This window comes from Diospyros lotus, chromosome 5 (genome assembly GCF_014633365.1).
Source record: "Diospyros lotus cultivar Yz01 chromosome 5, ASM1463336v1, whole genome shotgun sequence".
Classification (NCBI taxonomy): Eukaryota; Viridiplantae; Streptophyta; class Magnoliopsida; order Ericales; family Ebenaceae; genus Diospyros; species Diospyros lotus.
The window spans coordinates 14172123-14442098 of record NC_068342.1 but is presented as its reverse complement, the minus strand read 5'-3'; the positions used below and the strand labels follow the sequence as shown (position 1 = coordinate 14442098).

Below are 269976 nucleotides of genomic sequence, written 5' to 3'. Positions count from 1 at the left end.
GTTTTCAATTCACAAAAACAAATTGTCAGCTAACTTCTTGTTGATTCACAATCATGAATTAAAGTTTTTGTATTCGCTTGCTCGATGTTGTTTTCGTGCAACACAAATTGATTCACAACACCGATTGCTCGATGTCGCCATCGATTCAGCTTAAAAGGGTATACAATTTCATTTATTTCTTCTTTTGTAATTTCATTGTTTGTTTTTCTTTTTGCAATTTCTTAGTCTGATTCGGTAATTTCTATTCTCCACATCTTCATTTGTTTCTTCTTTAGCTGCCTTCATTAATTTGATTATTGTTGGTTTTCTTAATTTGAAAGTAAAATTTGAAAGTGAATTATTATTAGTTTCCTTAGAAATATGAATGTTTGTTAGAGTTTTTATTATAATTATTGCTTGTAATGTAGAAATTTACTAATGTGTGTTGTTTTCATTTATATTAGGTTAAGACTCATATGACTTATGAGAATTTACATTATATGAACTAATATTTAAAAATTTTATTATAGATGGATAAATGATGATAAATGGACTTAATATTTAGAAATTTTATATTATTTTAGTATTTTTGAAATTGATAGATAAAGTTATTTTGAAATAGATAATATGTATTTTATTCATAACAAGGAATAAGGTTGAAATAGTCATATTATTAAATAATATTAATTTATTTTTTTAATAAATTATGTCATTATAAACTTATATTCGCATCATCTGCCAAAAAGGCTTATGCTAGACAAGCCTACCATGTAAGAAGTTAATGAAAAACCCATTACCTTTATCCTAGAAGACAAAGAAAATATCATTATCAGGACGGCACTACTTTGAAGCCATTTATGCCATGACATTAGGCCCCCCAAATTAGAAGGCCCCATATTTTAGAAATTTTTTAATATATATATATATATATTTTATTTTTTAGTAATTAATATTTTATTAAAAATTAAATATAAAACATTTGAATTTTTTTTAACTTCCTTTACCATTTTTCATTTTTTAACCGTTATTGTGGTGTTTCCTATAAAACTCATGATTTATTAAATAAACTTGATTATGGAGATTTAATGAACAATTTTGCATTTCAAAAGACAAGAAAAATTGATTTTATATAAAGATGAACATAGTCCAACACATATATGTAAAATGAAAAGTTATTGTTGGTGAATTTTATCCTTTAATACTATCAGTTTAATGTTATATTTTGTTTCTCTCTCTATAAGAAAATCATGAATATATAATTTTTTGCTCGCACTAATCTTTGTAGATTTAAAAAAAAAAGGTTTTATTTTGTTTTGTTTATTATTGTAGTTATTTGGCTTTTTTTCTGAGATATTATATTTTAGTTGAAAATTTTTATTGTTAAGAGATTATATACTTTGTAGTTGATTGAATTAAATTTTTTTTATTTAATAAAATGATGAAATAATTATGTAAAAAAAAATATTATTTAATTTTTTATATAAAAAAATAATACTGAAAGGCCTCAACAAATCTTTTTGCCTAAGCCCCCAACTCTATTGGGCCGGCTCTGATCATTATGCCACATGATGACCTTTATAATGATCTCATCTATCATAGCTAAACATCCCAATCGGGAGGATACTAATAGATAGTGGCAGTTCAATGAACTTAATTTATTGGAATTGCTTTGAAAAGATGCACTCTCATTTAGATAAACTAAAGCCTGTGTCCTCACCTTTATACAGTTTTAAAATAATATCAATTGTTGGATTAATACAATTAGCAATTGTTACCCAGAAAAATACCCAAGAGGGGGGTGAATTGGTTTTTTTAAAAATTAATAATTTTTAACTCTTTTGAAACTCTTAAATTTGTGATCTTAATATATGATGATTGCAGTAGGATTGAAATTAGTAAAATCACACAACCACACAGAACAAGAAAAATATATAGAGGTTCGACTCTAAAGAGTCTAATTCTTTCTCACAAGACTTAGTTTAAGACTTTCAAGACTTATCTTGAGGTTTCATTAGGGAGAATTAACACTAACTTTTAATTGGAGCTAAAACCAACATACAATCACTTGCTTAAACAAGAACTGCTAGCAAATACAATCCCCTCACAAAACAAGTGAGTAAAAATAACAAACTTACAACTAGAGACATTTACAAACAATTCACCAACGGTTGAGAATTTTATCAGTCAGCACATTTTCAGCACTTCGAACATTCTCACTCTTATTTAAATGCTCTATCAAGTTTGTTCTACTCCTTGAGCCTCTATACTTACCCTATATATATACATCTTCCAAACACACTAACCATTAAAGAAAAGGTTAATATGAAATTTGAAATTTAAAAAATGTTTAGACTTTTTCAAACAATAAGAAAACATGTCTCACCTTTAATTTAAAATAAATTTACTTTTTGCATGAGAAATCAAGATTTGAAAGTTCAAATATAAGCTTTTGAGACATAAATTATTAAAATAAGAAAACATGTTTAAAAGAAATTCTCCTTTAATTTAAAATAAATTTACTCTTTATATCCACTTTTAATTCAAAATAAATTTATAATTTGTATGAATAAAAATTACATTTATATCATAAAAATATTTTTGTAATCATCAAAATCATATTTACTTACCCTTGAGCTTAACAACAATAACACTGGGCACAACCCTAAAGTATTACTCAATAGGTAAATTTTATAGTGGCTAAAACGCCTTCATTGACACATGATGTTATACTCGGACAACCACTCCTGAATGATATAAGGGTTGTGATTTCGTCATGATACCTTCTTATGAAATTCTTGTACCACATGGAGTAGAGTAAGTTCATAACAACTAATAAAGGGCTAGAAATTGTTATATCTCCTCGATAAAAGGGAAAACACAAGGAGAAACTCTAGGTGTAGCAGAGCAATTCATAAATAAGTCTCAACCCAGAGAGAAATTGGAGACTATACAGCTAAAGGATGATGACACAAAAAAATTGGCACATGTAGAAGTTAGCTACTAATGGAAACTAAAAAAGAAACTATGGAATGACTAAAATCCCATGTGTTGAGAAATTTGTATTTTAATTTATAGAGAAAATAATTTTAAAAAATATGTTTCAGTAAAATTGTTTTATTAATGATTTCCAAAAATATTTTATAACCTCCTATATATTGTATATTGAAAAACCCCATACTCATATATTTATATATCTTTTAAATCAGCTAAATATTGGTTTTGATTGCTCAAGGAGTATGAAGCTTACAAAAATATCTTTATTTAAATTGGAGAACTTCACATCTCCATATATATATTTCAAAGCTTTCCTCTATAAAAGATTTTTGCAAATTGAGTAAGTATAAAATCCCTTTTGTTACACTAAATATATGTATTTTTAAAGATTTTGAAGGGAAAGTATTCAAATATTTTTTTAATGCTTCTCCACTGTTTTCAATCAAAAATAGCTTTGTTTATCAAATACTACTAAATACACTTTTCAATATATTCAAGTATTCAATCATGTATCTTTAGAGAAACCAAAATCTAAGCATATTTTCAGTCAAGTATAGTTTTATATGTTTTTCAGATTAATCGATTATATGATTTACTAAAACTTTCTTTCAATCGACTATTAAGATTTCCTATTTGAGTAAGTTTTACAAATTCTCTATAATTCCAAAATTAGTTGAGTAAGGAATATTTTCGATCGATTTTATTTTTAGTATCAAATCTCCAAGTATCTCCCTAGGTGAGTATCTTCTTCTCTCAATCAACCAATGTATTTTCATAATCAAATATATATATATATATATATTTATTAATCGAGTAGAAGATTGGATGAAGTGAGGCTAAGTCTCTATGCTTATTTTAATTGAGTATCAGTTATTTATACTTGAGTATGTGCTTTCATTAGTCGAGTGAGCCTAGCCAAGTAGTTGAGTACTTAATGCCAAGCCTCTGTATCTTTTGAGTCAATTGAGTAATGACTTTGTCATACTCGAGTAAGACCTTGCAAGGATTCTATATAATCGATTACATGATTTGTCTAATCTAGTATGCTCGAATGATAGTCGAGTGAGTCAAGAATTTAGTCGAGTAACTAGTATCTATTTTTAAATTTTATAGCTGTTACTCAAAAAGCAAAAAGGAACTAGTCTTGATCGTTAGAGCTTTATTTGCTTATTCTAATGTGTCTAGCTGTGTTATCTTATAAAAGAATGTTATAACATGCTTATGCAAGTGTGCTTAATGCTTATTTATATAAAATGCATATGATTTTAACTAATTTGATCGTTAATGGTCAAATCAAAGAAACTGCGAGTTGTGCAAGTCTCATTGCTAAATCTTATCATCAAGCTTCTATAAAAGGCCAAGATGTGCGATCGATCAAGCTACTGTTGAGCCACCAAAGAAAGCTTATGATGTTGACATAGTCATGGTTGTTGATGTTCGAACAACATAAAGCAAATCCAATCATAGTAAGCTTAATTCTTTTCAAGCCATTCTTTTATGTTTGAAGTGAGTGTTTATTTAGTTCATCTTCTATCACTCTTAAGCATTTCATCTAATGAGATTAATTGTATATCTTTCTAAGCCAAATAGGATTAAGAGAGTTGAGTGGTTTATTCATTCATATATCTTAAACTCTCTTTTGTCCAAGAGAAAAGTGATATCATTGTACATTTTTTTTTCTCTTGAGAAATTCTTTCACATATTCTGTGAATATTGTAAAGGTTATGCTTGCTACTTTGAAAAACAAATGTTCTGGTTGTGGCCGAGTTTATTATGAAAAAGCCTCATGTAACAGTTCTTACTTAACCCATGAAAAGTAGAGGTTACTGCTTACTCTATGAAAAATAGAGGTTCCTACTTAGCCTGTGAAAAGTGGAGGTCGTTATTGAGCCTTTGAAAATCGAAGGTTATAGTTGAATCTACAAAAACTATCATCCTTAATGGATATTTTGAAAATCCTTAGTGAGAAGGTAAAGTAATGGACTAAGCCAATTGGGCTAAACCACTCAAAAATTGTTGTGTCCATGTTACTTTTGTTTTTCATTTATGCTTTTACTGCATTAGTCATTATCTGTTGTACATATGTTATTTTCTTTTGATTTCAAGAGATTGCATTTTCTTTCACACTTTTATTAAAACGTTTTCGTGGTTGAAATCATCTTAAAACTCCTCATTATATATATTCTTCTTCATCATTATATGAAAACTATTTGTATAAAACCTATTGATCATTATGTTTTCATAAATTATCTAATTTAATCTATATTTTATGAAATTGCCATCAACATTTATTGTTGTTCCAATTTTTATTATCTAAACAACTTTTTAAAGAATGTTTCATTGATACAAAAGTTTTTATTTCCTACTCATGTAAACTTTCATTCACTTTATGTATTTCAAACAAATTTCCATCATTCTAAATTATCTACATTCTTATATGAGTATTTTCATATATAAAGTTATCTCGTATCAAAAGCTTTTTCAAATTACATTTCATGAAAAACACTTTATTCTATGCATGCATTCATGTTTATTTTATCAGTTGTTGCACTTGTTTGAAGTTTAAGAAAAATGATTTCATCAAATAACTTTACTGCATCATACTCTTCAAAATATTTTCATTATTTGTAAAAATATCCAAAACACCCATTTCACCCTCCTCTTGAATAATCTTTCATAATGTTAACATATTTGCTTGGACACTTGATGACATGTTGAAAATTAATTCAAAAGTAATTTTTCATCACTTAAATGTCAACCATAATGTGAAGTCGATTAAACAAAAGAAGAGAAATATTATGCTAGATAGACAACAAGCACTAGAAGAAGAGGTTGAGAAATTACTGAATGTCAATTTCATACAAGAAGTTTGTTATCTAGAATAGTCGGTTAACGTCGTAATAATCTCTCAATTTCCTTGAGACGGTCTGAAAGGCCTTGGGTAATGCTTAGCAACGACCCAAAACAATATAAGAGGCAATGAATTCTAACTTCAAGTGAGCTTATTGTAGTTGATGATAAATGTGTAATACAATTCTTTCATCACCTAATGTCTCAATTGAGCGAGAGTAATGATATGATAAACTCACAAACTCAGTAATTACACAAACTCAGTAATTATATGTTTGATCTCATTACCATAACTAGATGATTCATCAAGAAACTCTTTCCTATACTACCACGACCAAGGACTTTCTCGTCACACTAATAATAGACCACATAGAACGTTCGCCCCAACTTAATAAGTGTGACGGATTCTATCTATGGGCACCTGCTTCCATGCACCAACAATATAAGACTGCATAAATAAATGTTCCCACCTCACAATTGGATGGTTTGGCGCATAAAAAAATCTCGAACACCAATACACAAGACAATTGTGTCGATTCAAGTCAAATGATCAGTTACAAAATTGCAACTTGATGACAATATCATTATCTACCATGCCATGCGATCAGTCATCAGTGTCATGTTCAGTGTGTTGTTCTCTAACAATCACCCACGAGTTTACTATAAGCATCACATGTTATGCCGTAAGTAACTCATAATCTTTAGCCATTAGTATCTCATACTAATCAAATTAGTAAACTGCATGATAGTCCATAATCGATTAATCAAAGTCCCTATCTAAATAATCTAAGGACCAGAAACATGTAAGAAATCCCCTTACTAGAGAATCTTGTAACATATTTTTTAACACTTTAAGAATAAGAATCTTAAACAAAAAATCCAAAGATTCACTCATACAACAAACTAGACAATAATGAATGATGGAAAACTTGCCTTTATTAAGACATACAAAGATACATCAAATATATTTACACATCCATTAGACGTCATCTAAATTTAGCATTACGGCACATCACAAACAATTCATGCGAGTAGTGCATACGTTCCAATCACCAAAGAAACCTATCTCATAATGTGCTAGAAAATGATAAGGCAACTAAGCAAGGTCATCATGAGTAAGACAAGATGGACTACCCAAGCTAACTCTCAAAGGGTAAGCAACCACCTCTCGACTAGGATATTTGATTCTAGCCATAACGATAAGAAACTCACCCAAAGTATGTAAGAGGAGTCCAAGAGAGTCTTCTGAAAAACACGAGAGCCTCTCAAGAAGTAGAAGATCTGGGAGAGTCTTCCAATAAAGCACATGAGTCACTCAGGTTGTAGAAAAGTTAGGAGAGTCTTTTGGAGGCAAGGAAGAAAATCGCACAAAGTAAAGAAGTGAGAAAATAAAATGAAGAAGTAATTAGGCCCCCTTTTATAAGGAACCATGGGAGTTGAAAAGTTCACTCATCCAAATCATCTAATGAGAATCTAGTAAGAGATCAAAAGCCAAAAGAAAGAGTCCTCTAATGCTGAAGACTCCATGATAAGGACTAGTACACTAGGAGAACAAAATAGAGAAATCTCCGTGTGTAGAAAAGCCCATGATAAGACATGAATGCATCAAGAAGTCAGGTCGCCCATGAGACTCTCCCCAAAGAGTCATTTAGCATGAAAAAACTACTCTTCTCTTCAGGAGACCCAACAGAAAGAATGAGAAGCAATTGACGTGCATAATAACTAAAAAATATAATAAAATGAAAGAAAATAAAAGAAGAAAATGTGAATAAACAAAAAGAGACAAAAAAACAAGGCCAAGAGACCCAATAGAGTCTCCCAAGTAAAGAAAAGTCTTAAAGAGACCTCATTGTATAGATCTTTCAAGCTGCCTCCTAGGAGAGTTTTTCAGGGGAGCCAAAAACCTTCTTTGACTAAGTCTATTGGGAGAGTCTTTCGGGTGACTTGTCGCGGGGTATCCCGTGAAGAAATGTGTAATCTTATTTTCAATGTTCTTTTTGAAAATATCTTTGCAAATAAGGTTTATTTGATAATAGTCATTGTCCCACAACAACAAGTCCTATCTTTTTCAAGAAACTATTCCTATAAATAAATGAGGATTACTACCCCCAAGTCATTCTTAATGATATTAAGCGTTTGGTGAATACTTAAGTATCAGAGTGTCTTTAGCAATCATTTACTGACTTAAGTATTAAAGTATTTGCACGAGAGTTATCTTGTCCCTCTTTTACAATATTCTTCTTTACAAGAATCTATAGGCCGAAGATAGATTCCTTAAGACTTAAAATATTATTATTGTATTTAAACAACAAAAGTAACATTCTCTTATATGTTACATATATATATATTATGTTATATAAGAGTCAAGACCCATAATTAATTAAAATTTATTTAAAAAATAAATAATAAATTATACCTAGACCTCTTCTTATGATTTGAGTCAATTAAACAAAGACCCTGTGCAATTATAGGCTTTAAAGATTCTTATAGTTTAGCTTTTTCTTTTTGCGAATACCCTATTCATTACTAACATGTTATTTAGGCCCTAATTAAATTAATTAAATGTTAATTGAGTTTAATTAAAATTAAAGCTAAATTTAATTAAAATAAACAATACAAAATAAAACAAATTGTTGTGAAGGGTTTCATTTAATCATTGGTTAGTAACCTGACGATGATGAGTTCTAAATGGGATTCATCACCTAGAATAGAGAAATAAGAATGCAATTAAAGACAGGCGATGGAAATGCAATTGATTTGTCTTCTTCCTTATTTTGTTTTTACTTATTGCTTATACTTTTTTTTTGTTGTTGAATTTTTTTTTTTAGTTAATGCACCATCACGAGAGTTTTCCGTTGTTTGGTCTCATGATATTAACGTGAGATGTAAATCAGAGGACTCAACGGCTAGTTCGATCCTTAGTCCCACCGCAAACGTGAGGGCGATAAGCGATTTTTAATTTTTAAAATTGCTCTGACTATTGAGTTTTTCTCTTGGCCAGAATTTAAACACCGAATTTGAGAATCCAAAAAATAACACTTAAAATATACTTTTTTTTGCTAGCCAAACTATGCCCTAGGGGTCTTCTTCGTGGTCATCGACATTATGAAAATGCAGTGAGGGGGCATTATTACGACATTATGAAAATGCAGTGAGGGGCATTATTATGGCCAGCAGCTAACTAAAGCCAATCATTGGCTATGAGAGTAAACTTTTTAAAATTTTTTAAAGTCTAAAATAAGATTTTTCATTTTATCTTCTTAATTACTTTATTGAAATTCTATTTGAACCCTTAAAACACTTTTTATGATATTTGAATTTTGAAATATTATATTTTATATCAATTAATATAAATATATAATATATTAATGTATAAATTTTACTAGGAGTGTGACAAACATTTGTCTAAATAACTTTTTTTGATTGTCTCGTAGTCTGGGCCTGGGCTTAGGGCGCTATCGGGCTTGATCCGATATAAAGCCGCATCCGCGAGCACGACCAGAGAGAGAGAGAGATGGCAGGAGTGGAAGCGCCAAGAAGACAAGGGAGGCTACTTCCTCCGGCGAGAGGGGGTCCGCCTGGGCCGCCAGCACTCCAGGCCAAGGTGGCCCCTCGCTTCGAACCTGTTGATCGCGAGAAGGTTCCTTTTCTCTTTCTCTCGCTCTTTGTACAGTTATGCGTATGTGAATATTTGTATACACTATACATGTGTCTGTGGATACTGACGTGCTTCGTAGGTTTTCTAGGGATTAGTAATCATATCTTTCTTACAGGGCTCTAGGGTTTAAAGTGAATGGCAGTCTCGGCTCTGTTCTATATGGTTAGGGTTTATGTTCAGTGTCTCAAGTTAAATTTAGATTCAGTTTTTGATTTTGGGACTCTGTGCGTGTGTGTGTGTGTCTGTCGTTATGTTGTAAAGTGGTTTGAGATCCTCGATAATTGCTGTATCTCGGTGAAAACCCCTATTTGGAAGGGAAAGTCTAGGGGATTTTCTTGGTTTAAGGTGAGAAAATAAACATAATGCTTGAGATATAAAGGAAAAAAAAACGATTTCAACTAAATTGGGGCAATTATTGTACAAAACATAAGACTCAAGTGCGAACTGCAACTAGTTATGAGACTTTGGATGGAAATGCAGAAATGATTGAAAGAACATGTTCCCATAATGAGAGCGAAGCAAGACAAAAGACATGATGCAGGGCCAGCCCTGAGAAGTTAGGGGCCATAAGCAGAATTTTATATGGGCCCTAACATCTCAGGCCCTTAATATTATTTAATATTATATATATATATAATATGAGATGAGCCCATGCCTACAAGGCCACCTGGGCCCATGCCAACAAGGCCAGGACCGGCCTTGGTGGGGGGGCCCAAGGCAACTGCCTTGGTTGCCTACCCTTAGGGCCGGCCCTGCGTGGATGTACAGCATTAATGAATGGATAAATACAGGTCATGTTTTGATGTTTGATTTAGGTTATTGCTTGAATCAAATACTGTAAACTATCAAGAAAGGTGAAGTGTTTTCTGCAATCATTTTTTTTAATGTTCTCTATGCAGGAAGGGTATATATATGTATTAGGAAAGTAGAATTTTGTTTCATGTTTTACCTTACTGATGTTAGCAACTTTCAAAATTTGATTTTCTTTTTTGTGATAGTTGATTATGATTTTGTGGTTTAATCACTTGTCCATTCATATTGACATAATTTTGTGTTGATTTCCATTGATTTGCAGACTTGTCCTTTATTGCTTCGAGTTTTCACAAAGGTATGTGCACTAGTTTACGTGTAGAATGTTCATATAGGAAAAATTCCTTGAAGGCTTTCTTTGTTTTGCATTTCTTTTTTGTTTAACTTATGTTGCTTATTGTCACAACCCTAGGGTATCCAGGAAAAAATCCTTGAAGGCTTTCTTTGTTTTGCATTTCTTTTTTGTTTAACTTATGTTGCTTATTGTCACGACCCTAGGGTATCCTAGTCTTTGTACTACTAATGCATAAGTTGTGTTGTACTTTGTTGGTGCTGTAGATGATTGTACCTTTTTAGTTAGACATTACAATTGAAAGATAAAAGCCTATAAATAGGCTAAGTGTAGAGGATTGAATTATGTTTGAAGTAATGCAAATTCTTTCCCTCGCTTTTCTCTTTGAATTCTCCCGCCTTTTTAATTCTCTCTCACTTCTGATCTCTCCATAATTCCTTGAAACAACTTAGGCTCAGCCCCAATACTTGACATTTGGTATCAGAGTCGATCGTTCTTCTACTGTGAGTTGGGCGGACCTAGGCGATCTCAATAGTGATCAGTTCAGGTGAGGCGAGCATCGGTGATTGCAAAAGGTACTGGGATGAAGCAACTGGAGGCGAGTGGAGGTGATGCAATTAGGATTGCTGCAGACTTAGGAGGTGGTGAGCAGTGTTTTTAAAAAGCGCTAGGCGCTAGTCGGGCGGTAAGCTGTCGCCTAGCGCCTAGAAAATTTAATATTTTTATTTTTTTTTCTTAATATATTCTTTCTTTCCCCCACCCCCTCAAATTTAAGCGTGCTCTCACTCCCCCCCCCCCCCCCCCCCCCCAAATTTCACAGCACGCTCTCTCTTTCAAACCTGCCTCCTCCGAGTACATCGCTGCCCCCCGCCATTGCCAATTGGACCGTCTGCCTCCTTTGATCACATCGTTGCCCCCCCCCCCCCCCCCCACCCCAATGCCAATCAGACTGTCGTTGTGTTACCACAGGTAAGTCCGAAGGCTGTTCTAGTCCTTGTCTGGCGGCGGTGACGGCGACAACGGAGTCGGGCGATCCAGGTTGATGAGGCGGCGACGACGATCATCACTGATGGAGTCGGGTGAGTGGTCTCGAGCCCAAACCATGTCTGGGCAGCTAAGGTGACCCCTCATCGCCTTAGCCGCATCGGCAACCTAGGAGCCGCCCAAGCCCGATTAATTGGGACGGTGCCAAAGGGGGGCCTCTCCGCTGCCTAGGCAGCTTAGGAGGCCACCTTTTAGAACACTGGTGGTGAGTCGTGGTAAGGATGAGAGCTCTACGACACGAGAGAGTGTGTAGAGAGAATTGGAGAAAAGTAGAGAAGAATTAGCGAAAAACAAAGAAATGTTGGATAATTTTGGCTAGAGGATAAACAACATGTTCAACATGTTGTCGTCTTTGCATTGTCTCAATTCCGTTTATCATCAGAATTTCCATTGAGATCCGTTTCCGATCCAATCTTGCCTAGTGGACTTCTTCCTCGAGTCTTAGGATTGCAAGAGGCTGAGGAATTTCCAATCCTAGAACCAGCATCCAAGTAACAGAAGGGCAGAAGATCAACCTTGCAGTAGCCTATCTTAATGACATGGCCGACTCTTGGTACCAAGGTTGGATCAAGATGAGGAGTTTTGAGGGTAATTGGGGCTGACTTTGCTGAGGATCTATGTGATCGTTTTAGAGAGAAGTCAATGATTGATGTGATTGAAGAATTTAACAAAGGCAAGGCAGATCAGTGATGGAGTATTAGGTCTAGTTTGAGGAATTATGATCATTGATGTTGAATTCACAACATGGCCTAGCAAAGCAGTATTTTGTCTCTTGTTTCATCAGTGGCCTCAAGGATGAATTGAGGCCGACTATCAAGATGATGTAGCCTGTAATAGTGAAGCAGGCTGCTGAGAAGGCAAGGTTATAAGAGCTTGCCTTAGAAGCAATATTCAAAACACATAAAGTCCTACCGAGAAATAACCCTTCCACTAGTCTGCAATTGGGAAGAAATCCTTGGGCTCCAGTAGTAGGAATGAACCAAGGAAATCATAAGGTTTACACTAACCTTAATGTAGTAAAAAATCCTACTATGGCTGAGGAGGCAGTTGGGATTATGCTATAAATGTGAAGATAAATTCAGTCTTGGCCACCAATGTAGAAGGCAGTTACTGAATATGGAGAGGAAAAAGAAAAGAGGAAGAGGTTGTAGAGGAGACTAAAATCTTGCAGGAGGAAATGCAATGAGATGGAGCAAGAGAAATCTCCTCTCATGCATTAAAGGAGGTCCTATAGGGAAAATAAAGGTGAAAGGAATGGCTAGTAAAAGGAGATTCCCGGTGTTAATTGATAGTGGTAACACCCATAGCTTCTTGAATGAAGCAACTGCGAAGGCCTTGAAGTGTAGACTGATAGCCACTATTCCCCTCGATAACTGTGGCTAATGGAAATAAAATGTACAACAACTACAAATGTACTAATTTCAAACGAGTGATGCAAGGACAAGAGTTTATAGTGGATTTGAGAATTCTGGAACTGGGAGGATGTGACATTATGCTGGGAGTAGATTGAATGAGGACAGTCAATCCCCTAGTTTTTGACTTCAACAAATTGGAAGTCACTGTTGAGATTGATGGCATGAAATTGACATTGTCGGGGAGCCTTGAAACTGGTGAGTGCAAGGTGATCACTGGTAGGAAGTTGCAGAAATTATTACAGAAGAAAAGGGGATAGGTGTCATAGCTGTACTCTATACAAGTTGTGGAGTTAGAAGAAGAAGCTGACACAGAGGAAGGACATTCAATGGTTGCAAACTCTATTGCCCTTTAACTCCTTACTGAGGTATAGTTTTCTGACTCTTTACAATTACTTTTGATGGAATTTAAGGATTTATTTGTTGAGCCAACATCCCTACCTCCCACTAAACCATTGGATCATTCCATCCATCTTACACCAAACTCAAAACCTGTAAATGTTAGATCCTACCGATATCCCCCTATACAAAAGACCGAGTTAGAAAAGCTAGTCAAATACATGCTAGGTAATTCTATAATACAACCTAGCTAGAGCCCATTTGCCTCACCCGTTCTTCTTGTCAAGAAAAAAGATGGTACCTAGTAGTTTTATGTTGATTATCGCCAACTCAATGCCATTACCATTAAAAACAAATTTCCTATACCAATCATTGAAAACCTACTAGATTAGCTAATCGGGACTACCATCTTTTCTAAATTGGACCTTAGGGCAGGGTATCATTAGCTTAGAATGAGACTTGTCGATGGCCTTTAGAACTCATCAAGGCCTCTATGAATTCACTATCATGCCTTTTGGATTCACTAATGCCCTTGCCATTTTCCAAACCTTAATGGACCACATCTTCAGCCCTTATTTGAGGAAATTCATACTTGTTTTCTTTGATGATATCCTTATCTCTAGCCCCAATTTTGATCAACATCTATCCCACCTAAGGACAACATTTGAGATCCTTAAGTTAAATTAACTGTATGTAAAGCTGTCGAAGTGTAATATTTGGGTCATGTAAATTCGAGAGGAGGAGTTAACATTGACCTTAAAAAGATATCAACCATGGTTGAGTGGCCTAGACCAACAACAATCAAAGAATTGAGGGGTTTTTTGAGACTAATGGTGAATTACAGGCGATTTATACAGTACTATGGAACAATTAGCAAGCCATTGACAGAATTACTTAAAAAAGATAACTTCCATGTCATGACCCAAGGAGCATTAAAGGGGTAATATAGTAATAGGCTTTTTAGGAGATATTTTAGCAATTAGTTAGAAGCATGATGGTGGTTATGCAATCTGATATGCCTATATAAAGGGCTATTGTAATCAGATGGAGATATGTTTGAATTGATATTGAATTTCTCATTTTTCTCTCTAAGATTTCCCTCCAATCTCCCTCTCGTTTCTTCTCTATTTCCTCTCCCTCTTTCTGCTGATTTCCCCCCTTCCTTCAATTTTGATTCTCCCCTAGTTCCTCGGCTGTTTTCATTGTTGATTAAGGTTCGTCCAATGTCGATGGTTACTATCCGACGTAGTGGATTCACGAAATTTGAAGGTGATTTTAGAAATAGGCAGCAGCAAGGTAGGCCGTAATCTTAGGAGATAACCCAAGCGATTTCAATGATGTGATCAAACTACACTTCGGTGAGCCCAACGACTGCAACAAAATCGATTACTAGTGATGGCGATCATATCTTGTGGTAGTTGATCCATAGTGATCGGTTGCGGTGAATTCTGCGATTGACAAAAATTGTAGACTACGGATCCACATCAAGTGGTGCGATCGTGAGTCTCCATTATCGTGGTTTCAATTTTGACATGAATGGTGTTGATAGGCGAGCTAACTTGAGACGACACGAAGGGACTAGCATTTGTGAGTAGGCGGAAGTCCGTCAAAGGGTGATGCGGACTGCCAGGAGTTTTGCGACCGGAGTGGACAACGGGTGCGGAAATTCTAACGTGATAGTGAATTCCGTTGGTGTTAATGCGGACGGCCTGGAGACTCGCTACCAGAGTAGAAGGCCGCTACGAGAAGTCTGTTGTAGTTGGCGACTCGAACAAGGAAGGTGTCACAGCCATTACCAAATGCGACCAGTGAGTAGGTAGTTCTTGGCTTGGAATCCGAAGTGATCGCTATTTTGTAGTGGGTGTCGTGATTTGAACTAGCAATGAGTTTGGTGATTTTGGAATCGGAAGTGATCACAAATTGGAGTGGGCGTGGTGTTGCGATCGTACCCATTGCGGGCAGAGATTAACGATAGAAACAGAGGAAGGATTTGGTGTTGTGGTCATATCAATTGTTGTCATTAGCTGAGGCAACCTTTCGATGAATTGCACAATTTGGGCAGACGAGGTGGATGTCTCATTGATTGAAATTACAGACCGATTGAGTTAGGAAGAACTCAATCACGAATGAGGGTTAATTAAGAGTGGAGACATGGGTTAACCAATTCCAAGCCGTTGGAGGATCACCACCACGATCGGAACTATCCACTGATCAATTTCCTAAGGTTACGGAGATTGAGTTTGGGCTGATAGTTGAGACTGAATGTTGGCAAGGTAGATTTGAGCCCAGTCAATTTCAGTGGTGAAGCCGGTAGTTAGTGTTTGAGCCTCTGCAGGTGCAACAGGAGGCGACCATCGGTTGGGATTCCGACACTCCTTAGACGATGATTGGGTGAGCTATTTTCTTGGGTTGATGTCAGGCGATTGTCGCCTGGGAATTTTGGGCACTCATGTTCGAGTCTTGAAGAGGAAGATGACCATTGATTCTCGGGGTTAGATTTCGATACATGAAGGTGATTGACGGTGGATAGGCAGTTGCTTCCAATCTGATTTTGTGGGTTATCGCTGGTCGACTTTCTGCAGATTTAATTGAGCTGTTGCTCTTCGAAGTGGAAGGGTGAATCGGATTCGACAAATTCCGTGTGAGAAGTGGATTCTTCCAACTTATCTAGCTCGTTGATTGTTGGCGCTTGAGGCTGTGAGTAAAGGGAACGAAGGTTAATTTCGGTTAACTTGTTTGAAGAAGAGCAATATGTATAGAACCCCTACCCCTTAGTCTTCCAAGTGTCATGTTTGTGAGATGTTGGCCAAGGGGAGCAGGGCACACATGAAACAAATGGGGTCTCAATTGTAGTCAAAGGATGCTGCATTTTTAGTGGGATCTCCGACTCGTGAAGCCTTGTGAAGTAGTGCACGTAGGAGACCATTGGAGCCTCAATTGCAGCAGAAGAATGCTTCATTTTCAATTGGAATGGAGCCTCAATGGCAGCCAAAGAATGCTACATTTTCAGTTAGCAGCAATAGGGATGAGGAGCAGTGTAACTAGAAGAATCAAACATGGGGAAAGAAGTTTGAGAATGAGTCTAGCTGAAAGGACAAAGGAACAAGCAGTGGGATTCATGAAGAGTGCGAGGAATTTAGCCGTATGTTCCGCGAGAAGCTGTAGGAGTTTGTGTTGATACTGATTAAGAAGTATCATTACAACTTCTTCGCTGAATACTTCGATGATTATCGCGGGAGTTTTAACAAAGATGAATTCCTTAAAATGGAGCAGCCGAAGGAGAAATTGAGGAGGCGAGAAGCAGATTCATTGCCTACCTCCAATACGGAGTGGAAGAAGTATACCGGCCTAGGTGGAATGGTCAAGAAAGGGTGACGATAATGATAGTGCTAGCAACATTTGCGGGAGTTCAGTACAAAGTGTGTGGGCAAAAGGAGAATTAAAGGAATGCATTAGTTCCTTTGAAAAAGAAGTTCTTGATGAGGATGTCCCAAATGATACTCATGGAAGGCCAAAACTAGAGCTGAATGATGCAACTAGTTGGATGATAGAGATAACAGGAGGCAGCCAGGAGATTTTGGAGTTGGGAAAAAATTATCTAACTGAGATTGACAAGATAGAAGAAGAATTAATACATCAAAGGGCAATTACCAAAAGGTTGCAAGAGGAAAGCTGGGAAGTAATTGATGAATTGATAGAGGAAGTCAAGACTGACACATTACCCTTGATGGTTAGTACATGGGCCGGAGGAGGGGGGGTATCCTAGATCGGAATTTGGCTATAAATCATGTGGGGGGTAAGGATCTTGATGGATGCCCTGTTTCAGCCATTGGAGAATCTGTGGAACGTTCTTATCCCTCCTAATGCAATCAATATGTCCGGTCAGGAGGGGCAATTGCAGGGATGGACACGGTTACAACATTGGAGGAGAAAATTGTGGAAGATAAATATGGGGTGTACGGCTATGATCGGGAAACAACTCTGGGGAAGGAGTTACCTGCTGTTGTAATTGTTCAAATTCCAGTTGGTGAGTTGCAATATTAGGGCTTGTTTTGGTTGGCAAGGAAGATTGAGTCCCTTACTATCACTGGAAATGGCATGATTGAGCATGTATCCCGACGGAAACAACTTCTAATGTTGTGAAGGTGTGTGGATTGAGTAAGGAATTTCAAGGATAGCTGATAACTGGTAGGAAGCTGAGAGAGAGAGTTGAAGAAGTCAAAAGTTTGGTAGTCAGGAACAAAACTACTGCTGCTCTAGTGGTTCTTGCTCCAACGGGAAAATTCAAGTTTCTGTCTACTATATTGACAGAGGAACCGACTACTGGAATTGGGGGCATGGCAGCACCTAGTTCTGAAGCTTATAGACAACCCTTGTCGAAGTATCCAAGGCAAGTCGGCAATTCGCCATTGCTGCAATTCCAGGATGTTGCTGGTAATTTTGTAATAGAACATGGTAGTGGGCTAGGTAGAAATGCAATAATTGCAGCTAGGGATACTTGCTTAACTTACTTGTATGGGACGGGGATGAACTAGCAAAGGAAGTCACGGATACAGTTAATTCTTCCTTTAGACTCCAAGTTCCAACTACTAACCATATCAGGTCGGGTGTGGCTGATCATGTTTTTTAATGGAAGACTGAAATTGATTGGACAGCTATAGGAGGAGGTGGTTGTATTGGGCTTGCATTGGATAAAGTTTCTCCTATGGAAGTGGGGCAACTTAGGCCTGGAGTTGATCTTGGACACTTAAGAATGAGGAAGAAGAAGAGGCCTAGATGGAGAAAAAAAGAAAGAAAGATAAATTAGATAGAAAAGGCGGGAATTGGATGAAACAATGGCTACTTGCTATAAGTTTTTGGAGATGAGAACTCTCTCAAGAGAGGGGAATTGTCATTACCCAAGGAGCATTAAAGCGGTAATATAGTAATAGGCTTATTAGGAGATATTTTAGCATTTAGTTAGAAGCATGAGGGTGGTTATGCAATCTGATATGCCGATATGAAGGGCTATTGTAATCAGATGGAGATATGTTTGAATTGATATTGAATTTCTCATTTTTCTCTCTAAGATTTCTCTCCAATCTCCCTCTCGTTTCTTCTCTAATTCCTCTCCCCCTTTTTGCTGATTTCCCCCTTCTTTCAATTCTGATTCTCCCCTAATTCCTATCACAATCCCAGCTAACCTTAGGAATGTGACATTCCACTAGAATCCTAAGGTTGAGGCAGCTTTTCTAACATTAAAAAGGGCTATGAGTCAGGTGCTTGTTTTATCATTACCTGATTTTACTAAGCCTTTTGTGGTAGAAACTGATGCTTGTGACAATGGAGTGGGGGTTGTGTTGATGCAAGAAGCCAAGCCATTGGCCTACATTAGCCAAGTTCTTGCTCCAAAACACTTGGGATTAAGTGTTAATGATAAGGAGCTGATTGCTGTATTGATAGCAGTTGATACTTGATAAGTGGAGACACTATTTAGAAGGGAATCAATTCATTATCAAGACTGATCATGAAAGCCTTAGGTTTTTGTTGCAGCAGAGGTACATACACAATTTTAGAAAAAAGGGGGTGTCAAAACTTTTGGGCCTGGCCTGGACTATATCGTGCAATACCGAAAGGGGAAGGAAAATGTGGTGGCTAATGCTCTTTCAAGAAGGGAAGAAAAGGGTAATTGCCAGGACGTTACTGCAGTTGTGCCAGATTGGGTGCAGGATATTTCTGGAAATTATGAGAAGACTGATTGGGTGAGAGATCTTTTAACTCGGCTAACTATCCAGCCAGCTGGGAAACCTGGTTATACAATCTCAAATGGGTTAATCAGGTTCAAAGGAAGATTGGTAGTGGGAGAAGATAAACAGTTGAAAGGTAGGTTTTTTGTAGACATTGCATAGTTCCCCTTTGGGTGGTCATTCGGGGTTACAGGCTACTTACTATAAGGTAAGGCAGCTATTCTATTGGCTTAGCCTTAAAAAAGATGTGGCTGAATTTCTGTTAACTTGTGTAGTTTGTCAACGTTGCAAACACCAGCAGGTTGCTTACCCGGGTTTATTGCAGCCATTAGATATTCCCAAACAAGCTTGGGAGGGAATTTTGATGGGTTTTGTGGAGGGACTGCCAAAATTTGAGGGAAGGAATGTGATTTTGGTAGTGGTTGACAGACTTAATTTGCTCATTTTTTTAGCTTGACTCACCCTTTTATAGCACAAGAGGTGGCCTGGTTGTTCTTAGATTCAATGGTGAAAACACATGGGATTCCAAAATCTATTCTATCGGATAGAGACTAGGTGTTTACCTGCACCTTCTGGCAGGAGCTGTTTAAAAGTTTGGGAGTTGGGCTGCATATGTCCACAGCTTATCACCCTGAGATTGATGGGCAAACTGAAAGGGTGAACCAATGTCTAGAGACCTATTTGAGATGTATATGCTTGGCAAAACCTAAAAGCTGGAATAGGTGACTGTCATTGGCACAATGGTGGTACAACTCCAGCTATCATAGTGCCATAAAGAGGGCCCCTTTTGAGGCATTATTTGGATTTAAACCTCCACTCATACTGGCTGTGATAAACTATCCCAATTCTGTGGCTGTGGTGGTGGAGCAGTATTTGCAGTATAGACAGGAGATCTTAACATTGCTTAAGGAGTTAGCTACAGGCCAAAACCTAATGAAGCAATTTTACAGGAGTGACAACATTTAATGTGGGTGATATGGTTGATTTGAGGTGAAAAGATTTCAATTGCATTCTTTTTCTACTAATCCTGCTTCTGAACTGAGGCCTAAGTACTTTGGGCTGTTTCCAATAGTGGCCAAGGTGGGAGAAGTGGCTTACAGACTGCAGTTACCAGCTGGAGTGAATACGCACCCTGTATTTCTTGCGTCTCTACTAAAGAAATCTGTGGAACCCAATGCGACCACCAGTCCGAATCTTCCACCAGAAGATGAAGATCTTGCAGTGGAAGTTGAGCCTTGGGCTGTTTTGGATAAAAGGGTGATATATCAAGACACATAGCCCCTTACTCAAGTCTAAGTGCAGTGGACACACTTACATTTGGACCACACCACATGGGTGTGTTTGCCGGACTTGCTGAAGCAGTTCCCAAGGGCTGCCTAGTTGCTATAATTTCTTGGGGACAAGAAAATTTTCTAGGGAAGGGGATTGTCATGACCCCAGGGGTATTCTAGTCATTGTACTACTAATGCTTAAGCGTGTTGTACTTTGTTGGTGCTGTAGACGAATGTGCATTTTTAGTTAGACATTAAAACTGAAAGGTAAAAGCCTATAAAGTGTAGAGGATGGGAATTATGTTTGAAGTAATACAAATTCTTTTCCTCTCTTCTCTTTGAATTCTCCCTCCTCCTTTTGAATTCTCCTGCCCTTTCTAGTCTTTCTCTTTCTCTCTCTTTCCCCATAATTCCTTGAAACACCTTAGGCTCAGCCCGATACCTGACACCTATGATGATGATGAAGTAGATGTAGGCCGACATTTAGAGATGAATGAATACTGGAGGATTCAAAGTTCCGAATGAAACCAAAGGAGAGATAGTATTGCTACGACAGCTATTAAAAACCAAACCTAGAAAAAGAAAAGAGTGATTTTAAGCAAAAGGAGGTAAACAAGGGCCAAATCAAGGAGAGATATAATTAGCACAACACATTTAAAAGGGAGATAAGTAACTTTCTGTCAAGATAGATGGGAAAGAGAAGGGGAAAATATCATTAATCACATACAGCAGACCTTCTACACCACTACACTAGCTGCCTTCTCCATTTCATTGCTATACATGGGCAACTGACACACAATGTGGAGCCAAAAAATGCACAAGTGTCAGGTATTGGGGGCCAAGCCTAAGGTGTTTCAAGGAATTATAGAGAGATCGGGAGAGGGAGAATATAAAGGGAGGGAGAATTCAGTAGAAAAGAGAGGGAAAGAGAAATTGAGAGGGAAAGAATTTGTATTACTTCAAACATAATTCCCAGACTCTACACTTAGCCTATTTATAGGATTTTACCTTTTAGTTTTAATGTCTAACTGAAAAGGTACAATCGTCCACAGCACCAACAAATTTCAACACAGCTTATGCTTTAGTAGTACAATGACTAGGATACCCCTAGGGTCGTGACAATAGGATCTCAAGGTCTCATAATCATGTAGTCACTAACTCCAATTCCTTTCCCCTTTTGGTTCACAACCACTGCCTGAGAAATTAAGGATCATTCCTCAAGGTTACTTTCCAAACATCATGAAAAGTTACCACCAATTGTTTATCATTTCTTGTTTCCCAATAACAAGACTAGCAATTGGGACCATCTTGAGAAATGGATCTTCATCTGCTTTCATTTTCCCCTTTCAAGCATTTTGAATCAGTCATCTGAGATGGCTTTTTGCAACTTTTCCTGACAACAATGGCAGTTGTTGGTGGTGTGGCTCCATGAGTGATGAGTGAATACTTCGAAATGACTTTTCAAATTTACAAGTTTTTATCTCTTATTCTCTTGAATATTCAACTGACCAATTAATTCTTTATCACAAACTCTTTTTTTTTTTTTTTGACAAATACGCTGGCAGACAGTTTGAGGATCTAGTGTACTCAAGAAAATCATTCTCTCATGGAAATCAGTCTCTAGACTCTTTCCCTGGTTGGCTTCAGGTGTAAACGCATTCATCTGTCTCATGAAGGGGCCTTTTAGTTGGATTCATGATAATTTCTATTGAAAGTGGGTTAAACAGTCCGTTTTATTTAACCTTCTTTTCAGCATATACTTGTTTTGTTGTCCTCGTCATCATAATCATCATTTCCGCATGTTTTATTGTTTCTTCCTGCATTGAACTCTCTTTCCCTCTCAAGTGACAAATAAAGATATTAAGAAAGCATCAAGGAGGCCATCCTATATCTGTTTCATGGTATTTGGAGTACCATCATAAAGTAAAGAATGCAAAAACTAATAATTGAAAGGAATTTGATAATTGCTTCTATTAAACTAATATTTGAATTGTACAAATGCAAATACTAATAATCTTTGTCATTGTGTGCCTTCCAGATTGGAGGTCATCATACTGATACAGACTTTGCAGTAAGGGGCAAGGAGCCTAAAGATGAGGTCCAAATTTATACATGGAAAGATGCTACTCTCCGTGAATTAACTGATCTGGTATGTTGAAACCATTCACTGTACTCCTCTTTGATTGTTCCTTTTTTATGCTAAATTAAAATACATCTGCATAGCATGGGTGTGTGTTAACAGAAAAGATTTTGGGGTTCTATGGCACCAGACACCATTAACTTAATGGATTTTCATGGGAATATTTCTTTGACTGAAATTGATTGAACTCAGTATATCTTCTTTTGCTCAATTGACATATGTGTATAGGTAAGTAAGTCGAAAGAGCATAGTCACACACACACACACACACATATGCATGTGTATTTTTTTTTTTTGTGTGTGTGTGTGTGTGATTTTGTTAGTGCATGGAGGTGAGTTTGGCAGTCATGTTTCTCTTCACCATACAAAGATACAGTTGAACTTCTGAAGAAATGTTTGGATAATGAAGAAAACTTGGTAATATGGTTATTACCATCTCTTATCTGTACCTGCTGCTATTGGATTATTTGATTATCAGCTAAGAATCTTTTGCATTTCTGGGACTATTGGGGTGGCACCAATATGATTATCTAGTGTATTTGGAGCCCGGAACCAACACACTTTTTAAGATTCCTTTTTAAATGGTGCAGTGGTTGGAGTTCTGTTTGGTACATGGTTTCCATTTCTTATGAAGGAAATTCTCTTCAATTTTACCTTTTCTCTCAATACAACTAATGAGCTCAATCTCTGGGTCAAAATTTTTTATACAGCTTCTTTATTGGTTCTACCTTTTTTAGAGCTTGGCTTTCTTGCAAATTCTTACTTATACATATATACTGGATCCTATTTGGGAAATCCAGCAAAAAAATTACCTGAAGAGGTTTGATTGTGTACCTTGCCCAGAATTTGGCAAGTCATTCATTTGGTGCCATTTAGCAGTACTTTTAGTTTTGGTTTTCTTTCCTTCTCTTTTCTTTTTTCTTTTTTGAAAACCTCCTCTTTGTAAAAAGGCAAGGGGTACACTGCATGCAAATAAAACCTGCCCCCAAAGCCTCATGCATTGGGACAGCCTTTTTATATAATGTCTAGTTTCTGTTTCAATTAAAAGATTGACCTTGACATGTTTAATAATTATCTGGTTTTCAGTTTAGCTTTTTGGTTTTTACTTTTTTCTTCTTCCTTCTTGCTCATCCTGCTCTCCAGCACCATTGGGAGTTGGGAGTTGCCAGGCTCCTAGATCTGGACCCTAGGAATCGAGGAGACTTGCAGATGTCAGCAGGAAATTTGGTTAAAAAAAAAAGATAAGAAATAGGAAAAGATGAGCTGAGAGAAACAATGAGGAGAGAAGAAGTGAAGAGTTCATCGGAGAGTCATGGGAAGGAGAGGAAGGGATTGAGAAGGAAGAAGAGATGAAAAAAGGGTTTTAGTGGTGCACAAGGCTCTCTGCTTTTGAGGGTTGGGGGAGGATTTCTTTTTGTAGGTAGACTTCCTCTTGCTTTGCAAAAAGATTGTTCCACATCTCAAGCCCACGGCCTTCCTAGTCATAAAGGAGCAACTTTATCATTGTTACTAAGGTTTGCCCTCTAAGAAGAAACGAAATGAAGAAATAAATGATTGAAGAACGGGTTTAGGAAAATTAAAATGGAATGGAAATGGAAACATTTAAAAAGTTTTCAAAATTTTTGAATGTTTAAAACAAAAACAGGCAACCAAATTCCATTCTGTTTTTGTTTTCAAAATTGAGGAGAATGTTGAAAACTAAAAATAAAAGTGCAACCAATTGGGCCCTTACATTTTGATTCTGATTTGCAGAGGAGAAATAAATCAAATAAAATGGCTTCCCATGCCAAGTTAGGTGTTTGTTTTTGTATGACCAACATCACAAGATGAGGTGTTAAATCACTTTTCAGTCCTGCTTGGCTTTGCTCATCTAAACTCTAAAGTAAGAACAAGTAAAATACAAAACCAGCTGACCATAGACGTATTGTAATGGTCCTCACTGTGATTTGTTCTAGTACTTCTTTTGGTCTTTTTTTTTTTTTTTTTCAATGTATTATGGATATAGATATACATATATACCATTATTCTATATCTCTCTAGGCACTGGAAGTATTTGTAGCCCCATATCTTCTGTCTCCCAGTACTCTTTTTGATTGCCCGTCTTTTCCACTTTCCAGGTTAAAGAGGTAGCACCAGAAGCAAGAAGAAGGGATGCTGTGCTGTCCTTTGCTTTTGTATATCCTGATAAACATGGCCGTTTTGTGGTTAAAGAGGTCTCTCTCTCTCTCTCTCTCTGCTTATTTCCTTCTAAAAGGGGAAGAAGCAAAAGAGTTTGCTCTGTTTGCAGAAGGGTTGACCTGTTGAACATCATTTTTCAAACAATAAGCAATATTATTCTCTGGCACAGTTAACCCCCATCACTGTGCTGAAAATAGATAAGATTGAAAGGAAAGGAAAAGAAAAGAATGATCTTAGGGTGAAAAGTGTGCTTTTTACTTTCTCTTTCTGTTCTTTTTTGAATTATGTCTAAACTGGTTCCAAGCAATGGCACCCTGTTTCCTTTGGAATACTTCCATTCAATAGCCAATTTCAAATTTGGATCCAATAATTCCGAAGCCACTAACTTCATCTTCATCCTCTGTTGGTAACCTTAAATTTGGCAAACCTGATTAGATCTATGATGAAAAGGCTCCACCAGCCCAGTTGATATCAGGAGTTGTATGGTAAACGGGCAGCTGCATATGCAGATAAATAGGAGCATAGACATGTCTTGGTTGATTTGCATAACCTGTAACGTCCTCAGCTGAATCTCCTGGATTAAGCCTATTTATTAATGATGAAATTCAGGGTTAAAAATTTTCTTTCAAAAAACCATTTTCCTCTACTTCAAACCCCGTGTACACCTTGACCACATTATTGTATAACAGAAGTTATCCAAGAGAATCCCATGGTGCCCTTTCCTGTCTTGTCATGTGCAGTGTTCCGATCCAAGCTTAGTCTCTTGATGCTGGTAAAAAATTATTTGCCTCGGTATAAAAGTATCCTGTTTAGGCATAGATCACAAAATCATTCTGTTTAAATGAAATTCCATGTTCTGGCATTAGGCGCTTGTTCATCGTTAATCAGGTGGCTGGCCTTCATTATTTCATCTTGCCTCCAGTTGCAAATATTTAAAATTAGTGCTGCTAAAAGTTGGTGGTATCTCATCTAGAATCTCCAAAATGACCAACTTAGTTCCTTGTGGTTTGTTATCCATGTGAAGATTCACGTTTTGATTGTTATAGATTAGCACTTTTTCTTCCGATTATCCTTGTGCTTCCTGTAAATGAAAATAGCACACATCATAATGAAACTTATGGTGGTTGACCATTATGTTTCGTGATGAAGGTGGGAAGAACCTATTCTTACCCAAATGGTAGACGACCTGACAGTGGTGGCAAGGCGTTGGCTGAACTCAGCTTCCAGGTATACAAAATACACGCGATGTAGCCTGCTCTAACATCTCTAAAAATGTCTTGAATCACATGATCATCAAAATAATGACCTACCTGCATATGGTATGTATATGCAGATTGGAGATTACTTGGATGTTGCAATCCTGTAGAGGGAGGAGCTAGCTAGCGGTCTTCTGTATTCCTCGGTACTGTATTTAGATCTGCAATTTTCTCGAGGCTTATGTTGTCGAATTACTGCTGATGCACCCTCGTCTTTGGTTATCTCGTTCACCTGGAGCTTCTACAATCTTTCATCGTCTTTGTCTCTTCTGGAAATCGAAAATTAACAGTTGAGATCATCCATCTATGGTTGATTGTGTACTGAATCTGAATGCTTGTTAACTGGCTTTGGAGCTTTTGAGTTTAAGCCAGGAAAGGATGCCATCAATACACGATGTCAATGTGGTTTCTATTGCTTAATATTTTTCATAGGCTGTTAAGCAACCCCGAGCATGAATCTCAAAGGGCCGCCGGATTTATATCTAATGTATTGACAGGCTAATTAAATCCAGAACATTATTATTTTGTAGATCAGTTACCAACTATTGACACTGTTTAAGATTTCTGTTAGCCGTTAGCCGTTAGCCAAGAATAACTCGCTCGTCTTCGCTTAACCTTTAGGTTAAGAACTCTTCAAACCGGCCACAATACACGAGCAGCACAACTCTTACCAATCCTCCCCTCTCTCATGGTTTTAAAGCAAAGTGGAGAAAAGCCACCCCCTCTCCCTCGTCTTGGTGTTGCATTAACATTATGACAATAGAAAGTAAGATCGATTAGCATGTGTTGCTTCGAAATTTGTATTTCGGGATTGACTTTTTGGGAATTGCACTTGTAAGAAAGTGAGGTAAAGTTAGATTTCTTGATTTGGCCTCTAATTCTCAAGGATTTAATCAAAATCAGAGAGGAGGGGGAGGAATTTGAGGGTTATATATATATATATATATATAGATTGAAGGAGGCAAGATATTTAGAATTGGTATTGAGGTGGTTAGGGTTTGAAATATCTTCTAGAATTCAGGAGTTAATACATTTTTGGGTCACTTTTACAATTTCAAAAATTTTTCGTAACTGTTTTGTAATATTAAAAAAATATCGATTCACGAATAGAGATAAAAAAAAAAAAATCTCTTACTCAAAATTTTTATTTTTTTCTAAAATTTGTTTGAATGCACTTGGAATTTATGTTTATTTTTAAATTAAATGACAACTTTTTATAATTTTTTATATTAAAAATTAAATTTATAAAAAATTTCTTATATTTTCTTAGTTTACACATTTTCCTTATATTTCTATTTCTTATTTTTTTTAAAAATAACATTTACCCGTTTTCATTTTTATTTTGTATAATATCCCTACATTCTAAAATTTTATGATATATAAGTAAATTACCTATAGAGCATCTCCAAGGAGGAGTGTTATTTTGGAGTGTTAAATTACTTATTTATAACTTTGAATAGTGTTATAGCACTTCTAAAAAATAAATCTGCTCCAATAGCAAGTGCCAAAATAGTGGTATCATTAATATTTTAAATTCAAATAATTAATATTCTATAATAAAAATTAAAATAGACCAATTAGAAATGGCGGTTGGAGTTTACATCTCTTCCATTTTTTATCTTCAAAAATTACAAAAATGACATCTCAAGAGAGTTGTTGCCATTTTACAATCCCATATCCCACCCCCATTAGAGTGGTTAATTTTTAATCTAAGGTGCCATTTTGGTGGTTATGGAAATGGCACCCCATATGCCACTCTCTATTGAAGATGCTCTTAAATTGTATTCTCTAGAAGGACATTTTAGAAATTTTGTTACATCATATCACAATATTTGATATAAAAACTTTTAATCTTATTTTCTTATATTTGAGGAAATATATAAAAAGAAAATAAAAGCCACTTTTAAATCCTACTCCTACAAAACATTATTTATGCAGTTGGTCAAAAAATATTTTAAATAATTTTAATTTTTGATAGCGTTTTGCATGTAAAGGTATGATTTATTGCCGAAGGCTCAAAACTTTTAGTTTTGGACATAAAAAAGAAATTCAAGCAAAGCACCAAGAAGAAAATAAATATTACATATTTAGTTTTAAAACAAACATACCCTTAAAATGATTAAATACAATGAAAATTCATTCATTAAATAATATGGATATGTATAGTATAGGTGGGTTTTATGGTTGTGGATTAAAGACGAGAGATGTTTCGGCGCCGCAACGCAACGGAATCTTGACCCTTGTTATTATTCATTGCCTAAAGATTAAAAATGTATCTTTTTCTATTCCTGTTTCTTCTGTGCTGTAATCCAAAAGCAGAGAGAGAGAGAGAGAGAGAGAGAGAGATTGTCGGCGGAAAGGACGAAAGAAGGGGGGAGAGAGAGAAAGAGAGACAGAAAGCCGAAGTTTTCTGTGCCTCTCGCTCGTTGCATCACATTTGACTCTGCTTCCTCCCTTTTAACCGATTATCACTTCACTCTTCACTTCGCTTTTTTTTTTTCTCACACTCGCGCATGGATTTCAACTAGAAATCATACCACATTTCAAGAATTCTCCCTCTCTCTCTCTGTGTCTAGACATTCTTGAATTTACTTCTTGCGCTTATTCTAGTTCCTCTGGTCACTGAATTGCGGGTTTTTGAGAGGCAAATGCCAATCAGGAAGGGGCTTTCGGGAATGGCAAGGAACAGAGGCGGCGGCAGATCTCGGTCGTTCGTTGCAATTCTCGTATTCTTCTCGCTGCTCGCGCTGCTGGCTTTCTTGGTCGGACGAGGGCTTAATACTTCGACTTCAATTGGTCAGTGCGTACACATTTTTTGTCTTTTTTTTTTTTTTTGTTTTTTGGAGGGAAATGAAGATTTTATTATCATTTTAAAGACCCCTCTCAGTACTGACAATGGCTTGTCTAATTTGTTTAATTCTATATATCTTGGACGTTGAACTTACCTAATTTTGTTTTATAGTATTGCCTAATTGGCTTACTACAATTGCATGAATATTATGTTATTCCAATGATGTATGGGTTGGTATTTGCCTTGGTATATTGGGTTTCAAGGAGTTTATGGTTGGAATTCAAAAAATTAATTGCCTTCTTTGACAAATGTTTAGTATTTTCCCGAATGCGTGGATGCAAATGATTAGTCTTTGACTACTATGTCATTGGGTTGCGTATAAATCTAGAAATTTCTCACCAAGGGTTTGTGGAAGAAACTGCATAATTGTGGCGTTGTGGCTTTCGGTTTGCCATGAAAGGAAAAGTTGCCCTTCTGTTTGGATGATATTGGGGTGCACGGTTTCTGAAAGATTTCCTATGTGCTGACCATCAGTTCTATTCCACTTACTGACAAAAACCTAGGATTAAGTTGTCAATTTCAAATGCTGAGGTGTAGAGCATCTGAATGTTGAGTAGCATAAAATATAAGTGAATTCCTTTCTTCAGTTAGTAAATTACAACTTGAATTCAAGACATACAAATGACATGAGATACTGATTTACTTTGAAACTATAATCACCTGCAAACTGATTTTCCACTATCATTCTTTCACAATACAAGACTACACAGAAGAGAATATGTTTGGGGGAAGAAATGAGAGGAGAATGGAGGGAGATAAGAAGAACAGGTGAGAGAGAGAGAGACAGAGACAGAGACAGAGACAGAGAGATCGGAATTGGACTGGTAATTCTTGGATAGTTCTCATTAGGCTGGATTAGCTGTTTATACACTAATCCCAGTAGCAGTTTGAAGTTGGCGCCAAGCCAATTACAAGGTACATGTCAAGCAGCAGCTTGTAAAGTACAACTGCTTGCATAACTGCCATACAAAATGAAAGAAATCCTTTTATAGAACATTAGGGTTCCTGACGCATCTTTATTGTATGGCTTAGAATGTTGGGCAATTAAGTACTAACATGTGTAAAATTTAAACATAACTGAGATGAGAATGTTACAGTGCATGTGCAGTCATACAAAAGTAGACAAAATAAGAAACAAGATTATTCATAGACATACTAAGGTTGAGGGGCGCCTATTGAAGATAAGATGCGGGAGAAGCAACTAAGATGGTTAGGACATATGATAAGATCAATAAACGCACATGTGAAGTGAATAGATGAAATGTTAGAAGTTCATATCTAAAGAGGGAGAGGCAGACTGAAAAAAAACTTAGTGGGAAACCCTTAAACATGATATGGGATATAATGGTTGCACAAAGGATATGGCTTTAAATAGAGATGGTTGGATGCCTAGAATTCATGTAGCTAAAGCCACCTATTGGGATTAAGGCTTGTGATTGTTGTTGCTTGGTATGCATACATAAGATGGTTGAACAAATTGCTTGGTGCATATGTATAAGATGGGTTAATAAATTGCTTATTCATCAAATTTGTTATTGTTTACTTGCTTTCCAATGAATAATGAGATTTTAAATGTTTTAAGATGTTAGCTGATGCATGACTTATGCTATGATGTTCTCCAATGCCAATATGACTTATCTCTTGAAATTATAGATTGGAGATCTGCTCAAAAAACAATTTCATTTTGATAGCTGCTCTGTCTATTATTTCTTTCACTTTTTCTAAATATTGTTGTTTTAACTAAGTTTCTTCTTCTGCAGGTCAAAATGATATTTTCCCTGGTTCCCATGAAGTGGTATGCATTTGCTGCTTATATATATTTTGACTGTGATTTCAAGCTGCTTCTCTTATTCACTGAGTAAAAATATCAAGCGTGCAGGACTTAGGTTGGAGACAAAGGCTTGCTTTACAACATGTGAAATCCCTCTTTTCCAAGGAGGCAAGTTTTGATATAATGAAATTCTTTTATACCATTATTTTTCCTCCAGATTCTAACTTTTTACAAGTATTCATTTTCTTACTTTTTAACATTTTTTCCCCTCAAGTGGTGCACTAACTAAACATGGTTGTTAGGTGATTGATGTCATCACAGACAGCACAAATGATTTGGGACCTCTGAGTCTGGATGTTTTCAGAATGAGAAACTTGTCTGCTTCCTGGAAAGTTATTGGGGTGGAACCTGTGCTTAAGAACAATGCTAGTGCTGTTCAGGTCAGGATGAGCCTTTAGTTCAAAACTATGCTTCTTCTTTTGACTGATATTTTTTTATCCAATGTCAACATACTGTTTTTGACTTCTGGTGTATATATTTTCCAATTTCTCTTAAAGGGTAGCCCAATACCTGCAAACAACAAACAAGAAACTTCCAGACGCAAACAGGATGATTCTTCAGGTGGCATTGTCTCCCCTGGCTCTTAATATTTTAACTGCCTAGCTTAATCCTTTATGTGAAGCTGAACTTTTTGTCCTTACAGGGGCTTTTTCTCAATTTGATGATATTCCTGCAAAACTAGTAAGAAGGGTAAATATTCTTGGTGCATACTTCACATACTTTGTGTCAATGCAAGTAACAACAGTAAGGTTGCTCTATTTGTGATTGAACGGTCATGGGTTCAAGTCATGGAAACAGCCCCTTTGCAAAGCATGGGTGAGGCTGTGAACAAAAACAACCCCCTCAACCCTCACAAAGTAGGGATCCTCATGCAGTGGAGATATGCCCTTTTTGTGTCACGTGGATATCTTCAACACGTCTCTATCTTTCTTAACTGAGACACTTTTTTATTCAGTATTGATCTGTTTAATCTATTCTGCAGGAACTGAGAGAGAAAAGACGTGAAAAGCGTGCAGCAGACTTGCTAAAACAAGATGATGAAGTAAATTTAAAGCTTGAAACTGTGGCTATTGAACGTTCCAAATCAGTTGAGTCAGCAGTTCTGGGGAAGTACAACATATGGAGGAAAGAAAATGAAAATGAGAATGCTGATTCAAGAGTCCGCCTAATGCGAGATCAAATGATTATGGCCAGGGTATATATAAGCCTAGCAAATATGACGAAAAAGCATGAATTGAGCCAAGAACTACAAAGCCGGCTCAAAGAAAGTCACCGTGCTTTAGGGGAGGCAACTGTTGATTCTGATCTACCTCGCAGGTAGCATGAATATAATGTTCTCATACATGCATTACTCTCCTCATCTTATCCTATATATTTATGGTTCTCATTCTACTGTGACCAAAATATTTGCCACACAGTGTACCTGAGAAAATTAGAACCATGGGGCAAGTGCTCTCAAAAGCCAGAGAACAACTCTATGATTGCAAGCTTGTCACTGGGAAGCTGCGAGCAATGCTTCAGTCAGCGGATGAGCAAGTTAGGAGCCTGAAGAAGCAGAGCACGTTCCTGAGCCAGTTAGGGGCCAAGACTATTCCAAAAGGGATACACTGCTTATCTATGCACTTAACCATAGATTACCATCTTCTTCCGATAGAAAAAAGAAAGTTTCCCAAAAGTGAGAATCTGGAAAATCCAACTCTCTACCATTATGCACTCTTCTCTGACAATGTTTTGGCCGCGTCAGTTGTTGTCAATTCAACCATCATGAATGCTAAGGTAGAGGACTTTGAACACTTACTGTGATATAAACATCTTTTATGAAAAAAAGAAAAGTTTTTTGAAAATAACTTGGTTTTATGTAGACATATTCAGGGTTTGCAGTAGTTTGATTATTTGAACTGTTAACTTCTTAGGCTAAAAAATGATGGGGAAGGTTTGCATTGATATCCTTTAGTGGATGCTCTTATTGATCTTTCACCAATATATGCAGTCCATATATATTGGTTTAGAGATTGAGGGTTTATGATTCTGGCTTCAAGCTCTGATGTAAAATTTTGCTTCTTATTTTCCTTGTGTAACCTAACTATGACACTGGCTATGTTGCAGGAGCCTGAAAAACATGTATTTCATCTCGTTACTGATAAACTGAACTTTGGAGCCATGAATATGTGGTTTTTGTTGAACCCTCCTGGAAAAGCCACCATCCATGTTGAGAATGTTGATGAATTTAAGTGGCTCAACTCATCTTACTGCCCAGTTCTAAGGCAGCTAGAATCTGCTGCCATGAAGGACTATTATTTCAAGGCAGACCACCCCACTACTCTGTCAGCTGGGGCTTCTAATCTCAAGTACAGGAATCCAAAATATCTCTCAATGCTCAACCATCTCAGATTTTATCTCCCACAGGTATATCCCAAGTTGGATAAGATCCTGTTTCTAGATGATGACATTGTTGTCCAGAAGGACTTGACTGGATTGTGGTCAGTTGACCTCCATGGAAAAGTGAATGGTGCAGTGGAAACCTGTGGCCAGAGCTTTCATCGTTTTGACAAGTACCTCAATTTTTCAAATCCTCATATTGCCAGAAACTTTGATCCGAATGCATGTGGATGGGCGTACGGGATGAATATTTTTGATCTTAAGGAGTGGAAAAAGAAAGATATCACTGGCATATATCATAAGTGGCAGAATATGGTCAGTTGTTCTAAACCTCACATTTTTTTCACTCCTTATGGTTTAATAATCTATATAGAACCTCTTTTACATGGAACTGCATCTTGAACACTATTGGGATGACATTGGCAGAGTCGGCTCAACCAACTTGGGGGCCTTAGACGAAAATGTTTGTTGGGGCCTTCTCAAGAGTATTAATTTTTTTTGTAAAAAAATAAATAATACACGTTTACGGAACAATTCCATCATTTCATTAAATTAAAAAAGAAAAAAAGTTAAAATTCAATCAACTGTAAAATACAATAATCTCTTGACGATAGTGAATTTTCAATTAAAATATAATGTTTAGGAGATCAACAGAAGCCAAACAACCTATTACAATAAACAAAAAAAGGGTAAAAATTGGAAAGAGAAAATTGGGGACAATAAGATTTTTTTAGGGTTGCAATTGAAATATTTATAATCAAAAATAAATTTACAATCTTAAAGTCTATAGAATATTCAAGAAGAAATGGTAAAAATTGGGAAAAGAAAATTGGGAACAATAGAAAAAGAAAACGTAAAAATTGAGAAGAGAAAATGGAAAAGACAAAACGTTGATTGTTGGATTGAATGTCTTTGGAAATTTGGACCGAAAGTTAAATTTTATTTTGTTTTCAATATTTTTTTAATAAAATATTTATTATTAAAAAATAAAAAATATATAAATTACAAAATTTTAGGGGCCTTCGTAAATGCGGGGTCTTAGGCGATTGCCTAGATGGCTTTATGATCGACTTGGATCTGGACATTGCAAGTTTTTATTATTGGACACTAACAACCTCGTGACCAAGCAGATTGTTGGCTTCGTGTAGTGTACTAGCATTGAGAAGTTTATCGTGTTGTCAATGGTATTCCTAAAGCAAATTTGGTGCGACTCCTTTTAACTAAAAATTATTGTACTTGCACAGGGCCTGCGCATTTTCCAATATTATTATTGTATTTATGATTCTCTCTGTTCCTTGGTTTCAGAATGAGTACCGAGTGCTGTGGAAGCTTGGAACTTTGCCTCCGGGGCTGATAACATTCTATGGCCTAACACAACCACTTGAGAAGTCGTGGCATGTGCTTGGTCTTGGTTATAATCCAAGTGTTGATCGATCAGAAATTGAGAAAGCAGCCGTCATACACTATAATGGGAACATGAAACCATGGCTAGAATTGGCAATGAGAAAGTACAGGGCGTACTGGACCAAGTATATCAAGTTTGATCACCCTTATCTTCGCCGCTGCAAGTTCAGTGAGTGAGTGAGTTGATATTCGAGTGCCGAGGGACAGCAAAAGCTCTCCCTCCTCCTGGCCGACTTTGTTGGTTGTTACTCAGCTCTCAGGACAGACATTTGGCTGGTCTTGAGGTGTTTCTCACTTCCCTGAATCCCTTATTCTTTATCCTGCTGCAGAATTCAAATTTATTCATTTACATGGTTGCCTTCCTCGGGAACCAGGCAACCAGTATACCTGTAGCAACTGTATCGTGAATTTGGTTGTCAAGCTGTACCTCTTCCCTATGGTGGAAGTAAACCTCGTCTCTTGAAGAGTAGTATAGTATGGAATGTGTATCATTCAAGTGGCTGCTTCCTTGCATTTTGTAAAGTTTAGTCTATTTAGTGGAACTTGGATCTGACCTGACCTAGTAAGACGTTGGATTAGCTTTATAATAATGTTGATTGTTGTTTCATTACCAAACTGATGTAGCCTTCACATCTTGGCCTTCATATTCATTTCCTGTTGTTTTAGAAAGGAAATGTAGACATCTAAATTTGATTCCTCTGCCTGGTGTTATTCTTCTCATTTTCTCTTTATATCTTCCTTTCATTGTAAATATGAATATTGAAGTTGTTTGAAGTTACACTCTAGGGGTGTAACCATCTTGAAAGTTAAATAAAACGAGTTTTCTAGTAGCTATTACAGGATGCTTTGGATGGAATGAAAATGGAGAGTGAAATCGGATGGAAAAGAGGTTCTCCTCGTTTAGGGAATACAGTAGCATAAAATGAAATAGAAATAGAGAAACACTTTGCATACTTTCTTCCCAAGTCCTATTTTTTCTCTTTCAAATTGGAAGAAAATGAATGAAATGGAAAACTTTATTTTGTGCGGTAGCAATATTACCCAGAATTTTGTTTGATATTTTTACATTTCATCCATTTCTATTGTTCTCCCAGATAGTCACTTCCTAGTTTGAAAGCCTTACACTTACCCATTTTTTTATTGTTTAGAAAGAAACATTTTACTTTACTTTCCATCTTTTACTCTTATCAAAAGAGAAAAAAATATATATATTTTACATTCCGTTCCATTTCTAAGTCTCCCCTAAACAAAGCCTTTGGTAAGAGTGGCCTTTCCTTTCAACTTTCCCCTCTTTCGGGGTTGCAAACCATGATATGATACACAAGAATTCAATGTCAGTCGGTAAGGTGTTTGCCTCAAATGGGAACATTGTATTTGTGACAGCAGTTGAGACAATGCAGGGAGGATCAACATCTGGAGAATATCTCTTCAATTGGTTAAGCCCTTCTAAGAAATATAGCAGATTAATATCTATATATACATAATTACACATATAGCCGGTACTTGAGATGCTCAACATAAGGCAATCATAATTCCTGATGTTATTGCAGAGGACGAAAATCTACAAGAATAATATTATTTGTACAGATAGAGTTATTGGGATTTGAATGATCATTCTGCCTCTTCCTCTTCCTCTTCCTCTTCCTCTTCTCTCCTCTCTCTCTCCCCTTCCCCCTCCAGCACTGCCTTCCTCTTGCCACCGCCTCTGCTCACCGCTGCATCTTCGCCACTGCCGCCTCGCTGTCTCACCGCTACATCCTCCATCAACCGGCTCACCTCTCACTGCCGCCTCGCCATTGCATCAAGTTTCCTGTGGATGAAACCTGATGAATTTCACTTGTAAGCCCACCTGAAGCAAGAACCCCCCACCCAAAAATCGGAGCTTCATCTCCCACTGTCGCTGGTGACGAATGGGAAGGATGAAGCGACCAAGGAGAGGATGTAGTAGTGAGAGGCGAGGCAGCAAAGAGGCGAAGAGCAATAGTGAGAGGGTCAGTGGCAGAGGGTCGACTAGAGCAAGGGAAGGGGAGGGAGAGGGAAAGGGGTGAACAACAAATCGCGATATATCGTGATTGATCATCCTATACACGCACCTATCAAACTTGCCCCCGTACAAGTAACATGACTCAATCTGCAAATAGAACCATTAACAAGCCAGAATAGAGTGCCCAACATAGTAAAGTGGATTTGAATCTGCAACAATGATATTCAACACCCATCGCCATCCCTTAGTAGTGAAAAATGGCTAGTAAACACAAGAGGACTAAAGAGTAACAATATATGCATAAACCAATTTCCTTGCAATCAACAGTTTTGACAGTCATACAACATCTTGTACAGTTCATCCAAGGTAAGGTCTGTATCTAGTAACCACATTAACATATAAATGGATTCTTAACGACTTGTAGTTTCCACATATCCTCAGCTTGATTCACACCCATTTCAACATCCTTGACACCTCTTCACATATGGTCATGCTATTGCTTTTACTTCTCTGCCTTTCATCAATTGTCATGGCAGCGACCTTAGTCCAGCATCTACAGATGTTCCTGACAGCAACTCAAAAAGTATAATGTGATATACTGGTCTACTTTTGTTGTATTTTACTTTTCACATGAATGAATGCTTCATAAAGAAACGTTGCATGAGAAGTTAAACAACTCAAATGAAGTCAACTCCTCTAAAGTATGAGGAACTAGCCAGAAATTTAATTAAGATAATCCATGACTGGAGACAGTAGAGGTTTGTTTGAGAAGATAGCTTCCAAGTTCCCTGACATAAGCTCATACAGAGCCAGGAAAGATTCCTCAGTACAGAAAGCACAGTGCGGTGACATGACAACATTATCCAATGTAAAGAGTTCTTCAGGAACCTCAGGCTCGTTCTCAAACACATCCAACCCGGCGCCAGCAATGTCCCCTCGCAACAAACACTGCACCAAGTCTTTTTCATCGATAACAGGCCCACGAGCAATATTTACAACGACTCCTTCCTTTCCCAGTGCCAACAAGACTTCTTTGTTAATCAAGTAGCAAGTCTGGTCAGTCAATGCGCAGCAAATAACTAGGATGTCACTGTTAGCAGCGAGTTCACAAATGTCATAATAGAAGGGATAAGAAACAGATGGCTTCTTCTTCCTTGAATTGTATGAGATGGAGCAACCAAAGGCCTCGAGCCTCTTTGCAACTTCTAAGCCAATGCTTCCCAATCCAACAATTCCAACTCGCTTGCCTCCCAACTGCAAACTCAATCACAAATGCTCAAAATATTATGGAATATATTCATTCTAGCTTACTGATCACTGCCATATGTTGTGCATAGCATATGGTATACATTGCCTAGGAGATAGTATTTTCAGTTATTAGCGGAGTTAAGTTGCATCTTCAGTCGCTACACAGACACATTACATCGCACCTCTCTCAGAACAGTCCCCTTGTGTTGTGAAATAAAGAGTATTTCAGAAGGTTTTTGTCCAACCATGTTTGATATTTTTATTTATTCTAGAGACAAAATATTTTTCATTTTTATTTATTTCAAAATTCCATGATACTCAGTTGAACTAGAATAACCCAATTGTTGGTATTTTATGAAGAAAGAAGAAAAGGGAATGAAAAAAATACCAAAGCAAAAGTCATATATTTTATTCAATCGTAAACTCCAATTTATACAGTTAAAATATAAATTGAAATGAGCATAAAGTGGAGAATAATATGGCATAATATTCAATAAAAACAATTAATAAACAATATTAGATATTTGCTAATTTATTGGTTATGGATAATCTTATTTTATTTTGACTTCTTCAAACCACATCAGCAGTTACTAAGTCAAAATTCAACACTCTTCCTTGACTTTGAGGCTGCAAATGCAAAGCATTTTAATTTTGGCATGACTTGGATATAGCATATGGGGATTTTATGATTTTATAGTTATGAGGCATAAGTATGGTTATGGGTTTTGGGGCATAGGCATTTTTTTTGGGCATAGGCATGGATATGGTTTTTTTTTAGTAGAGTTAAAATAACTCCTCCTCCTCATGTTGGTCAGCAGCAGCTCTAGCTTTGCCTTCTTCTTGTTGTGATCTGCACATAATTGTGATGTGACCTAATTGACCACATTTGTTGCACTTTACATCGGGCCTCCACCAACACTTGTGTTGTGGATGATTGGTTTTTTTGCAGCAAGGGCAAGGTGGATAATTTCCACTATTGTTGTTTCCAGCATTTGCAAGCTTCTTGTTGTGATTCCAAACCTTTTTTTCACCGGTGGGCCTTGTTTGTGCCTGGAAAGCTCCTTCAACGGCTCCTCCTATTCTCACAAGCCTTCTTTGTTCTTAAGCCTGTAAAGCATTAAGTAACTTTGCCAAGGAAATGCTTGACAGATCTTTTGCATTTTCTAAAGAAGAGATAGTGACTTCATACCTCTCTGGAAGTGTAACAAGTATTTTTTCGATGATTCTTTGATCAGGAAAATTCTTACCTAACAACCTCACTTTGTTAGCAAGACTAAGCAACATGTCAGTGTACTCCTTCATAGTTTCTGACTCCTTCATTCTTTGCATTTCAAACTCTCTGATCAAGTTTAACACTTGCATATTCTTCACTCGTTCATTGCCTTGGTATTCTTCTTTGAGATGATCCCAAATGGCTTTTGCTGAAGACAGGTTCATGATTTTTGTGAAAATATTGGGAGAAACTGCAGCATACAAGTAGGCCATGGCTTTAGCCTTCCTTGTCTTCCTCTCCTTGTGAATCTTTATTTGGTTCATAGTTGGATTGGCCGACAAATCAGCGACTACGTAATCTTCCTCAACTGCTTCCCAAAGATCTAGTGCCTTGAGATGGACTTTCATTTTAATAACCCATACTTGATAGTTGTCGCCACCAATTATCGGTGTTGCCGGCATTCCGTGACTTGATTCTACTTCCATCTTTGCAGATTGTTGGCTTGAGTTTGAGTGTTTGTGAATATGATTTTTTTTGTTTCTCTCAACTCACAAGTCCCTCAAGAAAAAGGGCTCTGATACCATTTGTTGGTATTTTATGAAGAAAGAAGAAAAGGGAATGAAAAAAATACCAAAGCAAAAGTCATATATTTTATTCAATCGTAAACTCCAATTTATACAGTTAAAATATAAACTGAAATGAGCATAAAGTGGAGAATAATATGGCATAATATCCAATAAAAACAATTAATAAACAATATCAGATATTTGCTAATTTATTGGTTATGAATAATCCTATTTTATTTTGATTTCTTCAAACCACATCAGCAGCTACTAAGTCAAAATTCAACACCAATTACCGTTTGGCCAATCATCATTCTTGTCCAATTGCTATACACTGCTAAACAAATTATTTTTTTGTTCAAAGTTGTTGGCTTATCCTCCTAGCAGAAAACCATTTAATTTGAAAGAAAGTCATCCATTTTATCAGGCTCAAAGAACTTATCCAGAGGAAAACCTGTTGAATGCTTCAAATAAATAATTTGTTATCGGGTGAACCACCACTATCCACTAGATGTTGAGTCTTCCAGCGCCAAATTCTCCCCACGACTCTCATTATCCTCTGCCCTGCCGGGTTTAACTATTCTTCTGTTGTCCTGAAATCCCAGGTGCACGCTTGCGGGAAGCATCGCCAGAACCTATTGTGCTGAGACACTATCTCTGAGAGGCAAAGTCTACCTTCAAAGATAAGGTGTCCTGGACACTTTTCGTATGAAATGCTTGTCTACCTCTCCAATGTTTCCCAACACCTTGAGCCCCTTTTCCTATGGCTTAATGCTGTATTGATAACAGTAGCTGTTTTCTAGTTTGCAAACCCAAACTGTGAAGTTCTCGATGGAGCAGACTGAGAAGTGGGAAGTATTAAGGCATCAAGTAAGGAATTGACCAATGAGATGTAAAAAATTGGCTTTGTTATCTATTGCTGTTGATATACAGGTAATTGGAGAAAGCCAACTCCCGATTAGCGCTTCCACCTTTTATGAGAAATTGGTCATCATGGGATCAATATTTTAACTCCGGTTCTGTACCAAATTAAGGAACAAAATATAGCATCTTTATTCCTGTTGGAAGAAACCAAGATATAAGTCACGAACTAAACTCTTAGATGAAGAAGGACTCCTAGATGAAGGAGGAGTTTAGATAAGGTAGCAGTCCTAGATGGGAAAGGAATTTAAAGAGATCAACAACAACTAATATCAGCAGTTTTATAGATATATCTAATGTGTATTTGTAAAATTAAATAAAGGTTATCTACAGCTGTAAAGTAGGAGTATTTTTAGGAAATTTTTTAGGTTTCTCTTTGTATAAATATCCTCCTAAAACTAATGAATAATTTACGGGCGAATGATTGATTTCCCCTAGATATTCTTTCAATTCCAGTTAAATTACCAGACCGTACCAGCCAGTACCAACCAGTATTGATTTGGCACAGGGGTACCGCTGGTAGCAGTTGTGGTGCTTACCACACAGCAGCCAATTTTAATGTTTTAAAATAAAGCACAGTGTCACCCATCAATATTTTTAGTGCTGGTTCATGTATTTGACATGGTTGAAGATATGGGGAGAAGTCAAGCTAAATTAGGAGACAGCTCATGTGCCAAGCCAACCAGGGAGGTGGCCCATATGTCAGGCCAAGCTAAGGAGAAGACGACTATGTGAAGGGACGAGGCCCGTGTGTTGGACATGCCTATGTACGTGAAGACCAAGCAGGTGTGGGAGGCAAGCCTGGAGTGAACAAGGGTGATCATGACTGAGCCGAGCATACTTGGGCACTGGGGATAGTGGTTGGGCCACTTCACAATTGATGGGTGCCACCTTGGGGCAAGTTGGCATGGTGCGGTGTGCTGTGGCACACTTGGGATGCAAAGAAACCCATGTAGACAAATCTGGCAACACGGTTGGGGTGCAGTGGACCACAATGCCACATAAAGATTGGGATGATGACTCAGTTGGCCTGTTATTGGGGACTGTGGCCGTGCAGGGCCCTGTTGGCAACCAAAGGCAAGAAGCATGCAACAATGCGCAAGTCACTGGGCCATGTGGCTGCACTAAGACAAGCTGACGTGCAAACTTGGGCAAAATGACAGAAGAGCAAGCCCAGTGGCATGGAAGATGCGAGTCAGGCCAAGCAGGCCCCCAAAGTCCAAGTAGGGAGTCACACATGCACGACATGGTGTGCTTAATAAATGAGAGAGACCAAGGATGATGCAGGTGACATGCAAATGTCAAACAAGTGTCTGGCAAGCATGGAGCTATGACTAGACTAGTTGCATGGCTGATTGCACGGCAAGAAGACCTAGAGTCATCTACACTGTTCTGGAAGATTTTGAAAGGCTCAAAGGTATTCTAAAATTTGTTAGGGTTTTTGAGTATTCTAGATTATTCTCTTATATATTCTAGTCTCTATTTAGGTGTCTAGAATATTCCTGGATATTTTTAGGATCTTTCATTTCCATTTATTCACCTCATAGAGTCTATATAAAGTGTTGTAAACCTTCATTTATATTCATCCTCCAATTATTTAATAGACTTTGAAAGCTTTCTCTCTCTAGAAAAGAGTTTCCCTCTCTAGCTTTGTGGTGCTTCTCCAATCTTCCAAGTCCACTTGAGCTGGTGTGCAAGAGTGGGAAACGTTGGCCTAGCCTTGGTCAAGGTTCGCACTTCCTTGCTTAAGAGAATTATAAGGGCGTGATGACAGGCTTGCAATCCTTGGCTCCCTATTTATAGACACTACTCTAGCCACTAGGCACTAGCCAGGTCTCACTTTGCCTCAGACCATTAGCCAGGCCCCGCTTAACCTTAACCCGCTAGCCAAGCCTCCCTCAACCTCAGCTTAATAGCTAAGCCTTGTTTGGTCTTGGTACTTCGCAGGGGCCTTGTATGTTCCAAACAGAGGGGCTTTCATAGACTTGCAAGCGAGCCAACCCTACTCAAGGATTGGAATTCCTACTTGAACTAGGATTCTCACCAAGAATCTAGCTATCCAGCCAAATCCCAACAACTTGGGATAACCCTCTTCTCCTAAATCTTAGGAAGGCAACCTACAGGGGTAATCCTAAGCCCTCTAAGTTCTTATAGGATAACAACTCCTAAATGTTGTCCAACAAAGATACTTAATCCTAAGTGAAGGATTTGTTAGATGAATTAGAACTTGGGAAACTAGCATCAGATTCACGGGGAGACAAATGTTTATAAAACTTCAATCCATATCTTTGTGTTCCCCCCTTATTGAGTTGTTACAATTTGAATTTATAGTCTTACACAACAACTCTTGACATACCTATCATTAACTCATCAAATACATGAACTTAGATAATGAATGAACATGAAACTAGGTGAATGAATCAAGTAATTAATGTGAGACTCTTCCATTCTTTAAGTCCATTGTATCTACTGCACATTATCAGTAACATTCTCCCCCTTAATGTGCTGTTTCTGAACTCCCAAAGCTTCCCTTAGCTGCTGGAACTTGGCTCTTGGTAATGCTTTTGCGAAAATATCTGTCACTTGTTCTTTTATCCTGCAATACTTCAGCTCCACAACTCCATCTTCAATAGCTTCATGAATAAAATGATATTTAACTACAATATGCTTGGTGCGGCTGTGGTAAACAGGATTCTTTGCAATAGCAATTGCTGATTTGTTGTCACAATAGAGTTCAATAGCTCCCTTTTGTTTTTCACCGACATCTTCTAAAATGTGTTGTAGCCAAATAGCTTGTTTAGTTGTCAAGCTTGCTGCAATATTCTCTGCTTCAGCAGAAGATTGAGCAACTGATTCTTGCTTCTTTGACAACCAAGAAAACACCCCTGAACCAAAACTAAAAACGTATCCTGAAGTACTTTTCATATCATCTGTACAACCTGCCCAATCACTGTCACAATACCCCACTAGCATTACTTTATTTTGCCTCTCAAATCTGATGCCATAATCTGCAGTGCCTTGAATGTACCTCATCACTCTTTTGGTTGCACCAAGATGAAAATGACTTGGACTATTCATAAATCTGGAAAGTAGACTTGCAGCAAACATGAGATCAGGCCTTGTAGCAGTGAGATAAAGTAGATTTCCCACCAAACTTCTATAATGGGTAGCATCCACCTTCTTACCTCCATCTTCTTTCATCAATTTTTCATTTACAATAAGTGGAGTAGCAACAGAATTGCAATCAGCCATTCCAAATTTTGTTAGAATTTTCTTGGCATAATTCTTTTGACAAATAAAAACTCCCCCATCATCTTGATAAATTTCTATGCCAAGAAAGTGATGCAATAAGAGTTCTAATTGTATCCAACCGTGCCACTGGAGCAAATGTCTCATCATAATCAATACCGGGTTGTTGAGAATAGCCTTTTGCAACCAATCTAGCTTTGCTCCTTTGCACCGAGCCATCTGAGTTATGTTTCACCTTGTAAATCCACTTCACACCAATGATATCTCTATCTTCTGGTCTATCAACCAGCTGCCATGTCTCATTCTTCTCAATTGCATCAATTTCTTCTTGCATTGCCCTTCTCCAAGACTCTTCTTTCACTGCTTCTTCATAGTTTTCTTTACATCTTGCATAAATTTGAGACAAAGATCTCACCTTTCTCGGAGTTGAAGAGTTAGATGGTGATGCAGGTTCCTTTTCATTTGCATTGTCATTATCTGAGTTTTGTTGCACAAAATCTTTAGGATTAGAGTCTCCTTCAATCTGATTTTGCTCCCAATTCCAGACGACATTTTTAGCAAATATGACATCTTTGCTGATAATCATCTTGTTAGACTTCAAGCTATACAGCCTATAGCCTTTAGACATTGAACTGTAACCCACAAATATACACTTTTCGCTGGTCTCATCAAGTTTTTGTCTCTTCTCTTTTGGAATTTGAGCATAAGCAACACAGCCAAACACCCGTAGATGATTCATGGATGGCTTCCTCTTACTCCAAGCTTCAAATGGGGTTTGGTTCCAGACTGCCTTGATAGGAGATCTATCGATCAAATACACAGCTATATTTACAGCTTCTGCCCAAAATTCTTTTGGTAGCTTTTTCTCAAATAACATGGATTTAGCCATCTCCATTACGGTTTGATTTTTTCTCTCAGAAACTCTATTTTGTTGTAGAGTATAGCCAACTGTAAGTTGTCTTGCCACCCCTTCATCTGCACAAAACTCATCAATATCTTAATATTGCAACCACTTTGTTTTTCAACAAAGTTTTTGAATTTCTTAAAGATTGTGAAAACTTCAGATTTCTGTCTCATGAAATAAACCCATGTCATGCGAGTATAATCATCAATGAACAAGATAAAGTACCTATTTCCAGAATAAGATGTTGTAGTCATTGGACCACAAACATCAGTATGCACCAATTCCAGATTCTCCTTAGCTCTCCATCCTCCTCCTTTTGAAAAGGGTTGACGATGATATTTTCCAAGTACACATCCTTCACAAACTTCTTGTTTTTCATGAATAATTGGAAGCCCTTGAACCATTCTCTTCTGATGCAGCAATTTAATTGCTCCAAAATTCAAGTGACCAAGGCATTTGTACCAAAGCCAAGACAAATCAGCTTTCTTTATTATCAAAACAACATTCTCTGCACACTTTATATCAAGTGGAAAGCATCTACTCACCATCTTCAGTTTTGCCAGAATTTGAGTCGTCTTCTTTTTGTCATAAATGGTGCAATAATTATCTTCAAAATGCAAAACATATCCATGCTCCATAAGTTGTCCAACGCTGAGCAGGTTCTGATCCACCTCTGGCCAATAGAGTATTTCATGAATAAGCTTGATTCCTTGCTTTGTTTGTACTCCAACACTTCCTTTTCCATTCACTTCAATGAGATTTCCATTTCCTATCTTTACTTTGGATTGAAAACTCAGATCCAAATCCTGAAAAATGCCTTTATCCGCTGTAATATGATTGCTACATGCACTGTCAATGAGCCACTGATTTTGTGCAGGCTCTAGAGCACTTTGACATGCATAAAACAAGCTTTCTTCACCTGCTTTCTGCTCCACTACATTTGCTTGCTACTCATTCTTCATCCTGCAATCCTTCCTCAAATGGCCAAATTTATTGCAATTATAACAACGTGGCTTGTCCTTAAACCAGAATTCTTTTGCAAAATGGCCAAGTTTGTCACAAACATGACACTTTGGTGCTGAACTTTCTGCAGTTGATTTACTGTCAAAAAATCCTCTACCTCTTCCTCTTGAGTTTCTGCCTCTACCTCTTGCCCTTCCTCTTCCTCTTCCTCTTCCTTTTCCTCTTGTTGAATCTTCAGGCTGTTTTTGGTCTTGAAAAGTGAATTGAGATTGAAACACACTTTCAATTGGTTTTTTAGAGTGATGTGCCAATCTTTGCTCATAAGTTTTCAACGACCCCATCAAGGTTTGAATACTCAAGGTGGAGAGGTCTTTAGTTTCTTCTATCACAACAATTATGGGATCAAATTTTTCTGGCAAGCTGGTCAACACTTTTTCTACCATTTTCTTATCTTCCATCACTTCATCATAACTCTTCATTTGATTCACAATTTCAATAAATCTTGTAAAATACTCCTCTACTTTCTCATTTTCTTTCATTTTCATATTCTCGAATTCTCTTCTTAAGGTTTGAAGTTTAATAACCCTTACCTTTTCATCTCCTTGAAATTCTTGCTACAGAATTTCCCAGGCTTCTTTTGCACTTGTTGCTCTCATGATTCTGGGAAAAATCACATCAGTAACTCCCCTTTGAATCATGGCAAGCACTGCTGCTTCAATACTCTTTTTCTCTTTCAATTCCTTCATCTGGGCTAATGGTATGCTTTCATCATCTGATGGAATTTCAACTCCAGACTCCACGATTTCCCAGGCTCCAAGTGAGTTGATCAAGGTCTTCATCTTTACGCACCAAAAATCATAGTTTTCTCTGCCAAATACTGGAACTTGGGTTGAGTTATAATTGGAAATATTCTTGGTCAACATTATTTTACTGGCGCAACAGCTCTCTTCTTCTTCCAGCTCTGATACCAATTATGTTAGATGAACTAGAACTTGGGAAACTAGCAGCAGATTCACGGGGAGAGAAATGTTTATGAAACTTCAATCCATATTTTTGTATTCCCCCCTTATTGAGTTGTTACAATCTGAATTTATAGTGTTACACAACAACTCTTGACATACCTATCATTAACTCATCAAATACATGAACTTAGATAATGAATGAACACGAAACTAGGTGAATGAATCAAGTAATTAAAGTAAGACTCTTCCATTCTTTAAGTCCATTGTAACTACTGCACATTATCAGTAACAGGACTGTCTCTGTGTAGTTATTAAGAAGGATCTTTCCTTTATAGTAGACATTCATTCTCAGTATCAATTCTAAACTACCCCTAGCTCCTTGGCCTCCTCTCTATTACTCCATGCCTGACTTAAGAATTGGAGTGGCTTTCTCGGCCAACCCAAGGATAGTCTCACCGCTTTCTTTTTGCAATTTACCAGCACCTGTGAACCTAGATTGAAGTTTCTTGCCATCTAGTATGTTTCTTTCTTGTAAATATGTTGCTGATTAAATTTGCGCATCATTAATAGGTGTTGTCTAGGGGAAACAAAGGCTTTCACGTAATCGACCTAATGGTTGAAACCTAAAATCCCAAAAAGAGTTCACGCCATTCGACACCAAGTTCAACTTCTGTTGAGACTAGTTGACACTAGTGATGGGAACGAATACATAAAGAGGAGCAAGAAACTAGTCAAAGCAATACGAGCAAGCATCGCAAAGCGAATTATGGTTCAATGCAAAAAGAAGAATGCAAGCGACAGGAGAAATCAGACTCCAATAGCAAGTTTGATGTTTTTCCTTTGATATAGTTTTGATGATAAAATTAATTTTTTTAATGATTCTTAACTTGATGCTCCTAATTACTTTTATATATTCTATTAAGCTCCAAAATGAAAATCAATTTCATCATGCAATCTAATGCCAAAAATCTTGTAATAAATTTTTTATGGCATTTGGAATATTATGTTTTATTTGGTTAAAATGTGAAAAAAAATTATCTAAAAGTATTTTTACCATTACTACAATAATCCGACGGTTGCTATAATAAATCCGACTGTTTGCTACAGTAACAACTAGTTTTTTGAAAGCTCTTGTGAAACTCCATAAATAGAGGGATGGAGGTTCATTCAAGCATTCCAAGAGAATTTATTACAAGCTTTCAAGTGCTCAATCTTTTATGTTCTCATTTATTCTGTTGGAAAATTTGGAATATTCATATATTCACGTCCAAATTGATAAATGAGTGAATGAAAAATTGTTTGAGGCATGTGTAATATAACATATAATTTATATTATTGTACAAGTAAAAGAAAGGAAAAAATACAAGAGGTACACTATAGGCTAAATTATGAGGGTGCACTATGTGAGGTGGCTAATTGAAATTAATAATGCAAAGTACTATGCAAGTTACTATTTCAATTATTAATATATATGAAAGAGGCCTACTTCATTATATATTATAAAGATATTATATATATATATAATTGAGGGAGGCAACAAAGCCTCCCACGTCTTCTCTCTTTCTTCTTCCTCTTAGCTTCTTCCTCTTCTATAAATAGAGAGCTTATTCCATTGAAAAAAAATGAGATAATTCACAGCAAAATTATTTTCTAAAAATTCTCATACTCTTCCAATTTTAATAGTGTTCAACTAATGTTCCGGTTCGTTATTAGGTTCTGAAGTTTGTCCTAACTTCTCAATCTGTAAACCGTTATACCATGGGAAACAAAAATCAATTAGCCTCTAGCACTTTCGATGAGGCGGCGAATCTATTTTAAAGAAATTGTGTTACACAGGCCTCAGTTTTATCATCCTTTTATATATTATTGTACTTTTATTTTCCCTTGCAAGTTATTGTATTATTTCAATATTTCTGTACTGCTAGTTTAAATACAATATTATAATAATTATATTTCTAAGTAATAATTACAGTATTACAAACATAATTATTGTTTGGCTAAAAATACAATTATTTTATTGTGGTTGGCTAACAATATTAAAACAAAGAATGAATGGAAAATAGTACAAATATGTTGAAGAAAAATTTTATTATATTTTTTTAACAATCTTAAAATAGATTTACTCACTGAGGTTTTGATCTGCGATGGCTACTCCTATGAATTATGTTGGAACCTCTAATAACGTGGCACAAGGATCATTCCTTGTGGTCCAAATGCCTGTTACTATGCTTGTGGGCCATGGCAAAAAGTCTGAGAAATTCAACTGATTGAATTTTAAGAGGTGACATCAAAAGATGTTGTTTACCTCACTACTTTGAATTTTACGAGATTCTTGACCGATGATGCTCCTAAATTAAAGGAGGATGAAACAGATATGCTAGTCGTCAACGCAGTTGATACGTGGAAGCATTCTGATTTCTCAAGCAAACTTCCAAAGAGGAAGACTAGGGCCCATGAGGCACATGTGATGGATACTATGATTGAAGACGTGTTCAATATAAGCATGTCAGCCATGGTATCTAAGATGAACTTGGTTGAGTCTAACCCGAAGGAATGGTGGATTGACACTGGTGCCACAAGACACGTATGCTCAAATAGGGAGCTGTTCACCACCTTCGAGCCACTTGGTGGGGTAAAGTGATTTTATCGAACAATTATCTTTTAAATAAGATAGCTTGAAAGAAAGAGAAAAAGACTTCCTATGAACTCTAGGAAAATAGCAGACCATCCTACAAATATTTAAGAGAGTGGGGGTGTCTAGTAAAATTTGCCATTGTGTGGAACCATCCGATGTAAAAGGTAGGGATGCTCTTTGTGTGGTCTCTGTGTAGTGGTGTATGGAGACAGATGTTACTTGCTGGGATCCACTGTCCTCCATTGAATGGGGGTGAACATCCTATATATTCTAAGTTGGTTGGTGATTGTGAGAGTCCTTGGCCAAGGCATGTATGATCAGAAAGGAGTTTCCGATGTCGGAAAGAGTTCTGATATGCCATCTTGATCACCCTAGACTAGATCCGACATAGTCACCGAGTCCTATGAGTTTAATCAGTCACATTACATGTACAAAATTTTGAAAAAACTCAACAAGAATGATTATGGTGTGGCTAGAACACCATTAGACATTAGTCTTTAACTATCCAAGAATAGAGATGAGAGTATTTCTCAAGTAGAATACTCCAGAGTAATTGGAAGTCTAGGCCCCGTTTGATAGCCATTTTTTTCCAAGGAAAAGACATTTTTTCTACCCAATTTTCCACTTGACATGAAATACTAGGAAAATTACCAAATTCTATAGAAAATATTACCAATCAAACACCAAAAGATGGAAAATAACATCATTTTCCAGGTATAAAATTATACCAATCAAACAACTTAAATTTTCAATTTCTAGAAATTCATTTTCTCTATAATTCAATTCCATGGAATTCACTTTCTTTCCACCCAAATTCCACCTTTGCAATCAAACGCGCCCTTAATGTATTTAATGAGTTGTACTAGACCAGATAATGCTTATGTAGTTAGTAAACTGAATCGATATACAAGTAATCCTAATGCTGACCATTGGAAAACAATAGTAAGAGTACTTAGGTACTTGCAATATACTCGTAACTATGAGCTACACTACAATAGATACCCAGCTGTCCTGGAAGGATATAGTGATGAGAACTGGATATCTGATGTAAAAGACTCAAAATTTACAAGCGGATATGTATTCACACTTGCAGGTGCAGCCGTAGCCTGGAAATCCTTTAAATAGACTGTTATAACCAGATCTACTATGGAATATGAACTTATTGCCTTAGACAAATGTGGCAAAGAGGCAGAATGGCTATGCAATTTCTTAGAAAATATTCCAATATGGAAGAAACATGTGCCTCCAAAATGTATAAATTGTGATAGTCAATTTGCAATTGGAAGAGCACAGAGTAACATGTATAATGATAAGTCTAGACATATACGTTATAGACATAATACCATTACACAACTACTCTCAACTGGAATTATCTCTATGACTATGTGAAGTCAAAAGATAATATTGCGGATCTGCTAACCAAAGGGGTTGAATAGAGAGTTAGTTGAAAGATCGTTACGGGGAATGGCACTAAAGCCCATGAAAGAATAAGTTGTTACAATGGAAACCCAGCCTAATTGACTAGAGATCCCAAGATTTAGATTCAAAGGGACAACCTAATTGTAAAAGTTTTATTAGGTCACTATTGGGGGGGTTTATCCTCTTGTCCATTTCTATAATGAAACAGTAATACTCGTGGGAAAAGAATAGCAATGTTTTCTTTAATAATTCTTAAACTCAAAAATTCTGAGTACAGTAAATAGGTTACTCTGAATTAAGAAATCACTTAAGTGAGAGAGAAATAGGCCCGCTTCAAAGGAGAATTGTATAAGGCTTAATTCTTTAAAAAACTCTCGCAGAACCAGGCTGATGTTCGTAGACAAAATGAACATAATCATGAAAACTAAACAATGGTAGGAACATTCATGTGTGAAATATGTTATCATTTACATTAATAACAAGACAATTCAAGGACATCATATCTACTGGACAATTAATAAAGTAAATATATTTTCACAAGAAAAGGTTCAAGGGGTAACACCTACCTATCCTATGCAAGTTTCGACCGATGAACACTATCATTGAGTCAAAATATTTTCTTCATCAATTTTCATTCATGTGGGGGAATGTTGGAAAATTTGGAATATTCGTATATTCACATGTCCAAATTGATAAGTGGGTGAATGAAAAATTGTTTGAGGCATGTGTAATATAATATATAATTTATATTATTGTAAAAGTAAAAGAAAGGAAAAAATACAAGAGATGTACTATGTGAGGCGGCTGATTGAAATTAATAATACAAAGTACTACATATTATAAAAATATTATATATATATATATATAATTGAGGGAGGCAACAAAGCCTCCCACGTCTTCTCCCTCTTCTCTCCTTCTTCCTTCTCTTTATAGAGGGCTTACTCCATTGAAAAAAGAAAAAAAAATGAGAGAATTCACAGCATAATTATTTTCTAAAAATTCTCATATTTTTCCAGTTTTAATAGTGTTCAACTAGTGTTCTAGTTCGTTGTTAGGTTCTGAAATTTGTACTAACTTCTCAGTCTGTAAACTATTGTACCTTGGGAAACAGACATCAATTATTCTTTAGCACTTTCGATGAGGCGACAAATTTATTTTAAGGGAACTGTGCGTTGCACAAGTCTTAGTTTTATCATCCCTTTATATACCATTGTGTTTTTTTCCCTTGTGTAGTATTGTATTATTTCAATATTTCTGTAGTATTGGTTTAAATGCAGTATTATAATAATTATATTTTCGAGCAATAATTACAGTATTACAAACATAATTATTGTTTGGCTAAAAATATAATTATTTTATAATGGTTGGCTAACAATCTTAAAACAGAGAATGAATGGTAGAGATTACGAGTACGTTGAAGAAAAATTTTATTATATTTTTCTAACATGTTCTTCATTTTTCTCTCAAAATGCTTTGATTATCATTTGTATCATTTTGTTCAAGCTTTATGTTTATTTTGAGAGATCTTGTAACTAAGAGTGTCTACTCTTAGATCTTCTCTCTTTTGTATCATTCTCTATTTTCCTATCTTGTATAGCTAGAGGGTCTACCAAGTGTGGTAGGAGGTTAAGTGAATTGTTTCAAATCCTTAGTGAGAAGGTAAGGGAGTAGATATAGACCATTTAGCTAAACCACTATAAATCGTTGTGTCTCTCTTGCATTTATTTTGATTGCATTTCATTGTTTTTATATTTTGTTTTCAAAACCTCCCCAAAAGTTTAAATATTCTCAAATACACAGTTCACCCCCTTTTTGGGTTGTGGTGCCATTGCTATACGATTTCTAACAAAATTAACTAATGGCCAACTAAAGGCCATCCTCTAGGCAGTTAACAAAAAGCTTCGCAAAATATCGCTTAGCCCAATCTCGCAATTGCCATTACCCCCTTTTATTGTCAACATAATCAACAAGCCCATGCCAACCAAGCTTAGCTACCCTCCCTTTCACATATTAGAGAGCACAGAGGATCCTGGGGAACACCTTTGATGGTACTATGATGCCATACAGTCTAGGTAATGCAACTGACACTATGATTTGTCGGAACTTTTCACAAATATTGCACGGAGCAGCTAAGGATTAATTTGATACGATTCTCGAAGCGAGACATCTCCAAATTTAAACAACTTGTATAGAAATTTAGGAATAGGTTTCAAGGGCAACTAAGCCTTAAAAAAGACTAGCTCCTGCCTACTGCATATAAAGCCCAAGCCCAAGACCAAGGAGTCCCTCAAGCAATTCATCACCAGGTTTCAAGCTGAAGCTGCCAACACCGACAAAATGGAAGACAAAGTAACAATATTCACTCTCACTAATACTCTTACGGAGACTAGGTTTGGTTTTTCCCTAAATAAGAATGAACCAAAAACCTTGACAAAATTATACACGAGCCCAAAGGTACATGTATGTTGAAGAACATGTCAGAACAACTTATGAGGCGCCTATTAAAGGAAACAACGTGATTTTGAAACATCTCATCGGAAGAAAAGGTCAAGTTGTTGGAGACCTAAACCCCGAAGGTCTTAAGACCAAGGTCCAACAATGTTTATTCCTCCCAATAAGCCACCACCCAAAGTCCTTGCTGAAATCAGCGTGGATAGGCATATTATGACTAGTGCCGAAGCCAATACACATACGCCAATTTTGAGTACTCTCTAATTTAAAAATTAGGAGTAGCGCTTATCACTATGGCAAGGAAACTTCATCATTACTTTCAAGCACACACTATGATAGTCCTTATGGACCAGCCTCTCAGAAAAGTTATCCAAAAGCCCGACCTTGTTGGCTAAATGTTGTCTTGGATTGTAAAATTAAGTGAATTCAATATCCAATTTCAGCCAGGACTTGCCCTAAAAGCTCAAGTCTTAGCAGATTTTATATCCAAATTTACCATAATTGGCAAGGAATGAGGCGAACCCCCAAACATAGGGAACACAACCTGCGTCTCGCACATTGATGAATTTGTGCAGAACTATTATGAATTTGTGGGTGTCGCCTCAATTTATGATGGTTGTTTATCAAATTTATTTATGGGTATAGCATTTCCCAATCAATTTTAATGCATTATCTATCAATGGACAAGGTTCCTCCTAAGTCCCTTAAACTGGAACCAGATTCGCCAATTCCATTAAAAATAAGAAGAAAAACAGAGGTAGACGTCGCTGAAGCTAATTTACCTAAATTACTCACTACAAGTCTTCAAAATGCTTATAGATGGATGTTCATGCTTATAGATGTATGTAAAATAAGATGTAGAGAGGGATGGAGACCTTAGAACCGAGGGGATATTCTCCTCGAATTGGCCATAGACCAGTCCGAACATACCGATCGGAAGCGGTGATTTTTCTGAGAACATCAATCAACATCCCGACGGCAGTGTCGGCAACGTCCTCGGAGAAGACGGTGCCGGCGTTGGCAATGGAGATTCCGCGTCGGCGGCACTCGGGAAGGTCAAGGTGGTTGAGGCCGGCGCTGGTGGTGACAATAATCCGGAGAGAGGGGAGGCGGAGGAGAAGGTCGGCGGTAATTTGAGTTTCGCCGGAACACAGCAAGGCCTCCACGGAACCTCCGTGGTCGGCGAGAAATTGGTCGGTGGACATGGGAAATTGCCATGCTTTGAGGCATTGGAATTTCTCGGAGAATCGGTTTTCGTAAATGGTGAAAACAGCCGGCTGTCCGAGGACCAACACCTTCGGTAGCTCCTTCACCATTGGGTTTTCGCTTATGAGATTCCTCCATCTCTACCGACACTTGCCATGCAAAGTTTGTACTTTTTGAAAATATCCGTAATTTACCACTATCTAAGTGGTCAACATAATTACACCATCCCTTCAAATGTGAATCCATATTTTTCTTCTGAAAAGTTTTACTCTTTTAACTTTAAATTTAATTTATTAAATATTTAATTTTTATGATTTACATTTATTAACTACTTAAGCTGATTTAAAACAATATATGATTTACATACAAAGTAAGCCAAAAAAAAAATAAAAAAAATAAAATAAAAAAATAACCAACCAAATTAATCTTTCTTTCACTTTCCCCTTTACCTTCAATTATTATTTTTGCTCCTGTCTCCCATCTCCCATCTCCCATCTCTCATCGACCCAAATAGAAGAATCAAGTCTCTCGTCAATCGTCACAATCTCAATAGTTCTCGATCCTTCCTCTTTGCTTCGATCAACAACTCACAAGTTGTGACTAACCCACACTTTCTCTTCTTCAACCAGCACTGAACACTCGCAATTAACCCATCATTTCCTTTCCTCTTTACTCTAATTGATGACTCACGATTGAGCTACTCTTTCCTATCCTCTTTGCTCCAATCGATGATCTAAGAGCTGTAACTAATCCACAATTCTCCTTTCTGTTCGCTTCGATCGACAACCTATTATTTTTCGTCCTCTTTGCTTCGACCATCAATCAATAATTTATCTATTAGTGAGTTTGTAATATAGTCCATTGAACATAGTGTTTTGTTGCTTTATTTTCATGTACTTAATTACATTTCTATTACATACTCAATGTTGGTTAAATAATTAGATAGTTAATAAGTATAAATTATAAAGATTAAATATTTAATAAGTTGTATTTGAAATTCATGGGATGATAGGTTTTTGATGTAAAATTTGAGAGGAAAATATGGGTTTAGTTGTGAAGAATTATTCTCTAAGGTTTTGCCTTTTATTCTTTCTACCATCAATTTTAATTTGCCGATGGTTTTAATATTTTTTTTTAATTTTAAAATTAAATGAATTGCAGATAAAACAGGTTCCAAAAATAATTTATAAATAACTAAACCTCCAAAGAACATAGTTTTAGAAGATATCATAATAAAGAGATTTTTAACAAGTTAAAAAAATTGTTTCACAATTAGGATTGAGACCATCTTCACTGCCTGTTTTCATATAATTCTATAGTTGTTTTCAGATTCCAAAATCAAATAAATTTCAAGCAAAATTACTATCTCAAACTAAACAAATTCCCACCTGGCAAAAACTAATTCTTGAACCAAAAGAATATGTATACAACAATGTATCAAGTCTTGATTCCAAGATAAAGAGTCAGCTCTATGAATTTTAAACAACAAAAAATGCATTCACTCATCCTCATAAATCTCCAATTTCAAGGGTAAGTATAAAAACATAAGCGACAAGACCCGTGTTTGATCCTTGACTGTGGGAACTCCCTGATATACCTCTTCTACCATTCCCTTGGGATTGGGTTGTATAGGGTGTTCGTGAGGGACGTCATCCCAAGGGTAAGTATAAAAACATGTATTGTCTGACCCTAGTACCAACAACTTTGCTCCATTTTCACATAATTGAAACCTGGGTTTTCCAGTGTCTGCCAAAGACACTGTCAGAGGCGTTCGAGCATAATGAAATGAAGCAACCAAACTAGCTATCAGAAGGATTTAATACCACTGGATCTCCACATCAACAGCATTGGATCTAGATAGCATGTTGATTTCTATAAGCTAATGACGTGTGTATGAAGTTGGAACAACTTCAGTGTCAGGTCATTCAGTTTGCTTTGCACTCTGACCTTCATGCCTAAATGATATAAAATGTGCATTAAGCTGCAGATCAGAGCAAACTTGTGATCCAAAACCATGAGTATAAATAAAATGCAATCAAACTGACCAGTCGTCGTCTTGTGTGCCTGATAGAAGAGTGTTAGTAGCGACTACAGTGACCATGTTGGAGTTAAACTTGCACGGAAGCCGGGAATTGCAGATGAATCTGAAAGAAGTAGAAGGGTTTTGAGTGGAAGACTCAAGCAAGGAAGATGGGGAAAAAATTAGATTTTTTTTTTCGGAAGATGAAATCGAGAAGACCCCTTTGGAATTTCAAAGCAATCTGTTGTGTTCTCTCCACAATATACTCACACACAAGGAAGAGTGAAATTGAGAGAAGGGAGTAACAACATACTCCAACAGATCATCCCAAAGAGGTTGGATGTTGGTTTAACAGTTGGCAAGGCAACAAAAGGAATAAACACCTGACATATCTCCACAATTAGCAATAACAATGTCGAATTACATCAATTGTCTTGGACCAGAAGTAACAATCGATATCCATGTACTAAGAATCACGGTTAGAGATCATAATTTCTTTTTCTTTTTCCTGTTCAAAATACAAAAAGGGGCATTTAGAACTTAAAAGGACTTCAAATGGATGCAAGGGAGACAGACCTGTGGTAGAGGAATCAACCCATATTCAGTCATCCATGATCTGAGACAGTAAAGGCTTATTGGAGAAGAAGGCTTCAAAATTCCCGCATATAAGCTCAAAACATTCCCTGAAGGATTCCTCAGTGTGCATAGCTCCATGCGGCGACAGCACAACGTTATCCAGCGCAAAGAGCTCGCTAGGAACCTCAGGCTCCTTCTCAAACACATCCAGGCCAGCGCCCGCTATTTCTCCTTGGACTAAACACCGCACCAATTCCTTCTCATCCACAACAGCTCCACGTGCGATGTTTACAACCACTCCCTTCTTTCCCAGCGCCGACAGGGCTTCCTTGCTAATCATACGACGAGTCTGGTCTGTGAGTGCACAACAGACCACGAGGATCTCACACTCTGCTGCTAGTTCACAAACATTAGAATAGAAGGGGAAAGGAAGCGATTGCTTCTTCTTCCTTGAACAGTAAGAGATTGTGCAGCCAAAAGCCTGGAGTCTCCTTGCAACTTCTAAGCCGATGCGTCCTAGCCCAACAATCCCAACATGCTTTCCGCTCAACTGAAACCATTCAGCAACATCAACCACAAAACAAACAAACTTCTACCACCTCTACTTAACAACTCCATGGTTAATGATCATTTCAATTTTCAATGTCACTGTCAGCTCATCCTGTATTTTGCAATGCTTTCATAGCAATAACAAGCTTTGTTATTTGGCACAAATTGTGTTGTTTATGTATTTTTCTTGTAAAGTTTGAAGAAAGTATTCAAATTTGCCCCCCTTGAATACTGTACATGTGCTTCATTTTGAGGGGGAAAAAAACCATGAAAAATTCTGATGTTAATAAAAAGAGAAAAATGATCGATTAGCCTACTACATTAACATCGTATTTTAAAATGCTTGTTGTTGTGAAAGAATGCCTCGGCAGCTGATAAGCTGCTGAAACAGGTTCAAATAGATAGCTTTCAAAGCTATCTCTTAGCTGGTTTGTTAGAGAAAATTTAGCAGATAAGGATTAATTTAAAACTCCTAAAGTTTAGCCTATGTTTTTGAATTATTTGATTAGTCTTAGCTGCAGTTTGTTTTGATAATTTTCTCCTATAGTTGAGGAAGTATTTGAATAGATTGTTAGATAAGGATGACTTGTGTATTTAAACAATCTTTTGAACTCAATAAGTGAGGAAATCTTCTTCCGTTCCATGCTTTTAAGTTTTAGCTAAAATTCCTCTATCTTTTCCTTCTTCTTTGCTATCTGTTCTTAGCTCAATTATTTACAAAACCAACAAATTGGTATCAGAGCTAATATTCTTGAGGAGCCTGTGAGATTGAAAGAGAGTTTGATACTATCAAGCTGTTTTTCATTAGTTTTTCCTGTTCAGCCTAATCATCATGCAATCCGAAGCACCATTCACTGCTATAGCACCGCCGGTGTTTCAAGGAACAAACTATCAGATTTGGGCTGTTAGGATGGAGGCTTTTCTAGATGCAAATGATCTCTGGGAGGTGGTTGAGGAAGATTACGAAGTTCCTCCATTACCGGACAATCCTACAGTTGCACAACTTAGGAATCACAAGGAGAAAAAGCAGAGGAAATCAAAGGCAAAGTCATGCCTATTCTCTGTTGTTTCCCCAGCAGTCTTCACAAGAATCATGACTCTGAAGACAGCAAAAGAAATCTGGGATTTTCTCAAGAAGGAGTATGAAGGAGATGAGAAGATCAAAGGGATGCAGATGCTGAATTTAATCAGAGACTTTGAGCTGCAACGAATGAAGGAATCAGAGGCCATTCAAGAGTATTCTGATAGACTTCTAGAGATTGCAAACAAAGTGAGATTACTGGGAGGAGAATTTGCAGACACAAGGCTTGTCCAAAAGTTGCTGGTTTCAGTCCCTGAAAGGTTTGAGACAACAATTTCAGCCTTAGAAAATACAAAGGATCTATCAAAGTTAACCTTAGTAGAACTCTTGAGTGCTTTTCAAGCACAAGAGCAAAGAAGATCTATGAGGCAGGAAGGAACTATAGAGGGAGCATTGTATGTAAAGTCTCAACAAAAGCAAAGTGACAAAGGAAAGAAGCACTGGAAGAAAGAAGTTGATGCAGATAATGGGAAAGCAAGTAGCAGTGGGAAGAAAGAGTATCCTCCATGCCAACACTGTGGAAAGAAGGGTCATCCGCCATATAGATGTTGGAAACGGCCGGATGTGCAGTGCCACAAGTGTAAACAATTGGGGCATATTGCAAAGTTTTGCAAGAATAAGTCTCAACAAGTTGTAGAAGCAAAGGTAGCAGACCAACAACAAGAGGAGCAGCTATTTGTTGCAGCAGGTTTTGCAACAAAAAGTTCGGATGAAAGTTGGTTGGTTGATAGTGCTTGTTCAAATCATATGACAAGCAACCGTGAGTTGTTCAAAGTGCTTGACAAATCTGAGTCTACTAAAGTCAAAATTGGGAATGGTGATTATATGGCAGTCAAGGGAGAAGGCACTATAGCCATAGACACTAGTGCAGGTACAAAAATGATCTCAAATGTTCTTTATGTACCTGATGTGAGCCATAATCTACTAAGTGTTGGTCAGCTACTTGAAAAAGGCTTTAAGGTTTTATTTGAAGACAAGATGTGCTTGATACTTGAGGCTAAGGGGCAGAAATTATTCAGAGTAAAGATGAGAGGTAAATGCTTTCCTTTAAATCCAATGAATGATGTGCAAGTGGCTCAAATAGCCACAATCAGCGCTACTGAATTGTGGCATAAAAGGTTGGGGCACTACCATCATGAAGCTGTGTTTCAAATGAGCAAAAAGAATTTAGTGCAAGGTCTGCCACTGCTAGATAAAGAGTTGACAGTTTGTAAGGCTTGCCACTATGGGAAGCAAACAAGACTTCCATTCAAGGCAGCCTCGTGAAGAGCAAAACAGAGATTGCAACTCATCCACACTGATCTTAGTGGACCAAAACCAGAGGTATCTCTAAATGGAAGCAGGTATTACATTGTTTTCATAGATGATCTAATTAGATTTAGTTGGATTTATTTTATGAAATTCAAGTCTGAGGTAGCTGGTATTTTCTGGAGATTTAAGACATGGATAGAGAATCAAAGTGGGTGTAAAATTCAGATGCTAAGATCTGATAATGGGACTGAGTATACCTCAGACCAGTTCAATAATTTTTGTGAAGTAGCTGGCATTGAACATCAGCTCACTACACCTTATTCTCCACAACAGAATGGTGTCAGTGAGAGGAAGAATAGAACAATCATGAACATGGCTCAGTGTTTGATGCATGAGAAAGGATTACCAAAGAAATTTTGGGCTGAAGCAGCTAGCACTTCAGTGTTTTTGCTGAATAGGCTTCCTACTAAGGCTGTGCAAGGGAGAACACCTTTTGAGGCCTGGTATGGTTATAAACCTTTTTTGCAAAACCTAAAAGTGTTTGGATGTGTTTGTTTCTCTTATGTTCAACAGGTTAAGAGGGACAAGCTTGATAGGAGGGCTAAACCAGGCATTCTCATTGGGTACAGCAATGTTTCCAAAGCATATAGGGTGTACCATCCTCAAACAAACAAAATTGAGGTGACGAGAGATGTGCAATTTAAAGAGCATCAACACTGGAACTGGAATGAAGAAGAAGGAAAGAATTTTACAGCACCTCTATCAAGTGAACAACCATCAATGGAAGATGAAAACATTGATGATTTTCCTGTTAAAGGTACAAGAATGCTGTCAGATATTTATAACCGTTGCAATTTAACCTTGTTAGAGCCTGAAAGCTTTCATGAAGCCAAGAAAGATTCTCACTGGATGATTGCAATGGAGGAGGAGCTTAGCATGATTGAGAAAAACAACACTTGGGAGTTAGTTGACAGACCAAATGATAGGAAGATTATTGGAGTTAGATGGGTGTTTAGAACAAAGTTGAATCCTGATGGCTCAATCAACAAGCACAAGGCTAGATTGGTGGTGAAAGGCTATGCACAAGTGGCTGGAATGGACCACTTCGAAACTTATGCACCAGTGGCTTGTTTAGATACAATCAGGTTGGTGTTTTCCATTGCAGCTCAAAAAAAATGGAAGATATTTCAGCTTGATATCAAATCAGCCTTCTTAAATGGCTATCTAAAGGAGGAGATTTTTATTGAGCAACCAGAAGGATTTGTTGTTGAGGGACATGAGAATAAGGTGTACTTGCTTAAGAAAGCTTTATATGGATTGAAGCAGGCTCCAAGAGCCTGGAATGCAAGGATTGATGAGCATCTCCTAAGTTTGGGACTTAACAGAAGTTTGAGTGAACCTACTCTCTATACTAAGCACTCTACTACAAATTCCTTGATTGTCTCACTCTATGTAGATGATCTCCTGGTAACTGGAAGCAAACTCAATGAGATAGATCAGTTCAAGTTGGAGATGATGAGGGTATTTGAGATGACCGATTTAGGAGAGATGTCTTATTTCCTTGGCATGGAAATCCAGCAATTCCAGCATGGTATCTTCATTCATCAGCTGAAATATGCCAAGGAGATCCTCAAAAAATTTCAGATGGAGAACTGCAAACCTATGAGTACACCTATGGACCAAAAGGCTAGATTATGCAAAAAAGATGGAACTGAAAGAGCTGATGAAGCCGTTTACAGGAGTCTTGTGGGCTGTCTAATGTACCTTACAACTACAAGACCTAACATTCTTCAAGCTGTAAGTATGCTTTCAAGATTTCTACATTGTGCTTCTTCAGAACACTATAAGGTTGCAAAAAGAGTGTTGAGGTATATTAAAGGAACGCTTGATTATGGTGTTCTGTTTTATAAGACAGAGGAATGCAGGCTTTATGGTTTTTCTGACAGTGATTGGGGTTGATCATTGGATGATATGAAGAGTACTTCAGGCTATTGTTTTACAATTGGCTCGGGGGTACTCTCTTGGATCTCTAAAAAGAAAGAAATCGTGGCTCAATCCACGGCAGAAGCAGAGTTCATTGCTGCTACAGCAGCAGTGAATCAAGCATTGTGGCTAAAGAAATTGCTAACTGATTTAAACCTGGAGCAAGAAGGAAGTATAAATCTATTTGTGGACAATCAAGTAGCCATAGCTATCTCGAATAACCCGGTATTTCACAACAAAACTAAGCACTTCAACATTAAATTATTTTTTCTCAGAGAAGTGCAGCAGAAAGGTGAAGTCAAGCTATTATATTGCAAAACAGAGGATCAGCTGGCTGATTTATTCACTAAGGCTCTACCTAAGGCTAAGTTTGAACAGCTAAGATCAAGATTGGGAGTGTGTTTAGCAACCGATGCAAGGAGGAGTGTTGTGAAAGAATGCCTCGGCAGCTGATAAGCTGCTGAAACAGGTTCAAATAGATAGCTTTCAAAGCTATCTCTTAGCTGGTTTGTTAGAGAAAATTTAGCAGATAAGGATTAATTTAAAACTCCTGAAGTTTAGCCTATGTTTTTGAATTATTTGATTAGTCTTAGCTGCAGTTTGTTTTGATAATTATCTCCTATAGTTGAGGAAGTATTTGAATAGATTGTTAGATAAGGATGACTTGTGTATTTAAACAATCTTTTGAACTCAATAAGTGAGGAAATCTTCTTCCGTTCCATGCTTTTAAGTTTCAGCTGAAATTCCTCTATCTTTTCCTTCTTCTTTGCTATCTATTCTTAGCTCAATTATTTACAAAACCAACACTTGTGATCACAAAAAAGGACACGAGGTTTGTTCTGCAATTTTAGAAGTTTTCAGGAACAAAAAGATACATATGAGACAAGACAAACTTCGAAAAGACAATTTAAATAGTCGCTTAGGATATAAGTTTTGTTTGTCAATGGTAGGTATGCCAAGATTACTATCCAAATAAAGAAAAATGGGAAATTGGGGGGGGGGGGGGAGGGATTCTTTTCTTTTTTTTTCTTTTTCATGAAGATTTAGTGCTAATTATGTAAACGATAATACTACTCATTACTTAAATTGTAATAAAAGCACCTTATTTTTAAATAAAGTGTGACCTTGATTTTTAATAGACAATATTATTATTTTTGAAAAACAACAATTGAAATTTATTTGTTTCGAAGAAGCTCAGTAGAAAGTCAGCAGGGCCAAGCAAAAGAACAAGGTCGGAAGGGTCACCCAAAGGGGGTTCCGCAAAAGAGTGGGGTGGCTTTAGAAGAAAAAGAGTTTTTGGGTGTGAGAAGTCGCAAAAAGAATCAGGGAGGAGCTATGCAGAAGGTCTTTCGGAGGAGTCTTCAAGAAAGCTTTGGGTCTTCTGACCTACAAAACAATAAACAATCATTCTGCAGAAGGATGCAGATGCAATACGAATGAGTGTTAGATGGTGTTCCCCGAATAGTGGAAGGTCTTCGGAAGAGTATGTGCCGAAGAATTGGAAAGAGGTCTTCGGATTCGCCAAAAAAATCCAAGAGACGATGGTTTAGGGGGTATTTATACCCTTCGAAGGACTAGGACACGTGGCACAACTCTTCAAGTAAGGGTGTTCGACTGTTTCTAGGTTAGGCTTTGGGAGGACCTGTCTAAGTTTTCAAACAATAGCCCCTGAAGACCCATCCAAGAGAAGGCATTCTCTCGGGGCTGGACTAAATTCTTTGGGGGAACTCCCCCGGAGGCCCTCTAGAGCAAATTTTATGAAGAGTATGTTACAACAAATATGTACTTAAATGTTATCAAAACGATGAGCTACAACAAATATACATTACCTGAAAACCATGTATATTTTGTTATCAAAAGAAAAGAAACAATATGTACATAATGATATAATATATGTGTGTGCGTGTGAGGGAAAAAAAATATTTTAAATAAAGATTCATTAAATGGTAATTGATAGTCATAATTTAATTTTTATTTTTTTAAATAAAATAAAATTTATTATAATATTAAAACTATGAGTTCAAATCTTATTAAAGGATGGTTTTTATTTTTTAAATAAAAAATATTTTAAAATTTCATTTTATTATTCCTAACACAAAAATGCCTTATATAATAATTTCATTCCACTGTTCCACAGTCAACTTTTTAAAGGAGAAATTACATCCAAGCTCCGTTTGATAGCACACTTTTTTCATAAAAAAATGTCTAATCATGTGTAATTATTATACATATTTTCTATAAAAAACAATTAAACACTTTTCACTTTTCTATAAAAAATATGTGTATGGTACAATCTTTTAAAAATTCTTTCTATGGAATTCATTTTATAAGAGGGTGGGATGATTTTTGTTTTCTAAATAATGCAATCAAACAGAGCTCTAAATCTCTTATAATTTGAGTAATTTATATAGAGACTTTTTGTACTTTAAAAATATTGATAAACTCTGTTATGGTTTAAATTTCTTTTTACATAGACAACCCCCCTTCCATTATTAATTTCATCTTAACTAAGTTAAATTATGTTATTTAAAAATTAGTTAAGTTATTATAATTAAAATAAAAATAAAAAATAAGAACCCTCACTAACCCATGTGATGTCAACGAGGATTCCGCCTAATGCTTCTACTACTACTACTTCTTCCTCATCTTGTTGCTTCTTTTTCATCATCTTTCTTCTTCCCTCGTTGCGATTCAGGAACTCGTCAGAATCACAATTCTAGGATTCTAGAACTATCGTCATTTATAAAAGAATAAAGCTATTTGTACAGAAGGGGGTGTACAGATAGCTTTACAGAATTATGAAATGACCAAATTACCCCTGATTTGTTCAACCCAACACACACTCTCTCTCTCGCGCGCTCACCTTTGCGCCTCACCATCGCCCTCGTCGCTTGTCGATCGCCGTCACCCGCTGCACCTCGGTTGGTTTGGGTGGTCGCCGGTTGCTGGAGATTGCAGCGGTGAGGAGGCAAGGCGCAGAGACGAGGCGGCGAGAGGAGCCGAAAGACAATGAGGTTGCAGCTGCGACAGGAGGTGAGGCGGTGGCGAGGTTGCAGGTAAGGGCGAGGCGGCAGCAAGGTTGCAGGCGAGGGCAAGGCGGGCGGCGAGAGAGAGAGAAGGGGGTGAACAAATCGCGATATATCGCGATTTTTTGATGTCAAAATATTGCGATATATCGCGATTTATCGTGTCTGTAAAGGGGTCATGTGAACTCCTTCTGTACGAATAACGCAATCCTAAAATGACAGTGCTTCCAAAACCCTAGATGAACGATCAATTGTGAACTGTGTGCATCTGTGCACGTGTGAGAAAGATAAGGAAAAAGATGCCACAGGAAGAATATATAAAGAAAAAGTAGTCGGTAAACCCTACATCGCTCAAAACTCTTCTTCTTCTCTCGACGGCAGATAGATTCCTGATATATATCATCCACCGCCAATCAGCCTTGGTCACAAAGGTTCAAGTAGCTAGAACAGCCATTGGCGATGATTCTAGCAATGTCATTTCATGAGGTGTTAGGCGGAGACATCGCACATAATCTCTTTAGTCTCCTCTAATAAGAAGACACCACATAACTGGTGCATTCATTAATAATTCAAAGTGTTCATCCTTTAACAGAGACGAGAGAGGAGCGTGACCTTGGAACCGAGAGGGTAATCACCGTTGAGAGGCCATAGTCGGCCACGAACGTACCGATCAGAAGCCGTGATTCTCCTCATGACATCTATCAGCAGCCCCACCGCCATGTCGGCGACGTCCGCCGAGTACACGTCCCCGGTGCCGGCGACCGCGACGCCCCGGCGCCTGCACTCCGGCAAGTCGATGTGGTCGAGCCCGGCGCTGGACGTGACGAGGCAGCGGACCGACGGCAGCAGGCTGAGGACGTCGGCGCCGACGGGACTGAGGCCCGAAGTCAGGACCGCCCGGACGGAGCCTCCGTGCGCGGCGAGGAATTGGTGGATTGGAAGCGGCGATTCCCATGGTTTGAGGGCTTGAAATTTGAGAGAGAAGTGGTTGTCAAAGAACTTCAAACAGGACGGGGGATGAAGGATTAAGACCGTGGGGAGCTGTTCGGTTGCCGGCTCCGACTGTACTTCTCCCGGATTTGCCATAGCTTTGCTTGCACCGATCAATTGATGTTAAAGGGATGACTTCTCTCTTCGGCGATGCCACCCAATACAACAAACATTCTACCATCTTATAGATCGGAAGGAAACATGTGACATTTGATCCTTGCGGTGCACAAGAAAACCGGCCTGGTAATTCTATTTGCAACCATAAAATTTGCTCTTTGTAACCATTCTAACTAAAATATTTAATTTTACTATTTGCAGCCACACTTATTCTTTTTTGCAATCATTTACATGTCAAATATACCCTCCACACACTCAACCCTCAAAAACTACACCCACACGCATCAAACCCTATTCTTCTCCTCCTCATTCTCCTTCTTCTTCTTTTTTTTTGTCTTCTGTGACAGTGCCACCGACTTAGCCTCGCCCACTTTGTTTGCCTCATCCAGCTTGTTGGAGTCCCCCAAATCACATAAATAGGTAAACATTTTGATTCATATTGTTTATTGTTCATTTTGATTCGACAGACTTGGGCGTTTGAGGGATAGGTTCCCCCGAACCTTGAGATTCGGGGGAACTCGGGAAAATTTTTCCCCTAACAATGATGTTCGGGGGAAAATTTTTCCCCAGAACATCGCTGTTCGGGAGAAATCTTTCGCCCGAACATCGCTATTCGGGAGAAATCTTTCTCCCGAACATCACTGTTCGGGGGAAAAAATTTCCCCGAACATCGTTGTTCGGGAGAAAGATTTCTCCCGAACATCGTTGTTCGGGGGAAAATTTTTCCTCCGAACAGCGATGTTCGGGCGAAAAATTTTCCCCCCCCGAAAATTTTTGTTGCCCGAACAACGGGGTTCGGGGGAGCCCCAACCCCCGAACAACGATGTTCGGGGGGGGGGTGCGAGTTCCCCCAAACCTATTGTTTGGGTAACCCCAACCCTTGAAACTTGCCTAATTAATTTTTTTAATTAATCTTGTGTTTTAGAAAAATATTAATAATTTGTGTGTTATATTGTATAGATATGGTACGCGAGAGAAGAAATGAAGAAGAACGAGCTCTTGCTTCTTCCTCTCGACAGCGTCCCACTGCATCGAGGAGAAGGAGAAGAGTAAAGGGTACTAGTGAGCCACTAGATGTATCAGAACCAGTAGATCCATCTCTTTCAGAGCCACATGCCTCACCATCTATTGCCATTGCTGTTGATGCTACTGAGGCTAGTCAGCAAAAGCAACCATCCGATCACGATGATATTTCTGTTGGACCATTACCTGGAGGCCCCGAGGATCCATCCATTCTGAAAAGCTTTAAAAATCACGTTGCGTTTGCAATATGGTCAGGAGAGGTAAGTTATATTATTTTTTTGTTACACCCATGTTATTATTATAATTGAAATAATTAAGTATTTTTTTATTTTAACAGGAAAGAGGTGTATTAAAATGTAGAAGTCATGGATTAAAAATTCCCGAATGGCCATTAAATAATCAACGTGTTCGTGATATCGTTATGGCCTCTAGTTTATCACCTTTGATAGATTGCACGTATCGTTTTATAAATCCTACGATTGTGTCAGCATTTACAGAAAGATGGCAGCCAGAGACGAATACATTTCATTTACCATTTAGAGAGCTGAGTATAACATTATATGATGTGTCATCTATTTTGAAGATTCCAGTCACTGGAAGGCCCGTATCTATCCCTTATCATTTGAGTGGTAACGAAGCTCGTGATTTATTATCTAGTTTACTTGGAATTTCAATAGATATAGCAGCCCAACAGATAGCAAAAAATAGAGGACCATTTGTAAAGTTAGATTGGTTAAGAAAAACATTCATGCATGTACCAGATTCAGTTTCCAACGAAGAAATCCAACATGTCAGTAGAGCATATCTGTTATTTTTATTAGGCTGTAGCTTATTTGTAGATAAGAGCGGTACATTAATTCCAGTGGCCTATTTGACATTGTTGGATGATTTGAGTATGATTGGTAGTTATGCATGGGGAGCTGCATGCCTAGCATATTTATATAGACAGCTTGGTATTGCGAGTAGACAAGAGGTGAAGAGTATCAGTGGATATCTTACTTTACTCGAGGTAATTATTTTAATTTCATAACTCTATGTATGTACATATATTTAACATATATTAATAATTATTTATATGAAATTTACAGGCATGGGTGTATGAACATTTTCAATTTAGTAGAAATAAATACAATTTGTTATATAGTGATGAACAACCACGTGCTCTTCGTTGGTTACCTGTTCGTGATAATGATACTTTACAATCTGTGAGGGAGCAGATTGATGATTTATCACCAGACGAGGTATTTTATTTTCGTGTTATGATTTTATAAATTAATTAATATATTCTAAAATTAATGTTTACATTAAAAAAAACACTTGTAGGTAATTTGGATGCCGTATTGGAGGGCTCATGCATATCACCCATTACCAGAGATTACATTTTTCTCGGGTTGTTTGAAATGTGGAAGTATTATCGAACCATACCATCCTGAGAGGGTATTACGACAGTTTGAGAATGTACAAACTATTCCTCCACCTCCATTATCACCTATTGAAGCTAAGCGGGGTGCAGGTACAGCATCATATCGAGTAATTTATGCATTTATTGACGATAGTTGGAATCGGTGGGATATTCATTTATTACCACCACATCGACGTGGTAGACCTTGTGAATTTCCGTGGCACTTTACATATGAATACTTACCGTGGTATGGATCTATTACTCATGCATTGATACAAAATCCTGAACGTAGATCAAGGTTCGATAGAGGTGGCCAAGATCTACTTAGTCTTGCTGAAGCAGTAAGATTTTAAGTTTATGTTTAAGTTATTATTGAATATAGTTTATTTAAATCAAAAACATTGATATATTTTTTTTTTTCCAGCGTAATGATGTTGCATTACGTGCTCTCAATCTTACCATGTCAAGTGTTGAACCCGTATCCTCAGATGCATGGAGAGAGACGTGTATCCACGTAAACCGTATTTTATCATCTTCTACAAGCTTCAATCCATCGCCCCCGTGTGATGCTGCCGGACCCTCCACATCTCGTACTTCTCAACCCCCCAATTAAGATGAGCAAGACTAATTCAAGCATGATGAGTATGTCTAATTCAAGCACGAGTAGGATGGAACATTGAATCAATTAATTATTTTTATTAGTACTTTTATTGGCTGTATTTCTAAAATGGATCAAGTTATTTAAGTGATTTGTAATAATATTTTATTGTTAGTTTTAATTTAATGTAATTTTATTTAATTTTTCTTTCTCTTTTATATTTAACTAAACAAATTAAATTTTAAGTGGTTGAAGACAAAAAAACAAAAGAAAATATGAATTTTGATGTAACTTTTAAAAAAAATTAAGAAAACTCAAATTAAAACAACTAAAAAAAATTATAAATATAAATGTTGATTTAACTTTTAAAATTACTAAAATTAAAGGAACTAAACAAATTAAAAGTAAAGAAATATAAATTTAATATAATGTAACTTAAAAAATATAAATTTAATATACTTAAAAATGCTGTCAAGGAGGTATCGACGTGCAGCCTTCGGGAGTCACTCAAATTCCAGAATCTCTCTCTTCGGTGATTGGGGATGGTCCCGAATCCTTAACTTCGAGATTTTCAAATACTTTTGAGTTTATGAGTTCGGTGATTGAGAATTTTCCCGAACCCTCGAGTTCGGAATTTACAAATCCTCCCGAATCTCTAGATTCGGTGATTGAGGATGACCCCGAACTTAGAGGTTCAGGAATGCTGCGGGTTCCCGAATCACAGGATTCGGATATATCGACTCCCCCCGAATATTGAAGTTCGGGAGAGTTTTAATTTAATTTTCTGTTAAAATTAAAGCAATGGAAAAGAAATTAAAACAAAATGAATATAAATTTTGATGTAATTTCAAAAAAATTAAATAAATTAAATTAAAGCAACTGAAACATATCAATGGTACTTGCATACAAATCACATTTTATAAAAATATCACATATTTAATACACAATAACAACTATAACTAATACAATTATAATTTTATAAAAATAAAACTTGATAAACAAATTACCACATAATTTTCTTATCAATCACTTAAATCAATAACATTACATTCATATTTTTGTCAACCATCACTTAAATCAATAATATCTTTAGTTGCCACATTTTTGTCAATCATAGACAAAAATGCTTCAATTCTAGCTATATATGGTGTTTCCCATTCTCGTGCACTATCAGCTCGATATCTATGCCACTTGAGTGCAACAGGAGGTATTGGCGAGTTTGATTTAAGAAACACCTGAAAAATAATAATAACATGTATTATTAATAACAATCTAATAACTATATAATAATCCAAATACACAACATAATAACAAATAAGAATACCTGAACAAAATGACAATCATTCACAAAACCAATACTAATAATTCTGTGTTGTAGTGATGGAGGAGGTACTGATCTCAGCGGAAGATAGGTAAGACATTGAAGTCTAAACAAATGGATCAAGACCACATTATACTTTGAAGCGATCAAATGTCCCATGTCAGGTAATGTCATCCTGTGCTGGGGAGGTGCAACAGACTCAAAGCAAGAGAGTGCATGTATTAACTCATCTACACGCATATTAGATCCATATAATTGTGAATACTCAGCACGAAAAACATGTAACTCTTCAATCAGGTTAAGACGAATATCTCCCCAATTTTGCTCACTCATGCCAAGTAATGCCGCAATGGCACGAAACCCACAATGTCCATCAGAATCTACATTCACAATATTGTGTATGAAATATTGTACGTTTGGTGGAAAAGAATCATCATAACCTCGCAATCTATATTTCACATTCACACGAGATTTTGAATGCTTACATTTCTTCCCTATCTTACTTGAACTCTGTATTACTGGGGTTGTATTATCATGAGACGACTGTACTATTTCAAAATAAGATGGATCACGCTTGGTAGAACTATCAAAGTGATATTTTTTCTTTGAGGATGGCTTACCTTTTGTTTTAACTTTAACACTTGGTGCCATCAATGAAGTTGTAGCAGGATCAACTAATTCTCTCAACTTTTGTTTCAATACCAATTTACCTGCCTCTGATTCTAATTGAAACTTCTTATATATGGTATCTATCTCTGGCTCAATCATCAGTAGAGATGAGATATCTTCATCACAACTAGTCTGCATCAAATGTAACTTTCTCCAATAAGAATGCACAACTGATAAGGGAATTGGTCGTCCTTGAATGATGAACTCTGCAATTTCATGTGCACAAGGCAAACCATGTGTACTTCTTATCACACATCCACATGAAATCTTATCCACCCCAATTTTCTGAGCTACCTGTGTTTCCTTTAACACCATATTCATTACATTTCTAGAGATAATACCTCGTAATTCTCTGAAAATTTCTAGTTTGAAATTATGTTGCACCAATGTTAAGCTCTTCTCAAACGATCCTTTGATCTCAGTATGCTGTAACTCAATAAGAGAGTTGATGATTGTCCATGATGACTCAAAATCACCTTGAGATGATCCAAGATGTCTTTTCAGCTTCGCATGCGCACTCTCAGCCCTTGAACAAAATCATATTGATATATCAGATATCGTAATTTTGGAGTATATTATAATATAAATAATAAGTAAAAATATATAAGATCTGAGTTTTATAAATAGTACCTGTTAGTAGTAACATTCCCAAAATGCATTATCTTATTTGTCCACGCTGCAACAAACTTTTCCTTATAATTATTCAACCATGCATTTCTCACATAATCAAGTGCATTGTCATTTATATGATACTCAACTGTTAAGTCATGAAGCCGACGTTCATATTCATTCTCAGTTGAGGCAAACATAACAAGCTGCCAACCTAATATAAACTTCTCCCATGTCTCTTTTCTATCGAAGAACTTCTTACAATTAGCGAGTACATTTTTTGATATATGCCACCTACACAATAAAGTGGTAGCATTTGGAAACACTTTATGTATTGCATTTATCAATGCTAATTCTCTGTCCGTAACAACTACTCTCGGAAATATATTAGATCCCATCAAACTCTGTAATCTTTCCATTACCCATGTATAGTTATCCTCGTATTCATGATCCATGAATGCAAATGCAACAGGAAAAGTCAATTCAGTGGATGTTACACCAACAATCTGAAGCAGTGGATATCTGTACCTATTAGTTTTGTATGTACAATCCATTATTAAAACATGGGGGAATACCTTTAATAACTCTATAGCCATCGGATGAGCCCAAAATAAATCTGTAATACAATCTGTTGATCTCTCACATCTATGCCATTCCACATAATTACATTCTCTTAATTTCTTCATCAACTGTTGCATTTGTGATCGACCACCTTTCTCTATAAGTCTATATCTTTGACGTGCATTATATATAGTTTTGATAGTAGTTGCGTTTCTATGGTCATATGCCTTTATAGCCATCAAAATATTTCTAGGCTTCACAAGATTATTAGACATTGTAGTCAATATTTTTTTCTCTTCTTCTGTAAGCCGCCCTGCATATGAATGACCCTCAAGTTGAGTTGATGGTGCATGATTGTGAAATCCACATGTAATCTTCAACTTCCATTTTTCGTCTAAAACTTTGAGGCCAACTAATTGAAATGGACAATCACATTTCTTTGAACCCGTACACTTACGTTTTAATTCTTCCCCTGATTCTTCTCTCTTTTTTGATGGTCTATATTTTCCACCTCTTTCGCAAGCAAAACGAACTCTAAATGGCCTTCCGGGACCTCCACATTCAGAACCCTTTATCACGATAACAATTCCATTTTCTTTTCCAACTTGTCTAACCCATCCAATAAGTTCTTTTTTACTGCTAAACAACTGATAAAAAAATAGAATTCAAATATTGTTCAAATAATAATGAAATAAAAATTTAATAAAAATGTATGATACCTCATTGGTAGTAAATGGTTCAATAGCATCAAATGACTGTTGAAATGAAAAAAAATTATGTAAATAGAAAACATAAATAATTTAAAAACATTGTTCACATAATAACTAAATGAAAGTTTAATAATGTATGATACCTGATTGGTAACCGGTTCAACAGCTGACTGATGAAATATGAACAAAAAATAAAAATTATGTAAATAAAAAACATAAATAATTTAAAGTAATGAAATATCCGAATCATTAGATTCGGGGTTACTTTACTCCCCCGAACTGAAGGATTCGGGGCATCATCGAGTTCCCGAATCCTTCGGTTCGGATACTCAAGGAGTCTCCGAATCGAAGGATTCGGGGCACACTGATTCCCCCCGATGATTTGGGGTATCCTTCAGAGTTTCCCAACTCTTGCTTATAAATAAATTTACAAATACAACAAATTTTCAAATACCTCATGTATTTCATCATCTTCTTTCTCGCCAGAACATGAATAGTTATTATCTTCTTTGTAAAACTCCGCAAACATTTGTTTATGATAATCTTCCATGCTTAACTTGCCTATCACGAGCTGAACTTTGCTTAGTAATCTTTCGTGTTGAGTGAGTAATAGTTGTTCTGTAATGTTGTATGTTGAATAACAATGGCTGCGCGGCGTGGGTGAGTAAAAGTGTTCAGATATGGTGATATAGTGAATAAAGTGGTTGTAGCGACGGTGGGTGAGAAATTGCGTACACGCGCGCTTGAAAGAGTAAATGCTGAGTGGTTGAACATACAGCATTTATTAAGGGTAAATATGAGATTTTATGTGAGGATTTTTTAGGAATATTAAAAATAGGTTACGGAGAGCAAAATTGATGGTTGTAAATAGAATTTCCCAAACCGGCCGGATTTGAAGGTTGGGGGAGGGGAGGTAAAATGACAAAAATACCCGGCACTACTATCTCCCTCCCCTGCAGCAGCGGTTGGTTGCCAGTGCCCCCATCTTCTTGGTCCAAGATGAAATCTCTCACCCCGAGCACCCCCCACACTCGATTCGACAGGATGTGGGAGAGTTAATCATAGTGACTCAGACAGACGCAGTGACTAGATCCGGGCTCATCGTGCACAAGGAGCCTCCTCACTTTGGAGAGAAGTACCTCCACACTGCCGCTTGCAAGACTAGATCCTCGGTCTTAGTCCAAAATTCACCACGAAAAGCACTTTGTGCCTCTCTTCTTGACCAATTGGGCTGCCCATTCGGGCTTCCCTTGCAATTCTCGAATTTTCTTGTAATTGTTTAATCCCCACCGTTGAATTGGGTAAAGTAATAATAATGTGGAATCTGAGCTTTAAAACCTTTTTCCACCTAAAAAGAGTGAGTGTAATGCATGCATGTTGAACCACATCAGCTTCAGTCATAATCCAATAATGCCATCAAATAGCTTTTACTTTTTCATAATCCAATAATGCCATCAACTTCAGTCAGTCACACTTTTCAATGTCGAATTCACTCCTCGCCTACAAGGGTAAGACAATTAAATAGAACCAACAAGATAAAAATAATATGTACCTTGTCATCGTCGTCATCTAATAATGCTTATTCTTCAAGACTTGCACCAAATGATGTCATCCCCCCTTATCACGAGTGCGATTTTGTTTACCCCATTTAACGAGGGTTAAAATAATGGACTCTTCTCTCTTTGCTTCATTTTTCTTCTCCAAGTCTCCCTCTCCCCTCTCTTCTCTCTCCCCCTTTTTCTCTTCTTATCCAATTAGCCTAATGCCAATGTCATCGCATTCTCTCTCGTATAAACCACTGAGGTTTCCTCTCGCGCCAACCGCGAGAAGGCAAGGCGAGGATGCAACGAAGACCTTTAGCACTTGAGAGAAGATGGTCTCATAATCTACATGGACATTGTGGTAAGCCCTTTTCATATTTCTTTGATTATGTTAACTTTTCCTACAAAAAAAAAGAGAGACAAGTGGTAGTCAAAATATATAAGATGATAAATAAGTATGTTTTTTAAATTACTTTATATTACATAAAATAGTTTTTGTCTTCTCCTCATTGATCACACCTCCATTTGTCTTAGCATGCATCATTACAAAGAAATCCAATATAAACTAGTTGGCCTTCTTCCCCTATTATAAAACACAACCAATCCCCAATTTTTTTATATGTAACAACATCTAGAAAATCTATTACAAGAGATAATCATACCCTCTCAACAACAAGTGCATATGCAGTGCATGTTGTGTTGTAGAGGAGTTTGTCATGACTTTCTTTGTTTGCCGTATTTTTATCTTATGCAATTTATCACATGTGTTTAAATTAAGAAGTAAACTAAAAAAAGTAATATGATACTTAGATTTTGTAACTACCCCAAAAATAAATCAAATATTATTATTGCTCTCGAAACATATTGTTTGACTTGAGTGTTAATCTAACAACATCACGGCGAGTAGTATTTTATCTTCGACTAGCACTCGATCACTTATTTCTTTTGACCTACTAATCGTACGAACCACTTGTACATGTCATTCGTGGCATCAGCATGAACTTACGAAGTATTAAAATAGAAATAAATGAAACAACAAAACACAAAAAATGGAAGCATGGGTGAAATAACACAAACATAAGTACAGTAATTTGAATAATACAAGTATGGATGCACACAACCTTGATTTCATTCCAGATGCTGTCTTTGTACGCTTGGAAAACTCTTCGCCAATCATAGTAGCAAAGTGGGGCACTAAGACTTTGTCTGTGCAAGCACCCCCAGTTGTGTAGCCACCTTTTGACTGTTGTTCCATGCATCCCATTCTCATTGAGCTCAATGTGCATTTTGCTCTCATTTTTTGACCGAGATATACCTCTCATGTAAGCTTGTCTCTGTCCGTGTGCGTGGATGAAAAGACTGTACAACAGCATTTCAAAATTGGTAATGGATACATACATTACTCTTGAGAAATTGTTATAACAAATTATAGCCACAATATATTTGCAATGACTAACTAAAGAACAAACACAACTTACCTCCACAAGGGCAGATCCATGGATCAAGTGGGCAGTGAGCTGAATGGGGGTGGGCAGAGGGCAAAGAGCTAAAAATGGTAAGCAAAGAGTTATGATGCATATATATATTGATATTTGGATTGGTATTAGCACGGACTAAAATCCAGTCCAGCCCTCTCTTGGATCCGCCCTTGTACCTTCATTATTGATTGCATCTGAATTTGAGATCAGGTGATGTTGGTGGAGTAGGATACCATGAGAATGGTAGGGCCTCGTCCTCACGATCATTGCTCGAGTAAAATTTTTGAAACCCTATCCTTATTAAAATATCTCAAATTAATTCACAACATGGGGTATCTAAACAAATGTCCCAAATTAATGTAAAAGAATTTTATCTTTACAAATACATGTATATATTTTAATTTCCATGTGTTTATAAATAATTTAAAAAAGGGAGAATTCAACCAATCTTCTCTAAGGTTGGGTGAAATTATATGTGGTAGTACTCCATTTTGAAAAATGACAATAATCTCACTGACCAATGAGGTAAAAGTATTATTTTGCTCCTCAACTCTCTCATCTCTCCTTTCTCTAAATAAATTCTTACAATACAAAAGATGTATTTTAAAATACATATTTATATAAACTACATATATATATATATTCTAAAAAAATATAATTTTTGATTTCTAATTACAAAAAATGAACTAAAAATTTCAGGTTTCAAAAAAGTATATACAATATAAAATTTTGAATATATATTATTTATTAAAATTTTAATAAATATTAAGTTCATCAATCGAAAGCTAGCATCTCACTAGGTACAACAGGAAAAAAGTGACGAATTTGAAAAGTGTTTTGGGTAATTTTAAAAGTTTAATTGAAATTATTTTATTATAAGGTGAAAAATGGAGTGATTTAATAAAGCAAATTAAGGGAGCTATTATCATTTTAAAAGAGGTTCATGTAATTTCATCAAACCTTATAGAAGAAGTTAGTGTAATTATCTTTCAAAAAATAAAAATATAGCTTTAGAAAATATATTTATACATTTAGTTTTTAGAAAATATCTTATTAATATGTTATAGACTTTTAGTTTATATTTATATATATATATAGATAAGATGTTTATATACAATTTTAGTTTATATTTTAGATTTTTAGAACAACTTATATTTTCTATTATAAAATATATTTTTCAAATTTAAAAATAAAAGAGGTTCATTTCTAATTCATCAAGAATAAATTTCACACACAACTCTCCAGATTTGACTATAAAATATTGACTACTTGTATGTTTTAAAAAATACCACTGACTGCCTATTAGGTTAACTCTCATGCAACACATACCTTTTTACCATAAAGTAATGACAATTAATTTTATAAGAATTTGTGAAATACCCTTCATTCTTTCTATCTTTTCTTCTAAAATTGCACAAAAATTTAAAGAAAAGGAAAATTAGATATGGTACCTCTGAGGTTTAAAATGCAAAAATTATCTTCGTTGTTTGAGAAAATATACTCAGTATCTTCAAGGTTTAATGTTATATTACAATTTTCTTCTACCATAAGTTAAGCTTCGTTAAATATTTCTAAATAATTAAAATACCTTATATTTTAAAAAAAAAAATCTCCCTCTCCTGTACTTTTACATATTAATTAATAGTTTATATTAGAATTCATATTTTTACTATATCTAAGAAGTTGTTACCCTTGCTTTCTTTTAGCACTTTCTATCACTCTATCATTTCTCTGGCCACCAAACAATCGTCACCATCATTGTTGACTATTGTTATCCCTACTCTTTTTTTCATCATGTCTTTTTTCTTTTTCGTATTTTTTTTCTTTTTCTTCTTGTCAATTTTTAACAATTAAAACCCTAACAAACCCTTTGTTTATGGATTTGAATCGAACCCAAATACAAGGACACTTGGATTTGATTGTAAACCCAAAAGCTCATCTAAGTTTGATCTAACCTAGACGAGTTCATTTCAAACCCAAATGCAAGGAGTTTGAACGTGGTGGTTGACGACGGCCAATAACTATTGATTTTTATTTTTTTTTTAAATTTAAGAGAGAGAGGAAAGAGAAAGAGAAGAAAGGAAAAGGATGATGAAGGAAAAAATTGTTATTTTGCCTATTTGTTTAACAAGAGAAATTATTATTATTTTTAAAATATGAGAACTACTTTTGCAATTACTTTAAATCTTAGTGTGGTTATTATAATTTACTTAAAAAATAAGTTAATAAAAAAATTACTTTGAGTTCACTAAAGGATCTGTTAGTTAAAATTTGAATCCGACCATCAAAGACAAAAAATCTTACTCCTTTTGCCACTAAAAAAAAAGATGTCAATGACCCATTGAAGATAGAGAAGTTGTTGACAATAGCATGGAAAGGAACGAGAAAGAAATGGAGCTGAGCCAAAAAAATTGGGTATAGTTTAAAATAAAAATAAAAAGAAGATAAAATGATCAATTTATATAATTAGTAAAAGATAAAAGGAGATTTAGCGATATTTTTAGAAGAGAAGATGACGACTACTTTTTAACCAAAACTCGATGGTGGTTGGTGTATGAAATTTATCCTCATTCTTAAAAAATTTTAATTAAAATAAAAATATATATAATTTTTTTATCAAACTATAATCGAATGCCATCCGAAGCTGGCCGAGCAAAACACTTCCTAACTCTTAGCTAAAAGAATTGCCAAGTATTGATTGAACCAACTGGTCTGGACTAAGAAGAGAGTCAATAGTTTGGTAAAATTTATATTGGAATGCTAAATCAAAAAAATTGAAAAAAAAATTAAATAAAAGAACTTCTTCAAGCTGCAGTTAACTTTGATTTTCCTTTTTTTTTTTTCTTCCCATAAGCACAAATCACATATTAACTTGATTCCCCTTCCTGTCATCAAACCAAGAGAAATTGAAAGCCTGCAAAAGGATGGATCCTTGTGACCATTAAGTGCCTCGTAAAACAGTTGTTTACAACACACACACACTCACTCATCCAAATGGGCTTCAAGTCGGCAATATTATAAACTCTCTCTCTCTCTCTCACACACACAAACACACAAAATTAAGTCAAAACTGCAAACATATATATATATATATATATGTATGTCCGCATGTATGTATCAATGTTCTTGATAAAAGAGAAGAGGAGAGGGAATTTACAAACTGGATCATCGCCTCCCTAAGTATCCAGAGAACTAGAAAATACAACCACAACGCGCCCAACAGGCAAAATTAGCTACGAACATATGGCTCAAAGAGCCTTACACAAGGATCAGGATCATTCTGCATGATTTCTGCTGCTCGTTCGAATTCCTCCCTCACAACTTTTATGCTATACTTGTCCACCACTCGTCCAAGATCATGAGTTATCTCAAATGGATCCTCTATGCATATTAGATGACGATCAAATCCAACCCTCCTAGTCCAGTCTTTTGCCCGCTTGCTGTAGATGTATGCAAGACATAGAGTAGTCAAACAAAAAACAAAAAGAGTAGGTGTTGTTAAGAAGGCTAAATGAATTCAGCTCACGCCAGGCCGCGGCGTGAGTTGCATGAATTCTATCTCGCCAATAATCTATATGCACAAATTCTATCTTGTTCTTGTTCCATGTATCACAACAGTACATATTTCAAGTAACAGGATCGTGATTTTGAACCCCCTTTTAACACCAAAGCAATTGACAGCTAAGGTTAAAATTGAGGTGTTCTCAATGCCTATGCCGCACTGCTGCAACTAAAGCATCAAATTTCCTGCCACCATGAACAATGAATGCCTATATATGTGTAAGATGGTCACCTTAATCCCCTTTAAACACCAAAGCAACCTACTCTGCTTGAATATTATGGATGTCCCCAGTGCCCAGGGCTCTCTGCTTTGCAAAAGTTGGTGGAGAGTCATTTAGCATACAGCCTTTGGAAAAGGGGTAAGGAGAAGAAGAGAACGGCCAGAAGAAGAATGAAGAAGGCAGCATAAAAGACCATGAAGCAGAGAAGAAGAGAGAGAACTAGCTCAAAGCTATTCCAAAATTTAATTTTTCAATCCATTAACACAACCATATTTCCTAATACATCAAGAAGACCATGTGGACAAGGCTCCCAGCTTTATGAATGTCGAGGGAGGGTTGTAAACATATAAAAAATGTAATTATCCTAATCAAGACCATGTGCATAGATGAAAGGACAGCAAGGATTCATGTAGAAACCCAATGTGGGGTTAAGGCTTGTGATGATGATTATGAACTCTCCTAATGAAATAAGATTTAAGAATACTAATAATGAATATCCAGCGGACTCTTGACGGCAACAGCTCTCTTCTACAGTATGATAGAAATACAGATACAACCAAACAATCCATCATTTCAACAAAAAAAAAAAGAAAACCATTATTTGATGAAAGTGAAACAAAGGGGAAACCAAAACAATTCTATTTATTACTTATTCAATGAAAACCGCCCCCTTGACAATGTTAGTTAAATGGCTTATAAAGCTAACTCCTCCTAGCATAATATTATAAATTATTCTATGAATTTACACACGTCATTTGTCGTATTTTCTAAAATTAACACCAGTGCCAAGGTATAGCCAAGGTATAAAGCATATACTCACCTTAGTACAGTTCCTGTTCGAATAGATATAACATCATTTGTGTAATCATGGCAATAAGCCCAATAGTTGAAGAAAGACCACACCAGTTGAGCAATACTTTCCCCGTTTGGTAATCCAAAACCAGAAAGTTTTTCAACTTGATCAAAGTATGCACATTCAATATTTTCAACAGTAACAGCATAGGTTCTCTCCATTCCCTGTCAAACCACAAGTGGTGCATGAACTAGGAAAAGTAATCAACATAAGGAGGTCTTAAGGACCATAAAGGAAAGGGCATGGCAAATATATACACACACAAACACATCCCAGTTAAAAGGAATATTAAATAACTGCCTGCAAGGCCACAAATATGGTTTTGTTGCATGATCGGGGAAGTTGTAAGCAAAAAAGAAAAATGTTATACGTAAACCTGGCTTTACCAACATAAGAAAAAATTTATATATCCCACACTCTAAAGATTGTATCATCAGTTTAAGATCTCCTCATGTACTTGCATGAAGAATTTAACACTAGTAGTTTTGCATGAAATAGGACATTAAAAAGTTGATTTGAGCACCTAAAAGAAATTCAATATGCTAAAGCAATATAGGGGAAACAACTTGTCGGAGATCATAAAGAGTGATGGCAGATTTTAAGGGCAGTCAATCAAGCTATCTTTTTTGAATTATTTCCTAATACATAATTAGCAGGTTAGATGTACAGATTTGGTAGGTTCTGTAAATCAATTAGAGATTGTCTCCATTAGAGAAAATTCCTAAATTGAGAGTTTCCTATGATAGATTAGCTAAGTTTCTGTATATATACAATTCTGGACAGAATGAATAAAATCATTAAGCCTTCTCCCTAATTTATAACATGGTATCAGAGCTTTAGGGAACTCTCCGTGGGCGGCCTTCATTGCCAATTATCCTCTTAACTGTCAGAATGCTCAGAAATTTGACTGGGGGAATGACGAAAAAGTAGCAAAATATCAATGAAGCACTTTTTAAAGAAAGAACACAGATTATTCGTGAGTATTGTGCTAGATGGGTGTACGAAGTTGGTATTTCTTTCAATGCTATACATCATGATAGCTTCAAATTGTTTGTTGAGGCGGTTGGTCAATTTGGCCCGGGCTTCAAACCTCCCAATCAATACCAGTTGAGAGAACCGTTGTTAAAGGGAGAAGTAGATAGAACTAAAGAATTACTGAAGAAGCATGAAGAAGAGTGGGCACAAAATGGGTGCTCCATTATGACGGATGCTTGGACACACATAAAAAGGAGAAGCATCATGAACCTATGTGTTAATTCTAATGCAGGTACTGTTTTTTAGTCTTCCAGAGAGTCTTCAGACAAAGCACATACAAGTGAACTCATTTTTTAGTATATGGACAAGTGCGTTGAGCAAGTTGGCCCACAAAATGTCATCCAAGTAGTACCAGACAATGCTGCCAACAATATGAGAGCAGCAAAATTATTGAAGTTGAAAAGGCCAAATATCTTTTGGAAATCATGTGCTACTCACACTATCAATTTGATGCTTGAAAGTATAGGAAAACTACCTAAGTTTAAAAAAGTCATTGATCAAGCCAAGAGTTTGACAATCTTCATTTATGCACACCATAAAACCTTGTCCTTAATGAGATCATTTACAAAGAAGAGGGATATTGTGAGACCGAGAATCACTAGATTCGCTTCTTCCTTCCTTACTTTGCAAAGTTTGATGGAGAAAAAAGCTCAAGTGAGAACAATGTTTACTAGCTCTGAATGGGAGGAGTGCAAATGGTCAAGGACTGTTAAAGGGAAAGCAGCATATACTACTGTGATGAGCATTGCTTTTTAGAATGGTGTGAATTTATGTCTTAAGGTTTTTGCACCTTTGGTGAAGGTGCTTCGAATTGTTGATGCAGATAAAAAGCCTTCCATGGGCTTTTTATATGGAGAGATTAAGCATTCAAAGGAAGCTATTAAGGAGGCTCTAAATAATATTGAGAAGAACTATCAGCCTATAATAGAGATTATTGAAGCAAGGGTGAAAGATAGCCTAGATGGTCCACTACATTTTGCGGCTTACCTTTTGAATCCCTATTACTTTTTTAAAGATATGGATATACAACTTCATCATGAAGTCATGGATGAATTTTTACTGTGTGGAGATGTTTTATGATGACGATGGTGAATTGCAAGGTCATGTTGTAAATATTGAGTTGCCAAAATATACTCATAAAGAAGAAACTTTTGGAAAATCGTGAGCAACTCAAGGCTGTGCAAAAAATGATGACAATTATAATCTAGATATAAAATTTATTTAATCCTTTTCTTAGTTTCTATCGTGTATAAGTTTATTTACTTTATACCTATTTGACCTATGTAGTTAAATGGTGGATAACTTATGGAAATTACACTCCAAACTTGCAACGAATGGCGAGAAGGATCCTCTCATTGACCAGTAGTTCGTCTGGTTGTGAAAGAAATTGGAGCACTTTTGAAGAGGTTAGTGTATACTTTAAAACCTTTTTAATACTTTAATTTCATTATCCCTATCATTTATATTGATATTGCTTTTATTTTATTTATGTAGATATATACGAAGAAAAGAAATAAATTGGATATGAATCGATTGAACAATTTAGTCTTTGTCCAATTTAATGCGAAATTGATAAACAAGCCAAAAAGGGAAAGGGAAATGAATGTTGATGTGCTACTTGCTAGTGATGCTAGTAATGCACAAGGATGGATCGTTGAAAGAGGAGATGATGAAGAAGTTGAGCCTAGTACGGGGCTCACTTGGGAAATGGTTGGTGAAGCATCCCGAGCAGACGAGATGCTTCAACCTCGAAAAAGTTCCAGGATGAGAGAGCTTCATGAAGATGATTTTCAATCAAAAGAAGAAGAAGATGGATCGTTGAAAGAGGAGATGATGAAGAAGTTGAGCCTGGTACGAGGCTCACTTGGGAAATGGTTGGTGAAGCATCCGGAGAAGCATCCAGAGCAGACGAGATGCTTCAACCTTGAAGAAGTTCCAGAATGAGAGAGCTTCATGAAAATGATTTTCAATCAGAAGAAGATGAGCAAGAGCTCAATGAATTTGATTTTGAGTCTGATGAAGATCGTGTCTTGAAAGAATATGGAGAGGAAGAAGTCCAATTAGATACTTAGATACTTAGATTCTTCAAGTATGGTTTATGTTGTATTATTGTTGCTTTTGTCTTATTGAACCTAGAATTGATCTACAACAATTTGTTTTCTCATGCTTAATTCCATATTTCACTTGTTATTCCATTATTGTTGCATTATTGGTTTATGTTGCATTATTGATGCTTTTCAACTTTGATTTAATTGAAAATAACATCAAATTACATTACAAAGTTTTTTTTTTTTTAAAAATAGTAGTTTTCCTAGGCCCCGCCTAGGCGCTAGGCCCCAGCCTGGCACCCGACTAGTGCCTAGTGCCTTTTAGAACACTGAATTCTGACAAAAAGAGTTCACTCACAATTCAAAGAGAATTGCGTGGGAACTGGTAAATTAGAAGGACAAAAAGAACAGAGGGAGAGAATTAGAGAGAGAGAGAGAATCTGAGAAGGTGAGGGAAATTGATTCAATTGAATATCCAAAAGATGCTTCTCTTGGTGGCAAGGGTTGGTTATGTACTTACCAAGCCTTGGCGCTAATATTTGGTTTACATTTGAATTACAAGCCATGTGTTGTAATTGCCTATCTACTCCTTATTACAACGGTTCCATACCCTTCTACCTTTGCAATCTCTTTATTTACATTATAGTCCCATGACAAATTCTCCCCTACTAGAAACATTACTTGTCCTCAAGTAAGTCACAAAAGTCCTGCTACCTTCAGAAACTGTTTCAGGAGGTCGGGAAGGTACTCCCAAGTGTTGTTTTCAAGGTGGAGATTGGACCAGCGAACTAAGACCTCCGTGATAGGTGGTTGGTGCTTGTAGATTATTCTCCTATCCACTATAGCGATGGGCTCAGGCTCCTGTTGTGCTGGTTGTATTGCTAAGGGTAGAATTGAGCTGGCTGGATGGGTGCCCGGGAAAGGTTTGAGGAGTGACACATGGAACACGGGGTGTATGTGAGACCCCTTTGGTAGTTGGAGTCTGTAAGCCACTTGTCCCGCCTTGGCTAACACTTCATAAGGCCCGTAGAATTTGGGACTCAGCTTAGTCACTGATCTAGGGGAGAGAGTTTTCAGTTGGGCTTGCCTCAATTTCAAGTACACCTTGTCTCCCACTGCGAAGACCAATTCACTTATCTTCTGGTCTGCATATTGCTTCATTCTATTTTGGGCACTAGCTAGCTCCTCCCCTAGGGTCTACAGCATTTGCTATCTTTGAACTAAAAAATCGTCCATTGTAGCTACCTGACTATGATTTCCTCCCAATGGTAAAAGAGGAGGTTTGTATCCATATAGTGCTTCAAACGTCTTTGAACTAAAAAATCGTCCACTGTAGCTACCTGACTATGATTTCCTCCCAATGATAAGAGAGGAGGTTTGCATCCATATAGTGCTTCAAACGGTGTCATCTTTAATGAGGAATGGGGTGGTATTGTACCACCATTAAACAAATGAGAGCCATTTGTGCCACCCGATAGAATTCATTAGGCTCACACACCTTAAGTACGTCTTGAGGCACTGATTAGTCCTTTCAGTTTGTCCATCCGTCTCCGGGTGATAGGAGGATGACATGTCTAGCTATGTTCCTAGGGATTTCATTATCTCTTTCTAAAGGAGGCTGGTAAAGACTTTGTCTCTATCTGAAACAATCACCTAAGGTAGCCCATGTAACTTGCCCACTTGATCTAAGAAGACTCTGGCCACCTCTTGTGCCGTAAAAGGGTGTGATAAACCCAAGAAATAGGCATAATTGGTCATACAATCCACCACCACTACCACACAATCTCTATCCTCTGACTTCGGTAATCCTTCTATAAAATCCATGCTGGTGTGAGTCCATGCTTGGTCAAGAACTGGTAAAGGCTGCAACAACCCTGGGGGTGAATATTCTCGTGCTTACAACTATTACAAGTATCACAACCCTTCACATACTCCAAATTCTCTTCTTAACCCTAGCCAGAAGAATAATTGTTTAATCTTACTGTAAGTGTTTTGTATCCCCGAATGTCGACCCAAAGGAGAATCGTGTAATGCCTCTAGGATCCTTTGTCTAAGAGTCTCATCCCCACCAATTATGATTCTATTCTTATATCTCAACAGTCCATTCCACAAGGAGTAGCCTAGTTTACTGTCTAGGCACAGGATCATTTGTTCCATCAGTTCCCTGATCCACTCTCCTTTTGTGTAACTGGTTGTTACTTCCGAAACCAATCCGAAGTAATTGCAGTGATAGCCATTGAGGTCCCTTCTTCCACACAACGGGATAGAGCATCGGCTGCTTTGTTCTCCTGCCCTCGCACAACGCCTTGCCCACCACCTCGGGTTGTGGCCATCAAAAAGAGGTATCTTCATCTTAGGCATAGGGAAACCGACTTGATGTGATCCGATTCCGTGGCCTTGCCTCCTAACTCCTACATTCTCCTCCAACGCCAGTGGTTCAACCTCCAACTTCGTCGATCCCTCCGATCGAGCATTACCACCTTGGCCATGTAGAATTGGCTTCGATCTAACTCTCAGTGTAAACTCAAGTGAAATCCATACCTGAGCCTGGCGAGTGAGCATCATAACAAACTGTTGCATCTAATTCTCCAGTCTACCGAATTCTCTAGCGCTTCCATCCTACTCTGTATCTCCCCTATCGTTGTCGAAACCTGATGGAGCTGCGACTCCATATGCTTCGTCCGGTCCCGTCTGTCATCTCATACTTCAATCGCCCAAGATGATGCTCTGATACCAAATTGTCATAATGCAATTCTGACAAGAAGAGTTCACTCGCAATTCAGAGAGAATTGCGTGGGAACTGGTAGATTAGAAGGACAAAAAGAATAGAAGGAGAGAATTAAAGAGAAAGAGAGAGAGAATCTGAGAAGGTGAGAGGGAAATTGATTCAATTGAATTACCAAAAGATGTTTCTCCTGGTGGCGAGGGTTGGTTATATACTTACCAAGCCTTGGCACCAATATTTGGTTTACATTTGAATTACAAGCCATGTGTTGTAACTGTCTATCAACTCCTTATTACAGCAGTACCCCATACCCTTCTACCTTAGTAATCTCTTTATTTACATTATAGTCCCGTGACATTAACCTCCAGCCTTCATTTTTGTTCAGTTTTCTGGCCTTCATCACCCCATCACTAGTTCCCCTAAATTTTTTAGCAACACGAAAGGATGTCAGCCACCTCTGCCGAAGTTCTCTCTCACTGCATTGGAGGAGTACTGGCAAACCCAGTCTCCGATGAACTGCAACAAATCAGTGTTGCATACTGGCTCACTAGGAAGAACTATCTAAAATGGTCACAACTGATCAAAACCATTTTAAAGGGCAAAGGCAAACTCAACCATATCATCGGAACTAGTCCTAAGGAAGGAGATCCCAGTTTTGTCTCATGTGATGAGCAAGATTCGATGATTATGGCTTGGCTCTGGAATTTTATGTCACAAGAAATAAGTGACACATGTATGTTCCTACCAATTGAAAGGGAGGTCTGGGACTCAATCCGACAAATTTATTCCAAAAGTCAAGGATGCAGCCCAAATCTATGAGTTGCGGATCAAAACTATGTTTAACAAAGCAAGGAGAAAAGACTCTCACCAAATATGTAAACCTGCTGAAGGGGTTGTGGCAGGAAATGGATCAATATCGGGCGATAAAGATGGAGGATAGTTATAGTAAGGATGCTATATTGCTAAAGGCATTCATTGAAAAGGATTGCACATATGATTTTTTAGCAGGACTGAATGCAGATTTTGATCCTGTAAGAAATCCAGATCTTAGGTAAAATCATATGCCTATTTACTCCTGAATTGCAAAGTTACCTTTTTTTTTCCAACACATTGATTATTTCAGGATCAAGGCTCGGGAATGATGATTGGATGTATTGAGGAAAGGGAAGGATTGTACTATCTTGGTGTGCCTGAGACACCAAACATCAGCAAATAGAAACATCCGCTTACTCTCCTTTCCAAACACCATCAATCCACTACTAAAGACATGATCTAGCTCCACCATTATAGGCTAGGTCATCCCTCCTTTACAACTCTTGCAATTATCTTTCCTTGTTCGAAGGATTAGAAAATAAACACTTTGTGCGTGAGATCTATGAGTTAGCTAAACATAAGCATTCAGTCTTTCCCCTTATTAATAAAAGAAGTTTTGTTCCCTTCGAATTGATTCATGGTGACATCTGAGGTCCTGCTCCAATTCCTAGTCTTTCTGGAGCTCGCTAGTTTGTGACATTTATTAATGATTATACGCGAATGACTTGGTTGTTTTTGCTCAAATCCAAAAGTGAAGTCAGTATTGTAATGCCCAACTTTCTTTCCATGATCAAAACCCAATTTGGTGTCCAAATTAAACAGTTTCATTCAAACAATGCTAGGGATTACTTTAATCACACTTTGTCAACCTATTTCCAAAGGGAAGGGATCATTCATGAGTCTTCTTGTATCTATACTCCTCAACAAAATAAGGTAACTGAAAGGAAAAATGATTATCTTTTCTCCACAACCCAGGCATTACTATTCCACCAAAGCGTGCCGAAACATTATTGGGGGAAAGTAGTTCTCACAGCCACTCACATTATCAACCGCCTTCCTACTCAAGTATTGAATCACCAAAGCCGTACGGGTGTCCTGTCACACTATCTTACCATTACTCATCATCTTACTCCTAGAATATTTGGGTGTCTCCTATGTTCATATACATGGTCAAACCCGGGGGGAAATTGGATCCCAAAGCGCTCAAAACTATTTTTGTGAGCTATTCTTCCACCCAAAAAGGTTACAAATGCTACAACCCATCTACTAGGAAATTTTAAATTTTAGCTAATGTTACGTTTGATGAGTTCACATCCTTTTTTCCTCCACCTTCTCGTCAAAGGGAGACTATGCTTGTGGATAATAAGGATTATTTTCTACTCAATCTACCTGCTTTTTTCCCTGCTCCTACCCTTGAACCTCAACAACCTGAGCTTGGTGATACTCAACTTGAATCTGAACTGGAACCTGTATCCTTAGTTGAGGGGAATGCAGATGTGTCTGATAACAGGTTTTCTTAGGTCTACTCAAGGAGGAAGAGTCTGCATCCTAGACCGAGATCAGTTCAAGCATCAAAACCTGATCCTGAGAATGAGGTAATACCTGGTGATCCTCCTCAATCTACATCTGAATTGGATTGGCCTATTGCCATAAGGAAGGGAACTAGGGAATGTACCAAACAACCAAGGTATCCATTTTCAAACTTTGTGTCATTCATGAGACTCTCCTTGTCATAAATGCTTCCTCACAAATTTAAAAACTATGTCAATTCCTAATACCCTTTCTGAGGCCTTAAACTGTGGGAATTGGAGAAATGCTACGAATGTTGAAAGGAAAATGCTATTGGTACACCAATTTTATACATCTTGGGCTACATAAAGGGGTATTATGACAAAAAAACCCCTCATAAGGCGCATAGAAGCGCATGAGGCGCATGTGAGGCGCAGGGTATTTTGGTCATAATACCCCCTTATGTAACCCAAGATGTACAAAATGGGTGTACACCTAGCATGATTCATGTTGAAATGCAAACCTTGGAGAAAAACAAAATATCGGAAGTTGTAGACCTACCAAAATGGAAGAAACCAATAGGGTGCAAGTGGGTATACACGATGAAGTACAAAGCAGATGGAACGCTAGAAAGGTACAATGCAAGGCTAGTGGTAAAAAGGTACACACAGACGCAAGGAATAGACCATCAAGAAACATTTGTTCCAGTAGCAAAAATGAACACAGTGAGAATTTTGTTATCCTTGGCTACGAATTTTCATTGGTCACTCCAACAATTTGATGTAAAAAATGCATTTTTTACATGAAAATCTCGAGGAGGAAATATATATGGAAATCCCACCTGAATACGCTAGAAATATAGCTCCTAGTAAGGTATGCAAGCTTAAGAAAGGATTTTATGGTTTGAAGTAGTCACCTAGGGCTTGATTTGGAAGGTTTACTAAAGTAATGGGAAATATGGGCTACAAACAAAGCCAAAGAGACCACACTTTGTTTATCAAGCATTTGGGCTCAGATAGAGTCACAGCTCTCATTGTTTACGTGGATAACATAATAGTGCCTGGGAATGATCAACATGAAAGGTAGTCTAGGACATAACTTAAAGAAGGAATTTTAAATCAAAGAGCTCATAAATCTTAAGTACTTCCTAGGAATTAAGGTGGTCCGTTCCAAGATAGGGATGTTTATCTCTCAGCAAAAGTACATTATTGACCTCTTAAGGGATAAAAGGAAGTTGGCATGCAAATCGATTAATTCACCTATAGATCAAAACCACAAACTTCGAGAAGCGGATGGAGACAAAGCAGTAGAGGTGTATCAAAGACTTGTTGGCCGACTAATCTATCTCATACACGCCCAGACATTGTCGACGCCATAAGCGTTGTGAGTCAATTTATGCATAATCCAAAGGAAATACAATTACAAGCAGTATACAGAATATTGCCCTACTTAAAAGGGACTCCTGGGAAAAACATATTGTTCAGGAAGCATACCAAGATTACACCCGAAGCTTATACCGATGCAAACTATACAAGTTCAGTGACAAATAAAAAATCTACTTCTAGGTATTGCGCCTTTATTGGAGGGAATCTAGTCACATGGAGAATCAAGAAGCAAAATATTGTGGCAAGATCCAAGTGTTGAATCTGAATTTCGAGTTATGGCACAGGGTATATGAATTACTATGGCTGGAGATTAACTTGGAAGACTTAAGAATTGAGTGGGACGGTCTTATGAAGCTCTACTATGACAATAAGTCAGCAATCAGTATAGCACATAATCCCGTGTAACATGATTGAACAAAACACATAGAAGTTGACAGACATTTTATCAAGAAAAAACTGAACAACAGTCTCAAATGTACTCATGTGCCTTCAGAATCACAATTAGTAGATGTGTTTACCAAAGGAATCAACAATCCCCAATTTCAAACATTAATTTCCAAACTAGGAATGAATAATATCTACTCAAAAGCTTGAGAGAGAGTGTCGGAGATCATAAAGAGTGATGGCAGATTTTAAGGGCTGTCAATCAAGCTATCTTTTTTGAATTATTTCCTAATACATAATTAGAAGGTTAGGTGTACAGATTTGGTAGGTTCTGTAAATCAATTAGAGATTGTCTCCATTAGAGAAAATTCCTAAATTGAGAGTTTCCTATGATAGATTAGCTAAGTTTCTGTATATATACAATTCTGGACAGAATGAATAAAAGCATTAAGCCTTCTCCCTAATTTCTAAAACAACTAAAAAATGAATATTAAGAGATTCTACCCAGTAAGCAGGTGCAGAAAATATAAAGGAACTAATCAGGGTAAAACTTGCTACATGCACAAATATGCACACTAATTAATCTCACTGTCGCAGTGAATGCAATAACAACATAATGTCAGATCTGAATGCACAATAAAGATTACTTGACAACTGAAAGCAGCCAAGATAGCAAGGAGAAAGGAAAATCAATCCTAGCAGTAAGATAGAAATGTGTTCATCACTTATCAAGCCCATAAAGATAGAAATTGACGCATCTCCGTCAGAGTCTAGGAAAGGTGTACCCTACATGACCTGCATTCATGGTTTAATGCAAGAACAGTTGTTGGCAATTCCACAATTAAGAAGATCAATTTGTTCTACTGAACCGTCACTGAGTTGAACAGATTTTGCATCAAAAGTTTATTCTACAAGTTCGAGGCTATTATCAAGTGTTGTACCCCTATTTCTAGTACATAAAATACAAAATACCAATTTAAGTGTAGACGCTCAGGATGGTTTAGCACTAAAACAGATGCCCATAATGGGGTTATGTATGCCGATTGTCCCAATATCTATCTGGCATAATTGGATGGAGAAATCTCGATCGTGGTCTCCCATCTCCACCAATTTGTGGCACACTGTAAAGAATGAAATAATTCTTTCTTGATTTTTCATCAATTACACAAGGAGTCCTCTTTATCGAAGAGGAATTTACAGAATAGGAAACCAAAATATCTACACACAATAGGAAACATAAAACTATACGATAGAAAAAGATGTATCTACACGCTTAGGAAAGTTTCCTAAGATCGGGATAGGCAAGATTTCCTAAACTGATTTTGGAAACTTCTAAACTCATGCACACGCTACAAACTTATTCTTTTCCTTGAAATTCCCATGAGCCAACACTCCCTCTCGAGCTAAAGAATGTATATCCCACATTACCAGCTTGCTTGCTAGATCTTCAAACCTTTTCACTAGTAGCCCTTTGGTTAGTATATCAACAACTTGCTCCTCGTATGGCACATAGGGTAAATGAATTAGACCGGCTTCCAACTTGTCCTTTATGAAATGCCAGTCTATCTCAGTATGTTTAATCCTATCATATTGGACAGGATTATGGGCTATGTTAATTGTTGATTGGTTATCACACCATAGCCCAATTGAGCCTTGGACTCGAACCCTTAGATCTTCTAGGATAATTTTCAGCCACAAAACTTCGCATAGACCAAGGGCCATAGTCCTAAATTCCGCCTCCGCACTTGATCTTGCAACAACACTTTGCTTCTTATCTCTCCATGACACCAAATTCCCACCTAGATAAACACAATAGCCGCTTGTTGGCCGCCTATCTGTTATGGACCAAATATAAGCATCTGAAAAACCCTTGATGTCTAGCTCATTCCCTACTCTAAATAGGATTCTCTTACCTGGGGTGGCCTTTAAGTAACTTAGGATCTTCCTTACAGCTAGCATATGCTCCTCGATTGGGTTGTGTATGAATTGGCTCACGAGTCTGACAGCAAAATCGATGTCTAGCCTCGTGTGGGAGAGGTATATTAGTCTCCCAACTAGTATTCTGTACCTTCATTTGTCCACTGATTGGCTGCTAGGGTTGTTCCATAACCTATTGTTAGGTTCAATGGAAATTTTAGATCCTTTTCCACCAGTTAGCCATGTGTCTGCCAACAAATCCATCACATATTTCCTTTGAGAGAGAAAAAATCCTTGCTTTAGAATAGGCTACCTCAATTCCTAGAAAATACTTGAGGACCCCCAAGTCTTTGATCTCGAATTCCATGGCTAGCCTTTCTTTGAGTTTCCCCTGCTCTTCTTCATCATTGCCCGTGACAATCATGTCATCAACATACACCAAAAGAACTGTCACTTTACCTTCTTTTGAGTGTTTTATAAAAAGGGTGTGGTCTCCCCTACTTTAGCCATCCCCTAAAGCTTTCATAGCTTTGGAAAACCTCCCGAACCAAGCCCTAAGAGACTGCTTGAGCCCATATAGGGCCTTCTTGAACCAGTAGACCTTTCCTTCATGTCCTTCTTGGAACCCTAGTGGCAATTTCATATAAACTTCATACTCCAAGTCCCCATGGAGGAATGCATTTTTTACATCTAGCTATTGAAGGTTCTACCCAAAATAGGCTGCCAATGAGAGGAGTATCCGCACAATGGTCATTTTTGCTACCGGAACAAATGTCTCAAGGTAGTCAATTCCATAGGATTAGGTGTATCCCTTAGCTACCAGCCTGGCCTTATATCTCTTTAGAGTGCGATCTGCCTTGTATTTTACATTAAAAATCCATCTACACCCAACCAGATTGATCCCCTTAGGTCTGGATACAAGATCCCATGTATGGTTCTTTTTTAATGCACTCATCTCCTCCCACATAGCTTACCTCCAATTCTAATCCTTTAGTGCCTCATGTACTGATTTAGGAATGATAATTGAATCTAAGGATACCGGGAAACTCTTATGTTTTTGGAGAGAGGATGATATGAAAGGTAATTGGTTAAAGGATGTTGGGTGCAACTTCTAACCCCCTTTCTAACTGCAATAGGAAGGTCTAAATCATCAAAAATAAGACCATCAAAAGTTGTGGGTGTATTCTGTGTAAAATCCATACCTTGACTAGGAGCCGAGGATAGTGTATGCTAAGTTTCTTGGCTACGCTCCCTTCACTTGTAAATGTAAGGAGACCCCTTATACCTTACTGGAGATGACAACCTTTGGGTGGCTGCCAGAGCATAGGTCAATGGGTTGAGTTTGAGTAGTAGTAGGACTGGTCTAGGCAATAGGGCTAGAGCTGCATTGAGGACCATTCTGGGGTGCAGACAAGGGATTAGGAAATGAATGTCATCAAAGTTGTAGTCACCATAAAGAATCTCCCCCTAGTGACCAACTAGAAAGGAACCAAAAAATGGAATGGACTCAACGAAGGTAACATCTTTAGAGACATACATCTTTCAAGTAGGAGGATGGTAACACTTATACCCCTTTTCAGTAGGTGAATACCCAAGGAAAACACACTTGACTACCCTTAGATCCAGCTTATCTCGATGTTGTTTGGAAATGTGAACAAAGGAGACCACCCAAACACTCTAAGAGGAAGAGGGGTATGCAAATTGAAATCCGAAAAATGAGTAGTTAAACATGCAAATGGGCTCCGTTGGTGAAGGATCTTAGTGGGCACTCAATTAATAAGAAAAGCAATAGTAAAGACAGCTTCCCCAAAAAAAAATTTAGGAGCCTTATGATGATGAAGTAGGGTACGAGCCACATTAAGGAGATGTCTCATCTTCCTTTCAGCAATTTCATTTTGTTGTGGAGTACCTATACAAGAAGATTCATAGACAATTCCTTCTTATTGGAAAAACTAATACATATGATGATTGAAATAATCTCATGCATTGTCAGTTTTTATTTTTTGTATAGGAGTTCCAAATTGAGTAGTAATCATTTTACAAAAAATTGGTAACACCATTCCTATGGCTGCTTTATATTTTAACAAAAAAACCCGTGTCATATGAGTACAATTATCAATAAAGGAGATAAACCATCAAGTCCCAGAATAATTAAGAATTTTATAAGGCCCCCATACATCAGAGTGAATCAATGCAAAGGGTTTAGAGCTGATTTTATTACTATTTGGATAAGAAACACGATGTTGCTTAGATAGAATGCATACATCACATTGAAATATACTAGGATCTATGGAATGAAATAGAGTAGGAAACATAGCTTTTAATAGAGTAAATGGAGGGTGACCAAGGCAGTAGTGATGTAGCCATATGTTTTGATGATCAGCTGTAGCCCGTGAAGAGCAAGCCACCTACAGTTGGTCTCTAGATGGACAAGGAACCTCCCTCATGAAGCAGTACAACCCATCCATTTCCCTAGCAACACAAATCCTCGTCCTTGTCTTCATTGCCTGAAACTCACACATATTAGGAGAAAAAATGGCTTCGCAATTTAAGTCTTTAGTGGGCTGGTGAATAGAGAGAAGATTAGTTGATAAATATGGTACATGAAGAACTAGTTGAATGGAGAGATTAGGGCTAAGGTTAACTCTGCCATGGCCAACAATAGGGACTGATGTGCCATTAGCAATTGTAATTCCTTTGGAGGTCTTGAGAGGCTGATAGGTGGAAAACACATGGGGGTTCGGTGTCATATGGTATGTTTCTCTTGAATCCAAAATCCAAACATCATTCCTATTAGCTCTTAAGGTAGAAAAGAATGTAGAATGAGTGCAATTACTTGAGGTTTCCTAATGAGCTCGGGAGCAAGCTCCATCTTGTATTTGCTTTGAGGAAGGACTTTAGCTTGTTGATCTCATCAGCATTAAATTGGGTGAGATCAGAACTACAATCAGCCTCTATCTTCTCTCCTGACCTGTCTTCCTTTTATCCCTTGTGCGATAAGTAGACTTGGTTCCTTGCAGCCAAGTTCTTGAATCCTCCATTCTTATTTAGGATAGTTTCTTTACCATGAAGCTTGAAGCAGGTGTCTCAGGTATACCGAGGCTTCTTGCAGAATGTACACCATAGTCCCTCTCTACTATTAGCTCGTGCTTGAGCCTCTGTTAGTTTTTCCCGACCAAGTATATGCACCCTCACTTGATCAAACTCAAGGTTAATACCAACCAAAAACTCAACAATCCTATCCATTTCAATTATTTGGTTAAGGGTTGCAGCATCAGCACTGCAAACCATCTTGATATTCTAGTAGTGGTCTAACTCTAGCCATAGACCATTCATGCGATTATAGTACTCAGTGACAAACAACCCTCCTTGTTTAGAACTACTAATTTTGGTTAACTTCATAGATAACTGAAGCATCTTGTATTTTGGAGAAAGTTTGCATTACAACCTCCCAAATTTCCCTAACAAAACCCAAAAACATGTAATTCCTACTTACCTCAAGTAGCATGGCGTTCCAAAGCCATGATATTATCTAGGAATCCTCAATATCCCATGTTGGGAATATAGGATCAGTTGCTTTTGGAGGGAAGGCAGTGAGATGACTAATCTTCCACCTAACTTTAAGAAAAGTCCTTACCAATTGAGCCCACTGGAAATAGTTTCTCCCATCTAGGCGATAGGACAAATGGATATTTGGCAAATCCCCTGCTACTGCTCCATGTCTAGATTTCGGGATCTCGTCGGGAGTTTGATCGACCACCGGTGAAGATTCTCCGATTGCCATGGCTTCAAACACTTCAGACATGTCTTCTCTATTCGGCAAGTAAGGATTAAGGCAATCAAGGCTGAAAGGGGGTTAACAAAAACAAAGAGGCAGACAGCTACGAAGGACAAGTGCAATAAAGGCCCTCTAGGGTTTAGGAGGTTGTGGCGGCGACCCTGATACCATGTAAAGAATGAAATAATTCTTTCTTCATTTTTCATCAATTACACAAGGAGTCCTTTTTATAGAAGAGGAATTTACATAATAGGAAACCAAAAGATCTATACACAATAGGAAACATAAAACTATACATAGGAAAAGATGTATCTACACACTTAGGAAAGTTTCCTAAGATGTATAGGCAAACTTATTCCAAAGATGTATCTCTGATTTCCTAAACTGATTTTGAAAACTTCTAAACTCATGCACATGCCACAAACTTATTCTTTGAAATTCCCGTGAGCCAACACATACATATAAAGTATGTGTTTGAGTTTGTTGCAAAGTATCAGAGAGATGGGTAGGAGTCCATCAATATCGGGATATTGGGATAAAGTCATGTTTTCTTTTTCCTTTTTTTTTCTTTGTTTTTTTTTTTTTTTTTTGTGGTGGGTAAACCAAGAAAAACATTACAGTAGGTTTCTAGAACTACAGAAACATGGAGTAAATTCAGTTCCTATAACATCCAGAGCAGGCTGCATGCAAAACAGCCTCTGATGGTCATGCATCTTGTTCAGATTTCAGTCAGTCCTTAACCACGCTGTTCATTATATTGCTTCCAAACACACTCCGTTTAAGCTAATTCCATCCCTCTTAGCAGTAATAGCATGTGAACAATAAAAGTCTCTGAACACAAGGAAAAAAAATATCTACAATCTCATAGAAGCTGAGAGCAATCGAAAGCCGGATACAGACAAGACAAGACACAGACACACCAGCACAGCAAGTTTCAGAAAGATTATAACATGACATGGCAAGAACACGCCAAATAATAAATTATATATTTCATATGGATATAGAAAAAAAGCTTTTGAGGGCAAGCCTTTGTAATAATATAAGGTTGCTCCTTTGTGACTGGAAGGTCACAGATTCTGAGTTATGAAACAGACTCTTTGCAAAAGCAAGGGTAGAGGGCATACAAAAGCAACCCGTGCAAAGTGGGGAGCGCCTCATACATTGAGGAAGCTCTTTAAATAAAAATAACTCATTCTACAAAATAGCAAAAAAGTGTAATTAAATTTTTTATCATATTTAAAAAAAAAATCTTATCATCAAAAAATATTGGGTGTGTGGTTCTAAAATTTAAGGGATAAGAGCGCCAATAAATTTAAATTTACATTACTTTTATTTCATAATTAATTTGAAGTATTTTTTTAAACTTATAATAATCTGGTTCTAATTTGTCTAACAGATAAACATGCAGAGATCAAATGATGGGCACAGGTGTCCATAAAGTATCACATAATAAAAAGAAAAATCATAGGAAATTTTGGAATCAGTGTCAGATATGCATTTTTTTGAAGCATCTAAAGAGTGTTGGGTGTCTAGCACATGTCCAACATGACATGGTGGAAGTGTCCATGTTTCTTAGGAGAACAAACACCAGCAGTGAGTAGTGACATCATTATTAAGGATTCACTAGAAAACATATATAGGATCCAGAACAATTGACTAAGAAAATATATTTATGACGCTCGAGAAATATAACCACCATAAAATTGGGGTGAGAAATAGAAAAGACCCCACTCCATTTCAGTAACATCTGAATTGATTACACCAGTCACCTAGTGACCACTAGATTAAACAATCCAGGTTGACTTTCAAAGTTGATCATTTCTTTAAGTAAACCCTAGAAAAGATTAATACCATAGAGGTGGTAATGATGATAATGACAAAAAAACAATAATAATAGTAGATGAACAGACTGATGCAATATCAATAACAATACAAAAGAACCCCCAACAAGTCAAACCTCCAAAATGAAATGAAGAACGAAGGCATGGAAAACACAAGGAAAACATTATCAATATCATCCAAAATAAGCAAGAAATGCATTTGAACACACATACACATTTCATGAAATGATATAATGGGACGAACCTGTAAGCACGGAAGGATAGCAGGTTTACGCTGTTGTAATAGATGAATGCACATCAAGACATACCTGGAAAGCAATAAAAGCTTTTAGCAACTACTGAAATGAGCAGCATAATAATACCTAAGAACCATTCAAGCTATAGAACTCACGCATAGCTTGACAGCGTTCCATGATAAGTTTCATTAACTCCTCTGGATTTGGCCCAGTGTTTCACAATAAAAGCCAATTGCCGCAGTCTCTCATCTATTTGTGCATAATCACTCAAGAGCTTTGTGTTGACAACAGCCAAAATATTGTTCACGCATATGTCACAAGAAATTCCAGTGACTGGATCCTTAAGCTTCACTATTGGAACCCGAGCACGTGTCAGAGCCTGTAAAAAGAACTTATATTAAGAACCTTAAAAGAAACTTGACTAAGACGTGACCCGTTTATCTCACGCTTGAGATGCCATATACATTTTGAAACATGAACCTCATTTAAGGCACTCATCCTAGTCTCTATGCACAGATTGGGTTAAAGGTTAGGCTTAAAATACATTTTTGTCCCACCAATAAAGTCTCTACAGCTCAGTTTCACACTAACTAATCATAGACATACCCCATTTATCCAATTGTTATATCAATTATATAAATGGCTCATGTTCTCAGATCACTCCATGTTATAGAAACAACTCTCAAGTGTAACTCAGATCCACTAGATTAATTTGGGAAGCCATGATTTAAGGAATATTGAAGTCCTAACAGGCTAAAAACTGCTGTTTAGTTGCAGAAACTGCTTTAGTTTTTCAGAAAATTACTCCATAGAAACAAAAAAATTAGAAAACTTGTTCAAACACAAAAATTTTCCATATAGAAAATGGATATTTGGAACACTCCTAAAATAAGTTTTATGAGTTTTCTTTATTAATTTGGAGATTTCGAAAACACGGTTTTCTAAATTCCTTATATCATCTCCATCTCCTTCTTTAACACAAGTTATACAAAAAGAAATCAAAACATCTGCCCCTTTTTTTTGAACATATGTTCCAATTTTTAAGATTAGAATTTAATTTTCTGATTTTTCAAATTTTCTATGGAAAATGAAAACTAGAGACTTTGAAACAAGAGATATTCAAGAATGAATTCTTATCTTAATTTTTCATTGAGCTGATCACATGTATATATACAGGTTTGACAGCTATCTCCTAAGAATTCAAAACAAGAAAAATCTATCTCCTATAATCAAGGAGATTCTTATTTTTATCTTCTCCTAACAAACCTATCTTATCTTCTTATCTTCACCTCCTCCTTATCTTCTCCTCTAACAAACCTAATCTAATCACTTGAATACAATGATACAGAAAGTAAAAGAGATAAATATCTAGCAAATCGTAAATCTCCAACACTCCCCCTCAAGTTGGGAATGATGAATAGATGTTCATCATTCCCAACTTGCCAAGAATAAATTCGAAGTTAGGCTTGGGTAGTATCTTTGTGAAAACATCTGCTTCCTGCATTTGAGTGGAAATGTGACATAATTCAATCCCGCCTTCTTCAAGCTTGTGTTTGATAAAGCTCTTGTCAATTCTAATAGGTTTCATTCGATCATGTTCTACCAAATTATTCACGATACTTATGGCAAACTTGCTATCACTGTAAAGATTTGTAAGGGCTGAAATAGATATTTGTATGTCGTGTACCTGAGGGAGAATAATTGTAATAAACAATAGAGGCTGGTAGGCATTTGTAATTGTGAGGAATTGAGACTTTTACATGCAGAAGTGACAACCGTTTTTGGCGCCAACTTCCGTTAGGGCCGAGTACATATATGCCCGGCCTACCTCATTGAGAGGATATCGAATATCATTTGACAATTTTCTGCTCTATTTCCCTCTCAATTCTTTCTCTCCTCCTCATTTCATTTTCTAATTTCCCCCCCTCTTTCTCTAATTCATCTCTCCCCTACATAATTCCCGCCAAGTTCTCTCTACAAACGAGAGAACACCTTACTGAATCCAGAGGATTCAACATTGTAGTGTTATAGTTTTGCACCGAGTATAGCCTAGAAGAACTAGAAGAAATAATGGGAGTCCAAATATATTCAAGCGGCAGAATTAGTTAAGTTAGATTGTGTCTAACGGTAGTACATGTATGAGGGGTATAATAGGTATTGTGTTATCGTTTATATTGCCTTGTATTGTCTGCCCAAAATGTCTATAAATAGAAGGCATAGGGCAGTCGCTTCGAATGATCATTCATTTTGTTGTGCGAGTGTTATAAGGTGAAAGAAAAGTCTAGATCAAGATAGTCTTTGTAATCTCGTGATTGATGTACTCATGTGAGAGGGATTCTTGTACTGATTTCATTCAAGATTCTAGTGGATCGGCTCTCGGGACAAGAGGGTAGATGTAGGACCATCATTGATGATCTGAACTAGGATGCATCCTTGTGTACCAGTGTGGTTTGCATGTTTCTTCTCTTATTTTTAATTCTATTCTTGTTGTGTTTTCTGTTTTGGGATAAATCAGTGTATGTGTGTGACTATAAATTGGCAAGAATAGAGTGATTCCAGTGCTCCCGATTTCACATGCAAATCATCCATTAGTCTCTCTAGACAAATAACTTCACATATGCCTTGTGCAATGGCTCTAAATTTTCCTTTAGCACTACTCCTAGCCACCACCGTCTGCTTCTTGCTTCTCCATGTAACTAAATTCCCCCATAGCCTTGTGCAAAACCCCAAAATTGACTTTCTATCTTCCACGTTACCAGCCCAATCTGCACCTACAAAGGCTTCAGTATTCCTCTTTTCATGCTTTCAAAACATCAGTCCTCTACCTGGAGTTTCCTTGAGATATTTGCGGATGTGTCCTGAGGCACATAGATATTGTTGAGTTAGGGAATGTATAAACTGGCTAACAATACTGATTGTAAAGGCAATGTCAGGTCTTGTGAGAGATAGATAGATGAGTCTTCCAACTAGTTGTTGGTAACTTTCCATCTACAAGAGGATCATTTTCATCTAGATTCCACTTCCAGCCTTGTTGCAAAGGAGTCCCAACTGGTTTGCAACCTAATTTCCAGGTTTCTCTTAGTAAGTCAAGAGTATATTTTCGTTGAAAGATGAAAATACCATTCTGGTTTCTTGCAATTTCCATACCAAGAAAATATCTCAAGTCCCCTAGATCTTTAACTTCAAATTTTGTTTTCCACTGCTACTTGAGCTACCGAAGTTGGCATGTGTCATCTACATACCGATCAGTATGGATCTTTTTCCTCTTTCCCCCATCTTGATGAAACTGTATGGTTCGCTTGCCCTTGCTCATATCCGAGCCAAAAGAGTGTCATACTAAATTTTTTAAACCATGCTCAGGATGACTACTTGAGACCATACAAAGATTTTTTTAATTTAAATACTTTCCCTTTCTCTTCTTCAGATTTGAATCCAAGAGGGATTCTCATGTATATTTCCTCCTCTAAGTCACCATTTAGGAATGCGTTCTATACATCAAGTTGATAGAGTTCCCAATCTAAGTTAGCTACCAAAGAAAAAAAGAACTCGAATTGTGTTCAGCTTTGCCACTGATGCAAATGTTTCCTCATAGTCAATCCCGTAGGTTTAAGTTAAGCCTTGAGCAACTAGTCGTACCTTATACCTTTTAATGTCTCCATTGACCTTATACTTAACTATGAATAACCATTTACTCCCAACAACTTTTTGATTCTCTCGCAAGTCTACAACTTCCCAAGTGCCATTCATGTGTAATGTTCTCATTTCTTCCAAAACGACCTCCTTCTACTTGGGTTCTTTGAGTGCTACATAGATATTGTTGGGTATCTCAACACTATCAACCTTAGTGGTGAATGCAACAAATTGTGGAGACAGTAAGCTAGGTGGGTTAGAAATAGGATATTTTGTACATGATCTTACCCCATTTCGAAGAGCGATAGGCAAATCCAAATCATTAACAACTGCTCCCTCATTAGTATTAGGAACCTGCTCTGAATCCAATGATTGACCTTGTTGAGGATCTATCGGCCTTTGCGAATAAACCAAGGTTGGTTTACCTATAACCGAGTCTCTGTCACGACCCTAGGGTTTAGAATGGGATTTTGGAAGAAGTTGAAGAAAAGACATAATAGAGGAAGGAAAACAAAACAGAAAGAGAGAGAAATTGAGAAGATAAGGGAATGGTTTGGACAAAGAGAGAGAGAAAAGAGAAGGAAAACAAAATGTTTCATTCAATTCATCGATCGTCCTTATTCTCTAACCTACAAGCTATTTATAGGCTATTTACAACCATTCAGTTATTAATCAACTAACACACTAACCAACTCAAGTAACTACAAACTAACAACTCCAATACAATTACAACTACTGCCCTTGGGTCATGACAATTCCCCTCTTCTTGAGAGAGTTTTTGTCCTCAAGAACTTGCAGTTGCCGACCCTATTCTTCATCCAATTCCAGCCTTCATAAACTGATTTCTTCTTCGCTTTTTCTTATTATTTTCTCTTACTCACTTTAGCTTCTTTCTCTTTCTCCTTCTTGGCTTTATCTGATGAATGAAAGAGGAAACAACATCTCTTTGTTCAGTAGGTATTTCAAGCTCTCTTAAAGTACCTCCTTTATTTTCCTCTACTAAAATCAGAACCAACTCCTCTACATCTTCAGCGGTTAAGAAATATCCAACAATATCATTTGCAATGATTTCCTTGGTAGTGCCTAAAAGAGCAACAAAATCTTTGCCACAAGTTGGCATTTTTTTATTGTTTTTTACTCCTCCTCTTAGGCTCTACTCTATAGATCTTCAAAAATTAGCTTTGCATTGCCATCAAGTATTGGAGGAGTACCTATTCCTTCAAGAAAAACAAAATTGAAATCTTCAAAATCTATAGTTGTTGTGATCATATCCCTTCTTGATTTCACAACATCTTTGACTTCCTCATCTTCCCTAGAGATCTCCTCAATCAGATTATCTTTTACTTCTTGAATTTTCCGATCCATTGCGAGAAATTCATCAACTTCTTACTGCAAACTGGGGGTAGCCGTAGAAATACCTTCATTCTGTTACCTGCTCTTAAGATAGCTTTTAAGCAGCAGCCCATGCCTTCTACAAATGGCTTCGAGTGTCAATTCTTGCAACCTTGCCTTCTTCGCTGCTTGCCCCACCATAGTAGGACATAACATTTTCATCATAGACCTCAGCGTATTATTAAGATCATTAATGAATCTTGATACAAAATAAGACTCAATTCAAGGTCGAAAAGAAATTGAGCATCATCACTTTCAATTCCTCAAATCTAGCCTTATAATCCAATACAGAGTCTTCTTGCTTTAGATTATTGAATTCTTCACTGCACCTCTCATCTCCGACTTGATGTACTGCTAATTCATCATATGTCTGCAAATTGGAAGCATTAGGTATGCTAAAAGCTGATTCCATGGATCTAGAGCTTCCAATGCTTGCTCGAAATGGTCCAATAGTGGACCTAGAGCTTTCCTTCATTTCTAAAAGGGGGAAATTTCTATGAAACTAGAATCAACAAGTTATCCAGCTTCCATTTGAGGATGGCAAATTGATTTCTTGTTTCAGCCCATTCCTCCTAGAGTGATTCTCCCCTGACAATGCTCTTCCAAGAAGTCCTTCAGCCATCTCCACAATTCAATTTTGATCATTCGTCCTTGTAACAGCTTCTTGATTAGCTTCTAACAATCCCCCTCGAAAACCAAAATTCGTTCCGGTAAACCTAATCCGACTCCTTAGCGATTTTAAGTTCTACCAACCTAATTTTGCCTCAAACGCACTTCGCCGAAATCTGGGTCTACTCTACCTATAGTTGCCCTTGCTTTTTGAGTCGCACCGCCAAGAATCCACGCTCTAAATCTTCAATCAAGATCGCTTCTTGAACCTTGGTTCCAATTCATAACATCTTGAAAGCCCAAGACTTCTGTTGGAATAATCCCCCAGCTTTGTATCTCTCGATCACACTCTAATTCACAACCGAAACACTCTCAGAATCACTCACACGAAGACACACAAGATTGGCGATAAAACCAGAAAACAAAACACAAATCGAAAGAACAAGAACACCAAGAATTTTATCCTAGTTCGGTCTTATAACAAGACCTACATCTAGACTGCCCTAGACACTTTATCTTCACTATCTTGAATGAACCTTGAAAGGATTACATGCACTAATAACCTCTCTAGCCTTATACACAGAACTGCTGAGAGTTTCCCTACCCAAAATACAAAGATATACCCTCTAAGTACTCAAGTAGAACCTGCGCATCCTCCTCTCTTCCTCTCTTCCCAAGATAGAATAAAGCTCCTCTAAAAGACTAACATCTGACCTCTATTTATACAGCTTAGAGGCGGAAACAGAAAGCTATCAAAAACTATCGAAAGTTACAACTAACTAACCGATTTAACAAATCTGCTAACTAACCATTCTAGAAACAAACCTTCTAGAACAAAACAACTGATATACAAATGCAAATAGCTAAAGAAACAATTCTCTAGAGACATACAAGCTAATCTAATACAAATGATTACAACAACTTCTTGTCAACCTATCATGACCTAATTAGTTCTGGGTTGATCTCGCTGAGTCACATGCCTTCAATTCTAAGCCTAGAATTAGTGAAATTCACTGTCGCGAGACTACCACCAAGATTTAACTGAGTCGCTTGCCTGTGTTCGCCTACCCAAGCTGTGACCCATATGAATTCGACGAAATCTTGAATTTGCCAAAATCGCCTGAAATCACTGCTTGATTGATTCCAATTTGCGGCCTTGTTAAACACCCAGAAGTCGCTACTCTGGCCAAGCTTTGATTCACTTCCAAGAATGGGTGGCTTATGATTCTTAAGTGACTATCGCCTCTCAAAATTGCCCTCGATCAGCTTCTAAAGACAGCATAGCTCGTTTCGATGGATTTGCTACTAGATTTCACAGCCGAAAATCGTCGAAATCCAATTAGAAAGAGTCAGAACCACAGTCGAGAATCATCGGCCCTGATACCACTTGTCACGACCCTAGGGTTTACTGAAGTTTAGAATGGGATTTTGGAAGACATTGAAGAAGAAAGGATAGAATAAAGGAAGGAAACAGAACAGAAAGAGAGAGAAATTGAGAATATAAGAGAATGGTTTGGACAAAGAGAGAGAGAAGAGAGGGGGAAAATAGAATGTTTCATTCAATTCATCAATAGTCCTTATTCTCTAACCTACAACCTATTTATAGGTTGTTTACAACCATTCAGTTATTAAACAACTAATCAACTAACACACTAACCAACTCAAGTAACTACAAACTAACAACTCCAGTACAATTACAACTACTGCCCTTGGGTCATGATAGACTCTATGATCATGTTTTGGCTTTGGAGTTCAATGCAACCCGAGGTGAGCAAAAATTATATGTTCTTATTGTTACGACCCTAGGGTTTAGGAAGGAAATTTGGAAGAAATGGAGGGAGATTAGACTGAAAGAGAAAGAGACAGCAAGTATTGGAGAAGATTTACATAGAAAGAGAGAGAGAGAGAGAGAGAACACAGAGAAATTAAGAGAGGGAAAGTGGACATCAATTATCATTCATAAGCATAAGCTCCCATCCTCTAACTACTACAGCCTATTTATAGGCTTACAATTGAAGTACTAACAGCAATAACAGAAAATATAGCCAAAAGGAAAAAACATATAACATGTATAACTATTATATTCTTGGGGATTCCTTGGGTCCTGACACTTATCTTCTGCTAAAGAGATTTGGGATAATGTAAAGCATACTTACTCTAAGGTGCAAGATGCTTCTGTAATCTTTGACATTAAAACAAAGATAAGTAGTATAAGGCAGGGACCTTTGACAGTCACTGAATATTACAATAAGGTGAATGGATATAGACTTGAATTGGATCATTATTGAGATATTAATATGGTATGTAGTCAAGATGCAGCCACCCTTACTTTATATTTGAGATGGATAGAGTTATGGAGTTTTTTGCTAGTCTTAATGTTGAATATGATCAAGTTACAGTGCAGGTCCTTGGAAGAGAAAAACTCCCCTCAATTAAGTGTTTTCTATAATTCGTAGTAAGGAATATAGAAGAATAGCCATGCTCAATGAGATAAATCCTAAGGGATCTGCAATGGTAACTAATAAGATGGATGGCTCTCGATTCAAGTCACAGGAGGGCATGAATGATTCTCATTCTAGACCACAAAACCAAGAAATTTTGTGGTGTTCTCTTTGGAAAAAACCCAAGCATACCAGGGAAACTTATTTTAAATGACATCGAAAAGAGGTGGTGCTCAACAAGATGGGAGGTTCAACGAATATACAGTCTAGAAATCAAGCACAAGCTTATAATGCAACTAAAGAGGAAGAAATCATTGTTGAGAAGGCAGATCCGATTAACATGGCTGACCAATTGAATGTTGATGAAATTAGTAAGCTGAAAAGCTTTCTAAAAACCATTCAAGATGGCATTTGCTCTATGGCTAAAGCAGGTATTTGTTTTCATTCTGAAGCCCTTACTACCTCATCACATACTATTAGGAATATTTTATGGATTTAAGCCCTTACTGACCATATGACCTATGATTTAAATGTGTTTGAATCCTATAAACCAATGAGTAGTTCCAAGAAGATAACAGTAGCCCATGGTGATGCAATTCCTATAGCCGGTCATGGTAATGTTATCCTTAATTCCTCATTACCTATTCTTCATGTTCCTAACCTCTAACAATTAGATATTTGTTCACCAGCTCACCAAATACCTTAATTGCCATGTTGTTTTTTCTCCTCATAAATGTGAGTTTCAAGTACTGGACACGAGGAAGATGATTAGTGTTGCTGAGGAATGGAATGGATTGTACTACTTGAAGACAAACAGTGTTTTCACTAAAAGGGAACAGCCTATTCTTGCTTGTTCATCATAGCCTGCATCTATGACTGAAATTTGGCTTCAGCATTATCGTTTAGGACATCCTCCTCTTAGTTTGATTGATGATTGTACAAGAATGACTTAGGTGTACAAGGATGACTGCATCAAACTAAGAGGAGGATTGTACAAGGATGACTTGGGTGTATTCTTAAAAGATAAGGCTACTATTTGCACTATTTTGCCTATATTCTATAAGATGATTTCTACTCAATTTGGATCCCACATTAAAAAATTCCAAACTAATAATGCAAGAGATTACTTCAATCACTACTTGCATCAATTTTTTCAATAAGAAGGAATTGTCTAAGTCATCATGTGTAGATACCTCACAACAAAATAGAGTGGCAGAAAGAAAAATGTGGCATTTACTCAATGCCACTAGGGCTCCTCTTTCATCATTCTGTTCCTAAAATTTTTTGGGGAGAAGAAGTCTTAACTGCTGCATATTTGATTAATCGGGTTCATTCTAAGCTCCTAAATCATCAAAGTCCTTTTCAATGTTTGTCCTCCTATTTTCCAGATGTTGGTCTTCATACTTCTCTTCCTTTTAAGAGGCTTCGGTTGTGTGTCTTTTGTTCATATTTCTAAGCATCACAGGGATAAGCTTGATCCCCAAGCACTTAAGTGTGTGTTCCTTGATTATTCCTCTACTCAAAAAGGCTACAAATGTTATCATCCTCCTACTAGAAAATTTTATGTCCAAGGATGTCACATTTGTTGAAAGTCAATCATTCTTTGCGTCCCCTAGTATTGGTCACCAAGGGAAAAGTGTTCCTAGTAATGATCAAAGTGGTGGTCTTCCTATCTTGGACTTGCCTCTTGAGTTACATCCAGAAATCCATAACTCATCCACTTCTTCCTCAGATGAGCAAAACTAGCCAGAACCACAAGAGGCAAAGGAAGCACAGCCACTTCAATGTTGCCATCATCTCCAATCAAGTTTAAAGGGTCTCCTTATGTCTTCAAGAGAATGACACAGCCTTTTCAGATCCTTCTCTTGAACCAACATCCACTCCAGGTACAAGTACTTAAATCAGTTATCCCTCTCCTTCTTCTTCTAATCTTGTTTCTAATGACTTGGATTTGTCTATTACTATTAGAAAATGAATCAAGTGTTCTAAAATGCGTTACGCTCTAGTCGGGCACGAGACTAGGCAGGGTAGTCAAAATGCAAGATCCCTCCAATTCAAACCCTAATTCCGCCTCCCAAAGTATTCCTAAACTTCCCATGGCGTCCTTTGGGAATCCCTCTGGTGTCTTCAGGGCCGCTCACCATCAGCGAGCCCACTCCGAGGTGAACTTCCGCCTACCTGACAACATGGATCTCGTCTTCGACCCCTTCGATGGCCCATCGAGGAGCTTCGACGAGATTGGATCAGAGGATGATTTGTTCTGCACTTATATGGACATTGAGAAGCTCGAATCCAGCTCCGCCGACAGCTATGACGGCCGGATCGACAATGCCGGTGGTAGTGGAGGCGGGGGGGGCTTATTCAGGGTCAGTACCTATGATGCCGATTGGCATGAATTCGCGATGGCCAAGGGCTACCTAAGGCCTCGGCGGCATCCTTTTTTAACACTGGAAGTATTTATGGAACCACCACCAGGTTTTGACAAAGAAGTTTCAAGAAATGTATGAAAACTAAAAAAGGCACTCTATGGACTTAAACAGTCACTGCGGGTATGGTTTGACAGATTTTCTAAAGCTATGAAACATATGGGATATCATCAAAGTAGAGGGAATCATACTCTCTTCATTAAACATTCAATGGAGGGAAGGATGACAGCATTGCTTGTTTATTTAGATAACATCATCATAACTGGGAATGATTTTGGAGAGCATAAATAGCTTAAAGAGAATCTTGCCAGAACATTTGAGATCAAAGATCTTGGTGCATTGAAGTATTTTCTAGGAATAGAGGTGGCCTATTCTAAAGCAGGGATTTTCCTGTCACAAAGGAACTATAAATTGGATCTGTTAAAGGAAACAGGGCTACTGGGAGGTAAAGGAGCAGGTACTCCAATAGAATCCAACATTAAGTTGGGAGAGAATACCAATTGTCAACCGGTGGACAAAGGAAGATATCAAAGACTGGTGGAAAGATTGATCTATTTGTCAAATACTAGACCGGACATTGCCTTTGTTATTAGCTTGGTGAGTCAATTCATGCATAGTCCAACAAAAGAACATATGCAGCCTGTAAGGAGGATCCTATGTCATCTAAAAATCACACCTGGCAAAGGGATTTTGTTTAGATCAGGGAATGAATTGGAAATTACCATGTTATAATTGGGAGAACTAGCAGCCTTATAATCCTCCAAGAAACCAATCAAACACCCCTCACAACTCACCCAACCAACATGCAACCAACACAACAGTCAATAAAGAACAGAAATAAAAGCAAAAACATAACAAGAAAGACAATCAAACCACATGTGGAGACACCGGATTTTATCCTGGTTCATGCCACGTAAATGACACTACATCCAGCCTTGGAACCACCTTCGAGAGAAGTCTTTATTTACAAGAATTCAATTAGTATAGAAGTAGCCATTCTCTCCCTTCTATTCCCGAACACCCCAGTTGTTTTCCCCTCAAGATTACAAAGCTAACAGCACCTAGCCTTCCTCTCAAAAACAATCAGCACTCGCAAACCATAGAATGAGAAAACTCTACTGCACACACACCCCTTGCCCTCTATTTATAAAGGTTGGCGGATATCCCAATGAAAACTATTAAATATTTACAGTTTAACCCCCCAACTATCACTAATTAAATAATTGGGATATAAACATCTATTTAATGCTTCATTGGCCCTCAAATACATTGATATAACTGATCTTCTTATACTATACTCAAGAGAACACTTTAACAACCGAGTATACTGATGCAGATTATGGAGGATCTTTGACTGATAAACGCTCCACAACCAGTTATTGTGTGTTTCTTGGGGAGAATTTGGTGTCATGGAGAAGTAAGAAGCAGAGTATAGTAGCTTGGTCTAGTGCTGAGGCCGAATTCAAGGCAATGGTTCTAGAACTGTGTGAGTTGTGGCTAAAAATCATTTTGGAAGACCTAAGGATTGTTAGAAGTGGACTAATCAAGTTATGTTGTGATAATAAGTCAGCCATAAACATTGCACATAACCCTATGCAACATTATAGAACCAAGCGTGTGGAAAGACATACATTTTATAAAGGAGAAGCTGGAATTTGGCCTAATTTGTGTTCTCTATGTTCCATCAAAAAAATAGCTAATCGATCTTTTGATAAAGGGGCTACCCACTAAACGATCTGAAGAATTGGTATGCAAGTTGGGAATGGTTGATATTCATCCACTAACTTGAGGGGGAGTGTTGATTTTCGGTTAATTCCCAAAGGAATAATTAAGGATATCTTGGGCTAGCTTCTCAAAGAGAGTGGATAGTCTAAGTATCTTAATTTAGCAGCTAATCATATCTTTTGTTTTTTGGAGATTTCTAAATTGGTGTTTAGGGAACTTTCCTATTCATGTTTAGGAAACTTCCTATTTGTGTATAGTCAAATCTTTTCTTTGTTTAGATCTTTCCTATGTTGTATAATCCTCATCTCTATAAGAGGACTTGTAAATGTACATACGGTGAAATATAGAGAAGATTGACATTCTGTTTTACAGAAAGCAAAAGAGATAAATATCTAGCAAATCGTAAATCTCCAACATATTTAATAGAAAATCGGATATAGAAAACTGGAAATCAATTTCAACAACTAAACAGCCCCTAAAAGTGAAATAAATTTGTGGATCCAATAAACAGAAATTTCTTCCTCCTATACATTTACATCTCTTTCAGGGGAGTTGACCTCATAAAAACCCAAAAAAAAAAAATCATATTTGGCAGCCACTTGCCCCCACTACAAATCAATATTCTAGTAACAGAGAAAACAGTAAGTACAAAATGAAATGCAGTCATACAACATAATCCACCGAAATTTATTAATTAGAACAAGGAACAAACCCTAAAATTGGTAAATCTAAAGATGTGTTGGAGACAAATGAGACAAGTTTCAGACCATTACTGAACATAAATAAAGAGAAAAGTGAAAATTCATACAAGGGAAGTTTCAATGTCCAACATGGTCTAAGGTTCAGAGAAACCAAATGCCTTCCACACCAAACACTACTGCTCCTCCTGAGAAGGGCTTATTAGTTAAGAAATCCACAGACAAAACTGCTCTTCAAGGTTAGTCAAAATTACTACAATCGAACCCTAACAAAGTTAAAGACAATTGTCACATAACAAACAAACCCTTTTACCTTTAACAATTCTCACTTAGTTAACTTTTTCACTTCTTTTGGGAAATTCTGCAGACCAATTAATCAGTGAACCAGGTTCAAAAGCCTAAGCATGATAAGCTTGTTCATCATATATATAAACTTTTTTAATGATGTTCCATCCAAACATGTTCAAAAAGATTGTTGAAGTTGGAATCCCTAATCATTTATGCTTCATTAATTTGAACCAGGATAAAAAAACCTATACATGATAAGCTCATTCAAAATATTAATACATGGAAACCCTTTTGATATTCCATCCAAAAATGTTCAAGAAGATTGTTGAAGCTGGAATCCTTTAACACTTATGCTTCATCAATTTGAACCATGCTCAAAAACCGATACATGATAAGCTCAAGGGAAAGGACAAAGAGTTACAATAATAATATAGTACTATAGTACCCAAGGGGCCTAGATAATTATTTTAATTTCAACAAAAAACAGTGGACAAATAAAAACATAGACTTTTATGTATTATCTATGTATTTATTTATGTTGACTCTAATTTTCAAGAAGATAGCACATTTGATATTCATCGTGTGATGGCACCAAACATGTCACATAATTTTAGCTGCTAAACACGACAAAGTATATGTATTATTATTTTACAAAACTGTTGAAATGCCAGACCAATACCTGCACATTCTGAAGATTATCTGATTCCAATATGTCTGCCAACTTCAACAAAACCTCTGACTTGTTGACATCTGGATCCTCAATTGTCAAGCAAATATCAATGTCACTTTTTGAAACCCCAAATGAATTGGCACATGATCCATAAATATAGAGACGAGCTTCAGGCCATTCTGTCCAAACAAGTTTCTCCAGTAAAGTCAACAGTTGCTTTTGCTTAGCCTTTTCTTCTTCAGGTGGTATTAAGGACTCATAAATAGCAAGGAAAGGAGCATTTAGCCAGTCTATATCCCTGCGGCACTCAATCTGTCTGTAAAAGATCCTCATCCTCTGACCTAGTAGTCTCTGTCCCCTGGTATCTAATCTGTGTTCCTGATTGCACATAACCAATCTAAATTTTTTAGCTTCATATTTCCACATGCACAAAGACAAGCAGAAAGAGGCCTACATGTAAGCCAATCATACAGGTTAAAGCACTTTCTAGCTAATGTACACATGAGCTCTACGAACTTGGAGAACAAACTTGAGGTTTTTCTTTCCCAAAGGTATCTACTAAGAAGGAAAGAAAAATTGAATCCCCCACCCCCACAAAAAACAAGAACACTTGAAAGGTCTGGGGAAGGATGCTAATTTGAAAGAAGCAATCTGTTGCAGTAAGAATCACAAATTTCCAGCAGAGAAAACCCCCTCTTCGCACCCACCCCCAGGGGAGAAAAGGGAAAGGAAAAGAGAAAAAATGGATTTTTGAGAAGATAAGAAGCATCATTGATAATTGATGGTATAAAAGCATAATTTCTTTAAATAAAATCCATATGCAATGTGTTCGTAAAGCAAAAGTAGATGGAAGCAACAAAAATAAAATGCTATCACGTATCACGGGTACAACATTCATATAATCATCTTAAAACCAAATGCTGTGTACCTGCAAGTTCAGCCACAAGTCAATGCCATTCCCTCCATCAACCACTCTCTGATATATATGATATGACTTTATATATATTGAATAAGAGACACATTTCTGAAAGAGTGAGCCACCAGATTATGAACTGATATGGATAACCATGATTTTTTTTTTCTTTTCCTTTTCCTTTTTTGAGGACTAATAGAAGCTTTCAATAAAGATGTCATTAGTGTCATAAGTTAACACCTAGACGAGCCAATAGAACACAAGAAGCTGGTATTGCTGATCAACTGTGCAGTTGAAGCCTTGGTTGCATTTCCACGTTTCGTCATCAAACCACAAAAAATATACGATTGTCCAATTATTCTTTCTAAGTGCTAAACAACAACATCAATACGGAATCATGTATTTATATTTGTCATTTTGCACGTACATGAACTGACAGAATGTCGTTGATGCCAAACTATGATGTCATCTAAAGCAATATTTCTATTAAGGTGCAAATATTCTACTTCTAGGTTGCTTTCATCTACCGTGAGTGGTCAAGTTATTAATAACAAGACCAAACTAAGAAATACCTCTCATGTAGTTATTCAATATTTCTATTAAGGTGCAAATATTCTATCAAATCAAATATTATTAACAAAGCAACCTAGACATATAGGGAGAATAAAAATAAAATAAAAACAGGCAGGAACACCAGTTAATGGGTTGATACTTGATAGTTAATCTCTGTATGTTTTGCAGTTTTCACACAAGGTTTTAGATTGGATCGCAAAAGATTTTTAACTCCATTTGTAACTGAACAATAGTACCTCTAATAAGAAACCAATTTATGAACTTTACATCAAAAGTAGCATAATTACAAAACTAAAAGCAAGAATATTTGAACATAAAGCTGTTACCTTATAACGAGAACTCTTTTGGTCTTTTTTCTTATTTGGCTGATCCTCCAGTACTAAAGCATTTATAAGCACCTCATGGGAATCATCGAATTCGCTTCGAACGGTACTACTAACCCTACTCACGTCAGCCTGCAACCTATACCTTGTCTTTCCACCATTTTCACCAATTTCATCATTCAACTCCGACATCGACTCTTCAACATCAGATGCAGAAACTGAGGGAAGATTACTTCCTGTAGGTGGACCAGGGCAATCAAGCTGACTGCTCAATTTCCTTTCAGCCATCATATCACCAAAATTTTTTCTACTTTCAGTAGACAGCCTGCTGTCTCTCTTATCCTCAATGTTTGAAGCAAACCGCGTGTCCCTCAGTTCAACAAAATTCCTCTTTTCCTTATCCACATTACGCTCAAAACTCCTATTCCCAGTACTGCTAGGCGTGCTCAAAAAACCAGGCGGGTATCGCCTTACTTCAGGAGGCGGTCTGGTCAACTTGAAATTCGCACTTTGGTGCTGTTGCTGTTGCTGCCTCCCCCTCCCCCTCCCCCTCCCCCTTCCCCCCCACCCCCTGCCGCCACTTCTCACTTCTTGCTCTTGATTCTGAAAGGCACGCGAATTCTGCTGCTGGCTTCGACTATAATTGGGAGAATTTTGAAAGTTCCCTTCCAAACCATTCAATTGCCTACTACCATCAGCCATGCCCCCCGCCTTTGACAATGAACCGTCGATTTTAGCAATTGAAGCTTGAGTGTTGAGCGAGTTGCCGGTTGGGAGAGCCCCATTGGTTTGTATTTCACAAGGCAACGACCCAAACATGAGATTTCTCCCATGCTGATGAACTGACTCTGGTCTAGGACTTGACCCCAAAAACCCTAGTTGGCTATTGAAATGGAGATTGTGTTGGTAATTGTGAGTGAACCCAGACTGGGGTGTTGTTGATGGAGACCAACTATGGCAAGGGTTAGGGTTAGGGTTTTGGGGAAAACCCGGGAAGAAGATGTTCTGAGGAGCAAACGGAATCCAAGGAGGAGGATGCTGAGGGTACGGAAGATCGTAACCGTTGAATGGATAGGTCGGAAAAGAGAAGGTGGGACCTACCGCCGCAACCGCAGGGTCATGAGATAAGATTTGCGACGGCTGTGACACCGGAGCAGCCGCTGAAGCTCTGGCGGCGGTGGCGGCGGCGGGTGACGGGGGAGTCGTGGTCTGCCCAGGCGGCCCCTGAAGCAACTGGAGGAGAAACTCGCCGCCGTTTCCCGCCACAGACGGCGGCCCTTGATCTCCTTCGCCACCGATCATCCCCACCTAGAGTGACGCAGCAACTGGTACAACTAGTGAGAGAGAGAGAGAGAGAGAGAGATGTGCTTGTATAAGCTATACTTCAGAGTTTAGTGAGAGGGAGAGACTTGACTGAGTTTTGATACTTTGACATGCTTACACTCTGTTTGGAATCCAACTTTAGGTGGAAAAGGAATTCCAAATCTCAGAAGGAAAAAGAAAATATGTTTGGATGCATTTTATTTTAGATAAATATAATAATTATATACTATTGTCATATTTAAATAATTTTATTAATTAGTTATAATTTGGAATTTAACTCATTTGGAGTTTTATTTTTATCAGTAATTTCTTTTGACATTATTTTTAAAAAAAAACTAAATTTAGATGCTAGAAAAAATTATCATAATACTTAATTAATTTTAAAATAATTACACCCAATTCTATTATTACAAATCAACTGAAAATAAAAATACCAAATTTACTCTTAAATATAAAAAAAAATAGCATCAATTGATAATTTGAGAGGAAAAATAAAGAAAAAAAGTGAAAAAAATATAATCATATAAAAATAATGTTTTTTTTGTTTTTATTCTTTATTTCATGAAAAAAAATTAAAGCTTGTTTGCTTGATTTTTTTCAATTTTATTATTTAAAAAAAATAAAAATAAAAAATATGGAGTAGGAGGATCGGTATAGCGCTTGCTTAATGGACAAGCAATAAAAAAGAACTAATGAGCAATGATTTCTTTCTCCCTTCTTAAGAGTGCGATTTTGTTCAATCTCTTTAACGGGGTAACTTTACCCCGTTAGTTTGGGGGTAAAAATATCATTTCGGGCAGGAGGTCTTCACCGACCCGTTTCCCTCTCTCCATTTCCCTTGCTCTCGCGGTCGTCGGCCCTTTCGTCGCCTTCCGCTGCACCGCCTCTGCATCGCCCCGCCTCGTCGCGCCTTTGCACCGCCTCGCTGCAGCATCGCGCCACCGTTTCGCGGTCTGCGAGGCAAGGCGATCGATGTGCAAGAAGAGGCAGCAACGACTGGAGAAGAAGAGGAAATAGGGTGGAGAGGAGAGGGGGAGAAGCAAAGAGAAGAAGAGATGAGAAGAAGGAAGCAGAGATGAGAGGAAATGAGGGGTTAGTTTTCACGGGAGTAATTTTAACCCCCGTTAAATGGGGGTGAATAGCGCACTCATTCTTAAGGCTTCGCATAGGGGAGTGCAATTTTGTTCACCCCTCTTAACGGGGTGAACCTAACCTCCGTCAGTGGGGGTTAAAAAAATAACCATTTTTTAAAAAAATAATATTTTTTTTATGTTAAAAATTGTAAAAACTAACCATGTTTAAAAAAAAAAATTGTTTTTAGCCACTTTTCTTAAAAAAATCGTTTTCAGCCACTCAAACAAACTAATTGCTGAAAACAATCACTTTCCAGTTTTGACTCAATTTTAATCATGTCAATTATTTTTGTAAATCTATCATTTTTTTATTAGTTCTAACCCATCCAATTTTGATCCTGTCACATTTTCAGTTAAGTTCTAAAAATAAATTTTTTTTTTGAAACATGATTAGTTTTTGTAATTTCCAACATAAGGATTAAACATTATTTTTTCAAAAAGAGATTATTTTTTTAACCCCTACTTACGGGGGTTACGTTCACCCTGTTAAAGGGGGTGAACAAAATCGCACTCTGCACGGGGCAGCCTCTTTGGTTCCTTTTCAATTTGTATTATATTTTCACTTTTGAAAATTATATTTAATAAGGATAATATTAATGATTATCTTAAAATAAAAATTAATGTACTTAAAACTAGACTCAATCGATTGGTCCAACTAATCAAACCATGAGACAGAGGAAAAATTAATTTGATTCATATTAAAAAAAATTAATTTTCAAAATTTTGCTAGAACCGTCGATCAAATTATTCATCAAATAAATCAGCACAGTGAGACTGATTCACTTTTAAGGGTTGCCAATTACTATTGTTATGCATAAGAATACTGAAAGGGAAAGAGCAGTGCAAGTACCACGTGGCAGTCCGAGGAAGCGCCACATGGCAACTCGAGGAAGCGCCACGTGGTAGCTTGGGTGACCAAAGGAGGCCACCCAAGGGCACGGGCATGCCCAGCGCGGCCCTCCGCGTGCGCAGCCAAGCAGCACGCGGTTGCTTGGCAGGGGCCGCACCCCTAGCCTACAGGGGCCACCCCCGAGTGAGGGTCACTCGGGAGTATGGTACCCCCGAGTGACCCCCCTCGGGGGGGGCGCTCAGCTGCGCATGTGTAGCTGAGCGGGCACAGGGTTACGCGCGCGCGCCCCTGCACAAAGGCGGCCGTGCGCACGCCCCTACGAGCGGCCCTCCCCCTAAGTGAGGGTCACTGGGGGGTATGCTGCCCCCAAGTGACCCCCCTCGGGGGGGGGGGCTCAGTTGCGCATGCCCAACTGAGCGTGCGCGCGCCCCTGTGCACGAACGGCCACGCGCACCCCCTGCGCGCGGCCCTCCCCCTGAGTGAGGGTCACTGGGGGGTATGCTGCCCCCGAGTGACCCCCCTCAGGGGGGGCTCAGCTGGGCGTGCGCAGCTGAACGTGCACGCATGAACGGCCGCGCGTGCGCTCCCGCACGCGGGCAGCCGCGCACGGCCCTCCCCCCGAGTGAGGGTCATTCGGGGGAGTTGCGCCCTAGCGTGCGTGCCCTCGCGCACGGGTGCCCATTTGCACGACGACCCGCGCACACCCCACTTGCGGCCGCCCGCGCGCGCAGCCATCAGCGCATACAGCCGCCCGTGAGCACAGCCAACCACGCACGCGGCCTCCCGTGCGCGCCCCCGTGCCTAGCCCCTTTGCACCTGGCCCCGTGCACCCGCGCCCATGGCCCCTCGTGCTCTCCTTGCTCTCGCTTGTGCGTACCCCCGAGTGAGGGTCACCCAGGGTGCCACACTGACATCCACGTGCCCCCTATTCTTGCGTCGACGCCTCCGAAATAATCAACCTAAACCAACTCCCACGAGACTCGGTCAAAGCCTTTCCGAGATTCTTGCCGCAAAGCTCGGGGCACGCGACACATGGATGCCTCTCCTGTCGCTATAAATAGGAGGTCATTTTCTCTCATTTGGTAGGCAATATCTCGCTCTCATATTTACATTTTTACTCTCAAATACTCTACTCCTATGGTGATCTAATTTAAGCATCAGAGGGTTCACGCGGGAACCTCTGCCCGCGTCCCTAACCGATTCTTTTTCCAACAAGTCACCCATCGTTCTCAACCTGACAGAAAGGGCTTACCCATCGGCATCTTCACCCTAGAAGACTCACCCATCACTCAAACATACCACGAGGGGGTCACCCATTACTCGAATCATTCATCAGATGGTCATCCATCTGCAGTTTCCCTTTTTATAAATTTATTGTTGTTATCGAACTACAACAACTATAAATATTATTATTTTGAGAATTATAAAATGTCAAGTATGTTGCTATCAATAAACTCTAGCATTGACGACTTTTCGAGCATCTTTATCAACTATGATTCCATTTTCTTCTTCCTCCCCAATCTTTCACACTTCTTCTTCCCACTCTTCGAACCTTCCTTATTCTCCCCCGAACTTCCCTTATTCTTCCTACTCTTATACCTTCTCTTCCACTAGCCTTTTTCTTTCTCGTTTATCTCTATTTTCTTCTTCTCTAATCGTTATTCTCATCTCCCAAATATGTAAATAAATATAATATATTAATAATTAATTAATTACGCAATTTATATATATATTTTTATAATTATCTGTTAGATTAATTACATTTAATGTAATTATCTATTAATATAATTATCAGTTTGGTGGTCTTATTTATCTGAGAAATATCTTTTAAACCATTAGATAATTATCTCTTAATATTTATCCATTAGATAAAGAGTGATAATTATTTTTTAAATTTAATCAAACTAATTTGATGGGATTAGTTTTGAATGAAGATTGACATTAATCAGTCTATAAATAGAGCGTTTATCTATTAAAAAAATAATATAGTCATACAGACAGTGAAACCAGTTTAAGTAAGTTCAGATCTGAGGGCATACACCAATGTTGTGTATTTGGCTGATTGATTGAAAGCATCTAAGTCAATTTCAATACAGGTTTTCATATAAATAATAGTCGTAGGTCAGTGCGTTTATATTTAATTTTGTTAATATTTTTATGCCATTTTATGTTTATAACTATATGTATATTATATTTTTTATGCATTTTTTTAACATATTATTCATTTTTTTTAACTACAAATTCAAAGTTTCAAAATTTTAATTTTGGGATTAACGTCATCAATTGTTTAGTTTAATAAATAAATGATGTGCATTTGTTTCGTTAGTTAAGGAGAATTGATGCTGCAAATATAAAAGAATACAAGAACAGATTCTACGCCAATGGTTCGTGTAAAAATTGATTCATCACGAGACCATATGAGTTCATCACATTCAATTGACCATAAAATACATTACACTTGCCTTTATAATGCCAAGCAAATTGAGGGGTGTGACATGAATAAAATGAAATTATATTTTGTTAGGGTGAAGGGTCAAGTAATTCTAGGTAAAAATGTTCTTGATATGACATTTGTGTAAAAATATAAAAAAATCTTTATAAGATTAGTCATAATAAGAAAAAGCTTAAGAACGTCTATGTGATGAAAAATTTATATATAATGAGAAAAACATCGATAGAAAAGAAGAAGCGGAATAAAGGAAGGCATCAACACAAAAAGGGGTGTAAGATAATGGCAAGAAAAAAATATATATATTGAATTAGAACATCTCTTTATTCACGGGATAACTCTAGAGCTTTACCCATGGGATAACTCTAGGCTCGACATCTAATGAATAGTATTATAGCAGTTGTTCCTAGAGCATAAGTCGAGTGATTGGGTAAACAATATGTTTTAACTCACGCCTTGCACAGTAAGATAAAGTTTCATGCCTATGATTTATCTTCTTTACTGAAATCAATAACAAGAGCGATGGAGACCACGCAAGAAGAGTAGTCCCAAAAATGTTCTTGTAACCAAAAATTGATTTGAAAAGTTCACGTGGCATGAGTCAAATAGAGTAGACGCATAAATACACTCTTATATTTTAATAAAGAAAATATCATAGTATTTTAAATTTTTAAAACGTCACGTTAAATACTTGTATTTAAAAAAAATAAAACTATTAAATATGTTTTAATTTGTATTAAATTAAATTCATATTTGTACTTTCTCAAAAACATCTCATGACATTTGAACTTGTTTAAAAAGTGTTTGATAATTTTACTTGTTAAATTTTTAAAAAAAAAATCAGGGTGTCACAAGATTTTTTTTTAAAGTTCAATAATACATTTAATTTAATATAAATTTTAAAAAAATAATTTTACTTTTTTAAAATAAAGATGACGTTTTGAAAGTTTGAGTTGCAGAAGACTTTTTTGTTTTGCTAAATAAAAGTACTTAAATTCCTAAAACTTTCTGTCGGCTTTAGATGCCACTGCTACTATTGGCCCTAAATTTAAAGTATCATCTTACCATGAGTTACGTATTATCTTGCTCAAGAACTGTAAGAAAGAATGTCATGTATAGAAGTAATTAGAAAGTTGACAATTTTTAAACATTTTTTAAAAAGATGTGGCTTCCAACATTTTTTAACTTGTTCTGTGAGATATTAGAGTGGATTAGACCAAAGATGGTGGTGCCTATAGGTACTAATGATACTGCCAATTATGTGTTGGCTTCAAAGTTATTGCAAGAAAAATATAATTATACTTATTAGTTCCCTTGTGTAGGCGCCCCTCCCCTCACTAGGACCATAAAAAGATGACATATATATCAATTCAATTAGAAACGTCACACACATTCTCTTTTTATTGATAACGAAAGTCACACTCATATATTTTTACTCACAAACTTAACTTAATATTACACATCACATTAGAGTCCACAAACCCACCATATCCCATCAGGGATATAATCGAGAACATAAACAAGCATAATTTAATAATACACACCACAAAACAACCCCCAACGACCTTTTGGTTGAAACGATTCTGTACACACTTCTACCCTAAGGCTACAGATTCACTTGACTTGCCCTCTTCTTAAGTCTTATCCTTACTTGGAATGATGCAAATAAATATGAGCCATAAGGCCCAGTAAATATAACTGAAAGAAAACGAGCATAAGAGTCATGGATATCAAGAAGTAAAAGAGTCATGAATGCCATTTAAGGTACTTTCACATGATAATATGATGAAACATGCATTCATGCTCATATGCAATTTTTTTAAAACCATAATCATGGGACCAAAGTCCAAAACCATGGAACCGAAACCCAAAACCTTGGGATTGAAGTCCAACTCTGAGCTGAAGCTTTGCGGATATATCCTGCGGACTCGTCCGCTGTGCGCATTATGGGGTCTTTATACATTTTTAAAGATCATTTTCATGCACATGCTTCATGCATTATCATAACATGCATATTTGTAATAACTTTTCATATATAACTGACATGCAATTAACGAAGCAATATGCATAACAGAGCAACATTCATGCAAGACAATATCAAACCCTTACATGACCTCAATAAAATATCATTCCCAAATAAAGATAAGGTGATACAAAACCCTATTTGAGACTCAACAGGTATAAATGTAAATCATGGAATAATTTACTAGCAAAAGAGGAAATAAGTTGTAAAATAGGAAAATTACTTGCAATTTAGAAAATTAAGAGGTAAGATCTTGCAATAACAAGAGATAGAGAATGAAACTTACAATTTAATACATAAACTTGAGAAAAGAGGAACTGAACTTATAAAATAGGTGAAAAGCATGCCAAAATAGGAATAAGAACTTGCAAATTAAAAACATGAATTTGAGAAAAGAGAAACTGAACTTGCAAGATAGGAATAAAAACTTGCAAAAATTGAAAAGAAAACTTTCATATTAATAAGAAAACTAAAATCTTGCCTCTTAAATTGAACAAAGAGAAAGAAAAACTTATCTTAAATATTATTCTTTAACCTCTATTATGAACCACGGTTGCTTCTGCTACAACCCAAACTCATCACGCGACAAGAATTTCCTTTAATTTCTCTAAAATTATCCTTAATTTCTTTCTAAAATTACCCCATTTCCTTTAGCATTAATGGCCTATTTATAGGCCCAAAGGTGGGGAGGTGGAAGACAATGTGGAGGCAGCCTCTAGAGGCAAAAAAACCAGCTTGGAACACATGGCAAGGGGTTGAACAAGTGGCAGTGGTTGGAAGCCACTTAGCAGCGGCTGATAGCTGCTTGGCGCGCAGCAGGGCCACTCAGGGCTCTACATGGCGCAACCTGGTTGCGCACATGTGGGCCGCCTGGCCACGCGTGTGCCCGCACCTAGAGCTAGCTGGGTTCAAAAATCCTAGCTTTTATTTTGCTTGGCCGCCCCTAACTCTTTGACACTTCCAACCATCTCACCTACAACTCTCCTTATTATAATCCTGGCCATTTATGTTTTTTTTTTTTTTAGGGTGACATCCAGTTTCTAAAATTATACTTTTATCCCAATAACTTTCAAAAATTAATCCAAATTCATTTATTTTATTCTTTCCATAAATATTTTTAAACAAAATAACTAATTACCTATTTTTTTAAAATGATATAAACTATTATTTTCCCTTAAATCCCTTATTTTCCATAACGATCTCAAATAATTACCAAAACTTACTCGATAAATTTTAATTTTCTCTAATTAATTCCTTACACCCAATTTTACATTAATTCACAAATAAACGGATTGTTACACCTTGTGTTGCCCATTATTTGAATATTATATTAAAAAATATCAATAATACGTCAAATATTTTGACTCCTACATCTGGTGCATCTAATAATTTTGTTTTTATATATAATCATATAACTTTTTATTGAATTTTTTGCTTTTAAAAAATAACTTTTAACTTAAATAAATTAAACATTTCTTAAAAAAAAAAATTCATAAACTTAAATTTAAACTCAATTATAAACCCATGCCAGATATCATAAAACTTAAATACACGGGGCGTTTTTGTCTTTTCCATTTTATGCTCTGCTCATCCTATAAATACAATACTTACCTACTAGCACTTCAACCCAGCTTCACACAGTAAAAGCAGTTAAAACACACGCCCAACAACAAGATCAAGGTCATCACATCGTTGACTTAGGCCCCTCCGATGAGAAGATAACACTCTCATCTGACGGGCCGGAATTAACGAAAGCCTTCACGGCATCATATAGGGCCTGAGCCTTCGACGGATCAAAGACCTCGACCCCATGGAATCCGTCCTCGTCGAACTGGAAGTCCACCTGCACTCCGCGTGCCTCCAACATCTTCGCGAACTCCTTCTGCCGATCCACCAGCGGGTCCCCGCCGAACGACTTCACCATGCACCTCGGCAGCCGTCCGATCTTCCCATCGTCGCTTACAGCCATCGGATTGCAGTACTCGTGATCGCGGTCCGCATCGCTGGGCAATGCGAGCGACCACAGCAGATCGCTGGCCGCCAACGGCACGATCTTGTCGTCAATGAATTTTATCTCCGATTCCGTCCGGCGAACCCCGCCGAAGAAGGGCTGGTTCATTATCAGCCCTTGGATCTTCACCGGAGAGAGTTCGAGATCGAGAGCGCGTTGGGCCGCGTTGTAGACGATGTTCCCTCCGGAGCTGCTGCCCATCAGGAAGCACCTTGAAAAATCGGCGTGGTTTTGGAGCCATTCGTCGGAGAGGTCTGGGGCGAGGGCTTGGGTGCGGAGCCAGTGGAGAGCATCGAGGGCGTCGCAGTAGGCGGCGGGGAGGCGGTGCTCGGGGGCGAGGCGGTACTCGATGGAGAGGACAAGGGCGGGGGTTTGGGCGGCGATGGAGGAGCAGGAATCGTGGAAGGGCTGGGTGGAGGCGCTGAAGAGGACGAAGCCGCCGCCGTGGAAGTAGAGGAGGAGCGGGAGTTTGGAGGATGGAGGGGGGTGGAGGGGGCGGAAGAGGCGGAGGAAGGTGGCGGCGGAGGGGTTGAGAGGGAGGTCTTTGGAGAGGGATATCAGTTGGGCGGGGGCGGTGGTGGGATTGGGTGTTGGAGGGACAGAGGGCATTGGGGTGTGCCTGGTGAGCGAGCCATCTGGGTTTGGAACTATCCTCAGGATCTTGTATGGATCAATGGAATCCGAGGGTTTCGTGTTCGTTTTCGACTCCTCGTTCGCCATTTTTGCTTGCGCAGAGGGACGGAGCGGAGCAGCATGAAAGGGAGCGAAGGAGAAGAAGAGATATTTATATCGAAAAGCCAGTTTTGTTCTTAATAATAATATATTAAGTGAATTTATTTGGTCTATATTTAAGAGAATTTACAATTATTAAAAAAAATTAATATTAAAAATCATGACTAACGATAATGTCATCGGTTATGTTACGTCTTCCGACCGAAAAAGATAAAAAATTAACACATCGCAACACATAATTTGATCATGACTAATAATATTACTTTTAAAAAAAATTATTAATGATAAATAACTGTATTTATAATGATTAATTAAAGGGGTGTCATTACTCATATTTCAATTTGGTCAATAAGTTGGATGGATGGAGAGATGGGCAGAGGAATTGAATGGTTGGAGCCCGCAATGGTGAGAATGCATTCATTAGTCTGCTCTCCAACTGCGACTCATTCATTGCTTCACAACAAACTCTCATTGCTAGCTTCCATCTATCCTAATTAAACTCGTTTCCTTTTCTTTCCTATTTTCAACTTTCTTCTTTTTTAGCATCTTAGCAATATTTTCTTTTAACACCTCACACCTCTATTTTGAGTCAAAACTAGGAATTTGTGCTTTAAATATCTCTAATTAAATTATATAAAATTAAATTTAAATAAAAATAAAATAACAAATTAGAATAAGAAAAAGAAAAACAGTTAGTATCACTCCTATTGTCGATACACACGACTAAAATCACGGCAATACTAAGAACTAAAAAAAATACCCGAACGGAGTTAAAATAAATGAAAATACAAACACAAACTCATTTAGAAACAATGAATACAGCATTTACGTGTTCGGATTCGAAATAAATCTTACTCACGACAAGGGTTTTACCCTTAGTCAATCCACTAAAAGAATAGCAACGAATTTACAGTGACTTACAACGAAAATAAAACCAATAATTGAATCAATAAGATGATACAAACAGAGAATATAATGTTTAAATCAACCATCGATTCTTGCACTCTCAAACACAATTATCTATTAATCTCTCACACACAATCCAATAGAAAACCCGTGAAAGAACAATATCTGATTGTCAATTTAGGGTTCAAATAAGGGAAAATGTCATCGGGTTCATAATTACTCCTATACTCCGAGAATACAACCAATAATAGCAAAGACACGTGTTTGTCGGGGAGCCAATCTAAGGTCGCCATCCAGTCTAAGTCTGGGAGGGACACATGGCAGATACGTCTCAACAAACCGACTAGCCCTTCGCTCAACGAAGATTCTCCGAATTCCTCGGCCTCAATCATTGTTCCGAAGATCATGGAAGTGGGGATTATCCTGAACGCCTCGAAAACGATTACCATATCGATATCACCAAGATCATGGCTCAGCAAAAGATGGGATCCGGATCTCGAAAATTCGAAAAGGGAATTCTTATCTTGATAATAGAATAAAAAGAAAGCAACCAAAACGAGTAAGAGATTCCTTTCTTCCTTGAGTTTTCAATTATATACTTTAGTTTGAATAACTTTGTGAATTGACTTGAATGTCGGAGTGATTACGAGAGAAACGAGCCCCCGACTCCATTTTGCAAGTACTTGGTTCGAGACAAGAGAGGGTAATTGACTTTACATCATCAAGTTCCAATTGCTTCCACTTTCTCTCTTGCGTGTTTTGTTTTATGTTCAAGAGAATGATGATTGGAATGCATAAAGAACCTTATATACAGAGGGACTTTTGATGACAGCAATTGAATTAAGGGTTTTAACCATGATATCAACGAATCTAAAAAAATTCAAAACCTGCCAATGGTCGACTTTGAAACCAAACTTCATCAATGGGCTCTTAATATTCAAAATTGAATAAATAAATAAAAAAACAAAAAGAAGAAAAATCTTCAAATTGGGCATTAAAGTTTATTCCTCTTTCTTCTTCTTTTTCACCCATCTTTTACGCCTCATCTATCTTTCATTTATTATTTTTGAAATGTGATGAATGATTGATACGATTATGTCAAATCTCAAAATTAATTATTATAATTTTGTTTTCCCTAAAATTTACAATATTGTGCTACCTCGAGATGTCAACATATATGTGACCTTTTGCTACCCACAAGTGAGTCTACCAACCCATCTTAATTGCCTCAACTTCCTTCTACTTTTAGTTTGGAGACCAAAGTGGATTCGGCCTTTCCACTTAATAGTGCTGATGGACGTCCACGTATGATATTACACACAACAACCACCACCAAAGCCCACGCCCCTTGATATAGTTGATGCCTGCCTTTGTATTCAATGCTCATTATATATCGAGCGAGATCTGCTGCTCATTATATGTCGAGCTGAGGTCTGTTGTCTCATTTTGTTTTTTTTTTTTGTTTATTTAATGAAAAATTGTCACATCATCCATTATCAAATAATAATTTTTTTAAAAAAATTATAAAATCAAACAAAAAAATTATAAACTCAAATAATAACATATATATCATTTATAACTTTTTTAAAAATATTACTATTTGATAATGAGTGATGTGGCAGCTTTTCATTGAGTGGACAGAGAAAGGGACAACAGATCTCGGCTCTTATATGTCGGCCACTGTTGGAGTGTTTGGCTCACAACTCACATTTCTCAGATAAATTAAAAAAAAAAAATGCTATTGATATATCATGGTATACATCTTGAGTTACATAATGATATTTTAATATTTAAAATGTCTTCACCCAAGGCACTAAGGCGCAGTGAAACGCACTGAGACGAGAGATATTTATATCATTTATGTGTATTGTGTACCTCAAAATGTATATAAATAATGTACAAGTAGCATGATTTAATAAAAAATATTACTAGATTCCTAATTTCACCACCTCAAAACTCTTGACCCGACCGACCCTTGTGACACAGATTAGAAAATAGGGACCTAATTGTTAGGAATTTAGAATATCCCTAACTAACTAATATAAATTTATTTACGGATTAAGGTGTAATTTTGTTTCATTTCCTAATGTACCATTCATTTTAGAATCAACAAAACCTGGCCAAAACTAAAAGAGAGACCCCATTTGAGTCTTCAATGATTTTTTAACATGTAATATAAAGTTTATAACCGATTAGATTTTTTATTTTAATATTACACATTATATTATTATAGAACAAGATTGTCTTGTTATTTAGAAAATGATTAATTGCCAAAAAAAAATATCAAATGTTGACCAATGTATCAATTATACAACAGATTTTTAAACTTATCAATTTTATATTTGAATTTTCAATTTTGCATTAATTTTACCACACAATTAAAACTTATAAAATTAATACAATTTCCATTAATTATTTCAAGCTTGACAATGGTCAATGTATATTACTAGATTTGAAAAATGATAAAAAAAGAAAACCAATAATTAATACATTAAAAGAGTATTGTTTATGTAAGTTTTAATAGTGTTGTAGAATTGATATAAAATTAAAAAATAAAAATTGATAAATTTGAAAATTCGTTATAGAATTGATACATTGATAAAAGTTTAGTAATTTTTGGTCGTTAAGCAATTAGAAAATGACACTATTTTGTTTAAGACATTTTATGCTTTTATGGACTTTTTGTAATTGCAAATGTGGTTAACTTAACGATGACTATACATAATTGTACCAATTATTATCATCTTATTATTACAAATATTTTGTATACAAATTAAATAAATAAATATTTTTTAAATTTAAAACAATGAATATCCATCATCCAAAAAGTACAAGAATAGTCGGTCGGTCAAATATATAATGTGAGTGATGAATATGAATAGGAAAATACTATTTGTATTCTTTGAACTATATTTTAGATTACATAATATAGTTAAGATAATAAAAATACCTCCCATTTTAGATGATGAGACGTATGACTAAAATACTCCTCATATAAGGCGATGAGATAGCACGAGGCACGATAAGACGAGACAATAAAGTGTGAAAGATATTTAAATTATTTGTGCACATATGTGTAATTCAAGGTGTAAAGTAGCATAGTCCATATAAATATTAAGAAAGTGAATATGGGTATTGATAGAGGGATAACGTTATTCGGCCCGAAGTGATGCCCGAAGAAGTGCCACCCAAGATGGAAGAGGCTTGTTCCTCCTTTCCTCTTGTTAAGGCTCTCTCTCTCTCTCTCTCTCTCTCTCTCTCTCTCCTGCGCGTCCGACCGAGCCTCCGGTCTCCCTTAGGCTTGTTCCAGCCATCTCTCGCTCTCCAGCCCCTGCTACAATGTCTCCAGCATCCCTTGGCTCAATCCTTGTCCGATTTACAATGAGGTATGTCTCTAGTTTTACAAAAAATGATTTTTAGCAAAGGTATATGTGAGTCTTGGGTTTGACCGATGATTTCAGCTTAGATCTATGGAGATTCGGCTGTTGGATCCTGTTGAATTTTGGGTATGTTTGTAAATAGGCATAAGAGTGTTGGGTGGTTGCCACGGATCGCCAGAAACCATCGCCACGATGGCTGGTGGCGATTGGCAGTGTGTTTAAATGGGTTTTAGGTTTGGCAGAAACTTTAAGTTTAGATCTATGGAGTTTTGGCCGTTTGATCTTGCTGGTTTTTGGGTATGTTGGTTGATGGGCCCTTGGGTATTAGATGGTTATTTCTGATCGCCGGAAACCACCGGTTATGGTGGCCGGGGGCGGCTAGTGGCTGGTAGTGCATTTTTAAGTTTGGTCGAAAATTAAAACTCAGATCTACTAAAATCTAACCGTTAAATTTATCCCATTTTTTTGTATGTTAACTCTTTTGACTTGGTGTTTCTCCATTTGGTTAAAAAAAAATAAAAAGATACAACTCAATCTCTATGCATCACATGAAATTATTTGATTATTTTTTTAAATTTTATTTAATATAAATTTAAAAAATATATAAACATTAATAAATATCTAAATTCAAATAAAATTAACAATAGCCACTTACCATTCAATTCTTAACTAAACTTAATAATTTTAATTTAAAAATTCACAAAACAAATACAAACTAATTTAATTTATTCACATTTAAATTTCATCCAATTCAATTTAATTTTAAACTTCACAATATTCAAATACCACTAATTCAATACAAATTCAATATTAACTTCAACATTTTCAATACAAATTTATAATTAAATATTAACATTTACAATATAAATTAAAATAATTACAAAAGAGAAAAGAGAATATATGTATATATGTAACAGTCGCCTCCGACGCCTCCGACGACCATTGCTGACTGAAACTTCTCATGATCAGAGCCTACCATCAGAAACACCAAGTCAAAAGAGTTAACATACAAAAAAATGGGACAAATTTAATGGTTAGATTTTAGTAGATCTGAGTTTTAATTTTTGGCCAAACTTAAAAATATACTGCCAGCCACCATTGGTGACCGTAGCCGGTGGTTTCTGGCGATCAGAGATAACCAGCCGATACCCAAGGGTCCATCAACCAACATACCCAAAAACCAACAAGATCAAACGGCCGAAACTTCGTAGATCTAAAGTTAAAGTTTCGGCCAAACCCAAAATCCATTTAAACACACTGCCAGTCGCCACCGACCACCGTGGCCGGTGGTTTTTGGCAATCCGAGACAACCACCCAACACTCTTATATCTATTGACAAACATACCCAAAAATCAACAAGATCCAACGGCCGAATCTCCATAGATCTAAGCTTAAATTTTCGGCCAAACCCAACACACAGATATACCTTTTCTAAAAATCATTTTTTGTAAAACTAGAGACATACCTCATTGTAGATCGGACAAGGATCGAGCCAAGGGATGCTGGAGACACTGTAGCAGGGGCTGGAGAGCGAGAGATGGCCGAAACGAGCCCAAGGGAGACCAAAGGCTTGGTCGGACGCGCAGGAGAGACAGAGAGAGAGATATGGCCTTAACAAGAGGAAGGGAGGAACAAGCCTCTTTGAAGGGGAGTATAGGTCAGAGAGAGAGGGAGATCGGGGGCTGTGAGAGAGAGAAATAAGAGAGTAAGAAGAGAGTGAGAGATTGAGTCGGGGATAACGCTACATGAACAAAAAAGTGAACAGAAAGTTAGACAACTCTAATTTCTCACGATATTTTAACACTAAAATATCGCGAGAGATTGACATGTTTTAAAATACCCACCCAAATATTTTCGAATTAATTTTTGGCCCACCCATTTTCAAACCCACCAAAGAACAAAACTGCTATATGTATTTCCCGCATCACCCCGCATGGGCCAGACTCGGTCCGATAGACCGGCCCAATCATCCAAGGCCAAGAAGGCCCGGACGACCTCGTCAAGGAAGGTTCAGCCTCCACCAAAGATCCGGAACTCGTAAAACGAGCATATGGCGAGCTCCCGGTAATCCCCCAACGAGCTCGGAGCAATCGACTAACGAGCTCCTGAAATATCCTCCAGATCGCTGGCCCATCCAGGTCGCTGGCCTAAAACCTCCAGCTCGCATGAGCGGCAAAGCTGCTGAGAAGTCAGAGGTAGGGTCCGATCACTTTATCTGTAACAGCCCATGCCCCTCGTAATGAGGATCCCACTCCCGGTCTTGCGAAGGCGGTAAGAACTGTTTGTCCCCCATTATACAAACACTGTATTTTTATATATTATCTAGATTGTAAAAGCCCCTCAAGATAAATGAGAATAAAAGAGACCATGAGGGGCAAGGAGGACAAGAAAAATAATAATCAGATACCGCCACTCTGGGAGAATAATCGGATGGCGGCCGTGGACTAGGCATCATTCTGGCCGAACCACGTAAAAGATTCTGGTGTACAAGCTTGGAACTTTAGGGGGGAGGGGTTTTCTTCCTTCTTTCTCGGTATTTTTGGATTGACTCACCGCGGCCAAAAACGGATCACGGTCGGCCGAAATCAAACGTCGACATTTTGGCGCTAGAGGAAGGGGCCGCTCTGATCAATAGCCATGGCTAGAGGAAGGAATACTAGAAGTTCCGAGGCGGCGGTCGACCTACCTGAAAATCACCACGACCGACCACGACACTTACCACCAAATGGAGGACCCATTGCCTCGACAGCCGATACTCCTTTGTCGTCGCCTGCCGGAGAAGCTCCCGGCATACCACCACGGGTCCCTGTCCAGCCTACTGTCCAAATCACTGGGAAATGGACGATCCGGGACTGGCAGCAGCGCTAGGAAGCATTGGAGAATACGGTAATGCAACTCGCTGACGCGGTCAGAATTCTGGCCCAAGCTCAAGCACGGGCTGTCCACGACCCACCGGCGTCGCCTCGCAGGGTCCGCCAACCGCGGGAGGAGAGAAACCCACCCGCGGAAGAAGATATCGGGGATAACTATCCGTCCCCAATTCACCGCTCCCCAGTCCGAGAAAGAAGCAGGCGATCGCAAGCCCAGCAATTAGTAGGACCGGACTCAACTGTGGAAAAGCTGTATCAAAGGGTGCGACAGCTGGAAGAACGACAAGGAGTCCGCAGCCAGAATAATGGCCGTGGGGATAGGACGCCGTTCGCCAGAGAGATTGAGCTCGAACCCCTGCCCCGGAGGTTTAAGGTCCCGAGCATGCCACAATATAATGGGGACAGCGACCCCTATGATTACCTGGATGCGTACAATGTGCAAATGGATCTACAGACAACCAGCTCGCTGGCTAAATGTCGCGTCTTCCCAGCAATCTTAGGAGACATCCCCCGAGCTTGGTTCAGGAGTCTTCCGCCTCGTAGTATCAACAGCTGGGAAGAGTGCCAACAGAGGTTCCTTAACCAATACAGGGCTCTAAGGAGGCAGCTCGCGCCACCTTGCCACCTCGCCACCGTATTCCAAAAAGCAAACGAGCCACTAAGGGATTACATCGCCAGGTTCAGGTGCGAGGTGAGCAACGTCGAGGATCCCTCGGATGAAAGTATCCTAACGGCGATCTCCGCCGGCCTCCGAAAAGACGGAAAACTCTACGAGAGCATCTACCGAACCCCGGTCAAAGACCTGGGGGAATTCTATGAATGAGCTTCCAAGGAAATCCGATGGGAAGACGCATTCGGGACGAAGAAGCCCGTCGGGTCGAGAGAAGAAGCTGGGGGCTCCAGCCAGAGTAAGAGAAGGCACAACGGAGACGCCGGAAGAGAAGCTCGGGGGGAGCGCTCGAGCAATGAAGTGTTCAAGCGAGCTCGGAAGGCAGAGGGAGATGAGCGACCTCATAGATCACAGCGCTTTGACAGCTACTGTGCTCTGTCAGACCCCCAAGAAAGGATCTTCGCCATCGAAAGGAACAAAGAGGAATTCGGGAAGCCCAACCCGTTAAGAACCCCAAACAAATTCCGAAACAAAGAAAAATTTTGCGCGTACCACAACGAAGCGGGTCACAACACCTCGGAATGCTGGGCCCTAAGGGACGCCATCGAAGATCTGATAAGAAGAGGTCGCTTGAAAGATTACGTGGTGCGGCCGACTAATCAACCAAGCCAGCCGCCGGTACAGCGGCAGCCTCCCACCGATGATGACCAATCACCGGCTGTACGAACCATCTACACGATCCATGGCGGGCCCCACCTCGCTGGATCCTCCCACAAATCCAGCGACAAATACATACGAGAGGCCAACCAAGTCTTGCTAGCGAGATCGGGCGAACAGCCGGTTCCCGCGAAGCGGCCTAGGGGTAACCCAATCCCAAAGAAGATGTTTTTCTCGAAAGAAGACGCCAGAGACGTCCATTGGCTGCACAACGACGCACTCGTTATACGAGCCCAGGTCGGCAACTCCGAATTGCGAAGGATAATGGTGGACACGGGCAGCTCGGTAAATGTAATGTACAGAGCATGCTTCGATCAGATGGGTTTGGGACCGGAACAGTTGAGTTCGTCCCCAGAGCCACTCTATGGGTTCACGGGAGACGCAGTGATTCCCGTCGGTCGGATCAGCCTTCCCCTCACCATCGGGGATGCGAACCGCCAGGCCACTACTTTGGCAGAATTCCTAATAATTGACTGCCCCTCAGCATACAACGTCGTACTCGGAAGGCCGGCGATGAACGACTTGGATCTAGTCACCTCAACCAGGTCGCTTACGGTGAAATTCCCGACCCCCGACGGTGTAGGGTGTGTACGGGGCGAGCAGCACCTCGCAAGACGTTGCTATGAGGACGCCCTGAAAATGGGAGCAAAGGGAAAGAAAGTAAATATCATCGCAAAAGTCGGCCCGCGATCAACCGGTCGATGGGAGGACCTGGATCCACGCGAGGTCGACTGCGAAAAGCCCACCGGTCCCATGGAAGAGCTCGAAGATATCTCAGTCGGTAAGGCAGACGAGGAAAGGCACCTCAAGCTAGGCAAGAGTCTAGCCCCCGAGGTAAAATCCCAACTTACAGATTTCCTTAAAGCTAACCTTGATGTATTCGCATGGAACCACGAAGATATGGTGGGAATCGCCCCAGAAGTCATGTCACACAGGCTCAACGTAGATCCAAGCTACAGGCTAGTGCGCCAGAAGAGGAGGCCAATGACTTCGGAGCGTTATACCGCTCTTAAAGAAGAAGTGGACAAACTCTTGGCGAATAATTTCATCAAGGAAGCCCACTATCCGGTCTGGGTGGCCAACTCGGTCCTAGTAAAAAAGAAAAACGGGAAGTGGGGGACCTGCATCGACCTCACCGACCTGAACAAGGCCTGTCCTAAAGACAGCTTTCCCCTCCCCAGAATCGATAAGCTCGTGGATGCAACGGCTGGTCACCGCCTCCTCAGTTTCATGGATGCCTATTCAGGCTACAACCAGATCCCCATGAACCCCACGGACCAAGAGCACACCTCGTTCATAACCGACCGGGGGCTCTATTGTTACAAGGTCATGCCCTTTGGATTGAAGAATGCTGGCGCGACCTACCAGAGGCTGGTCAATACAATGTTCGAAACACTTATCGGAAAAACCATGGAAGTATACGTTGACGACATGCTAGTAAAATCCGAGCAAGTGACGGACCACGTTTCCGATCTAAGAGAAACGTTTGGAGTCCTCAGGAAATATCAGATGAAGCTCAACCCGCTCAAGTGCGCCTTCGGTGTAGCCTCTGGAAAATTTCTTGGGTTTATGGTAAACAACAGAGGCATTGAAGCCAACCCAGACAAAATTAAGGCTCTGCTCGACATGAGGTCGCCCATAAGAAAGAAGGAGGTGCAAAGCCTCAATGGTCAGGTCGCGGCTCTGAGCCGTTTCATTTCAAAGGCAACTGACAAGTGTGCCCCGTTCTTCGAGCTTCTAAAAAAGGAGAACGACTTCAGATGGACAGAAGAATGCGAGTTCGCATTCCAACAACTAAAGGAGTACATGGGACGGGCTCCACTGCTCGCCAAACCTAAGAAGGGAGAGAGGTTGACCTTGTACTTAGGAGTATCCCAACAGGCTCTCAACGCGGCCCTCGTTCGGGGGGAAGAAGGGGTGCAGCACCCCATTTTTTACGTCTCCAAAAGCCTAATCGATGCAGAAACAAGGTACGCACCAATCGAAAAATTGGCTTACTGACTAATAGTGGCATCAAGGAAGCTGCGACCCTATTTTCAAGCTCATGAGATCGAAGTCCTGACCAAATACCCATTGAAACAAATCCTCCAAAAACCGGATACCTCAGGCCGTTTACTAAAATGGTCTATTGAGCTCGCTCAGTTCGACATAAAGTACAAACCAAGGACGGCGATAAAGGGTCAAGCGTTGGCAGACTTCATTGCAGAGTTTACTGGGCCAATTGACGAGGAGCCGGAAAACCTGAAAGGACCGTCCTGGGAACTATACGTCAATGGATCATCGAACGAACAAGGAGCAGGAGCTGGGGTTATGCTAATAAGCCCCGAAGGTCACAAAATCCTCTGCGCCCTGAGGTTCGGTTTTTTAGCCACCAATAATGAATCCGAGTATGAAGCCTTATTAGCAGGACTCCGCCTGGCAAAGGAAATACGAGCTGAATTCTTGGAGATCTTCAGCGACTCTCAACTAGTTGTCAACCAGGTGCGGGGAGAATACCAGGCCAGAGACACGAAGATGGCAGCATACTTACAGAAGGCACGCGAACTTTTAGCCACTTTCAAAAAATATGAAATGCACCAAATCCCCCGTTCCCAGAACTCTCATGCGGACGCTCTGGCTCGCCTAGCAACTGCCCGGGACTCAGAATTCTTGGGGGACATACCTGTCGATTTTTTGGCCACCCCGAGCACGGAACAACGAGACGAAACGCTACTGATCACGGTGCCCCAAAACTCATGGATGACCCCCATCTTGGAGTATCTGCAAGACGGGAAACTACCGGAAGACAAGCTGGAAGCACGTCGCCTGCGAGCTCAAGCCGCCCGATATTGCATCTACGATGAAAGACTGTACAAGAGGGGATTCTCAGCCCCACTCCTGAGGTGCATTGACGGCACCGATTGCCAGTCTGTGCTAGAAGAAATTCATGCAGGCCACTGCGGTAATCATGCAGGGGCACTCTCTCTGGCACAAAAGGCCCTCCGACAAGGGTTTTATTGGCCCACCGTGAAGCAAGATGCCATAGAGACGGTCAAGAAATGCGAGAAGTGCCAAAGGTTCGCCAAGGTTCCGCGAGCTCCGCCGGCTTACCTGCAGCAGATGAGCAGCCCTTGGCCCTTTGCCATTTGGGGCATGGATCTAATCGGGCCGCTGCCCACAGCTCGCGGAGGATGCAAACATGCCATAGTGGCAGTTGACTACATCACCAAATGGGCAGAGGCCAAAGAACTCGCACAGATCACCAGCGCGAAGACACAAGCTTTTACATGGGATAACATAATCTGCAGATTCGGAGTGCCACAGCAAATAGTAACGGACAACGGAACCCAATTCACCAGCGAGCAATTCATCCAATTCTGCGAGTCAATCGGGATTCAAAAGAGTTTCACCGCTGTTGATCACCCCCAGGCCAATGGGCAGGTCGAAGCAGTCAACAAAATACCGTTGATCACCCCCAGGCCAATGGGCAGGTCGAAGCAGTCAACAAAATAATCAAGCAGACCCTGAAGACAAAGCTTGAGGCTAGAAAGGGGGCCTGGGTGGATGAACTGCAAACAGTGCTATGGACCTATCGGACAACAGCCCGAAGCAGCACTGGAGAAACCCAATTCTCGATGGCGTATGGGTCGGAGGCTATGATCCCCGCTGAGAATAAAGTGGCCAGCCACCGAAGGGCCACCTTCAGCTCAAATCGCAATAACGAGCTACTGGCCGCTAATCTGGACCTGCTCGAGGAATCAAGAGATATAGCTCGCGTGAGGATCGCCATTTATCAACAAAGGGTGGCACGATACTATAACAGGAAGGTCCGAATCCGACGTTACAACGTCGGAGATTCGGTACTACGCCTAGTACTGCTAGGAGCACGGGCGGCAAGCGATGGCACCTTAGGTCCTAACTGGGAAGGTCCATTTATCATCAAAGAAAATTTGAATAACGGAGCATATCATCTGGCAAACATGGACGGTCTCCCTCTCCCACGAGCTTGGAACGCAGAACACCTTCGTCCTTACTTCAGATAAATGTAATCGTTCTTGCCTAAGCTCCGTCTTTTCATTACGAATGACTTTCATGATTCTAGTCAGAATTTATGAACTTTCATTGCACTTTATTCTTATTGGTATTCGATTGAATGCCCCCGTAACGAGGGGTCAAGAAGCCATGGTTTGCGAGCTGAGGCCTAAATAACCTAGCCGCGGCGCTACGGTCAACGGCTTATCCGAGCATTCACCTTGGTCCCTCCCTCGGGTCGTGGTTTGCGAGCTGAGAACCAATCATCTTGACTTTATGTCATGGTTTGGAACCTACTGAGCAACCGCTTCCACAAGTAACCCCGAGCTTGGGTTCGCTAGCCAAGGTCCTTTTATCTTGGTTGAAAGCCTTGGTCTGCAACCTACCTGGGTGTTCCCTCTCAGTTCAAATAAAACTTGTAGAAGCCACTGGGTGTTAGCTGAGGCCGTAACGCGACCTACCTGGACACATATCCCGGCCGTACAAGTCAAACGAGATAACAAGCCATCGTGTGTTAGCTGGGGTCGCTCTATGACCCGCCTGAACATATAACTTGGTGGTACAGGCTGCGCTTTCACTAGCTGGGGTCCTCCTATCTTGGCTTAAAGCCATGGTCTGCGACCTACCTGAGTGTTCGCTCCCAATTTATTGAAAACTTATTAAAGCCTCAACATGCCGGTCGAGGCCATGGCATAATCTCATACCTTAGCAAACTTTGCGTATTGGACCCTATCAGCTGAGGTCCGTCTTAACTTGGCTAAAAATAAAGCATTCGCGACCTACCAGGCACACGCCCTATAACGAGCTTCTCAGCCACTACATGTTAGACAAGATCACAAGGCCATCCGACTTTACATATATCTCGGGAAGGCTCTCGTTATTTCGTCAAAATATGCCGAACGGGGTTTCCTGGAAATTTCCTAAGTATGAGTGTTCGCGTTGATTATTACAACTATCATCAACGAGCTAGTTAAAGAGCGTTAGTCTACGAACTGATAAAACTCCGGATCTACCTGGACCTATGTTCGAACAGTTTATTATCAAGTTACATACTCAAAAGTTTCTTATCAGTGAACCTTTCAAAAATACGGGAGCTTTGTTGAAGAAATTTTCAAGTTATACCATGAAAAAGTTACTTTCAAGTCATGATTCAAGAATCGTCATGCCAAAACCTCGTCAGAGTTAACTTGAATTCGCGAAGAAATCTGAGGCAACGTGCACAAAATGCCAATTTTTATTATTAGATGAAGCTCACGTTACAAAAAAAAAATAAAAATACATGTGGGAATCCTAGCTAAGAGGGGCGTTCGGTTCTGCAGGATCAACCTCGACAGGGCGAGCTTCAGTAGGTAGGGTCGGCTGGAGATCGACCTCGACAGTCCCGGCTGGGCAAACCTCGGCAACCTCCACTGGAGGCTCCTTAGCAGTCTCACCAGGCTGAGCCGCGGCGACCCCGGATAGCTCGGCCCCGACCTGAGGAGCTTGCGTTGCGACAAAAAACGAGTCAAGGGACTGGCATCATCAGCATCCTCCGCGGCGTCGGCAGCATACCGAGCCACCTCCTCGACAGCCTGCGCACCAAAGAAGGAGAAATTCATCTCAGGATGGTTCACCCAAAGGGTGTACAGAAATGCCGAGCAGGTGTCGGATCTGGTCTCCCTACACGCCGCGTCCATCCGCTCTCCAACCTCCGCCCTTATATCGTCAATGGTCCTCTTGGCAAGCTCCTCGCATCGGACGGCACGATCATCCGCCCGTGTCCGCTACTCCTTCGACGCCCTAAGCTCTGCCTCGGTTGATTTGAGTCGCTCCTCAGTCCTCCGCAACTCCGCCTTCACTCCATTTAGCTCGCCGGTGAGCCCGGAGTTGGCTTGCTCCCACATGTTCTTTCACCTGCGAAGCTCCTCGTCGAGATCTTTATTCTTCTGGATCTCCATCCTCAGACGCGTCAAGCAACCCTCCACCTCCTTTTGAGTGGCAAGGAGCTCGACCTGGAGATCTTTCTTCTCGTCCGAGAGCTTCGTTATTTCGGCCTTTTGGGCGTTCTTCTCGTCCTCAAGCTTCGCTATTTCGGCCTGACGGGACATGCTCACCGACTGAAGCTGCTCCTCAAAATCTTTGTACTAAGTTCGGAGCTTCACGGCAGCAAGAGAAGTCTGCAAAAGAAGAAATGTTAGCTCATTAAAAAAGTAGGCTAAGAAACCAAGGTACAAAGAATTCCTACTTACCACCATGCTGTGACGGGCGACAAAATCACAAAGGGGGATTCCCTTTAACTTCGGGTCGTCGAGGGGCTTCGACTTCGGACCTAGGAAGTCGGGCACGGAATCCAGGAGGGGACCAACAAAGACCCCTCCTGGCAGGGCCTCCACGGCCAGCTCCTTCTCACGGACCCTGACCCGTTTGGCCCTGATATCCTCCCCCTGTTGCAGTTGGTCCGATCTCCGTTTCGAGCTGGCAGCAGGAGCGTCTCGAACCTCCACTGCGACCTCCTTCCCACGGGCTCCACTCGAACCATGGTCTCGGGAGGCAGGGGGCCGATGCCCCAGCTGCAGATGAGCTTGTTTTGACTGTTGGGGCTGACGGGGCAGTGTTCTTTGCCGCTGCTCCTGCTGCCCCCCCCCCCCCCGCGATTGTTGGGTTTGCTGCTGCTGAGGGCGTGATTGCGGCTGCGGCTGCTCCGACCTGCCATCTCGCGAGCTATAGCTCGGGGTTATGGAGGACGTAGTGCTCGACCTCGCCCTATGACGCTTCGGTTGGAGGAGCTCGAGATCGACCATATTATCGTCTTGGTCGGCTTCCCCTCTTGAACTGTTCGTCTCAGCGAGCTATAAGCCGGAAGGGAGAATCTCCGCACCCAAGTCCCTGAAATGATCTCCCTCGATAGTCTCGGTGCCAAGAGGAGGGGCGAGCTCGTATTCGCGAAGTAGCTCGTCCGAAAGTTCAAGAATTTTCGAGCTCGACTCCGCAGCCACAAGTTTGCCAAGGATATCAGTCTCCTCGGCCGATAAAATCGGTTTCTTCCCCCCAAAATCTGCATCAAAGCATGAGCAAGTTAAAACAAGCACTCTCGGAACAAAGGAAAGATTTATGAGAGCTCATATTCTCTTACCAGGGGTCAGTGCGAAGCTACAATTCCTAAGTAGAGAAAGGGAAGGGCAAGACACGAAGAACCAACTGGACTTGTAATCGCCCACGTTGGACTTCCCCTTTGCTTTACCCTGAGGAAGGGCGGCCTTGTACGGAGAAGGACGAGCCGCCAGGTAATACAGCCCGTCCTTGGCATTTTTGAAAGAAAATAAAAATCTTATCAGCTTTGGCGAAGGGAGAGGAAGTTTGTTTATAAGGAATAAAACGGCCAAAGAAGTAAGTTGGGCATACGAATTCGGTGTTAGTTGGAAGGGGGCGAGCTTGACGTCGTTCAAGAGGGCGATAAGGTACCGGGCTATTGGGAAACTAAAGCCAGACTCGAGGTGTTGGGGGCTAATAGCTATGAAATTGGCTGGCGGGTAGGCTGCATTGGAGCTCGAAGCAGGGATGTATATTCGGCAGGTCCTGGGGAGACGGAACTCCTGAGCACAAGTCATCACCTCGTGAAACTTGGCCTTGGACGAGAATCTCTTGAAGACCGCAAGATCAGCACTCCCACCAGCGATCTGATCTTGAACCTTCAGCTCGGTTTCCCGAGAGGTCGGGACGGCGACCTCCCTATACCCCGAGCTCGCACCCCCAAGATTTTGGCCCTCCATAATGAGACAATCTTCGGAGCTCGAAGTGTCGTTTTCTCCTACGATATAATTGCAGCGCTTTTGACCTGAATTTCCACGGTGTTGGTCGGACATCTACAAAGGAAAAGAGAGAACAGTCAGGTCGCAAGTCGCGAACCAGACCTCAAGAAACTAGAAGAAAAACACTAAAACGTCCCCTAGGTCTTCCAGGCCGAGCGCTTCGCAAAAGGGGTACCGCCTAGGGCGGAGGGGCTGCAGCCGCAAGCCCGGTGTTCCATGAAAAGCTAATCCTAAGGTCATTGGACCCAAAGGCCCAGCAAACGACAAACCGAATCGTGCCGTTTCTCCAAAAATGAGAACGACATCGATCGACGAAGCCAGAGAAACCACCGACGGCTAACCAACGGTGGACGGCCTCACAAGAAGAAGAAGAAAGTCACGACAAACTTACCTAAAAGCTGCGCTTGACGACTGAATGGGGACTCGTACCAAGCACCGGACAAGAACGGCAGACGTTTGAAAGCACGGCGATAATGGAGGCCTCGAGAGAGGAAAGAGAAAGCAGGGAGGCAAAGGTTTGAGGGAGTTTCAAAATAGCGTGAAAGAAGAAGCGGGTGGACACTCCCCACTATTTATACTGACGGCCTGGTCCATCCCAACCGTCGGATCAAATGACGACTTATCACATGCTCCGCATCCAGCGGCCGCACAACAGCTTATGGGTCCCACGAGTGTAATCATGCGCAGAAATGGGGAGGGGGCGCGCATTAAATGCGCTGCCGACAAAGCGTGCTGCGTGGAACGACGAGACTTAAGGTGATTGGGCAGAAGTCGGAGGGATGGAAGAACAGCTGGCACGCGTCAGTTCCCAGCACGAAGATCGTGCCGCGAACTGGGGGGCTTATGTTATATGTATTTCTCGCATCACCCCGCATGGGCCAGACTCGGTCCGATAGACCGGCCCAATCATCCAAGGCCAAGAAGGCCCGGACGACCTCGTCAAGGAAGGTCCAGCCTCCACCAAAGATCCGGAACTCGTAAAGCAAGCATATGGCGAGCTCCCGGTAATCCCCCAACGAGCTCGGAGCAATTGACTAACGAGCTCCTGAAATATCCTCCAGATCGCTGGCCCATCCAGGTCGCTGGCCTAAAACCTCCAGCTCGCATGAGCGGCAAAGCTGCTGAGAAGTCAGAGATAGGGTCCGATCACTTTATCTGTAACAGCCCATGCCCCTCGTAATGAGGATCCCACTCCCGGTCTTGCGATGGCGGTAAGAATTGTTTGTCCCCCATTATACAAACACTGTATTTTTATATATTATCTAGATTGTAAAAGCTCCTCAACATAAATGAGAATAAAAGAGACCATGAGAGGCAAGGAGGACAAGAAAAATAATAATCAGATACCGCCACTCTGGGAGAATAATCGGATGGCGGCTGTGGACTAGGCATCGTTCTGGCCGAACCACATAAAAGATTCTGGTGTACACGCTTGGAACTTTAGGGGGGAGGGGTTTTCTTCCTTCCTTCTCGGTATTTTTGGATTGACTCACCGCGGCCCAAAACGGATCACGGTCGGCCGAAATCAAACGTCGACAAAAACCACCATCTCTCAAATCTCTCACTGTTCCTTTCAAAACCACCCTTTCTCAACCCCCTCTCTCTCAAAACCGCTTTATCTCTTCCCCATTCTTTTTTTCAAACCCACCCTCGTGAGTTACAGTATCCGCTTTCGCCCCCCTACCGTGAGCACCGTCCGCTGTTGCCCCTGCCTTTGCCTGTCGCATCGCCTCGCCCCCAACACCGGCCACAGACCGCCATCGCCCCCCCCACAGCATCGCTCAGACCGCCATCCCCCCCCCCCAGCGCCGCTCGAACCGCCATCCCCCTCCCCACAACATTGCTCAGACCGCTATGCCCCCACCCGTCATCGCCCCTCCCTCCACCGCGAGCAACCGCCTGTACCTACCACACCACCGACCCCTCAATGCTACTCGGATGGCCACCCGCTGCTACTGTTCGCCCTAACCAAGTCGCCCCTGGCGGGACACATTTACACAGATTTGTATATTTTTCTTTTTTTTTATTTTTTCTATTTACTTAGTTGATTTTTTTATTGTATTAGGAGTTTGGGGTTTGGGTTTAAAGAATATTAAATTTATATGATATTGTCAAAAAATGAAATTTATCCACCAGAAATTTATCCACCAGCGACTATAGTAGTCGGAATAAGAATGATTGAAGACTTTGATATGAAAATGTTAAATATTATTTTGTTTGTAATTATTTTACTTCTTATAATTCTGAAAATTAAAAAATTATTATTTGTTTGTAAATTTAGTTTATAAAAAATTAAAATTTATGTAATATAATTAATTTTATATTATGTAATATATTTAAAAACATGATCAAAATTTGATTAAAAGTTTAAGCGTAACAATTTAAGGTTAGATTTAACAATATTTAATCAAAATCCCTATAATGAAAATTATATATCAAAACTTAAAAAAAATTAAAATTCAGGAGACTTCAACTTGAGTTCTTGATCTCGCTGCTCGTAATTTCACCCGTAATTTGGTTTTTCAGATGAAAGCCCATGTGTTGGTCATTTGGAGGCTTCAACAAATTGACTCTCAGTGCCATGTTTGAGCTGACTATATTTAAGGTATCATTTGCACAATCATTGTAACAGTTTTTCAAACCTAATTGATTGTGAGAATTCAACCTAGTTCGGGATTGAAATATGACAAATCTAATTTTTTTAAATATATTTCATAAAATAAAATTAATTATATTACATAAATTTCATAATATTAAATTAATTACATAAATTTTAAAAAATTTACACTCAAATAACAAATTTTTCATTTTTAGAATTACAAAAACTAAAATTATCATCGCTTCTTAATTTTCCACATTCACAACCAAATTTTCATCAACACATAAAAAAATAACAGAAGAAAATAGAAAAATTAAAGCAAAAAAATAAAAAGATATAAATATATAAAAAATATATAAATGTATGCGAAGGGGGTGACGGGTGAGGGTGGAGGGTTTCTGTGGGTGACGGAGGGGGTGGGGCAGGCGACCGTGTAGGGGACGAAGGGCTGGCAATAGCTGTCGGAGTGACGATGTGTGGGGGACGACGGTGGTCAGTGGCCGGTGGTGGAGATGACAACAACGACGTGAGGTGTTGGCAAGGGAGACGATTATGCGAGCGGTGGCCAACGACGAGCGATTTTGGTAGGGAGATAGCGGGTGACGACAGTGGCGCCATTCTTGAGCGATGGCAGGGTGACGACGATTGCGGTGCGAGTGGCTGTGTGGGGAATGGACGCTGCAACTGAGTTTGAGAGAGAGAGTGGGGGAGAGATAAGAGTGGGTTGGTTTGAGAGAGGGTGGTTTTGACAGAGGGAGAGATTGAAAGTGAGAGTTAGAGATGAGGGTGAACTTGTCTTTTACTTTAAGGGCTAGATACGTAATTTTATTAGAGTTATTTAATTTTTTATCTAAATTTATGTTCGTGTAGCATTATCCTTGAGTTGGATAAGGGAAGGTTGAATGGGATGGGTTACGGAGAGAATACAAGATCCAATCTGCCATTCAAGGACCGTAATGGTATCACCTGACTTTCACAACAACATCGTCAGTCCCTTCAATCCTATAAAGTATGACAAAAGACAGCACAAAATCCAAAATAATATCTAAAACTCATGACACTTGAAACTTTGAGATACCAAAACTGGCCAACCACCACCACCACCACCTGGTGGTCTCTATGCTTTCTAACAGTAGAAGAACCATGCAGCATCCTTTTCTCAGCCTATGCTGGAGAGGCACGATTGCCCATTTGTCTCTGGCGCACAAGTCCTGGTTTGTTTAGATACTAAAAGTAAGTGCAAGTCTGTCGCAATCTATCTCGCCAAAGAGGCTGCCCGGCAAATCATTGATCAGAGTTACTAACCCATGGAACGGTTGTGCCAGGTTTGTCAAAATATATCTGAAAATTGATAAATCAGATCAAATTGAATTAAATCGTGTCTTTTGAATTGATTCTATGGTTCAACGGTTAGATTTTAGTTTTAAAAAAATTAAAAATTAATATATTTAATTTGATTATTAATTTTTCTTTTTAAATTGTGATTCGAACCGAATCAGAACCAATATTATACTTATATATATATTATAATTTTTTAAATATATATATACATATACATAAATATATTATTACTTACAATTTTAATCTGTTAATTTTTATTTATTTCTTTTTTATTATTGGTTATTGTTATTCATGAACTCTTTTATTTTTAAATTTTTATGTGCTATTGTTATACTAAATGGTAGATGTAATCTCATTTGATAAGGTAGTCTATAAATTATTTTATTCTACATTTACTTCAAAATTTAAAATATTAATGAAGTTATGAGTTTATTTTAATTAACAAATTTATTTGTAATTTCATATTTTGCAAAAATGTTTAGAAGTTAAATGTTAATTGGATAGAACCGAATCCGAACTGAAATCGATCTGATGCGACAGATTGGTCATGAATTAGTTTTATATATATAATGGTTTGATTTTATATATGTAATGGTTCCGTTACGGTTCATATTTTTTTAGAACTGTTAAAAATGGTTTAGTTACTGAATTCTTATAGAATCAAATCAATCCAAACTGTTGACACCCTTAGACAGACAACTCCCTAATCCGTTCAGGTAAGTATAATTTAACTTTGTTTTGCTGAATAAGTCATGAAAAATAAGGATTCACCAGCATACATTATCACATACAACATTCTAAACAGCAGGTTCTAAACCTGTCTAACATGTCTACTTCTCATAAACTGGACATAAAGCCCATCAAACCTAGTGAGATAATTGATTGCACAGTTGAGTTTAATTGGGTTTTCAACATCTTATCTTAACTCAGCAGAGTGAGAGAGTCAACATCACACCAACCACTTTTTTTTATATATATTTACTCTCTTTTCTTTCCTTTTTCTGATCTGGCCAGAATTCTACCGTACCTAAAACTTTTATCTCAATTACACTCGTATAATAAAATGATATAGTTGTTTAATAAAACTTGCCTAAACTTCACAATTAGGTTTAAGCGGATTTCTTTTTTTTTTTTTTTTTTGCTAATCAGTTTAAATAGAACTCATGAATCACATGCTATATGAATTTCTCCAATTTAATCAATCCTATCATGATTCAGTAACAGCCTCTCTGCAGTCTCCAATTCTTTTTGAACAACTGATTTATGCCTAAATTACAGTTTTCTTAGGATAACTTATCTCCAGGTAACAATATCTCCGGGTAACAATAAAATAAGCCACAATAAGAGAAACAATAAAAGAGACAAAAGATAAAAAAAAAAAGAAGAAAAAAAAAAGAGAAAACTAGAGTGACATATTGCTAGGGGTGTGTATTCGGTTATAACCGAATTGAACCGACCAAAAAATATTAACCGAATCACATGTAATAATCAAACCGAACCGACCGACCAATCCAAACTAATCAAAATCTAAACTGAGTTAACTAAACTGATCATCGAAAATCGATTGCGCAAAACCAAAAATTGATATAAAAACAAATTGATTTACAACAACAAAGGAACGACGTTTGTGCAAACAAAGGAATACACACAAGAGAGAATACAAATCTATTTATAGTAAAGAAGAACAGAAAAATCCAAACTCATTTACAATGCAGAAATACACAAGAAAGAATACATATCTGTTTGTGAAAACAAAGAAAATACAAACGAACAACCCGTAATGCAAACGAAGAAATACATCAAGAAACTAACCCAACTGAAAGTAAAAAAAATTAAAAAATCTTACAAAACCCTAACTTAACCGTCGATACTAACCTGAGTAACCTCTATCGCTCGACGGTTAGTGGTCGTTGTCTCGTTGGTGTGGATCGATCGTCCAAGCACAAGGAAGGAAAAAAAGAAACAAGGAAGTGATGGAACGACGTTGGTGTGGATCTGACAAAAGAGACGAAGGGGACGGCCGAGCGACGAAGCGAAAGGCTGGCGCGGCCCACTACCGTCGGCAAAGGCGTTGAAGGCAGAGGTGGTGACCATCATCGATTCATCGATAGCGACGCGCGACGAACACAAAATCGATCGATTTGTGCTGGTTTGCTGCTAGAGTATCTCTCTCTCTCTCTATCAATTGGTCTTGGTCTCTAGGTGAGTGGTTGTCTCGGGGAAAGGGGGGGTGGTTGGGTGGGTCACGGACTCCTCACTGTCACAGGTCATGGGTTACTTTCGATTCAGGCGCCCGCTCGCAGGGGGGGAGGGGTGGGCAAGTTCAGTTATTTGGTTATTTTTGTATAAATAGTCGAACCAAACCAAATAACTGATTTTTAGGAAAAAAAATATAACCGAACCGATTTTTTTTTTTTAGAAAAATCGAACCGAACAGACCAAACTTGTCAGTTCGGTTCGGTTAGTTCGATTTACCCGAACTTCTGCTCACCCATACATACTGCAATTCCTTTGATGTTGCAATGAAATAATTTCTACCCATTGGTAACTTTAGAGAAATAAGTTCACATAATTAAGTTCTAACAGGCCAAAGAGTACTACTAAAGAATAGAAGCCGGACGAGAGCAATTGCTAATGCACTGAATTGAAAGCTTGTGTTCAAGCATTATATAAAATTGAGAGCAGGGAAAGAAGCAACATTCAAAGTGAACAAACTCAGAGAACGCATTAAAAGGCCTGTAGAACTATAGACCATCTTGTCCGTACTGATGCTTTAAAAAGGCAACTCTATGAAAACCTAATACATAAATAACTCAAGCAGCCAATATATATTAAAACATTCGATTCTAATACAGCATGCTTATTTCTCAACCTGAACTCCAAATTCTTTTGTAGCATACTCAATAAAATGGGTAATTTTATACCCGACCATGAAAGAACGATTATTGGTCCTAGAGCTCACCAAGGTGAAGAAGGTACCGGTGTTTTACTATAAGCAATAGCCAAATTCCAGACAAGCCAATTTCAGAGGAGAAATGATTACTAGTGCAGCAAGCATTCAATTTTGCCCCACTGCAGCCAAGATTTTATCCTTGGTCCTAGATCTAAAGAAAGAAAGCCACTTGCTTAATGTCTCACGAGACCTTAATTTCTCAACAAATATTGATTTTAGTCCAACTACTGACTGCTGTTCAATCTTCAGCTCAACTAGTATTGCCTACTTGCAGAATGATCATTAAAATAAAAACCTAATGTGACCATCCCCAGTTTCCCTTACATATTTGTGTTCGTAGAGGAAGATCTCAGTTACCATAATACTGTGTAACTGCCAATCCAGGCTAGTTGTTGGTGCTTAAAAGGCAAACTAGCAGCATCTGCAAGTGCCTAATTCGTTAAGTTTGCAGCTGGAAGAATTGTGTGATCTGACAGTATGCCATCGCTGCACGATTGAGGAAGGAAAGTGTGGAATACTCAGAAAAATTCTGTTTGATACTTATCGGGTTTAGCAAGGAGATGATTTCCTCAAGGATTTAGAGGCATGTGTGTACCACAAGAAAGCAGCTTAGCCCTAGTGGCCATCCAACCATTGAAACTAAAAAGCTTCTATACCAGCCTGTAAGGATTCCATGCTAACAACTGACGCTAGAAATCAGAGAACTTCTCTTGACGCTTAAAGAGTGGAGAGATACTTTGACATTTAGCTGGATGACTGTGGCTATATATTCCTAAAGAATTACCAGGTAACTTGACATCCACAAAGTTATAAAAGGGAGAATAAAGACAAATAAATGAATGGTGTGGCACCCTAGCCCAAGGACACTATAGAAACTAGAAGCAGTTAAATCTTTGTATTCCTCCAGTATCATCAATTTCTACCATCCACCTGAAACAGACCTCATAAATTGACTAGTGGTAACTGTCAAAACTAGAACAAGAAAACATAGGAAGGAAGAACGCACACAAGCACATATTTACTATTAGAATATCATGTAGAAATTTTAGCTGCAAGTGGTGGGAAAATTAGAAATTTCAGGCATGGCAATCATATGTCAATATATTGTGGAAGAACACAATAAAACACACACAAAAAATGAGCAAAGTATACAGAAGTATAATTTAATAACCAACGATAAACATGTTCAAGTAAAGTAAAAAACACCTGATATATATACAAATAAAACCAGGTATTACGGATATCAATGTCATGATTCGCAGCAGCAATTGATTGTTATGCAGCACATTTCATATACTAGCTTAATCGATGCTATGAACAGTGAAAAGATTTCCCAAGCTGACCTCCGTTTAAAGAAATACTCATTGGTTCAAATAAAGAATTAATGTTCAAAAGGTTTCTCCAAACTTAGCTGACTATTGTTGGTTCAAAATTACCACACACACACAAAAAAAAAAAAAGACTTTACCTAACAACTTCCATAATTGATGGTTGAAAAATAAAGAACAAATACCCACCCAAAGATCACTAATGGATGCTGAAGTGAAAGATAATATATAGATATTCTATTCCCACAAGACTACCCTTTCTTTGCAGAATCAAGCACAATTCAACAAAAATTGAGAAGCATCTAGATCTGTAGTGAAGGTTGAAAAGTCTGTTATTTATATATATAGCACTAGTGAGATAATGAGGAAATATTCATTTTCCAATTACATCAACAGCATTTATTATTTCCCATATAAGTTATCAGTGGGAAATTTGCTCCTATCCAAGCATCATTTCATGTCATTAGAAGTATCGTTTGAGAATCTAAATCAAAGGTTAAACATCATACTTTTGCTTAAAAAGTTAAATTTAGAACTTAGGCTACAATGTCATGAGATAGCAGTACACTCAAATAGACTTTTGTTTGTTCAGATCCTCCATGTTTATAATGTGCAAGGGGATGAAAGCCTCATGCTTCTGCAATCATCACCTGGAAAGCAATGTGATATATACAAAGTGACAGCCAAAATAAGAGTGCCAAAAAGTCTTACATTATAAACTCATATTACGTTTACATCCAACCAAGTAGCAGCACTGTCTTAGATCTCAATTTATAATTTGATGTTGAAAATTCCCTGTATACGAAAAGGAAATCGTTATGGAGTTTTAATGTCCCAAAATAGCAGAATTTAGATAGTGAGCTTGTCCAAATTTTCATCCAAATATAATTTACTTTCAATTTCTTTTGCTCTTCTGCTAAATGTGTCTGTAGGGATGCAGCTGACTGATACTTCCATTATGTCCTCAAAAAACATTTTGCAAAAGTAGAGGCTTTTAACAAAGTTCGGTTCCTTTCCTTAAACTGAAATCAATGCCACTTTTTGAAAAAAAAAAGCCCAGCTTTGCTATGGAACCCAACCAGACAACTACACGAGGAAAATATTTTCTGGGGCCCCAAAGTTCCAAAGTAAACTAATCAAAATCCAAGGTACTAATAAAATTAATTAATTGAGCTGGTCTTACCACCTAAAAAGTAAGCAATCGTCATACAAACACAAAATCACTCAAACCATTATCTTTATGCCCTGCGTTCCTAAAATTCAACCACTTCCAGGTCATGGGCTATTGGAATTAGTGCCTGAATTATGGCACTTCAAAATCATCGTGTTAGAAATTGTATATACAAACTATGCAAGCAACGAAGTAGAATTACACCTGAATTCATGAATTTTTTTCCTCTTTTTTCTTTTAACATCTCTACACAAAATGACTAGAGTAAGAAAGTTCTGCGGAATACCCTTTTGACCCTACTGTTAACATGAAAAAGTTAAGACATCTGATAAACTCACCCAAGTTTTTTCCTAGATTTGAATGGGAAATTCGACGGTGGTGATGGAGAAAACTCGAATGGCAAATGGGGTGGCTCAGCCTCACCCAGAAGCATCTCCACAATATCCTTCATGGCCGGCCGCTTGCTTGGTGATCTCTGCAGACACAGGAGTGCAATAGTGATGCACAGCAGTGCCTGATCACGATCCACCGACTGGATACAAGGGTCTAGCAGATCCAAAAGCTTGCCATTGCGGGCGAGTTGACGAGCCCACGAAATAAGATTTGCCCTCTCGAATTCTGAAATTGGCGAGGCTGTCACTTGCAGCGGTCTTCGCCCTGAAACCAGAACCAGTAAGAGAACGCCATAACTGTACACATCACATTTCTCAGAGAGCTGCCCACCACCACCATATTCAGGGGCAATATAACAAACAGTTCCTCTCATACTAGGAGTACTACTAACACCTCCACTCTTGGGGATTTCTCCACTGGCCCAATCTTGACTGTTTCTCCTGCCACTTCTAAACTCCCCACTGAGCCCATCCAACCACCAATCTATGCTTCCCCTACTACCCCTGCTCTTCCCCTTCTTTATCTCAGGCCTTAAGTCCGTGTCTCTCTGCCACCAGAATTCGCCACCGCCGCCACCATTACTAGTAGATTTCAGCTCCCTTTTCTTCTTCTTCTTCGATAGTTCTTCACAAAATTCCTCCTTCCACCATTCCTTCGGCTTCCGATTCCTCTTCTGCCTCTGAATTCTTTCCTCGTCCAATGAAGCCCACCATTCTAACTTCTTCCTGCGCTTCTTTTGCTCTGTTTTTACTTTCCCCTTAACTGTACTGCCGTCCTCCGCAATCCACTCGCCATTGGGTCTCTCCTTCTTTATCTCACTCCCGATCCACTCCATCACATAATCCTTAACTCTCCCCGACTCCGAGCCGCCGTCCTGCTTCCACCACCAATCTGCCCGCCTTTTCTTCCTCCCAACACCCTTCCTATTGCCAATGTCAACATTCTCAAAACAACACTCTGAGACACTGGCCTTGTCCAAAGCCTCAGACGGCGAAGCCTCCGCTGCCCCCATCTCCGGCGACAACACCTCCCCATCGGCATCCAAAATCCTAACACAACTCTCCGGCGACTGATCCACAGTGACCGCCACTTCCTCCGTTAATACACTCTCCGTCTCCTCAAGTATAGATCCATTTTCGTCCGCATTTCCTCTTTTCGCTCCCTCTTCACAGTGTTCTAGATGCGTGTCGACAATTTCATCTTCCGTGACCACTCGAGCTAGGCCAAAGTCCGCAATCTTCGCGTTGAAATGCGCATCCAATAGAACATTTGAGGGCTTGATATCGCCGTGAACTATCGGCGGAGTACACGAACAGTGAAGGTACTGAATGGCTCTCGCAATGTTCGTGGCGATTGCAAATCTCTTCTTCCAATCCATCAGCTCCGGACACTTGCGATCCAACAAAGCGTCTTGGAGACTGCCGTTTTGCATATACTCGTAGACGAGCAACAGCCTCCTCCCCCGCCGGCTACGCTTATCAGAGGAGAAGCCAAGAATAGATACCACGTCGTCTCGGCATTCGATCTTCGAAGCGAGAGACAGTTCATTGTGGTACTCCCGCTCTCCCTGCAGAGAACCAGCAGCGTCCATGAGCTTGACGGCGATGTCTTGCCCGGACGGAAGCGTTCCCTTGTAAACCGAGCCGAATCCGCCCTGTCCGATGCGGTTGGCCGCGGAGAACGACGCCGTGGCTCGGCGGAGCAGCGCGTACGAGAACCGGTGCGGCGGCTTCAGATCCGCGGGAGCCGTGCGTTTCTTGGAGAGCTTACGATAGATAGCAACGAGGAAAATGAGGCAGGCAAGGGTGAGAGTTCCAGCTACGATGGGGGAGATAAGGTTCACGTGAGCGCGGTGGTGGTGGTGAGGGCGGTGGAGCGGAGGCTCCGGCGGCGGCGCAATCGCCGAGGGAATATCGGAAAACGGAAGTGCACGTGACGGCATTGCTGCTGCAAGAGATGAAGAAGCGAGGGTTGAAAATGTATTAGAAATTCATTTCATTTGCTGTTGCGCAGTGCGGAGAGAATATGAAGATTGGAAGGAAAGAGACTCGTGAGAGGGGGAGAGGGTCTCACTCTCTCTCCTCCCTCTCCTCACCCTCCGCTAAACAAAGGACCAAGAAGCCGTTTTCTATTGGGGGAGTAACACTAAACTGACAGCGCTGTCATCGCAGTGACGCATGCTGGCAGTGATCTGAGACCGCGTAAAATTACGTTTGGCTCCCTCGACACTAATAAGCCACACCCACCCGTCCGTCTATCAAGCTATACTGACGTGACGGCCTCCTCTGTTCACGTGTTAACGGCGACCGTAAAAGGACAATGTTACCCCTTCTGTTTCGTATTATCTAGTTTGATTGGCCAATGGCCAGCCATCATCCAATCTTTAACACCCCAACCACACATTATCAGGGTGTTTGGCTTACCAGTTTGAGCACTTATAAGCTATTTTAACTTCATAAGTTATCTTAATAACATTTAAGATAAGTTAACCTCTTGCTTTTTCAAATAAATTTGTAGGAGTTTTTTGTGTTAATCAAGTAAATAATAGATTTATCTTCACATAATTTCTTAATTTTCAATCTAGCCATCTCTTTTATCTCACTACTTCTCTATCATCACTTTCTTCTAACTCTTCATCGTCGTAGTTGTCATTTATCACGCACAACTTTTTCATTGTCCATTGCTTCTTTCTCTATCGATCACCTTTTTATATATATATATATGTATGTATGTAATATAAATATGTTATATTAATATATTTTTAATAATTTTATATAATTTATAAACATGTAATTGTAACAATTTTAGTAATTAGATATCAATTATAATTTATTTATATTAAAAATTAATATTTTTATGAATTTTATTTATATTATTTAATAACATGTCTATTTTTTATTTTTTTGACACATTTTGATATTTTATCAATTTTTTCAAATCAAATACATAATTATTTAATAACAGCTTAAGATACATTTATTTAAATATATTATCAAATTAAATACTGACAACTTAAAAGCAAAAAAGTTTATAAGTGCTTAAAAAAAAGGATAAGCCCAAGAGCCTCTTTACTAATGAATTTTTGTGCTTAAAGTTAAAGCATACAGTTATGTTGGAATTTTTGTGTTTTAAATACATAATTATCTCTTTTTAAACTTAAAGGGTGTTTTAAAAAAAATTAAGATAGTATTTATTAATCAAGATATAGATAAAAAATAAAATATAAAAAATATTTAGGATAAAAAACTTTTCAGCTTATTTTGAAATTTTTAAATAAATTTATTTCTTTCACATAGATAAGTTATCGTGAATTTTATGAATAAATTATTTTAATATAATATTATATTATTTATTTTAACAAACGCAATATAAATCTAATAAATATATATACTTTTATTTTTAGATTGGGCTCTAACGTTGACATTGTGATTTTTAGGAGTATTAGATTCATTGTATATAATAATAATAATAATAATATATTTTATAAAGAATTTGTAATTAATATTTTTAAATATACATATATAATAACCTGCCTTCTGCCACAAACAGAGTTAGTGGTGAGTGGTCAGTTCCCAACAAACGTACATCTGTAGATTCAGTTGGGAATTTTGCGGACGGAGAGAGTCCTACAATGTCAGAGCTCGCCCTTAATATCAAATGGATTATTTCGTCTTTTCACCAATTGCGTGATCATTTATAATTCATAATAATAATAAAATTATTCATGATTATAAATAAATAATAAATTTATTTATTAATATAAATTATTGTTGATTTTGAATAAATGTATTATTTTTTTAGTCTTTTTCTTATTCGGAAAACTTTTTTAATAATTTCACCCATTTCTTGACCTGAGTTAGTCCACTGTCTACGGGCTTGGAATCATTTGATTCATTTCGATGGTTACACGGGAACGGTGCTTGTGTCACGTGACGTTGAGATGACGTCATCGCGACAGAAGGGCCTGCTGGGGTCCGAATGTCTGACCCGGATCAGAAAAGAGTTGACTTACTCGGGTTACTATTCCACGAGCCACTTTTCATACCTTCCCATGTGAACACAACTTTACCCTAAGCCAAAAAATAAAAAAAATAAAAACAAAGAAAGAAAATTATGATATAATACGCAAAGCTGTTTGTATAAATAAAGTATAAAAATGAACAGGATGGTTTATGTGAATGGGTGACTCTATAAAGGGATAGATGAGAATTTTTAAGGAGATTCTCTTATATTTAAATTAGTATTTCAAAAATGCGAAATACTCAAATATAAAAAGAAAATATAAGTGTGAAAGAATATATATAGAGTAGAAAAAAGATGTCATATTTATAATGATGAAAGAGACTACCAAATGTTAGACAATCTGATTTTCTCGTCGAGTAATTTAGAGGTAATTCTAATCGAGTCTTGTAAAGGTAAGGATACAAATGTGGGTGTTGGTGTGCGCTTGTGGCTCTATCAAGTGACCCTCATTCTAGGTTATTGAGGCACTAGAGTGCATGGGTGTTGGCACAAGGGTGCGACTGCGACCATGCTCATAAGGCTTCCAACCTTGTGGTTGAGCCATCCTCAAGTGACCCCTCATATAAGGGCAACTCGAGGTGGTCTCTCGGGTTGTCATGTGGTGTTATCTCCTCTTTTCAATTTTTTTACTTAATTTTGTTAATTCACTCTGATTATTTATTTTGCTGGGTGTAACAAAACAAAATGTATAATTTGGTATGAAATTACTACACAAAACGAAAGCAAAATGTGTTATATTTTTGTAAAATTTTAAGTTTTATGGCATTTTAGGAATTTTATAATATTCATGAGTATCAATATTTCATACAATATAGATAACGTGACATGCGCACAAAATATGTGCTATATGTAACTTTACTACGCAAAATATTTCATGTGCAAAATATATTTTTCACAATTTATATCTTATATTTTCACACCTTAGTACCATCTTTTGCTCTTGTGTTCTTTAGAATCTCCAGAAGTCAAAACCAAATAAAAATTAGAGGTTGGACCGTTTGGGCATGAGGTTAGCTATTATGTCAGCTCCGTTTGAAAATTTAAAAATATTTAAAAAAATTATTTTAATGACATTTCTTAAAATAAATAAAATAAAATTAAATCAAAAAAATTTATCTATAATATTTAAAATAACTTATTCAAAATGAGTGAAAGATAAATTTATCTGAAAAATAAAAAATAAAAAATCACGTGATTTCTTTTAAATAAATTTAACAAACATAATGAAAATCACTTTTACCTGAAATACTTTATATATTTCATATTTTTTGATATATATATTAATTAAGAAACTCTATCTTAATTAAAAAAAACATAGCAACTCATAAAAATTCATATAAAATTTTACACTAATTAAACTTTACATAATAACCAACGATTAATATGATCGTAGAAATAGGTAGGCAAGACTCAATTGGATTGAAGTTGTCGTTTTACTGTAATTTCATTTTTCATTTTAAAAATAAAATTGCAATTGAATAAGCTCTAATTATTATAATTATTTTTAATATGATACATAAATGAATTGTTTATAAGATGAAAAGTCCAACTTTTGGGCACACTAAAGAACTTAAAAGGTGTGTTTGATTGGGATGAAAAATATAAAAAAATATATATATTTTTTAGTTAAATTACAATTTTTCATATTTTATTGTTAATTTTTTAAATGAAATTTGTTTTTCACCCAATTAAAAAAGTGCTAGATTTTTTTATTAAATTAAAAAAAATTAATTCTTAAAGAGGATTAGTTTTGATTTTTTAATATTATTTTTCAGCTTGTGTTATCAAACACGTCCTAGAGTACATTGGAATATGGACATTGACTTTTGTGTCCCCTCGAGATGCAGGACCCAACCGAAAAAGTCAAGTGTGCCTGTGTGTGCTTTAGGGCGCTTTTACAGATTCACGAGGATTCGAGAAAGGAGAAAGTAGTAAGTGGGAAGAAATGCGAAGCCCCAGAAGGTGGAGCCGACTAGCCGAGCGGCCCGAGCCCTTAACCCAAGCTGCCGCTATCAAAACCCACCTCTGTCGCCTGTTGGAGATCCACTCCCGCCACCCTCTGCCTGCCCTTGTTTAGGGATACTCTAATTTGAATCAAATAAAAACCCTGCCTTATTATATAATATAAATAATATATTATATTATGTAATATATTTTTCGTGATATATATCAGATGTTTATATTATATAATATATCTTTTTTGCATCACATGTGAAAAAAAAAATCATTATATTATAAAAAGTACAGTGTCCTCCGATACCATTGAATGTTCATAATTTTTATCTTTTTACATAAACAAAAAATCTTTTATTTGGATCAACATTCTATTCTATTCTTGTGGAGTATATTGCCTACCTATAAGTGTAATATTTCTTATGGAACACTTTTTGTACTTTCTATAATTTCGATAATAAAAAAATGGAAAATATTTTAAAAGCGTCCAGATGTGGAAAATGACTTACCTATAAATTTTGGTAAATATAAATAATTTAATTTTGAGACCAAAGCTAAAGGCTAAAAGCCTAAACCTTATTACTCGGATAAGAAATCTCATCATGGCGCTTGCCCATGGGCCTTTACATTTGGGCCTTTCTAATTTCCTTAATATAATTAAAACTTTTTTTTATAACTGTAAGATAGCTGCCGTCTAGTCAACCTGGGCCTCAAACCATGAGGCCCATCGTTGGGCCCGCATCCAGCCCAAATCTTACCTACAACACACACACAGCCCGCTGACACAATTTTACACCCTCAAGCAAAAATTAAATAACGCCTTACGAGAAAATGTTCAAAATAACTAATCATGCATTCATATCATAAAAACTTAATAATTGATTGCCTTACACAATATAAAAAATTAAAACAAAGCAATCAGAACTATTATAAATTAATAATATATAATAATTAAATTATAATACCATGAAAATACACAATAATCTGCATAATGAAATGGGAGTTTTAAGGCTAAAAATTGATATTAAATATGAAGTACAAAAAATTTATATCCTTGAAAGAGTCATCCTCTCTCCAGTAACCAAACAATCAACAGAACCGAGTCAAATTCTAGTCAGTCTCGTAAGTCGTATCCCTACCGCTCACTTTGCCACCACATCGTGAAGAAATTACGACGCCTGCCATAGGATTCCCAGTAACACGGCACTGGTCAACCAGCGGATGTTAGCACTAACCTTCATCCCCCCACCGGTCGGCTGGTTGCCGATCACCGTGACTGGCGGCGCCTGGGCTTCCGGAGGCGATGGCGGCGGGGCGTAGGGAGGCGGCGGTGGCTGATTGAGGCTCGGAGGGAGGCCGAGGCCGCGGTTCACGAAGATCTCAAAGGCCATCCCGTGCTCGCACTGGAAGCCGTCGTTGGCGTCGGAGAAGTAGTAGTTCTTGCCCTTGATCGTTAGTGGGACGGCGATCGTCGCTGGCTGGCCAAAATTTTCGCTGCCTCCGCCGTACTGGACGGCGTCGTCGTCGGATGTGTCGTCAATGGTGCAGCTAGAGTAGGTCGTCTCGTTGTAGGTCTGGATCACCGTTTGGTTCGTATTCGTGTTGAATACTACACGTCGAGAAAAGAAAACAAATAATTTCAGGTGAAAAGTAAGACGAATCACGTGGCATTGTGTGTGTGGTTGGCGAGAAAGTGGCGGAAACGAAGATGATTTAAATGTTCGTCCAATTGAATTAGGTTTTCAGCGAAAAAGCGATCTTCAATTTTCTTAGCAGCCAAACAGGTGCTTATTTGAATTGATAGTGAGTTACCAGTCATGAATATATCCTATTGGCTCGAAAATACTGTAGAACATTGAACTAGAATTAGAAACTTCGTTTGGATGGTGAGAAAATTAAGGCAGGCAACAGAATGGGAGATTTTGATAGTCATCGAGAAAGCAAATTAGTTCCAGGAGGTCAACGGGGCACAAAATGCAGTTACTAAGATTAATAGCCAGAGAATTTCTCAAATCAAATAGCCAGAGAACTTAAGATTAATTCATTTATCCGACAGATTTGCAGATTCAAGTTGAAACGAAGACAATCGCAAGTTCAAATCAGCAAAGCGGATTGAAAAGAACCAAACTCAAAATCAACAAGCACAAAAATGTTTAGAGCTGGAATCTCACATTTTCACCATTTTCTGAGAAAATAGACAACAGATCAAGAAAAGAGCAGCATCCAGCTGAATGCTTACTTAGATAGTCACCGAGGTTGAAGGTCTGAGAGGCGGCCCAGGCGGAGTAATTGGCGGCGGCGGTTTTGGTAGTGGCGTTGAAGAGCCAGCCAGCGGCGCCGCCCACCGTGTGGTTGGAGTATTGAGTGGTGTTCGCTGCGACAGCGGCGATCAGACAAGCCGCGACCGTCAGATACGTCATGTTCGCCGTTGCCATATCTCGTTAGCCAGGGATGACCGTCCAATCTAAGATCCGAGGGGCATATGCTGGGAGTGGTAGTAGATTGGTGTCGCAATGCTAGAAAAACTTTATCATTTGTCCTGGAGGAATGGTGCATAGCAGGTAGTACCGGGAGATGCGGTCTGAGGTCGGCCCAAATTTCACGGGCCAACCGAGGGTTTGAAATCGAATTAAATTAGAGTTTGTGAATACAAGAGTTCCATTTGTAACATTTTTTAATTTTTTTAAAAATATCAGGATACCGTCTGGTCTAATTATTACTTTACTCTTAAAATTTAATTACATATTCTTATTATTTACATATGAGACCGTGCTAGGCATACATGTAATTATTAAAATCATGTCATTAAACTTGAGATTTTAAATCTTTATTCAGCCTATTCTGATTCAGAGATCTCTATCTTAAAAAATATAAATATTTGTTTTAATTAAGTAATAATAAAAAAAGGAAATAGATTTTTATGTATATTTTTTTCACTGTACCAACTCAAATCGAGGCTAATCGAATCTAGGTCTATCTTGGCCCATGGCCCAACCTAGCTCCATCACAACCCTATCTTGGCCCGACCCTAACCCGATTATGTCCCTACTCCAACTTACAACAACATCATTGCAATCGCATGTTAGGTATTCTTGCGTCTGTATAAGATCACATTCTCATTAATGATATATCGCATCTACATTAATGACAAATTTCATCCACATTAATGAAGATTTTGTCGACACCATACCACCATTAGGGAATCCCGTCGATACCGGATATCTAGTCCCATCACCCTACAAATACACGACGCATACATACAGAAACACCTCTTATTCCTCTATATGAATCAGCTCTCTCCAACAGCTCAAGTATGTTCTTTTGACCCTACCAAAACCTTGTCAATTTACCTTTTTACTTACTTGAGCATCAGAGTGTTTGTAGGTACCAACCACCTCCCAGTGTCAATTCCTTGTTATTGTAAACTCATGTCCGACCACCTCATTTTAGCTCAAAAAGAACAATTTTTAATCAAGATAGTTGTTAGCAAATGTGACGTATGCAACTTACTATTTGCCTTTGATAATTTAATAGTACTATCATTTTTGGCTAATTGACAAAGGAATAGTTGTCACCTACATAAAATTTGTAGCCTTGATTGGTCTTGTCCCTCGGGTTACAAAATTCTCTTATTTTTATGCATGGCCTTTAAAGATTTTAATTTGTTTTTAGCTTTACTTTTTAAGGGATCAAATGTTTTGAATAATATACAAGTGGGTGACAATGTGAGATTTTTTATTTTAACAACCACCTCTAGGTTTGGTCTAATTAAATTAATTTATTTCCTACATTTTAAAAATTATAGTAACTTTTTTTGAGTTTAAAAATAATATAGAAGGACTAAAATACCATATTTTCTCTCTCATCTTCCTTAATTTTAAGGAAACTAAAAAGTGTAAAGAAAAAAAAAAACTAGTGACAGGCCACCCATTAGCTGTCATCATAACCTCAACAATTACTAAAGTTCAAAAGTATAACATCTTGTTGTCTTTATTATTTTTAGTTTATTTTTAATTTTTTAAAATTATAAAAATATATTTATTTTTATTTTTTTTACATAAAGAAAAATTTTGAAAAAAAAAACTCAAACGTTATTTTGGTTGTTTTCATTATAAATACACTTAAAATTTTCAAAATAGAAAAAATCCTACAAATAAAAAAATATATTTTCAACTATCTCAAAATAGACATTTAAAAAATAAAATTAAAAATAAATTTAAAACTCAAAATTAAAAACTAAAGCATGAAGATAATAGCCCATGACCCTTTCAACTTGGGAGATTCCATAGAAAAACCTCAATTATTTTTGGAACATGACTTTGTGAATTGAATAGTGTAACATAATGTCACCAACAAAATATAATAAAATAACAACAAAAACTAATGTTCACACAAGTCAAGATATAATTTGTTTTAAATCGTGGCATTGTTGTCTTGGTTGTTAACATCAATCTTCATTATAAAGTAATTGATATGGATTAGTTGGGCAACAAACATGCCTTTGTCCCAATTAAATCATTTTTCCTTAGACTATATATTTTGTTGAGTCTATGATAAGAGTTAAATTGCAATGATATCATTTTTTAGTGTAATAAAAATGATGTCGGATTTGGACACTTCGCCATGGTTATCAAAATCTAAGAATTATCGGGTAGAGTGTGACTTTGAGAATTTAGGATCAATTGACTCAGTGGTAGTCGTTGAGATTGGACAAACTTAAGCACGATCCAAATAACAAAATAATTAAACAAAAATGATTTTGGAAGAAAATGGTGTTGGCATTAACAAAGAGTATTCCATATCAATCCAATCACGAAACCAAAAAGGAACAAAGCCCACAAGCTAAAAATAAAAGCTAAAAAGTCAAATAAGATCTGTAGCCCAAAAGCTTTTGGGAGACCCTGCTAGCCAATGGGTAATTTGGAAAGTCTCAACAGACTCTAATGAAAAGGGTTTTGGGGGGGACTTTTAAGTCTCTTTAAAAAGTCTCTTGTGGGATATTTTCATAACCAAAAATACAAATAAGACAATTAAAATATTACTGGGGATGAATTGAATTTTTTTATTATCTTTATAAATAATGAAAATATTTTAAAGATTATGATGCAATATTAAAGTTATCAAAATAAAACACTTTTCATAAAACTACGAACAAATGTAGCGGTAGATAAACTAAATAATAATACTTAAACAACACACATGATTTCTTATATAAGATAAATTAAGAAAGTATCTTTTTGACATTTGATTTATATATGATGAAATTGATATGAGAATGTATGTATATTAGAAATATGTCTAGAAATCATATTTGTATGCAACAAAACTAATGTTTGAAAATCTTTTTACATAACGAATGAAAAATGGAACAAAACATAATACTAATAGAAATTTCGTGAAATAGCGTATAAGAGATTGAAAGAGATGTTTTATAAAAATTGAATGTGAAATATATTTTATACATATCATTTTTTATGTAAAGATAAAAAAGTATATTTAAAATGAGTATATTACAAAATAATATTGAAATTGTAAATGAGTATGATATTTAAGATAATTCTAATCATAAAAATGTTTTAAGTGACAGTTTGAAAAACAATGTGATATGTTGAATTTATGTATGAAAGATATATGCATAATAGATAAAGAAAAATGTTGTTGTAAATAATATAGCAAAAAATCATCATGGACACAATAGTTTTTAAGTAGTTCAGCCAACTGGTTTTGTCCACTCCCTTAGTTTCTCTTTAAAGATTTTGAAAACATTAATTGAGAATAGTAATTTTAAAATATTTAATTATAACATCCACTTTTAATGAGTTAAGTATGAACTTCCGCTTTTACAGGTTAAGCAATAACCCCTATTTTTACAGACAAAATATGAATCTCCCACTTTTCAAAGTTTGAGCAACAACCTCTACTTTTTACATGTTAAGCAGTAACATTTACTTTTTACGAGTTAAATAAAAACCTTTACATGAGGTTTTTTTATAAGAGACTCGTCCACAATTAGTACATTACTTTTTAAATGTGCAAGCATAACCCTTTTTGAGTTTACGCAAAACATGTGTAAGGATATCTCAAGAGAAAAATATAAGATGTATGATAATATCACTTTTCTCTTTGACAACAAAGATTTTGAAATAATTAATAAATAAAGTACTAAACTCTCTTATACAACCTGATTTAGAAAAATATATAATTAATCTCACCAAATAGTAACTTGGAAGTGAAAAATATTAAGTATGACGAACGCTTTCTTCAAGCATTAGCCCAAAATAAGATAACTAACTGAGTTTGGAACAACATCGACATCTTTCGTTAATCACTAAACGACAACTTCATATCTTGTTACTTTTGGCCTTTTATAAAAGTTCGAGACTCCAGAAGAATGGTATGAAAATCTACACACGTTGGTAACTTATTTGATTGTACCATTAATTGTCAAATTCGTTAGAACCATATGCAATATATATAAATAAATATATTATAACATTATTTTATAAGAAAATACAGTTAAATGCATTGAACTAAGTAAACAAAAACTCTAACGGTCAAAACTGGTCCATTTTTGCTTATATGAGTAACGACTATAAAATTTGAAATCAGATACCAGTTACTAGATTAACTTATAGACTCATTTGAGTAATGAAATGCACACTCGATTGGATAAGTCCTACGATCGATTATATGGAAGCCTTGCAAAAATCTTGCTCAAGTATGACAAAGTCATTATTCTACTAACTCAGATAATGCATAGGCTGTATAACAAGCACTTGATTATTGGGCTAAGCTTAGTCGACTAACACAATAATATACTTGAATTTAGATAGATAATACTCGATTAAAATAAACACAAGTACTTAGTAATATTTTACTCAATTAACTCATATATATAATCAGTTGTAAAAGTATATTAATCGATTGAGAGAAAAACATACTCGACTAAGAAGATACTTTAAGTTTTGATATTAGAAAAATACTCAATTAAAAACATTCCTTACTCTACTGATTTTGGAAATACAGATAGCTTGTAAAATTTACTCGAGAATGAAATATTAATAGTCGATTGCAATAATGTTTTGCTAAAACATATGATCAACTGATTTAAAAAATACATAGAGTAATACTCTACTTAAAAAATATGCTTAGATTTTAGTTTTTATAAAGATACTTGATTATACAAATACCATACTCGATCGAGCTTAAGAAAAGCATAGTTTTTTTTTTGCAAAATATGCTTAGTAGATTTTTATGAAACACATGATTGAATGTATTGAAAATTATACTGAACAATACATGATTAACAAAACTATTTTTTATCAAAGGCAGCGAATAAGTTTTAAAATAATACTTGAATATTTTATTTTTAAAAGTTTTAAAAATACATATACTTAGTTTAACAAAATAGCTGTTATACTTAGCAGAACTTTCAAAATATTTTCTCAGACATTTTACATCAAACTCAATTATTACAAAACTATGTTTTTATATTTTGAAAAATATAAGAATATACAAGTTTGAAGTTTTTCAATTTAAATAAATATATTTTTATAATCTTCATACTTCTTTATCAACTAAAACCAATATTTAACTATTTTGAAAGACATATATAACTATATAAGTATGATGTTTTTCAATATATATATGTAAAATGACTTTATAAAATGTTTTGAAAATCATATATGAACTAATTTTACTGAAAGTATATTTTTTAAAGATTAATTTATTTATAAACCAAGATACAAATTTCTCAACAATTTTAAAAATTCCACTAGAAATCTCAGAAGAGATCAAACTTATTCATGAGTCTAAATCTTAGTTGATTGTGAAATATTAATGGTGCACATCACAAACCCCAAAATTCTTATATAAATATGTGAGCCATGGTAAAAAAAGAATGCCTATAATATTGAAACAAGAACTTTGCAAATATTTGAGAGTTGTGCTGAGAATGTCTGACGTTCTCTTATCATTTTATTTTTTACAAAGTTTTAATGGTTTAAAAATGAATTTATCGATATATAAATTAATTATTATATTAAGACGACAACAACATCAAACAAAAAATATATAAATAAAATAAACAATAAGAAACACACATGAAATCCACCAAATTGTTTAACTTTTAGCCTTTCTTTGTACTAGTTCTCTTTAGAGAACTTGGTACCTATGCCATGGATATAGAAATTTAGCTATGTATATACTTATTGATTAGTATTAGTACGAGGGACTTTTGGTTTAATGGTTACCAAGGGTGGAGCGTTACAAATGTTGTCACGGAAGCTACAAAATATACATGTATAAATATAAATATATGTTTTTTATGTATATTAGAACATGTTCAATTAAAATATTATATTTAAATAAAAATAAAATAAAAAATAGATTAACCTCTTTATTTTTACAAAATTATTATATCATTTTTTCTCTAGCACAAGATATTACGAGGATTATATTTACAAAAATTATAAATAAATTCTATATGTGATGCGTGTAAAAAACTATAGTGTATTTGAAAAGTTTTGAAAGGTATTGAGGTATATGAAAAATCAAATCAAATGATAAAAGAGGGTAAATGAAAAATTTTAAAATTTAAGGAGATAAATGAAAAATCTGAAAATTAGGAGCAATGCGAGGCTCTGTTTCTGAATTGGCTTGCGAAAGGATTTTTGGAATTTTAGAAATTAATGAAGTTTGACAAATTAAATTTTAGCATATTTAATGGATTTTAGAATATCATTTTTGTTTCATACAATAAACTTTCGGTTTTATGATCTAATTGGATTTTTAAAATTTTGCAAAATATTTAAACAAAAAGAAATCCAAAAGTCCATTAATATAATTCAATTCATTTAATTAAGTATTGAATATGTATAAAGTAATAAACGCATACTTTTAATCACATAAATGACAAGGAAAATTATATAATTATAAATAGGTCTATATTTCTTAGAGAAAAACGTTAAAGCATATATTTTAGAGATAAATAAGAAAAGATATGAACAATTATGTAAGATTAAAATAAGTGTTTGTTTATATAATAGATTAAGGTAACGTTAACCAAAATATAGATCGAAAAATGTGAGTTATGAAAAGCATCCAAAATAAAATATTTTTTATTATATTTATTAAATTTTTTAGAAAGAAGTCACATGAATTTTTATTTTAAAATTTTAAAATAAATTTATTTCTTTTTATCTATCGGATAACTTATTTTGAACTTTACAAATAAATTATCTTAATAGAGTATTATCTTATTTATTTTAACAAACACTACCTAAACATATAATATGGTAAAATATTAAAAAAGTACTCCATTTTTTTACCTATTCTTAATTATTTAATATGATAAGTTACGTTTAATGATATTGTGAAAAAAATTTATTCGTGTGAGTTTTGTTATCTCTTTGTGTGCTTAATTAAAAAGTTGTCACTGACTAAATCACTTAGTATAATTTGTCACGTTAACAATTAATGATATTAAATATTATTCTATCAAAATTAAATAAAGTTAAATATCTTAGTTAATAAAATTAAATTTGAATCTAAAATTGAAAATAATTAAAAATGAGTTTTTTTTGATAATTATCCTATATAATATAAATATGATGGTATGACAAAATAATAGGATATATGATTGGGTAAGAGAAAGAAAAAGAGAAAAGCGGCGTGTTCTTGAAGAAATTGGATGGAGGGGAGAAAGTGCAATCGACATTTTTGTTTGGGTCCAAAATAGAATAAAAGATTTGTTAATTGACGAGGGTAGAGAGAGGCCCATTTGCTGTCTCTGGCGCTCAGCTTCCCCCTTCTATTTCGAGTACGCTGTCAAACTCTCGCCCCCGATTATTTCACCTCTCTCTGTCTCTCTCTATCTCCGAATCATATTTTTTTCCATTTTCTCCGATCAGATTCAAGCCGTCCGTCGCTTCGGATCCAAAGGTATCAATATTCTTGCTTTTATCCCGTCACTTTTCTTCTCTTCTCCGGTCACACTCTGATCCGCCACATTATCCTGTTCTATACGTGCCTTTATGTTGATCCGATGCAATGTGATGCATTTGATCTCAAATACGAGATCTTTGATTTATAGTTTGACGGCTAAGGTGCAATATGTTCAATGCCGCTGCAAGATCCTCCTTTCGTTTTTAAAATTGATCCGCTTCAAATACGTTCTGCGATCTCCCAAGTTTTCTGCTTAAATAGGGCTTGTAATTTCTGGCATTGGATGGTGGTCTTGTTAAGTGAAGTTGTGCTTGGTTGATGAAAATCCAGATTAGAAAAGGAAACTAGGACTAGTATCATGTTCTTTTGGATATGCTTTTTAGCTCCAATCCATTTCAGTATAAGTTTAGTGGGGAATTCAGTTTTATGGGTAAAAGAGGAGGTTTAAGGTTCAAGCGTTTATTTGTTTATTGTTTTTGATTTTTAGGGGTTTTGATTAATAAGCCCTAGAATATGTGTCCTAAGATTTTTGTTTTAGTATCATATTTGTTCACGCTGCACCCACGGGGGCATGTTTAGTTGAATCATCCTTACTTGTTAAAGATACAGCAACTATTAACAACCACTCCGCTTAACTGTAGCTTTGTAACAGCTCTGTGGAGTTTGTATCACTTAAATTGTTGTGTGTGATTGGTGGAAAATTTCAAGTGATTTAATATTATTTAATTCTCATTCTTCGAGTCCTTTCCAGGTCTCTTGGCTTGTAAATAGTTTGGATGAAGATTTACTAAGCTAATATAATGGAAGAGGAAGAAACACTAGAACGGCGGGAATTTTCTGAGAAGCATTTAGATAATCATGAAGAAGGCAGGATCATGGATGAAACAATAGGGACATCTCACACAGAAGATGTTAACACTACCAGGAATAATAAGGATGTCATAGATAGAAATCTAGTTTTGCAAGGTGTAAATTCTGTAACTACAGTTCTGGATGATGGTCAGTTTGAGCAGGTATCTTTAAAAGACCAGGGTGATCACGGGAATTTGATTCAATCTCACAGTTCAGGTAATTTGGGGCACTCATCTGGTGGTGTTAAGGAGGCACATGAATTTTCATCTGGAGAATTTTCTATGGAGTTTCATTCTCCCTGTGCTGCTGGGATGCATCATGATCGCCATAGTTCAAGCCCTGGGCCTGAAAGACAATCTTTATCTGATATTCAACAATCATCCTCTTCAACAAGTCTTGATTCTGCTTTGCATTTATACACCGAGGGTGCGCACTCTCCCATTGGTTCTCCACAGAAGCCTAAGCCTAAACCTGTGATGCCGAATGTGTCCCCAGAACTTCTGCATTTAGTTGATTCTGCTATTATGGGAAAACCTGAAAGCTTGGAGAAACTGAAGAATGTTGTGAGTGGTGTTGAGAGTTTTGGAAATGGAGAGGATTCTGAGAGTATTGCTTTCTTGGTAGTTGATTCACTTCTTGCCACAATGGGAGGTGTTGAATCTTTTGAGGAGGATGAGGATAACAATCCTCCTAGTGTTATGCTAAACTCCAGAGCTGCAATTGTAGCAGCTGAGCTTATCCCTTGGCTTCCTTGGCATGGAGAACTGGAGGATTTCATGTCCCCCAGGACACGAATGGTTAGAGGACTGCTTGCCATATTGCGTGCCTGCACAAGAAACAGGGCAATGTGTTCCACAGCTGGTTTGCTGGGAGTTCTTTTGCAGTCAGCTGAGAAGATATTTCTCAAGGATATTGGTTCAACAGAGCAATTGAAATGGGATGCAACACCTTTATGTTATTGTATCCAGTACTTAGCATCGCATTCCCTTAGTGTAATTGACTTGCACAGATGGTTTGAGGTCATCAGAAGAACTATTACATCTACATGGGCAGCTCGTTTAATGCTTTCTTTGGAAAAGGCCATTGGTGGGAAGGAATCAAGAGGCCCAGCTTATACATTTGAGTTTGATGGTGAAAGCTCTGGTTTGCTTGGTCCAGGAGAGAGCCGTTGGCCATTCACCAATGGATATGCATTCGCGACTTGGATCTACATTGAATCATTTGCAGACACTTTGAATGCAGCAACAGCTGCTGCTGCAATTGCTGCTGCAGCTGCAGCTAAATCTGGGAAATCATCAGCCATGTCAGCTGCTGCTGCTGCCAGTGCACTTGCTGGTGAAGGCACAGCACACATGCCACGGTTATTCAGCTTCTTATCTGCTGATAATCAGGGAATGGAGGCATACTTTCATGCTCAATTTTTGGTGGTTGAAGTTGGTGGTGGAAAGGGAAAGAAAGCTTCCTTGCATTTTACCCATGCATTCAAGCCTCAATGTTGGTATTTTGTTGGTTTGGAGCATACTTGTAAGCAGGGGTTACTTGGGAAGGCAGAGAGTGAGTTAAGGTTGTATATAGATGGATCCTTGTACGAAAGCCGTCCTTTTGATTTCCCACGAATCTCAAAGCCTCTTGCTTTTTGCTGCATTGGGACTAACCCTCCGCCGACAATAGCTGGTTTACAACGTCGTCGTCGTCAGTGCCCTTTGTTTGCGGAGATGGGGCCTATTTACATTTTTAAGGAACCAATTGGTCCAGAGAAGATGGCACGTTTGGCTTCTAGAGGAGGTGATGTGCTTCCTTCTTTTGGATATGGGGCAGGGCTACCATGGCTAGCAGCAAATGAACACGTGCAAGGCATGGCAGAAGAAAGTGCACTTTTGGATGCTGAAATTGGAGGCTACCTTCATCTTCTATACCATCCCAATTTACTAAGTGGGCGCTACTGTCCAGATGCTTCTCCAAGCGGTGCTGCAGGTTCCAACATTTCTTTCATTTTCTGGCATAACTTGATTGGAATCATCGTTAATCTTGCTGTCTGTATGTATAATTTATTCTTAGCAAGCGTGTGTTGCCTAATTTGTGACATTTGAGGGGGTATATTTTCATGTGCATGCATGAGATATAGTTTTTGTGCCGACTCAAGGAGTTATGCTTGTTGTTGTCTTTAACTATGTCTCCTCTCTGTTATTAAACAAATTTCTGATTATCTGCTTGTCTTTCAGGCATGCTCAGAAGACCTGCTGAAGTTCTTGGGCAAGTACATGTTGCTACTAGAATGCGGCCTACAGAGGCTTTGTGGGCACTAGCCTATGGAGGTCCCATGTCTTTACTTCCACTTGCAGTTAGCGATCTAGATGAGAAAAGCTTGGAACCAAGACAAGGGAGCCCTTCTTTGTCTTTGGCCACAACCTCACTAGCTGCTTCAATATTCAGAATTATTGCCATGGCCATTCAACACCCAAGAAACAATGAAGAGCTATGCCGAACATGGGGGCCAGAGGTTTTGTCCCGAATCTTGACTTATCTTTTTCAAACTTTGTCTTCCCTTGAAGCTGGAAATCACGATGGAGTAGGAAATGAGGAACTTGTCGTTGCAATTGTCTCATTATGTCAATCTCAGAAATATAACCATGCGCTAAAAGTGCAACTTTTTAGCACACTACTCCTAGATCTGAAGATTTGGAGCTTCTGCAATTATGGACTGCAAAAGAAACTTTTATCATCACTTGCCGATATGGTGTTCACAGAGTCATCTGTGATGCGGGATGCTAATGCTATTCAGACGCTACTTGATGGCTGCCGGAGATGCTATTGGATTGTTCGTGAAAATGATTCAGTGAACACATTTTTGCTACATGATGAAATTCGTCCTGTTGGTGAAGTGAATGCTTTGGTTGACGAACTATTAGTAGTAATTGAACTCTTAATTGTAGCAGCTCCTCCTGCATTAGCTGTGGATGATCTACGTTGTTTGCTGGGTTTCATGATTGACTGTCCACAACCTAATCAGGTATGCCATATTGTAGAATATTAAACATGTATGCATGTTTGTGGCAGGATCATGTATATTATTGAGTCCTAATTTTTGTTGTTTTCACTTTTTAAAATTTCGGTAGGCTTTTCTGTTTGAGATGATCTTATGGGTTAATACTGTTTGGTTTGGATCATGGATTGTCATTTGTATTGGCAATTTTAAGAGAGAAAGAGGATTGAAATGCGTAAAGATATGATGATATATACTCCTTTTTTTCTCATTATTTGGTCAGGTCATCTACTTGTTATGGCGCTTCCCTTGATTGCCTGCCCTTTTATTTATTTTCTAACAGTGCTTCTTCATTTACTAATTTTGAACTTGAAAGGGGGCCTCAGCCTGTGACTGGTGTGTGACCCAAGGTGAATCATTTCTATCACTAGGATCAAGCAAGCCACTGTATGTACTATATTATCATAGTCCATTCTGGATGAACATAAACTGTGACAATACATGAAAAATCTCAACTTTATTAAAATAAACTGAGTGAGTAAGTGAATGTATTGAACTGTCCTGCTTGTAATAATGGATCTAACTACTAAGAATGTCCAAAAAAATAAATGAATGACATAACAATTGCCTACATGAACAAATGTGGGGCGTGTAGGAGGAAATATAACTGAATAGTTTGAATGCCTCAAATGGACTGATTTGTCAGTTTGGGAGCTACTTGTGATAAGAAATATATAAATATCATATCAGTCAAAAACTTAGTGAATAGAGAACATGTATCGTGACGGAATCAGGATAAATAGATGCATGAGGTTTTATGTAAGAAAATTTGTTCTTTTAAAAACATGCAAGAAAAACTTAATTTTCTTTTTTAGACACATTTGTCTGAAAATTCTTTTTTCATATATTAATATAAAACCATGATTTTCTGTTATACCAGAGTACACTGAGCAGAATTGTAGAAGAGTTAGATAAATGATAGTAGATTCTTTCTCTTGGTAACAGTTGCAGCTGATTATAATAGGAGTTGTTTTATGTTCTGCTGTAGCTTGTGTATAAATAGCTTAGTTAGTCTTGTAACTATTCTGTATTCGATTTTATTCTGCAATGAGATTTGCTCGAGGAATTCTTCATCTTGAGATTTTTCTTTCTTCCTACCTTGAAAGTCTCACTTCATGGTATCAGAGCCTATCTGACTAATGTTGATGGCTTTGCAAAATGAGGTTAGCTCCACGCCTAATTCCAGATCTACACTATCATCGGAATTCCAGTCCGATTTCACATCTGTAGCAAAGGCGTTTCGTTTCGTTTCGATCAAGTTAGACCCCAACAACTATCTGTTTTGGAAAGCTCAGATCTCCACGACGATTAGAGCGTTCGATTTGCAGTCTTACATAAATAGGACACCGTCTCCGTCAAAGTTTGTAAGTGATTCGGAAAATCCAGATCATAATACACAGGTTGTAAATCCAGCCTATCTGAATTGGATCAGATCATATCAACTCCTCTTAGGTTGGTTGTTTTCTACTATCGATAAAGATGTTCTAGCACAAGTTATTCACTGTGAGTCTTTAGCTAAACTATGGACGGTTCTTGAAAATTTATATTCACAACAGATAGTTGCAAAGTCCTTTCAATTGAAACAACAACTTCAATCTATGAAGAAAAATGATTTATTGGTTAATGATTACATTTTGAAACTCAAAACTATAGGCCATGCCTTAGCTACAATCAGAGAACTGTTGAGTGATAATGAGTTGTTGATGGCTATTTTACATGGATTGGATGATGATTTTGAAACAATTGTGAGTCTTTATCACATATCAAATGGACAAAATTGACTTAGAAAAGGTGCAATATCTATTACTGATGCATGAACAACGACTCATTGCTAGGAACACCTTCAACTCTTCTAATACTTCCTCCGGTTATAGTATTGGTCTTGCCAGTGTAAATTTGACCTCACAATGGTCTAAAAATGAGTCTGGAACTAATAAAGGTGGTGCTGTTACTAGAGGAGGAAACTTTAGAGGTGGAAGAGGGCGCTGTCGATCCTCTGGACGGAGAATGTATTGTCAGTTATGTGGGAAGCCTGGTCACTTGGCTGACAGGTGCTATCACAGATTTGATCGGAACTTTCAAAGGAGCTCTCCTTATAACTCTAATTTTGGATCTCAATTTGGTAGAGGAGGTGATCCGTCACAGCCTGGTTCTCAATCATTCATAGCTCATCCTATAGGCTCTAGGGAAACCTACTTGACTGATAGTTCTGAAGCTTACTATGGCTACTTACCTCCTTCATCTTCAGAAATTTCGTCTCAATTTTCCACTGCTTCAACCTCCAATGGCGAACCTTCATGGATTGTGGATTCCAGTGCCACTAATCATATCACCTCAAACCTGAATAATCTTTCCATTCATTCTCCTTATGGTGGCAATGAAAAGGTTGCAGTTGGCAATGGTAAGAAATTGTCCATTTCTAATATTGGTCTTAGTCAATTGTACACTCAAACCATTCCTCAGTCCTTTCTTACCTTACCTAATGTGCTTCATGTTCCTAACATGAAAAAGAATCTTATTAGTGTTTTTCAATTGACTAAAGATCATAATCTCATAGCTGAATTTCATAATGATTCGTGTTTTATCAAGGACAAGGGATCAGGTTGTGTGCTACTTCGAGGGATCCTTAGAGATGGACTATATCAGTTAATTCCAGCGCTTGGTCATGCTGGTTCTGAGGCTGTCTTTATTGCTGATTCAAGAAAATCAACTATTGATCATGTTGATTTTCCTTCTGTTAGAACTCCTTTTTCAAATACATGTGAAGGAGAAGATTTGTCCTCTATGTCCTCTGTAAATTTTTCTTCTGCTGTTTCCAAAGTTTGTAATCAATGGCATGTCAAGTTAGGGCATCCATCGTTGAACATTCTTCGATTAGTAATGAATAAAATTGGTATTCCTTGTTCTCAATTGAATTTGTCCTTTTGTGACTTGTAAACTTGGTAAAATGCATCAACTTTTTTTTGAAAATCACTCTATTACAGCCAAATCTCCTTTGGAGTTAGTTTATTCCGATTTATGGGGACCTGCATCTGTTCTTTCTATAGAAGGTTTTCGATATTATATCGTGTTTGTTGATGCATACACTCGGTATACCTGGCTATACCCTCTGAGATTAAAATCAGATGCCTTGGGGATCAAGAAAACAGTCTGTTGTTGCAAGGTGCAGAATATAAAGCAATGGCTCAAGGAGTAACTGAGATTTTATGGCTTAAGTTGTTATTGTTGGAGATAGGCTGTCCTTGTATTAAAACTCCTGTTTCGTGGTGTGACAATCTAGCGGCTAAAAGCATGGCCGAGAACCTTGTTTTCCATTCAAGAACAAAGCACATTGAAATTGATATGCACTTTGTAAGAGAAAGGATTGAGAATGGAGATGTGGATGTTAGATATGTGCCTACTCATCATCAAGTAGGTGACGTGTTTACTAAGGGTTTGTCAAGAGACAGATTTGTCTTCCTATGTTCTAAGCTGTGGCTTAAGTGGTCACCTGTATGTCATTCTCAGTTTGATTCTTTTGCTGATTCTACATGACATTTGTTGCCTACTGAAGCTGCTACAAATACTGAAAAATTGTTGTTGCCCATGGAGCATGATTTGAGGGGGAATGTAGAAGAGTTAGATAAATGATAGTAGATTCTTTCTCTTGGTAACAGTTGCAGCTGATTATAATAGGAGTTGTTTTATGTTCTGCTGTAGCTTGTGTATAAATAGCTTAGTTAGTCTTGTAACTATTCTGTATTCCATTTTATTCTGCAATAAGATTTGCTCGAGGTATTCTTCACTTGAGATTTTTCTTTCTTCCTACCTTGAAACTCTCGCTTCAAGAATAAATCCATTTTTGGCTGCGACAAAGTATATAACTTTGCTTGTGTTGGCTGACACAGGGGGCTGGCAACGTTCCTGCTAAATAGGGTCATTTCAAAGTGCATCAAGGCTAATATCTAACTGCCACTAACTACAGTATCCTGACAAAGGGTTCTCTTGAAAGATTTTCCAATACAAAATTCAAGTTTCCTATCTATAATCTTGATATTCCAATAACTGCAATTAAAATTTCATAGATCATGCAATAAAAACCATAATAAATTCACCTGGTTAAGTATTAATTGCAGAATAATTAAACAAAGGTTTGCCTGGATGTCCTAAGCTCTAATAATGCAAATTCATGATGAGGAAATGCATATTGTGATGAGTAGAGAGGTACCTTATTAACACATTAACGTGGGAAGAAGACAAAGAATGGGAACAAAATATGTTATTATGTATTTGAAGCAAATGGAGAAATACTCCCATACAAAGACCGCCTTCTCCCTGCATAATCGTTCAGATTAGGGAACACTTGTGTGTTAAAACCCCGAAACCACTCTACCCTATACTGCACAAAACTAAAGAAGAGAACTCATCATAAACTTCCATAAGTAGCTCGACTATCAAGGATAGGAATGATTCATTGGTGTTATTTGAAAATACTCCTCCAACACATTTGCTTACCCATAAGTAGCCTGATTTAGGATTGTGCTTACCCACCAACAACCCTTCTGTCACAAGTGAATCTCGTTAGCCGTTTGCTTGAAGTGGCTTTATTAAAAAATCCCAAGCTTCTTAATGATTGAGGACACCCCCCCCAAAACACATACACGCACATGCAAACACATTTTTTCCCAAGTAGCAAGATATTTGAACTCATCACCAGTGCCTCCCCATAGAAATTCATTTTCAAGCTTCTCATGCATATTCATTACAGATTTTTGGGTTGTGATTAGAAAACATATCACAAAATATTTGGAAAAAAAAAAAAAAAACAATAACATACCAAGCCGTCATCCCAATTCCCACCATGTAGGGTTGACAAACATTCAAAAAATTAAAATGAACAAAAAGAAATGAAGAATTAGCCTCTTTTAGCCTTTTTTTTCATTGTAATGAAGGATTACATTTTTGTATAACTTTTGTCATAAGATATAACATCCTATTTTTCTACAAGAGGGGGAGGAAGACCAAAGAAAACTTTGTGGGAAACCCTTAGGCATGACATATGATATAATGGCTTTATAGAAGATATGGGCATGGAAGAGATGACTGGAGATATAGAATTCATGTAGTTAAACCCATTTAGTCAGATAAGGCTTGTAGTTGTTATTATTGTTATTTTTATCTTTTTTCAAATATATTACTATAAAAAATGACCAACAAACAACTGGTGAATTTTAGCTTTTACCCAACACTCCGTCTTTGTTTTTCTAAGCTAGCTTTTTATCCACTGCTTTTTTAAGAGCTTTCCTTCAAAGTTACACTCCCATTTTTGAAGGGTATTATTGCTTCTTCTAAGAAGCCAACCCTTTACTGGACCTCTTCACAAAATTTTCAGAAACCTACTAAGCTTTGTGAGAGTATCATACCTAAGTAAGTTGACAGCAAGGAAGAATCCTACTCCACAAGGGTGCAAGGCCTCAAAATTGGCTACAAACCCCCCATTGGAATCATCTCACTCTTAAGTAAGTTAATGTTAAGCTGAGAAACATTTCAAAATGGAGAGACACCTCAAAGGCTCAAATAATCTGGTTCTTAGCTAGATTATGAAACCAATGCTTCAAAACAAAGAAGAGCACACCTCCAACATCTAAGCTTCCTTTGGAAGCTTTTTCAAAACATTCAAAACAAGGGTGTAGGAGATGGATAATTTATACCTTCAATTACTTCTCCATCCCAAGGTAAAGGCCTCTCACATAACTCACTTTCTTCACCTGCAACATGTGGCTCGATGCTTCTATCAATGATGACAACATGATATAAGAAGATCCAGCAATTTTTATTTTGGCTATTGGGACTGGCTGTGATAAGATGTGATACATTTAACTGTAAAAGTGTTGGGGATTACATAATCTCAGGTGGAGTTTGGCTTGATGCTTCTATCAGAAATATGAAAAATCCTTTTGGAAACTATATGTGTCACTTAAAAAAATGCTTTTCTTCTTCTATAAGTATAAATATTTATGAGTTCTGTAGTCATGTGGTGGAACAAAAGATGAAATGACCTTATCAAAACGCTTGTTACTGTAAAAGAAGAAGAAGAAGAATAAAAAATAGAAGTATATAAATGAGGAGGACAAATTGGTGCTGTCACCTCTTCAAAAGTAAGAGGTGCTTAGGTTGTGCCCTTTGGTTTCTCGTTTTCAACTTTCTCCCTTCCTCTTGGTATTGTAGCTTAGCATAAGAGGAAAAATAAAAGAGTATCAAAACTATTATTACGGGTTTGGCGATTTGTCAGGGAAAGGTTCGTTTGGAGTGCAGTTATTTACGTTTCATCCCATTGAAAAATGTATATAATAATTACTTCAGAGTGTTGTATTGTCATCTTTATTGGTGTAGATCTTATACTGATCCCATGAGAGATATCAATTGGCTTGACTTTGCCCTTATCAAGGACTTTAAAAGGGAAAAGAAAGAGAGAAGAAAGCAACAAAATCTTGTATGGCTAATACAAAGCTTACCTTATACTCTAAGCCACAGTTTTTTGAAGCACTTAATAAGTTGCCTCTGAAATGATAAACTTAAAAAATAGAAACATACACCAAAATTTGTTATCTACTTGGAGTTTTGAATAGAGAAGAGATTGTGACCTGGCCTGCTTGTCAGCACTATTACTAGGTCTGAACAATAGGAATTAGCCTTGCCTAGAAAATTGAATGTAAGATTGCCTACTTACTGCCTCTCATTGACCCTGCTATAGTCTGAACCTTCTGTACCTTATAGGACATGGGAGAGGATCAAGTTCTTTGATGCTGAAATTGATTCCTAGAAGAAAAGAAAGGGTAATAGTAGAATATCTAACACTAAAAACCCTCAAGCTGGGCTCTGGAAGACCTCTTTTATGGTGAAATGATCATAACAAAAGGATTATTTTTAGTTCATGGACCTGACTTCTAATGCTCCGGAGCACCTCTACTGAAGGAGCTGACATGTTGCAACCATCTTCCAGAGATGTCATGTCAGGCTAGATTCCATGAGACTCATCTCATCATACACTAAGAAGTATTTATAGAAAAATTTCTGATCTTTAGGTATGTAAATATTGTTATCTAACATTATTCAATGTTTGAAGCACATGACATCCCAGTAGCTATATGACAGCAGTTCACAATCTGGATACCTAAAAATGTGGCAAAATTTATTTATTTTTTCTATTATGCTGTGACTCTAAACACCAGAGCAAGCTGCTTTCTGTCCAGAATTAATTTAATTTACCTCCTTACTTGAAAATACAGGAGAGCAAGTTAGCTATATAACTGAATAATTAAACAATAACTATGCAAGTGGTCATGATTGATACAATACATAATGATTTAAGTACACTCAATAAAACAAATTGGAAAAAGTAAATACTAAAATTAGATAATCCATAAAATAGAAGCCAAGGCTTGGTAGTAACAGTAAGGCTGCTCCTCTGTGAATGGAAGGTCATGATCTTGAGTTATAGAAACGACCTTTTTGCAGAAAAAGCAAGTGGAAGACTGTATAATTATGATTCACAAAAGCATGTAGCCTTGTGCATTGGAGAAGCCCTTCTAGATAATTAATAAAATGAAACACATACACCTGCTAGTTGACAGTGACCAGGGACAATCATCCCATAGATTTTTTCTCAATTGATTTTTCTTACTGTGTGTGTGTAACTTTTTTGATGACTCAATAAATGTATATATTTTAACTTGATGACTTATGATATGAGCTAATATCTGATAATCAGTGCCTATAATTGTTTTCATCCAGGTTGCCAGGGTGTTACACCTGATCTACAGGTTGATAGTGCAACCAAATGCTTCTAGGGCACAGACATTTGGAGAAGCATTCATATCATGTGGTGGGATAGAAACACTACTTGTACTACTGCAGCGGGAAGCCAAAGCAGGAGACACTGACGAACCAGACTCGTCATTTGAGAATGATGGGGCATCACCTTCCCAGGAGTTTGAAGTTGACAGTGGCATTGGAGTTATCCAAAGGAATCATAATGATGATATTATAGCACCCCTTGAAGAAAAGGATCTCACTTCACATGGAAAGGAATTTGTCCCTGAATCTTTTAATAATGATAACAACTTTGTTGGTGTTTCAGAACGTGCGAGCATTGAGAGAAAGGCATCTGCCTCTGAGAACCCCTTATTAAAAAATTTGGGTGGCATAAGTTTTTCTATAAGTGCTGATAATGCCAGGAATAATGTCTATAATGTTGACAAAGGTGATGGCATTGTGGTGGGGATTATTGGCCTGATAGGTGCCTTAGTTGCAGCAGGCCATTTGAAAATTGGTTCACATGCTCCTCCAGATGTAACTAGCAACCTTATGGTTTTGCATGAGGCTGGTGGCACCATGTTTGACGATAAAGTTTCTCTTCTCCTCTTTGCTCTGCAGAAGGCATTCCAAGCAGCACCAAACAGGCTCATGACTAGCAATCTCTACACAGCTTTATTAGGTGCCTCGGTATGATCCATACTGTTTCTCCTACTCCCAGTTCCTATATTCAAATGTGAATGACTATCCTTGGAATAATCAAACTTGAGGATGCATTCCAAATGGAGAATTGGTGCTAGTCTCTAAGAGGATTAGGACCGTTTTATTAGTTGATTTCATGCTTGATTTTAGTTATGTGTTTTATCTTATGTTTTGTTTAAGCATGTCTCTTGTTACTGAAAATTAGTGCATCTAACTGTGACTTTGCTTTTCTATGCTCTATTATCTGCTAGAGGCAAATGCTTGTGATTTTGGGCAATGCTTACAAATTCATTTTATATCATTTTTTAGAGACTCAATTTCACTTTGAAAATTGCAAAAGGCTAAGATGTTGAATAATTTGACAAAGAATCATTATTAGGCCATTCTGTTTCTTTTGCACTGCACATTTTTGACAAATTGAAGGTAAAATTTTTCCTCAGAGCATTTTTTCTTATTAAAATTTCAGGAAGCATATCAGTAATGTGATGCAAATAGAGACAACAAAATGGCAAAAGTACAACAAAGATGCAGTCCTGAAACAACAGACAACAAATAATACACTGAAACAACTGAAATCACACCTTTTCAGATTTAAAACAGCAAAGTAGCAGCAGTTTCTTGCTAGCCTCTTGCGCATATGATGGTGATGGAGGGATTGGCCGGTGCTGAGGGCGAGGGGTAGAATCCTCGAAATCCAATCCTCCAAATCTTCAAAACCCTAGCTGGTTTGGAGCTGAAACTCTCTGTAGAAATTTCTGTCATCAAAATGCTTAAAAAAGTCCTTTAAAAGTGGCTGAGAAGCTCTATTTATACGAGCCCTCAAGCTTCCAAGAGAAGCCAACTCCTACATCTTCAAGCTTCCCAGAAAAGCCAACTCCTATTTTGCAAATAACTACCCCAAAATTCACTAATCTTTTAGGAACCCCATCACACCCCAAAGCAAACTTACACCAAAATCTTTACCCCAAAAGCTGAAAATTAACAGAATACTCCTAACACCCAAGTAGAAAGAGACACTAAAAAATAAAAATTATGCACAGGTTTGCATCATTAATGTCTGTTTTTTTCTTTTTTTTTGGGCTTTAAGGACCAAAAAACAGTTTTGTTAGTGTCTTTTCTAAGGATCATTATCATCATCAGTGGCATCTTATCCTAACCAAATTTGGATTGGTGGTACATCATTCATAATGTCAATTGATTTCTAAAAGTCACATTGACAATACAAATCTATGCAAAAAGAATGTGGCAAAATTTCATGTTGGATGCTTGTCCTTATGCAACCCTCTAGTTATTCTTGTTGGTTGAAGTGTTGCTTGTTTTCAATTTTGGAAACTCATTATTATCTCATTGTTTTAAGAAACTTATGTTGTGGTTGTGCTCCATTTCACATCATATTTGTTCTATGTTTATTCTTGTTATACACTGGTTAATATCATTTTTTTTCTCATTTTGTTTTAGTCTGCTAATTGTCATATTTTCTTATCATTTTGTCCATGGATGGGCCTGAGTTTCGCTGGAAACAGGAATTATTTATAATAGTATTTGAAAGGATGTGGTTCTCATAATTTTCTCTTTTTGTTTCAGAAAAGCCTATGTCATGTGTTTGTTGTTTTCATTTGTTTCATTTTTTTCTACATAGGTTAAAGAATTAACAAACACTTAAGCCTGTTTATATATTTAATTTTTTGAGTTCACTTTGTGTTTGGAACAAGGAAATGCTTCATTCAGTTTCATTGAATGGTTTGAAATTTTTTTGTTCAGTGGGAAGCCAAGGCTTATGTACTTGATGAATTACAGAATTCGAGAGCTTTGGTTGTGACATCCTATAGCCCATGAAACTATACATTGGATTGACATGGATCTGGAATCTCTTATGGATATTTTATTTGAACTTTCTTTCTATGTTGGAGACTGGGCTGATAATTTATTATTGTTACGTCACCAATTGTCCCTATATCTAAACTATTAGAAAATGTGTCTAAGACCAATGTATATCAGACTTTCCACCAACTATTTTATCTTTTGTTAGTACAGAGATATATTTGTCAAAAGCAAGAATCTGATATATTCGTGTCTTTCAGATAAATGCTTCGTCAACAGATGGTGGGCTGAGCTTTTATGATTCTGGTCATCGCTTTGAACATTTGCAGCTTTTGTTGGTTCTTTTGCGTTCACTTCCATATGCACCAAGTGCATTTCAAAGTCGGGCATTACAGGTACTATTTTTTGGCTCGCCATTCTAAGAATTTGCATTTATACATTGATCATGGCCCAAATAGTTGGGAGAGGGTTTCCCTGAGTTGAATTTGAGCATTGTATATGTATAAAGAATCAATGCATAAGTTTCTTGGGAACATTTGTAATTTTGGTATTGTTCGGAACTAGGGCTGCTGGGCTTTGGAACACTTAAAAAATGAGTTGCTTTAAGGTATTGCATCATATCCATTCATACATTACTGTAGTACTGATCTCAACAGTAGAAAACACAATTGGTACACATATCTTATCTCTTCTCTACTTGAAGCTGCATTTTCAAACTCCAGGATGATTGTTTATTGGACTTAGAGCTTCCATTTTATTACAAAAAAAAGCACCATGTTTGGGTATGTTACTATTTGAGTTAGATAATTGATCTGTGATTGATTTGCAGACATTGGACTTGATTATTATAAGTACACATGGAACTTTGGTTTGATTATACCTATTCACTTAGACCCTTAAACCATTATAGATATTTCATTTGGCTCTTTATTTTTATTTCCTTAATTCACACATACCCTTAAGCATATGTCATGTACCGCCTAATAATTGAATTGTAATTCGGGGAAATTAGGGGGGAAAAGGAGTAACCAAACGCACACATGCTTGATGCAAGTGGCGTGGATTAGTTAGGCTACTATGCTTTGTTTTTAGTGGGAATACTCCCATTTGGTTGTGGGGAGATCAGTATAAAATAAGAATTGATCGCACTCGATGAAGGGCATGAATGAAAATCATTTCCAATTTAGAATTCTCTCCCTCCAATTCTTTCTTCTCTCTCTCATTTCTCTTCCCTAATTCTTAGAATTCTCGAGAATTCCATTGTCAGATCGTTAAGCCCTGACAATTTGGTATTAGAGTTGATCCTGGCCAATTTCAATCGTGGTGAATTCAGATAGATGACGGAAGGTATGCGGATGAAGAACATGGAGATGCAACTGCAATAATTTGGCTCCATAGTGACGGATATGCAGGCGAGAGTGGATCAATTGGAGCTCGGATCCAATTGTAATCACTAGGCGATCATCTCCATTGATCATAAGCTGGATGGAGTGGTCACTCTGATCCAAGAGGAGGTTACTCACATACATGAAGAGGTGGGAATGCAGATCAAGGAGCAATAATGTTTGCTCGCCAGCATTTGGTAATACTATCCCCTAATTTTCCTCCTAGAGAAAGGGTTGATTCGATTCTCGTTGGACAAGGGATGAGTCAGAGGAGGCCAAGAACCTGGAGATGAGCCGGTGGAAATGGGAGAAAATTTAGTAGGAAGAAGGCAGGATGTAATTGGGGGGCATGGCCACCCGAGGATTCCTATGCTGAAATTGGATGTCCCTATGTTTGATGGGAACACCCCTAGATGGTGGATTAGGAGGTGTGAAAGAGCGTTTGAGTGGTATGGGGTTCCTGAGCAGCTGAGGATGGCTCTAGCTGTGGCTTACCTCAACGATGCAGGAGATGATTGGTACTAGGGATGGTCCAAGGTGAAGGAGGGATGTTAGTGGGTTGGATTTGTGGAAGAATCATGTGAGAGATTCGGGGATAAGGGAATGATCGATGTGGTGGAGGAGTTTAACAAGACTCGACAAGGGGGATCAATGTTGGATTACCAGCGGAGGTTTGAAGAGTTAAAAGCACTGATGCTCAACCATAACCCCTATCTCACTAAGGCATACTTTGTCTCTAGTTTCATAAGCAGGTTGAATGAGGAGTTAAGGTCCATGGTGAAAGTATTGCAACCCAAGACTCTCAAGCATGCAGTCGAGATTGCTAGGTTATATGAGTTGACAGTGGATGCACTAATGAGGAAACAAAGACTAATAAACAGGGGAGGGACACACAATGTGTTGACCCCCGTGGGGAAGAATCAAGGAAGGGAGACTATCAGAGGGGTGCAAGGAGTGAGGAGCTTACCTCTACCGGCTCCTAAAACACAAGGGGACAGACTAATGGAGCAGAGGAGGTAGGTTAATCTTTGCTTCAAATGTGGGGATAGGTATTTCCTTGGGCACTAGTGCAAGAAGCAATTGCTTCTATTGGAAGAGGAGGAGGAAAACGTAGAAGAAAAGGAAATGTTTGATGTATGTGCATGAAGAAGGAGAGGAAGACCATGGAGAAATCTCTTTGCATGCCTTGAGTGGGTTGGCCAATAATAAAATCGTTAAGGTGGAAGAGTGTAAGTTGATGATCCTTATAGATAGTGGGAGCACCCACAGTAAGTTGGCCAAGAGGTTGAAGTGTTCCCTAATCAACACTCAACCCCTTACTGCAACTGTGTCAAATGGGAACAAAGTGGTGAGTAGATTAGCTTGTACAGGCTTCTGTTGGGAGATGCAGGGGGAAACCTTTGAGGTAGATCTCAGGTTGCTGAAATTTGGGGGTTGTGATGTAGATGTAGTTTTGGGGGTGGATTGGATGAAGCATGTGAGTCCTATATGCTTCGATTTTAATAGGATGGAGGTGACATTTGAGAAAGAAGGGAGAAGGATGACACTGGTGGGAAGTAAGGAAGTGGGAATGTGTAAGATGATTACAGGAAAATGACTGCAAAAGATCATCAAGCGAAAGATGACTCGGGTGGCCTAGCTCTTTTCTATCCAAACACTGGAAGAAGAAGAGGAGGAGCAGGAGGCAAGGAGTGAGTTGATTCTGGTTGTCAGCAGTCCACCTCAGAAGACATGGGAGGTAAACCAACTCAACCTACTCAATATACTTTTAGTTGAATATGAGGATCTGTTTAGAGAGCCTAAAGCCTTACCCCTCCCAGAAACCATGATCACTCCATTAGCCTAAAACCTAATTCTGAGCCTTTCAATGCCTGAGCCTATTGATATCCCCCTAGCTAAAAAAACATAAATAGAGAGGATGCTCAAAGAAATGCTGCAACACTCTCTAATTCAACCCAGCCACAACCTCTTTGCATCCCTTGTGCTATTAGTTAAGAAGGACGGATCATGGTGCTTCTGTGTGGATTACCGACAGTTGAATGCCTTGACTGTCAAAGATAAATTTCCCATTCCTCTCATTAAGGATCTCTTAGATGAACTAAGGGATGCTACTATTTTTTCCAAACTTGATCTCAGAGCAGGCTATCACCATATTAGAATGAGCCCACAAGACATACCTAAGATTGCATTTTGAACCCACCAAGGCCTTTACGAATTCTTAATAGTGCCATTTGGCCTTACCAATGCCCCAACTACTTTCCAATCCCTAATGAACCAAATATTTGAACCACATCTAAGAAATTTTATCGTTGTATTCTTTGACGATATACTAGTGTATAGCCACACTTTTTACCAACACCTAGCACACCTAAAGGCTACCTTTGAGATCCTCAAAGACAACCAATTGTATGTTAAGAGGTCAAAGTGTTCATTTGATCAAAGGCAGGTGGAGTGCCTGGGTATATCATCTTTGGCGAAGGGGTCAGCACTAACCCAAACAAGGTGGTAGCCATGCAGTCGTGTCCAAGGCCTACCACCCTCAAAGTCTTGAGGGGGTTCTTAGGCTTGACCTGGTATTACAGGAGCTTTGTGAGGGGTTATGGAGTGATAAGTAGGCCATTGACACAATTGCTGAAGAAGGAAGGTTTTAGATGGAGACTGGAGGCTGAGGTAGCCTTTGAACAGTTGAAACAGGCCATGAGTGAGGCCCTGGTTCTAGGGTTACCAGACTTCAACAAGACTTTCGTGGTTGAAACCCACGTGTGTGATAATGGTGTGGGGGCTATGTTAATGTAAAAAGGCAGGCCCATAGCCTTCCTCAGTTAAGCATTGGCTCCAAGGCATGTGATATTGAGCATATATGAGAAGGAATTTGTGGCGGTGTTAATGGCTGTAGAGAAGTGGAGACACTATCTCAAGGGGGGCTAATTTGTAATCAGGACTAACCACCAAAGTTTAAAGTTTCTACTGCAACAAAAACTTCACACCCAACTACAGAAGAAAGGTATGGCTAAATTGATGGGCCTTGATTATACTATATAGTATAAGAAAGGAAAAGAAAATGTTGTGGCAGATGCCCTATCTAGTTGTTGGGAAAAAAGAGAGACAACAACGATTACTGCATTAATACCAAGTTGGTACCAAGAGGTGGCCAGCAGCTATGAATCAAATGAGTAGGTCAAGGGGCTTTTGGAGCAGTTAGTGTTGGATCCTAATAGCAAAAGGGAATATACATTGCGGAATGGGGTGCTTCAGTATAAGGGGAGGATAGTAATTGGGGATTGCCCAACTGTTAAGGAAGGTCCTCTAGACCCTACATCGGTCCCCATTGGGAGGACATTCAGGGATTCAAAACCCATACCACAAGGTGAGACAGTTTTCTTTTGGCCCAAGTTGAAAGAAGCAGTGGTTAGATTTGTAATGGCTTGTGACACTTGCAAAAGATGCAAATGTGAAACAATGGCCACTCTTGGGTTAGTACAACCCCTAGACATCCCAGGACAAGCTTGGGAAAGTGTGTCCATGGACTTGATTGAAGGGTTGCTTAGATCAGAAAGTAAGGACTGTATACTCGTGATGGTCGATAGGTTTACGAAGTTTGCCCACTTCCTAAGCCTATCTCATCCTTACACTACCCAGGAGGTTGCTAGGGTGTTCCTTGATCAAGTCATCAAGTTGCATGGGGGTTCCTAGAACTATCATTTTTAATCAGGATAAGGTATTCACTGGCCTCTTTTGGCAAACACTATTGAAATCTATGGGGTAAAGCTTAGCATGTCCTCTGCTTACCACCCCCAAATGAATGGGCAAATGAAGCGGGTCAATCAATGCTTGGAGAATTACTTAAGGTGCTTGAGTTTCCAACAGCCTAAGGTTTGGCTTAAGTGGTTGGCTTTAGTCTAGTGGTGGTACAACTCCAGCCACCATAGCTCCATCCGGATGTCATCGTTTGAAGCTTTATTTGGGTACAAGCCCCCTCTACTACTAGTGACCCAGGAGTTCACCAATGTGGTAGCAGTAGATGCCCATCTCCAGCAAAGACAGGAGGTTCTCCAGCAGCTCAGACGAGATTTGGCCATGGCCCATAATAGAATGAAGCAACAGGCAGACAAGGGTAGGAGTGAGAGAATTTGTAGTGGGAGAAGAAGTTTACCTAAAGCTACGACCCTCATAGATTAAGGCAGTGACAACTGAGCAAGTAACTAAGCTAAGCCCAAGGTACTATGGGCCCTTCCCCATCGTAGCTAAATTTGGTAAGGTGGCCGAAGCTTCAATTGCCGGAGAATTCTCAAATCCATTCGGTGTTTCACGTGTCCCTACTTAAGAAATATGTGGGAGGTTAGCTAGTAAGTCTTAGCTTACCTATAGGTAACCGGAGAGTAGAGCCTGAAGCAGAGCCAACAACTATCTTAGACCGGAGGGTTATCTACCACCAACAAGGAGCCCCCATAACTTAGGTGTTGGTGCCCATCTTCACATAGATGACAATACTTGGGAGTATCTTCTAAATCTGCTCAGACAGTTCCCTAGGGCAGTTAGTTTACTTTGTATTTCTCGAGGACAAGAAATTTCAAGGGGAGGGTAGTTGTCATGTATCGCCTAATAATTGAATTGTAATTCGGGGAAATTAGGGGGGAAAATGAGTAACCAAACGTGCACATGCTTGATGCTAGTGGCATGGATCAGTTAGGCTGCTCTGCTCTATTTTTGGAGGGAATACTCCCATTTGGTTGTGGGGAGATCAATATAAATAAGAACTGATCTCACCCCATGAAGGGCATGAATGAAAATCATATCCAATTTGGAATTCTCTCCCTCCAATTCTCTGTTCTCTCTCTCTCAATTCTCTCGTTCCCCCGCATTTCTTTCTCTCTCTCATTTCTCTTCCCTAATTCTCAGAATTCTTAAGGAATTCTTGAGAATTCCATTCCCCAAAAAAAATTCTGTGTTGGGTTGTTTTTTTTTTTTTTTTTGGGGGGGGGGGGGGGGGTGGTTGGGGGGGGGGGGGGGGTTACATCAGATACATGATCTGCCCTCTGTTGATATCCCAAAAAGACTAAGAGACAAGCTATAGTGAAGACATTTGGAGTCCTTATTCGTGCTAAAATCCTTGAAAGTTTCCACTACTTCCTCCTTGGTGAAGCCAACCTGCCTGCCAATATATCTCAAAATTGTGGGAACTCCACCCAATCCAATCTAGTTCTCCTTCCAGCCTTCATGTACAGGTGCTTGTATGACTTACCCTGCTGCTTCTTAAGTTCAGTCTCCTCTGTCAGTTTGTATTCTTCTACTGTTAAGCAGATAATCCAAAAAGCAGATGATTATGCATATGTGTTTGTACACATATATTTCAATAGAAATGTGATAGGACCTGGTATGCTATAATGCTGAAAAGATGGAGTAAAGATTTAAAGTAGTGTTCTCTTTACATATTTTTTGTGGGATACAAGTTTTATGTTCAAATAGTTTCTGGAGAAATTCCATTTTATGGTGGGCTGCTGAAAGTCACTGGCATTTTTTTTTTTAAAATACTATTCCCTTTCCATATTTTTTGTGGGTACAAGTTTTATGTTCAGATAGTTTCTGGAGAAAATTCAGTTTATGGTGGGCTGCTGGAAGTCACTAGCATCTTTATTTAATTAGTGTTCCTTTTCCCTATTTTTTGTGGATACAAGTTTTATCTTCAGAATCTCAGATAGTTTCCAGAGAAAGTCCAATTTATGGTGGGCTGGTGGAAGTCCCTAGCATCTTTTATTTTTACATAACTTTTTTTTAAAAATTAAAGTTAGAAAAAAGCTATAATTAAATTCAGCCCCCCCCCCCCCCCCCCCCCCCTCCTCCCATATGGTTGCTACAATAGTTTATACAATGACTATTTTCATAGATTCATATATATTCCCTTCTACTTGATTTCAGGATCTCCTGATTTTGGCTTGCAGTCATCCAGAAAATAGAAATTGCCTTACTACGATGGAGGAATGGCCCGAGTGGCTTTTGGAAGTCCTTATTTCAAATTACGAGGTAATATTTCATCTCTCAATGGTGAAAGTGTGTGGATATTCTTATTTTCCTTTTAAATTTTGGTGCTAACTTTGACAGGTAAGTAGTTGGTGGTGGTGATGATGTATTATCTTAGAGCTTTGAATTAAAGTGTTAGCTTCTTTTATGTGTTTTAATTTGTTTTGGCTCTTCACACAGAGAGGTGCAAGTAAAAAGTCAAATTCTTCAAGCTTGGGTGACATAGAAGACCTGATTCACAATTTTTTGATAATCATGTTGGAGTATTCAATGCGCCTAAAGGATGGATGGAAGGTTGATTTTCCTTATCCTTTTTTATCATATGCACTTTTGTGTGTGGTTCCCCCTCCTCTTGTTGGTATTTATCTTTTAGCATAATCTCTAGTAATTGAAATCCCTACTCAATTTTCTGCTATTTGTCCATAGAGGCATATGATCTTGCAAAGTTGATTCTCTGACAACTGCATGATTTCTTGCATAGTTTACAAACCTTTTCCAGTTGAACAACTGATACTAAGTTTGCCATCTCTTTTGGCCTTTGTTGAACATGAGCTCAACTCTTGAAAATTGTCGAGAATTTTGATGCTGAACCTTTTGATGAGTGAACTATGTTTTTTCATTTTTAAATTTAAAGCACTTGATATTGGAACTCATTTCAGGAATAGGAGATGTGGAATTTGGCTTTAGAATCTTGCATTTACCCTTCTTTGTTTTTCATATGTACACCATAGGAGGACAAGAAAGAGGAGATTGTGCAATGTTCAGATTGCTAGACATGAAGCAACTGTTATGACCCTAGAGGCAAATCAGTCTTTTGGTTGTTAGTGCATAGACTACTTGTATTAATAACTAAAAAGTGCAACTGTTAGTTACTGCTATACATGATTGTACCCTTTCAGTTATGCTTCGCAACTGAAGGGAAGAGCCTATAAAAGGCTACCATGTAAGAGGATGGGAATTATGTTGAGATTAATAACAAATTCTTTCCCTCTAATTCTCTTTCTTTCCCTTTTCTCTCTTTGAATCCTCCCTCCATTTTTACTCCCTCTCTCTCTCTCTTTCTCTCTTAATTCCCACAAATGCCAAACCTCATCCTTGAGGCTTAACATTATGGTATCAGAGTTGGCGATCCCCAGCGTCGGAATTGCGATTGGTGTGAAGTGAGGTATAGGTTGGAGGTGTAGATCGGGATCTCAGCAAATTGTGATTAGTTGGAGGGAATCGCTGATCCTCGGCAATCAGTAGGTGGAATTGGTGTGGGTTGAGAATTGCGGAGCCACAACTGGTGCAACTCTGATCGGCAATTAGTAGGAGGAATTGGGTTGCAAATTGAAGGCGAAGTCAATGCAGATTATTGAGGAATGGCCAAAGGAACAAGGATGAAACAACTAGAGTCGAGAATGAAGGCGTTGGAATTCGGGATGTTACAGATGTAGGAGGTGGTGACCCAAAATAGGGAGGATATTATGGCCATAAGAGAAAACATGTGGGAGGATCTATCTGCATCTTGAGAGAGTATGCAGAGAGAATTGGAGAGGCATCGGGAGACAATGGTGTAGCATGGCCAATGGATTAACATCATGTTCAACATGTTGTCCTCGTTATCTCAATTCCTGCTATCACTAGATTTCCCTTCCCGAGCAGTCTTGTTTGAAGGATCGAAGCCTAGATGGTGGGTCTGTCGGTGTGAAAGGTTTTTAGCGTTTTACGATGTGGCCGAGGGGCAAAAAATTAATCTGGTAGCAACCTATTTAAACGATATGGCTGACTCTTGGTACTAAGGGTGGACTAGGACTAGGGGTGTTGGGGCCAGGTGGGCAGATTTTGCCGAAGATTTGTGTGACTGTTTTGGAGAGAAGAACATGACTAATGTGATTGAGGAGTTCAACAAATTAAGCCAAGAGGGATTGGTGACTGATTATTAAGTTAGATTTGAGGAGCTAAGGTCCCTAATGTGGGGCTTTCGTCCAGCCTTGAAAGAGCACTACTTTGTGTCAAGTTTTATTAGCGGTTTGAAGGACGAATTGAGGCTGATGGTCAAGATGATGATGCCTACAACCATGAAACCGATGGCTGAAAAAGCAAGGTTGCAGGAACTTACCTTGGGAACTATATTCAAGAAGCACAAGGTCTTCCCAAGACCAAGTCCCTCCCCCAATCCACTAACAGGGGGAAACCCTTGGGCTGTAGCTGTGGGGTTAATTCCAGGCAAGAAATCCTACCCTTGAGCAGAGGAGACAACTGGGATTATGTTACAAGTGTGAGAATAGGTATCGCCTTGGCCATTAGTGTAAGAGGTAGTTGTTGAATATGGAGGGGTTTGATGGGAAAAAAGAAGAAAAAGAAGAGGTCATGTTGGAGGAAACAGAAAATGTCCAAGAAGAAGTACATGGGGATGAAGGTGGAGAGATCTCCTTCCATGCATTAAAAGGAGGCCTAGCAGGAAAAATCATCAAGGTGAAAGGATAGGCAGGGAAGAGGAGGCTCATGGTGTTGATCGACAATGGTAGCACTCATAACTTCTTAAATGAGGCCACTGCCACAGAGTAAAAGTGTAGATTAACATCCTCTACCCGCCCCCTTTCGATGACTGTAGCAAATGGAAATAAAATGTACAACCGCTACAAGTGTGCTGATTTTAAGTGGCTGATGCAAGGGCATGAGTTTATGGCAGGCTTAAGAATCCTGGAGCTGGGAGGATGTGATATTATTTTGCGGGTAGATTGGATGAGGACTGTTAGTCCCTTGACTTTTGACTTCCATAAGTTAGAGGTCATAGTGGAGATTGATTTGGTAGGAAGACTCGAATAGGGGGGGTGCAAGATGATAACAAGCAAGAAATTATAGAAGATGATGCAGAAAAAAAGGGGACAAATCTCACAATTGTACTCTCTACAGGCCATGGAATGGGAGGGAGAAGAACTTGTCAAGGAGGAGCACAACTTAGCCGCAAACTCTGTTGCCATCCAACTCCTTACTGAGGTACAATTTCCTGATGCCTTGCACTTACTTTTGACAGAGTTTAAGGATCTATTTTCTGAGCCTAACTCCCCACCACCCTGAAGACCACTTGACCATTCCATACAACTCAAACCAAATTCAAAGCCTGTGACTTAGATCTTATAGATATTCCCTTATACCAAAAGCAGAAATAGAAAAGCAAATCAAGAACATGCTAGCCATATCCATAATACAGCCCAACCAAAGCCCATTTGCTTCCCTTGTTCTCCTTGTCAAAAGAAAGGTGGCATATGGTGGTTTTGTGTTGACTACTGCCAACTTAATACTAACACCACTAAAAACAAATTTCCTATACCTATTATTGAGGACTTGCTTGATGAGCTATTTGGTGCCACCATTTTTCTCCAAACTAGACCTAAGGACTGGCTGCCACTGAATTTGTATGAAACTCTCTTAACATTCCAAAAACAGCCTTTAGAACACATCAAGAGCTCTACAAATTCACTGTTTTGCCCTTCAGGCTCACTAATGCCCTGGCCACTTTTCAGGCCTTGATGAACCAAATTTTCAGCCCGCCCTTGAGGAAGTTCATACTCGTTTTCTTTGATGACATCTTTATCTACAGCCCCAATCTTGACCGACACCTATCCCATCTAAGAACAACCTTTGAGATCCTTAAATCTAATCAACTGTATATCAAGTTATCGAAATGTACTTTTGCTAAGGGGGAGGTGGAATATTTGGGTTATGTGATTTTGGGGAAGGGAGTTAGCACTGATCCCAAAAAGATAACAGCTATGGTGAAGTGGTCTAGACCTGCAACAATCAAGGAGTAAAGGGGATTTTTGGGGTTGGCAGGGCATTACAGAAGATTTATATAGCACTATGGTGTGATCAGCAAACCCCTAACACAGCTGCTCAAGAAAGGCAATTTCCATTGGAACCCTAAGGCTAAAGCTGCTTTCTTGGCACTGAAGAAGGCTATGACCCAAGCCCCAGTTTTATCTTTGCTAGATTTTTCTAAACCTTTTGTAGTAGAGACGGATGCTTGTGACAATGGGGTGGGGGCTGTACTAATGCAAGAGAGAAAGCCATTGGCTTATATTAGCCAGACCTTGGCCCCAAAACACTTAAGGTTGAGTGTATATGACAAGGAACTCATTGCTGTGTTGGTGGCAGTTGATAAGTGGAGGCACTACCTGGAAGAGAACCTCCGATTCTTATTACAGGAAAGGTTGGTGGCAGTTGATAAGTGGAGGCACTACCTGGAAGAGAACCTCCGATTCTTATTACAGGAAAGGTTACACACTCAATTGTAGAGGAAAGGAGTTTCAAAGCTATTGGGGCTGGATTATACCATCCACTACTGGAAGGGAAAGGAGAATGTAGTAGCTGATGCTCTATCAAGGATGAAAGAAAAGGGAAACTGCCCGGCCATCACTGCTGTTGTGCCAGATTGGGTGAAGGATATTGTTGAAAGCTATGAGCAGACAGATTAGCTGAAGGACCTACTAACTCAATTAACTGTCCAGCCAGTTGGGAACCCAGGATATACACTCTCAAATGGGCTGATCAGGTTAAGGGGAGGTTGGTAAGTGGGAGATGACAAACTGTTGAGGGGAAGAATCTTAAAAACATTACATAACTCACCTTTGGGAGGCCACTTAGGAGTAAGGGCAACCTACTACAAGGTGAGACAATTATTTTTTTGGCCCAGCCAAAAAAAGGATGTGGTGGAGTTTGTGCTGTTTTGTGCAACCTGATAATGCTGTAAGCATGAGTAGGTGGCCTATCCGAGTCTACTACAGCCATTGGCCATTCCCGAACAGGCTTGGGAAGGAATCTCCATAGACTTTGTAGAGGGACTACCCAAATTCGAAGGGAAGGATGTGATTTTGGTAGCGATGGACAGGCTAACCAAATTTGCCTACTTCCGTAGTTTCACTCACCCCTTTACAGTTCAAGAGGTGGCCCAATTGTTCCTATATTCAGTAGCAAAGTTCCATGGGGTTCCAAAGTCTATCGTGTCCTATAGGGATAAAATTTTCACAAGTGCTTTCTGGCAGGAGCTATTTAAGAATTTGGGGGTTGGGCTGCACATGTGTACAGCTTACCATCCGGAAATTGATGGCCAAACATAGGGGGTTAATCAATGTTTAGAAGTCTACCTGAGGTGCATGTGTTTTGCTAAGCCGAAAAACTGGAATAGATGGCTATCATCGGCGCAATGGTGGTACAACTCCAGCTACCACAGTGCCATTAAGAGGTCCCCCTTTGAGGACCTAGGGTGTCCTAGGCATTAGCTGTACAAGGATTTCATATATGGGAAACTAGGGTGTCCTAGGCGTTTATGCCATAATAGAAAATTGACATTAGCTGTTACAGCAAGAACTGCTTTATTGGTTAGAGAACTTTGGTATTTCAGAACATCTTCTGAAATATAGTAAAGACTATCTTGTTCCTTAGCATTGCCAATCATCATCCTCGAAGGCTGGTCTTGGAATATTCAGTGAGATGGAAAAAAGATTACACTACAATTCAAGTCTCTTATTAGTTTACTAACTGAGAGTAAATTACCTTGTAATCTAGGTACATGTAGAATAGATTTCAGCTTTAGTTTTAATAAATAAACTGTTCCTGGCAGGGAAAGTTATGCCATTAGCCATATAAATATTAATAGTTGTGCTACAACGTGTATAATCCATCATAGAATTATCCAAACTTGACATATGATCTGATGCACCAGTATTCACTATCTAAACATGTTTAGGAAGTTTTCGTGATATTAGTGAGTATTGAGGAATACCTTGTTGAGCCATTGAAGCTGTTGGCTTAGGAGTAGGAGGACTTGAGGGTTTTGTACATGTAGTTTGATTTAGTAACCTATACAAGGCTTGAATCTGCTCTGTTGATAGGTTTAGGTTTGTGTTGTTTCTAGTTTCGGTAGAGACTTCTGTAGCATAGGTTGATCGAGTTGTTTCTCTTTTATTTCATGGCTTCCAATTTGCTGGCTTGCCATGAATCTTCCAGCATGTTTCTCTTGTGTGGTATGGCTTATTATAGTGGTCACCCACTGCTTATCCTTCCCTTGATTCCTTGATAGAGTATCCTCCCTTTTGATAGTAGCAAGAGCAGAATTTTGAGGGCTTAAGATTGAGTCTGTAGGTTGGGTGAGCATTAGCTTCCACTTGGTTTCCTCTCTCCTTACTTCAGCAAACACTTCTCTGAGTGTAGGTAAGGGTTTAGTACCTAACAATTTTCCACTAACTTCATCCAAATCCTAGTTAAGACCACGGAGAAAATAAAAAACACGATCCTTTTCTAACATTATGGTATATTTTGTACTATCAGTTGAACATTCCCAACTAATATTGTAGAGTAAATCCATCTCATGCCATAACTTGGTCAAAACATTATAGTATTCTGTAACATTGAGGTTACCTTGTCTAGTTGTACGAATGATTGACCTGATTTCAAAGCATTGAGAGGAATTCTCTAAATCTGAATACATTTCTTGTACTGCTTCCCAAATTTCCTTTGCAATCTTGTAGAAGAGATAGATTCTACCAATCTTCAACTCCATTGAGTTGATAAGCCATGCCATAATAATTGAATTTTCTGCTTCCCAGATGCCATAATTTGCTACTGTGTTTGGTGGGGTAGGAATAGCTCCTGTCAAATGTCCAGCTCTTCCCTTCTCTTTGATCACTAGCAATACAGATTGAAACCATTCTCTGAAATTACTTCCGTTCAATTTATGTTGAGTAATCTATAGAGAATGGTTGTTAATAGGGTTTGTAGAAAAATTGGACTGTGGATGAGGGTTAGGAGGACTAGTGGCTGAGGCCTCAGTTATCGTTGGAGCTGGTAGGTTTGCTGCCATGCTTCACTTAAACAAAGAGCCAGGACCTTAAGATCTAGGTTACCAGGACTTGGCTCTGATACGATGAAATAAGCTAAAATTTTGGAAAGCTTACTTGAGTTTTATTGAATCCGAGTATGGTGTATTTATACAAGGGAAAATATCTCTGCTATCTCCTGGAAAACAGGAAGAAATTCGAATTTAGACTTTAGAAGATAAATAACAGCAACTGATATTTAAAATTCTGGGTTATCTTCTTCTTTCAAGCTACATCATTCCTTTAAATTTGGTAGCTTATCTTATCTTCTAGGCTACCTCATCCTTCCAATCTTGAAGTCTCATCTTATCTCCAACAATCCTATCTCCTTTTTTAAAACTCGACCATCCTCTCTCATCATCCAACAGTATTATATGTGTAGGAGCAATATAGAATCTATGGATCATCTTCCTCTACACTCTATAACAGCCTCTGAAGTATAGGATTCGTTTTTCCAATTTTGGATATTTACTGGGGTTATGCCTGCATTAATTTGGGATTTTTGGTGCTCTTGGAGGTGGGACTGCTCTGCCTAGTTGTCAGAAGACTGTTTGGTGACCTTTCCTTTTTTGTGTGTGGTGGCGGTGCGTTACGAGAGAGAGATGAAGAGTGTTTCAAAATGTAGAGAATTAAATCCTTCATTTGAAGGGTCATACTATCTACTCTTTATTTTTTGTGGTCAAGGATGGACACTCTGTCTAGTTGGGCCTATGTCCTCCAGTTTTTGCAAGTCATTCTTTTGTTTTTTTCTGATGATGAGAAACACACAGCCAGTAGTACCCTTTGGGTGTGCACACAATTCTCTATCTTCCAGTTTTTGCAAGTCATTCTTTAGCTTGGTTCTATTTAGCGGAAGCCTTGTTTCCTGCCTGTTCTTTTGTACAGGTTCGTACCTTTAAGGTTTTTTCACTTTCTGCACACCTCTTATCTATCAAAAATGTACTCAGCTGTTATATCTGATTGATATACTACTGTTTTAAACTCTTCTCTATCCTTTGCAGGGCAGATGAGTTATTCTTTGTTCCATATCTACCTTCATTTGTTTGCCTTTGTTAGCTCTGATAAGTAGCCAGTAACATAGGAGAACAATTTTTAAGAATATTAAGTTGTTATTGTGCCAATGCATTTTTATGTACATGAAGATGTTTCCTTCTCGTTAAATTGTGTCCATTTGGTGCTTAGTAAATCCTCTATTTTCCTCCACTTCTGGTTTCAATCAGCTTTATCAATACCGTTTCTTATTGCTTCCTTTTGACAGGATATTGAAGCTACAATTCATTGTGCAGAATGGCTTTCTATGGTGGGTGGATGTAGCACTGGAGACCAAAGGGTCAGGTAGTGCTTTATGTCACTAGCAGGCACTAGGAAATTTCCTTAATTGAGTTTGATGTACTTGGATTTATTATTTTTAACAATTTCATGAAGATTTGGCAAGGATTATTATTTTTCTGGTTAATATTCAAATAATATTCACCTATGATTGATCATCCTCTTCTTTTTGCATGAAGACGTGAAGAATCATTGCCTATTTTCAAAAGGAGGTTGCTAGGTGACTTGTTGGACTTTGCTGCCAGAGAACTTCAGGTTCAGGTAAACTTGTCTTCAAAATTTCAATTTCAATCAAGATCTTATAAACATCGAAATACTTTTGTCCCTTGGATAATAAGAATATGAATCTGACAAGGGATAAAGTATAACAGCAATGAAGTGTATAAAATGCTTCTATTTGAAGGACCAAAAAGGGGGATGAGAAAAGACGAAAAGGAGAACTGAATGGAAGAAAAAAAACTGAACATTGTCGACCTGAAAAACGAAGCTATATCTGCCTCAAATGACAATTACTGCTGTCTCTGTGGGTGCTTTCAGAAGTTTTTGTTGTTGCTGTTGCAGTTTTTTTTTTTTTTTTGAGAAGGAACAAAAAAGATGACATAAGAAAAGGTGCCCGGAGGGGGGGGGGGGGGGAACCCTGTACAAAAAACATAAGCATCTGCTTTCAAAGAAAGATTTTCAAAAAATGCTAGGAAGGTCTCTGAAGAAAAGGAAAGTTCTCCCAGTCAACAACAATAATGAAATGAGAATAGTACCATCAATCTATTAACAACATTTTCAACTCGCACAAAAACTCTACATTATTTCATGCTGGATGGACCACATGACACAGAAAGGACTGGTCAACCAAGCATGTCTAAAGTTCCTCCTAGGACAAGCTCAAGTCCAAGCTCTAAGGACCCCCAAAATTATTGCCTGACCAGTTCATCTCAAAAATAGAGGAAAAGGACTTCAAATATCCAGTCACTGTAAAAATGCAAAATAAGGTGGTCAACAGATTTCCTATTCTTTTTGCACAAAAAACATCGATCTACCACCACCTGTCCTGCCCTCCTCAGGTTATTAGAATTGACAATGGAACCAAGAGAAGCTAGAAATTTTGAATCCTGAAGGATTTCCTAAAGAAAGTTTGCTCTCCCTTTGTCACAAGGATATTGTATAAGGCTGCAAGGAGCAAGGTCCTCTTTTTAGATGCCAAAATCACCTGTCCTCTTTTTGCCAGATGGAGGAGGATCATTTGACTAGCCAAAGAAGGCTGGCAGAGAGTTACTTACCAGTTAAGAAGATTGTTGTGACTAAATTGGGGGACAGTACAAAATTGTTTGGAGAGAGTAATAATCATGGATGGAAATAAATTCATCTTGCAAAATTAAAAAGAACAGGAAAAACTTCATGCAAAGGCCTATGACCACATCCATAGTCTTGCCACAGCTAAACTCTACTCCCATTACCAATAGTAAAAGCTGTTAAATTAAAAAAATCATGGATTTTCATAATACCTTCTTGTAACCTTATCCCGTTTAGGGACCTAATAATCCCAGTAGATCATGATTCCAAGCTATTGGTCTTCTCCATAAACTATACACCTGAGCAAAGTCTTACCCAAGAGGGCTTTATTGAAAAGCGCAATCTTTCTAATGCCTAATGAGCCACCTTTATGCAAATGTGTTCTATTCCAACCGAGCAAGTGATATGTTGTTTTGCAACTTGTCATCTTAGTGCCATTAGAGCTGGTGAATGATAACTATTATCTTTGTCATTGGAATAAAAAAAAAATATTTCATTAAAAAGAAAATGAAAAGGAATAAAATTTACACTATTGTGAAATCTACAGTTCTCTATTTATTTTGTTGTTGATCTTTTGTGGCAGACTCAAATAATTGCCGCAGCAGCTGCTGGTGTTGCATCTGTGGGGTTGTCACCAGAAGATGCCAAGGCAGGAGCAGAGAGTGCTGCTCAACTATCTGTGGCTTTGGTTGAGAATGCAATTGTGATTTTAATGCTTGTTGAAGATCATTTACGGCTACAAAGTAAACTTTATATTACCTCACATATTCCAGCTGGATATGTTTCCCCCCTGTCATTGGTTTCTATTGGTGGAGAGTCTTTGGAAGTGGCAGGTGATAGGAAATCATCGTCTAGTGACACTGCAGGTCTCTCTATTGATGTATGTATGCGATTGTCTAAGTAGTACATTTTATTTTGCAGTATAAATAATTTCTAGCCTTTTAATACTCTTCTTCTCTCTGTTCATCTATCATATCTGTGTCCTACTATAAAATTTTTAATTGTTAATTATCTCTATGTTTTATATTATATAGTGAATGTGGTTTTGATTACTGCAAGCGGTGTGCGTCAACTAGCTTGTTTTAAACTTCTTCTAGATATTTTTCATGTGGTTGTCATATTTCTTCAATTTTGCTCAGTTGTGCTATTGCTGCAGATGAAGGCAACAGAACGAAAATATCGTGAAAATGTATAGGACTATATTAAGGGCTTTGAATGTAGAGGAAGCAACAGTACAACTTACTTGGAACTGCAAGCAACATGATTATATACGATTTAAGACTATGATCATTTCCAACTTTTGTGTATACCGATACATACAGAAAACAACATTTGGCATTTCCCTATTATTATTGAAGTTGTGTCACATTTTCATATGATAATTTTCTCTACTTGACTTAATTATTTACATTTTAGTGTTTTCAATGATTTGGTGGAACATTTGACAATCGGTTCTAACTCCCAGTGGGCTTTTGCCTCCTATATGATTCCATATCTTTGGTGTTTTTAGCATATTCTTCTTGCCCAAGCCATTATATTTGTAATCTTGGAGAATAGAATTATTCTCAGCACTTGAAGGAGTTATGTTTGCTGGCAAGAGGACATCCTAAGAATACTAGATTCTGAATTTTTTTTGCTGTTTACGGTTCCTTTTGTTAGTAGCTTGATTTCTTGTTAGAGGTCCTCTCCTCTGTACTCGTATTTGAAGGTTTATTAGGCCTTGTTTAAGTGAATCACAACTTCTTGGGGGAAAATAGTCCTGTCTTTCTTTTGTTATTTTGCTTTTGTTGGAAGTCAATATCTTTGATTTGATCTATGCTTAATAAATTGCGAGTTCTTATTTTCTTAGCCTAGAGTCCTTTAAAATTGTGATCAAATCTTGTATTGCCACTATTGGTATCATCATTATGCAAAATTTAACTTGACTGCAGTCGCTTTCTCCCTCATCTTTGGTTTTGGGGTTTAGGCCATGGGGATTAAGCTAATCCATTGTCCAATCAATTTGTTCGATTTCCCTTGTGTGCTATATTTTTACCATCTTTTTAGTAGGCTGCGTTACAGATGCCATGATTTTGCCATTAGGTTCTTCTCTAGTTATGATATAGTAAATTAAGAAGGTCTAATCTCATTATGCCATGATTTTGCCAGTAAGTTCTTCTCTAGTTAAGATATAGTAAATTAAGAAGGTCTAATCTCATTGAAGTTTTTCAGTCTTGCATTATGCTCTAGATTCCCAGGTCTCCTGGGCATATAGTATAAGCTTAGGAATTTTCTTCTACATTTTGAGTAATAATACCAGATGATAGCTCAATAGATTTCTGCATCTTTAACTGTAGTTACTCGTCTTTCCTATCTAGGCTTGTGAGGACAAAAGATGTGCTGTAATCCCTGAACTATTTGTTGTTAGTAACATATGAGTTTACAAAATGGTAGTATTTGGCGAAAATGGAAGAGGAACAAAAACTTGACAATGCAAGAACTACGAAGATTAGTCGCAAGGCACATTTTGGTGTCATAAGTGTTGAATTTACTCACTGAAGGTTTTTAGGAATATATTTTCATGGACATGCTCTCAAATCTCGATGTTCCATTAACCAAAAGTTAGTCCAATATCTATTTTCTTCTTTGTCTACAGTGGTTGAATTGATTAGTTGATCTGTTCAGGTGAAATTAATTTGAGCTAAATAATGTTCAGGTATTTCTCATGCATTTGGATTGTAGCTTCACATATGCATTATTTCTGGCATTTTGTGGAAGCAGGAGTCACCGGTTGTATTTCACTTTTCATATCTTAGCAATTAATTTTCTGCTAAAAAGTGTGATATTGCTTTCTCAGTTTTAAGACTGTTTATTCATTAAAGATATGCATTTTGTTGTTTGGAAAGGGTATTTAAAAGGAAAAAGGTACAGAAATGAATTACTTTATTTTGTATTCTTTGTCATCTGATAATGAATTTATAGATACCACTAAGGATGGTAGCCTAGTAGAGGAGAAGGAGGGGGGGGGGGGGGGGGGAAGATGGCATCTGGAATGACGAGTTTGAGTTGTGCTTTCTCCTCTCTTATGTGGTTATGGAGACTTAACCATTTTTGTGACTGTTCCATATCAGACATAATGAAAGAGGCCATCTTTTTAATTCTTATCTTTTATTGAGGTTAGGTGTACAACTATATCTCCTCCTTGGTCTCCCCAGTGTGTGACAGATAAGAATTGCCACTGTTGCTCCCTCTTTATCCCCTTTAATTAGCCAAAAAAAAAGATACTAATTTTATGGATGAAATCTTGGAAAATTGACATAATTGATTATAAGTTGATGTTTAGATCCTTGGGACTAAGAATCATATACTGGTACTATGTATAGTAAAAACTTTTGTCAATGCAAATTGGTATGCTAGAGAAAGTGGCTTCCTTTTCTGGCTAGGTACTAACATAGAAAACATATGTAGTACAATATGGACACATCAACACAACTTCTACAAAAAGTTAACGCAGAAAGGACATTAAGTTGTTGAAAATTTAAATATTTAGATATTAAGCATATTACATAATAAAATGTTGTGAAAAATTTTACTTGAAATTGCAAAATTTGGATGGTGGAGTTTATTCATGCCTAGTACTCTTTTTTTGATACATCTGTAATACCTTTTTACCAGAGTCAAATTGAGATACATATCGTGAATTAGAAGGACTAATTTATGTATTGTGAATTGTATCGTATCGTACGATATAGTAACAATTTGATAAATAACTAAAATAATATAATATAAATGATGTTTATTCCTATAATATGAGGAAAATATTCAAAACAATAATTTTAACCCAAGTTTAACAATATTGATAATATCATGTATAGAACTAACGAAAGCTACCAGGAATCCAAAATTAACAATAAGTCTTATGAATAGGAAAGACTGGGGAGAGTCAATAGAGTGTTCCTATGCCTGGGCAAGAGACCATAAATAAGCTTTCTTGGAGAGCAATAATCTTTTGGGAGACTTTTCATATGCTTATCATAAGCTTTCTTTTTAACCTGGTTATTGATGTATATTTTTGAACTCAGTTGCCAGCAATAATTTGCTCTGGAATTTGTTATGACTGTTCAGATTCCCATATGACTGTTCATAATTGTAATCTTGCATGACTGTTTGAATATTGAACTGATTTGATTTTTAAACTCAGCAGCATTTTTGAGGACTGTTTGCATTGACTTGGCTGCAAAAATTCAATTCTAAGCTCAATTTTTTGTATCACCTAAATTGTGCAATAGACCCAACTTGTACTGTATCATGCAATACACGTGATATGTGTTGCGATATGAAGCAAAATATGATTCACCCTTCAATTTGTATTGTTGAGCATGTGTATCATATCGTATCGTACGATACTAACAACTATGCCTTTTACTTGTTCTTGGATTATGTTAGATATTGTTCACAATACTTTTTGTCAGTCATGAATATGCTGTTTTCTTCTAGAAAGTGGAAATGCTTTAAAACACATTTGGAGTGGGTGAGTTGTGCTCAACAAATATAAAGCATTCTTCCTATAAAGGTTTCGCCACATTGCTCATGTCAGGAAATGTGAACTGTTGTCAAAATGTCTGAAGATTTGCAATTTATTGATGCAGGAGCAGTTTTTTTTGTTTGTTTGTTATTAGTGTTTTTATTTTATTTTTATTTGTTTAATTATGCTTAGTATTTAAGTTATTAGGTTTTAAATGCTTTTTTTATTTATTAGCTTTAATAAATAGTCATGTGACTAGCGTTACTATTAAACAAGATAGATTCCTAAGATTAGATGGATTCCTTTGTGATCAAGGACTAGGATTCCTATGTGATCAAGGACAAGGATTTATTATAGCTGCAACCTTGTATAAATGGTCTTTTAAGAGACTTTATATGATGCTGTTTTTTATTCCATTTCAACTTTGAGGTTTCTTTAACCCTAATTTTAAGATCTATGTCCCAGAATTGATCTTACACTGTTTTCTCCCAATTTTTGCACTTGTTTTTGCTGATTCTTCCTCCCATACTGCATCAATTATTTTTGAATTAGGAATACATTTTCTATTATAAAGGCATATTGCCATCTGGAAAGAACATCTATTTTGATGTTTACATTGCAAAAAGATTGATGTTAATAGTTGATGTTTCTATTGAATAAAGTTTCTTTTCTAATATTTTGACGGTTACATTGCAAAGACATTCGTTTTGCTCTTCTCATGCAATGTGGCATTTGTGATCGTGCATGACTGCAATTGTACCGGAACTCCTGAGAGTGTTAGAACAAATATGAATGTGTGATTTATAGGAGAATATTGTGATTAAAAAGTATGTTTGGAAATATATAGGGATTAGTAACCTGAAACTACTTTTTATGGTAATGGAAGAGAAAACCAGGAATGTAATCCTGGATTTTATCTATACTATAAGTTTCAATACATGTGAAGTGTGTAGCTCCAGTTTACAGCCTTGTATTTTTATTGTTTCTGGGATATTCAATTGTAGCAGAGTTGTTATATACTCGTATTGAGGGCTTCCATGCACCTATTTATGGTGAATTTTTATGCTCTCTTCTTTTACTTATGGACACAGCTATAGTGATATAGGCTTTGATGATCCTTTTTGGGGATGGAATGGGAGTTACTTAAGTGTTCGGTCTTGTGCAATCTTCAGTGGTGCAACATAGGACAAGGAATGAAAAGGCTCGGGTTTGGTGCCTTTGACCTCCGTGTTAATTATTCCGGAGAACTTTCCTGGTCAGGGCTACTGAGCCAAGGTGTTCCCGAGAAAAGGTTGGACATTGTCCAATCTAAAATGGTGCTAGATGAGGAATACAAAAGGCTTAGTTTTGGATCCCTTTGACTTGATGCTGATTCTTTTGGGTGCAGGAAGAATTTCCGTGGTCCGAAATGTGTTTTCTTTTCTTGAATAGTTTGGTTCTGGTGTAGAATTGTTCCATATCAATTTTTGGAATCTGCAATGGTGCCAGAACTTATTGTCCTTGCTGCTGTGCAACTCCAGCCAGACATCCTTCATTCCATCCTCTTCTATAGAAATTTGAACTTATAAAATAGAAAAAAAGGACATCTCATATCAAAGTTGATGCTGAGAAATTGTCAAATGGCTTCATAGAAATTTGTGTTAGATTGTTGCAGCTACTGGGTTAGTGGCGGTGTGGCTGTTAAGTTTGCTCCAGTTTATGAAAGGATAGTGTTTGACCTGTTTGGGCTTCCCTTGGAAGCAACATAATAAAATGGAGTAATGAGGGCTGGTTGTTTTCATTTTGGATGCTACATTGGATGAGCAAAGTAGGCAAGGGCTGTTGTTCTTGAAACAACAGGCTAAAGGGTGGGACATGCTTAATTAGATATTGTTGAGCTTAGAAGGGGTTGGGGGTTTTTCTTTGGGGCTTTGGGGGGGGGGAGGGAATTGATGACACTGTTATCATTATCATGAACCTTAATCCCACTAGGTGGGCGGTAAATTGAGGACAAGTAGAAAAAGGGAGTAATCTCCAAATCACTCATAAAATTGCCTAAGCGTTCATTGTATGGTTAAAATTGCATCATACAGCCCCAGAACTTACCAAAGCTTGAAATTTATTTGCTTATATAGATTTATCTAGTTCATTTGGAACCATAATTCCATTACAGGAAAACAAAAACCCTTCTAAAACCCAATAGTAACCCAACTTGCAGTCATAATGATGAGGATCCCACATCTTATTAGAGTAGGGAAAAGAAACGAAAATGAAAATCATTGCTTGGCTTTACTGTAGAATGCATCTTTTTTGATAGAAAGCCTGAGGTGTAATGCATGGAGACCAGTGTAGCCATTCTCTTAACAGATTCTTAAATTGCTTAAATGCTAGTTTTATAAGTTGAATAAGTTAAATAAGAACCTCTGGCCTGATATTAACTCAAACAGAGGAAAATGTCACACCCTAAATGTTTCCCAAGCTGGAGGTGGGGGGCACCCAGAAACTTCACCCCCTTGGTGGAGCTAGATCTGCCTAATCCTTGCACCTCTGGACCCTCACAAGGAAGAGCTTAGCTACCTAGAGAGAGAAAGCTTGTAGAGGTAGAAGCTCTGTAAGAAAGGAACTTGTATTCAAAGTTGAGTGATTATAAAATGAAGGAGAGAGGTCCTTATATGCACAACCTCCTCCAAGATCAATGGCCAAGGCTAACTCGATCCAATAATTTACAAGAAGAGACTCTTCACATGGGTGACTCTTAACTCTTCATCTACTTGACTGTTCACCTTAAAATGGAACACTAGAAAACCTAGAGAACCCTAGATAATTCTAGAACATTCCAGGGTGTACTAACTAATATAGAAATAATATGGAAATACTATAAAAGACAAGATAAGACTAGGAGGTTCTAGAATACTCTAAATATGATGGAAAAATCTTGGATAATCCTACCATGCAGCATGCCATGGGACAGTTGAGTTACAATACAATCATCACTATGTGCAGAGAGCTTCAAAATCCTTGGAGCATGACAACCAGCCATGGTTGTGAATGGCCAGAAAAAAAAAAAAAAAAAAAAAAAAGATCTGGAGAGTTCCTATATTCTGAGGCCTTGTCTTGAGATTGTTGACCAATTTGTATAGCCTTCTGCTCTTTCTTAGTTTTCTTATGTACCATGTGCAATCTGGATGGTACGTAAAATAACACCCTTACCGTAGATTATATTAATGTACTTTTCACATTATGTTTTGACTAGGTAATTTGAGTGAATTGGAGAAGATCGTAAAAAATCATATAAAGTCATGTATTCCCAGATGTTATTTTGATCCTGTTCCTGTTTATTTTGGTACTTCTCTTCTTGGACATTAATCTATTTTGATTTCTATTAGGTTCTTGCTTCAATGGCTGATGCAAATGGGCAAATTTCTACAGCAGTGATGGAACGACTTACTGCTGCAGCAGCAGCTGAGCCTTATGAATCTGTTGCCTGTGCTTTTGTATCATATGGTAGTTGTTCTATAGATTTAGCTGAGGGTTGGAAGTATAGGAGCAGATTGTGGTATGGTGTTGGACTTCTACCTAAAACTACAGCCTTTGGTGGGGGTGGCAGTGGCTGGGAGTCTTGGAAATCTGCTTTGGAAAAAGATGATAATGGGACTTGGATTGAACTTCCTCTAATCAAAAAGTCAGTTGCCATGCTCCAATCTTTGTTGTTAGATGAGTCTGGACTTGGTGGTGGTCTTGGCATTGGAGGAGGATCTGGTACTGGTATGGGTGGTATGGCAGCTCTTTATCAGTTGCTTGATAGTGACCAACCATTCTTATGCATGCTCCGAATGGTGCTTGTTTCAATGAGAGAAGATGATGATGGTAAAGATTGCATGCTTCCGAGTATAAACAATGAGGACAGATTGTCAGAGGGATCACATCATAATGCTAACGACTTGTCATTCTTAAATCACAATTCTCGAATGTTAACAAGGCAACCACGTTCAGCATTGCTGTGGAGGTACTCTCTGTAATGATAGATTCTGTTAACTCAAATTTCACTTTCTAGAGTCAGTATCCAACTTCCAAACAAGTACTAAATTGTTCCCATCTCAGCCAATCTACTAATTTTTGATTGATGTTAATCATTTGCTCACTTCTTTCATGCAGCCGTTCCAGAAAGCAACTTGTTTCTTTAAAGAAATGTGGTAGTCAAACAACTAAAAATAGTTTGCAGAATGTTACATTGCTGTCAATAAGCAGAAACTGTTGCATCTACCAGGAATAGGAACTTTATTCGTCTGTCCAATTTAATGTGTACCTTCTCTAAAGAATTTTCATATTAATAGGGTTTTCTAGTTCAAGTTCCTAGGGTTATGTAGAAATTAAATATGCTCCTATGTGGTGCATGCTATTGATATTCAGAAAGGAAAATCTTCTCTTTCATAAATCAAAGCTACAGTTCAACCCAAGAAACATGGGATGACAAGAAAACTTGATCATCTCCCTGAAAAAGTTGGTATATTTCTCTGATACCAGATCAGGAATTTTAAAAAATGCTTGCTTATCTCCCAGAACTTTGAGATTGCATTGATGGGTTGGTCCAAATTACTTACCTAGATACTACTAAAAATCCACAATAAATATCGTGAATATAACATTATTTCTTTTCCAACTAAACAGTTGGAAAAAAAAAAAAAAATCCATTTCCTAGGAGATCAACATGAAGTGGTAGTTGAAACTGAAACTACAATGATCATAGTAAAACTCAATGAAATCACAACTCTAGGAGACATTTATGAAAGAATTAGTTGTTTGAACACTTGTTAAAAATATCTAAATCTATTTCTCATTTACCCTTTTTTCATAGAGAATATTAGGAAACCGATGATGCTATAAAACTTATTTCAAACAAGAGATAGAGTTGAAAAGTATGGACATGGTTATAGGCACTTATCCTGTTGCTGTGTCGCTCTAGGTGCCCTCATTTTATAGATATTATAACTGCTCAACAAACTCTTGGTGGGGAACTCTTAGACATGACATGGGATATAATGGCCTTATGGAAGATATGGTCATTGATAGAGAGATGATTGGAGATCTAGAATTCATGTGACGTAGTGGAATTAAGGTTTGAAATTGTTGTTTTTTGTTGGTAACTCAGTACATCTACCTGGTTTCTTTAGTTTCTTTTATGTTTTTTTCTTTGAGTGATAATAGATATCAGTTGACGGTTGTATTCATGACCATTTTTTCACAGCTTTGATTGGTGCTGAGTGGTAAAGAGTTATAACTGCTCAACATCCTGATTATTATTAAATTTTCTGCATATTGATATGAAGACTGGAGCTCTATTTATATGTCTACAGCAACCCCACCTATTCCTGGTCCAGTCTTTTTTCAACTTCGAATCTTATAGTGAATTTTGCATCTATCTGATGAGAATGGGAGAAGGGAAAACATTTAATGAAGTGTCCCAGAAGAAAGGAGAGAATTTTCAAGACAACATTTGCTGCATATTGTTTTCTGAATTTTGAAGAACATATTCTCCATCCTTTTCGCTTCTCTGATTCTCTTTTGCTACATGTTTCAGTTTTTTGTTTTTTGCTCAGTCTAGTCGGTGTCTTCTTCTAGGTATTTGTCTAATAAATATCATCTTGGAGTATCACTGTTAGGATCATACTGATCACATCATGCATAAAGGCTGGCCCTTTTAAGCTTCTTTTTGAGGATCTTGTACCTCCATTGTGTGTTGTAATATTGCTTTCACTAATATCCTGGCACAAACTAAATTGTAATTAATGATTTACAGTGTGCTTTCACCTGTTTTAAACATGCCAGTATCTGAGTCCAAGAGACAGAGAGTATTGGTAGCATCTTGCGTTCTCTATTCTGAGGTTAGTTCTCTAGAAAATTGCATTGCTTTGACTGATGTATGATTTAGTTACTTCTCTGCCTACTTGGTCACTTTTGTTGGCTATCATTGATTATGTTTCAAGTTTTTGTGTAGTTGCTGCTACCATATGTGCTATTATTGTTGTGTTTATGATGCAGGTGTGGCATGCCATCAGCAGGGATAGAACCCCTCTTCGTAAGCAATATCTAGAGGCTATTTTACCACCATTTGTTGCTGTTCTGAGGAGGTGGCGGCCTCTGTTGGCAGGAATTCATGAACTCGCTACTGCAGATGGGTTGAATCCTCTTGTTGTTGATGATCATGCACTGGCTGCAGATGCACTGCCTATAGACGTTAGTTAATCCCAACTTTCTTTTGTTTCTATATGTTTATGTTTCTCAATTATTTCACCCCCCAAAACATGTCATAGCCAAGGTCTTGGGACTAACTTGAACTCTAAATTTGACAAATTATCCTCTTAGTACCTTTGATGAGAACCCTCTATCTGATATTTGTTTCGGGGGGGGCGCATGAACATGCGGTCACTGGGGGAATCCCAACAAACAACAGATGGCACAAGGCTAGATGCCATTGCCATCGGGATCCTGCAGAAATTTTGTTATTGGCTTAAATACCAATTAATCAGTGGGCACTTCAGAATGCAATATTCATTTTCACAAATAGATTGTCACAACCTGAAAGGCCACATACACCCCCCCCCCCCCCCCCCCCCGCGCGGGCGAGCATAACCCTTAAAGAACCATAGGTCCACTAAAATTTAACAAGTCTCTATGCGCATCACATCATGACAATAACAATTAACTACACCCTAACAATATCCATTCCATAATAATGAACTGAATCAATATCTTTACAATCTTGCCCGTAATAATTGGAGCAAACTACTAAGAATCTCAAAACAAGAAAATATGGTGGGCAGGCTAAGTTTATGAGTTTGTATATAGTACTTAAGACTGGTAGATGAAAGGGAATTTTTTTAATTAAATTAGCATTACTTTTTGTGTTTTTACGCAACTAGCATCATTTAGCATCATTTTTGTGATTTTTACTAAAGTAGCATTGGATGGGTTCCGAGACTGGGCCAAGAGAGACCCACCAGTGTGTAGATGGCAGGTTTACCTTTTCTATGCTAAACACTTAGGATTTTTTGTTAAAGTGTTGGTAAAAGGAAGCTAGATAGACCCTTGGTTAGACTGACGGGTTTCTCTTGGCCCAACCTTGGATAACATGCAATACTACTTTGGTAAAAGTCTCAAATCAGATGCTAGTTGCATAAAAAACAAAAACAATGATGTTATTTTAACAAAAAATGAAAGGTTATTGGACTTGTGGAAAAAAGGGCTCTAAAGTTCCAAATTAATGGTTGTTCAAAATACTTAAACAATAATTTAAAGTTTTTGGTGTCTTAAATGACATGGTAAAAGGGTTGAGAATTTCAGTATTTTGGAAAAAAATTATTGATGTATCTATCTAAAGAAAATATAAATTACATGTTATATAGACATATTTGTTGTAACAAAATAAAGCAACTTACTAAAAGATGAAGAATGACAAAGCTATTGGACCAAATTAAGATACTGATAGAAGCATGGAAATGCAAAGCAGAGAGGTAATTTTTATCATAAACAAAATTATTCAATATGATCCTTAAATTGAAGAGGATGCTTGATGAGTGGAGAAAAATACTCTAGTGCCTGTTTACAAGAATGAATGAAATGTGTAAAATTGTGAATAACTACAGAGGCATTGAGTTAATGGGCCATACTACGGAGCTTTTCTTGGAGAGTTTGATTGTACAAAGCTCAAGGATAGAAACCAAAATTAATGGAAAAATTTCATCTTATACTAGTAAGTCAACAATTAAAATTATTTGCTCATTGAGGTGTTTAATGAAAAGGTCCAGAGATAATAGAAGGGTTTGCATATAGGGTATTTATAGACTAAAAAAAAGCCCATGATGGAGTGCTAAGAGAAGTTTGGTGGAGGGTTCTAGAGAAGAAGAGAGTTCCGATTGCTTAGATTTAGGCTATTTTTAGCATGCATAATTGAGAAGAAATGTGTGTTAGAACTCATGGATGAGATATTGAGGCCTTTCTAATTACAATTGGATTTAATACACTTTGCCTTTATATCTTTACTCTTGTGATGATTGAACTCGCCAAGCGCACATCCAAGAATAGGTGCCTCGGTGATGTTATTTGCAGACAATATTGTCTTAGTGGATGAGACAAAATAAATTGTGGATATTAAGCTTGAATTATGGAGGTATGTTAGAATCCAAAGGTTTTTTGTTAAACATGTCAAAAACTACTTATATAAAATTTAAGTTTAGTAAAAATAAAAGTGTGGATGATGGTGAGGCTTAAAAATTAAGTTATTCATAGAAAGCATGATGCTAGATATTTTAGATCAATTGTTCAATGAAGGGGTATTATTGAAGATGTTACTCATAGAATCAAATCAAGATGGTTAAAAGTGGAGAAGTGCACTCAATATTTTAGACAATTGTAAAATTCCTTTAGAGCTAAAAGAAAAGGTATATAATCATCTTTATTGTATGGCTTGGAATGTTTTGCAGTTAAATACCAATATATGTAGAATATGAGTATAACTGAGATGAGAATGTTATGATGGACGTATAGACATACCTAAAAAAAGACAAAACATAGAACATAATCAGATACACTTGGAGTTTTTGGATGTTATGATGGATGTATATAGTTTGACATGTGAGAAGAAGACTAATAGATGCATTTGTGAGGTGAGTTGATGGAACGGAAAAAAAATAATTGGGTAGAGGAAGATAAAAGGAACTTGGTGAGAAACCCTTGAACATGAAATGGATTATACGGCCTTATAAAAGATATGCCTATGAATAGACATGGTTGGAAAGGTAGAGTTCATGTAGCCAACCACCAAATGGGATTAAGGTTTATGATTATTGTTTTAAGTATGATCTTTTATGAATCTCATTTTTTACTTCTTTAGGCTTTTAGCCTTGAGATCAGGCTGCATCATGCTTAAAAGCTTCAAAACTCTTTTCTTAGAAAATGAAATGAACCATTTTCTGATATAGGCATAGATATTCATAAGCTGTTGGGTCATTGGGAAAATGCTTTGACTTGGATTATGTAGAATATTCATAGGCTATTGCAGCTAGACTACGATTACATAAATGGTTTTTTTGACCTTGATTACTAAGACTATCTAGACCAAATATGAAGTCTTGTTGCATAACCTGACTAATGTAAGGACGAAGCATATTGCCTATGTCCTGCAAATCTTAATTCTATTAGACATGTCAAATGGGTGGCTCGGCCCTGGGTTCTGGCCCGAAGCATGACCTGGGTCTTGGGCAGTGCCAAGCACAGTTCATGGGCACTTAGGCCTGCATTGCAGGAGCTACTTTTGCAGGTGACTGCAGCCTAGGGAACTTATAAAACATAGTTTTTCGGAAAAAAATGTTTTTTATTTTTTAAGCTTTCTATTTTTTTTTTTTTTAAAGTGAGCAAAAATGGGCCCACCACGGTCAAGTTGGCAACTGCACCCCCACCACCAGCACCCCAATCGGGCACCGGTCTATGACCCTGGCAAGCAGAGTTGCATGGGAGTTTTCCCACCTGGATATCTCTTTGGTATCTTAACAGGTGTTTTCCATTTTGGTAGTCTTTCCACCAAATGAATCTCTCTGATACCTTGACATGTGGTTAGGCCCACTCAGTTCCCATTTCAGTCCCTGTTCTAGTCTTCATAATCAGAGGTTTCACATTCCTTACATCATATACACATCCAGTGTACATGAAATCATGCTATTATGCTGCCATAAACATTTCATTCATAAAAAATCATATAGTGCACCTTCCTTTCTTCCTATAAAATCATATAAGGTGCTTCATGTCAGAAGTTTCCTTTCTTCCCACCTTGTGGAGAGCTTCTCTCTCTACCTTTTGTGTTGAAACCAAATGGATGGAAGGCCTATTTATAGGCACTTATAGCTGCTGGAATGGTGGCAACCCCTGTGGCTGCCATCTAGCCTTTGCATGGTGTTTCTTTCTTAGGTTGACACCCAACCAACTGCTTCATTGTTTCCTTGACAACTGTTGAAATAAAGAAAAATTGAAGATTTGACAGTAAAGAAATTACAGCCCACTTGGATAATCTGCCAGCTCATTCCAATAGCTGGCAGATTTACTCGGTTAGGTTGATTGAATATAGAAAATTCTGCAGCAGCTCCTTGATTCCAATTTCCTATTGCAGAAACACTCATTGTATAGATAATGTTTCTTATTCTGTCAGTTTCCTTTGGTATAGTTTTCTTATATGCTGCTTGACTTTATATTTAATTTCCTTATAGAGGTTCCAGGATTAACCTTAAAATCCCATTGTAAAGTTATTCTGAATTTGAGAAAGAAAGAATCAGAAAATTCCCACAACAACTCAACATCTTCTAGAAATCCCCACATGGTGCCAGAGAATTCTACTAGCTGCTGGAACTTGATGGAGAATATTTTAATTCTGATTTAATTATTCTTGATCGCTTAATTAGCCACTAATCCCGTTTTCATAAACTTTAACCCAAATTAATAAATTTTATACCATTAGAATCCAATCCTCTCATTATGGATAATTATGGATAATAACATATTCAAAATGCAGCTAATTATATCTTCATTTTGTCCCCTAAAATTGAGTTGAAAGTCAGCTGCTTACCTGAGTTCTAACCTGCCTGCTTTGCTATCTTTACAGTCTAAGAACATGTCTTACAATATTTATACATGCGCGCGTGCGCGCACACACACACATATACATGTTACTGCTTCCATCCAAGCTAGATGCTTTAGTCTGAGCAATTTTATTTATGTAGTTCTACAGTGCAACCATTTTGTTTAAGTTATACATTAAGCTTCTCTTAATTACTCTAGGATCCTTGCATTATCCATGTGAAATTATTAAAATATCGCTTTAAACCAAATGTTGCGAGGGTATGGGGTGTTACAGCATGCCAGGCCCGCCTCACTAGAAAATGGGTTGTGCCAACCTGGCACGGTCCATTTGACACCTCATATTGTCAATATACCTTGATTCATAGAAGTTGTCAAGGGTCATGTGGAACCAAGGGAAAAAGGCCAAACCAAATAGTTTTAGAATATATTTACAGAGATTAATGCTAACCTATAGAAGCAGTTAAATAACATCTTTATTTATTTACTTTTTTATTTTGTAAGTGTAACCAGTAAAGTAATCTATAGGAATCATTTAATGCGATGCGATGGCCAAGGTTGTAAGCACAGCTGCATGGTCTGTTTGGAAACTCAAAAAGTGCTTAGCAGATACAATGACCTGCATTATAAGTAGTTGAAATTTTCTTTTCTTTTCTTTAAAGAAGGAAATGATAATGCCATCATTTTATCTTACTATTTTCTTCCTTCTGTTTTTGGGAACACCAAATTGGATTAATCAACTTCCATGTGCTTTTCATTATTAGTGCAGCGAACAATATACAGTAATATCTCTTTCTGTGTCTATTGCTTCTATTGACTTCTTTTAATTTTGTTTCCTGCAATATCTGAGACATCCAGTTGATATTGTTCAGGCTGCTCTTGCCATGATTTCTCCTGGCTGGGCTGCTGCTTTTGCATCACCACCTTCTGCAATGGCATTGGCAATGATTGCTGCTGGAGCAGCAGGTGGGGAAACCCCAGCACGTGTAACAACTACACAACTTAAGCGTGATTCATCATTGCTTGAGCGCAAAGTAACTCGACTTCAAAACTTTTCAAGCTTTCAAAAACCTCCAGAGGTGCCCAACAAGTCACCAGCCTTTCCAAAGGATAAGGCTGCTGCCAAAGCTGCTGCATTGGCTGCGGCACGTGAACTTGAACGCGATGCGAAGATTGGTTCTGGAAGAGGTCTAAGTGCTGTTGCAATGGCCACATCTGGACAGAGGAGGAGCAAAAGTGATATGGAGCGTGTAAACAGATGGAGTGTTTCTGAAGCTATGGGAACTGCCTGGACAGAATGCTTGCAGTCAGTTGATTCAAAATCAGTTTATGGGAAGGATTTTAATGCCCTATCATATAAGTTCATTGCTGTCCTTGTGGGAAGTTTAGCTTTAGCTAGAAACATGCAACGATCAGAGGTATGAATAGTGCCTTTTTGACTTCATAGCAAACATAATGTACCAAAAATAGAAAAAAAAAAGTGGCAGCATAATAAAAAATCCTACTTTATTTATTTTATTTATTCTCAGGTTGATAGGCGGACACAAGTTGATGCTATAGCCTGCCGTCGTTTATGTACTGGAATACGGTCATGGCGTAAACTCATACATTGCTTGATAGAGATGAATTGTCTTTTTGGGCCATTTAGAGATGATTTATGCAATCCTAAGTGTGTACGTAAATGCCTTCTCAAGACATGCATAACTCATTCAGAATTTTTCTCCAATTCAAAATTTTTAACACTATAAATTCATGGATTTTTAGGTTTTCTGGAAGCTAGACTTTATGGAAAGTTCTTCTAGGATGAGGCCATATTTGAGGAGGAACTACACTGGGTCTAACCATTTAGGAGCTGCTGCAAATTACGAAGACCATATGGTGTTAAACCAGGTTAAAGGGGGCGACATAAGTCCATCTAAAACATCTATTTTGGCCGCTGAAGCTATATCAATGGAGGTGGTGAATGAGGATGAGGAGCATGAAGTCATTGATAATTTAGAGGAGATGGCAGAGGAAGGCCGACAACATGGGGACACTGCTACAAGGTTGTCTGGAAGCACTGAGCAACCTCTACAGGTACCTGATGAACCTGCAGATCCTCAACCTACCAGCAGCCAGGACTTGCTGGAAAATTCACCAGCAATAGCCCCTGGCTATGTTCCTAACGAACACGATGAAAGAATTGTTCTTGAGCTTCAATCTTCTATGGTCCGTCCATTAAGGGTTCTACGAGGAACTTTTCAAGTACGTTTTCTTGTTTTTGTGATGATCTCTGCTCTCCCATTTGTTGTTGCCTTTCTTCAATGAGTTATTACGATTTTGAGATTTGTAAAGCTGATACCTCTGAAGCAGATGCATATAGTTGAAGGATAAGTTTCAAACCAAAGAGTTCATAACCAGTTTAAATCTACATGTGATATTCCAATAATTGGTGATCCTATTTCTTTATTCAGTATTGGGAAATTGTATATTGTATTTTGGTTATGTTATGATAGTCATAATAAGTCGTACTAAATAGTGGACATCATGCTCTTTGGTAGATAACAACAAGAAGAATTAATTTTATTGTTGAGAGCATTGATAGCATTTCTACGGGGAATGGACTGGATCACAGTTCTGAAAGTAGAGTTCAGGAAAAGGATCGAAGTTGGTTGATGTCTTCCCTACATCAAATCTACAGCAGAAGGTAAGATGAAAATTTACTTTCCTGTATATTCAATTTGTATACTCATTTTGCCTCTTCACTATTAACTATCTATTAGGATTTTCATGTTATGTGTATCCAAATAGATTGAAGCTGTGGATGCACCATAGATTTATTCCAGGCTTTTTTTTAAAAAATTTCTAATGCATTTCTTGTCATATAAGTGAATTTTTTGTGTTGTCTAGAATTTTGCTTATAGTTGGACAATTGAGTTAAAATTGTTTACTTTGGAAAAAGAAAAAAGAAAGAAAATCTAAATAAAACAAAAGGAGGTTCTGCTCTTATGTATGACATACTTCTTTTTCCTTTTGTAAACCTATACCTCGTCATGAATCCAAATGTGTATACTGTCATTAATGCCAAAGAAAGGGGAAAAAGCAGAATGAAAGAGAAGGCATTCCCTATTCCAAGGGCTCGTGAGTTGAAGTTAGCATTATCCTTAACTTTCTTATGCTTTTCAAACCCTTCACTAAATAATTTAAAACGGGTTTAGTGTGTCATGTAGCTTGATATTCACTGTAAGTTTTGATGTGTGTGGTCCATTGGGCAATTGGGTGCCAAGAAAGCACTTGGTGACTTCTTCAATATTTTCAAGATATCTGAAGAGGCATTGTGGACAACTTATAAAGTAGGAGCTCTAATGAACCCCTATTGCCATCTATGTCCATGGATACAAGACGCAAAAATGAGATGACACAAACATGTTTACATGGAAAAGCAAAAAAAAAAAAAAAAAGTAGACAAGTGGATATGTTGATTACAAGGCATCTAGAAACATGTTTAATTTTATGTGCATATTGCACTGATTATTTAACAAGTATATATTATAATTTTCTAAAATAGATAGACGATTCTCCATAAACACATCATAGTTCATACTACTATTACTACCGCTTGCTTATCACATCTTCTTTATCATTACTTCCACTTGTTTTTTTATGTCAGAAATGCTTACCATTGCACATTTACTTCTTCTTGTAATGTGTGGGATTACCTTTTTCAAAATTTTTAATATATTTGACAGCACGTGTGCATTCCTGAAAAATTTCTGGAAAACATGGAACTTGTAACATTTATGTTGTATGGAAGCATCCGAAACGTGTTCTCCAAATTGAAAGTCTTCAAAATTTTTAGCCGTCTTAGAAGGGTTGAATGGTTGTAGGAGTGTCTAACAACTAATAGTCCCTGATGTCTGTTCAAATCTGCACCTTGCTAGAAGTGTCTGTATATTTTGCATTCATAAAGAGGCAGTGCAAAATTAAGACTCTCTGGTAATTACATACATTTCTTTCACCTATAAAATAACATAAAATCAAAGTGAATGGAGTTGGTAAGTTCAGACTGGATCCTTGTCACAATGTGTGTTCCAAGAATCAGCATTTTGCTCTAGGACAATAACTTCATTAGTTCATGACGGTGGTACTACTTTTGTTTGACGCCTTGCTCAATTGGGCACACATCTTGGGTTAATTATTAAGTAATTATTTTTTTTTCATTGTTACTCCTTAATTGTCATTTTCTTCAATCACTTGCAACTGGACAAGAGTTACATTTTCTTCATTCACTTATGAAAATCTTATTTCATTCAAAAAGCCATAACCTTGTCAAGAATGAACATTTCACCACATCATTGTATCATTATAAACCTCTAAGAATTCGTGTTACATCAAGGAATTATCCAAAGACACCTATAGCATGTTTGAACTTAAAAAATATACGTCATCACTCATCAAAATGTACAACATTACTATCATACTTTTCAAAATATACAAGACTACAAAATCACAAACACATGAAATAAATCTAGTCAACGATGGGAGGTTTTCCTTTTGATAATCCTATTTCTTGACCTAAACACGTTTGAATGTGCAAGGTGAGTAGTGAAGGTCAACAAAGGTGTTTTTGTTGGTTCTTGAAGGAAGAAATAAGGAAACTTTGGCTAGCATCTCAAAGAGAGTTGTTAGTCAAACTATCCTTAGTTTAGAAGCCAATCATATCTTTAGTTTTTAGGAAATTTCTAAATCAGAGTTTAGGAAACTTTCCTATAGTGTTTAGGAAACTTCCTATTTGTGTATAGTCAAATCTTTCCTATTGTTTAGCCTTTGTAATCTTTCCTATGTTGTACATTCCTCATCCCTATAAGTGGACTTGTATTTTGTACTTATGAATTAATAAAGAATACATTTAGTTTTCACATGGTATTAGAGCCATAATGGTCTATCATCATTATCTTCTTAATCCAGTCAAATGACTGTGTGCCTTCACTGCCACAGTATTGTTTTTGTTTGATTCTAGTTTATCAGCCATTAATCTCCTCTACCATGTCGGAAATTTTGGAAACCACTCCTCCTATGACAAAAGGAGATGTTGTTCTGTTTGATCCACCTACGAGAAACACCTCAACCAATGAATTGCCAGGAATGCATCATTCCTGTTTTCTCGACGGTAAAAACTATCTATAGTGGTCTCAACTTGTGCCGACATTCTTGAAAGGTTGAGGGAAGATAGCTCATTTGACTGAACCAACCCCCAAGACCTTGGATCCAGGTTTTCCTGCATGGGATATCGTGGATTCAATGATCATGTCTTGGCTTTGGTGTTCGATGCAGCCTGAGGTAAGTAAGAATTATATCTTCTTATCTGCTAAAGAGATTTGGGACACTGTAAAACATACTTATTCTAATGTGCAAGATGCTTCTGTAATCTCTAAAATTAAAATAAAGATAAGTAGTATGAGGTTGGGGTTTTTGACAGTCACTAAGTATTATAATAAGATGAATGGATATTGACTTGAATTAGATCACTATCAGGATATTAAGATCGTGTGTAGTGAAGATGCAACTACCCTTACTTCTATATGTGAGCGGGACAGAATTGTTGAGTTTTTGGCTAGTCTTAATGATGTGAGCATGCATGTTCTTGTTAGAGAAAAACTTCTATCACTTAATTGAAGTGTTTTCTATAATTCGTAGTGAGGAATATAGAAGGATAGCCATGTTCAATGAGGTTAATCCTAAGGGATCAACAATGGTAACTAACAAGACGGATGGCTTTTGGTTAATCCTAAGGGATCAACAATGGTAACTAACAAGACGGATGGCTTTCGGTTCTAGTCTCAGTAGGGAAGGAATGATCCACATCCTAGACCACAAAACTGGGAGGGTTTGCAGTGTTCATTTTGCAAGAAATCTAGGCATACCTGGGAAATATGTTTCAAGTTACATGGAAAAGAGACAGTTCTAAATAAGATGAGTGGTTTTAGAAATCTACAATCTAGAAATCAAGCACAGGCTTATAATATAAATGAGGAGGAAACCATCACCGAGAAGGCAGATCCAATTATAACTTATGACTTAAGCCAACTGAATACCGATGAAATTACACAACATAACAACAACAACATATCTAGCCTTTATCCCACTATGTGGGGTCGGCTACATGAATTCTAGACTTCCATGTATTTCTGTCTTTTGTCATATTCTCATTTAGATCCATATATTTCATATCAAATTTTAATGTCTCTCCCAAAGACTTCTTGGGTCTACCTCTACCTCTTTTTGTGACTAATTGTTCCATTTCATCAACTCCCCTCACAGGAGCGTCTCTTAGTCTCCTTCTCACATGACCAAATCATCTTAGTCTAGTCTCTCTCATTTTCTCCATTTTCTCCTCGATTGACACTACTCCTACCTTATTACGAATAACTTCATTTCTAATTTTATCCTTTCTTGTATGTCCGCACATCCATCTTAACATTCTCATCTCCGCTACACTCGTCTTTTGCTCATACTGGTATTTGACTGCCCAACATTCTGAGCCATACAGCAAGACTGGTCTTATAGCTGTCCTATAAAATTTTCCTTTCAATTTTAATGGAATTTTACCATCACATAACACCCCCGATGCATTTCTCCATTTTAGCCAACCTGCCTTAATTCTATGTGCGACATCCTCGTGGATTTCTCCATCTTTTTGAATCACTGATCCCAAATATCGAAAATGGTCTTTTCTTTGTAAGATTTGGTCTTCTAATTTTATTATAACATCATCCACTCTTGCATTTTTACTAAATTTGCATTCCATATATTCTGTTTTCTTTCCACTTAATTTAAATCCCCTAGATTCTAAATTGTTTCTCCACAACTCAAGCTTAGTGTTCATTCATTCTTTTGTTTCATCCACCAACACTATGTCGTCTGCAAATAGCATACACCATGGCACATCTGTCTGAATATCTTTAGTGAGTTCATCCATTACTAGGGCAAATAAGTATGGACTTAGTGCAGAACCTTGATGCAGTCCTATTGTAGTTGAAAATGGTTCAGTATTCCCTCCGCATTTTCTGACCCTTGTCTCTACACCATGATACATGTCCTTAAGGGCTTGTATATAGGCAATTTTGACTCATTTCTTTTCTAAAACCCTCCATAATACTTCTTTAGGGACCCTATCATAGGCATTTTCTAGATCTATAAACACCATATGTAGGTCCTTCTGATGATCTCGATACCTTTCCATTAGACGCCTCAGTAAATATATAGCTTCCATTGTTGACCTACCAGGCATGAAATCAAGCTGATTTTCTGACACCTTTGTTTCCTTTCTGAGCCTCTGCTCTATTACTCTCTCCCAGAGTTTCATGGTATGGCTCATTAACTTAATTCCTCTATAATTTTCACAGTTTTGAACATCTCCTTTGTTCTTGTATATAGGAACCAAAGTACTCTTCCTCCACTCATCTGGCATCTTTTTTGATTTAAGGATGGCGTTAAATAGTTGCGTTAGCCAGGAGATGCCCTATTCTCCCATGCATTTCCATGCTTCTATTGGTATATTATCTGGTCTCACTGCCTTATGATTTTTCATCTTTTTTAATGCTTGCCTTATTTCATTTGAACTTATGCGTCGATAGAATGTGTAGGTCACATTCCCTTCGGAGTTACTAAGATGTCCCAACCTAACTCTTGTGTCACCACCATCATTGAATGATTTTGTGAAATACTCATTCCATCTCTCTTTAATCGCTCCCTCATTTACTAAAACATTTTGATTGTCATCTTTTATGCATTTCACTTGATTTAAATCCTGTGTTTTTCTTTCTCTTGCTTTAGCTAATTTATATATATCCCTTTCTCCATCTTTTGTATCAAGTCGTTTATATAGATTCTCATATGCTTTTGATCTTGCTTCACTAACAGCTCTTTTTGCTGCCTTTTTTGCTTCTTTATAATTTTTTTGATTTTCTTCATTGTTGCATTGATATACCGCCTTATAGCAAGTTTTCTTATTTTTAATTTTCAATTGTACCTCTTCATTCCACCACCAAGACTCCTTAAGGTTAGGGGCTCTACCATTTGTCTCTCCAAGGACTACCTTTGCCGTGCTTCTCAGAGCATTAGCCATTTCTTTCCACATTTGGTTTGTCTGTCTTTCTCCATTCCATTCCCTTCTACCCCTTAATTTTTCTTTGAAGATTAGTTGTTTCTCCCCTTTTAAATTCCACCACCTGATTCTTGGATTTTGTTTTATGTGATTTTTTCTCTTCCAATTTCTTACTTGGACGTCAAGTACTATAAGTCTATGTTGAGTAGTCAAACACTCTCCCGGTATCACCTTACAATTCTTACAACATAACCGATCCTCTTGTCTCATGAGGAAGTAATCTATTTGGGTGCTTGAGGTGATATTTTTATATGTGATTAAGTGTTCGTCTCGTTTTTTGAACCTAGTATTGGTTATAATGAGCCCATATGCCATAGCAAAATCTAGGATAGATTTACCCTCATTATTAATTTTCCCGAATCCATACCCTCCGTGTACCTCTCTATATCCGTTTCCGTCTCTACCCACGTGCCCATTTAAGTCACCTCCTATAATCACTTTCTCTCATCTTGGTATCATTTGTATGAGTCCCTCTAGGTCCTCCCAGAATTTTGCTTTTATCTCATCACCTAACCTTGCTTGTGGTGCATATGTACTAAAGATATTCATAGTCATTCTTCCTAGACTAATCTTCACCATAATAATCCTATCCCCTATTCTCTTTACATCCACTAACTCATCTATTAAGCTTTTATCCATAATAATCCCCACTCCATTTTTCGCTCGATTAGTTCCTGTGTACCATATTTTATATCCAGCTTCTGATAATGTTTTTGCTTTTTTCCCTACCCATCTCGTCTCTTGAAGGCACATAATATTAATTTTTCTCCTAATCATCACATCCACCACTTCCATAGCTTTGCCTGTTAATGTTCCTATGTTCCATGACCCAATCCTTAATCTATGATTTTGTTTTTGGCCTTGACTTTGGATTTGATTTTGTTTTTGGCCTTGACTTTGAATTTGATTTTGTTTTTGATTTTGATTTTGGTTTTGATTTTGATTTTGGTTTTGATTTTTATTTTTATTTTGGTTTTGATTTTGGAATAGCTTCTTTACTCACATCCGTCCAAGCAAATGCGGGAACCCTTGCTCATTTATCACTACATCCGGGCGCCGATGCAGCGGCCCTAGTTCACTTGTCACTACACGGGGGCAGTGTAGCGCGTCGCTATGAAGGGTTACGCCCACGCCCAAACAATTTTTCATAATTTGTCTAGAGTTCATGTTTTGGATCCGACTAAGTTTTACGTTGGCTGTCGGCTACCATTCAAGATGGAACCTACTCACTGGCACAAGCAAGTGCTTGTTTTCATTATGAATCTTTTACTGCCTCGCATACTATTAGGAATGATTTATGGATCCTAGACTCAGGAGCTATTGACCATATGTCCTATGACCTAAATGTGTTTGAATCCTATAAACCAATGAGTGTTTCTAAGAAAATAATAGTAACCAATGGTAATACAATTCCTATGGCAGTTAAGGCAATGCTATTCTCAATTCCTCATTACCTATTCAGTAGGTTCTTCATGTTTTCTAACAATTTAATCTTTATTCATCAGCTCGCCAAAGATCTTAATTGCCGTGTTATTTTCTCTCCTCATACATGTGCGTTTCAGGCACTGGACATGAAGATGATTAGTGCTGCTGAGGAACGGAATGGGTTGTACTACTTGAAGAAAAGCATTGTTTTCACTAAAGGGGATCAATCTCTCCTTGCTTGTTCATCACAACCTACTCCTATGACTGAGATATGGCTTCAACATTATCGTTTAGGACATCCTCCTTTTAGTTTGTTGCAATCTATGTTTTCTACTTTATCCCATCAATAATAAATTGTCTTCTATTCCATTTTCTTTGATACATTCTAATGTTTGCCTATATTCCATGAGATGATTTCTACCTTGTTTGGATCCAACATTAAAAGATTCCGTACTGATAATGCAAAAGATTATTTTAATCACCACCTACATCAATTTTTCCAGCAAGAAGGGATTGTCCATGAGTCATCTTGTGTGGATACTCCTCAACAAAATGGGTTGGCCGAAAGGAAAATGTGGCATCTACTTAATGTTACTAGGGCTCTTCTCCATCATTATTCTGATACTAAACTTTTTTAGCGAGAAGCAATCTTAATTGCTGCATATCTGATCAATTGGGTTCCATCTAAGCTCCTAAATCATCAAAGTCCATTCTAGTGTTTGTCCTCCTATTTCCCTGATGTTAGTCTTCATACCTCCCTTCTTTTAAAAGTCTTTGGCTGTGTGTCTTTTGTCCATATTTCTAAGCATCAGAGAGATAAGCTTGTGGAAGAGTAGCTCATGTTTGTTTTGATTGTTATTTTTATTTACTGTTGTGATTGGTTATTAGTTATATTGTGCTGGTAGGCGGTAGTTTAAATTCGGTTGTATATAAGGACATTCAAGTCCTTAGTTATAGAGGGTTACAGTTTTTTTATTCTTCAATAACATTTGAATCTCAAGGTCTTTTTTAATCTCGGTTTTCTTTTTGTTTGACCTTGAAGCTCTCGCTTCATGGTATCAGAGCCAATTTGACTTGCGTCGATGGCTTCTTCTTGTTGAAGAGATTACTTGAGCGCCTATTTTGTTAGAATAATTAGTTGTTATTCTGTTATGTTTTTATCTACCATAGGCGGTTAGTTTGCTGTATTACTTGTTCTGTTAAGTAGTTAGATATTTTTGTATATAAGCTCAGCGAGCATCATTATTCATTACTGAAATTCATTCATCTTTGAGATTGTTCCTATTTCCCTTGTGCCCTAGATTTTTCTAAATCTAATCATCTTTACATGGTATTAGAGCCTGCGACTTGCGTCAATGGCTTCGAATCTGGATCGAAATTCTTCTTCCTCACTTCCGATACCTTCTTCCACCTCGCTATCTTCATCTTCGCAATCGGATTTCTCGTCTGTAGCGAAGGCGTTTAGCTTTATTCCTATCAAGCTAGACTCGAGTAACTATATTTTTTGGAAAGCACAGATTCTTGCAACGATTCGTGCTTTTGACTTGTTGCCGTTTTTGAACAAGTCGCCTCCTCCTCCTAAATATGTTTCAGATTTGACTGGTGATGGTGATGCTCCAGTGGTTAACGTGGATTATTTGAATTGGATGCGGTCAGACCAATTGCTTCTCGGCTGGTTGTTCTCTACTATTGACAAGGAGGTGCTTGCGCAGGTGATTCAATGTGAATCATCTGCCGAGGTATGGTCTGCTCTTGAGAGTTTATATTCTCGCCGAACCATAGCAAAATCTTTCCAATTAAAACAACAATTAAGGTCTGTTAAGAAGGATTCTATGTCTATTAATGATTACATACTGAAAATTAAGACAATTGGTCATTCATTGGCGGCTATTGGTGAATCCTTGAGTGATAAAGATCTCTTACTTGCAATTCTAAATAGATTAGATCATGAGTATGAAACAGTTGTAAGCTTGATCACCTACCAAATGGATGAAATCGACTTAGAAAAAGTGCAGTATCTGTTGTTAATGCATGAGCAACGACTATCCTCTAAAAATATTGCACAGTCTATGGTAAATTTTGAGTCGGTTATGCATGCTCCTGTTAATGTAAACATGACTTCAGTTGCAGCACAAAATGGTACTCATACTAGAGGAGGTTTTGGACAAAGATGAGGTGGATATAGAGGTGGAAGAGGTCGTGGTAGATCAAATAGACGGATCTATTGTCAATTGTGTGGAAAACCAGGGCACTTTGTTGATAAATGCTATCATAGGTTTGACAAAAACTTTCAGAGGAATGCTGGTGGTCAAAGTTTTCAGAATTCTTTTCAAAATTCTCCGAATTTTCAGAAGTTTCCAACAGCTGATTCTAGGGCATATGTAACTACCTTTTCTGATTCTAATGAGCCCTACATGAGTGATATAGGTTCTTCTCAAGGAGTCACCTCGTATGGCCATTTTTCTCAACCTTCAGAAAATTTGTCTCCCTCACAATTGCCTGATCATTCATGGTTTGTGGATTCTGGAGCCACAAATCATATCACTTCACATCTCAATAACCTGACATTGCATGCACCTTACAATGGAGGAGACAAGGTCTCTGTTGGCAATGGTAAGCAATTGTCCATATCTAATGTTGGTCTTGGACATTTATATACTAACACTAAGCCTTTTTCTGTTATCACATTACCTAGAGTTCTTCATGTTCCTCATATGAAGAAAAGTTTAATCAGTGTATCACAACTTACTAATGATCACAATGTACTTGCTGAATTTCATTTAGCATCGTTTACGGCTACTGCTAATTCATCGTCTCCGAATAAATGTACTGAATTTTCTTCCAATTGTTGTAAACCCCAACTTCCATTTAGTTATGGACTGTCTCCTAATGTTTGTTTAGTTCAATACAATAAGACATGTCAACAGTGACATGCTCGATTGGGTCATCCTACTTACACTGTATTGAAATTGATTCTTAATAAAATTCGAATTCCATGTTCTTCTTCAGCTCTTTCATTCTGTGATTCCTGTAAACTTGGCAAACATCATCAACTTCCATTTGTTTCTCATAATATTACTGCAAAAAGGCCATTGGAGTTGATATATTCAGATGATTGGGGTCCTTTTCCTACCATTTCTGTTAAAGGATTCAGATATTACATTATCTTTGTTGATGCTTACTCAAGGCCATTGGCTATATCCGTTGAAATTTAAATCAGATGCTTTACCTACCTTCATTAGTTTTCATAAACTGGTTGAAAATCAACATCAAACTAAGCTTAAAGCTCTTCAAACTGATAATTGGGGGGGGGGGAATTTCGAGCCTTTTTACCTTACCTACAAAGTCATGGAATACAACCTAGGTTTTCATGTCCTTATACTCATCAACAAAATAGTGTAGCTGAAAGGAAACATAGACATGTAGCTGAAATGGGTCTTACTCTACTTGCTCATGCTCATATGCCATTAAAATTCTGGGAAGAGGCCTTTCAAACTGCAACTTTTATTATTAATTTGTTGCCTTCCTCTTCACTATAGTTCCGTACCCCATTTGAGCTTCTCTATTAGAAAACACCAAATTATCTGTTACTTCAACCTTTTGGATGTGCTTACTTTCCTTACTTAAGACCTTATAACAAGCATAAGTTTGATTTTCACACAATCAAGTGCATATTTCTTGGATATAGCCATACTCAAGGAGGATATATTTGTTTGCATCCTTCTGGAAAAATCTATGTTTCTAGGCATGTGAGTTTTAATCCTGATGAATTTCCGTTTCAAGGTCTTTTCTCTTCTTCGTCTTCTCTGTCATCTAAATCAAATTCAAACAATTCTTCTACTTTGATTTTTCAATGACTTCCTAATTCTTCTAATTCTTCTTCTCCTGTTTCTTGTCCTCGGGTAGCACAAGCCTCTGATTGTCCAGAATCTGTCCGCCATTCTGAAAATTCTACTCATTCTTCAAGACAATCAGTGCCTTCATCTCAACCTGTTCACCCTTCTCTCAGCATGTTAATTCTAGTTCCTAAGTTCCCAACTGTTCCAGCTCCATCTATCCATCCTATGGTCACAAGGTCCAAGACTAAACAACTTTTAACCACCTCTCCTCAAGCCTTGGTGAGTTCCTTAGAACCTATTACAGTCCATGAGGCCTTATTAGACTCAAGATGGGTTAAAGCTATGGAGGAGGAGTTTGCAGCTTTGCAGAAAAATGATACATGGGAACTTGTTCCATTTTCTAATACTATGAATTTAATTGGATGTAAATGGGTGTTCAGAATTAAATATAATTCTGATGGCACTGTTCTGAAGTTTAAAGCTAGGCTGGTGGCAAAAGGTTTTCTTCAAAATTCGGGTGTTGATTATGCTGAAACTTTTAGTCTTGTTGTTAAAGCACCTACTATTAGAGTTTTATTCTCTTTAGCAGTAACTTTTGGATGGGACATACAACAGATTGATGTAAACAATGCTTTTTTAAATGGTGATCTTGAAGAAGAAGTATTCATGTCACAGTCGGAAGGTTTTGTCAATCCTAAGTGTTCTTCTCATGTGTGTAGACTGAAAAAGTCTCTTTATGGACTTAAACAAGCTCCTAGAGCTTGGTACACCAAGTTAAGACATGCTCTTCAGTCTTGGGGTTTCTTAAGGGCTGTTTTGGATGCTTCACTGTTTATTAAAAGAACTTCAGCCTTTGTCATTTTTATCTTGGTGTATGTTGATGATATCTTGATTACTGGTTCAGATTTAGCTGCTGTCCAAAATTGTATTCATGATCTTGACACTCATTTTGCTCTAAAAACCCTAGGATCTGTTAATTATTTTCTAGGGTTTGAAGCATATAGAGATAGCAGTGGTCTCTATCTTACTCAGTCCAAATATGTGCTAGATTTGTTAAAGAAGGCTGCTATGTCCGATTGTAATCCATGTGATACTCCAATTAATTCGGCTGTTTCTCTAACTGATGAAGGTGAAGTATTTGCTAATCCAGCCTTGTATCGAACACTAATTGGATCATTACAATATCTTACATATACAAGGCTTGATATAGCTTTTGGAGTGAATAAACTTAGTCAGTTTCTAGCTAATCCTAAGCAGCAGCACTGGTTGGATTGTAAACGGTTGTTGAGATATCTTAAGGGCACAATTGGTCTTGGTCTTTTCTTTTCACTGTCTTCAGCTGATTTATCTCTTAATGTTTACACGGATGCTGACTTTGCTGGTTGTAAAGTCTCTAGACGATCAACTAGTGGGCTATGTGTCTTTCTTGGTAACAATTTAATCATTTGGAGTTCAAAGAAACAATCATTGGTTGCTAGATCTGTTGGGGAGGCTGAGTATAGAGCCATTGCTCAAGGAGTGACTGAAGTTATGTGGCTGATATCTTTGTTTGGTGAGCTGGGCTATTCATGTGTGCATACTCCAATTATTTGGAGTGACAATCAAGCAGCCAAAAGCATGGCTGCAAATCCAGTTTTTCATGCTCGTACAAAGCATATTGAGATTGATATCCACTTTGTTCGTGAAAAGGTGGAGAAGAATCAAGTTGAGATTAGATATGTGCCTACTACTCATCAAATTGCAGATGTATTCACTAAAGGGTTACCACGGAGCAGATTTAAAGAATTGATAGACAAACTATCTTTACAGCAGTCTCCCATGGTTACCGAGGTGGCTGTTTCTAGATCTGATTTTAACGAATTAACTGCTAGACAAAGATTTCAAGAGAAGTCTACTTTGAGGGGAAATGTTGAAGAGATTACTTGAGCGCTTATTTTGTTAGAATAATTAGTTGTTATTCTGTTATGTTTTTATCTACCATAGGCGGTTAGTTTGTTGTATTACTTGTTCTGTTAAGTAGTTAGATATTTTTGTATATAAGCTCAGCGAGCTTCATTATTCATTACTGAAATTCATTCATCTTTGAGATTGTTCCTATTTCCCTTGTGCCCTAGATTTTTCTAAATCTAATCATCTTTACACTTCTCACACTGTTAGCTCCTCTCTGTTGCCTTGCTCCAATTCTGCGGCGTCGTCGGCATCACAATCAGATTTTACAGCGGTGGCGAAGGCTTTTAGTTTTGTTCCGATCAAATTGGACTCTAGCAATTATTTGCTCTGGAAAGCTCAGATTTCAACGACAATTAGGGCGTTTGATTTGCAACAATACATCAACAAGTCTTCATCACTTGCGCAGTACATTCACGATCCAGAGAATCCAGATCACAATGCTCAGGTGATCAATCCTGATTATCTTAGTTGGATTAGGTCAGATCAACTTCTCTTAGGCTGGCTATTTTCGACTATAGAGAAGGATGTTTTAGCACAAGTTATTCATTGTGAGTCTTCATCTAAAGTTTGGAGTGTGCTTGAAAATTTATACTCACAACAAACTGTTGCAAAATCATTTCAATTAAAGCAACAATTAAGGTTTATGAAGAAGAATGATTTGTTTGTCAATGAGTATATTTTGAAACTTAAAAGTATTAGACACGCCCTAGCTGCTATCGGAGAATCGTTGAATGATAGAGAATTATTGATGGCCATTCTACATGGCTTGGATAGTGATTTTGAGACTGTTGTAAGTCTAGTTACATACCAAATGGATGATATCGACATAGATAAAGTTCAATATCTTCTATTAATGCATGAACAGAGGCTTGCTGCTAAGAACACCTTGTGTTTCTTTTGTCTATAACATTGGATCTGCTAGTGTTAATTTGACCTCACAATGGACAAAGGATGATTCTGGAGTGTCTAGAGGTGGTGTTGGTTCTAGAGGTGTGCCTTTTAGAGGTGGAAATTATAGAGGACGTGGACATGGTCGTTCCTCTGGACGTAAAATGTACTGTCAGCTTTGTGGACAGCCTGGTCATTTGGTTGACCGCTGTTATCATCGTTTTGATTAGAACTTTTAGAGGAGCTCATCATTCTCTTTGACACCTTCTAATCCTAATTTTGGTTTTCAGTTTGGTAGAGGCATTTCAGTTTGGTAGAGGCAGTGGTTCTTTGGTACAATTGGCTCTAATGAAGCCTACTTAGCTGATAGTTCTGAGGCTTACTATGGCAACTTGCCTCCACCTTACTATGGAAACTTGCCTCCACCTCCACCTTCAGACACCTCTTCATTTTCTGCTAATCAGTTCTCTCCTGTATCATCTTCTCATGGTGACACCTTGTGGATTGTGGACACCAGTGCTACAAATCATATTACCTCAAACCCGAACAACCTGTCAATTCATTCTCCTTATGGCGGCAGTGATAGAGTTCCAGTTGGTAATGGTAAGAAGTTATCCATCACTCATATTGGCTCTAGTCACCTATGCACACAAACTTCTCCTCAAACTTTCCTGTCTCCACCTGATGTGTTGCATGTCCCTTCTATGCAACATAATCTTCTCAGTGTTTCTCAACTGACTAAAGACCATAATTTGGTTACTGATTTTCATGCTGACTCTTGTTTTGTTAAGGACAAGGCGTCCGGTCATGTGCTGCTTCGAGGGATTCTTAGAGATGGACTGTATCGTCTTGCTCTAGCTTTTGATTCTACTGGTCCCAAATTGGTGCCAAAGTTTGTTTCTAAGTCCAGAACATCAGGAACTTCCTTGTCAAAAAGATTTCAAGCTGCTTCTGCCTCGTTAGATAGTTCTTTTTCAAATAAGTGTAATGGACCAGTTTTGTCTATTGAGTCCTCTTTTACTATTGCTTCCTATGTTTCTAAAATTTGTCAGCAGTGGCATGCCAAATTAGGGCATCCGTCTTTAAATGTCCTTTGACTTGTATTGAATAAAATTGGCCTTTCTTGTTCAAGTTCAAATATATTCTTTTGTGATTCCTGCAAGGTTGGCAAAATGCATCAACTTCCTTTTGATGATTGCATAATTACAACCAAAGCTCCCCTAGAACTTGTTTATTTTGATTTATGGGGACCAGCACCAATGCTCTCTATTGAGGGGTTTAGATACTATATTGTTTTTGTTGATGCATACACTAGGTACACATGGCTATATCCTTTGAAATTAAAATCTGATGCCCGAGCCATTTTTAAAACATTTCACAAGCTTGCTGAACTCTAATATAATGCCAAACTCAAGGCTCTTCAAATTGACAATGGAGGTGAGTTCAAAGCCTTCATACCTTATCTTACCGCTTGTGGCATTCAGCCAAGATTCACTTGTCCTCATACACACCAACAAAATGGTGTGGCTGAGTGTAAGCACCACCACATAGCTGAAATGGGTCTTACCTTATTAGCTCATGCTCAAATGCCCTTAAAATTTTGGGTAGAAGCTTTTACCATTGCTGTTCATATCATTAATCGTTTGCCTGCTTTTACCTTAAACTTTCAGTGCCCATTCTCATTTTTTTATCATAAAGAGCCTGATTATATGCAGTTACAACCATTTGGTTGTGCATGTTTTCCTTTCCTTCGACCCTATAATAAGCACAAATTTTAGTTTCATTCAACCAAATGTGTATTTCTAGGCTATAATCATGTGCATGTCGGTTTCAAGTGTTTTCACCCCTCAGGGAGAGTCTATATTTCTCGTCATGTCAAGTTTAATTCAAAGGAGTTTCCTTATTCTGCATTGTGGAATTCCTCCTCAACTTGTACCTTTGCATCTTCTGTTTCAAATGCTTGTTCTGGTCAATCTACTTCTACTCTTCATTCCATCTCTTTTTTTCCGATCAGTTCTTCCTCTTCAGTATCTCCTCAAGCAGCATCGTCCTCTCCCTTGTCCTCTGTTGTTCCAACTAATTCTTCTGCTCAACCCTTTTCTAGATCTTCAGAGGATTTGAGATCTACTCAACCTGATTGTCCTAAATCTTCTACTTCTAAGCCTACTCCTGCTCCATCCATTCACCCTATGATCACCTGGTCCAAGGCCAAACATCTCTTAGTTTCCTCTCCATCTGCTTTTGTAAGAATCTCAGAGCCTAATTCAGTTCAAGAGGCTTTCTTAGATCCTAAATGGGTTAGAGCTATGAATGACGAATATACTGCTCTTCAATGCAATCATACATGGGATTTGGTTCCATTTTCTTCTGATATGAATCTAATTGATTGCAAATGGGTGTTTTGGGTGAAATATAATTCTAATGGTTTGGTTTTGGAACATAAGGCTCGGTTGGTTGCAAAAGGTTTTCTTCAAAACCCTAGTATTGATTATAGTGAGACCTTTAGTCCGGTAGTTAAGGCTCCTACTATTCGGGTTTTGTTCTCTTTGGCAGTTACATTTGGGTGGGATATTCAGCAGGTTGATGTTAACAATACATTTCTGAATGGTGATCTTGATGAGGCATCCAGAAGGGTTTGTAAGTTCTGAATTTCCTACTCATGTTTGTCAGTTGAAAAAGTCTTTGCATGGACTTTGCCAAGCTCCTCGTGCTTGGTATAATAAGCTTAAGGGAGCTTTACAGCAGTGGGGTTTTAAGAAGGTAGTTTCTGATGCTTCTCTTTTCATTAAAAGAACCTCTTGTTATGTGCTGTTTGTTCTAGTCTATGTTGATGATATTTTGGTGACTGGTTCGGACTCCTTGGCTCTTTAGGCGTGTATTCGTGATTTGGACAAGAATTTTTGTACTTAAAACTCTTGGTTTGGTTAACTACTTCCTTGGGTTTGAAGTCTTTAGAAACTCCATTGGTCTCTATCTCATCCAGTCTAAGTACACCATGGATTTGTTAAAGAAAGCAACAATGGACAACTGTAAATCTTGTCCAACACCTATGACTTCAGGTCTATCTTTGACTGATGAAGGTGTTCTCTTTTCTGAGCCTTCATTTCTTTCACAGTGAATAAACTGAGTCAATTTCTTTCAGCTTCTAAAGTTCAACACCGGCAAGCCTGCAAAAGATTGTTGAGATATCTTAAGGGCACTACTCATTTGGGGTTGGTGTTTACGCCTTCTCCTCAAGATATGGGTCTAAATATATTCATAGATGCAGATCATGCAAGGTGTAAGGTGACTCTCAAGTCTACCAATGGGTTATGTGTGTTTCTTGGTTGTAATTTGCTGGTCTGGAGTTCCAAGAAGCAATCAGTAGTGGCTCGGTTTGTAGGGGAAGCATAGTATCAAGTAGTGGCCTAAGGAGTTATAGAGATCTTGTGGCTGAAGTCATTGCTGTCAGAGTTAGGGTATCCTTGTGAGAAGACTCCTATCTTGTGGTGTGACAACCTGGCAGCTAAGAGTATGGTTGAGAACCCGGTTTTTCATTCTAGGACAAAGCATATTGAGATTGATGTGCATTTTGTCCGTGAGAAGATTGAAAATGGAGATGTTGATGTTCGATATGTACTTACTCTTCATCAGGTGGCTGATATTTTTACAAAGGGTTTATCAAGAAATCGGTTTGTTTTTCTGTGTAACAAGCTAAGGCTTCAGCAGTCACCTATGAGTCCCTCTCAGCCTGATTCTAAAGTATGGTTGTTATCTTCAATAGTTGCAGTTGGTTCAGTTGGCTTGGTGCTACCAAGGGAGCCTAATTTGAGGGGGAATGTGGAAGAGTAGCTTATGTTTGTTCTGATTGTTATTTTTATTTACTGTTGTGATTGGTTATTAGTTATATTGTGCTGGTAGGCAGTAGTTTAAATTCGGTTGTATATAAGGACATTCAAGTCCTTAGTTGTAGAGGGTTACAGTTTTTCTATTCTTCAATAACATTTTAATCTCGAGGTCTTTTTTTATCTCGGTTTTCTTTCTGTTCGACCTTGAAGCTCTCGTTTCAAAGCTTGACCCTTAAGCACTTAAATGCATCTTTCTTGGTTTTTCCCCTACTCAAAAAGGCCACAGATGTTATCATCCTCTCATTAGAAAATTCTATGTGTCCAAGGATGTTACATTTGTTGAAACTCAATCATTCTTTGGGTCCTCTAGTCTTGGTCACTAGGGGGAGAATGTTACTAGTGGTGACTGAGTTGGTGGTCTTCCTATCTTGGATTTGCCTCTTGAGTTACTCCTAAAGATCGAAACAATAGTTGTCTTTGACTCATCTGCTTCTTCGTCAGGTGAACAGGGCAGACCAGAACCGTAAGAAGCACTGCCACTGCCATCCCCGATCAAGTTTCGAGGGTCCCCTTATGTCTTCAAGAGAATAACACATCCTATTCCAAATCCTCAACTTGGACCAACATCCACTCCAAGTTTAGGTATTGAAATCACTTATCCCTCTAGTCCTTCTAATTCTGTTCCTAATGACTTGGATCTTCCTATTGCTATTAGAAAAGGAATCAAGAGTTGTACATAGCATCCATTGGCAAACTATCTCTCTTATCATCGTTTGTCCCCAAAGCATAGAGGTTTTTTGACCTCTTTGGATACCATTGTTATTCCTAAGACAGTTGTTGAGGCTTTAAAGGACTAGAATTAGATACAAGCAATGTGGGAGGAGATGAGAACCTTGGAAAAGAATCAGACTTGGGAAATGGTGTCTAGATCAAAGGGAATTAGACTTGTGGGTTGTAGGTGGGTCTTTAACCTAAAATATAATGTAGATGACACTTAAGAAAGGTATAAGGCTCGGCTAGTTGCTAAAGGGTATACTCAAACTTATGGCATTGATTATCTAGAGACCTTTGCACCTATGGCAAAGATGACAACAATAGGGATTCTCTTAGCCCTAGCAGCATATTATGGATGGCAGTTGCAACAATTTGATCTCAATAGTGCTTTTTTGCATGGAGACTTTGAAGAAAAAGTATTTATGGAGCCACCACCATGATTTGACAAAGGAATTTTATGAAAGGTATATAAATTAAAGAAGGCACTCTATGGGTTTAAACAGTCACCGAGGGCATGGTTTGATAGGTTCTCTTAAGGCTATGAAACAGATGGAATATCATTAAAGTAGGGGAGATTATACTCTCTTCATTAAACATTCAATGGAGGGAAGGATGGCAGCTTCACTAATCTATGTAGATGACATTATTATGATTGGAAATGATTTTGAAGAGCAGAAACAGCTTAAGGAGAGTCTTGCCAGAACATTTGAGATCAAAGACCTTGGTGCATTGAAGTATTTTTTGGGAATAGAGGTGATATTGGATTTTTTTGGGAATAGAGGTGCTAAAGAAGAGATTTTTCTGTCACAGAGGAAGTATATATTGGATTTGTTAAAGGAGACAAGATTGCTGGGAGGTAAAGGAGCAAGTACCCAGTAGAACCCAACATCAAGCTAGGGGGAAATTCGAATTATCAACTAGTGGACAAAAGAAGATATCAAAGATTTTTGGGACGACTAATCTATTTGTCACACACTTGATCAGATATTGCATTTGCTGTTAGCCTGGTAAGTCAATTCATGCATAGTCTAACTGAAGAACATATGCAGATTGTAAGGAGGATCCTATGTTATTTGAAAACTACACCTGGCAAAGGAATTTTGTTCTAATTAGAAAATGACTTGGATGTCACGAGAATGTCACGTATAGAATTAAGGCAGGTTGGTTAAAATGGAGAAATGCATTGGGGGTGTTATGTGATGGTAAAATCCCATAAAAACTGAAAGGAAAATTCTATAGGATAGTTATAAGACCAGTATTGTTGTATGGCTTAGAATGTTGGGCAGTCAAATACCAGTATGAGCAAAAAATGAGTGTAGTGAAGATGAGTATGCTAAGATGGATGTGTAGCCATACAAGAAAAGATAAAATTAGAAATGAGGTTATTCGTAATAAAGTAGGAGTAGCGCCAATCGAGGAGAAGATGAGTGAGACTAGACTAAGATGGTTTGGTTATTTGAGAAGAAGACCAAGAGACGCTTCTGTGAGTAGAGTTGATGAATTGGAATAATTAGTCAAAAAAAGAGGTAGAGACAGATCCAAGAAGATTTTGAGAGAGACATTAAAGTTTGATATGAAGTGTATGGGCCTAAATGAAGATATGACAAAAGACAAAAATATATGGAAGTCTAGAATTCATGTAGCCAACCTCACATAGTGGGATAAAGGCTGGATATGTTGTTGTTGTTAGGAAATGACTTGGACATTACAGGGGATACAGATGCAGATTATGTAGGGTCTTTAACTGATAGACACTCCACAACGATTTATTGTGTGTTTCTAGGGGGGTTTGGTGTCTTGGAGATGTAGGAAGCAGAGTATAGTGGCTAGATGTAGTGTCGAGGCCGAATTCAGGGTCATGGCTCTAGGGTTGTATGAGTTGCTACGGCTAAGAATGATTTTGGAAGACCTAAAGATTGCTAGCAGTGGACCAATCAAGCTGTGTAATAACAAATCAACCATAAGCATTGCACATAACCCTGTACAACATGATAGAACCAAGCATGTGGAGATAAACAAACACTTCATAGAGGAGAAGTTGGAAGCTGGCCTGATTTGTGTACCCTATGTTCTCTAAAAAAAAAACAGCTAGCTGATCTTTCCTTTTTAATCTTTCCTATGTTGTACATTCCTCATCCCTACAAGAGGATTTGTATTTTATATGTATGAAGTAATGAAGAATACATTCAGTTTTAGAAAATGTTTACTGCACATAGAGATAATTATTGACTATGCTTAAATGCTTGACTGCAATGTAAAACATGTCACTTCTTTTCCATTCTCAAGCATACTTATTTCCTTGGGAGGAGCTCAATACAATATTCACCCCCTTGGCATCATTCAAGAGAAGGACCTTCTGTCCCCATCAAGCCTCATTCTTGGGTTTGTCGATTGTCACGACCCTAAGGTTTAGCTAGGGTCTAAGAAGGGAATGGGAAGAATTTGGAAGAGGAATGGAGAAGAAATTTGAGGGAGATATAATGCAGAAATCAAGAGAAATGAGGGAGAGCAAGGAAAGAATCATAGAGAGAAAATAGGGAGGGAAAATGTGAATTCATTATATTCTTTCAGCATACCTTTCTCTACATACTATGGCCTATTTATAGGCTATTCAACTAGAAGTATAGTCTAGGAATAGCACCATGTGCACTACAACAGAACTAATAGCATTTCCTAACCAACAATGTAACCAATTACAGTTTTAACTCTAAAATAACTCAAGGGTCGTGACAATTCCCCCTCCTTGAAAGGTTTCTTGACCCCAAGAAACTTATTTCAACCTAGCCGGTGTTACTTCATCCAATGCCTCTCTTTACCAATTGGTTTTGTCTTCGTCTTTTCTTGTTCTTCTCTAGTATTTCTCTTTGTTGTTGCTTTCTCTTTTCCCCTTTCTCAACAATAACCGTATTATGACCTGTTGCAACACCAATCTCAGCCATTGACTTCTTTCTTAATGCCATTAAAAATGGTTTTGAATGAGCTATCAATCCTGCAACCCTATCTTTTCCAATCATAGAGATAATTGCAAACCTCTCTATGTGCAAAAATCTGTACAATACTTCCAATTCTTCTGGCTGCAATGTCACCTTTGTCTTATCTTGTCTGCCCATGCCAATGACATTTGTATGAGATGTTCCAAGCAAGTTGCCCAGTACAATCCTCTCCTTCCACCTCCTCTTCTTCCTCTTCTTCTTCCTCCAAATCACCCCAACGTTTGGTCTTATTAACTAATTCTTCCTCACAGTTGGGCTGGTCTTGTCGCAGAACCCTAGAAACATCACTATCGAGCGGACTACCATATTCATCAGCAAGAGGTTTGCCCCAACCTCCTACTTGCTGATTGCTGAAGTATACCCTAGGCACACTTTCAGCAAGTATTTCCTTTTGTAGAATCTCAGTCTCTTCTTCCACAACTGCCTTTTCTTTCTTGTCGTTCAGAATTGCCTTATTCAATTCAGGTTTTTCCTCATTCTTTGTAGCTACTATTCCCATTGTTATGACCTTGTTAATCTCATACTCCGCCTCAGCTGTATGTACATCATCTTCCTTTTCCACTGCTACTTTATCAGCTTCCTGCACTACCTGATTAGCAGTCTTAGAAACTCTATTACTAACATAGGTTTTGGTCCTTTCTCCAAACCGGTTACACAAGTCGATCACAAACTGTGGCCAGCTCAATTCTACCCTATCGCGGCTCCAATTCTTAAACCAAGCATCTGTAACGCCATCTAAATTAACTGCAGCCATGCACACTTTCTCCCTTTCAGCTACTCGGTATTGGCAGAACACCCTCTCGCACCTCCTAATCCACCATTTAGGTCTATCTCTTTCAAACGCCGAAATCGCCATCTGCGGGGCTGGGGATGTGGAAGGGCTTCCTTCAACTCTTTCGACCACATCTCCCTCCTTTGCCTCCAACTTCTCCCCTGCTTCCATGGCATCATTAGGCCCTTGCCGAGATCTTGGCGTCGTTAGAATTAGCGTTGATGAAGCCTTGGGAGTGAAATTTATCGGAGGACTGGCATTAGGTTGTTGAACTAACCTGCTCAAGGCGACATGCAGTTGCTGGCTGATTTGCTGGCTTAATCTAGCAATTTCCTCCCGGAGTCCGCTAAAGGCTCGATCCAAATGGGCCGCACACTCCGATCGATAGCAACTTGCTTCCACTTGGAGCTACTTGACACCAATTACTAGATTGCCTGTCTTGGTTTCCAATCGTTTCATTCCCATCCCCTCTGCCATGGTCAATTACCAGGTTGCCCAATCAGATTCACCTCACCGAAGTGGCAGCCACCACAGCGCACCTAGATCTGAATCGCACGCCTCAAATCTGAGTCCTATTGCCTGAATAGCTTGGCCTTGCTTACTGCCAAGCTCACCACACCAGCCAGCCACCTGCCTCTAATTTCCGATCGAAATGAATTGCTTGGTGATAGACTCAGCCCTCGCCTTCAATTAGGAACCTCTTATGATTGGGACAAGAGAGGCCGGAAGTCACGGAGTTGCTCCGTTGCAGTCCTTTGAGGAATCAACTTGAATAGCACCTCTCGCGCTACTTGCTGCAATCATTTCTTGTATTCTCCATCCAATTCCGAGCCTCCACCACATGCAGCAAGTTTGCCGAAATCAAAGTGATTCAAGGATCACCTCCGTCTCACCCATTCACCGACCGTTGCTTAGGATTTCCTTGAATTCTTGAATCGGCCACTGTCTCCGGAATTCCCGGAATTTGTTGCTCTTGATTTGCCTCCTAATTCCGCTCGATATCCCGTTGGAATTCTTTCGGCCTGCGTTGTCTTCACTCCCGGGCTGAAATTGCTTTGCTTGGCTACACCTTCCAATTCGTGTTCAATTCTGCCTTGCAGTAGTCGCTGGGTTGGAGTGCCTAGCCCGCTCAATTTTGGTTCATCTCTTCCACCTTCAAGTCGACTTCCTTCTCGTTATTTACTCACGAACAGAGCCGATAATCGCAATGGATAAACACCCTCTGGCCTTGCTCGCGATCGCTATAGATTCAGCAATAGTCCCCAACCGTTTTTCCTTCTCCACAACCAAGGTCACCTTCATCGCCTTGGCCCATGCATGCCTTCCCTGATCGAACAATACTTCCTGGATTTCTCAAGCCGGAAGCCAATCCACCGTTGGAATCATTGGACTGAATTCGCCTAAATTCCGTCTGCTCGACCTGAACCTCCACCTTCTATAATTGATTGATTTAGTTGTTCAATCAATTCAGTTGCTCGCCTATTGCACTCGGTCAGTGCCGTATCTGTCGCCTTCAAATTTTCGAACTCAAATCACAGCCAAGTAATCTATCGCCTTCAAATTTCCGAACTCAAATTACAACCAATGAATCGATCGAAATTCACTTGAAATTTGGAATCATCTTGGTTCCGTTCGGACTCAGATCAAACGCTGCATGCGCTATTTCGACTAACAACAAAGGAACGACCTCCTCTTGCTATGACTCAATCGGTCATGTGTTGACACTTGATCACTACCGTTATGGCTTCCTAAGCACTGGAAATCGCGTTGCTCGTCAAAATGTGCTTCCAGTAACCAACTTACAGTGATCAAACTATCGGTTTCGTCGGAATCTAAGCCGAGAATCGTGGCTCTGATACCAAATGTCACGACCCTAGGGTTTAGCCCGTCTAGGAAGGGAATGGGAAGAATTTGGAAGAGGAACGGAGAAGAAATTGGAGGGCGATATAGTGCAGAAATCAAGAGAAATGAGGGAGAGCAAGGAAAGAATCATAGAGAGAAAATAGGGAGGGAAAATGTGAATTCATTATTTTCTTTCAGCATACCTTTCAATACATACTATGGCCTATTTATAGGCTATTCAACTAGAAGTATAGTCTAGGAACAGCACCATGTGCACTACAACAGAGCTAATAGCATTTCCTAACCAACAATGTAACCAATTACAGCTTTAACCCTAAAATAACCCAAGGGTCGTGACATCGATCCATTGATGTCATGGGATGTGATGCTAATCATCCTCCACATTACCATGATTTCATATAACTTCATGCAACTTTTTAAAGTATTAAACACTTAAGCTTGTCTTTCACATAAACACATTTCTAGTGTTTCAAACCAATCACATATCATATTGCACATTCATGCAAAACTAACATCTAGCTTTCCTCAAGAAGCTTTCACACTTAGATCACCGATTCTGTGTGTGTGCGTGTGTGTGTGTATTTGCTCAAAGGATCTGAGTAATCTCATTTCACACAAAGGCCCCTGTTTATAGATTTCTCCAATCAATCCTAGTCATTCATCATAAAGTTTGATCCATCTAGGGAGTAAAGGGTGCCATTTTGGCCATTTTACTTTCTAGTCACACTGCCCTTAAACTAAGGCTTTTTTCATGCTTGCACTTTATGTGGTGTCCTTTTCACTATTCATTCATTTTATGTCACATTTGTTAAAGTAAGAGGATATTGTATTCCTATTATTGTACTAGAAGGTATACAATAGGTGTATGTAAGTTCTTTGACCAACTGAAAAAGGTAATAAACAACCATGTAAAGATTATTTATAAAATATTCTAGTAATATTCTCGAGATATTCTAACATTGTCCCTCAAACTCAGTAAGTTAAGAGGTTAGCTAACTTGAGTTTGGATTCCTATTCATTGAAGTGCCTGGGTAGATGAAGTAACACATTGATGTAGACATCATAATGATAGCAGATCAGACTGGAGGAAGTAGTAACAGGGGTGACTAAAAGTCAGACAATTTGGGGGGATCCAACCTAGATGCATGACGGGGAGAACAATGGCCTACAAGGGGGTGAGAAGCACAGTCGGAAAGATGCACAACTGGAGAGAGGTGATTGATCCAATATTGCCCGAGAAAGTAGACCAAATTGCAGCTTGAACAGAAGGCCTTTTCTGGATCAAGATAAATTCTGATATATCATAATAAAAAAAAAAAAAAAAAACCATGGTGCCAACTAGAGAATCAGATCACGGGAATGACCAAAATATCACTTCAATATTCACACCCCATCATATTAGAAGAAAGATGCTGCTGCTGCTGCTGCTGAGAAGATGATGCAACCAATGAAACTCATCGATGAAATAAACCCCATTGGAGGAGGATAGAGTTGGAGGGGAGAACGGCTGTGATGAGGGAAAGAATATGATGATGACTGCACACAGCAACAAGGCTGCTGCTCAGTGGTTCAGCAGTGAGGACTGGCAGTGGACAACCGACATCTCTGCAACAATCATTGGCAAATGAAAGCCCAAGATGAAAATGATGTTACAGTGACTAAGAAATAAAATAAGGAAAACAATGTGGAAGGAAAATCAAATCAATATGTTGTGAGGAAAACAGGATCAATATGGTTGGTTTTTCCCATAATCAGTGTCATGTTTTGTGAAAACATGAGACTCAAAGATCAACAAAGGATCTGATGCCATGTTAAAGTAAGAGAATATTGTATTCTTGTTATTATACTAGAAGACATGTAATGGGTATATATAAGTTCTTTGACTAACCTAAAAAGGTAATAAATAACTATGGAAAGCTTATCTATAAAATATTCTAGTAATGATCTCAGGATATTCTAAGAACATCAACTACCTTTTTGATGTCACATACTACCTCATTTTTTGCACACCTAGTATATTTTACTGCAATCCTTGGATCCTATTCCTACTGTCCATACTGAACTCTGTCTCACAGTTTTTTCTTAATGATTCTGATTTCTATGTGAGTTGCGTAATTGGACTTTTGTAAAATCCATATCTATCAAATGAATCATTCCTTTGCTGCCTGAGGGTCATTTTTCAACCTTTCAAATCTCAGGGTTGGCAGTCCACTATTTCATCAAATGGTGATTAGGTGATCCCAGCAGTCGACTGATCTCCCCATTGGACATCCCACTCAGTTTTCTAGACCTCGATAGTCTTTCCATCAGTCGGTTGTGGCCTCAATGGACCCCTACATTTGATCCTCCTGCTTTGTTCAACTTGACCCTTTCTTCAACTGAAGGTCTTCCAAAGCAAAGATTAAATGTCCTTGAGCAAAATACATGTTTAAATAACCTCAATAGCATTATTCATTCAAAATGAACTTCCATTAAAAATTCAAAGGGTTTGGTATTACATCTTTAGACTGCTGTAGTTTCAATACGTATATTAGAAAACAGAGGAGAAGATTGAAGGACGTAGAGAGCATGACTCGAGAAATAAGAGTGAGGTATGCTGCAGTTCTGTTCTGTGTATTCGAATAATATACACGTTTATGGTATTCTTAGCTGATTACCATTTAGTCATAATAATAATCTGTAGCACAAAATCGATTAATTTCTTGAAGGAGTTCACTTTGTTTTATTTTTCATTTTGCTTCTCACTTTGTTGTGTTCTATTACTATTTTTATTTTGCTTTTCTGGTTTGTCCATTTGTATCTATCAGTCTGTTGTTAGTCGGTCTATTTGCTTCTTTGTCTATTCAATTGCAAACCGTCCTCATTGATTTATTGTTTTTGCAGGTATCTTCTGAGAAGAAGTGCACTGGAATTGTTTATGGTTGACCGGTCAAACTACTTCTTTGATTTTGGGGTACTATTTGAAATGCACAATTCTCAAATCTCATGTGAATTATATTAATCCTTGGCATTAATTAGTCTGTTGGTTTTGGTTCTTGTTTGCTTCAGAGTGCTGAGGGGAGACGAAATGCATATCGGGCTATTGTTCATGCCCGTCCTCCTCATTTGAACAATATTTATCTAGCAACACAGGTTTGTACCTCCACGTGGCTTAGTTATCTAAGTACATGTAAATCTTGTTCTTAAAAATGTAATAACATCAACTCATTCTTCTTACGCTAGCAAATGTATAATTATGCTTTGTTGTAGAGACCAGAACAACTCTTGAAGAGAACTCAGCTTATGGAGCGTTGGTCTAGGTGGGAGGTATGACTTGAGATTGAACTTTGGATGCATTGTTCTCCTGAACGTTTCAAGTTTCATATAAATAATTTCTTTTATGAAGCATATGAATGAAACCTAGTATAACAGAAGCATATCAACATTTTTTTACCATTCAACCCCTTGCAGATCAGCAATTTTGAATATCTAATGCAACTCAACACATTGGCTGGGCGTAGTTATAACGACATTACTCAGGTGGATCTTTGATGATGATTTCTCATATTTGAGTATCCTATGAGGGTGATTAACTCTTTCCCTATTAAACATGTTGCTTTCATGCAGTATCCTGTTTTCCCGTGGATTCTTTCTGATTATACTTCCAAAAGTTTGGATCTATCAAATCCTTCTTCTTACCGAGATCTTTCAAAGGTATCACCATTTTGACTTTGCTTTTTAGTTTTCTATAGTCATATTGCTTTTCAGCTAACAAAAACTTCCTGAACAAAGGTTTTATCTAATGAATACCTTCCTTCATTCTTCATTCAAGCAATTGGAATATACAATATATAGAGAAGGATCATTAAGATCCCATTATTCTAGAATATACAAGAATCGGAAAACTACAAAAAAATAGGAACAGAAAGTTGACCTAAATCAATCCCTCAAACTGTATTTATTCTAGGATTCTAACACTTCCCTATACTTGCAGCCTATTGGAGCACTGGATTCTGATCGGTTGAAAAAGTTTCAAGAGAGATACTCCAGTTTTGAAGATCCTGTCATTCCCAAGTTCCATTATGGTTCACATTATTCAAGTGCTGGAACTGTAGGTTTCCCTGTTGGTTTATGTACGCTATTCTTAAGTACTTTGTGGTTGTTGTCATAGTTTGTTAACAGAATTCTTGCTAGCTGCATTAGGCGCACTCTTATGTTTTTCCCTGTAGCCATATCAACCAGCCACTGCAAAGATAGTACAATATATATAAAATAATACAATATACATAAAATATATGTTCGATATGCTCTTCCTTCACTTATGGTGAAATAAGAAGATAAAAAAATTCATATTAGATCCCAGAGAAGATCACTATTCATCTGAACTGAACTCCTCTACTACAACCCTTCTTCTCTGGGCCCTTGGGATATTTTGACAGATGAATGCTTGATGCCCACTCACCACTGCCACTCTTGGATAGGAGAACGAGTATATGGTCCAAGATGGTTTAAGAACCATTAACATGCATATATAAATTCACTTTTTTTTTTTGTATGTGGGAACACTCCATTTAGTTAATGGTTTTACTCAAGTATAAAGTAATGAAGAGTGCTTTTTGCATTACAATAAGAGTTCTCAGAACCCTAGTCAGCTTTCAGGCAATCTGAACTGTCACTGGATTCTAAGATTTCTAGTTCACGGAGATCCAATACTTAGCACACCTACAGCGTGCACTGGATGCTGTTACTCTAGTCTATTCAAGTTGGTCATAAGTTATGGTTTGTGATCATTACTTTCTTTTACCTTTTCTCATGTTTGTAATTTGTTTTCTGGTGCACGTCTATATGAATTTGTCTTTATAATTTTATTTACAAGCTAAAAGCACCAATTTTGAGGTGAAGGAGCTGTTACAACCCTGGGGATTATCTTGTAATTACTTACCTCTTATAGACTGTTGGGGAGGTTAGGAGGTTAGAAGGCTGGAAGGACTATTGTAACAGCTAGATTAGGTTGTTAGACAGTTAGAAGAAATAGTTGTATGGCTAGAGGTCCTCTTAATAAGAGACCTACGACACTCGGGAGGATTTACCGATTGATTGAACGAATAAATTTCCTCTCTTGATTCTCTGTTTTCTCTCTCTTGTTCTACAATCGAAATTACTGAATTGCCAGTCCTAATTCAAGGGCTTGACAATTGTGGTATCAGAGCCGGACGATCCGGCTGTGGGAAGAGTTATGGAAGTCACACCACGACAGAAAAGCATTGGACGAAGTAGGGTGCTTCGGTGTGGGAAGGATAGAACGCCTAAGTGAGGAATTCAAAGGTTTGGGTATGAAGGTGCAATGGCCGAAGGAACATGATTGAAGCAGCTGGAGATCAGGCTAGAATCAATGGAAATGGGGTGACCCATACCCAAGAAACCCTACGCCAAACGCGAGAGGAATTGGTCAAGTGGAGAGAAATCATGCAAGCGGCCATGGAGAAGCAACAAGAAGCGATGAATCGGTGCCAAGAAATGGTGGAATTGCAGGGACGAAGGATTGATAACGTGCTAAGCACACTGTCTTCCCTACCCCAATTCCATTTGCCACTGGAATATCCCCCAAGATCGAACTTTGACCCGATCTTGCCACACCAGGGCAACCATTTGGGCACACAAGGGATTCCTGATGAAGTAGTTCAGGGTGTAGTTCAAGAAGTTATTGGAAGGAATCATCAACAATGGACTTAGAACCATGTTCTGATGCCAAGATTGGAGATTTCGATGTTCGAAGGAAAGAAACCACGGTGGTGGGTAAGAAGATGTGGAAGATTTTTTCAATTCTACCGAATCCCTGAAGATCAAAAGAAAATAAACAAAAGCCTGAGTGTGATCGAAAGCAACAATCCATCTCAGAAGAACAAGCTTGTTGTGCTGATCACGAGCAGGAAAACTGAAAACGAAGCGAGCCTCAACTGGAGAGGCTGCATCTAACACAAGGCACCGAAGGGACTGATGCTGAACAAGAGACTTTAGGATCACAGAAGCCAGCTCCCATCAGCAAGCAAGCAACAACTCAATGGGGAGGGAAAACCTAGTCCTTCGGAAGCCGCTAAACATGACAAAGAGCATAACTCTGAATAGACGGTTTGAATCGGAGAGTCGTCAAGCGGATTCTTGGTATCAAGGATGGGTCCAAGATGAAGGAATGCATGGAAGCTGGGCATAATTTGCTGAGGGGTTATGTGATCGCTTCGGGGAGAAAAACATGACCGATGTAGTTAAAGAATTCAACAAATTAAAACAAGAAGGGATTGTGGTTGAGTACCAAGCTCAATTTGAGGAGTTGAGATCTATGGTGAGTACAGTGCAACCAGGACTCACTGAGCAATATTTGGCATCGGTCTTTATTAGAGGATTGAGGGAAGAATTTCGACCAATAGTGAAGATGATGACTCCTACGTTCGTGAAACAAGCTGCGGAAAAGGCTAGACTTCAGGAATTGGCCTTAGAGGCCATCTTCATGAAACATAAGATTCCCCATAAACCAAGTATCTTAGTAGGACAGTATGGCGGGGAAACGCAAGGCCCTTGCTCATGTGGCATAATCAACTGTCATGAACCTAGGGTTCATAACAGGCTGAAATTGGCATTCGGAGGGATCCGAGAGGCTTAGGATTAAGAACATAATATTTAGAGGGGAATTTGGACAAAAATCGGGGAGAAATTAGAGAGAATTGAGGGAGAACAATAGAGAGAAATGAGAGGGAGATTTGAGAGAATTCTTAGAAAGAGAATGGGGATTTCATTAATCAATTCAAGCATAAAATTCTCTCATCTTACAATTGGCCTTTTTATAAGCATAGCTAGATGCTTAACTAATTTCTAACAATATCCTAACAGCACCCGTGTGCTTCTAACAACTTGTAAAATATCCCTAACTAACTATTATACCCTATTACAATAATGCCCCTTTATTGCTCCTAAGGTCGTGACAATTCCCTTCCCCTTGAAAGGTTTCTTGTCCCCGAGAAACTTATTAGAACCAAGTCACTGTTTCTTCATCCAATGCACGTCTTCACCCATTGGTTTCTTCTTCGCTTTTCCTTCGTATCTTGTTTTTTGCTTTTCTTTTGCTTTCTCTTTTCTTCCTCCTCAGCAGCAACAACATTATATCTTGCTGCCACACCAATGGAAACATGAATGAGCAAAACATCAAGGGTCTCGGTCCCTTTAACAAAGAATTCCTTCCCTTTCTTCCTTTCATCTTGTTTCTCTTTATCCTTCTGTGTCCTCCATTGCTCCAAATCAGAAACATATTGTTGATCCATAGTAGGAAATTCAACAACTCCTCCATTCCTATTCTCTCAAGAGAAATAGATTTAAGATTTCCACAATCAAAGGTTGTTCTGGTCCTTTCCATTCAAGATCTTTGGCTCCCAGATTACTAGTGAACATCTTTGCTTCACGCTCAACAGTTACCTCCTCCCACGGTGTCATCTTGAGGGTTTTAGCATGTAGATTCTCAGTACCAGTGGGGATGCTTGAGATGCTGCCAACCGTTGGGCTGCCATCCCCCAATTCTTCAATCTCTTCTTCCATGTACTCCTCAGTCCTCTCCACCTTCTTGTTACCCATTTTACCCAAAGCCAAAGAATCCTTTGCTTTTGGTAGGTCCAAAATAGGAGGAAGGATTCCAGCCCCAATATCTGTGTAGATTGAGGGTCCTTCAGTCAGATTTTCTTGATCCAATGCTATTCCATTTCCCACAAACTTCTGATCTGAAACACCCCCAAATCCTTCAGCCCATGCACTAGCCAATGAGGGTAGTGAGTTGGCATCTTCCTTGTCAATTTCTCCTAAACCGATATACTTCTTCTGCTCACTATTGGAGATGAGCAAGGAATTTGCTTCCTATCTCCCCAATTTCTCCTTCAGCAGTTCTATTTTAAGGAATTCATCTTTGTTAAAACTTTTGCGATAATCATCGAAATATTTAGTGGGAAAGTTGTAATGATACTTCTTGATTAGTATCATCTCAAACTCCTGCAGCTTCTCACGGAAGATACGGCCAAATTCCTCGCACTCTTCATCAATCCCACTGCTGGTTCTTTTGTCCCTTTGGCTAGACTCATTCTCAAACTTCTTTCCCCATATTTGATGCTTCTGGTCAACTGAAAATGCAACATTTTTTTGTTGCCATTGAGGATCTAATTGTCTGATGTGGGCACTGCTTCCCAAAACCTCCTAAGTAGGACATCCCACTAAAAATGCAGCATTATTCCGCTGCAATTGAGGCTGCTCTCTTGCATGAAAATTAACCACTGAAAATATAGCATCATTCGGCTGCAATTGAGACCCCTTTTGTTTCATGTGTGCCCTTTACTCACAGCCTCAAGCGCCACCAATCAACGAGCTGGATAAGCTGGAAGAATCCACTTCTCACACAGAATCCGTTGAATTCGCTGCGCCACTCTGATATGCAAATGAGTTGCCAATTAAAGTTGACTAATGCAACGGATAAACAACCGCCTGACTTGCTCGTGAACGCTACGGATTCAGGATCGTTGGGACCTTCGTCCACTTCAAGCCTTCACTGCTCGCCGGAATTGAAATGGTTCAGCAATCTTCCCAAACCGCGACTACAGCAGCTTGGGACACAACAACGAATCAAACTGATGCTCTGCCTTCGCAATCGAACCTTCCGCTTCTCCTCCACAAGTTGAACCAGAAGCCCAAGGTACTTCCTGTGTGTTTGATCAGTTCTGTTGCAGCTTCCAGAAAATCAATTGACTCCAAAATAGCTACTAGGCCTTCACCTAATTAAGAATCGATCTCCTCTCAATTCAGCAACCTTGAATCCGTTGCAGTCTCCTAGTCTGTTTGTCTCAATCATTACTTCCAATTTGCACACCTACTCCGCCTCTGAAACAACAATCACTAAGGATTCACAATCGCCTGACTACCCTTTTGAGTTCGCCTTCTTGTTCGACTCCAAGGTCCGATTGGAACTGTTGGTCTTACTCGCCTACAGTACCGAACCCAATTGAAACTGACAGAGTTCTTGAATCAGCGAAATTGTGTTCCAAAAATTCTGGGGCTGCTTACCTATTGGAAATTAACCACGTCGACAGCAATATTTGGAAACCCGTTCGGAATTCTCTTGGCTAGATTGCCATTGAAGTCCTTCTCTCGACTCCAAACCTAATTGCTGCCACAATAGATACTTTCCAAATCAAATCAGAAGCTCAACCTATCCACCGTCAAGCCAGATTTGCAACAGTCGTGACCCACCCAATCACCGTCCACTGGCCGCGACCACTTGCTTGGTTTTGTACTTTATCGAAATTGCTTCACCTAATCACCAATGTAAATCACCGTTGGAGATCGATAACAGAGTCAGATTCTTTCTTGCCTCCAAAAGTCGAACAATCTTTCGAATTTTTTTCAAGTCCAGAGCCACTCCTCCGTCGAACTAACTGGAACCGAATTCGCTGAATTCAGTTCGCTCCACCTAATGTTCATGCCTACTGTCATTGATCGACTCAATTGTTCGATCAAAACTACCGTTGCTTCTAATTTTTGTGGTCGTCTTCAAAGTCCGATAATCAGTCCTTGCATTGGACAGCAGCCGTCAATTCTCGTTGGAAATTAATCAACAAGAAAAACTGTCGATGAACGATGCTTTGATACCATTTGTTATGAACCTAGGGTTCATAACGGGTTGAAATTGGCATTCGGAGGGAACCGAGAGGCTTAGGATTAAGAATAGAATATTTAGAGGGAATTTGGATAGAAATAAGGGAGAAATTAGAGAGAATTGAGGGAGAACAGTAGAGAGAAATGAGAGGGAGATTTGAGAGAATTCCTAGAGAGAGAATGGGGATTTCATTAATCAATTCGAGCATAAAATTCTCTCCTCTTACAATTGGCCTTTTTATAGGCATAACTAGATGCTTAACTAATTTCTAACAATATCCTAACAACACCCATGTGCTTCTAACAACTTGTAAAATATCCCTAACTAACTATTATACCCTATTATAATAATACCCGTTTATTGCTCCTAAGGTCTTGAGATCAACTAGCTTCCAAGGCGCTAGTGAGTAACAATGGAAGTAAGGGGAATTTGATAGAGCAACTAACACAGCTGAGGCTGTGCTTCAAATGTGGAGAAAAATATGGCCCCGGTCACTAGTGCAAAAGGCAGCTAATGAATATGTAGGGAGTTGATGGAGAAAAGACGGAAGAAGAAGTAGAAGAAGAAGAAGTGGCCAGCGAAGAAGGGTTAGGGCAAGAAGACGAAGAAATGCAAAGAGAGGAAGGAGGGGAGATTTCCTTCGATGCACTGAAAGGAAGCCCTATAGGACAGATTATAAAAGTGAAGGGCCAGGTGGGGAAGCGAAGATTAATGGTGCTTATCGACAGTGGAAGCACCCACAACTTCCTTAGTGAAGCCACAACTACAAGCCTTAAGTGTCCCATGACAGCCACGACCCCGTTATCAGTAACTGTAGCCAATGGAAGTAGAATGTACAGCCACTATAAATGTATAGGATTTAAATGGATCATGCAAGGTCAGGAATTTGCAACTGATTTGCGAATTTTAGAACTGGGTGGATGTGATATAGTACTTGGCGTAGGCTGGATGAGGACTGTGAGTCCTCTGACTTTTGACTTCAACAAGTTAGAAGTCACCGTGGTAATTGAAGGAAAGAAATTGACTTTGTTGGGCAACTTGGAGCAAGGATAGTGTAAGCTAATTGGAGGGAAAACGCTGCAGAAGATGATGATGATGAAGAAGGGAGGGCAAATTGCCCAACTCTATTCTATACAAGCTATGGAAATGGAAAGTGACAGTCAATCGAAGGTAGAACTTCAGCCTACCAATGCTAGCATTGATTTCCAACTTGCAAATAAGGTATGTTTTTCAGATGACTTGCATTCACTTTTGATAGAATTTAAGGATCTATTTGTGGAACCTAATTCTTTACCACCCCAAAGACCCTTGGACCACTCAATTCACCTTAAACCAAACTCAGAACCTGTCAATGTTAGAGCCTATCGATACCCTCATGCTCAAAAAACAGAGATTGAGAACCAAGTTAAAACAATACTAGACTCAACCATCATTCAACCCAGGCAAAGTCCTTATGCTTCCCCAGTCCTCCTTGTTAAGAAAAAAGATGGAACTTGAAGGTTTTGCATAGACTATTGACAACTTAATTTCGACACTATAAAAAATAAGTTTCCTATACCCTTGATTGATGACCTATTGGATGAGTTATATGGTGCAAAAATCTTCTCTAAACTGAACCTTAGGTCTAGTTACCGTCAAATTCAGATGGCACCATTTGACATTCATAAAATGGCATTTAGAACCCACTAAGGGCTATACGAATTCACGATTATGCCATTTGATTTGACTAATGCCCCTACCACCTTCCAAGCTTTGATGAACCAAATTTTCCTATCCTATTTGAGGAAGTTCATCCCTGTTTTCTTTGATGACATCCTCGTTTACAATCCCACTATTAAACACCACCTCACACACCTCCACACTACATTTGAGATCCTTAAGTCTCACCAATTGTATGTTAAGCTCTCACAATGTACCTTTGATGCGAAGGAGGTGGAGTATTTGGGACATATTATTTGTGGAGAAGGGGTACAAACTGATCCAAATAAAGTGGAAGCAATGTTGGAGTGGCCTAGACCTAAAAATGTGAAGGAGTTGAGGAGTTTCTTGGGATTGACCGGTTATTACCGGAAATTTGTGTAGCACTATGGCATTATCAGCAAACCTCTCACTGAGTTGCTGAAGAGGAAAGTCTTTTAGTGGAATCCCAAGGCGGAAGCAACATTCTTAGCCCTTAAGAAATCGATGTCTATGGCTCCAGTATTAGCTCTTCCAGATTTTTCTAAACCCTTTACAGTTGAGACATATGCATGCGAAACCGGTGTGGCAATTGTATTGGTACAGGAAGGGCGACCATTGGCTTTTATAAGCCAAGCCTTGTCTCAAAGACACTTGGGGTTAAGTGTTTATGACAAGGAACTGTTGGCAGTACTCAGGGCAATTGATAAGTGGAGTCATTATTTGGAGAGCCAACCATTTGTGATCCGCACAGACCATGAGAGCCTACAATTTCTAGCCCAACAAAGCTGCATACCCAATTACAAAGGAAAGGCGTTTCCAAACTCATGGGGTTGAATTATACTATTCAGTACCGACGAGGTAAGGAAAACATAGTGGTTGACACACTGTCAAGACAAAACAAAAATGCAGCTTGCCAAGTTATTACAACTGTAGTGCTGGAGTGGATGACGGAGTTAGAAGCTAGCAATTGTCAGTCAAAGTGGCTTCAGGGTATTATGGCACAGTTGGCAGTGCAACCTACTGCAATGGCAGATTATACATTGTCCAATGGGTTGACCAAGTACAAGGGCAGATTGATAGTAGGAGATGACAGTGCCTTAAAGGATAAAATATTGCGGGCCCTTCATTGTTCTCCTTTGGGTGGTCACTTAGGAATACGAGCTACTTATTAAAAGGTCAAGCAATTATTCTTTTGGCTTAAGAAAAAGGCAGATGTGGTGAAATTCGTGGTGCCATGTGTAGTATGCCAGCGATGTAAGCATGAATGTGAGGCTTACCCTGGATTGTTGTAGCCTTTGGCAGTTCCCAGCAAGCATGGGAGGGGCTTTCGATGGACTTTGTGGAGGGTCTACCCCGGTTAGAAGGCAAAGATGTAATTATGGTGGTGGTAGATCGTTTGACAAAACTTAGGCATTTCATTAGTCTCTCTCATCATTTACTGCACAAGAGGTGGCACAAACATTTTTGGATAGGGTGGCCAGTATACATGGTGTTCCTAAAACTATTGTCTCGAATAGAGACAAGGTATTCACAAGTTCGTTTTGGCAGGAACTGTTTCGGAAGTTGGGAGTAGGCCTATGTTTGTCCACTGCCTATCACTCTCAAACAGATGGCCAAATGGAAATGGTCAACTAGTGTCTAGAGGCATACTTGAGGTGTATGTACTTCACTAACCCTAAGAGCTAGAATAGGTGGTACAATACCAGCTACCATAGTGCTATTCAGAGGAGTCATTTCAAAGCCGTGTTTGGGTATAAGCCCACTTTGTTGCCTGCCATTTCAGAGTCTTCCCCTACGATGGCTAAAGTGGAGCATTATTTTCAGTAGAGGCAGCAGTTGTTAACAGTGTTAAAAGGGGAATTGGCTACTGCCCGTAACCGGATGAAGTAGATGGCAGATACGAGGAGGAGTGACAGGACCTTTGTGATAGGTGATATGGTTTATCTCAAGGTTAGGAGGTTCTTGCAACAGCCCTATACCTCCTTACCCCCTTCTAAGTTGAGTCCAAAGTATTTTGGACCTTACCCTATTGTGGCCAATGTAGGGGCCAGTAGCATATCGGTTGTAGCTACCAGAAGGGGTGACCAACGATCCAGTGTTCCATGTTTCACTGTTGAAGAGAGCTAAAAACCCGACTAATCCTACTCGGATAGACTTACCACCAAATGTGGAAGAGGCAAAAGAGGTAATTGAACCCCGCACAATTGTGCAAAAAAGAGTGTTGTACCAAGGGAAGTTACCTATAACTCAAGTATTGGTCCAGTGGTCTCAACTTCATCCGGACCACACTACTTGGGAATACCTCCCAAATCTTTTGAAGCAATTTCCCTGAGCTATGGGACTTCTCTAAATTCTTGAGGACAAGAATTATTTCAAGGGTTGGGGATTGTTACGACACTGGGGATTATCTTGTAATTACTTACCTCTCATAGACTGTTGGGGAGGTTAGGAGGTTAGAAGGTGGGAAAGACTGTTGTAACAACTAGATTAGGCTATTAGGCAGTTAGAAGAAATAGTTGTATGGCTAGAGGTCCTCTTAATAAGAGACCTACGGCACTCAGGAAGATTTATTGATTGATTGAATGAATAAACTTCCTCCCTCTTGATTCTCTATTCTTATTATTCTCTCTCTCTCTCTTGTTCTACAATCGGAATTACTGAATTGCCAGCCCTAATTCAAGGGCTTGACAGGAGCCCGATCTGTATAATATTATAGAGAAGTGCTAGTACTAGTACTTGCAGATTTTTCTAGATACAATTCACTATTATACAGATCTGAAATAATCTTTTAAGATTATGAGTTTGCCCGAGTTTTGTCAGAATTCAGATGCATGCAAGTCACTCCTGGACATTGGAGACAGGTTTTTTTGTAAGTATATAAGACTGTAGCGACATATTGTGGCTTACTGAATTTTTGCTTGAAGAATAAATTCATGGGATAATATGAGGAAAGCAAACTCATTTGAAACCTTTGCCTTGCTTATTGTCATCCAACTGCTCAGTTCTCCCTCATGATTATTAGTTTAGGACCTGTGTCAAGGGTTGATTGTGATTGGTCTCTGTGGATGTAATGTAAAAAAAAAAATTATGTATAATTTATATCCTAAGATCTACCATCATATTCTGTTAACTATTCTTATTCAATTCATTCCTTTGGCACTTTCCTATGTATCTGTAAATGTGATTTCTTTGCCAGAAGTAATGATTTTTTCTGTGGATTCTCCACTAACAATCTTCATCTTTATGACATGTTTTTTTCTTTTGCCAAACAGTTTCCTGTTTCCTCATTTATTTAATAATAGAGTGGGTTACCTGTTTCGTCATTTCTTTAATAAAAGAATGGGTTATTTCTCTGGCATCAATAATTCAAAGTTAATGGGAGGGTGGGATGATGGGAATAAGGGAAAGTGACTTCATTGGAAAAAGAGAAGGGTAGCCATTGAGCTTGGTGAAGTCATTATCAATGAAGACTAAGTTACAAGTCAAATTAGTGATGGTAATAAGGCCAGCAAAGCTGGAGGTTGTAATATCTTATTCCATTAGAGGAAAGTAGGTAGACAGGTGAGAAGCCCTCAACATAGGCAGTGAACCAATAAGCTCAGCAGTGCAGGGCAGACCTAGGAGTTATACCGCAAGAGAAATCCCTTATGCGGGCTTCTGGAGGAGAGTGAAACTAAGTTGATTTTGGCTAGCAAAATCTTATAAAAGGACCTATAGAGTAATTGCACTAGTTGACCCTATTTCAAGTGATGGTCTACACCTATATCACTTAGGATCACTAGAGTTAATTGTCAGATGTGGATGAGGACTGATATAATTTTCATCCCTATGCACATGAGAACATGCCTAAGCTCTTTCATAAGCTTTTCTTTAATATATTTAAACTAGTATTTACCAAATAGGAGCTTATGGATGGTTTATATGGAACTGTTATTCAAAATACTTGTTGAGGATGCGATCAACTAAACATGTCAAACACTTACATTATATGGTATCAGAATAACAGGTATTTTGCGCAGTTAATAAATTTAGCAGGGATGATGATATCAGATAAGCCATCCAAGCTAATGGCACTTATTTTAATGATGTTGACAGCACAGTGCTAAATCATTTGTATGATTAGTTTCCACATCTCGATATTACTTGAGGATCTAAATTTTGATTGCCTTTATTTTTCCAGTTATCTTTAGAAAGGAAACGCTTAACAAACATTCTTTTAGAAACAAGGGAAATAATTAAAAATCTGAAAGTATACACGGGTGTTTGGAAACAAAAGTACAAGCCTATAAAAAAGTTAAATAGTTAAAACCTGTGGTTGTGCATGTAGATTTCTTTGCTTTATAGAATAATATGTAATAAAAATTTCTGTGCGATCTAAGAACCATTATGTTAATGTTAACCAAATCAGTGTTCATAAGCTTCCAACTAAATAAGGTTAAGGTTTACAAAAATGTCACAATTTAATAACGACATTGATAATAGACAAGGTCAAAGGGTATGTAAGGCTTGCAGGTTCTTTTGAATAGCAAAGTTTTTATTTTCTTCTTGGACAAGATTAAGAAAGGTTCATATTCCTCTTTCTCATGTTTTTGTGTAATCTACGATCAAGTTTTGTTCTCAACTAAGTCCTTTAACTGAAAAGGCAGATTGATACAGTTTAATAGACACTTCTTAGGGCAATGAAAGAACCCATTGTTTCGTAATGTTTTCGCCTATCTCTTGCAGGAAATCTTGCAACTTTCATTTTCCAGTGATATCTTTGTCAGTTTCCTATAAAATGGAATATTTTTGGCTTTATTAATGGAGAAGAGTTGATCCTTTTTTCTTTCTTCATACTTATCTATTTTTGCTTTCATTATTTGTTTGATCTCTTGAGGAATCTCTACTATGAATGACTGGCTAAATTTCCCCTGCTGACTTATTTTTGTGTCTTATTATATTTATTAGTCTATAAGCATTAATAATCATAACTGAGTGTGCTTTTTTATTTCATTGGTTGTTTTGAAATGTCCAGTATCTCATGCCAATTATATTATTAGTGTTTATTTCCTCACCATTATTACCTTGTAGGTATGATTTTGAAACATTTTTTCCTTACCATCTTTATTGTGATGCTACCATATGATTTCTGTTCTGTTTGGCAGGTGTTATATTATCTTTTTAGAGTGGAGCCATTTACTACTCTTTCTATTCAACTACAAGGTGGTAAATTTGATCATGCAGACAGAATGTTTTCAGATATTGATGCTACTTGGAAGGGAGTTCTTGAGGAGATGAGTGATGTGAAGGAATTGGTATGAACTTATCTTAGCTTTTAATGTTTGAATGGCATGGGAAATTTGTTTGTTAAACATTACTTATTGCTTTTGTGGTTTTGTCTTTGCTTGTTGTCATTAGCTGATCTATTTCTGGAGAGCGTTTAGAATATGAACATTTTGCATGTATAGATTTTCTTTTGGGACCAGTTAATGTTATTATTCTTTTATTCTCTACATCTAGGTTCCTGAGATGTTTTACCTCCCAGAGATCTTGACTAATGAGAACTCAATTGATTTTGGTACAACACAACTTGGTGAAAAACTTGGTATGCTTTTAGTTGTTGTGACAAGAAATTTCATGCTTACGTCTACTTTTAGAGACAAAGGTACTGATTTTTTTTTTTTTTTTCTGTTCTATTTTTTCACCATCCAGATTCTGTCAAACTGCCTCCTTGGGCCAGAAACCCTGTTGATTTCATTCACAAGCATCGAATGGCTCTAGAGAGTGAACAGGTTTCTGCACATTTGCATGAATGGATTGATCTCATATTTGGGTAAGTCGTACTTTGAAGGAATGCTAATTCTTTCTTCAGCTTCCTTCCTCCATATTATTAATTCTGAACTTTTTGTTTGAAGATAAATTTGGTGTAAAATTCACTTTCATATTTGTCTGTTAACTGATATCATAGCTGTTTTTGGCTGCAATATTAAACCAAGAGACTTGAGTCTGGTTATGTATCAACTTAAAATTACTTTCATATATGTATTAGTTTTTGTAGTTTTATCTTGCAAAGATTCTATATATATTGATGATTTTGATGTTTCAGCTATAAACAACGAGGAAAAGAAGCTATAGCCGCAAATAATGTGTTCTTTTACCTTACCTATGAAGGAACAGTGGATATTGATAAAATTATACACCCAGTAAGTCAGCATTCTTTCATTTTCATGTTCTTCTGGGTGTGTTTGGTGCTAATTGTCACCGTTAACAACAGGTACAACAACGGGCCACACAAGATCAAATTGCTTACTTTGGACAAACCCCATCTCAGCTTCTAACCATCCCTCACATGAAGAAGATGCCACTGGCAGATGTGCTTCACATGCAGGTAACCTTGATCCATTAAGACCAAATTTTTGTGCTTCTACCGGTGTTTGGTTGTTCTTCTGTAGTTTGTTTGCATGCCATGCATGTGTACACTTGTTTCTTTTGCCTCTCCTCTGCATCATGTTTTTCACTCTGCGTTAAATAGGCTACATAAAGTTTGGCATGAACCCATGCATACTTTGTGATTTGGTGGTATGAATAGAGCAATCAACATATAACCATAATCACAAGCCTTAATCCCACTAGGCAAGGTCAACTATTTGAATTCTAGATCTCCAATCATCTCTATCCATGGCCATATCCTCTCCCTGTTTTGCTATAAATTTCCTCCCTTTCATACACTCATTTCATAGGTGCTTCTATCGGTATTCTCACATGTCAAAGCCGTCTTAATCATGATTCTGTCTTATCTTCAATAGGTGTCACTTCAACCTTATTACATACCATCTCATTTCTTGGTTTGTATAGCTGCATATTTCCACCATAGCATTCTCTCAACTACACTCATTTTGCACATATTGGCCCTTAACTATTCAATGTTCTGACCTATACAACAAAACTGGTCTTATAGCCACCCGATAAAACTTCCTTTCAGCTTTGAAGGGATTTTACAATCTCATAAAAACATTGGACTCACTTGTCTTTTAACCATCTTGCCTTGATTCTGTGAGTGACATCCTCCATTATCTCCCATTCTTTTTGAACAACTGATATTAGATATTGGAATTGATATATATATATGTATATGGAATAACTTGATCTCCACATTCACAATAATATCATCCACATTTTTTTCTACTAAATTATATTTCATATGCTCAGTTTTTGACATAGTTTAAAACCTTTGAATTCTAAGGTGTTTCGCCATAATTCAACTTTATTATTCATGCCTTTTTTCTCATCTATCAAGACTATATCATCTGTAAATCACATACACAAACACTTTTTGGATGTGTTTTGTGAGTTCTCCATAACAAAAGCAAAGAGGTAAGGGCTCAATGTAGATCCTTGATGTAATCTAATTGTAATGGAAAAGCCTTATTATCTGCTTGACAAGTCCTAATGCATGTTTCTTCTTGAGGAAACATGTCCTTGATAAACTGCATAAAAGCAATCCATACTCTTTCCTTTTTCAACAACTTCCACAAGACTTCTCACCGTACTCTAGCATAGGCTTTTTTAAAGTCAATAAATACTATATGCAAAAAAAATTTGTTTGTCTCCAAACCTTATCTTAGTGAGTAGATAGCTTCCATTGTTGACCCACTATAAAACCAAATTGGTTTTTAGAGACCTTAGCTTCTCTTTGTAACATTTTTTCAATTACCCTCTCCCAAAGTAAGATGCAGCTCAATAGTGAACTAAAAAAGTAAAAAAACTCAAGTACATATATATAAATATTATATAAAAATTAGAATACATATGTGTAAACTAAAAAAAATTGCATATTTTTTTACACAAAGTGAGAGGTAAAGGGTGGGGGTTAGAGTGGGGTTGCAGAGTTCGCTGGGGTTGATTAGCTCTAGAATCCTGTACTCAACTGAATTGAAAGCCTAAAGGAAATCCCCAAATCACATACTCAACTGAATCAGCACAACAGTCCACTTAAGATAACTCAACCAAATCTTCGTCGTCTTCGTCTTCATCTTCGTCTTCGTCTTCTACCCCACCGCCATGGGGTTGCAAAGAAACCCCATTGTGAGGGATTATGGGGTTTCTCTAAAGCCCCATGGCTACCATAGAGGGGACATAAGGAGAGCTAGAGGGAGGGAGGGATGAGAGAGAAAGAGAGTGAAGAAGCCTCCCTTGTTGAACAAACCCCATTGCAGTGGGGTTTCTAGAGAAACCCCATGGTTCTGGTGAAGGACAAACCTTTGCTCATTGCCAACCTTCATGAGAGAGGGAGGGAGATTGCCCCAGCTGCCACCAAGGCTGTGCGCATGTGTGTGTGTGTGTGAGAGAGAGAGAGAGAGGGAGAGAAAGAAGAAGAAGAAGAAGAAGAAAATTTATCTGTTGTAAATTAACAGCAGACACATAGTTTGCAAAGCAAAGGTACTTCCTATAGTTTCTCAAGCATTAGAGGTAGTCTCTGTTTTTATGCCAAATCTCAGGGGTACCTAGTATATTTACCCTTTCAAAAGTAAATGGGTTGGTTGCGTTGTCTCGCTCCTCACCCCATATTGGGTTACAACATAGGTGCCCATACTGAACCTCTCCCTATCATTCACTCCTCACTCCATGCTGATCACATTAGGTTTGGGGCATGGTGGAGGCCTGGCCTCTTTGTGGTTCTTTTGACCCTAATTATAGCGCTTCTCGAAGCTTAAGAAAGTTGGGAAAAGTAAAATTATAATGAGTTTATTTAAGCCTCAGAGTGAATGATAGGGCCTTTTCACTCTTGACATTTGTAGGAGATAAATGTTAGAGATGGATAGAATCTATTAGACTTATTAAATTACGGTAAAGATGAGAATGGTTGTTTTATTCTCTTTATGCATTATTGAGCAAACTGTTAGCCTATGATGTATTTGGGATTATGATGTATTTTTATCCTATCACTCTAGTTCCTGCTATCTTGATCCTTCTGGTTTTTTTTGTATTTTCCCCCTTTTGATATCTAATCTCCGTGCTCATCTTAGTAGTTTCATAAATGAAAATGATGACCCTATAATAATGGTGATGTATATAATTGATGACTTGTAATGTCAATATAGGGAGTTCAAATTTACTAGAATGAAGATGAAATTATATGGTATATGCGAGATTGCCACTCAAAGGATGGATCCAGAGAATTTGATTTCAACACAAAGTTGATTCTGTAATTATTTTGTTTAGCTCTGTCTCAAGAAAGATGAAGTATATGTTTATTACCAAGTAGCATTGGTTGAACAAGGTGAAAAGCCAATGCTTGTACAAGGTGATATGTTCTTGTATAAGATGAAAAACTAATATGGAAATTGATCTACAAGTTCTGTATGGCTTAGAAGTCCAGTTTGTAGCATCCAATTGTGTGCATTTGGTTGAAGCCCAGTGACCTCATATTCATCTTAGTAGATAAAAAATACCAGGCTAAAGCCGCAGATCTCTTGACCTCAAAAGGATGAATCACAAGTATTGAATATGTTTGATCACCATTTAGTGGCACATGGTAGTAGCATAGCAGGAGCAGCAACAACGTTGGTAGTTCAGAAATATTATGATACTGATAACCATGTTTATCAAAGTCTTTGGTTTTGCACATTCATATTCATTGTTGTTGTGCTTAAGATTGCAGCATAATCTTGTCTTCCAGTGCCTTGGTTCCATTTTTGGATTTTAAGATCCTTTTACTAGTTGAGATCTCTTTTTCCCTTAAGCTTTTTAATGTTTGGATATGTCAAATTTAACTAAAAAAATCAAAACTTCATGTCAGACCATCTTTCGGAACCCCAAAGAAGTCAAACCGTATGTTATTCCATCTCCAGAACGCTGCAACCTACCTGCTGCTGCCATTGATGCATCTTCAGATTCTGTTATCATTGTTGATATAAATGCTCCAGCAGCACATGTTGCACAACACAAGTGGCAGCCGAACACCCCTGATGGACATGGAACACCATTTCTTTTCCATCATGGAAAGGCCAGTGCGAGCTCCACTGGTGGAACATTCATGCGCATGTTCAAAGGACCAACTGGTTCTGGTATGGAGGAGTGGCATTTCCCTCAAGCACTTGCATTTGCAGCCTCTGGAATTAGAAGTTCTGCCGTGGTTGCTATCACTAGTGATAAAGAAATTATTACAGGTTAGGTTCCGTGATGCCAGCTGTTTCACATATATTCATATGCTAGTTTCAACTCGTAAAATAATAATGTAATAACATGTTAAAATTTTAGCTGAATTTCATTTAGGAACTTTATGAGGATTCAGTAATTTCCTTTTGAGGAAATAAGAATAATCATGTGTGGTTTTTTATCTCATCTTAAATCAACAGGATAATTGTTATTAGTTGGTTTATATTTGACATGTAAGCCTATGTCAGAAATGGCCTCTTGCCTGCCTAGGCAAAATTAATATTCTGACTTGCAGAAGTTTAACTATTTAGCCTAGACTAATTCTTTTACAATTTACTTCAGTCATGTTAAGTCTTACGGTGTTCTTATCTAGCTAGTCTCAGTGCATGTCTTTGTGTGGAAAAATAGACTGGAATTCTTTCTTACATTCCATATGAATGAGACTGCCCTATTAATAGGGAACTAAGTTACAACATTGGAAAGATTGCACATGCTAACAATAAGGAAAAACTATGCTGTACAAAATACAAACAGATCTCCTATATCAAGGATAGGAAAATATCTAAATCTGGACAAATAATACTTTCCAAAAAACTAAAGATTAGATCAGTAATAAATCAAGGAGGATTTGACTAATGAATCTCTTGAGATCATAGCCAATTATCCCGTGATTCAACACTTTGTGTAATGTAGCACCAACTTTATATGATTATTTGAATATGCTGGTCTGTTTGGACGGTAATTCTTGGTGCTTAATGTTTCTATGATCTTACTCACATGATGTTATGGGCCATAATGAGGATTCATAAGTTGTTGGCACCCCTTATGAGTGTGAGGAAGGCAAATGATAGATTTTTAAAGTTTAGGATCTCTGAACTACTTGGGGTAGGAATCTTCCCAATTGATCTAAGTTCTCTTCATTCTTTGGTGGGTTAGATAGAATATGCTTCACCATACTTGGATTAAATGGTCAAAGACCACAAAAGGCTGGATATGTGATGAGTACTCATTATACCTGCGAGAGACCTAGTTTTTGGAGATATAACTTGATTCAAAATGGTAGAGAATTGCAGAATATTGATGAGAAAGAGGGGTAATTAAGAAAAAACTAGAGAAATTTGATGAGAGGGAATATCAACAGATTTTTGTGTTCAATATCAAAAGTGAATAAAATCCAATCCAAACTAAAATATAATTAAAGTAACTATGATTATCTCAACAAAATAAATAAAAAATTAAGTCTTAAGAATCTGAAATATGAACAAAATATGATAAAGCAAGATAAATTAGCTAATATCCCATCAATCTCTCGAGGCAGCAACCAACAGGCACAATCAAACCATAGTCAACCTTCAGATGGCAACAGCTATAATCAGCTTTGCATTGACAAGGACCACTGAAACCATCATCATCATCATTGAAGGCACTCCTCAACCCATTCTGAGCAAGTTGAAGCTGTCACTAACAATTTTGGGCCACCCTAAGTGCATAAACCAAATCCATCAGGAAGCATTCGTCAACACCTCTCCTCTATTGAAAGCTTCACACCAGTATGATATGACCCTTGATCCATAAAACCTGACCCAATAACACATTTTTGTTAGCCCACATATCCAATAACCTAATTTCATCTTTTAGCTGACCCAATTTGGTGTTGCCCGATTCGATTACCAAAATCCTCCTGGGCGTGTCCTCTAGGGTTGACAGCAACTTTGCATTGCTGACTGAGGGTTTGTGTGGTAGGAGGATAAGGGCTTGGCATCTCACTCCTTTTATTTGCTTATGTGATTTGGGGTGAGAGGAATATGACTTGTTGAGTTTGGTTCATTCTATATGGTTGGCTTTTTTTCTCTATTTTTCTTTCTTTTTTTTTTCATTTTCTATATTATACATTTATAATTTATTATATCAAAGATATTACTTTAAAACTGTGAAAATTATAGAGGAATTAAGTTAATGAGCCATACCATGAAACTCTGGGAGAGAGTAATAGAGTAGAGGCTCATAAAAGAAACAAATGTTTCAGAAAATCAGTTTGGTTTCATGCCTAGTAGGTCAACAATGGAAGCTATATACCTACTGAGGCGCCTAATGGAAATGTATTAGTATCATCAGAAAGACCTACATATGTTGTCTATAGATCTAGAAAAGGCCTATGATAGGGTCCCTAGAGAAATATTATGGAGGGTTTTAGAGAATAAAGGAGTCCGAATAGCCTATATACAAGCCCTTAAGGACATGTATCACAATGCAGAGACAAGGGTCAGAACATGCGGAGGGAATATTGAACCGTTTAAAATTACAATGGCACTGCATCAAGGTTCTGCACTAAGTCCATACTTATTTGCTTTACTAATGGATGAACTCACTAAATATATTCAGACAGATGTGTCATGGTGTATGCTATTTGCAGATGACATAGTGTTGGTAGATGAAACAAAAGAAGGAGTGAACACTAAGCTTGAGTTGTGGAGAAACAATTTAGAATCTAAGGGATTTAAATTAAGTAGAAGGAAAACAGAATATATGGAATGTAAATTTAGTAAGAATGCAAGAGTGGAGGATGTTATAATAAAATTAGAAGACCAAATCTAACAAAGAAAAGACCATTTTCGATATTTGGGATCAGTGATTCAAAAAGATGGAGAAATTCACGAGAATGTCATACATAGAATTAAGGCAGGTTGGCTAAAATAGAGAAATGCATCGGAGGTGTTATGTGATGGTAAAATCCCATTAAAATTGAAAGAAAAATTCTATAAGACAGTTATAAAACCAGTCTTGTTATATGGTTCAAAATGTTGGGCAGTCAAATACCAGTATGAGCAAAAGACGAGCGTAGCGGAAATGAGGATGTTAAGATGGATGTGCGGTCATATAAGAAAAGATAAAATTAGAAATGAGGTTCTTCGTAATAAGGTAGGAGTAGTGCCAATCGAGGAAAAGATGAGAGAGACTAGACTAAGATGGTTTGGTCATGTGAGAATGAGACCAAAAGACACTCCTGTGATAAGAGTTGATGAAATGGAATAATTAGTCAAAAAAAAGAGATAGAGGCAAACCCAAGAAGACTATGGGAGAGACATTAAAGTTTGATATGAAGTGTATGAGCCTAAACGAAGATATGACAAAAGATAGAAATACATGGAAGTCTAGAATTTATGTAGCCGACCCCATATAGTGGGATAAAGGTTGGATATGTTGTTGTTAAAGATATTACTTTAAAATATTATAAATATCAAAAAAGAAGTGTGAACAAAAATAATATCCATTTTAAAAATTTCTTTTATTTCTGAACTGGGAATTTTAGGGTTTGAGAACTCCCAAGTTGGAAAGTCTAGAGAAGGGGTGATTGATAAATATACAACAACAACAATCACAAGCCTTAATCCCACTAGGTGGGTCTACAGGTGATTGATAGATATAAATCCACATTTTAAATTATAAATTGTTTAAGTATTCTTTTCAATTTGGAATAAGGTTTCATCTGTTCTGCACTAAGGAAGGGCATGAGTGCCTGAATATAGGAATAATAGGATGCATGTGAATGCAACCCTAACACATATCCAGAAGGGAAAGGATGTCTGCTATAATGGCGTCTTACTCCTTTTCAGCTGTGTGACACAGATTGTTTTTGGGCTTCTATATTGTTCACCTGCTATGGCAGGAAAGGTATAATATGTTGAAGTAATCATGCAATGAAATACTTTCTTTGAGGAGGAAAAAAAAAAACTGAAATATCTTGGATCTAGAGACAACAGAATGTGAAGGTAACAATTTATTCTTTTTAACTGTTTTTTTCATAATTTTACTGGAATCAGAAACATTAATATTAGGTTTTCCCTCTTCTTCTTTTACAACTTTTGAACTGTTATCTGCTTTTTTGTTTCTCATTCATATATGCACACATATATATACACATCGATTTGGTATCTTATTGCCTTAAGTTTGTTTCTAGTTGTTTAGAAGCAGCATTCCTTTTACTGATGTCCAATTCTTTTATCTTGAATTTAGATTTCTGTGGTTTCTTTTCCTAATGGCAACCAATGGAGCACTCATAGCAATTTTCCTGCTTTGATTGCTTCAGTTTGCTAGAACAGAGTATAAGGATGGCTGCCATCTTCTTGTCATCATATATATTTTTCATTGTCATTAGATTTTCCAAATTGTGGTCATCATCACAAATATTGCATGTCCAATTTCCTCCCCAGGTCTATATTCTTTATTTTCCCTTACTTAACTGCACAAGCTTAGAAATTGAACGAAATGTTGATTTTTTTTTTTTACATGGGATTAGTCAACGATTGAATATAAATTTGACATCTTGAATCTTCTAACGATAAAATGTTGCGTATCAAATATTAGCATACTTCTCAATTGTATATAAATTTGGCACCTTGAATCTTCTAATGATGAATTTTTTCTTGTCCAATATTAGCCTAATTCTAATGTCCTACAGTATTGTTATTACCCTTCCATTGTGTCAGTGTACTTATCTGACTCCAAGCTTCTGCACCTGTAACTAGGCGGGCATGCGGATAACAGTGTCAGACTGATTTCATCTGATGGAGCAAAGACATTGGAAACAGCCAGATGGCATTGTGCTCCGGTCACTTGCCTGGCTCTATCACCTGATGGCAACTACCTTGTTACAGGATCCAGAGATGCAACAGTTCTAATTTGGAGAATGCATAGGGCATCCACTCCTCATTTAAGCAGTGTATCAGAATCTTCCACTGGCCCAGGCACACCAACCTCGACAGGCAGCAATACTATAAGAAATGCCTTGGCAGACAAGAGTAGGAGACGGCGGATAGAGGGTCCCACACATGTCCTCCGAGGCCATTTTGGGGAAATAATATGCTGCTGTATCAGTTCAGATCTTGGAATAGTTGTGTCATGCTCCAACTCCTCAGATGTTCTGCTCCATTCAGTAAGAAGGGGTCGCTTAATCAGAAGGCTGGACGGTGTGGAGGCCCATGCAGTTTGCCTTTCATCTGATTCGGTCATAATAGCTTGGAACAAATCCCTTCATACTCTCAGCACCTTTACTCTTAATGGGACTCTGATAGCTAGGGCACAACTCCCTTCTACTTGCAGCATTAGTTGTATGGAGGCTTCTGTTGACGGACGGAATGCTTTGATTGCATTGAACTCGTGTTCAGAAAATGAGACAGCCTCTGAAACCTGCAGACAATGGAAATTAATGAAAGCAGGGGTTATGGATGAAAGCGTGGAATCGCATCAAACAAATGATGACAGCATAATGGAAATTCCATCACCTTCAATTTGCTTCGTTGATCTGCATTCGCTAAGGGTATGGACAACCAATAAGTAAATGGATAAATTTATGAAACAAAAGTCAACAAATATGAGTTCCAACATGCCCGATGGGGATAGTTCAGTGTTGAGATGTTTTCCAAATGAAGTAGTGATCACCCACTCGAACTTCAAATCTTCTGGCTTTCCTGACTTTTGCTTCTGGTGAGGTAGATTATGGGTCCTGAGGTATTAGTCCCAGGGAAGGTGGGGATACCCATGGTTCTAGGAAAAATAATGGATTTCGTCTGTATCTGAATTAGTGTTAATTATATGATTATACATAATATTGAGATTATAATATTATTTTAAAATATAAAACTAGTTCACTTTCTTTGACAACCTAATCTTTTCAATGAGTTATTGGTCAACAATTAACATGATACCAGAGAAAACAGAATCCTGAGCTCAAACGTCATAGGCAACTTGATATTTAAACAGGTGCATATGTTTGGCTCAATATGAAGGAAAATATGGCCACAAGTGAAAGAGTTGAGAGTATAATAGTTGAAGCTTTTAAACAATTAGTTAACAATTAACACACAGAATGTTTGGTACACATCACAAGTGCACTGGGTCCAACTACTTGGTCCATGGGTTAAGGGTAGCTAAATTCTTCTCCCTATTCTGCAATCTACTCTCCTAATGGAAGGATGCCATTTCTCTTGCAGGTTTTTCACACATTAAAATTGAGGGAAGGGCAAGATATTACAGCCCTGGCTCTGAGCAAGGACAACACCAATCTTCTGGTGTCAACTGCTGATAAAGAATTGACAATCTTCACTGATCCTGCTGTAAGTTAAACATTCTCCATGCTTAAGATTTTGAAATTGACCATTACTGGGATGGCTTTATAGTCCTGGTATATTCACATTAATCTATTTCTGCCGAGGTTTAGGAAAAAGTTTTGGGGATAATTTTGTGACTTGTTTGATCTCATCATAATTTTGTGAAGGACCTGTTGGTTGAATTTTTTGTTTTGAGAAATCTAGGTTCTTGTTTAGGCATCCAAAAACTGCCCACTGTTCATTTTATTCCAAATAGTAATCTAGTAACAACCATTCTAGAACTCTTCTAAAAGAGGAACGGCTGTTGTAACTGGTTTATTGTTACTCTAACAACTAGACTGAAGTGTTGAATAATTGAAGTCATGGTGGTATGCTGGGGTTTATAGCGCAGAAGCAAGTACTGGTGGACTTGAAGGTGGAAATGGGTTCATTAGTTTTCTATTATTCAAGTGTGATTGAGGGAGAGATCTGGACTTGACACGGATTTGTAGGGATTTTAACCACAAATCTCTACCAAGCGGTTTTCTATTGCATATAATGCTTGAAGCATCTCTCACTACAGTAGTGCATTAAAATATGTGATAGGAAAGTCCCATCAGGTTTTTCTCTAGACTAAGTTAATCCGCTGTTGTTGTGCATTCATGTATATCTTGGTAACCATATTCAACCAAAACATATACTGAATGGAATGGTTAAGGTTATGTTATAGAAGAATTTGTGGCATCACTGGCGCTCATTAGTGGACTGTTACAATTTATAGGTTCTTATTGAATAATCAGGATTGGCTTATTATATTTTCCTAATAACAATTATCATTTTTAATCACTTGCAGTTGAGCTTGAAGGTGGTTGATCACATGCTGAAGCTAGGGTGGGAAGGTGATGGACTGAGCCCCCTGATAAAGTGAAACTTTGAGGCCAGTGGTTTATGATTTTGTAATTGTTGGAGCTTTGGCATGATTTTGTATAAACAAGAAGATACATACCATCAAAAGTTGATACCACAAGGGTAAGCTGGACAGGCAAATTTGATATAATTAGCTGTTGGAGGCTGTCTTTTGTGGCTGTAACATATGTATGGAAGAAATGTAATGCTTTGGCATATTAAAATATTACACGAGTGTGAAGTATGTTAGATTCATGCAGGGTTTCTGCTGTGTTTTTTTGACTTGATTCAGTTGTAAATTTGCTCGTTAATTGGGCTTTGATCAGTATGTTTATTTTTATCCCTTATTTGGATATCAATGGAATGACAGTTCAATAGTTAATCGTGTGGCTTTTATTATTATTTTTTCTGTTTGTCATTCAGGAATCTGATTGAACCTTGCATTCCTTCTAAAGGGAAAAAGATTTGTTGCAGAAGTGATGTGTGATATTGTTTTGAGTATGACAATTTAATTGAGATTAGTCATGTATAATAACTGCAATTATCAAATAGATTGTGCTGATTTTATTTATTATAAGATATTAAAAATAAGTGTAAAATTACACTAAACACCACTAGATTTGGCAAAGCAACAGGCATCCCTCCCGTTTCAAAAATAACGACTTCTCATGCAATAAATCCTGCATCACTTTCTCTTCTACCATCGGTAAACCCCAGTTATTTTTTCACAATTACTCAAAATACCTTTCCTCTTCTCTCCTCCATTTCTCTCTTATGAAATTATTGAGAATTAAAAAATAAAATAATATAATAAATAATAAAAAATGCTACTGGTGGTAGGATGGTAATAAGAAGTGGATGGATAGAGAATTTCTCTACTCATTCTCACACCCAAATTTCTATTCTTGTTCCTAATTTAGCACGTATCTCTGGTATATATTATTCTAATCATATTTATGTTCATAATTTAAATAATTCACATCAATTTGATAACAAATGAATCTAACACTTGTGCATGGAAAAAGTTAAAAAACAACAATTGCAATATGTTAAAGATAACATATCTTTTACCATCCTTAATCATTGGTGGTCAGTTATCACCATGGCTTACCATCAATGAAGAAACTGACACGAGTTTCTTTTGTTGAAGTCGAATGAGTCCAAATTTGGGCTCCTTTAGCTTCGATGGAGGAATTCAAAGAGAAAAAGATAGAAAGATATCTTACTACCACCATGGAGAATCACTGTCACCACTTGAAGTTTCCCCCATTCTTTCTTTCATTATTTTTTATTGTCATTGTCAACCAGCAAATTGAAAGGTTTGTGGTTAGGTGATACCATTGGGGTTCGTTTTGCGATCAAAAGGTCTTCTTAAAGCCTTCAATTTGCACAGAGATCTTTGATTTGTGGAGACGTAAATCTATAAATTGAAGAGTCAATCAAACGCTAGAGAAAGTGACAGAAAGAAAGGAGAAAACAATGTAGGGTTACCAAAGAAAATGGAAATGATGTTGTTGTTGAATAAAAACGGCAGTTACCGAAGAATAACCAGTCAGCATGCATGGGAGAAAAGAGAGATGAGAGTTCAAATATAAAGGTAAAATGATCCATTTATACAATAAGTTAACTACAGAAAAGTCCTTATCATTTTTCATATGTGAAAAGTGTTTGTGCTTGTTAGAAGTAATTACGAAAAGGATATTATGAGTTAAATATAAGATGGTTGACTAGAAAATAGCCAATTATGACAACTAATACCTAGGCAATAATCAAGGGAGACAACTTTCTCTTATTCTGTAAATATGTTGTAAATTATGTAATTTCCTTATGTATTGTTTCCTTTTTATATTTCTTATTTTGTACCTTCCATTCTATATAAATAAAGAGAATGAGTTAGAGAGAAACTTTAACTCCTACCATTTTATTCTAGCCTAATTCCTTGAAGTTCTAACTTGGTATTAGAGGTAGGTTAGGCTAGAACTAGTAAGGTCTTTCTCCAACAGAATATCACAAGAAAAAATAGATCTTCTGGTGTAATGGGTAATGAAAAAACTAGTGAAGAAGTTAAAACTACTATGCTGTCAAATATTCCTTCCTTTTTGATAAGCCCTTTGAAGTTGGATGGAAACAACTCTAGCATGGTTTTGTTCATGCAAGTTGTTCATCAAAGCAAGAGGATTTGAGGATTATATCACTAGAGAAAAAGGGAAGAAATCTACTTATGGAGATCTAAGTGCTTCGTAATGGGAGATTAAGAACTCCCTTGTAATGTCTTGGCTAATAAATCCAATGCAACCACACAATGCAAAAGGATACTTACTCCTCGATACTGCAAGGAAGATTTGGAGTGTGGCTTCTCAAACTTATTTATAAGTAGGGAATGATGTTCATGTCTATGATATTAGGGAAAAAGTCCATGAGACAAAACAAGGAGAATTGATTGCGGTTCAATACTATGCAGAGTTGAGCAATTTGTGGCAAGAATTGGATTACTATCAAGACTTTCAAGCTGCAGATGCTACTAAGATCTAGAAGATGATAGATAAAGAAAGGGTTTTTGATTTCCTTACTAGACTCAATGTTGAGTTTGATAAGTAAGAGTCTAAGTCCTTAGCCGAGATCTATTCCCAACTTTAAAATAGACATACTCATATGTCCAACAAGAAAATAGTAGGAGGAATGTCCTACTCCA

General features: G+C 37.8%; 11 protein-coding genes across 12 annotated transcripts; 3 read left to right on the top strand and 8 right to left on the bottom strand.

Annotated features, from left to right (window-relative positions):
* The first annotated feature begins 9297 nt into the window (after positions 1-9297).
* Positions 9298-26478, top strand: LOC127802582 (histone deacetylase complex subunit SAP18). The gene is made up of 6 exons (XM_052338469.1): positions 9298-9463; positions 10557-10589; positions 22414-22524; positions 24633-24728; positions 25843-25920; positions 26027-26478. The coding sequence occupies exons 1-6, from the start codon at positions 9338-9340 to the stop codon at positions 26057-26059; spliced, it is 477 nt and encodes a 158-aa protein (XP_052194429.1). The 5' UTR covers positions 9298-9337; the 3' UTR covers positions 26060-26478.
* A 1760-nt stretch (positions 26479-28238) lies between these two features.
* Positions 28239-35021, top strand: LOC127802834 (polygalacturonate 4-alpha-galacturonosyltransferase-like). The gene is made up of 10 exons (XM_052338882.1): positions 28239-28745; positions 30561-30595; positions 30680-30739; positions 30874-31011; positions 31129-31192; positions 31275-31321; positions 31614-31948; positions 32050-32407; positions 32738-33325; positions 34316-35021. Exons 1-10 carry the CDS (start codon positions 28598-28600, stop codon positions 34589-34591), a joined length of 2049 nt encoding a protein of 682 aa, XP_052194842.1. The 5' UTR covers positions 28239-28597; the 3' UTR covers positions 34592-35021.
* A 1657-nt stretch (positions 35022-36678) lies between these two features.
* LOC127802419 (glyoxylate/hydroxypyruvate reductase HPR3-like) lies at positions 36679-54306 on the bottom strand. Its single transcript, XM_052338213.1, has 2 exons — positions 53802-54306; positions 36679-37652 (listed from the first exon to the last, which is right to left on the bottom strand). Exons 1-2 carry the CDS (start codon positions 54240-54242, stop codon positions 37122-37124), a joined length of 972 nt encoding a protein of 323 aa, XP_052194173.1. The 5' UTR covers positions 54243-54306; the 3' UTR covers positions 36679-37121.
* LOC127802418 (uncharacterized mitochondrial protein AtMg00810-like) lies at positions 37645-47908 on the bottom strand. The gene is made up of 2 exons (XM_052338212.1): positions 44722-47908; positions 37645-44567 (listed from the first exon to the last, which is right to left on the bottom strand). The coding sequence occupies exon 2, from the start codon at positions 43809-43811 to the stop codon at positions 42810-42812; it is 1002 nt and encodes a 333-aa protein (XP_052194172.1). The 5' UTR covers positions 43812-44567; positions 44722-47908; the 3' UTR covers positions 37645-42809.
* Positions 54307-56746: 2440 nt separating the features above from the next.
* LOC127802442 (glyoxylate/hydroxypyruvate reductase HPR3-like) lies at positions 56747-65843 on the bottom strand. Its single transcript, XM_052338264.1, has 2 exons — positions 65231-65843; positions 56747-57278 (listed from the first exon to the last, which is right to left on the bottom strand). Exons 1-2 carry the CDS (start codon positions 65702-65704, stop codon positions 56754-56756), a joined length of 999 nt encoding a protein of 332 aa, XP_052194224.1. The 5' UTR covers positions 65705-65843; the 3' UTR covers positions 56747-56753.
* A 3775-nt stretch (positions 65844-69618) lies between these two features.
* Positions 69619-71901, bottom strand: LOC127802110 (uncharacterized). The gene is made up of 4 exons (XM_052337801.1): positions 71369-71901; positions 70073-71264; positions 69846-69983; positions 69619-69627 (listed from the first exon to the last, which is right to left on the bottom strand). Exons 1-4 carry the CDS (start codon positions 71899-71901, stop codon positions 69619-69621), a joined length of 1872 nt encoding a protein of 623 aa, XP_052193761.1.
* A 6795-nt stretch (positions 71902-78696) lies between these two features.
* LOC127801392 (UTP:RNA uridylyltransferase 1) lies at positions 78697-115058 on the bottom strand. Of its 2 annotated transcripts, XM_052336476.1 has the most exons (6): positions 113635-115054; positions 111832-112200; positions 98099-98322; positions 97952-98015; positions 80240-80436; positions 78697-79077 (listed from the first exon to the last, which is right to left on the bottom strand). In XM_052336476.1, exons 1-6 carry the CDS (start codon positions 114931-114933, stop codon positions 78867-78869), a joined length of 2364 nt encoding a protein of 787 aa, XP_052192436.1. In that variant the 5' UTR covers positions 114934-115054; the 3' UTR covers positions 78697-78866. The 2 variants fall into 2 exon arrangements, with proteins under 2 accessions (XP_052192436.1, XP_052192438.1); XM_052336478.1 differs by lacking the exon at positions 80240-80436 and having other exon boundaries at positions 78914-79077; positions 113635-115058.
* Positions 115059-122902: 7844 nt separating this feature from the next.
* LOC127801052 (probable carboxylesterase 8) lies at positions 122903-124202 on the bottom strand. The gene has a single exon (XM_052335866.1). The coding sequence runs from the start codon at positions 124138-124140 to the stop codon at positions 123094-123096; it is 1047 nt and encodes a 348-aa protein (XP_052191826.1). The 5' UTR covers positions 124141-124202; the 3' UTR covers positions 122903-123093.
* Positions 124203-148877: 24675 nt separating this feature from the next.
* On the bottom strand, positions 148878-152324 carry LOC127801075 (receptor-like serine/threonine-protein kinase At2g45590). The gene is made up of 2 exons (XM_052335915.1): positions 150165-152324; positions 148878-149450 (listed from the first exon to the last, which is right to left on the bottom strand). The coding sequence occupies exons 1-2, from the start codon at positions 152159-152161 to the stop codon at positions 149387-149389; spliced, it is 2061 nt and encodes a 686-aa protein (XP_052191875.1). The 5' UTR covers positions 152162-152324; the 3' UTR covers positions 148878-149386.
* Positions 152325-157122: 4798 nt separating this feature from the next.
* LOC127801206 (cucumber peeling cupredoxin-like) lies at positions 157123-158814 on the bottom strand. Its single transcript, XM_052336114.1, has 2 exons — positions 158435-158814; positions 157123-157804 (listed from the first exon to the last, which is right to left on the bottom strand). The coding sequence occupies exons 1-2, from the start codon at positions 158628-158630 to the stop codon at positions 157365-157367; spliced, it is 636 nt and encodes a 211-aa protein (XP_052192074.1). The 5' UTR covers positions 158631-158814; the 3' UTR covers positions 157123-157364.
* Positions 158815-165970: 7156 nt separating this feature from the next.
* On the top strand, positions 165971-267666 carry LOC127802900 (BEACH domain-containing protein C2). The gene is made up of 32 exons (XM_052338977.1): positions 165971-166137; positions 166892-168966; positions 169215-170002; positions 177809-178519; positions 180613-180747; positions 187654-187758; positions 187936-188049; positions 195874-195950; positions 196124-196205; positions 197815-198111; positions 205101-205720; positions 207512-207596; positions 207754-207948; positions 213210-213755; positions 213867-214010; positions 214102-214581; positions 214878-215023; positions 241698-241767; positions 241863-241946; positions 242064-242120; positions 242265-242333; positions 242421-242507; positions 242788-242904; positions 255300-255449; positions 255655-255739; positions 255847-255967; positions 256241-256337; positions 256409-256522; positions 259934-260303; positions 264819-265609; positions 266283-266405; positions 267232-267666. Exons 2-32 carry the CDS (start codon positions 166941-166943, stop codon positions 267304-267306), a joined length of 8961 nt encoding a protein of 2986 aa, XP_052194937.1. The 5' UTR covers positions 165971-166137; positions 166892-166940; the 3' UTR covers positions 267307-267666.
* The last annotated feature ends 2310 nt before the right edge of the window (positions 267667-269976 follow it).

Coding starts and splice junctions, on each gene's coding strand:
- LOC127802582 (XM_052338469.1), top strand. CDS start 9,338: ATGGCAGGAGTGGAAGCGCCAAGAAGACAAGGGAGGCTACTTCCTCCG. Junction 10,590..22,413: donor TGCTTCGAGTTTTCACAAAG/GTATGTGCACTA, acceptor TGTGCCTTCCAG/ATTGGAGGTCATCATACTGA. Junction 22,525..24,632: donor TCCGTGAATTAACTGATCTG/GTATGTTGAAAC, acceptor TCCACTTTCCAG/GTTAAAGAGGTAGCACCAGA.
- LOC127802834 (XM_052338882.1), top strand. CDS start 28,598: ATGCCAATCAGGAAGGGGCTTTCGGGAATGGCAAGGAACAGAGGCGGC. Junction 31,012..31,128: donor ACAATGCTAGTGCTGTTCAG/GTCAGGATGAGC, acceptor TTTCTCTTAAAG/GGTAGCCCAATACCTGCAAA. Junction 31,193..31,274: donor CAAACAGGATGATTCTTCAG/GTGGCATTGTCT, acceptor TTGTCCTTACAG/GGGCTTTTTCTCAATTTGAT.
- LOC127802418 (XM_052338212.1), bottom strand. CDS start 43,811: ATGGCTCGGTGCAAAGGAGCAAAGCTAGATTGGTTGCAAAAGGCTATT.
- LOC127802419 (XM_052338213.1), bottom strand. CDS start 54,242: ATGGTGAAGGAGCTACCGAAGGTGTTGGTCCTCGGACAGCCGGCTGTT. Junction 37,653..53,801: donor AATATCCCCTCGGTTCTAAG/GTCTCCATCCCT, acceptor TTGAGTTTGCAG/TTGGGAGGCAAGCGAGTTGG.
- LOC127802442 (XM_052338264.1), bottom strand. CDS start 65,704: ATGGCAAATCCGGGAGAAGTACAGTCGGAGCCGGCAACCGAACAGCTC. Junction 57,279..65,230: donor ATTACCCTCTCGGTTCCAAG/GTCACGCTCCTC, acceptor GAATGGTTTCAG/TTGAGCGGAAAGCATGTTGG.
- LOC127802110 (XM_052337801.1), bottom strand. CDS start 71,901: ATGGATTGTACATACAAAACTAATAGGTACAGATATCCACTGCTTCAG. Junction 71,265..71,368: donor GGGAATGTTACTACTAACAG/GTACTATTTATA, acceptor ATTTTGTTCAAG/GGCTGAGAGTGCGCATGCGA. Junction 69,984..70,072: donor ATGATTGTCATTTTGTTCAG/GTATTCTTATTT, acceptor ATTATTTTTCAG/GTGTTTCTTAAATCAAACTC.
- LOC127801392 (XM_052336476.1), bottom strand. CDS start 114,933: ATGATCGGTGGCGAAGGAGATCAAGGGCCGCCGTCTGTGGCGGGAAAC. Junction 98,016..98,098: donor GGAACGCTGTCAAGCTATGC/GTGAGTTCTATA, acceptor ATTGCTTTCCAG/GTATGTCTTGATGTGCATTC. Junction 79,078..80,239: donor CGAACAGGAACTGTACTAAG/GTGAGTATATGC, acceptor ATACATCTACAG/CAAGCGGGCAAAAGACTGGA.
- LOC127801052 (XM_052335866.1), bottom strand. CDS start 124,140: ATGGCGAACGAGGAGTCGAAAACGAACACGAAACCCTCGGATTCCATT.
- LOC127801075 (XM_052335915.1), bottom strand. CDS start 152,161: ATGCCGTCACGTGCACTTCCGTTTTCCGATATTCCCTCGGCGATTGCG. Junction 149,451..150,164: donor AAATCTAGGAAAAAACTTGG/GTGAGTTTATCA, acceptor TTTCGTATACAG/GGAATTTTCAACATCAAATT.
- LOC127801206 (XM_052336114.1), bottom strand. CDS start 158,630: ATGGCAACGGCGAACATGACGTATCTGACGGTCGCGGCTTGTCTGATC. Junction 157,805..158,434: donor CAACCTCGGTGACTATCTAA/GTAAGCATTCAG, acceptor CTCGACGTGTAG/TATTCAACACGAATACGAAC.
- LOC127802900 (XM_052338977.1), top strand. CDS start 166,941: ATGGAAGAGGAAGAAACACTAGAACGGCGGGAATTTTCTGAGAAGCAT. Junction 242,121..242,264: donor AGCGTTGGTCTAGGTGGGAG/GTATGACTTGAG, acceptor AACCCCTTGCAG/ATCAGCAATTTTGAATATCT. Junction 242,334..242,420: donor GTTATAACGACATTACTCAG/GTGGATCTTTGA, acceptor GCTTTCATGCAG/TATCCTGTTTTCCCGTGGAT.